This window comes from Patella vulgata, chromosome 5 (genome assembly GCF_932274485.2).
Source record: "Patella vulgata chromosome 5, xgPatVulg1.2, whole genome shotgun sequence".
Lineage (NCBI taxonomy): Eukaryota > Metazoa > Mollusca > Gastropoda > Patellidae > Patella > Patella vulgata.
In genome coordinates this window covers 72,397,469-72,673,962 of record NC_065883.2, presented here as the reverse complement: position 1 = coordinate 72,673,962, position 276,494 = coordinate 72,397,469, and the positions used below count along the sequence as shown (strand labels likewise).

General features: G+C 37.0%; 4 protein-coding genes and 1 long non-coding RNA gene across 15 annotated transcripts; 2 read left to right on the top strand and 3 right to left on the bottom strand.

Moving 5' to 3' along the window:
* Positions 1-83,990: 83,990 nt before the first annotated feature.
* On the bottom strand, positions 83,991-113,998 carry LOC126822359 (CLK4-associating serine/arginine rich protein). Of its 4 annotated transcripts, none has more exons than XM_050551221.1 (19): positions 113,897-113,998; positions 110,852-111,047; positions 109,381-109,478; positions 106,329-106,433; positions 105,553-105,632; positions 104,669-104,756; positions 102,289-102,437; positions 101,920-102,016; positions 101,062-101,140; positions 99,879-99,952; positions 98,781-98,822; positions 97,229-97,387; positions 96,213-96,506; positions 94,946-95,080; positions 93,562-93,619; positions 92,218-92,278; positions 91,449-91,507; positions 89,287-89,488; positions 83,991-88,160 (listed from the first exon to the last, which is right to left on the bottom strand). In XM_050551221.1, the coding sequence occupies exons 2-18, from the start codon at positions 110,948-110,950 to the stop codon at positions 89,300-89,302; spliced, it is 1,866 nt and encodes a 621-aa protein (XP_050407178.1). In that variant the 5' UTR covers positions 110,951-111,047; positions 113,897-113,998; the 3' UTR covers positions 83,991-88,160; positions 89,287-89,299. The 4 variants fall into 4 exon arrangements, with proteins under 4 accessions (XP_050407178.1, XP_050407177.1, XP_055957118.1 ...); XM_050551220.2 differs by having other exon boundaries at positions 113,855-113,964; XM_056101143.1 differs by lacking the exon at positions 83,991-88,160 and having other exon boundaries at positions 89,350-89,488; positions 93,558-93,619.
* Positions 113,999-125,561: 11,563 nt separating this feature from the next.
* LOC126822369 (REST corepressor 1) lies at positions 125,562-141,898 on the top strand. Its single transcript, XM_050551238.2, has 14 exons — positions 125,562-125,772; positions 125,888-125,944; positions 126,921-127,055; positions 127,433-127,485; positions 130,693-130,854; positions 131,280-131,401; positions 132,656-132,719; positions 133,278-133,378; positions 135,026-135,233; positions 137,236-137,313; positions 137,839-137,896; positions 138,223-138,419; positions 138,946-139,079; positions 139,759-141,898. The coding sequence occupies exons 1-14, from the start codon at positions 125,673-125,675 to the stop codon at positions 139,844-139,846; spliced, it is 1,557 nt and encodes a 518-aa protein (XP_050407195.1). The 5' UTR covers positions 125,562-125,672; the 3' UTR covers positions 139,847-141,898.
* Positions 141,899-143,823: 1,925 nt separating this feature from the next.
* On the top strand, positions 143,824-149,042 carry LOC126822382 (uncharacterized). The gene is made up of 3 exons (XM_050551271.2): positions 143,824-144,822; positions 147,117-147,297; positions 148,422-149,042. Exons 1-3 carry the CDS (start codon positions 143,984-143,986, stop codon positions 148,593-148,595), a joined length of 1,194 nt encoding a protein of 397 aa, XP_050407228.1. The 5' UTR covers positions 143,824-143,983; the 3' UTR covers positions 148,596-149,042.
* A 2,154-nt stretch (positions 149,043-151,196) lies between these two features.
* On the bottom strand, positions 151,197-257,560 carry LOC126822331 (spectrin beta chain). Of its 8 annotated transcripts, XM_050551148.2 has the most exons (48): positions 257,401-257,560; positions 233,755-233,912; positions 212,761-212,912; positions 212,201-212,374; positions 209,685-209,857; positions 198,527-198,642; positions 197,876-197,988; positions 196,964-197,151; positions 196,337-196,519; positions 195,212-195,469; positions 194,558-194,696; positions 193,745-193,910; positions 193,119-193,363; positions 192,432-192,632; positions 191,790-191,906; positions 191,102-191,179; positions 190,239-190,403; positions 188,860-189,062; positions 188,645-188,741; positions 187,877-188,005; positions 187,422-187,538; positions 186,495-186,770; positions 185,887-185,976; positions 185,118-185,195; positions 183,875-183,901; positions 180,324-180,496; positions 178,302-178,392; positions 176,742-176,888; positions 176,014-176,280; positions 175,370-175,500; positions 174,623-174,809; positions 173,581-173,781; positions 172,618-172,826; positions 171,891-172,095; positions 171,058-171,321; positions 170,325-170,435; positions 169,566-169,810; positions 168,974-169,112; positions 168,186-168,467; positions 167,131-167,261; positions 166,745-166,866; positions 165,314-165,343; positions 161,978-162,103; positions 158,646-158,726; positions 156,960-157,053; positions 155,897-155,972; positions 154,726-154,872; positions 151,197-154,025 (listed from the first exon to the last, which is right to left on the bottom strand). In XM_050551148.2, exons 2-48 carry the CDS (start codon positions 233,876-233,878, stop codon positions 153,870-153,872), a joined length of 7,224 nt encoding a protein of 2,407 aa, XP_050407105.1. In that variant the 5' UTR covers positions 233,879-233,912; positions 257,401-257,560; the 3' UTR covers positions 151,197-153,869. The 8 variants fall into 8 exon arrangements, with proteins under 8 accessions (XP_050407105.1, XP_050407108.1, XP_050407110.1 ...); XM_050551151.2 differs by lacking the exon at positions 158,646-158,726; XM_050551153.2 differs by lacking the exon at positions 161,978-162,103.
* Positions 257,561-263,273: 5,713 nt separating this feature from the next.
* On the bottom strand, positions 263,274-271,673 carry LOC126822417 (uncharacterized). The gene is made up of 3 exons (XR_007680816.1): positions 271,569-271,673; positions 264,295-264,386; positions 263,274-263,308 (listed from the first exon to the last, which is right to left on the bottom strand). It is a non-coding gene; the product is annotated as an uncharacterized LOC126822417 (long non-coding RNA).
* Between the last annotated feature and the right edge of the window lie 4,821 nt (positions 271,674-276,494).

Sequence of the window (276,494 nt, the reverse complement as noted above, 5' to 3'; positions counted from 1 at the left end):
ATTTTAAGTAGATTAGAACGGTTCGGCCATTTAATGATTTAATTTAAAAGTGGAGAAGCGAGGCTAAGATTCGTTTACTAACACGTATATATCTCAACACGTATCATTGTCAAGTAAGACAGAGAGAGAGAGAGAGAGAGAGAGAGAGAGAGAGAAATGGGGTTTAACGTCCACTCGACACAAACTAGGTCATTTCGGGACGAACATATGGTTTAATTTTATTTCAATAATTCGCTTGCGCATAGGGGTGTTTAGCAGTGGGAGGAAACCGGAGGACCCGGAGAAAACCTACGAGGTTGGACAGGCGACCGTACTCCTTGTCACGTACAACCATGGATTCGAAACCACGCCAGTCGACTCAATGACAGACTTTTTGATACAGCGCGCGCACGCTAACCATTCAGCCATCCAACCCCCCAAAGTGAGACAAACTGTCACCACAATGACAACACAAATCAACATATAAATTCCGATGAAATCAACAATTTTATTTTTGACCCAAATAAAAAGCGTCTAGACACATTAAGTACTTTGACATAAATGTTGGTGCAGGATGGAGGGGCTGGCTAGGGGCAACGTATAGTCGTTCGGATGGGACTAAAAACCAAGGTCCCGTGTACACATTATTCAATCCCTGCGCTGGCAAGAAACAGTTCGGATGGGAAGAAAAACTGAGGTCCCGTGTACACATTGGCGTGCACGTAAAAGATCCCTTGACAGTTGGAATTTGATATAAGAGTAGACCGTAGCGTCGCTGCACGGGCAAAATTCCCTTATAGTACACTGTATGGTGTATGCCCGTCTTCATTAGCCCAGCCTGAGTAGAACTGTAGGACGTTAAACCCCATTTCATTCAGGCACGTAAGTAGGGGTCTGAAAAAAGCCCCCCCCCCATCCCCCTCCCAACTGCCCCGTAAAAAAAATGTCGACCATATAAACAGTAGATGTACATTGTCCGTCAATTTTACAGCACCCTTTGAGAACAATCCCCGCCCCCCCCCCCCCTCGTTACTCTGGGCTAGTTACGGCCCTGGGCCCTGTTTCTCAAAATCTTAACTAAAGATAAAATCCAAATTTTAGTAGATACTTCAATTTTGATTGGCTAAGCACTAAAATCAATCTAATATTATCCAATCAAATTACTAAAATTTGGATTTTATCTTTGTTAAAATTTCGTGAAACAGGCCCCTGATTTCATTTCGTTATATAATCTAGTAGAAGAATGCCCGGCTTCGCTCGGGGGGTCATAACCCCGAAACCGGAATTGGTAGACTAACGCCACCTGGCCTATGTTACTCCCTGGTCCGAGCTACCCCTATACCCCAAATTTCAGACTCGGGGCAGACCTAGTGTAGCCGCCAACCCCGAACAGACAGACAAACAGATAGACAGACAAACGACAGTCACAAATATTAGTATAGATTGTATAGGGTATACATATTCAGGAACAATAAACAGGTATATTACGGTATATAAAGGTAACTTTATAACACGTCCAGTTAAAAAATAAAAAAAATAGAGACATATATGTATGATGAGGGCGTGGTTGTCTATCACGTGTTATAACCTGGCTGTATATATGTCATTCTGTACATAGAAAGCTATCTACCTTAAGAATAGATCTCTGCCTTGAATAGCCGCCATATTGAAAAGTTAGTATACCATTTTGGGAGATGCTAATTGTAGGCCGGTCAGGGTGGTTCGGGTTTTTCCGGAGTCCAAAATAGCCGCTTTATATAAATGAGTATTTTGGGGAATACTAACCCTAACCCTAACCCTTTTAAGAGGGGTAATCGGTAAATTGGATCAGTGTTCAGTCTTCTAAAAAAAGGTTTAGATTAATGCTTAGGATTAATATTCCCCAGAATTCTCATTTATATATAAAGCGACCATTTTGAACTCCGGAAATTCCCGAACTTCCCCAACCGGCCTACCATTAGCACCTCCCTACTATTTTGATTTTCGGTTCTAACCCGTTTATTAAACTGTCATTCACAATGAAAGACTAAATAAACATTTTCAGTTTCATTAAATGGTAGCGGAATAAATACTTCTCAATTTTCACGAAGTATATTTAATGTTTACGACTAAAATCGTCCATACAGGAATTAACATGTAGGTCAGTTAACTTCGTGTCTTTTTCTCAAGTGGAGCTAATTGTAGACCTACAGTGTAAGTTTCGTATGTATATAAGTCTGTCATTGTCAAGATCTATATGTTAATATGAATAATGGACAACATGCATTATAAACATTCATCATGTTTAATGGCGGGTCACAAGTTACAGTAAATCTGCCTATTGTAGGCCTTTCTTTAGGCCTTAGATGTTAGGCTCTTTGTATCATTAGGTCTGCCTATTGTAGGCCTTTCTTTAGGCCTTGGGGGGGGGGGGGGGCGATTGGGATCACAAGTTACAGTTAGTTAAACATACATTATGTAAGAACTAAATCTGCCCATTGTAGGTCTTTCTTTTGGCCTTGGGGGTGGGGTGGGGGTGGGGTGGGGGTGGATGGCCGAATGGTTAGCACGTGCGCGCTGTATCATAAAGTCTGTCATTGAGTCATTTGGCGTGGTTTCGATTCCCCGGTTGTACGTGACAAGGAGTAGGGTCGCCTGTCCAACCTCGTGGGTTTTCTCCGGGTCCTCCGGTTTCCTTCCCCCACTGCTAAAGACCCCTACGCGCAAGCGAATTATTGAAATAAAATTGAACCATGTGTTAGTCCCGAAATGATCTAGTTTTTGTCAAGTGGACGTTATACCTCATCTCTCTCTCTCTCTCTCTCTCTCTCCCTCTTGTGTCGAGTGAACGTTATACCTCATCTCTCTCTCATTCAACTCAACTCTCGATGCCATCGGATTCCCGAGATTTTAACTAGATTAGAACGGTTCGGCCATTTAAAGACTCGAATATGCACATATCTTGTCAAAACTACAAACAGTGATAGCTTGGCTCAGAATAAAGTAATTTGAATGAAATTTTCAATATATTCATTGTGCATTATTTTGAACTATTATAGCACGGACGACCAGCTCTTTACCTAAATCTTACTTTATGTATCTTTAAAGTTGCAAGGTCAAGATGGTCGTCGGATTTTATTTGATGAGAAGAAATACATTCCCCTCATAGCCCACTGTATGACATATGCCTGTCTTCATTAGCCCAGTCGGAGCACAACAGTACTACGTTAAACCCCATTTCATTTCATTTCATTCCAATCGCTTGCCTAATTAACGTCAATACAACTGAATTTTAACCCTATATTTCGAGTGCTGGTTCGTGACAAATCTGACTTACGTAAAACGCACATAGTCTGAGCGATCTTCTGCTCTTTGCCTCGAGCCTTAAAACCATCATACTTGACACATTAAAAGCTGCCCTCGAACGCAATTGTACTTGTTGTCAATTTTTACAAAGGACATATGTTTTTAAAGAGACTTGCCACTCTTACTTACGTTAGAAGTTGTGGTGGCTCAGTGCGAAAGAACCCCTTGACAGTTGGAATTCAAAATATATAAAATGTGGTTTAACGGCTAATGAAAGAATGGCATACGCCATACAGTGTTCCAGGAGGGAAATTTTTTCAGGACAGCGGCATTACGACCTACTCTTATATCGAATTTCAACTGTCAAGGGATCTTTTACGCACTCGCCAATGTGTACACGTGCCCCCGGGTTTTCGTCCTGCATTACTGACAAGGGGAAACCACGCCGGAAAATTCCGATCAACTTTCTCGGCCAACACCGGGCGCGACCCCCACCAGGCTCGGTGGGAAGGTTCCCCTTGACAGTTGAACCAAATCTGCCTCATACGGCGACGGGAAATGTTCTCGAGGCGGAAACACAAGATCTCGTAATGTGGTCTCCATGATCGTCAATGATCGCTGAGTCACTGCGTTTGTTTTGAGCACGTTCAAAACAAACGCCAAGGTTCTGCGATCTGATCTGGAAAGCTGTGAGAAAGCCGGGTTTTTTTTTTCAAGCTTATAATTTTTGGGGACAATTTCTGGCGTTGTGTTCACGTTTGCCGGCGACGTTGTGCATTTTCTAGTCGCCGTACGGTCGCAGCACCAAAGTAAGGACGCCACCTCGGTCTGACGAGGGCATTACCCAGTCGGTGCAAAACAGTAGGACGTTTAACCTCATTTCATTTCAAGGGACAACGTATAGTCGTTCGAATGGGACAAAAAACGAGGTACCTTGTATACATTGGCGTGCACGTAAAACAACCATTAACATTAGGAATTCGACATAAGAGTGGGCCGTTGTCCTGTTATCCGTCTAAATGTACCACCATAGCACACTGTATGGCGTATGCCTATCTTCGTCAGCCCAGCCAGAACAGAACAGTAGGACGTTAAAAGTCTAAATGTCCCCCATAGCACAGAGGCGGATCCAAGGGGGGGGGGGGCGAGGTACATCGGGGTATAAAATTCGATTACCAAAAAATAATCGACAGTTATGCCTCGAAATTTCCGAGACGAATGTTGTTCGTAAATCCTATGAGCGTTTCTTCAACTTGATTCATTAAATCTTAAGTACCAACTTTATATATTCCGTATTTAAGGAGTGAAATATACCATTTTAACAATAACTCGCTCGACTTGACAATTTTCGAGTCGCATGTTCAACTGGCTTTTTTGCTCGATTTTAAGGCTCTTTTTCAACGATTTCCGAACGTTTACTTAGACGAAAATATCAGCCAAATAGCTCTTGGAATGGCTACAGATGCAAGGAAATGCCCTCATTTTGCGGCGCGCACCCCCCCCCCCTTTCAAAATGTCTAGATCCACCCCTGTTAGCACACTGTATGGCGTATGTCCGACTTCATTAGCCTATAGATATATTTAATTTAATTTCTTGATTTATCTTGTCCGCTGTAGTAGATATTTTTCAATGATATCATATTTTCTATAATGGGATGTTGATGAAACTCTTCATTGTTTTTATAGAAGAATTTATAAGATTGCCGAAGGTTATAGGGCTTCTCAACACTGGGTATATATTATATTCTAAATTAATCGATTAAAGATATATTATGGGAGATTCGATAACGAGTTGACAGTTCTCACTATAACAGTTAAAAACTAGAGCACCTAAAGGCAATTTTCTGAAAATTTTATTCAAATTGATCCACTATGAACCGAAAACTAAGCGAATGAAATTTCTGCCTAGCCTCGGTCATCATTTCTTAAGTCAGTACGATAAACAGCATAGTCTCGATTATCCACTTAATCGTTTAGCAAGGCCATCTAGAGTTTTTTTGTGGCCTGGATAGGTTAATTAATGTCTAATTAATAATTTAGATAACATTTCAGGCCTAAAGAAAGACCTGAAATAGACAGATTTAGCTCTTGCATAATGTATGTTTAATGGATTAATTTTAATATTATATTGTATAACAGTGAATGAATGGGCTATTACTTATGATTTTTGCTTTAAAAAAAAGAAGTGTCTCATCAATAAAGCGGTCAAGATAAATCAAGAAATGAAATGAAATGTAATTGGGCTAATGAAGTCGGCCAGAGCGGAATCGAACCCTAGGACGTTCCGGTTACTCACTGAACCACCACGATTCCCGGTCACATGGAAACTTCGGATCATAACACATCGGAGTAATACCATTCAATTCATTTAGACCCAATTTACAACGGTCTCGTTTCTTTAATTCATGGATGAAATGAAATGGGAGTTTTACGTCATACTGTTCTGCTCCGGCTGGGCTAATGCGATAGAGAGAGAGAGAGAGAGAGCGAGAGAGAGCGAGAGAAATGGGGTTTAACGTCCACTCGACACAAACTAGGTCATTTCGGGACTAACTTATGGTTTTAATTTTACATAATTCGCTTGCGCGTAGGGGTCTTTAGCAGTGGGAGGAAACCGGAGGACCCGGAGTAAACCCACGATTTGGACGGGGATTCGAAACCACGCCAGTCGACTCAATGACAGACTTTATGACACAGCGCGCGCACGCTAACCATTCAGCACCCCCCCCCCCCCCCGGGCTAATGCAGATAGGTTTACGCCACAGAGTGCGCTATGTGGGACAGTTAGCACTACGGCGCACTCTTATTTTGAATCCCTACTGTCAATATCTGTTTTACGTGCACGCCAATGTATACAAGGGACCTCGGTTTTGCGTCCCATCCGAACGGCTATACGTTGTCCCTTGTCAAGCCCTCCATCCTGCACCGCTAGAAAAAATTCCTCGCCCAACACCGAGATCGAACACGGGACCTCCAAGTTAGCGAGCAACGTCTTGCTCACTGAGTCACCACGACTCACTGTTTTGAATGGGTAATGTTCAAAATGGGCCCACAGCGGATCTCACTGGATCGTTACGATCACTTGGGCAGCTCTATATTATTCGTTGCTGAATCAGTTCTTAGGGATGCGCTGTATCAATTACTACACTCATAATACCTCTATCCACACCCCCATCCCCCCACCACCGCCGTAAACAAAGGGGCCCCCGACAACCAAAAATCCTGGGGCCTGTTTCACGAAATCTTAACTAAAGATAAAATCCAAATTTTAGTAGGTACTTCAGTTTTGATTGGCTAAGCACTAAAATCAATCTAATATTATCCAATCAAATAACTAAAATTTTGATTTTATCTTAGTTAAAATTTCGTGAATAAGGCCCCTGGTCTTAAATCAAACTTAAACATGTTATTTCTAACTAATATTGGTAGTTGTTTTGGAGGGTTTTTTTTATCTTATTTAAGATAACCATTAGGTCTGTAGAAGTCTTAGCTGAAACGCAATTTTACAACAGTATCTGTATTTATTTTTGATTTAATTTATTAGTATATTAAAGATACATTATGGGAGATTCGATAACGAGTTGGCATTTCTCACTATAATAATTAAAAACCAGAAAACGTAAAGGCAATTTGGTGAAAATTTCATTCAAATTGATCCACTATGAACCGAGAACTAGGCGAATGAAATTTCTGCCTAGCCTCGGTCATCATGACTAAAGTCAGTACGTTAAACAGCATAGTCTCGATTATCCAATTAATCGTTTAATCGAGAAGGAAAGTTATGCAGTAAATCGGATCACAATCCACTTAAGATCTTAGGCTAGCGATGCCATCTAGAGTTGATTATGGTCTAGATAAGTTAATTAATGTCTAATTAATAATTAAGATAACATTTCAGTCCTAAAGAAAGACCTGCAATAGACAGATTTAGCTCTTGCATAATGTATGTTTAAGATAACCATTAGGACTGAAAGAGTCTTAAATTAAACTTAACTCGCCATTTTACACAAAGATCGTTTGTTGTTTTTGTTTCTTTTATTTTTCTGTTTTCTTCTATTTGTTTTTTTTTTTATTAAAATAACCACTAAGGGACTGACAAGGACAGCTGTCTAGTCGTTCGGATGGAAGGAAAAACCGAGGTCCCGTGTATATATTCGCGTGCACGTAAAAGATCCCTTTGCAATTGGAATTCGATATAAGAGTAAGCCATAGCGCCGCTGCCCGGGCAAAATTTCTCTCATAGCACACTGTATGGCGTATGCCTGTCTTCATTAACCCAGTCGGACCAGAACAGTAGGAGTTAAATTAAAACCCATTTCATTTCATTTTATTTTTGGGATATTCTTAAAGATGCATTATGTAAAAGCAAAATCTGTCTATATATAGTGTGCGTCTTTATTTTAAATTCAAATGTTATATCAAGTCTATAATCAACTCTATAGACCATCGAATGGCCGAGATTTAAATGGATTACAATACACGATAGATTTAAACAATTTAACGATAAAATGGATAATCGAGACTACGATACTAAACAATCTACGCTACATCAAACACTTCAAACGCTTATAACTACGCTCAGGATAAAGTAATTTGAATTAAAGTTCAATATTTTCATTTTGCATTGTTTACTTTTGGAACTATTATAGCAAGAATGATCAGTTTCTTATCTAAATCCTAAATAGTGTATCTTTAAAGGGACAATAACACTCTTGCTGGCTTGACAGCTCCAGAAAATAAAAATAGCCTTATTCTAAGTACTAGATGTGCTAGTGTCCTACCTGTTGTGTAAATTATCCATTAAATCCTATTTTACCTGTCCAGGGGGTTCAAAAATATTTTTAAATCCAAGTCACATTTGAAAAAGCTTTACGTCATTCTTTTCAAATCATTTAGTTGAATTTTTTAATTTTTTTAAATTAGGTGTGTTAAGATGAAATTTGTATCATCAATTAATTGGAATATTGTAAAAAAGTACAATTTGTTGACCAGAATAAAGATTGGGACATATTATTCAGTTACAACAAGAGTGGTATTGAGCCTTTAAATTTAAACGGCAATTTTCAAAAGTATTGGTAGTTTTTTGTTGTTGTTTTTCTTTTATTTTTTTGTTTGTTTGTAGCTTTTTGTTCATCTTGATATTAAATCTGAACAAGGAAACTCACCAACATTCCGCCCCCCTGGTATACAAAAAAAGGTCAATTTGTTTCCATGGTAACATCAAAAATATTAAATTCAGTAATTTTATAATTAGCAAAAGACTATAACTGGTCGGTGTATGTACATAATAAGTATGCTCCGGAAACAAATGCAGGATGGACGGAGTCCATTTCCATAATTTTATAATTAGCAGACGACATAACTGCTATAACTGGTCGAAGGATGTAGAAACTGAGATTTGCCCCGGAAACAATTCCGGGACACTCGGAGCCCATTTCTGAAAAAGGAAAAAAAAATTACTCAAATCACGTTTTCTAGTTAAGAGACGCTAATTACATCTGTAATTCAATTTTTCCTTTTCTGAGAGAGAAAAAATTAAAAATAGTTTTTAGTAAAGAAGAAAATCGATAAAGTGGACGTCGTCCAGTCCAATAAATACATCGACTATATTGGCCATTCTGTTTTCTGGCCAATGGATCCTTGACTCCATCTCTGACAAACCATTTGGCCATCTTGTGTGTCTGCTTTGTGTGTAATATTATTATAAATTGAATCACTATTGTCCGTACATACCCCTGTCGACTTCTAATCACTTTTCTAATAGACAATAGGAAAAGCGATTAGCCTCGCTACCATCGTGTCGTCGTTTTTCCCCCAGGGCTAAAAGAACAGCAGTCTATCTGTCAGTCGCATACATCATCGCACGTGCCCTAACATCCGCCAATATATTTTTTTTATAATGACCAGCCTTGGCCTCACGTGACCGCTGTTGACCCATCCGAGGTTGGTTATAATGAGGTCATATTACATGTCCAGTCGTCCAGTCTCTCCCCATTTCTTTTTTCTGGAACGAAATAATTGATTTTTGGTGTTTTTTGATGGGTCAAAAATGAACGGAAATGAGAAAATTAGAAGTGTTTCAATTAGTTGCAAAGATTGTGTAGTTGGCACTTGTATAGAACAGATGAACTTGGTCTTAAGGCAGGAAATTGTCAGGAAATAAAAAAAACTCGTGAGACATAAGAAGGGATGTTTTCGTATTGCTGCTTGCTGATTGAAAGGTTTCTATATAATAGGTTCCAATAAATATATCCAGTAGAGCGGACCTCGGAGAAAACACGTCGTTTCCTATTCTCGGTAACTGATATTATACGTGTCTTTTATTGCGAACTCTATTGGACATTGGTCAAATAAAATTGTCATAAACACCAGATGTTTCGTCTAAAACCAAAACAAACTATATTACTTTAATAGACGGCCATATTGGTATGTTTGATACTAAAAGTAATATATTTGTGTATTATGAGTTTTGGGATATGGTAGAATATTAATATTAGCCATATTAATTAAATTGTTGTTGTTGTTGTTGTTATTGTTCCATTTCCAATTAGTTTTATGATGGTACTATTTTCTTAAAGTCCCGATGCACCATTTGTATTTTTCGCCAAAATATCAGTGCCCTGTTTCTCGAAATCTTAACTAAAGATAAAATCCAAATTTTAGTAGATACTTCAATTTTGATTCGATAAGCACTAAAATCAATCTAATATTATCCAATCAAATTACTAAAATTTGGATTTTTATCTTAGTTTAAATTTCGTGAAACAGGCCCCAGATTTCTTGGGGCTTAATCCACGCTAATATGTTCTCCGATTATATATTTAACATTTAATTAAACATACATTATGCAAAAGCTAAATCTGCCTATCGCAGGTCTTTCTTTAGGCCTTAAATGTAATCTAAATTATTAAAGATACATTATGTAAGATTTAGATAAAGAACTAGCCATTCTTGCTATAATAGTTCGAAAATAGAGAATGTAAAATGAATAATTTGAAAATTTCATTCAAATTACTTTATTGCGAGCTAAGATATTAGCCTTTGAAGGTTTGACAAGACGTGTACAATAATTTCCACCTCCGTACTGGTTGTTCGAAGCTAAGTCTCGCTCCTCCATTTTAGCTTAAATCAAAATATGGCTGAACTGTTCTAATCTATTTAATATCAGAGAAACCCGAGGCCATCGAGAGTTGATTATGGCCTGTATACGTTAATTAATGTCTAATTAATAATTTAGATAACATTTCAGACCTAAAGAAAGACCTACAATAGGCAGATTTAGCTCTTGCATAATGTATTTTTAATTATACATAATTAACTTATCCAAACCATAATCAACTCGCGATGTCAACGCTAGCCTGCAATGTTTATTGGATTATGTTCCGATTTCTTATTCGACTTCCATTCATGATTTAATCACGAAATGGATAATCGAGACTATGTTTTATTTTATCCTACCAACATCAGTAATGATGATCGAGGCTAGGCTGAAAATTCAATCGCTAAATTCTCTGTTCAGAGTGGATCAATTTGACAGAAATTTTTAGCAAATTCCCTTTACATGATCTAATTATTAACTATTATAGCGAGAACTGCCAGCTCTTTATCTAATCTCCCATAATGTATCTTTTATTAAGACTAAAATATCATAATACCACAGCTAGATAATGTTCCGAGCTGGATTCAATCGGATTTTTTTTCCAGGAGATAACCCTTACGTTCTCATCTTATAAGATATCAACAGGGCCGTAACTACAATGTATATCTATTTTTTGTTTATGGTCAACATGATTTTCATAGGATGTGGGGGGGGGGGAGGAGGTGCGAAACTTTTTGTCCCCCCCACCCCTGTTACGGGCCTGGATATCAGAAAATGACTATCACAAGTTCCAGTGTATTGCACTTGGTGCAGAAAATAACGAATTAAACCTCTGTTCATTTCATTTCCTTGAAAACATATCTCTATAAAAGTTAAAACAATTCTTATAACCTTAAAGGGACAATAACACTCTTGTTGGCTTGAAAGTTCCAGAAAATAAATAATATCTGTATCTAAGTACTAGATGTTTAAGTGTCCTACCTGTTGTGTAAATTATCCATTACATCCTATTTTACTTGTCCAGAGGGTTAGAAAATATTTTTAAATCGAAGTTTCATTTGAAAAGGTTTACGTTAGACGTTTCAAACCATTATGTTGAATTTTTCAAAATTTTTAAATAAGGTTTGTTAAGATGAAATTTGTATCATCAGTTAATTTAAATATTCTAAAATAGTACAGTTTGTTGACCAGAATAAAGATTGGGATATATTATTCAGTTACAACAAGAGTGGTATTGAACCTTTAAAGCTATAGCTGTCATCTCCATTGTATAATGTGCTGTTAATAATATCACAAGTTTCTCATTTTTTGTAGGATTCGGTACAAAAGTTCTTATTTTATTACCCGAATAAAGGCGTCTGCTCGAACTTATATTCATCTACATTAGACTTATATTTCACATTTTTTCGTGATAAATGGCATATTTTTGTCGATCTGTACTACATAAATTTTACCTTGTAACATAGACGAATTTTATGACAATATAGGGTTAATTAACCCTTTAAAGGGACAATATGTCTATGTGAACCAGAATACAGTGTTAATTAACCCTTTAAAGTGACAATACGTCTATGTGAACCACAATACAGTGTTAATTAACCCTTTAAAGGGACAATACGTCTGTGTAAACCCCACACAGGACGAAAAACCGAGGTCAGTGTATACATTGGCGTGCACATAAAAGATCCCTTGGCAATTCGAATTCGATATAAGAGTAGGCCATAGTACCGCTGCCCGGGCAAAATTTCCCTCATAGCACACTGTACGGCGTATCCCCGTCCTTCATTAGCAGAGTCGGAGCAGAACAGTAGGACGTTAAACCTCATTTTATTTAAACTTCGGTACTTGCGATTTTCTTGAATAATACCAATATCTATATGCCGACACGTACTGTAAACGAAAGTTACAGTAGAATATAGAACATAAATACAAGCTTAGGATTAAAATAATTATATAATTAATAAGATGTTAAATTGCGCATAGCAAGAACGCGTGTGGACTATAATTACGTAATATATTTCGTATAAAGTCAATGGCTATTTTGACTAAGATTAAAAAGTAATAAAATATATACAAATATGAGAGAGAGAGAGAGAGAGAGAGAGAGAGAGAGAGGGGGGGTGGGGGTTAACGTCCACTCGACACAAACTAGGTCATTTCGGGACTAACATATGGTTCAATTTTATTTCAATAATTCGCTTGGGCGTAGGGTCTTTAGCAGTGAGAGGAAATCGGACGACCCGGGGAACACCCACGACGTTGGACAGGCGATCCTATTCCTTGTCACGTACAACCGGGGAATTGAAACCACGCCAGATGACATTAAACCTCTCTCTTTCTCTCTCTCTCTTTCTCTCTCTCTCTCGATTTCACCTTTCATTCTACGTACAATGTCTATTTGCATTTCTAAATTTGTATTTATTAGTCGACAATTCACTTACTAATTTTCTAAATTTTGATGGCCTTTTTTTTTCTCGGAAATATTGTATCACGATTTAAGCGATTTTAGTTATGATAATGCGACATTTCTCTTAATTAAAATTCCTTATGTCGAATCGTATACAGAAAAACATGCATATTCAAATAAAAATACATAAAAACATGCGTATTCAAATAAAAATACATAATAATGTCTGACGCTCTCTCTATATATATGTTATAGTTGTATGCAAATATCGTTATTTAACACATTTTATATAGATGCAGGATTCCTAGACTTGGTTGATTTATGAGAACTGTTCCTGTTTAATATCTAAAATTAATTTGTTATATAAATATATTTATTACCATCCCAATTCTCTCACCTTTTTTGTGATTTATAGACAGGTGTAAAAATTTAAACATACATTAAGTAAGAGCTAAATCTGCCTATTGCAGGTCTTTCTTTAGGCCTGATATACTTTCTAAATTATTAATTAGACATTAATTAACTTATCCAAACTATAATCAACTCTCGATGCCATCTTAACTGTTCAATTTTCAGTGGATTTGAATCCGATCTGCTGTTCAACGTCCGTTAATGATTAAACGCAAAGGTGGATAATCGAGACTTTGTTACTTATCGTGACAATGATAATCGAGGCTACAAAGATTTTAAAATAAGATTTTCTCGGATTAGAGTGAAGCAGTTTGCCTGAAATTTTCCACATATTCCCTTTTATTACATCATCAAGTTTTAACTATTATAGTGAGAACTGTCAGCTCTTTATCTAATCTCCAGGCGCGGATTTGGACTCCCCACCCCCTCCTCCTATTCGCTCGGTTACCTGGGTGGCGGGGTGGGTGGTGGGGGGAGGGGGTCATGTCAATTAATTAACACCCGACTGTTCAGAGGATTAAGATTGCTGATTAAGTAATTATGTTCAGATTGCAGTTGATCAAAGAAGCCGTCATAGCTTTAAGTGCGTTCTGTAATCTTCGCCACACGACGGAATTAAATGAAATGAAAAGGGGGTTTAACGTCCTACTGTTCTGCTCTTAACTGGGCTAATGAAGACGGGCATACGCCATACAGTGTGCTATGAGGGAAATTTTTCCAGGGCAGTGGCTAGGGTGATTCCAACTGCCAAGGGATCTTTTACGTGCACGCCAATGTATAGACGGGACCTCGGTTTTTCGTCTCATCCGAATGACTAGACAGCTGTCCTTGTCAGGCCCCACTTTCTCGGCCAATGCAGGGATCGAACACGCGACCTCCAGCGTCTTGCCCGCTCAGCCACCGTGGCCCCCGACGGAATTAAAATGAAGTTGATCTGACTGATGATTGAATATCGGACTGGCTAACATTATAGCGAAAATGAACTCCGAGGATTGAATTTTCGCGCCACATTTGAGTAATTTAGACATTTTATACGAGAATCTGAAAATAAGAAATGATTAGTCTACAAAGGTCGGTCAGCATGCTAACTGGGCATGGCGTGAATAAACATAGATATAGAAAGAGAAATGAGGTTTAACGTCCACTCAACACAGAGAGAGATGGAGATTAACGTCTACTCGACACAGACTAGGTCATTTCGAGAGAGAGAGAGGGGGTAACGTCCTCTGAGGGAGAGAGAGAGAGAGAGATAGAGAGGAGGGAGAGAGAGAGGGAGAGAGAGAGAGAGAGGTAACACAAACTAGGTCATTTCGGGACTAACATATGGTTCAATTTTATTTTAATAATTTGCTAGTGTGTTGGGGTCTTTAGCAGTGGGGGGAACCGGAAGACCCGGAGAAAACCCACGAGGTTGGACCGGCGACCCTACTCCTTGTCACGTACAACCGGGGACTCGAAACCACGCCAGTCGATTCAATGACGAATAAACATACAGGCCAAAGTAAACCACTATTTTCCCCATTGACTCTACTGTTAATTCCATTCTCTTTGACTGGCTCTAACCTTTCAATACATTTTCGTTGGAGAGAAAGAGAGAGAGAGAGATAGAGAGAGAGGGGGCTGGGTTTAATGTCCACTCGACACAAACTAGTTCATTTTGAGACTAACATATGGTTCAATTTTATTTCAATAATTCGCTTGAGCGTTAGGGGTCTTTAGCAGTGGGAGGAAACCGGGGGGGGGATCGAAACCACGTCACTTGACTCAATGACATACCTTGTGATTTCACGCGCAACCCGCATACACACACACCCACACATTTTCGCTGGGTTAAACGCCTTCTACCACAGATAGAGCAACATGTGACAACCTCTTGCTAAAAAGCATGCATGAGGTTTACCATGAAAAGCTTGAGATACACAAACTGGAAGAAGCCTACTTGTAAACATGTAACTGTCCGACCTACATTTCAACGTAACACTGTATTGCGCAAGTCCGTCTTCATTAGCCTGCTAGTGGATGCAGAAAACTGGGACGTTAAACCCCATTTCGTTTTAGTTCAGCACCACGCGGTAGAAATACCCGGCTGGCGAGGATGATAAAGAAACGCTTTACTGTATGGCGCAAAGCCCGTCTTCATTAGCCTGCTAGTGGATGCAGAAAACTCGGACGTTACACCCCATTTCGTTTTATTTCAGCACCACGCGGTAGAAATACCTGGCTGGCGAGGATGATATAGAAAAGCCTTACTTATCTTATATCGTATATATTAATAAGTATCTTCATGACCCCAGGATTAAATATTTAATAACGAGGTTATTTATAATTTCGCTTCATTAGGTCACTTCAAATAGATTTAGAGTATTTACTATGCCATCCGCCTTATCTTCAATTAATCATTTTCAAATAATGGGTTTTATTTTTTAAATCACCCTGCCTACAATGCGATTAAAATCACCATTGCACAGGATTTCGTTTTCATAAACTCTTCAAACGTCATTTAGTGAAATTAAATAAAATGGGATTGTCCTACTTTTCTGCACCCAACGGGGTAATGAAGAGAAAGAAAGAGAGAGAGAGAGAGAGATGGTGTTTAACGTCCACGCGACACAAACTAGGTCATTTCGCGACTAAAATATGGTTCAGTTTTATTTCAATAATTCGCTTGCGCGTAGGGGTCTTTAGCAGTGGGAGGAAACCGGAGGACCCGGAGAAAAACCCACGAGGTTGGACAGGCTACCCTAATCCTTGTCACGTACAACCGGGGAATCGAAACCACGCCACTTAACTCAATGACAGACCTTATGATAAAGGTAATGAAGACATGTGAATGCTATGCGGGAAATTTTGCCTTTGGCGAACTCTTATTTCAATTTAAAACTGCTACGGCATCTTTAATATGCTACCAACAATACAGGAAACAAAATGAAATCAAATGGGTTTTCACTGTTTAACGTTCTACTGGGCAATGAAGGCGGGCATACGCGCCATGCAGTGTGATATGAGGGAAATTTTACCCGGATAGCGGTACTACGGCCTACTTTTATATCGAATACAAACTGTAAAGGGATCTTTTAAGTGCACGCTAATGTGTACACCGGACCTCGGGTTTTCGTCCCATCCAAACGACTATACATTGTACCTTGCCAGGCCCTTATCTTGCACCACCGACAAGAGTGGAACCACACCGGTAAATCCCGTTGAACTTTCTCGGCCAGTGCAGGAATCGAACACCCGGCATCCAGACTAGCGAGCGTGACTCCCGCCAACAATATACACAGCGGTTCCGTGTATACTGTTGGCAGTACGTTAAAGATCCCTTAAAGGGTGGGTTCATATTGAAATATTGTTTATAACACAGAAAAACAGATCATCTAAAATCACTTGATTTTGTCACTATCCGTGCAGCTGTTGGGAATTTTGTGAAGTATATTAAAGCGAAATGGACGGCCAATTTAATTATCAGATTTTAAACGACATCGATTAGTTCACTGAAATTTTGTGTCCGGGATCAGATATTACAAGTCTGGAATGGTTCTTCAAATCTGTAATACTGGAAACTTATATATAATAATAATTACATAACCGCTGACAACCGACTAGTACCTAATGCCATGAGCCTATACTCTCTCTCTCTCTCTCTCTCACTCACTCTCTCTCGATTTTATAGATAGGAAACAGGTTGTTTGTTGGATAAATGAAATGAAATGGGGTTTAACGTCCTACTGTTCTGCTCCGGTTAATGTAGACGGGCATATGCCATACAGTGTGCTATGAAGGAAATTTTGCCCGGACAGCGGCGCTACGGCCTACTTTTATATCGAATTTAAACTGCCAAGGAAACATTTACGCGCACGGCAATGTGTACACGGGACCTCGGTTATTTAGTTTTGTAAAGAAGTAAACCGGTTTAGAACTGCATGGCAAAAAAGTACGCTAATTTTTCAATATGGTGGCCATCCAGGACAGAGATCTATCCTCAAGGTAGATAGTTCTCTGTGTTCGGTATTGGATTGAATCTACCTGTTACTTAAAATAACATTCTTAGTTTTTGGAGGAGTCACGGTGGCTCGCTGGCCCGGATGTCCTGAGTTGGCCGGGAAGAATTTTCCCACGTGATTTCCCCTTGTCAGTGATGCAGGATGGAGTCTAGTCATTCAGATGGGACGAAAAACCGAGGTCCCGTGTACACATTGGAGTGCACGTAAAAGATCCCTTGGCAGTCGGAATTCGATATAAGAGTAGGCCGTAGTGCCGCTGCCGGGTAAAACTTCCCTCATAGAACACTGAATGATGTATGTCCGTCTTCATTAGCCCAGGTTAGGAGCAGAACAGTAGGACGTTAAACCCCATTTCATTTTCGTCGCCATTATCCCGGTCGGTACAGAAAAGTAGGACGTTAACCCCATTTCATTTCAGACTTATTTTGATAAAACCACTTTTGTATTAATTTAACTCTCTGTTAATTAATGTCGGCAATCACACCAGATTTATCGAGATTTAATTAGAACGTCAGATAATATTAAGGACTTAAAGAAATAAACGTTTGTTTATGAAAATTAATCATTTACTTCTGCCATTATTCCGCCATTTCTTTCACTAGGTCACGTGTGAGTTTAGAAAGGGCCAATCAGAGTAAGTCTTATTGCCTTTGATGTGCGCGAGTTGGATGATATTAACGTGACGGTCTCGAGGCGACCTATGACATGATATTGCATTGTAATTACTAGTGGAGAAATACGATAGTCTTATTAACACGACTTCGGACATCGGGAACAAACGTCAAGTCCATTAACTGGACGCGTCCATCTGCTCGAAATGACAGTCAATCGATCAATTTGACCCTTTTGCTTAATCTGATTAAATCCTTCCTTTTGACTCGGGGACAGGAAATCTAGCTGACCGATCTAATGTTTCTGGACTTCGTTAAAAGTATAAATTGGATATTTTTTTTAGCCACTGGACTTCATTAGTACAAGTCTTCTTTTTTTTACTAGTAATCTTCATTAAGAGAGAAGCGTGCCACTTTTCCGTCTCTGCTCTGGACTTCATTAAGAGACCTTCAATAGATTTTTTTTCAGTCGAATTACCTCGTCTATTTCTGCAATGAAATAGGATTGCATGTGTTTCGACGTATGAATTTGGTAACATATAATTTACCGTCTATTGGAAAAGATTGGATTTTTTTAAAAATGTATTTTATTATATTTTTTTCGCCAATAATCAGACACTGATTTCGTAATACCGTGAAACTAGGGGACTGGGTGGATAAATGGTTAGCGCGTGCGCGTTGTATCATTAGGTCTGTCATTGAGTCATCTGGCGTTGTTTCGATTCCCCGGTTGTACGTGACAAAGAGAAGTATCGCCTGTCCAACCTCATGAGTTTTCTCTGGGTGCTCCGTTCCCCCCACTGCTAAAGACCCCTACACGCAAGCGAATTATTAAATTAAAATTAAACCATTATGTTAGTCCCGAAATGACCACGTTTGTGTCGAGTGGACGTTAAACCCCATTTCTATCTCTTTCACTAAATGTATGAAAACAGCCTTTTTGAGCTGCTGTTTATCTCGTGAAGTAAAATAACCGCCGTGTTATTCGAATCATGCCGCCGGTGACGCATTCTCCTACCCTTAAATGACCCATTGGCCGACATAGTGGTCAGTAGTCTGGTCAGCTCGTCTATTACAGCTGAAATGTTTGTTTTAAAACTACTTGTGTTGACCGTTGGTGTTGCTGGGCAGCTAACTGTGATGTTAGCAGAATAAGCTAATTGCTGTCTTAAATGACACTCTAATAATATCTTTAAAAAGGTAGCTCATTCAGGGAATTTAAAATCTTAGGCCCACATTTTAGAACAGTGTCTAAAATAATCTGTGATTAGGTCTAATCAGTAAAGCCCGTCCTACACGTGTACGAGAGGGAATTTGCCACATTTTCATTTGCCATATTGAGATTTGACAAAAGCTGGCATGCATAGCTTTTCGTCAAATAAATGTGTCAAAGATTTGGAACTTATGCTCGTTTACGATAAGCCATCAAATAAATTACTGGCTTCGTACAGGGTCAAAGAAAATTTGAAGAGACCGTCAAAAAAATTTGTCAAATTTTCTTTGCTCGTGTACGACGGGCTTAACTATCTAATTAGAGATTAATAGTTGACTAAGTTTGGTATTATCAAAAGTCAGATTAGCTAATTTTAGACAATAATTTCTCTTCGTCAACGATTAAAATTAAGTTTTAAAATTTGATTGTAAATCAAACATTTAAATCGCTTATTTCATATAATCATTGATTAAAAAGTTTTTGTTTATCATTGACGAAAGGGACCAGTTACAAGAAGTAGATTACAAAAACATATATTTGAGAATCGTACTTCCCAACCTGGGGTTCAAATTGATCAGAAGGGGTTAGCAGGGTGAAAAAGGGGGTCCGTGAAAAAACGATATCCAAGTAAATTAGAGTATAATAGTTTTGGTATTGTATTGGGACAGTGAATTTCAATAGTTGATATCCGTCACATTTCCGACAAGTGACCTAGCTGAGTTCACAATGGGAGGTGCGGAAGTGTAATTGTCTTCACTACAATAGAAAATTATCTCTGATTAACATCCGAATTTATTATTATTTGTCAATATTATATAAACTTGTAATATTTCTATTTAAAGGGATCATCCCGGATTTTAACAGTCTTAGAAACAAAAGTGTACGTATGAAATTTAAGCGCCAAAATATAGAGGAATGGTGTATTTACCGTATCTTAAGATTTAAGCTCAAAATATTAAGTCATTTGGACGTCAACGTTAAAACCGTTTATCAGGATACGTAACCCTTTTAAGAATTCGATTCATTTTTTTCGTTGGGTGACCTGATAATCTATTGCCGTTCCTTTAGAGGTCCATACAGTGCATGACACACGTGCTGTACTTGATAACGAAAAGTAAATTTCACCTAGACGTTATTTTTATAAAATAAAAGTCTTATTTTATCCAGACACTGTATAATACAGTTTGGGACACCGGTCTCCATTTCCAGATGAAGACTGATGGGTTTAAGTTGTTTGAAAACGTATCACGTATATTGAGTTAGTTGCTCGGCCCTAAGGTAGGGGATTTTAAGGGCTTTTAACACAAAATTAATGAGTTTTATTCTCCAAAATATAATCGAGTTTGGTCCTTTAAATAAGACTACAGGCTGAATGGTTAGCGTGCGCGCGCTGTATCATAAAGTCTGTCATTGAGTCGACTGGCGTGGTTTCGAATCCCCGGTTGTACGTGACAAGGAGTAGGGTCGCCTGTCCAACCTCGTGGGTTTTCTCCGGGTCCTCCGGTTTCCTCCCACTGCTAAAGACCCCTACGCGCAAGCGAATTATTGAAATAAAATTAAACCATATGTTAGTCCCGAAATGACCTAGTTTGTGTCGAGTGGGCGTTAAACCCATTTCTCTCTCTCTCTCTCTTTCTCTCTCTCTCTTTCAAACTGCGTTATCCCATGAGTAGATGCAGATAAGAAGGACGTTAATCCCAACTTCATTTCATCTCATTTCAAAATAAATGTCGTTTTATGCTTATTTGGTTCATAACTGCATAAATGAATGCATCATAATGGCATATCCATGCACTTAATCCTTCCTTTAACTACCCCCCTGAGATGACTAATATTTGGAGTGACTTAGTCAAAGATTAAGTACAAGTCAACGTTCCAGAATATCACATTTTATGGTATTCTCGACCAATGATTAACCCAACAATTAGGCTAATCAAAGTTTATAAAAATGTTAGTTTATAATTTAGTCAGCTTTCCAAATAATGATTGGTCGGAAAATCGGAGATTAAATGATTAGCTCTAATCTACTTTCGAAAATATGGGCCTTAAAGTATAATAAAATTGTAAGTAATTTATAAAAAAATTAACCAAAACAACAGCCTTTACACGGAGAATCGGAGAATCGAAACTACGCCAGTTGACTCAATGACAGACCTTACGATACAACGCGCACGCGCTAACCATAAAGTCTGTCAGTGAGTCAAGTGACGTGGTTTTGTTCCCAAGAAGTAGGTTCGACTGCCCCTACTCTCTACGGTGAACCTCTCTACGGTGAATAAAACTATGGTGGCTGATTGGTATCATGGTATCATAAGGCGACACCCCGACAACACGACATTTTAACCCGACACAACGACATTACGACATCACGACATTTTTAACCGGACAATACGACATTTTTACCGGACAGTACGACATTTTAAATGTCGGGTGAAATGTCGTATTGTCGGGTTAAAATGTCGTACTGTCGGGTTGTCGTATTGTCGGGTTAAAATGTTGTGATGTCGGGTTGTCGGGTTGTCGCCTTATGAAGGGCGACACCACGACATCACGACATGATACCAATCAGCCACCATATAAAACAGCCCCTGGACCTATGACATGGCCTTGAGCTTTACGTGTTCTTCTCTTTCTTCAGGTCATTGCGATTGGTCATTGGTTTATTTACATTAATGTACCATATGTTGACCTTAGGCGTTGTTGGTCAGTCACATATATATAAAGACTTCTATAACTGGATGCTATGTATAGAGAAAAGATTGAAACAGATCTCTATCGTAGGTGGTCATTCACCAGAGAGAGAGAGAAAGAGAGAGAGAGAGAGAGAGAGATGGGGTTGAACGTCCACTCGACACAAACTAGGTCATTTCGGGACTAACATATGGTTTAATTTTATTTCAATAATTCGCTTGCGTCTTCATTAGCCCAGTTCGGAGCAGAACAGTAGGACGTTAAACCCCATTTCATTTTTTATATATCTGATCAAATGAATGGGTTCGGTGGCTATAGCCGTAAGCGTGTTGTACATTTCCGGAATCAAAATAAATATTGTTCCATTCATTTTCAGATTAAGATGGCCCATGTTTGGTTTATCAAATATCTTGAAAGATTTGTAAAATGTCCAGAGGGACCTGCGAGTGGAAAGAGGTTGTGAACCATTTTTATATAGCGTATAAATCTGTCTAGACTACGAATTAGAAAAAAAACAGAAAAAAAATAGATCATCGGAATATAAAATATACTATCGTCAAAAGAAAGGGGTCAAGTGTGACCAAAGGGGGGGGGGAGAGATGTGGTTTAACGTCTACTCGACACAAACTAGATCATTTCGGGACTAACATTTGGTTCAATTTTATTTCAATAATTTGCTTCAGCGCAGGGATCTTTAGCAGTGGGATGACCCGGAGGAAACCCACGAGGAAGGTCAAGCGATTCTATTCTTTGTTACGTACAACCGGGGAATCGAAACCACGCCACTTTACTCGATGACAGACCTTCTGATCCAACGCGCACGAGTTAATCATTCGACTCCCCCCACCCCCAGCCCACCCATCTGACCAATGGACCGTATTTCTATCCTTGTGTCACATGTGGAAGGATGTGATATCAGTGTTCCAAACATGCGGGGAAAGGAGGGGGGTCTAACACGTGCGCTGGAGTGGTTTCGATCACACACTGTCGTTTTCTCCACTCTTTCCTCCAACTGCTAAAATTGAACCATATGTTAGTCGCGAAATAACCTAATTTGTGTTGAGAAGATGTTACCCCCCCCCCCTCTCTCTCTAATTTCTGACATCTGAGTCTAAAACATAGAAATGAAATTTAATATTTTACATGAGTTTAGAATCTCATTTAGATTTATACACAGATTAAAATTAAAATCGATTTGTGTTTGATATGATATGACGACGATTACATGACGAATAACCTACATAATTTACAGTATTTATAATTGTTTTTTAAATCTAAAAGTATTTATTTATGTCGGGAAACATCTGCTTAGACATTTTACATAGATTAATATTAATATTGATTTTCTGAAAAGTCATCGGTTTCACAAGATGTTGTGGGTTGGATGGCCGAATGGTTGGCACATGCGTGCTGTATCATGCGGCCTGTCATTGAGTCAACTGGCTTACGTGACAAGGAATAGGGTCACCTGTCCAACCTCGTGGGTTTTCTCCAGATCCCCCGGTTTCCTCCCACTGCTAAAGACCCCTACGCGCAAGCGATTTATTGAAATAAAATTAAACCTTATGTTAAACCCATCTCTGAGTCACCTGGCGTAGTTTCGATTCTCGGGTTGTTCGTGACAAGGAGTAGGGGCAGGGTGACCGAATGGTTAACGCTTTCGCGTTGCATCATAAGGTCTGTCATTGTGTCAAATGTCGTGATTTCGACAAGGAGTTGGGTCGCCTGTCCAACCTCGTGGGTTTTCTCCAGGTCCATCGGTTTCCTCCCACTGCTAAAGACCGCTACGCGCAACCAAATGATTGAAATAAAATTAAACCATATGTTAGTCCCGAAATGACCTAGATTGTGTCGAGTGGACGTTGACTATTTCTTGTAGCTGCTTGAAGGAATGTACATTTTGTTATTTTTTTTAAGTTGGTTTATTCGTTTAAAACTACTGTGCACCGATGGGGATACCGTAAATTATCAAATTACTCCACAACGTAAAGATAACAAACCTGGTTTGTTTCACACCATATACCTTCGTAATGAGTTTCTATTTTTTTTAGCAATTATTGTGGTCTGAATCCTGGCTTGTAAATCAAAGCCCACACTTGTCTTAAAACTACGAAGGTTGTTTGCTGGTTTCAAAATGAAATGAAATAGGGGTTTACCGTCCTTCTTATCAGCACCAACTGGACTGCAGGCCCGTAGCTAGCGGGGGCAAGAGGGACAGCTGCCTCCCTTGGAAAAATCGGCGCATTCAATGGTGCCTTTGCTAATTGGGAAAAGCATCACTGACAAGGGGAAACCACGCCGGAAAATCTAGATGAACTTTCTCGGCCAATGCAGAGATCGAACACCCGACTTCCAGGCTAGCGAGCCAGTGTCTTACCCCCTTCCCCACCCACCTCCATTTATATAGGTTTTTGTTATTTCTGATTTGCTTAATGTAAAATGAATAATTTGAAAATTCCATTCAAATTACTCTTTTGCGAGCGAAGATATTAGCCTTTGAAGGTTTGACAAGACGTGTGCAATAATTTCAACCACGGTACTGGTTGTTCGAAGCTAAGTCTCACTCCTCCATTTTTAGCTTAAATCAAAATATGGCTGCGATATCACTTCGGTGGAAGCGGACGTTAAATAAAGCTATTTCACATACAAATGGCTGAACTGTTCTAATCTATTTGATATCGGAGAAATCTGATACCATCAAGAGTTGATTATGGTCTGGATAGGTTAATTAATGTCTAATTAATATTTTAGAAAACATTTCAGTCCTAAAGAAAGACATGCAATAGGCAGGTTTAGCTCTTGCATAATGTATGTTTAAGGAAATGCTATCAGTGTATTTATTTGTTATTAGTTGTATTGTGTATGGATTGGTCGATTCAGTGGACTATTTATTGACAATGTGGCTAAGAATTATCAGATAATTTTATTGGGCAAACGAATGAGTCTCAGGCCGAAGTCCTTGCGATGGCCAAACTTTTAAGGTCACAGGCTAGACAAGACATGTAATATTGGACAAACTTCTGAAAAATGTCCTCCGAAAATATCAAAATCCGTGATTTCTTGACCAAGACTAAAGTTTGTCTGCCACATGAATATATTTAATCGATCTTTTAAGATCCCAGGCTGTACAAGACATGTAATGTTGGACAAGCCTTTGAAAAATGTCCTCCCAAAGAAAAAAAATCCGTGATTTCTTGACCAGGACTAAAGGTTGTCTGAGACAGGAATAGATTTAGTTGATCTTTTTAAAGACCAAAGAGACCAAAACACGGTGGGAACATTTTTCAAGGCGACTCCTCTAGACGTCATGGCGTCACAAGCGGAAGTTGGCGTTTGTTCGGATAGACTACGAGGCCGCGACAGCAGAACATTGGAAAAACCTGAGACACGATGTTTTGATGTGGTCAACATGACTGGTCAATTCGTCCACTACTACGTTTATCCGTTTGGCCAGCCTAATGTCAAATATTTACCTATGACTCGTAGGTCAGTCAATGACATTTTCACAGCCAAAATACGCAGATGGCCGGAGCTATTTAGGCCATTAGTGTGATTGTCGTAAGGCCAACACGTGTTCTGAACACAACACAAGAAGCTAGAAATCTAACTCGATTATTGAATCAACACTCACCTTCCGTTCGTTTATGGTCGTTTATCTCGACGGTTTTAAGTTTTTAACATCAAAACATTCTCTCTTACTGGTAATTTGTTTGGTCAAGTTGTATTCCTTAAATTTGAAAGCATTCATTTTTCTGTAATTTATTTGAAATCTGGAACTATACTCAGGATATGGTGAATAATGTAAATATAGTACCTTTATATTAATCCTAATTATTTCATCCTAATTATGTCATCCTTATAATATAATCCTAATTATGTCATCCTAATTATGTCATCCTAATTATGTTATCCTAATTATATCATCCTAATTATATCATCCTAATTATGTAATCCTAATTATATCATCCTAATTATGTAATTCCTAATTATGTAATCCTAATTATGTGATCCTAATTATGTAATCCTAATTATGTGATCCTAATTTCATAATCGTAATTATTTCATCCTAATTATGTGATCTTAATTATATCATCCTAATTGTGTTATCGTAATCATTGCATCCTAATTGTGTGATCCTAATTATAAAATCGTAATTATGTGATCCTAATAATATAATCCTAATTTTGTCATCCTAATTATATAATCCTAATTGTGTGAACCTAATAATGTGATCCTAATTATATAATCCTAATAACATAATCCTAATGATGTGATCCTAGTGCTCTGATCCTAATTACGTTATTATGTTATCCTAATTATGTAATCCTAATTATGTGATCCAAGTACCAACAACAACACAGGGAAGGGGAATCAGTTGTTCTGGACAAGATGGGCATTTCCTACCTTTCGGGTTCGCCCCATGTGAAAATTGAACCAGGCTTATGAATAGTGGCATGCGCAATACAGTGTAAAATGGGGACAGTTTTGCTCGGACAGCGCTGATAAGGTCTACTCTTACTTCCAATTCCAGTTATTTTACGTGCTCGCCAACGTCTGCACGGAACCGCAGTTTTTCGTATCTTCCGAACAACTGAACGCTGCTCCTTGGCACGCCCTCCGTCCTGCACTACAAGGGGAAAACACGCTGAAATATCTAGATAGCGGGACATCTAAGTTAGTGAGCCAGTACCTTACACAATGAGCAACCGCGTATCCCGAGCCAGAAATCAAATCCGCGTAGATGACATAATACGATGACACGGTAAGTAGCAAACACTAATATCAAATGAAGCGAATGGTTAAGAATGTGGGTGGCCGAATGGTTAACGCGTGCGCGTTGGATCATAAGGTCTGTCACTGGGACAAGTGGCATAGTTTCGACTCCTCGCTTTTACGTGACAAGGAGTAGGGTCGCCTGTCCAACCTCGTGGGTTTTCTCCGGATCCTCCGGTTCCTTCCCACTGCTAAAAGACCCCTAGGCGCAAGCGAATTATTGCAATAAAAACCATATGTTGGTCCCGAAATGGCCTAGTTTGTGTCGAGTGGACGTTAAACCCCATTTCTCCCTCTCCTTATCGTACTGTCAACAGTATACACAGGACCTCTCTCTCGCTCCCCATTCTCTCTCCCCCCAGAAATGACCATCACGGCACTCTCTCTCTCTCTCTCCCCCTCTCTCTATCTCTCTCCACCTAGAAATGACCAATACGACAGTCCATCTCTCTCTGTCTCTCTCTCTCTGTCTCTCTCTCTCTCTCCCCTCTCTCTATCTCTCTCCACCTAGAAATGACCAACACGACAGCCCATCTCTCACTCTCTCCCTCCCCCTCTCTCTCTCTCTCTCCACCTAGAAATGACCAATACGACAGTCCATCTCTCTCTGTCTCTCTCTCCCTCTCTCTCTCTCTCGCTCTCCACCTAGAAATGACCAACACGGCACTAAGATCCAGTAACCTCCAGGAATGGAAATATCCAATTAAGGAATCTAGTTATCTTTTTCTAATGGATTTTTTTTCCCTCTACGTTGATTAGGGATTAACAGAATCTGATACCTCGGGCGGTATTAGACATGATCTTTTATAATAATCTCGTTACAGAGACTGTGTCTAGTGGAAGATCGTGATTTGACGTAGGTGGGATTGTCGACCGAATAATCTGGTCCAGGCCAGGATTACTTCAGTACAATGCAAATTAAAAGTAGCCTATTGTAGGTCTCCATTCGGTTTGTCAATGAAATTTATTAATTATCCAACGTTCGTATAAAATACGAAAAATAAAAACTGAAAACAAAATAAGAGTGGGAGAGAAATTAGGGTTTAGCAAGTCCACATGACACAGACTAGGTCATTTCGGGACTAACACATGGTTCAATTTTATTTCTATAATTCGGGGGGGGGGGGGTGGATGGCCGAATGGTTAGCACGTGCTGTATCATACGGCCTGTCATTGAGTCAACTGGCGTGGTTTCGAATCCCCGGTTGTACGTGACAAGGGGTAGGTTTTCTCCGAATCCTCCGGTTCCCTCCCACTGCTAAAACCCCGAGGCACAAGCGAATTATTGAAATAAAAAATTAAACCATATGTTAGTCCCAAAATGACCTAGTTTGTGTCGAGTGGACGTTAAACACCATTTCTCTCTCTCTCTCTTTCTCTGTAACTTGGTCAAAGCCATATCCGCCTATTGCAGTTCTTTATTTTGGCTTCAGATGTTATATAAATTATTATCCAGACGTTTATTTACATGACAAGCCTATAATCAACTCTCTAAAGAACTGGGTGATCGAGATTCAAATGGATAAGTGCACCTGTAAGACTTTAAAATTTAGCGATAAACTGGATAATCGAGACTTAGTGCTCTAGCTGATCGGTCACCTATGGATTGTGGTCGTGGTTTCGTGTGTGGCTTTCCGATAGGGGCGCCTTCTCAACCTTATGGGTTTACTCCGGGTACTCCGGTTTCCTCCCACAGGCTGGTACAAAACAGTAGGCCATTAAACCAGTTCATCTTAAAGAGAGAGAGAGAGAGAGAGAGAGAGAGAGAGAGAGAGAGAAATGGGGTTTAACGTATACTCGACACAAACTAGGTCATTTCGGGATTAAAATATGGTTTAGTTTTATTTTAATAATTCGCTTGCTCGTAGGTGTCTTTAGCAGTGGGAGGAAACCGAAGGACCCAGAGAAAACCCACGACGTTGGACAGGCGACCCTATTCCTTGTCACGTACAACCGGGGATTCGAAACCACGCCAGTTGACTCAATGACAGGCCTTATGATACAGCGCACACGTGCTAACCATTCGCCCCCCACCCCATCTTAAAGGCTAGGTAAAATTGAAAACAATGTATTTCGAACTCTTGACATCTTTGGGTCCCATCTTTTAGTTTAAGTGTCTTGATATTTCTCCATAGATTTTTCTTATTTAATTTTCATCATCTCTGAAACAAATTGTTTTAAATGGTAATATCTCTGAAAAAGGTGTACCCGGATAAAATTATTAGATTGGGGGAAATACAAGAGAGATTGGACGGCATTCTTTATTGGATTTGGCCATTTTTTTTATCTAGAATTATATGTTTTATTAACTAATACAATATAGTGTAGCTCGTGCGCCGAATAATAAATTGACGATATTGGTTCTTGACCACCAACTCATTTAAAAATTACGCGGAGAAAAAACATCTCCGCGAAATAATTGTCAATCGGAGCACATCGTCCACTCCGCGAAAATAATTAAGTTATCAGACTATATCGTATCGTAATTGGGACAACTTCGTTTTTTTCTATCGGTATCTTAATTATCTTATGTTGCTGATTGAATGATAATCAGAAGAAACATTCTTAAAGGGCAAAAACAGAAAGAATGGTAGCTTAAATTCGACAAAAAATTACTAAGAAACCAACTTCCTCGTACACGATTAGGTTTACGGGTCATCGCAGATTCAATAGGCCCAATTACTCGCCCACTGATTTCCACTGGTTTTTTTCATTGTGACTTATCGGTTATGCGTTTCGACACTTTCGCATACTTAATTGTTTTTAGAGGCATTTAGTAACTGGATAGAGTAAAAAAAAACAACTATAACACATATATGGAAAACAGCTACGAAATATCCCCCAAATATATTAGTTAATGTTTCATTATCCGATCCAGTTACTAAATATATTAGTAGCTCGTAGCTGTTTTCCATAAGTTTGTGGTATAGTTTATTGTCCTGTCCATTTACTTAATTTATAAGTAGCTGTTTCCCATAAGTATGTATGTGTTATAGTTTATTATCCTATCCAGTTACTAAAAATATTAGTAGCTGTTTTCCATAAGTATGTGTTATAGTTTATTACTCTATCCAGTTACTAAATATATTAGTAGCTGTTTTCCATATATATGTGTTATAGTTTTTTGGGGTTTTTTTTTCAGGTAAGTAGTAGCTGTTTTCCAAATGTATGTGTTATAGTTTATTACTCTACCCAGTTAGTAAATGTATTGGTAGCTGTTTTCCATAAGTATGTGTTATTTTTTTTCTAGGTAAGTAGTAGCTGTTTTCCATGTGTTATAGGTTTTTACTCTATCCAAGTTAGTAAATATATTAGTAGCTGTTATCCATAAGTATATGTGTTAATAGTTGTGTTTCTTCGTATACTTTTTCGGGATTGGTCACGTTTAGAGATAAAGGCGGTCAGATCCGTCATTTAGAGCTATATAATCGCATGCAAATTATAATATTGTGAAAACTTTGCCCGGACAGAGGCGCTACGACCTACTCTCATATCGAATTCCAACTGTCAAGGGTTCTTTTCCAATTTATGAACAACTTAAACATACATTATGCAAGAGCTAAATCTGCCTATTGCGGGTCTTTCTTTAGGCCTGAAATTTTATCTAAATTATTAATTAGACTTTAATTAACTTATCCAGACCGTAATCAACTCTCGATGTCATCACTAGCCTGCGATATTTACTGGATCTGAATACATTTTGTGATGGATAATTTAAAGTAAAATATGGATAATCGAAATTTGGTTTATTATTGCACTAAAGTTAGTAATGACGTTCGAGGTTATCATACAATCACTAATATCTCGGTTCAGAGTGGAGCAATTTGACCGAAATTTTCAGCATAATATTCTATTTACGTTATGTTTTTTTAAACTATTATAGCGAGAACTGCCAGCTTTCTATCTAATCGTACCCAATAATACGAATATCAGTTCAAAAATGATTCAGTTCCGTTTAGTATTTATAAAAATATGTCATGTGGAATTAAAATTTCATCCATCTATGCTGCTCGATATTCAATAAGCCCTACGCCATTATGTTGTCCGCGAAAATGTATTGATAGGCCTTTTTTTTAATTCGATTGAATCCAGTATACAGGTGACAATTCTATGGAATACAGTTACTGCTTATTACTGAGCGACGTTTTGACTAGTCTTCTCTAGTCATTATCAAGCAATGGTCGCTTAGTCATGTTTTTGTTGTTGTTGTTTATTACAGATTTAACGTCCAATACAATAAATATGATATTATGGACAGGTTGATATAATTAAATCATTTACACTTGAACATTGTTAACAACACAAAATAAAAAGGTCCTCGGATATCAAAAGTTTCCTAAAACATACTTATAAATTCGCTGGTGTATGAAGAGAGGGCGGGTCATCTTATCCCTTTGTCATAATAAAGTGATAAAGTCGCTCCGTCATAAGCAGTAATTGTATTCCATAGAACTGTGACTTGTATATTCCAGTTCCATTACTAAATACCACTGAAACAATTGATTGAATCCAAGCCGGGCCATTATCTAGTCAGTGCCGGATTAAGGCTCTTCTGGCCCTAAGGCCTTATGGTTAATCCAGCACTGTATCTAGTGTTGGTATGTTGATTTTGTTTTCTTAATAATATGTTAAATAACCATACTGAGTGCATATTAGCGTGAGATTAAGCCGTGAGAAATTTGATATTTTAGCGAATCGGGACTTTAAAGGCTCAATACCACTCTTGTTGTAACTGAATAATATGTCCCAATCTTTATTCTGGTCAACAAATTGTACTATTTTACAATATTCCAATTAAATGATGATACAAATTTCATCTTAACACACCTAATTTAAAAAATTGGAAAAATTCAACTAAATGATTTGAAAAGCCTGACGTAAAGCTTTTCAAATGTGACTTGGATTTAAAAATATTTTCGAACCCTTTGGACTAGTAAAATAGGATGGATAATTTACACAACAGGTAGGACACTAACACATCTAGTACTTAGAATAAGGCTATTTTTTATTTTCTGGAGCTGTCAAGCCAGCAAGAGTGTTATTGTCCCTTTAAGTAATCGTACGTAGAGCCAAAGAAAAAGATAATCTTTCTGTCCGACTGGGTTTAGGCCAACAGTTGGGTTTTATTAATATATCAACGATAGGCGACATGAAATATGTAAAAAAAAGGACAAACCTATTATTGTATTAATACAAAAAAATATTAAATCTATCAGATGTGATAATGGACATGGGATAATAAAAGATCTACAGTCATTGAGATCAAAGGACAGTGATAAATAGGACGAATGTGATTGACGACAATGACCTCAAAGACAAAAGAATAAAAAATGGCTTCTGTCCGATAAAACTGACCTCGTGTTGCTTAATGTTATAAAAGACTTGCGGAGATGGCTATCGAGCTTCGTCCAGTCTGGCCTGGACAGCGACAAAACAACTTGTTTGTGTTGAAGAACATTTGACGGTCAAAGCCGTCCTATCACAGTATTGGTCACGTTTAGCTCCGCCTTCATGTTGACCAGGCTTTGGAGAGGTTTATTCAGAAGACATCTATTTGTCTGACCACCGCGTGCAACGGAAGATAACTCCGCCTCCTCTTTGACCACCACCATGCTACGATAGGCTACTAATCCCGCCTCCTTTCTGACCAGTCTGCAGATGAAGACGTTGACATGCGTGCTTCATCTGACCACTGGCGTGACAGAAACGGGAGTTGACTCGCTTCGCTTTTCTGACCACTTGCGTGTTAAACCCCGCCTCTTCTTCTGACCAACAGTGTGTAATTGCCGTTAACCCCCGCCTGGTTTTAGACCATAGACATTTATCCCACCGTGATATGTTCCCGCCTACTTCACGCCAGATGTTAACAATATTAGCTTGTTTTGGTCAGTTGAACTTCAAGTCAACAAAAGGTCTGGTTTATCGAACATCCTCTGTTGGTTTGGTCCATTTTCGGGTTGGTAACCTTGACCATGACTCGGGTCAAATGAGGTCAGGTCTTTGGCCACGCTTGGTATAGTTTACAAATAAGCTTAGGTCAATTCAGGACATGGTCTGAGCAGGCTATCAATTAGACGTGTTTGTATCATTAGCGCGCGGTGTGGAAAACGGATCTTATTAAATGTCGGTTGTAATGTATACGGTAATTATAGTGGTCAATGGGCAGTTGATAACCAGGCCTGTATATAGAGGCTAATAACAACTGTCATGTTGATATAACGTCAACGAAACGTTGCTTTATAATTAAAACAGTAATTGGGTTCCGTATTATTTTTTAACTTTTATGCGATTTTTTATGATAGGGGTTGGGGTTTATTCGGAAACAGGGGCTTGGTGACCCGTGATTTTGCATGAGGATATATGTGTGTGCGGGTGTGTGTGTGTGTGTGTGAGCGGGGGTGGGGCTTTTAATATTGCCCCATCTGGATCATGCTAGAGTCGATTTGTAGCATATCTGACCCACGGTATATATTTGACACATTATGATTATGATTATAATGTTGAAAACTGCATTGAAACCGCGTGATTTTTTACCATTTGCGAGGGGGAGCAAACCCACAAGGGGCGCAAAAACTCAAAACCATGCCATTTGCAAGGGGGCACAAAAAAGGCAAAGGAGCGCAAAAACTCAAAACCATGATGCAAAGCGTCCCTCTCACTTAGCCGCTGTTCGGAAAGGACACATATTTTTATTGTTATTATTATATAATTAGCGAAGAAGAGAAAAAAAACTTGAAATGTTAGTTGCCCAGTTAACAACCAGGCATGTAGAAGTAAAAATGAAATGAAATGGAGTTTAACGTCCTACTGTTCTGCTCCGAACAGGGCTAACGAAGACGACCATACGACATACAGTGTGCTATGAGTGAAATTTTTGCCCGGGCAGCGTCACTCCGGCCTACTCTTATATCGAATTCCAACTGTCAAGGGATCTTTTACATGCACGCCAATGTGTACACGGGACCTCGGTTTTCCTCCCATCCGAACGACTACACAGCTGTCCTTGTCAGGCCCTCCGTCCTGCATCACTGACAAGGGGAACCATGCCGGAAAACACCCGACCTCCAGGCTAGCTAGCCAGGGTCTTACCCACTTAGCCACCGTGATCCCCTTATGAAGTAACAAATATTTAACAACATTTATAATAACTGCTTTGTAAACTGCACGAATTTATTCAATAAGCCAATTATTTGTATATTACTTTTCATTCATAATACTGACATATTAATGTCCAAATAAAGTATATACACTAAAAATATGACCAAGTTTTGTTTAGATTAAAAACATTTGATAAAACTTTACTGAGTTTGTCTCTTGCGTCCAAACTCAACATTTGTAAGCAAATCAAATTGACATTGTACCCAAATACCGCATACAATCGAAAACGACTTTGGTTGATGCAGCACGAAATGCACGGCGTATACTTTCGTATGGGGGAGAGAGAGAGAGAGAGAGATGGGGTTTAACGTCCACTCGACACAAACTAGGTTATTTCGGGACTAACATATGGTTTAATTTTATTTAGCAGTGGGAGGAAACCGGAGGACCCGGAGAAAACCCACGTGGTTGGACAGGCGACCCTACTCCTTGTCACGTACAACCGGGGAATCGAAACCCCGCCAGTTGACTCAATGACAGACATTGTGATACAGCACGCACTTGCTAACTATTCGGTCATCCACCCCCCTCCCCTAGTCTTAAAGGAGCTAAACCTTTAACTCAATATCGTCCATAATATTCGAAACTAAAAACACGAATTAGAATTCTATACTGGTCCACATCAGTCAATATTGCAATACGATTAAAATACAGATCTATTTTTCGTTTCGTTTTTTTGATACTTTCGATGGCCTACACTACATGAAGATCTGACAAGTTATAGCGATAGGTCACGTCAGGGGTCAAAAGACCGACTTATGACCCTATGATTTCAGACATTTGATTAACCAATCAGCATTGATGTTACTAGTGGATTACCCACAGTTCCGTGCAGAACATGCCTAAAGCTCGACGTAACACACCGTTTCATTGGCTTATCCCTGACACCATTCAGAACACGAGTTAAATAACAACTCTTCCAGATCCAAGTGTAGTAAAGACAAGTAAAACGAAATTTTGAACTATAAAAAACGAAACCAGATTGTCAATATTGATGTTGTTATCTTGCCGTGAAACTACACGATCCCAATACCCCCCCCCCCCACTTTCTTTTGGACATTAGTATATATACTAATATACATTAAAATAAAAAAAGTTTTTGAAAAAAGAACTACATGACAAATAATGTAGTTCTTTTTTCAAAAACTTTTATATTTTGGTGTATCTAATACCTAAGAGTAGTTATCTTCAACTTTTCATATATACTAATATATGTATGAACAGTATTTATTATGTTTATACTATATGTAATGTATTACCTATATGCATTAGGAATAAAAATTACAATTGTGAATTTTTATGATTAATTTATTTGTTTTCATATTTATATTTCTGCTCTAATATAGACAGAAACAGGTTTTAACGTCCAATCGATACAAACTAAATCATTTCGGGACTAACATATGCTTCAATTTTATGTCATTTCAATAACTCACTTGCGCGCAGCCCCGCCCCTCCACCAACTGCTCCAATATAAGTGACAAAATTAAAAATATGCTTGGGTTATGATTATGACTTAGTTGGGTTTGGAGGGGGGGGGGGCGCCGCCATTATTCAGTACCTCATTAGTTTACCTTTTTAAATATATGAATCAGATATAAAATGAAATGAAATAGGGTTTAACGTCCTACTATTCTGGGGGATCACGTGGCTAAGTTGGTAAGACGCTGGCTCGCTAGCCTGGAGGTCGGGTGTTCGATCCCTGCATTGGCCGAGAAAGTTCATCCAGTTTTTCCGGCGTGGTTCCCCCTTGTCAGTGATGCAGGACCGAGGGCCTGACAAGGACAGCTGTCTAGTCCTTCGGATGAGACGAAAAACCGAGGTCCCGTGTATACATTGGAATGCACGTAAAAGATCCCTCGGCAATTGGCATTCGATATAAGAGTAGGCGATAGTGCCGCTACCCGTCTTCATTAGCCCAGCATAGGAGCTGAACAGTAGGACGTTAAACCCCATTTCATTTCATTTCCTACTATTCTGCTCCGAACTGGGCTAATGAAGACGACCATACGATATAAACTGTATTATGAGGGAAATTTTTTCCCGGGCAGCGGCACTATGGCCTACTCTTATAATCGAATTATTCCAACTGCCAATGGATCTTTTACGTGCACGCCAATGTATACACGGGACCTCGGTTTTTCGTCCCATCCGAATAACTAGACAACTGTCCGTGTCAGACCCAGCCCCCCCCCCCCCGCGTCCTGCGCCTCTGAAAAGGGGAAACCACGTCGGAAAATGCGGAATCAAATAATATAAGCTAATTAATAAAAGTAATGAGATAATCTATACCCATTGTTAATCTGGCTGTAAAATTTTACACACTAAATTTACCGTAAAATACTTTTATACTATAAATACATTAATATTTATTTGACATTTTGAATATTTTTCAAAATATCCTCCATAATATTTTCTATTACCAAATTATCACGAGAAAGATCGAAAACCAGATTGTTAGAGTTCAGTAATCGATTTTAAAATCCAGAACAGTTTTTAAGATTCTAGAACTTCATTCGTTTATCACCTGGACCTTGAGTATGACATTATGTTTCAAAAGAAGACCCGCCCCTAACAGAAATAATTTAATTTGAATGTGATTCGAGTTGCTAACATCGAACAATTAAGCTAATATTTAAGTTTTTGGGATGAATTCATCTTTTGTTGCAGACGTCAAGCCGAAATGACCGGGTGCGAGTTCGTCTGTCAGAAAGTCCGTCGTGTAATAGATAGTTCGCGACAATTTTACAATTCAAATTTACAAAGACGTAACGTAATAAGTCGTTTGAATGGACAAAGTAGTCTTAGGCCTACACAAATAATCTTTAGAAAATAACGCTTTCAAAAACATAGAAATTCGGGTCAAGTCGGCTTAAAACACGCCCCTTGATTTGCAGTTTGTTTTTGACAATTACGTTGGTCTCATTCAATGCTTATATTACCAATCCTATCAATAGGGTAGTGGCTGTATTACACCGGCGCGTGCAGATATTAATTGGTGACGCAAGCGCCCTGCGCCACCTGCTAACCCTTCACCCTGGCTACTATGACGTGATTGTGGGTTGTTGCGATTGCCCCTGGTAGACCAACCAATTGAAGTGTATCTCACCCCATCTTTTTGTACAGATGAAAGGCCGAGCTAATGTAACAATCATTTACACAACGTCCACGCGACACGACGTAAATACCATTTTAAAGACCGACTCATTAAAAGCTGCCGTGGCCGAGGCTTTTGAATATGTAATGATCTTTAATGATTGGTTGAACAATTGTGAAAGCTGTCTCGTTCGACACCATCTTTAATTTTGGATGTTGTCATTCACGCCATCTCGTATTATTCCGCTCTATTCAATTCATTCGGTTTACTTGTGTACTTATTACCCAACACCGCATGCATCCTTAAGAAGGGGACAGCTTTCAAGATGACAAGAGGGGTCACCAGTCCTCTTCCGCCGTCAACCGCCGATGAGTTTAAAATCAGACAATAAAGAGTTTTTAAACTTGATGTAATTTAGAGATTGGCCATAGAGATAACACTTTGAAGATTTATCAATTGATTTTCTTGTTAATTTTGTTGATACGAACCTCGTGAACCAAATCACACTAAAAGGAGGCATTGTCTCGTTTGTGGGGGCGATAATGTTTCGTTTTGTAGTTCGAACACCAATTTGGCGTGCTTTGCAAGTTAAATAAAAAATTATTTTTTATCAATATTTTGAGAATTGTCACATTTGTTTAATATTGGTAAACTATAACACATGTTTACAGAAGAGGGCTAATAATATATATAATAACTGGACAGAGCAATACACTATATAGAAACAGCTACTAATATATATATATATCTATAGGCGTGTTTACGGTTACCATAGGATCCGTTATTTAAAGGAGCTAAATCGCTAATATTTGGAACCTAGAAATTGACACATATATGGGTCGCAACGCATATAATAATGTAATATGAATGTATATAAACTGATTTACATTCAATCGTTTCAAAGCAGTTATGTTCGGCGAAATACGCCAGAAGTCTCAATCGAATGGTAATTTCTAGCGTCCAGTTATTCCAGTCTACAGCGGTAGTATTTATTGCGCATGCTAACCAGAGAAAAAATATGGGGTCACCATTTGACATGACTTGTGGAATATTTCTAATCTCGTTCTTCCGAGTCGCTTGTTACAAATTGCACTGAAACGCATTATGGTACACGCATTGTCTTAAATATTGGATATCAGAAGCACATCTTTTCCCGGTAAGATCACAATACAAATTTTGATTAAAATTGACAAATAATTCGTGTTTTCATTGTCGAAGGTTTTGGATGATATTGAGTTAGAGACTTTGCTACTTTAAATTAGCCCAAATCGCCGATTCTAAAATCGTTTGTTTTGTTGTCTTATTTCCCAGGTTCTGTAAATCGGTCTTGGCGCGGTTCTATTCAGACAAAACTCTGAAAGTTCGGCATTTATAACAGTCCGATTTTCCGATCGACCGACCTTATTGGGGTTTTTTTTTATATAGTGGGGGGGGGGGGGGCGGGTAACCGTAAATTGGAATTAATTGGGGCCCTGGCGACATTTTCCCCCATAACGCACTGTACGGCGTATTACTACAGCAGTGAGAATCTTCGATAATAACTAAAGACTGGAACTATCCTTGAAACTTTTTATTACCAGAAAATATTTAACATCATATACGGAGAACAGCACGTGCGACAAGCAGAGTAACTGTCCTGGAAACGGGATGAAAACTAGAAATGAAATGAAATGAAATGGGGTTTAACGTCCTACTGTTTTGCTCCGAACTGGGCTAATGAAGACGGGCATACGCCATACAGTGTGCTATGAGGGAAATTTTGCCCGGACAGCGGCACTACGGCCTACTCTTATATCGAATTCCAACTGTCAAGGGATCTTTTACGTGCACGCCAATGTGTACATGGGACCTAGGTTTTACGTCTCATCCGAACGACTAGACACCTGTCCATGCTAGGCCCTCCGTCCTGCATCACTGACAAGGGTAACCACGCCGGAAAATCTGGATGAACTGTCTCGGCCAATGCAGGGATCGAACACCCGACCTCCAGGCTAGCGAGCCAGCGTCTTAAGGATGAAAACTAGAATGCTTTGTCAATGTACAAATCGGTATTTATAATAAAAGGGTATCTAAGGAATTAACAATATACACCAACGTTACTAATAACAGATAGAGAGGAAATATTAAAATATAAAAGACATTACAATAAAATAAAACAATAAGATAGTAAACAAACTCTTTATATGTTAGCTGTCAACCGTCTGTCATTAGATTAGTAGCTAGCTTAACGTCTAATTGAAATGAGGGATTAACAGAAATATAAGAATAATAGAAATGTTTAAATGAATGGATGAATAATGAACGAACAGATTATTGGAAGAATGAAATAGAGAGAGAGAGACAAACTAGGTCATTTCGGGACTAACACATGGTTCGGTTTTATTTCAATAATTCGCTTGCGCGCAGGGGTCTTTAGCAGTTGGAGGAAACTCCTTGTCACGTACAACTGAGGAATCGAAACCACGCCAGTTGACTCAATGACAGGCCTTACGATAAGAATAATAGAAATGTGTAATTGAATGAATGAATACTGAAAGAATGAAATATGGAAACAATGAAATAGAAACGATTCATAAATTTATCACCATTATTGTATGCTCGTCGCGCGGGGGGGGGGGGGGGTGTTGGATGGCCGAATAATGGTTAGCATGTGCGCGCTGTATCATAAGGTCTGTCATTTAGTCAACTGACGTGGTTTCGAATCCCAGGTTGTACGTGACAAGGAGTAGGGTCGCCTGTCCAACCTCGTGGGTTTTCTCGGGGTCCTCCGGTTTCCTCCCATTGCTAAAGACCCCTATGCACAAGCGAATTATGTAAATAAAATTAAACCATATATTAGTCCCGAAATGACCTAGTTTGTGTCGAGTGGACGTTAAACCCCATTTCTCTCTCTCTCTCTCTTTCTCTCTCTCTCTCTCGTTTAAATTCATTTCACAAAATCTGGAGTGGTGGTTTTAACCTGAGACAAGAGTCCGCCTCCAGTTACTTCCGACCTCTCTACTTTCCAACAGACATGATTGGACGGGGATGGTTGAAGTGGAATGGAGTGTCTTCTTTGTAACAGAAAATGATAAAAAGCGTATCACACGAAAAAGCACGCTGGACCAGGTCAGATGTCAACGAATCTGAATCACTTGGGTATAGGGGGTCTCGGCGGTATTGAATTTTTGAAAACCTTAGTGGAGTTTTGGGTGTGATTTGTGTCATAAGTGTGAGATTCATAATGACACAACTTTATTATATAAACGACTTTTTGGTTTATTACATGCAACGTTTCACTACTGTTACGGGTGACCCTACTCCTTGCCACGTACAAGCGAGGAATCGAAACCACGCCACTTGACTCAATGACAGACCTTCTGACACATTCGGTTACCTACCCCCCCCCCCCCCTTTAAAGCAGCATGACAAATGTTTTCAGCGTTGGACTTGGTCTCTCAATCACATCACGACGTTTTTGCTTTTTTGCCAAGTTTCTTCGGAAGCACTTATCTGCGATACCACCCTAGGTGGATGTGGGGGTTAAACTTGTAACATAGAAAGCAGAGGTGGTTTGCCAAGTTTCTGTTAAGGAAATTTGACATTTTATAATGCATGATGCCAGCATCGTTTCCAAATTACGTAGGCATACACATTGAAAGAGAGAAATCCAACACCCCGTTTGACGTCAATTTTTATTATGAATTAATACGATGACATTGTGATTCAATTTCATTGATGTAAAGCATTAATTGTGATATCACATATATCTCGTACTTTGAATGCCCATCCCATCCCCCAAACTGAAGATAAAGGATAAAGCACACGACCGTGACACTTTTCTCATAAAAGTGTTGTTTTACATATTTTTTTATGTAGCTGAGCAGAGGGGGGTGGGGGCAAATCACCCCTCTGAATCCGCCATTGCTAAGTAGTGAGGTAAAGAAGCAACCGGGCTACCTTGAAATACTGCTGTATCGGGTTCTTATACCGCCCGTGTTTCTGTCACGTTCGTGTTGTTGTCGACAGGGCAGATTACTTTGAAGTTCTGTTCTGAGTGCCCTATGTACTCCTCCGCGGTTGCGACCCTAGAGAGATTGAAAATTCCTCGTGTCCGGGGGGAACCCTGAGGCTCGTATGCCTTAGTGCTTCAAATCCTTTAAAAAAATACCTTGGAAGAAACACGACTTAAATCGACGACTCGGTATGCGGAAATTCAAAATTTCTAGTAACACGAGGACTGTGTGAAGCGGAGGGGGGGGGGGGGTGCTGACCCACGTATACCCAGTGCTTCATATTTCAACATTACCATGGAAGAAACACATCTGAAATCGACGACTCGCATCAACTCGGTATCTCGCAGATCGCTAAATATAAGTATATTTGACGTTTCCGTCATACAATTACTTGATGCCAATCAAATTATAACATTGTATTGTTAACTGACAGGTGCCCCTTGAATTATGAAGTTTGGAATTAGTTTGAACTGTCAAACAATTTACTCTCACGCAATCACCAGGAAACGCAAAACAAAACAAGATTTTTTTTAAAAAGAAATTTAAATTGACATTAATGATGTTATTTGGTGCTGTCTTTAATTCCAGTCAAATGTCATCAGGATTAAGATCGGGATCTTTTATTGATCATGCTATTTTAACTACTGGTTCCATATCGTTGGTTCCGCACCATCGGTTCCATGTCATTGGTTCCATATCGTTTGTTTTATACTTTATTTCAAGATAAGAATTATCTAAAACAAATGCACTCTATTATTTTATTATTTTTTTTTTGGGGGGGGGGGAATGGTTAGCACGTGTGCGCTGTATCATAAGGCCTGTCCTTGAGTCAACTGGCGTGTTTCGAATCCCCGGTTGTACGTGACAAGGAGTAGCGTCGCCTGTCCAACCTTGTGGGTTTTTTCCGGGTCCTCCGGTTTCCTCCCACTGCTAACGACCCCTACGCGCAAGCGAATTATTGAAATAAAATTAAACCATATGTTAGTCACGAAATGACCTAGTTTGTGTCGAGTGGACGTTAAACCCCATCTCTCTCTCTCTCTCTCTCTCTCTCTCTCTCTCTCTTATTTTTTTGTTCTTTTATTTTTTAAAAAACAAATATTTGACTTTGTTACTTTATTTATTTAATAGTTGTATTTTTAGTGGCTGTTGCTTGATGTGGTTCATTTGTAAAACGGTAAAAGCAAACAATATTGAAGGGCGAACTCGGTAAACATATATATTGTTATATTATAAATAGTATCAAAGCCATTTTGTAAAATTATAAATTGAAAGTAAACTTGATGGTCAAAGAGAATAAATGTATGATTATTGTTGTGAAGAATGATCAAAGAAATAAAACACGTGTTGACCTTATCTCCGCCATCAGGGTTACTCCCCCATCTAAACTAATCAACAGAAACTATCGCTTGGCCGCATATATCACTGAGTGGTTATTACGCCCCCTCCATTATCAGGGAGGTTGGGATGGTCTAGTGAGCTAGAGTGTCACGCTTCGATCTCTAGCTGGTCGGTCACCTCTGACTCGTGTGAGCGTGTGTATGGCTTGGTAATGAAATGAATGGGGTTTAACGTCCTACTGTTCTGCTCTGACCGGGATAATGAAGACGGGCATACGCCATACAGTGTGCTATGAGGGAAATTGCGCCCGGACAGCGGCGCTACGGCCTACTCTTACATCGAATTCCAACTGCCAAGGCATCTATTACGTGCACGCCAATGTGTACAAGGGACCTCGGTTTTCCGTCCCATCCGAACGACTAGATAGCTGTCCTTGTCAGACACTGTCTTTCACCACTGACATTTCGAATTCCATTTGTGAAGAGTTCTTTTACATGCACGCCAACGTCTACACTGAACCTCGATTTTTTTTTATCCCACCCATCCTACATCACTGACAAGGGGAAACCACGCCGGAAAATCTGAAAGAACTTTCTCGGCCAATGCAGGGATCGAACACCCGACCTCCCGGCTAACGAGCCAGCGTCTTACCCACTTAGCCACGTGATTCCCCTGTTATTTACTAAGTATAATAATACCTACAAGTCACGTGTAGACAACAACAAACTAGGGGTAACCTGGACGACGCTTAGACTAGAGAACCAGCGTTTTACTCATTGAGCCACCGCGGCTCTCAGACTGGGATAAATCTGACCTCAAACGATGTCTAGTCGTTAGGACAATACTAAAAAACCGAGGTCTCTTGAGCACATTGTCGCGCAGACAAACGAACCCTTGATAAGGATCGGTTTCTTGTCGCTCGGATGGGACAAAATTCCACGGTCGCGTGTACACGTTGGCGTGCACGTAAAAGAACCCTTGACAGTTGGAATTCGAAATAAGAGTATTCATGCAGTTTGTCGTGGTAGGTTATTTGCGTAAGTAATTGTATTACAAAAGACAAACTGAATATGCAGTTTGTGGCGGGTTATTTGCCTAGGTAATTGGATTAGGAAAGACAAACCGAGGTCTCGGTCATAGACACGGGTTGGTTATTCATTGTTTGACTAAGAAACTTGGAATAAACGACATACCAATTGCAGTCCACCCAAGAAAAACAAAAAGTCCCAGTCATCAACATTCCGCGCTCTTAGACGTGATTTGAAAGGTACAGGGAGAGATAATCTATGTTACTATCAGTGAGAGAGAGAGATAAATGGGGTTTAACGTCCACTCAACCCAAACTAGGTCATTTCGGAACTAACACATGGTTCAATTTTATTTCAATAATTCGCATGCGCGTAGGGGTCTTTAGCAGTGGAGGACCCGGAGAAAACCCGCGAGGTTGGACAGGCGACCCTACGCCTTGTCACTTACAACAGGGGAATCAAAACCACGCCAGTTGACTCAATGACAGACCTTTTGATACAACGCGCGCTAATCATTCGCCCCCCCCCCTCCACCATGTTACTAGCAACAACTACAGTAAGTTATAAGATGTATGGCAAATAGTATAAATGAAATAAAATGGGGTTTAACGTCCTACTGTTCTGCTCCTACTGGGCTAATGTAGACGGGCATACGCCAGACACTGTGCTACGAGAGACATTTTGCCCGGACAGCGGCACTACGGCCTACTCTTATATCGAATTCCAACTGTCAATGGATCTTTTACGTGCATGCCAATGTGTACGCGGGACCTCGGTTTTCGTCCCATCCGAACGACTATACGTTGTCACTTGCCAGGCCCTCTGTAGTACACCGCTTTCTCGGCAAACGCAGGGGTCGAATACGGGACCTTCAGGCTAGCGCACGAACATCCTACTCACTGAGCCACCGCGGCTCCCTCAACTGAATTATGATACCGGATTATTCTGAACAAAATTCAAAAATGTCAAATTAGCAAACCATACCACTATAATAGGTTGATGTTTGTACAAAGTTTTATAAAGATGCCTCAAATGGTTTATGAGATATGCTTCGGAATATAAATCGTATACCAAAAACTAAATCAAAATTCTTTCCACGGAAACACAAAATTCTATTTTACTATAACAGGTTGATGTTTGTACAAAGTTTCATAAAGTTATCTTTAATGGTTTATAAGATATTCTTAGTATTGTATACCAAGTCAAATTTGTTTCCATGGAAACAAAAAATATTAAATTAGAGAAATTTTCAATAAAAAAAGGCACAACTTCTATGATACGTCGTTTCATAAATACATCTTGAACGGTTTTTATGCCACGGAATATACATTGTATACCAAAAACTAAGTCAGATTTGTTTCCATGGAAACACAAAAAATATAAATCAGAAAAATTTCTAATTAACAAAAGGAACAACTACAAAAATAGGTTTCATAGAGAACAGTTTATGAGATATGCCATATAAGTGAGAGAGAGAGAGAGGGTTTAACGTCCACACGACTCAAACTAAGTCATTTCGGGACTAACGTAAGGTTCAATTTTATTTCAATAATTCGCTTGTGCGTAGGGTTCTTTAGCAGTGGGAGCAACCCGGACTACCCGGGGAAAACCCACGTGGTTGGACAGGCGACCGGGGAATCGAAACCACGCCAGTTGACTCAATGACAGACCTTATGATACAGAGCGCACAGCTAACCATTCGGCCATCCAACCACTCAAACAAAAACGGGACGGAAGGACAAAATTACAACTTGATTTGGATTGGATAAAAAAAAATCGAGGTTCAGTGTAGACGTTGGCGTGCATGTAAAAGAACTCTTTACAAATGGAACTCGAAATGTCAGTGGTGCAGGACAGAGGGTCCGATAAGGACAGCTATCTAGTCGTTCGAACGGGACAAAAATCCGAGGTCCTGTGTACACATTGGCGGGTACGTAAAATATCCCTTGGCAGTTGGAATGCGATATAAGATTATGCCGTAGCGTTGCTGTCCGGGTAAAATTTCCCTCGTGGCACATCGTATGACGTAAGCATGTCTTTATTTGCCCTCCTTCATGGCACACTGTATGACATAAGCACATCTTTATTTGCCCAGTCGTACGTCTGCCCTACCTCGTCGGTTTTCTCCTGGTTCCCCGGTTTCCTCCCACTGCTAAAGACCCCTACCCGCAAGAACATTATTAAAATAAAATTGAACCATATGTTAGTCGCAAAATTACCTAGCTTGCGTTCGTGTCGTGTATACGTTTAAACACCTCTTTCCCTCTCCCTCTCTCTCTCTCGGTAGACAATATTAACATATCCCCTTCTCTCTCTCTCTCTCTTCTCTCTCTCTCTCTCTCTCTCTCTCTTCGATTGTCCCTCTATGTAAGGTCAAGGTTGTTATGTACAGTCATACTGTCCACCTGTTGTCATACTGTTGTCTGTAACAGGTCATTATAGAATTGTTGATTCAGTCTTCGATGTGGATTTACTTTAGATATGAATAATGTGATCTCCTAATACACGCATTGGTTAGGTGGACAAAAGAACCGAGCACGTAAACACTTACCCAAAACTCGCCCGGTCGATCATCCGACCAGCTGCTAACTAGAAAGCCGCGAACGCACCACTTACAAGGTTTAAAGTTAAATTTGATTGTAGAAATGATCTAAAAAGGGTTGTCTTTATCCGTGGGAGCCCCGGTGGCTAAGCGGGTAGGACGCTGGCCTCGCTAGCCTGGAGGTAGGTCGCGGGGTCTCTTCCGATGTTCAGCGAGATTTGGCGTGTTTTCCCCTTGCCAGTGGTGCAGCATGGAGGGCTGTCCGACGTTAAACTCCATTTCATTTCATTTGACAAGGACAGCTGTCTTGTCGTTCGGATGGGACGAAAAACCGAGATCCCGTCTACACATTGGGGTGCATGTAAAAGATCCCATGGCAGTTTAAATTCGATATAAAAGTAAGCCGTAGCGCCGATGTCTGGGCAAAATTTACCTCATAGCACACTGTATGGCATATGCCTATCTTAATCATCCTAGTAGGAGCAGAACAGTAGGACGTTAAACCACATTTCATTTCATTTCATTTTATCGGTGAATTAATGAAGCGAGGCCCTTGTGAATTGGGTCTAAATGAATTGAATCGTATTAATCCGATGTGTTATGATCCGAAGTTTCCACGTGACCGGGAATCGCGGTGGTTCAGTGAGTAACCGGAACTTCCTAGGGTTCGATCCCGGTGTTGGCCGAGAAAGTTGATCGTCTTCATTAGCCCAGTTCCATTTAATTACATTTCTTGATTTATCTTCACCGCTTTATTGATGATACAATTTTGAATTATCTATTTTTGAACTATTGCCGCATGAATGGCCAGCGCCCTGTTTCACGAAATCCAAATTTTAGTAGATACCTCAATTTTGATTGGCCAAGCACTAAAATCAATCTAATATCATCCAATCAAATTACTAAAATTTGGATTTTATCTTAGTTAAAATTTCGTGAAACAGGCCCCAGATCTTTATCTAAATCTTACATAATCCAATCTGATTAAAATACAGATCTATATTTCGTTTCGTTTTTTTATACTTTCGATGGCCTCTACTTCATGAAGATCTAACCAGTTGTAGTGGGAGGTCACGTTAGCGGTCACACGTCAGACATTTGATTAACCAATCAGCGTTGATGTTTCTAGTAGAATACCCACAGTTCCGTGCAACTCACGCCAAAGAACTCGCCGTAACAGATCGTTTCATTGGCTAATCCCTCACGTCATCTAGAACGCGGGTTATATAACAACTCTTCCAGATCCTAGTGTAGTAAAGACAAATAAAACGAAATTTTGAACTATAAAAAAACGAAACGAAATAGGGAGAGAGAGAAATGGGGTTTAACGTCCACTCGACACAAACTAGGTCATTTCGGGACTAACATATGGTTTAATTTTATTTCAATAATTCGCTTGCGCGTAGGGGTCTTTAGCAGTGGGAGGAAACCGGAGGACCCGGAGAAAACCCACGAGGTTGGACAGGCGACCCTACTCCTTGTCACGTACAACCGGGGATTCGAGAAACGAAATATAATCTGTGTTTGAATCCGATTGTACATAGTGCATCTTTAACACAAAAGATCCTTTAAAATGTGACTTTTCCTCTCTAATGATTATTACTGAAATCATGTCAGGCTTAACTAATTACTGACCAAATTAATAGTTTATAGCCACGGGGTGGTTAATATAGGGGTCGATCGTCTCATACGACAGACCAGTAGGGATCCCAGTCGACCAGTATTCCTTCCATAGACGCCCGCTGCTTTAATAAAGTAAATTGATTTTAATAGGGTTTCAGCTATAATTTATGTAATAATTGTCGAGTAAGTGGACAATGTAACTAAAAGTCGGTCAGTTGGAGTAAAAACATTCGAATGCTTTGTTTGAATTGAATAAGAGAATTGTATTAATGTTATAGTAAATAGTAAAAAATCCCATTATTGTAAAGCTCTTAAATATTTTGATAAACCAGTTGATAAACACGTCCTGGATTAAAACTAGAGAGGGAGGTATATCTTCATTTCAGGGTCATCTGGGATTTTCCGGCGTGGTTTTCCCTTGTCAGTGGTGCAGGACAGAGGGCCCGACAAGGGGAAACCACGCACGTAAAAGATCCCTGGGCAGGAATTCGATATAAGAATAGGCCGTAGTGCCGCTGTGCGGGAAAAATTGCGCTCAAAGCACACTGTATGGCGTGTGCCCGTCTTCATTAGCCCAGTCAGAACAGAACCTTAAGAGAGAGAGAGGGAGAGAGAGAGAGAGAGAAATGGGGTTTAACGTCCACTCGACACAAACTAGGTCATTTCGGGACTAACATATGGTTTTTTATTTATTATTTCAATAATTCGCTTGCGCGTAGGGGTCTTTAGCAGTGGGAGGAAACCGGAGGACCCGGAGAAAACCCACGAGGTTGGACAGAATATTAAGACGTTTTAAACCTCATTTCATTTCATTTTCTTCATTTCAGTTATACTCTTAGCAGGACCACACCCCACCCCTGGTGGCCAGGCATATGACCCTACTCAACGCCACGTATAATCGCTGCTTCAAAACTACGGCCACTAGAATCGATGACCGACCTACAACGCACTCGGTAGACCACCCGGTCACCAACAACGACAGTTTCTTACTATTAATCACAAGGTCTGTCATTGAGTCAACTAGCGTGGTTTCGATTGCCCGCTTGCACGTGACAAGGAGTAGGGTTGCCTGTCCATCCTCGTGGGTTTTTTTCTGGACCCTCTGGTTTCCTCCCACTGCTAAAGACCCCTGAACAATGTGTTAGTCCGGAAATGACCGAGTTTGTATCGAGTGGACGTTGAACCCCTTTCTCTCTCTCTCTTTCTTATTTTTTTTTTTCTCTGGATTTTAATATTGTTTGTTATGTGGCATTTCTGTCATGGAAGCATCACACAACTACAATTTGAGAAATATATTTTATTTCAGGCTATAATACACCAATTTATTTGAACAAAACTAGAAGACCTTGGAAATAAGATTTAATAAAATACAAAAATGCGAGAATTGACATGCGAATACGGAGCAAGCTGGTTTAAATCAAATCTAGTTGTCCTTTAGAGATACATTATGGGAGATAAGATAAACAGTTGACGGTTCTCGCTTTTATATTTAAAAATTAAATAATGTAAATAGAATATGCTGAAAATTTCAGTCAAATTGCTCCACTCTGAACCGAGTATTAGCTTTTGAATGTTAAGCCTAGCCTCGACCATCATTTTACTAAAGTCGGTACGATAAAAAAAAACATAGTCTCGATTATCCATTTTTTAAATGTAATCATCAATGAGCGTTGAGCAGCAGATCGGATTCAGATCCAGTGAAAATCCGATACATAAGATAACATCAAGAGTTGATTATGGTCTGGATAAGTTAATTAATGTCTAATTAATAATTTATACAATAGGCAGATTTAGCTCTTGAATAATGTATGTTTATAATAACATTTCTGTCAGATCATTCGCCTGCTGTTTCAATTCAACTAATTGCAACTAATCAACGACAAGGGCGTTTGTTGTCAATGCCGCCCATTCCCGTCTGATTTCACCTTGTCAGTGGTGCAGAGAGAGAGAGAGAGAGAGAGATGGGCTTAACGTCCTCTCAACACAAACTAGGTCATTTCGGGACTAACATATGGTTCAATTTTATTTCAATAATTCGCTTGTGCGTCGGTGTCTTTATCAGTGGGAGGAAATCGGAGGTCCCGGAGAAAACCTACGAGGTTGGACAGGCGACCCTATTCCTTGTCACGTACAACCGGGGAATCGATACCACGCCAGTTGACTCAATGCCAGACCTTATGATACAGCGCGCATGGCCTAACCATTCGGCCATACAACCCCCCGGTCATTTCGGAGAAAATCCATGAGGTTGTACAGGCGGTTCTACTGCTCCTTGTCAAATATACGCTGGGGATCGAAACCGCACCACTTGACTCAATGACAGACCTTATGATCTAAAGCGCATGTGTTAGACCATTCGCCCCTACCCCCCACCCCCCCAAAAAAGAATCCTGTCTGATCGTTTTAGCCCCGAGGGACCCACAATGTCTACTAGTTAATTCGTCAATATAACGTCATATTTATTTGACCATTAAGAAATTATATCCGGAAGACTTTCAATATCCGGGCAATCTGACGTCTCATTACGAGGTTAAAGATCACGTGTCACACACGCCATTGTTTTCGATGATAAAGTTAGACGTACACGAAACTTTCTGTCACATCAAAGATCAGATGTCATACTGTCAATAAAATAATGTCAGGACGGGGTTATTCATGGTATTTACGAATAGAGAGAGAGAGAGAGAGCATATGGTTTAATTTTTATCAAAATAAATGTCCTGCGCGTATGGATCTACTACACTTCACAGTGAGAGAGAGAGAGAGAGAGAGAGCATATGGTTTAATTTTTATCAAAATAAATGTCCTGCGCGTATGGATCTACTAAACTTCACAGTGAGAGAGAGAGAGAGAGAGAGAGAGAGAGGGTGAGTTAGTTTAATGTCAAATCAACATAAACTATTTAATGTCGGAACTCAAGTTTGGTACAATTTTATTTCAGTAATTCGCTTGCGGGTAGACGTCGTAATCAGTGTGGACGGGACGGAGTATCTGGAATAAACCCTCAAGGTTCGAAAACTATCTAACACATACTCCTTACCTAATCCCACTAAACACTGCTTTAACGAAAGCAAATTTCTGTTCCAAATTATGACTGGTCAATGGTCCGTTTAACAACCAATAGCTAACTGCGTTACAAAAGCATTACGGCATTACGCTTAAAACAGAGCTCCAAACTGGGCCATGTATGTTTACATAACGTTACGTCATGACTCACGATTTTATTATGCCCAATTAACCAATGCATAACAGAATATTGCAAAAAAAAACTAAGTGCGTGACAAACGAGGCTATCAAATCGAAAACAATTTAAACAAAACTGTTTGGAGACGAACATACTTTCACCGTTTTTAATACCTTAAATCACTGTCCAAAGTTTTAGGGAAGACCCAGATTAAACGAAGGGCTGTGATGTTGATGTACTTGGGACAGATTTGATTGAACGGGAAGAATAGACAAACTCACTCAAAAGCTCAAGTATCAGAAGCCAATCCAGCAATGGCCAGAGAGGGATTTCTCTAGATAACAAATCTTACCTCTCAACCCTCCGTGTTTCGAGATAAGAAATGATGCCATTAACTCCAATGTAGCACATGCGGGAGCGATTCGCACCCGGCATTTGTAAACAAAATTGACAATATTTTTAATCAAAACAACGATTGATTATTGTTATTTATAATATTTCTGCCACACCCAACTACAATTTAGCATATAATCCAACCTGAAACGGGTACAAATCGTCGTTTTTAAAATCGAGGCGTTAAGCCGTTACTAAGACAGCAATCTTTTTAAATGAAGGTGGGGCTAAATATAAGGCTTTTATAACAGCCAATCAAAAGGGCAATCTAAAGCATTTTAACTATGAATGGATTTCGATGGCGGTGAAAGTCAGACAAAAACAACGCTTCATTAATTAAAACGCGAATATTTGGAGTTAGGCGACAGTTGTGCCACTACATTGGCCTCTATAAGTTTAATTAATCATAATAGCATAAACTCATCTTATTTTAAAGATGTAATATGCATTAATAAAGAAATTGAGTTTGCCACTTGGAACTAAAGGCATCCAATCGTAGCTAAAAACAAACACATCAGTATATCTCAACGTTTTTAGCTACGTTCTCGTAGCTAGGATTTCTCGAGCCATTGCTTCAGGAATATGATCTAAAACTGACCGTACATGTGGTTGTTTTTTTACCTGCGCAGGTTATTTAAACTGGCAATGTGGTCTTTAAATGTGGTATTAAAATGTCATCAATAGCCATTATTATAATTCCACAGGTAAAAGTCGTCCACGTGTACGTACCTGTCAGTATTGGCTTTATTGATCCCCAGGTAGGTTTTAATCGATTCTTTTACTACTATACAACAAGATAAAACAACAATTATTTATTACAGCTAGGTACATTGTTCAGTCTATTAGTCCTATCGCTTGTCAAACCTCATGGGTTTTCTCCGGGTCCTCCGGTTTCCTCTCCCACAACAATAAAATAATTATTTATTACAGCTAGGTACATTGTTCAGTCTATTAGTCCTATCGCCTGTCAAACCTCGTGGGTTTTCTCCGGGTCCTCCTTGTTTCCTCCCACTACTAAAGATCCCTACGCGCAAGCGAATTATTGAAATAAAATTGAACCATATTATGTTAGTCCCAAAATGACATAGTTTGTGTCGAGTGGACGTTAAACTCTCTCTCTCTCTCTCTCTCACCAAAAACCCACAAAGAACAAATAATATTTATTTAAAAGGGGGTAGAAAATTACGTTAAGGGCCATTCTTACATGTTACCTCTTTGGACGAAAAAAAATTACATTAAAGGTGAAAGGCACACGAAATATAAAAGAGAATGAACGAAATACAGAAGAGAATGAACTGGACGAAATACAAAAGGGCGTAAGCGAAATACAAAAAGGGAATGAAATGGAGTTTAATGAAATACAGAAGGGATTAAACGAAATACAGAAGGAATTGAACAAAATACAGAAGGGGAATAAATGAATTACAGAATGGTATGAATGAAATGCAGAATGGAGTCAACAAAATACAAAAGGGAATAAAACAGAGATTAATGAAATACAGAAGGAATTGAACGAAATACAGAAGGGAATGGACGAAATACAGAAGGGAGCGAACGAAATAAAGAAGGGAATGAAATGGAGTTTAATGAAATACAGAAAGGAGCGAACGACATATAGAAGGGGGTGGGTGGAGTTTAATGAAATACAGAAGGGATTGAACGAAATACAGAATGGAGTCAACGAAATACAGAAGGGAGCGAACCAAATACAAAAGGAAATAAACGAAATACAGAAGGGAGTGAAATGGAGTTTAACAAAAACAGAAGGGGCTGAATGGATTTTAACGAAAAACAGAAGGGATTGAACGCAATACAGAAGAAGACAATATACAAAAGAAATTTACAGACACATGTACATAAATAATTGTATAATTTCAAACCGTGTCATATATTCTGTTAAGAATTGCATAATATTTCTGATACAGAGACCAGATACAATTGAAACAAAAATGCAGTGAAATGAAATGAATCAATGACTCGGGATGGGGATGGGGTGGAGGCTAGTTAGCGCGTGCGTGTTGTGTCATAAGGTTTGTCATTGAGTCAACTGGCATGGTTTCGATTCCCCGGTTGTACGTGACAAGGAGTAGGGTCGCCTGTCCAACCTCGTGGGTTTTCTCCGGGTCTTCCGGTTTCCTTCCACTGCTAAAAACCCCTACGCGGAATCGAATTATTGAAATAAACTTGAACCATATGTTAGTCCCGAAATGACCTAGTTTGTGTCGAGAGGACGTTGAACCCCATCTCTCTCTCTCTACCAATGACTCAAAGCAATCTATCTAGAACTGGTCTACGGACATGATCAATTGTAATTTTAGAAAAAAGAAAGGAGAAAGAGCGAATAGATTTAGACATGCTTATTACATTAAGTATTTATGGTAACAACCATTTTGTGGCCAGCGTGCAGTGATGAAAATACCTAGGGATATTCGCCGAACAATAAGGCATGGCTTAGTTATGTTTTCTTAGACGTTCTTAAGAAAAGATCATTTATTTTCATCTAGCGACTCAGCTCCCATCAACTAGTTCCCCAGGGTTTTTCTTTACCGATTGAATAGACTAGTGACCTTATGTAACCCTAGGACGAAGGCATTATCAGGCTGTCAGCTCAGGACAATAGGGTAGCGCAACACGAACCTCGTGGTCGAATGAAACGTAACACCGAGTGTAGCCAGTTTACAACATGGCAATTCAAACAAGCGGCCATTATCGACCATGTAGCTGCACAAAGGCAACTTGCTCAGCAATCTACAGTCGAGAAATGGTTACTCAAGCAAATGTGGAAGAAGTAATGACTTTCATTATGTCCAGCCGTCGACTACACAAAAACTCTATTACGTTAAGCCCCAGGGTTTGATGATGAAGCGCGCGCTACCTTGACGACACCTGCACAAGACAGGTGATTACGCCACAGACAAATAACACCCTTGACCGAGGTCACGTGGTACTCATCTCGTCTGCTTCTTAAGTAGATTTCTATCAATGTTTGTTTATCGTTTGTTGTGGTCTCTTTGTTCAATTTAATTTGATGTAATGTTATTTCTCCTCGTGTCTATGCTGACATTCTCTAGCGACTAGTGAATAAATTACCATGATCATTCGATAAGCATTTGACCTGTTATACAAATCCGCCATTATGGAAAATTTATTCGCCCGTCCTCACTAATTGACTGAATGACGAAAACAGTCCTTTGATTCCAGTGTAAACAGGAGCACTGGGGCCTAAACGTTAGTAACTTTTTTTATACAATAAATTAGACAGTGCGTGAAAATAATGAGGTTGGTCCAAACAAACGAAGTAAAATCACCGCCTCCATTTTGTTAGATCATCGTACTATGTATGGTTTAATGGTCGAGAGCGAGAAATTAAGTAATAATATATTGATACTTCACGAGGCGTTAACCGAGTGTTGTTTCAATATATTACGCAATGTCTTTAGCTCGAGACCATTAAACAACTTAAAATACAGACACTATCCCGCGCGTGCTTTTCAATGGTATGTCACGCGAGTTCCAATATTTCATCTAGTATAAATAATGTACGATTGGCAAGTTGCCCGTACCTTATTTGAAATAATGGTACGCCAACATCAAATGATGACGTCACATCTGTATTTTAAGATGATATAACAGTCGATGGAAATGTTTGGTTACTCCCGTTAATTGCAGAGTACTAAATGATTCGTCCCACCTATACAGATTCTAACTCGATCCGCCTGGTTGCGACGCAACGATTCGTCGTTCGCGGTTATTTGTAACCACTTTTCCCTTTTGTAGTTTCAGATGAGACAAATAAGTACACGAAGAAATGTTTATCGTTCCATCCGAATGGCTAGACACAACTTCTTTATTACCTCCTCGGCTGTGACCCAAACACGATAACTCGTTTTCCGGTCCATCCGAATGACTAGACAAGTATTCATTGTTAGTTACTCAAACAAATGGGACCAAATCTGCACGTCTACCTCTACCTCGATTTCATTTTTCCCGGTTGGTGCAGAAACGTAGGAAACCCCATTTCATTTCCTTTCGTGTCTTATTTAACATGGAGGGTTGGATGGTTGAATGGTTAGCGTGCGCGCGCTGTATCATAAAGTCTGTCATTGAGTCGACTGGCGTGGTTTCGAATCCCCGGTTGTACGTGACAAGGAGTAGGGTGGCCTGTCCAACCTCGTGGGTTTTCTCCGGGTCCTCCGGTTTCCTCCCACTGCTAAAGACCCCTACGCGCAAGCGAATTATTGAAATAAAATTAAACCATATGTTGTGTCGAGTGGACTTTAAACCCCATCTCTCTCTCTCTCTCTCTCTCTCTCTCTCTCTTATTCAACGTCATCTTAACTCTACTAGCCACTACTAAGTGGATAGGACGCTGGCTCGCTAGCCTGGAGGTCGTGGGTTCGCTCCCGCCCGGTGTTAGCCGAGGAAGTTGAAATTCGATATAAGAAAGGGCCATAGTGCCGCTGTCCGGGCAAAATTTCCCTCATAGCACACTGTATGGCGTATACCCGTCTTTATTAGCCCAGTCGGAACAGACCAGTAGGACGTTAAACCCCATTTCATTTCAACAAAAAATCCACTTCTTCATTATCCCAGTCGGTGCAGAATAGCAAAACGTTAAACTCCATTTCATTTCATCACAAAATCTTCGTCTTCATTGCCCCAGTCGGTGAAGAATAGTAGGTCGTTAAACCCCACCGCAAAATCTTTAAAGGCCCATAATGTAAGATTTAGATAAAGAACTGACAGTTCTTGCTTTAATAGTTTAAGAATAGATAATGTAAAATGAATATATTGAAAATTTCATTCAATTTACTTTATTTGAAGAGAAGTTATCACTGTTTGCAGTTTTGACAAGATGTGGCATAGACTGTTTATTATCGTAGCAACGTTCCTTGTTAATCGAAACTCCGTCTGACTTCTCCATTTTTAAATCAAATCAATAAATAGCCTTCGTATTTGGCGTGCACGTTAAAGATCCCTTGGCGGTTGGAATTCGATATAAGAGTAGGCCGTAGCGCCGCTGTCCGGGCAAAATTTCCCTCTTAGCACACTGAATGGCGTATGCCCGTCTTCATTAACCCAGGTTAGGAGCAGAACAGTAAGACGTTAAACCCCATTTCATTTCGTATTTCAATCCATTTAAATCTCTGCCATCTGATGATCTAGAGAGTTGATTATAGGCTTGGCATGTGCATAAATATATAAATAATAATTCATACAATATTTAAAATAATAATAATAATTTATTTTATTAAATCAGTTGAATATTTACAGAGATTATACAACATGATACAAATGATTCCTGGCCAACATAGACCTATGAGACACTACAGATAAAACATTTAAATAATATGATATAAAGCAATAAATACCGGTAAAACAATTAATTACGTAATCACATTTATTGAAAATATCTATTCAAAATCATAAAATTCCGTACTATATCCAAAACTATAAGGCAAATATAGAGATAAAACAAAGTATGTATATAAAATACCTATTCTAATAATAAAATTCCATCCAATATGTTAAAAAAAACAATTATAAAAACCAAAATAAAAACATACAATAGGCAGATTTAGCTCTTACGCCATAATGCATATTTAACTATAAATTAATCGCCATAAATTGACCGTATGGGGAGTTTACAAGGAGAACATTTTAAACATTAAACCTCACAGATCATCTATTTCACATTATTTAATCCGAGACATCTTGTGAAACCGATGACTTTTCAAAAAATCAATATTAATATTAATCTATGTAAAATGTCTAAGCAGATGTTTCACGACATAAATATGTACTTTTAGATTGAAAAAAAAATTATAAATACTGTAAATTATGTAGGTTATTCGTCATGTATTCGTGGTCATATCATATCAAACACAAATCGATTTTAATTTTAATCTGTGTAGAAATCTAAATGAGATTCTAATGTGAATAAAAACTCATGTAAAAATTTACATTAAATTTCATTTCTATGTTTTAACCTCAGATGTCAGAAAGTAGTGTGTGTGTGTGTGAGAGAGAGAGGGGGGGGGGGGTAACGTCCCCTCAACACAAACTAGGTCATTTCGAGACTAACATATGGTTCAATTTTATTTCATTAATTCGCTAGTGTGTAGGGGTCTTTAGCAGTGGGAGGAAACCGGAGGACATGGAGAAAACACATGAGGCTGGACAGGCGACCCTACTCCTTGTCACGTACAGCCGAGAATGGAAACCACGCCAGTTGACTCAATTACAGACCTTCTGAAGCAACGCGCACGCGTTAACCATTCGCATCCCGCCTCCCCGCCCCTGTTGATATCTAGATGACCATGTGCATTTTTACTACTTGTTGAATCAAATTTAAAAATTTAATGCACATTTGGAAAAAGACTTGCCAAAATAATAATTTTGTGATTAATTTGATGTAATGGATATTTCCATTAGTCTTCAAGTGGTTGATATGTAAAAGAAAAATGACAGGGCTTTTTTTTACAAAAAGACGTCATGTCCGGTAACAATGACAACTAATTTGATGTAATGGATAAAATTGATGTAATGAATATTTTCATTAGGCATCAAATGGTTAAAATGTATGAAAATCGAACAATTATCTGACAATGCTCGATCGATACCCTGGGGGATGGATGGCCGAATGGTTAGCACGTGCGTGCTGTATCATAAAGTCCGTCATTGAGCCAACTGGCGTGGTTTCGATTCCCCGGTTGAACGTGACAAGGAGTAGGGTCGCCTGTCCAACCCCGTGGGTTTTCTCCGGGTCCCCCAGTTTTTCCTCCCACTGCTAAAGACCCCAACGCGCAAGAGAATTATGGAAATAAAATTGAAACCATATGTTAGTCCCGAAATGACCTAGTTTGTGTCGAGTGGATGGTAAACCCCATCTCTCTCTCTCTCTCTCTCTCTCTCTCTCTCTCTCGCTCTCTCAAGCCTCTTGCAGAACAAAGGGGCGACTATTCAACAACTGACGAAATGAAACTAACCCGAGGTGACCCTGATGGACGTGTGTACCTTTAACCATTGTGTAATACCCAGTAATTCTAGCTGCTTAGACTGCCACCTGGCGGCCAGCAGCTGATCGACCTGTAAACAAGTCGGAGTATTAATTCACCGGACCACGAACAACCATTTCACAAAGAGGCATGTCTCAAATAAAAGTCATTTGAAATCATCGTCTTACGAACAATTAGCAGACGCAAGTCATTTCAAGCAACAGTCTTTGTTGACCTGTTGTATAAAACGTTGATAAGTTATTGACGCATTTCAAAGAAAATCGTCTGCTATTTCCCACAAAACCTCGACAAAAATTCGCGTCCGATAAATTAATGTCAAATAAAGCCTGAATTGAAGAACAAAAAAAAAACCTTGAGAAAGATAAATAAATTGTATATTCTACGAAGGACATGTAAGCTGTCTTTTTTTTTCAGTACATCAATATGAAATGAAATGAGATTTAACGTCCTACTGTTCTGCTCCGACTGGGGTCATGAAGACAGGCATAAGCCGTACAGTGTGCTATGACGGAAATTTTGCCCGGGCAGCAGCACTATGGCCTACTCTTATATTGAATTCCAACTGACAAGCGATATTATACGTGCATGACTTTTTTTATCAGCTCAAAAACTATACGCATTTTCGTACCGCTCGAAATTACAGAGAGAGAGAGAGAGAGAGAGAGAGAGAGAGAGAGAGAGAGATGGGGTTTTAACGTCCACAACTAGGTCATTTGGGGACTAATATATAGTTCAATTGTATTTCAATAATTCGTTAGCGCGTAGTGGTCTTTGGCAGTGGGAGGAAACCGGACGACCCGAAGAAAACCCATGAGGTTGGACAGGCGACCCTACTCCTGATCATAGGCGCACGCGTTAACCATTTGGCCACCGACCCCCCACCCCCATGTTTTAAACACCCTTGTTTAGATCATAAGATCTGTTGATATTGAGTCAAGTGGCGTGGTTCCGATCCCAAGCTTGCACGTAACAGTGTCTAACCCCACGACTCTTCCCCATGTCCTCCGATTTCCCACAACAGATAAAAAAAAACCTACGCGCAAGCTGATTATTGAAATACCACTATCTCAGTCCAGAAATGACCTAATTTGTTTAAAATGGACGTTAAAGCCAAACCCTCTCTCGGTCCACGCGGGGGTTGGATGGCCAAATGGTTAGCACGTGCGTGCTATATCATAAGGTCTGTCATTGAGTCAACTGACATGGTTTCGAATCCCCGGTTGTACGTGACAAGGAGTAGGGTCGCCTGGCCAACCACTGCTAAAGACCCCTACGCGCAGCCGAGTTATAGAGATGAAATTGAACCATGTGTTAGTCCCGAAATGACCTAGTTTGTGTCGAGTGGACGTTAAACCCCATCTCTCTCTCTCTCTCTCCCTCTCTCTCTCTCTCTCGGTCCACACTGGGATATCCGCTCGACTACCGCGACAACCTACAATATCTCCAAATTCACCAACAATCACAAAAATGGGTCCGCCGGAGAACGAGCAGACGACCTATAACCAAAACAAAGTGTAATGTCCATGTGTTTGTTGGTTACGACCGATAGGCCAGTTATGTGATAAACAAACATGACCCATATCTTACATCGTCTTGTTTGTTGATTTAACATGTCGCCCTGCCTGGTTCTCAATCAACACTCGACCTTCAATAACATTCCTTGACCAATAAACAAAACAAATAATGGCGTCTGGACCCGCTCAAACATGGCTGTCAGGAGATATCGTCACAACGTATCGATTTCTACCTGGAAGACAGGTAATCAAATCGTGTTAATATCGGTGTTAAAGAGTTTAATTCACCTGTTAATCGACAAATTGGATGTCAATCAACATTCATGAGTTAGAATATAATACATGTGTTTAAAGAGAGAGAGAGAGAGATAGATAGAGAGAGAGAAATGGGGTTTAACGTCCACTCGACACAGACTAGGTCATTTCGGGACTAACATACGGTTTAATTTTATTTCAATAATTCGCTTGCGCATAGGGATCTTTAGCAGTGGGAGGAAACCGGAGGACCCGGTGAAAACCCACGAGGTTGGACAGGCGACCCTTCTCCTTGTCACGTACAACCGGGGAGAGAGATAGGGTTTAACGTCCACTCGACACAAACTAGGTCATTTCGGAACTAACACATGGTTCAATTTTATTTCAATATTTCGCTTGCTCGTAGGGGGTCTTTAGTAGTGGCAGGAAAACGAAGGACCCGTAGAAAACCCACGAGGATGGACAGGCGACCCCACTCCTGGTCACGTAGAACCGGGGAATCGAAACCACGTCATTTGACTCAATGACAGACCTTATGATACAACGCGCACACGCTAACCATTGGGCGAGGGAGAGGGAGAGAGATAGGGAGAGGGATTAAGGTCGGAGAAAACCCACGAGGTTGGACAGGTTGTTCTACCACCCCTTGTCACATGGAAACCACACCACTTGACTGAATAACAGACTCTATGTTCCGAAGCGCGCGTGCTAGAGCATTCGCAATACCACCACCCGTAGACCCGCAACAAAATATAAAGAAATCCCGTCTGGTCGCTGGAGGACCAATTAAGAGGTGGTAACGCCCAGTCCACCACGCAACACAAACTAGGTCGTTTGGGGAATTACACGTTTATCTCAATAATTCGTTTGCGCTAAAGGGGGAAGGGGGGGCTTTCGAAGTGGGAGGAAACCGGGGGACCCGGAAGAAACGGTTGGATGGACGACCATACTCCTTGTCACGCACAAGTGAGGGATCGAAACTCAGTGATGTAAACTTCCCCTCCTCCCCGATTCACTATACGTCATATATAATTGATAAAGATCTATATTTGATAAAGGTCTATATCATAAAGGCCTATATTTGATAAAGGTCAATACTATATAAATAAAGTTCTATAATTGATATATAATTAATAAAGTTCTATAATAGATAAAGGCCTATAATTGGTAATGGTCTTTACCAGATTATAATTAATGACGGTTTAGAACGAATTATAATTGGTAACGGTTTATAATTGATAAAGATCTATAACATATAATAATTGATAATTGATTAAGGTCTATATCATATTATAATTAATTAAGGTCTTTAACATAATTGATAAATCATAAAGGTCAATAATAATGGTTAATAGTCATAATCATTTCGGAACTAACATATGGTTTATTTTTATTTCTATAAATCCCTTGCGCGTAGGGGTCTTTAGCAGTGGGAGGAAACCGGAGAACCCGGAGAAAACGTACGGGGTTGGACAGACGGTTACTCCTTGTCGCGTACAAGTGGGGAATCGAAACTACGCCACATGACTCAATGACACCCAATCCCCCGTATCAATAATAAAAATTTGGGACAGACAATTGATGATGGACAACGGTTTCCAATCGATAAAGGACACAATGCGTTAAAAGACGTTACAAAATATTTTACAAGATTGTATAGAAGTTTGCTACAAATTCCCAGAGACCCACACAGACACCTGGGAGACGAACTGTCTAGAAAACGGCTCATGTCTGATCTTTATAGAATAATATCTCTTGTTGATCGAGAATATACATGTCTAGGGCAGGTAGTGCCAGGAGTGACCAGATAATCTAAGACAACACATGTCCGGTTGATCACCATTTACCAGACGCCTAACAACAAACATTTGTCGCGTCATAGTACAACAAGCGATTATCCAGTACCATTGTACGTCACTTAACTTCCAGGACGTCAAATAATGAAACATAACATTAACGGACAAAGAAAAGATTAATTTATGTTTTGTGTACATTTGGAGGAAACGTTCAACAACGAATTCTTTTGGTGTTCTTTTTTTTAGCTACTTCGGGCGTCGTGTGTCGACTTGTCTTTATGTGAACTAGAAATAGAGATATTTGCCCGAAAACCTACATTGATTTTGGGAAATTGGGATATAGACTGGAAATGAAATGATATGGGGTTTAACGTCCTACTGTTCTGCCCCGACTTCGCTAATGAAAATGGGCATACGCCATACAGTGTGCTACGAGGGAAATTTTGCTCGGACAACGGCGCTGTGGCCTACTCTTATGTCGAATCCTAACTGTCAAGGGAATTATTGAGATAAAATTAAGCCATATGTTAGTTCCGAAATGGCCTGTGTCGGGTGGATGTTAAGCCCATTACCCCCCCCCCCCCAACATACATACACACACACACACACACCCTCTCTGTCTCTATCTCTCTCTCCTCTCTCTCTCACGTGCGCTTTAGATCATAAGGTCTGGGATTGAGTCACGTGGCCTGGTTTCGATTCCCAGCTTGTATGTGACAAGATGTAGGGTCGCCTGTTCAACCACGTGGTTTTCTCCGAAATGACCTAGTTTGTGGACCTTTAACGTTGGCGTGCATGTAAGACAACTCTTCACAAACAAAATTCGAAATAAGAGTTGGCCGTAGCACCGCTGTTTTTATTTGCCCAGTCGTACGGTCCCCTTGCCCTACCTCGTGGGTCCTCTCCTGGTTCTCCGGGTTCCTCCCACTGCTAAAGCTCCCCTACCCGCGAGACGATTATTGAAATGAAATTAAACCATCTCTCCCCCCCTCTCTCTCTCTCTCTCTCTCTCTCTCCTCTCTCTCTCTCTCTCAACCATTGCATGCACGAGGTTAAAGTTCTGGTGATTGCGATGATTTACGGACAACGCCTTAACGGTTAAATAATTCATACCTCGAACCATCCGACCGTGAAGACAAAACCAAATGTCGTAAATAATATATGACCACGTGAGCGTTTATGGCTTGAATCAGGAACAGACATTGATATCATGTGTAACAAATTCCCAGTTATTTAACACAAAATTAGGGAACACTAATGAACAAGACGGACGTCAAAAGACTTGAAAGATTTGATCTCTGGAGCCACCACAACAGCCAAATATTTTCACACGGGAAACAACATGAGAAATTCTCGTCTGAAAGAATTTCCTGGACTGATGACAGTAATGGAACGGGGTTTAACATCCTATTCGTCTCCTCTATCCGGACTAATGAAGACCAATGCAGTGTGCTCTGAGGAAGTTGTGCCCGGACAACGGTGCTACGGCCTTTAGCCTTACAATCTGATTCAAATACAGGGCCCTGTGTCTCGAAATTTTAACTAAAGATAAAATCCAATTTTAGTAGATACTTCAATTTTGATTGGCTAAGCACTGAAATCAGTCTAATATTATCCAATCAAATTACTAAAATTTGTATTTTATCTTATTTAAAATTTCGTGAAACAGGCCCCAGATCTGTATTTCGTTTCGTTTTTTTTATACTTTCGATGGCCTACACTACGTGAAAATCTGACCCGTTGTAGTGGAAGGTCGCGTCAGGTGTCATACGATTGGCTTTTGACCTTTGGACGTCAGACATTGATTAATCAATCAGTGTTGACGTTTCTACATGTAGTAGTTTACCCAAAGTTCCATGAACCGCACGCCAAGAACTCGCCGTAACAGACCATTTCATTGGCTAATCCCTCACATTATTCACAAAGTCTGTTATATAACAACTGAGGAGTCCAGGGGAAGAACGATCTTAAGTCACATTTTTGTCTTTTCGCATAAAAGGCAAAACAGACTTTTGGACGAGAATGCTTGACGCGAAAAGAACAACGAGTGGGTTTAATTACAACTTCAAAATGATGTTTAATACGAACAACTGACTTCCACTTTTCAGCCAAATTAAGGTCAAATAAATACGATGGACTTGTATTTGTCCGGGAAGCCATTTCAGAAGGGTCTTGGTTCGATGTGACTCCGATCGTTACACAGAAAGTTTTTACAATTTGCTAACTGGGGTTCATTGAAAAAGTGACTTAGATCGTTCTTCCCCGGGACTCTTCACTTCCAGTTCCATGTGTAGTAAAGACAAGTAATAGGATCTGTGTTTTAATCAGACTGATAGGTTTATTTTGAATTCCAACTGCTAAGGTAAATAACTTGTGCGACAATTTGTACACGGGACCTCGGTTTTTCATCCGAATTTTGAATTCCATCTGCCAAGGTATCTAACTTGTGCGACAATTTGTACACGGTGCCTCGGTTTTTCATCCGAATAACCGGACCCATACCGTCACCAATTTATTCTGTACATGTGTGTTTGGGAAAGGGGCATGGACTCGATTTTTGATTTATGTCTTTGCTGTACTCGACTTTTGGGTTTATTCGAATAACCGGACCCATACCACGTTCAGTTTACCCTGTACATGTGACATTTGGGAAGGGGCATGGACTCGACTTTTGGTTTGTGTCAGTCTATTCTCTATATGTTTGGACGGTGGAGGGGGACCTGTGCCACGCCCTGATGGCATCTAGGACCCGAACGAAACACCACCCTTCCTACACATCGTCTGAATCCGGGGGGGGGGGGGTACTCGATTGAACGTTCCAGAATTAAATTCTCTAAATTCCGAAAATAGTGTCAATCGATTGGAAAGGAGAATTTCGAAGTACAACGCATGTGCCGACTGCATAAAAAATATCTCAACCAATCATGACAGCTGAAACATATTTGTTACTTAAAATACGTCACAATTCTACTCACGCCACCTCAGCTGTCGGGACTTGCAGAACTGTGACAGGACTGAATTCCGAATCACTTGATTGCAATTCTGTCAATTCGGGACGTTCCGGACTCACAATCGAGCACCCCCTGGTTAAATCGCATGAACTATTCCGAAAGCCATTCTCGTCCTTTCCGGAGATCAAATGCCATTAAATTTTTTCTTTCTCTTATAGTTCCTGGCAAAGAAACAGGAAGAAATGGTCGATATATATTATGTAGAATGCAAGAGTTCACGACATGCACCGAGCTGGCATCCAGCCCCGATCTCATTGATTACGTGCTACAAGTTGGCTTTAATTTGTCAATGTTCTTTAACCCTCGTCCAGACCTGCACACCATCCACCATTATTATACTGACGTAAGAAGAACGCGGCTAATTACATTGGTAGAGTCCATTTTCGTTAAGGGTGGGAGAGGTCGGAAATTCCCACGCGCTGAGTTAAGACTCCGCAGGGATTAGGAGGAAAGGGGTTGAATAAGGGGCAGGTAATCTTAACTCAACCCACTAGTTTGTTTTGTTATGGAAATGACATCCCCAATGGGTCTGATCTACTCCCATAATGGACCCGACCCCCCTCAGTCTGTCTGATGGTAGTTAGAATATTTCAAACTTATTGCAAAAAAAAAAAAGAAGTTGATTTCTATGGTGCCCCGTTGCGTACATTAGCGGACTAAACGAGATGAATCGTTAATAGGAGAGAGAGAGAGAGAGAGAGAGAGAGAGGGGGGGGGGGTACCTCGACACAAACTAGCTCATTTCGGGACTAACATATGGTTTAATTTTATTTCAATAATTCACTTTCGCATAGGGGTCTTTAGCAGTGGGAGGAAACAGAGAAAACCCGCGAGGTTGGACAGGCGACCCTACTCCTTGTCACGTACAACCGGAGAATGGAAACTACACCACGTGACTCGATGACAGACCTTATGATCCAACGCGTACGTGTTTACCATTCGACCCACCCCTCTCGTTTTTTAAGAGACTTACGCAGATTTATTGAAATGACGAAAAGACAATGCCAACTAAATGCAAATCGGTAATCTATGGAAGCTGAGTGATGTAAAATATCCGCATGTTGCACCCATAATCAATGTCCAGATGATTAGATGGACCCGCGGACTAACACGCAGTCTTAAACCTGATCATAATGTCACCTTAAACTTAAACATACATTATGCAATTGAACATGTTACTTGATAATCGAGAAAATGTGGGTGGAGTTATCGTCTGTCAATCAAACTATCGCCAATTCTCATAGACGGTGCAGACACAATTGATGCCTATTTCTAGTCTAAACTTCCAACAGTGACAATTCTGTTCAGAACAAAGTAATTTGACTGCAATTTTCAACATTTTCTTTTTTATCATCTATTTTTGAATTATTATAGCAAGAATGGCCAACTCTTTATAAAACTCTTACCTAATGTATCTTTAACTAAAAAATTTATGATTGGAACACATCGATACTCCGAATGATATTTCAACATTTACGAGGCTATTTAAAATAGTCCCACCGGCTAATTGAGAAAACATAACTGAATCACGATTTTACATTAGCTGCACTTGGCTTCCATAATTATACCCCATATTATTAAAATAACCCACGGACAAAAGGCCTTAAACTTGACAAAAATGCTAATCGGGCGAATTGTGACCGGAACACGTCGTTACTCGGTATGCCATTTCAAATTTACGACGTTAGTTATTTAAAATGGCCGCATATGGCCACCATAGTTTTTAGAGTGATGAATCGGTTGATTGGTGTTATAGATCTGCTGCAGTTTCTACACCAGAAGTCGTTTTTGTTCACGAGAGATGATCAGCACAGAATATCAATAATTAAACAATAGTAATTACTGACGTGTGGCCAGCTATATAGCTATTATGTCACAAACTGCTCAGCAGTAAATATTCGCTTGGCCCCAACTGTCACTGATGAAAGGCATTACGTCGGGGCGAGTTAATTAGCTCCCAAATTTTAAAAGAATTATTCACAGAGAGAGAGAGAGAGGGGGAGAGAGAGAGGGATGGGGTTTAACGTTCACTCGACACAGACCAGGTCATTTTCGGGTCTAACATATGGTTTAATTTTTTAATTCAATAATTCGCTTGCGCGTAGGGGTCTTTAACAGTGGGAGGAAACCGGAGGACCCGGAGAAAACCCACGAGATTGGATAGGCGATCCTACTCCATGTCACGTACAACCGGGGATTCGAAACCACGCCAGTTGACTCAATGACAGGCCTTATGATACAGCGCGCACGTGACGTCACATTGACCGAATGAATATTCGGAATGTTTATTCCTAGATTTAGATTTAGATTTTTAATATTCATTAACGCCTGACCGATTCCTTAATCCCCTAATTAAATAAAACAATTAAATGACCATGGAATAATTTGTTTTGTAATTTATTTTAATTTAAGGTCCAATTTAAAATGTGCACATAAAATATTACGCGAAGGTGTAAAATGAGTAAACGGCACCAATTCTGCCTGGATCAGTTTGTGTTACTACATCCAATGTAAACAAAGCACGTGTTATCTGTGCCGTATGGTGTGACGTCACACTTTGACCAAAACTACAAGTCTCCTTAAAGGACAGTCATCTTCTACGGAGTTAAAATACAGATGTGACGTCATCCTTTGATGTTGGCGTACCGTTATTTCAAATAATCGTACGGGTAACTTGCCACTCGTACATTATTTATACTAGTGAAATATTGGACTCGTGTGACGTATTTCACTGTAAAAGCACGTGCTGAGTGTCTGTATTTTAAGTCGTTTAATGGTCTCGAGCTTAAGACATTGCCTAATATATTGTAAAAACACTCAGGCCTCACGGCCCTCTTGTTGTTACAATATATTACTTAAGGTCTCGCTCTCGACCATTTCGCGTTACCACTGTGAAACAGATTGAGATATTATGGCGAGGCGGAGAGAGGGGGGGGGGCATTAGACCACTGGTCCAAAAAGCCCGCGTATAGGCCTCGCGTAAAAAAATATTCAGTTAATATCATTTCAAAATGGAGGTGTTGTACTCGAGCGATGAGTCACTGAGTCCTCGGCCATAACGGCCCGGTTCGAATCCTGCCATGGACCGAGACGAACTTCGGTATTGTCTAGTCGTTCTGTGTGTACGTTAAAGAACCCCTGAAATACCACTGTCCGAATTAACAAAGAAAAACAAGGGATCTTTTACGTGCACGCCAATGTGTACACAGGACCTCGCTTTTTCGTCCAATCAGAACGACTAGACAGCTGTCCTTGTAACCGTTGGAAACCGTTGTCCATTATTAATTGTATCTGTTCCAAATCTTTATTTATGATACGGGGGGTTGGGTGTCATTGGGGCAAGTGGCGTAGTGTCGATTTCCGGCTTGAACGTGACAAGGAGTAGCGTCGCCTGTCCAACCTCGTGGGTTTTCTCCGGGTACCTCGTTTTCCTTCCACTGCTAAAGACCCCTACGCGCAAGCGAATTATTTAAAATCAAATTAAACCGTATGTTAGTCCCGAAATTACGTAGTTTGTGTCAAGTGGGCGTTAACCCATCTCTCTCTCTCTCCCTCTCCCTCTCTCTCTTCTGTTTACGAGGACTTCTGGGAAATGAGACATCTATTATGCTCTATATACGGGATTCGATCCCTGCATTAGCCGAGAAGTTCATCCAGATTTTCCGGCGAGGTTTCCCCTTATCAGTGATGCAGGAGAGTCATCTAGTCGTTCGGATGGGGCGATTAACCGAAGTCCCGTGTACACATTGGCGTGTGCACGTAAAAGATCCCTTGTCAGTTGGAATTCGATATAAGAGTAGGCCATAATGCCGCTGTCCAGGCCAAATTTTCCTCATAGCACACTGTATGGCGTATACCCGTCTTCGTTAGCCCAGTTTAGGAGCAGAACACTAGGACGTTAAACCCCATTACATTTCATTTTCTAAATACGGGAAACAAATACCTGTATTTGACATAAATAATGGCTTGTGTCCACTCGGCAAACCTCAGCAGATTCCAGTAGGCCTACCCTACATCTAGCCTCGGCTGTATGTATAGGTACATATCACTTATCGTTATACAGCCGAGGCTAGATGTAGAGTAACGAAATCTGCCGAGGTTTGCCGAGTGGGCTTGTGACCTAACATAAACATCGACAACATATCACATATATTTTTTATTTATATATATATATTTATTGACGTCAACAAACGAGCAGATTGGCGCCAAATTATGACAGCCAAATATTTGATTGTGTCCAGGCAGGTCTGCTGGCCGCTGTCCAGTGTTAATATTGGTTCAAGCTGTAACCCCGGCTTTGTTGTCGAACAATCTATTATCATCCGGCATGAAGTAACGTGAGATAACAGTGACCCAACTGGGCAAAGGTCATATAAGGTCAACGCCAAGGTCACCAAGTATTGACCGAATGTTTTGCACAAGAAAATAAACGAAAAGTTTGTTCGAGTGAAAAAAATGGTTGAACTTTATGAAGTTTCGGTCTTGGAAAACGAGAAAAGGAAAAGGGTAATTAAAGATACATTATGTAAGATTTAGATAAAAAGCTGACCATTCTTGCTATAATAGCTCATAAATAGATAATGTAAAATAGGTAATTTAAAAATTTCTTTCAAATTAATATATTGCGAGCGAAGATAATAGCCTTTGAAAGTTTGACAAGACGTGTGCAATAATTTCAACCACTATACTCCATTTTCAGCTCCTCCATTTTTAGCTTAAATTAAAATGACTTAATCTATCTAATATCGGAGAAATCCGATGCCATCGAGAGTTGATTATGGCCTGGATAAGTTAATTAATGTCTAATTAATAATTCAGAAAACATTTAAGGCCTAAAGAAAGACCTACAATAGACAGATTTAGCTCTTGCATAATGTATGTTTAAGTTGTTCATAAATTGGAAAAGAACCCTTGACAGTTGGAATTCGATATACGAGTAGGTCGTAGCGCCTCTGTCCGGGCAAAATTTCCCTCATAACACACTGTATGGCGTATACCTGTCTTCCTTAGCCCAGTAGGAGCAGAACAGTAGGAAGTTAAACCCCATTTCCTTTAAAGATACATTATGCAAGAGCTAAATCGGCCTATTGCAGATCATTCTTTGGGCCTTAAATGTTATATGAATTATTAATTGGATATGTATTAACATGACAAGACCATAATCAACTCCCGATGCCATCGGATGCTCGAGATTTCAACTAGATTGGAAGGGTTCGGCCATTTAATGATCTAATTTAAAAATGGAGAAGCGGGGCTAAGATTCGAATATACCAGTACCGTGATTACGATATTAAACAATCAATGCACACATCTTGTCAAAACTACAAACAGTGGCTGTGAATGTGAATGTGAATGAAATTTTCAGTGTATTCATTTTGCATTATCTATTTTTAAACTATTATAGCAAAAAAGGTCAACCTTTTATCTAAATCTTACATAATGTATCTTTAATAAGCAACTTTTTCTACCCCCTCTATTGATATTCCCAATATCAGTTCCAAAAACTATTATTTCAAAATCGATGACAAATTATATGATGTTGACGTGATCAAGCAATCAACTTACCGAAATGGATTCCCTCGATTTCACCCAATCGTATTAAAGATAAATAGGACGTCTGAAAGCCTGTATCTGTGGGAATTCGACAAAATTATGGACAAAATATCGTCCTTGTGGAGTTGTTCGTCGATCAAGACAAGAATTAAAACGACATCAGACACAGAATGTCATACACCAGTGGAAGCCACGGTGGCCCAGTGAGTAGGACGTTGGTTCGCTAACCTGGCGGTACCGTGTTCGATCTCTTCGTTGGCCGGGAAAGTTCATCGGGATTTTCCGGCGTGGTTTCCCCTTATCGGTGGTGCAGGACAGAGGGCTTGACATGGGATAATGTATAGTCGTTCGGATGGAACGAGAAATCATTGGAAGTTAGTATATGAAATAAGAGTAGGCGATAGCGCCGCTGTCCGGGCAAAATCCCCCCCCCCTCATGCACATAGCATGCTGTATGACGTGTTACTGACGTAGTTTCGATTCCCCGGTTGTACGTGACAAGGAGTAGGGTCGCATGTCCAACCTCGTGGGTTGTCTCCGGGTCCATCCAGTTTCCTCCCACTGCTAAAGACCTCTGTGCGTAAGCGATTACTGAAATAAAATTAATCATATTCTAGTCCCTAAATGACCTAGTTTGTGTCGAGTTGACGTTAAACCCATCTCTCTCTCTCTCTCTCTGCCTCTCTCTCTCACATTGGAAATGAAATGAAATAAAATGACCATTAAAGTCCTACTGTTCTGCTCCGACTAGGGTAATGAAGGCGGGCTTACACCATACCGTGTGCTCTTAGGGAAATTTTATCCGGACTGCGGTGCTAAGGTTTACTCTAATCTCGAATTCCAACTGCCAAGAGATCTTTTATGCCAATGTGTACACGAGCCATTGTTTTTTCGTACGATCCGAGCGACTAGACACCTGTCCTGTACCAATGACAAGGGGGAAACCACGACGCAAAATCCAGATAAACATTCTCAGCCAACACCGGGAGCGAACCCGCCAGCTGCCTCCAGGATATAACGAGCCAGCGTCTAACTCCTTTCGCCACTACGAATAACAATTTAATAGACTCGTCCAGTAGGCCTAAATACTTATATAATTATTGATTTAAAATAAAAAAATAAACAATTTATATTAGAACAATGAAGAAATAGTTTTGATTTTAATGTATTCATATACATTTGTATAAAATATATATACGTTTCATTGACATAGATTGGTATCCACGTCCGTTTTAAATAATATTGATATGGTCGACTGCATTAATTGAGCGTAAATATAAATATATTATATATATTATAACACTTTTAAAGTAGGGTGTTCTCGCCTCACCGATAATGTGCAATTTATTTTTATGAGTTATTAGGGATATTAATGTCTCTAGTTTATGGGTATATACCGATAGGCAATCGTGTGGGAGATTATTTTAAAAGATTACCCAAATGATTCACAAAAATGAAATATACATCTGCACCGTTTTGACCTAAATAACTCACAATGATTTCCAGACGTCCAGAAAAATCAATCATTATTGAGAATATGATCGATATCCCCGTCATCATAATACTCTGACTTCTGTCAATGTCGTTATCCGAACCGGTAATAATAGCAGACCGGCAGACGTCAACGATGGGCAAACTATTGAGCAAGACAATGGCGGGAGACATTACACAAATGTTACGTGACTGTTGTTGTGTGACGGATCGAAAATGTCCATTATATCGCACCTAGCAACAAGCAAGATAAAACGTTAATGCATGTTTTTTTTTTTAAATATTTTCTTGTGGGTGTTTATCGTCAACAACTGGTTTGATTTTTAGTTGATCAGCTCTGATACATGCACAATAGATAAATGAAATTAAATGGGGTTTAACATCCTACTTTTCTGCACGAATGATTAAGACGTCATACGTCATGCAATGTGTTGTAAGGGACATTTTGCCCAGAAAGCAGCGATACGACCCACTCTATTTTAGAATTCCAACTACCAAAAGTTCTTTTACGAGCCCGACAACGTGTACATGGGGTCCCTGTTATTTGAGGGGGGGGGCGAATGGTTAGCGCTTGCGCGCTGTATAATAAGGTCTATCATTGAGTCATTTGGTGTGGTTTCGATTCTCCCGTTGTACGTGACAAGGAGTAGGGTCGCCTATCCAACCTCGTGGGTTTTCCCCGGTTCCTCCGGTTTCCTCCCACTGCTAAAGACACCCTACGCGCTAGCGAATTATTGAAATAAAATTGAACCATATGTTAGTCCCGAAATGACCTTGATTGTGTCGAGTGGACGTTAAACCCTATTTCTCTCTCTCTCTCTCTCCTCTCTCTCTCTCCATCCGAACGAGTAAACGCTGTTCCTTGTCAGGCCCTCTGTCCTACACCACTGAGAAGTAGGTCGAACCCGCGACCCCGGGTTATGGAGCTAATTTGAAGGAAAATATACATTCCGCTTGACATCAAATATGAATATCATTAATAATTACATCTTTTATTTTTGTGTTTCAATATCGATTAATTAAACTGTTGATTTGTAATTCTCTAATGTGCCTTTCATATCATTTCCGTTAGGCCTAGTCATCTGACTGTCAGAGATCGACCTGATTATTTCATTGAGCGGAATTCCTTCATAGTGAACAGGCAGTTACCCAAGATACAGTTGAGGTCAAGGACATTATCGTAGAATACCTAGTGGGATAAGACTTTCGTAAGAAACGTCAAATGAAATGGGCTTTAACGTTCTACTGTTCTGCTCCGACTTGGATAATGGCGATGGACATACGCCAGTGTGCTATTCGAGATAATCTTATACCGAATTCCAACTACCAAGGGATCTTTTACTTGCACGCCGAGGAGTACACGGGATCTCCTTTTCCGCCCCGCATCACTAACGACTTTACCAAGATCCATGGCCTTTGATTAGATGCTGATTGAATAATTGAAATCTGTTTAAAATACAGATCTGTATTTCGTTTCGTTTTTTATACTTTCGATGGCCTCTATTACATGAAGATCTGATAAGTTGTACTCGAAAGTCGTGTCAGGGGTCAGGCTTTTGACCCTATGACAGCAAACATTGATTAATCAATCAGCGTTGACGTTTCTACCCACAGTTCCGTGCATGGCACGCCAAGAAGTCGCCGTAACAGACCGTTTCATTGGCTTATCCCTCACTTCAACCAAAAAGCCGATAATATAACAACTCTTCCAGATCCTAGTGTAGTAAAGACAAGTAAAACGAAATTTTGAACTATAAAAAAACGAAACGAAATAGGATCTGTGTTTTAATCTGATTGGAATAATTAAAATGAAATAATAAAATATATTCACTATTTAGATATATAAAAAAAATCCCGGCTCATCCCGGATTTTAAATAAAAATGGTGACTAAGTGACTTAGACGCTGGGTCGCCCGCCTGGGGGTCGCCCGTCTGGGGGTTGCGGGATCATTTCCGGTGTTAGCCGAGAAAGTTCATCGGAATTTTCCTGCCTGTTTTCCCCTTGTCAGTGGTGCAGGGTGGAAGTTGGCTTATTGCATAGCGATTAGCATAGATCGATGAAATTTCAATTCCACATATCTTTGTATATACTGAACCATGTTTTGGCTAATATTCCTGGGTTGTATAGCCGAATGATTAGCACGTGCACGCTGTATCATAAGGTCTGTCATTGAGTCAGCTGGCGTTGTTTCGATTCCCCGGTTGTGCGTGACAAATGAGTGTGGTCGTCTGTCCAACCTCGTGGGTTTTCTCCGAGTCCTCCGGTTTCCTTCCACTGTTAAAAGACATCTACGTGCAAGCGAATTATTGAAATAAAATTCAACCATGTGTTAGTCCCGAAATGACCTAGTTTGTGTAGAGTGGACGTTAAACCCCATTTCTCTCTCTCTCTCTGATTCATCTGTTACAATATTGTAGTTTACAAGGTATTCCTGTAATGCTGAAATGTCGCATCGGAGTTTTACAGTGTGATTGACGATCGTGGATCGCCCACGACTATAAGGGTTTGACCTACATGTACTAATATTCCTTAAGTTTATTTTACAAAAAAAAAAACGGAGACAAAATGTCTCTTACGTCCTAGTCAAACTTATTGTCAGAGAGAAAAAAAACATTACTAGAAGGTAAAGGATTAACTTCTTTAAAAAAAATAAATAAATAAACTCAAAGTCTGTTAAGAAATACAAGTCTTAGTTTTTCCCCCGGCATGATCTGTTGTGCGAATCTCCATGGATTTTATAATGCCTATTATAAGGTTCATGGAATCACAGAACCTAAGACATAGAACAAAGTAGATTGTACAGCACACATTGTATAGCCCAGAAGAGAGTACTGGCTGGCATTTCATTATTCAGTTGGCCAAAGTCGATTGTTCTCGCTGATTCTGTCGTCAACCTCTTCATCCGACACGAAACTCAGAAAAACACAAGAAAAAAAAATGAAGTCAAGAAAAAAATGAAGATGTAGGTCAACACTAGCCTAAAGAGAGCAGGAGATGAATTTCTCCGACCGAGCAATAGATGTTTTAGTCGATCAATAAAATGAATGAGTATTTTTAGCCAATCCCCCGGACAATATATCTAGCTGCTGACCGATTACACATGACACGTGATCTAATAGCCCAACAACCGTTGCTTAGTAACCAAAAAAGAAATCGGAGGAATGAGAAAAGGAATAGATTTAGTAATAATGACCAAAATGCAAGTCGAGCAATATTGGCGTCCATTGTGGATTAGAAGCCATTACGTACACCGAGTAGCCAAGTTGATTGTCGAGGAAATTATTGGTCACGCAGATAATTCAATTTGGTGAATAAACCCGATGACATCGAGTCAAGAATTGGTTGGGGTTTTTTCGCTTTTTTTGTACATTGATTTAATTATTCTAAGTACGTTTCTTCTGTGGAATCGGTTCACCCACGCATGTACATTGGTGCAGAAGGAAGTAAGAACTATAAAGAACGATTAATAATTTTAAGGCCCAACCTCTCCTTATTTCAGAATCCACGGTGGCTCAGTGGGTGAAACATTCGCTCGCTAAACTAGTGTTCCCGTGTTCGATCCCTGCGTTGGCAGAGAAAGTTCATCAAGATTTTCCGGCGTGGTTCCTCATTGTCAGTGATACAGGACAGGGGACCTGGCTAGGGACTAGGTCTAGTCGGTGTGACGAAATACCAAGCTCCCGTGGACACATTGACGTTCACGTAAAAGATCCCTTGACAGTTGGAATTCGATATAAGAGTAGGCCGTAGTGCCGCTATCCGGCAAAATTACTCTCATAACACACTGTATGGCGTATGCCCGTCTTCATTAGCCCAGTTAGAGTAGAAAAGTAGGACGCTAAATCCCATTTCACACTGTATGGCGTATGCCCGTCTTCATTAGCCCAGTTAGAGTAGAAAAGTAGGACGCTAAATCCCATTTCATTTCGTCCACATTTCTTGTAAAGATAAAACTAGAATTGTTAACAAACAGAAAGTTCCCCGTTTTTGTGAAATTAGAATAGGCCTAATATGTTTTCGCTTTTTGCACTGTATTTTGTCGGTGTCTAGTCAACATTTAGACTGTAACAAACTCAGCTGCATTTTTTTTTTAGAGAGAGAGAGAGAGAGAAATGGGGTTTAACGTCCACGCGACACAAACTAGGTCATTTCGGGACTAGCATATGGTTTAATTTTATTTCAATAGGGGTCTTTAGCAGTGGGAGGAAACCGGAGGACCCGGAGAAAACCCACGAGGTTGGACAGGCGACCCTACTCCTTGTCACGTTCAACCGAGGATTCGAAACCACGCCAGTTGACTCAATGACAGGCCTTATGATACAGCGCGCACGTGCTAACCATTCGGCCATCCACCCCCCCCCCCCCCCATTTTTTTTTTTTAGAAGCGATCCCTAAACCTAGTGCAGAAACACAATTTGAAATGTCAACAAATTAATTCATGCGAAAACTAATTAAACCACGAAAACGAATGGTTTTAATGGCAGTCGTGAAATGAAATGGGGTTTAACGTCCTACTTTTCTGCACCAACCAGGATAATAAAGACGGACATATGTTCCGGCGTGGTTCCCCCTTGTCAGTGATGCAGGACGGAGGGTCTGACAAGGACAGCTGTCTAGTCCTTCGGATGAGGAGAAAAACCGAGGTCCCTTGTATACATTGGCATGCACGTAAAAGAACCGTTGAAAGTTGGAATTCGATATAAGAGTAGGCAAAATTTCCCAACACAGGGATCGAACCCGTGTCCTTGATTAAGTGCTACTCACTGGGCCTCCGCTGCTCCCTATGCCGTTTGGGAAGGGAAGTAAACCAAGGTCCCGTATACAAATTGGCGCGTAAAAGGTTGAGTAGGCGGAAACGTCACAGTCCCGGAAAGAAACCAAACAAAAAGTAAGCGCGTGTTAGTCACAACATGGCGGAAATATACTGTTGATAACCACGAGTCAGACTCAAAATGGCCGAAATATACTGTTGACAACCACGTGTAAGACTCAAAATGGCCGGAGTAGCCTAGTGTTCACAACCACGTGTAATACTAAAAATGGCCGAAATATACTGTTAATAACCACGTGTTAGTCTCAAAATGATCGAAGTATACTGTTAATAACCACGTGTTAGTCTCAAAATGGCCAGAGTATACTGTTGATAACCACGTGTTAGTCTCAAAATGATCGAAGTATATTGTTAATAACCACGTGTTAGTGTTAAAATGACCCAAATATACTGTTGTCAACCGAGTGTTAGTCTCAAAATGGTCGGAATATACTGTTAATAACCACGTGTAAGTCTCAAAATGGTCGAAAAATACTGTTAATAACCACGTGTTAGTCTCAAAATGTCCGAAGTGTACTGATGACAACCACCATTTAGTCTCAAAATGTCCGAAGTGTACTGATGACAACCACCATTTAGTCTCAAAATGGCCGAAGTGTACTGATGACAACTACGTGTTAGTCTCAAAATGGCCGAAGTGTACTGATGACAACCACGTGTTAGTCTCAACATGGCCGAAATATACTGTTGACAACCACGTTTTAGTCTCAACATGACGGAATTATACTGTTGATATAACGGAATTCAACTATCAAAATATTTAATTCTCTTCGAATTAAAGACGAAACGAAACATCAAATAATCACCGCCTGGATTAATCATTAGGAGTAAGTAAGTAGACTTTACATATATATTGGCAATTATCAAACAACTAATCATTAATCCAAGATAACTGATTAGCCAGTTGATTAATTTATAGAATCTGCCGTCACGTGTTTGACATTCAGTGTAATTGTAATGTGAATCCAGGATAAATCCGATTAGAATTTTAAGATTTTTTTTTCCGCTAGTTCTCAAAAAGAATCGCCAAGTACCCCAAAACGTTATCGCCCAAATCAAATTTTTATCGCCACTTTCATATTTTTATGACAAATTGCGACTCTGGCGACCGACAATGTGCGACCTGTTTATTCTCTATTGAATTGTATGTAGACAGTTTCATTTACATTTAATTTGGAAAAAAAAGAAGAAAAAATTACATTTAAACCAAGGCTGTAAATTTCTAAAACAAATTACCTCTTGTTGTTACAGCATAGGTTCATTCTAACCCAACACTTAGACAACTTTTTTTCTCCTTCTTGCAATAAGGGGGGGTCACAGTGGCCAAGCGGGTGCGACGCTGGCTCGCAAGCCTGGAGGTGGGGTGTGCGATCCCTGCATTGGCCGAGAAAGTTCATCCAGATCTTCCGGCGTGGTTCCCCCTTGTCAGTGATGCAGGACGGAGGGCCCGATAAGGACAGATATCTAGTTCGGATGGGAAGAAAAACTGAGTTCCGTGTACACATTGACGTGCACGTAAAAGATCTCTTGACAGTTGAATTCGATATAAGAGTAGGCCGTAGTGCCGGTGTCCTTGCAAAATTTCCCCTCATAGCACAATGTATGGCGTATGCCCGTCTTCATTATCCCAGTTCGGGGCAGAACAGTAGGACGTTAATCTGATTTTGATAGAAAAAATGTCGGGGGAGTACAATGGCTAACATGATCTTTAGTACGAGAATGATTGTTATTTGATTTGCAGAAACTCAGACGAATTATATTGAATTCAAAAGCACAAGAAAATGGACATGTATTTGTATAAGAATTGAATCATCGTATCTCTTAATGTAAAAAAATACAGGAGCTTTGGTTTGGTGATGAGGGGATTTCCCCTGACGTCTCAGCCACGTCAAGCTTAGTAATCAGAAAAAAAACATTTAACAAAACTGGCCCTTGTCATCACCTCTCGAAGAACGCCATTTTAAATTTCTCTGTAACTAATTCCCCTATATACTTGAAGCAGCTTTCCAAATGTTTCCAAAATAAACATTAGCCGAGTATTCAAACAAAATCTCAGAAATACTTCTGCCAAAAAGATTTTCTGGTATACAACACAACAAAGAGTGTCGACGTTTTGGTCAAGTCACCACTGAGCCGCAACTTAAACCCCGATTGCCTAATTATTAGACAATGAATTTACGGTATTTTGAAGTGACGGCCAAATCGGACGAAGGTTAATCCATAGGGATCGGACTGTGTTAGGCCTTTAGACGCCTTCAATGACATAACAAAAAATATTCGTTTTCCTTTAATCTTGTTAATAGTCGAACTTTGAAAACAGGAGGGTTCTCATTCGTGACAGTTTGTTCTTAAACCGGCCAGGCTTGTTAAGGCGACTGACAAATATTGGAAAATGAAAAACAGTTTTTTTCTTCGTCCCAATGTCGACGTTCTAGGACATCTTTTTTTTCTTACAAAAAAAGAAAACCTGGTCATTTGGTTAGAAACACTACCGCGATTGTTTTCACTTATGTCGGGTATGGAAGCCGTAATATTTGAAGAAAAAAACTATAACAATGGAAGTGTAGCTGTTTTGGTCGCCAGATATTTTAAGTATGGTGTAGGGAAAAGTTTTGTAATTTTAACACGTGAATGAATCAACAGGAGTAGTGACGTAATCAACAGGACTAAAGAGGGTGGGGCTGGCTTGACTATAAATACACGGCGATATAGTTATAGCTGAAACGGACGAGAAATAAGACAAAACAATAGAATAATCTTCGGGTATACGGTTACGGAGGGCCTGGCAAGGAACAACGTATAGTCGTTCGGATGGGACGGAAAATAGAGGTCGCATGTACACATTAGCGTGCACGTAATAGAACCCTTGACAGTTGGAATTCGATATAAGAGTAGGCCATAGCGGCGTTGTCCGAGCAAAATGTCCCTCATAACACACTGTATGGCGTATGCCCGTCTTCATTAGCCCAGTCGGACCAGAACAGTAGGACGTTAAACCCCATTTCATTTCATTTCTTGGTAAGAGTGATTATTCATCTTTTTATTGTGACCCACATATAGAAATCAGCTTCTAACTACCTTTATATTCACACCTCCCACGGCCTACATTTTTAATGTAGGTGTCAAAATACATAACGAAGCGAAACGACAATAATTGGCCTAAATATTTAAACGTGTAATCGACCTATATTAGTCTTGTCTATATCAATCACTCACCACATCCAGGACAATCAGTTTCTACATGTAGTTTTATCGACATTTTGCATGCAATTCAAATCCCCAGTTAGTAAAAAATTATTATGCAGGCGCGAGTCCAGATGAGGGGTCCAGTTCAGGAGCCCCTTCCCCATTTGCTCGCGCAGACCATACCCCCCCCACCCCCCAACGTCGAAAAAGTATAGGGCGAAGATTTGCCTGCGTTTTGGCCTCACTCCAATCTAAACGTCCAAAAATGAGAGAGGGAAATGGGTTTTATCGTCACTCGACACAAACTATGTCATTTCGGGACTAGTCCTAAAATGAATTTACGCCATAAATTGAATTATTTGTTGAAATTATAGGGGACTTGGCGGTTTTTAAATGATGACCGGGCCTTTTTTTTTAAAAACATCTTCGTCAATGATCCATAAAGTTTATACATCTATGTAATATATATCGTGGGTTATCTATACTAAAATGCAGTTTGTGTGATTTTATGTTTTTCAAACGTTGAACCCCGACCATTAAGTCACACTTATTTTTTCTATTTTCAGAAGATCAAAGACACCGAATTCAAAACATTGATGGAGAAAAAAAACAGATTTTATTTATGAATGGTAGAGACACGATTTCATTCACCTGTTAAACATTAAAACATTTCCATTTCGAATCTTTGAAGGCGCTAGAAAAACAATTGGATATGCTTTTAATGTTAAGTGGGGGTGGATGGCCGAATGGTTAGTACGTGCGCGCTGCATTATAAAGTCTGTCATTGAGTCAACTGGCGTGGTTTCGATTCCCCGGTTGTACGTGACCAGGAGTAGGGTCGCCTGTCCAATCTCGTGGGTTTTCTCCGGACTCTCCCGTTTCCTCCCACTGCTAAAGACCCCTACACGCAAGCGAATTATTGAAATAAAATTGAACCATGTAAGTCCCGAAATGACCTAGTTTGTGTCGAGTGGACGATAAACCCCCTCTCTCTCTCTCTTTAAATGTCAAAACATTTCGACGAAATTGTTTCCCATGTCAAAAGTTTAACGTGCAGTTCGTTTTTCTATAATCACATTCGCGCTTGCCAGATATCAGACATTTTTGTCCCATAAGATTATTATTATTCCAAATACAAAAAATCTTGTCACTTCAAGAGGATGTATAATACAGTGTTAGGGCGATGATATTAACATAGAACTGTAAATTGATGACATCTAGGTAAAAAAAAAATTGAATAAAAATGTAGATTGTCTGGTTCTAGGCTCTCAACATTGATAAATAGTGCAACCCACTTTTTTTTCAAACATATTTCTCAAGAAGCTATGTGAAGGGAGTGCAATGACGCACTTTACGTCATGCGGGGTTGGAGTTTTTGTGCCCCCTCCAATCTGATCAAAATACAGATCTATAATTCGTTTTCTGTTTATTTTTTTTTTATTTTTTTTTACTTTCGATAGCCTCTACTACATGAAAATCTGACCGGTTGTAGTGGAAGGTCGCACCAGAGGTCATACAAGCGGCTTTTGACCCTATGAATTAATACAATGACATTGTGATTCAATTTGATTGATGCAAAGCATTAATTGTGATATCACATACATCTCGCGCTTTGAATGCCTATCCCACCCCACTAACTGATGATAAAGGATAAAAGGATAAAGCACATGACCGTGACAGTGTTCTATGAGGGACATTTTGCTCGGACAGCGGCGCTACGGCCTACTCTTATATCGAATTCCAACAGTCAAGGGTTCTTTTACGTGCACGCCAATGTGTACACGGGACCTCTGTTTTTCGTCACATCCGAACGACTATACGCTGTTGTTTTACATTTTTTTTATGTAGCTGAGCAGGAGAGGATATGCACCCCCCACCCCAATCCGCCCCTGCCCCATGCTCGCACACTAACGACACAAATTTGTGGCATAAATAGGGCCAGATTTAAAAATTAAGGCTACCTGTAGATTTCTTCAAGACCACAAGGTGTAAACAGGGTTAGGTCACGTGATTGTTGCCGAGAATTGTGGGTAGGTGTTAGGGCTAGGTCTTGTGCTAGGGTTAGCGCTTGCTCTGTTTAAAATCTCGTGACCTTGACGAAATTTGTAAACCCCCTCCTGCAAGAATTCCTGGATCCGCCCCTGTAGTCGGAGCAGAAATGAAAAGCGGTAAACACCATTTCATTTTTAACACTAAGAATGACAATAAAAGTTTGTGAAGGACCTGAGCTTGGGGGTGGCAGACTGAAGCGGCGTTGCAGGCTGGCATTTTCTTTACAGGGTAAAATTATCTTTTGGTTCATATGATGTTTTCAAAATAAAATGGAAAAATATGAACGGGTCGTTTAAACATGGTCAGATGGATGTCGTGGAAGTCAAGGTGTTCCGTTCACAAATCTGAATGTTTCACAGAAAGAAAAAAAAAATGAAAATAGAAGATAGGAACAAGTGCAGGTTTTCTCCCCTACTTTCGAAGCTTCGTTCGGGGAGCTGTCTCGTGCGAATCTCAACTAGAATAAATCTTACAACTTAGTGATCGCAATGCAGGGGAGGTAACTTATATTTTTCTTTGTGTGCCTGTATCAAGGAAGGTATTTTAAAACGGAGATTAATTAACTGTCGCCTCTTGGGTGTTTCGTTAACAGGGCCCTTGATAGGAAAAAAAAATGTGCTGGGGCGAGACCTTTTTTGCCTCCCACCCCGCCTCCTTTCCAACATTACTCATATCTAGATGAGTCAGTTGCACTATATATGTTCTGGGGAATCAAAAATCTTTTTAAAAGATCTGTGGACCATTTTGTCAAGTTCTGTAATAAGCGTAAGTGACATAGTATTAGAAAGCATGGACCTCATAGACTCTTATGGGCACTGGGACTGGGGCGGCTCACCGGCTGCATCCACCACCCCCCCCCTCTCGTGAGATCTGTCCGTTAATGATGGAATTATAAATAATTAATATCTCAAATTCTATTAGCATTAAGAAAAACAAATATGTAAGAAGTTTGAAAGGGGTCTGATAAATGAAGGTCTAACTGTCGACTGAATGTATCGATGATCATACATTATACAAGGGAGACAACTACATTTAACTTATTAGGGATCAGACTAGTTATTCTCTACCAATTAACATCACCACATGACATTTCTTGAACAACACTTCCGATGATTTTATAAAATGAAATGAAATGGGGTTTAACGTTCTACTGTTCTTCTCCTATGCTGGGCTAATGCAGATGGGCATATGCCATAGTGTGCTATGAGGGAATTTTTGCCCGTGCAACGGCACTATGGCCTACTCTTATATCGACTTTTAACTACCAAGGCATCTTTTACGTGCACACCAATGTATACACGGAACATCAGTTTTTCGTCACTTCCGAACAACTAGACAGCTGTCATTGTTAGGCCCTCCGTCTTGCACGATGGACAAGCGGAAACCCCGTTAGAAAATGCTGAACTTTCTGGGCCAATGCAGGAATTGAACACACAATCTTCAGGCTAGCGAGCCAGCGTCCTACCCACTTAGCCACCGTGGCTTCGTTTTTAGTCTTTATAACCACTAAGTGACAAAGATGTCACAACCACCTGATAAAAATATCTAAAGGGGTGGACCGTTTATTTATTTGGCTAGGCCTGGTCATGGGAATCTATAGGCAGTGACAGTATTTTAGTCACTGCAATTCATTTCTGCATACTTCCACCACGAAATCATGAAATGTTCACTAAAACCTGGCAGAAAAATTAAATATAAAAAACTTTTCTGGATTCTAGACCAAAAAGTCTAGAAAAGTAGCCATGCCAATAAAGGGGGGTGGGGGGAAAGAAAAAATGACTACGATTAAGCACACTGCATTTATCATCAGGGGAAGTAATTACTAGTCTTGGTCATTTCACATTTTGTGAAAAAATCTGCAAACCCCATTTCTATCTCAATATGATAAAGGTGAAATGAAATTAAGTGGGGTTTAACATCCTACAAATCTAATATCAAATTCCAACAGGCAAGGGTTCTTTTATGTGCACTTCAATTTGTACACGGGACCTTGGTTATTGGTCCCATCTGGACGACACTATATGTTGTCACTTGCCAAGCCGTCCGTCCTGCACCACTGACATGGGGGAACAATGCCGGAAAATCCTAATAACTTTCTGGGTCAACACCGGGACCTTCAGGTTAGCGAGCCAATGTCTTACCAGCTGGGGGGTTGGATGGCTGAATGGTTAGCGTGCGCGCACTGTATCAAAGTCTGTCATTGAGTCGACTGGCGTGGTTTCAAATCCTCGGTTGTACGTGACAAGGAGTAGGGTCAACTGTCCAACCTAGTGGGTTTTCTCCGGGTCCTCCCACTCCTAAAGACCCCTACGCGCAAGCGAATTATTGAAATAAAATTAAACCATAAGTTTGTGTCGAGTGGACGTTAAACCCCATTTCTCTCTCTCTTACCAGCTGAGCCACAGCGGCTCCCCACTATAAAAAAAAAAAGCTACCAATAAAACAACATATTTCACTGTATAGCCATTTATTTCAATTTAATTTCTATTTATATACAATCAAATCTCAAAAAAAGAAACAATTTATTTTATTTCAATTCAGGGCCCTGTTTCTTGAAATCTTAACTATAGATAAAATCAAAACTTTAGTAGATACTTCAATATTGATTGGTTAAGTACTAAAATCAATCTAATATTATCCAATCAAATTACTAAAATTTGGATTTTATCTTAGTAAAAATTTCGTAAAACAGGCCCCAGACCATTAAAAAAAAAACCCAAAAACATTAGGCTATGACTAAGTATAATGTCTAAAGTTTGTTAAATCCCTGTTCGTAAGTGAGATTATGAAATAACTGGTCTGACTCCGATTTCTAACTCCGGGGCAAATAACTCGCCTGAAACCAATTCTCTTTCAATAATGTCGACAAAATCCTTACTTCAAAAAGAATCATTTTGGATTAAAAAATGTGATAATGAATCTTTAAACTATGAATATTTGGATTATCGTGAAAAGATATTGCAATTATTCGTTTTACAATTATTTTTGTTGCATCCTTACTACATAAACTCTCTGAGGGGCATCTGATACTTTATAATGGTCCCGTTTCAAGACCTAATTATATTATTACAATAGGCGAGCATGGAAATAGGTACAAGAAACCTGTGACCATAGTAACCACAAACAGAAGGATGATATGATATAAAACAGGGTTTAACATCCTACTTTTCTGCACCAACCGGGTTATTAAAGACGGGAATGAAAGGCTTTAAAATTAACACAATATATGCGAATTCTGACTTTCCTAAATATCGTGACCAGAGGTCGCAGTCACCCAAAAATCTGTGTTTTTCATGCATTTTTTTCAAAATAAACGCAAATATTGACGGACTCTGCGAAATATACACGCAGAAAATTTCCCTGAATTGAGAATAATTAGATTATTCTATTTCGTAGTTTGTACACTACGCCATAAATTTCCGTGCTTCACATGGCATTTACACACCTCTACTGTACGTAGTCTCCGTAGGTTTTTATATTTCCTCTTATTTCGGTCATAATCTTTAAGTTCATGGCAGTAAGCCTTCTATACGTAGCTATTCTGAGACCCCCTATTTTGCCGCACTGGAAGCAATAAAACGCATTTCATACAAGACTTTAGATTGGCTAGAACACGATAAACTGTTTACATTCAGCCAATCAAATATTGGCTTCACTTTCATAGCGATAGTTTGCTCTTTACTTCCTGTCGAAGTGAAAGATTGAAATGACTGTGCCGTCAACCATAGACAGGGCTGGCCACGAATAAATTGATGGCGAGCAGATGACTGCTCACGCAAATTTAGGTTTGGGCGAGCAAGGCGAGCAATAAAAATTGCTCACGCAAAATGTTGTTTGCGTGAGCACACATTTTGTAACATTGTTTCAATTTAAAATCATAAGAAAATTGCTATTCCTGGCACAAAGTTTGCAGTAAACATGTGTGACCATCGCTTTCTGTTTTTGACAGTCATACGTACTCTTCTTTATTAAAACCAATTTCCGTATGGATTTCTTCACCCCACGAAATAAATGTGGATAGGGCAATCAGGTTGCCTTTGGCCATTATTACGCTTAGATTGAAAATTATACGACTGCACAATGGAATAAAAACCGAAGTTCTGATAAAATAGAAAATACCGATAAATATTAGTTTGAAACGTGTTCATTTAGCGTGAATGCCTAATGCCGGGATGTAAACATTCTTTACTTTAGACTCGATTATCACGCGTTCGTTACTGGTGTTCGTAGGAAAACCAGTCATAACGTTCAGGTCTAAAGTGTATTTTTAGTAACAAGAGTGCTGAGTAAATTTTTAGCCAATCAAATTTAAGGAGGAAATGCCGCCTGCAGCTGGGTGAATCTCAGTTTGACAGACGAATTTATGAAGTTATTGACATTGTTGGTTTAGTTTCGGCAATAAACTTGTCAATATTTTGATTATTTTTACAGGGTTTTCTTAAAATTTTGCGCGAGCAACGAACCGCTCGCGTAAATGTAGATTTACGTGAGCACAGCGCGAGCGCGAGAAACTGCTCGCGTCTCGTGGCAAGCCCTGATAGACATGCCGTCAACCATAGACATGCCGTCAACTTTATGTCGTCATTAGACTAAATACAATATCTATGAAATAAGAACGCTTAAAATAGGGTTGTTCACGTAACGATTTTACGTGCTTCTATTGAGAGACTCTAAATCACACAGATGTAGAGAGCAAAAACGCAAAATTTTTGAACTCGAAATTGATCCACTGCGACCTCTGATCAGGACTATAGTATCTCAAATGGTCTTTCATCATACTCAACACCTAGCACTCTCAACATCATGTAAACTTTATATTATATCTCATATATACAAAAAAATGGCGTCTTAATTTGTGCATTTTAAACAAATATAAAATATTAATCACACATGCCATTGTAAAACACATTTGATCAGTCAATAAAGTTTGAATTCAAAACCGGATACAACAATATTAGTTTTAGGTGCTTTTGATATTTGATACAAAACTTCGTGTAAAAATACATTTAATTATTTCAGGGACTGGGGTAATTATTATTTACAATAAGGGTTAAAGAGGCATTAGGTAAGATTAGATAAAGAACTGACAGTTCTTGCTATAATAGTTAAAAAATGGATAATGAAAACAAAATATGCTGAAAATTTCGGTCAAATTGCTTTACTCTGAACCAAGATATTAGCGATTGAATTTTAGGCTAGTCTCTGTCGTCAGACATTTGTATAACAAATCAAATCTCGATTAACCATATTAATGTTAAATTATCCATCACAAAATGTATTCAAATCCAGTAAACATTGCAGGCTAACGATGGCAGTGAGGGTTGATTATGGTCCTGTCAAGTTAATTAATATCTAATTAATAGTTTATATAAAATTTAAGGCCTAAAGAAAGACCTGCAATAGGCAGATTTACCTCTTGCCTAATGTATGTTTAATTATTACAGATGGGTTTTTTTCATCCAGGGTTTGTTGCTTTTCACTTCCAAAAACATCCTAATGATATGCACAAAATTACAATGAATTAACAATCACTTCGGAGCTTTAATATTTTCAACACAAACTGTTTTGAACGCCACCATGAATCACTTCTATAAGGCCAAACAAAAAAAATATTCTGTTTCTCAAGACAATCCTTACCAAAAATCCGATGAGGGAGGGACATTTTTATTTTTGTGTTTTATTTTGTCAAGGGACCACTACTTGGCTAAATGACTTTTATACACATCAAATTGTTGTTTGTAGGAATGTACGATTGTCCAGTATCATTTATGATTGTTGGTAACATTTATCAGGGTTGTGTACTTGATAAATGAGTCTATGGATACATTAAAACTTTTTTACAGATTTACTTCCTGTAACCAGGATAAAATATTTACATGGGGAAATTAATGAGTCCGTTTTTATTTTTCATTTTTTATAACAAAAACAGGTTATGCAGCTTTTTCTAAGTGACGTTGGATAATCTGAGAATCAAAATAATTTTTTTTTTATGGCCTAAGGTACTGAGAGATATAACAATTCACATTTTGTTTGTCTCACAAGATTCGTTTCACAATAACTTGGCTTCTCAAAATTCGTTTCACAATAAATTGGTCGAGCACAAGATTTGTTTCACAATAACTTGGTCTCACAAGTTTAATTTCACAATAACTTGGTGCTACAAGATTCGTTTTACAATAACTTGGTCTCACAAGATTCATTTCACAATAACTAGCAATAATCTCACAGGTGTATTTCACAATGAAATGGGGTATTAGTTCCAACTTTCCTGCATCAACTCAGCTAATGAAGACGGAGCCTTGTTCTGAAAATTTCCAACTAATCTGCATCAACTCAGCTAATGAAGACAGAGGCGGTATTTTGAAAAGTTCCAATTTATCTGGCCAAACACAGCCAAATAAGTTCCAATTATCTGGAACAACTCGAATAATGAAGCCGATGGCGTATTTGAAAAGTTCCTATTTATTTGCACCAACTCGAATAATGAAGTTGGGAAGTGTAGTTTTATTTCACACAGATAATCTCTTCTCTGTAATATTATATTTTGACACAGATAATCTCTCCTCTGTAATATTATATTTTGATGTTATGTTGAAGATGGAATATTAGCAGTCTGGTACCTAAAATAAATCAATATTAGAATCTATTAATTAGGTTTTATTATATTGTTACATTTATCACAAACAAATAAAGGAGAAATGAAATGAAATGAAACAGGGTTTAACATCCGACTAGGCTAATGAAGACGGACATACACCATACAGTGAGCTATGAGACAGCTACTTTTACATACCATCCGAACAACTAGACAGCTGAATAAAAGAGAAAACCTGCAAGGTAGGGCCGACTCCATCACAGACCTGATGAAAATTTTGCCCGTACACTACGGTCTACCCTTAGTTTGAAATCAGACATTCAAGGATTCTTTTACGTGAAGGGGGGTTAGATGGCCGAATGGTTAGCATGTGTGCGCTGTATCATAAGGCCTGTCATTGAGCCAACTGGCGTGGATTGGATTCCCTGGTTGTACGTGACAAGGAGTAGGGTCGCCTGTCCAACTTCGTGGGTTTTCTCATAGGCCTCTGGTTTCCTCCCATTGCTAAAGACTCTTATGCACAAGCGAATTATTGAAATAAAATTAAACCATATGTTAGTTCCGAAATGACCTAGTTTGTGTCAAGTGGACGTTAAACCCATTTCTCTCTCTCCCTCGGTTTCTCGTCCATCCAATCGACTGGATGCCGTTCCTCGTCATGCCCTCCGTCCTGAACAACCGACATGAGGAAACGGGGGGGAAATCCTGAGGAACTTTCTTGGACAACACTGGGAGCGAACCCAAGACCTTCTTGTTAGTGAGCCACGCCTTACTCTATGATTCACTGCAGCTCTCTATGTTTCAATAAGAAATGGAAATATATCAGGAGAGAGAGAAATGGGGTTTAACATCCACTCCACATAAACCAGGTCATTTCGGGATTAACATATGGCTCAATTTTATTTCAATAATTCGCTTGTGCATAGAGTCTTTAGCAATGGGAGGAAACCGGAGGCCTATGAGAAAACCCACAAGGTTGGAAGGCAACCCTACTCCTACAAGCAGAGGATCGAAACAACGCCACTTGACTTAATGACAAACCTCGTTATGGCTTGCACACATTCTAACCATTCGACCATCCACCCCCTACAAATATATCAGGAAAACATTCGAAATTTATTTCTACATCAGAAACAAGAATGTTGTATTACCTCTGAACAAGGCCTACGACCTTGACCTTCTTGAATGTCTGGATCTAGGTGATCGACTACGACTTCGTTTTTTAGATCGTACAGGGCTTCTACTTCGACTACGACTTCTATCACGGTCGTATTCCTCCATTTCTTTATGTCGTTTCTCTCGTTCTCTACGTCTCATCTCTAAAGACCGTAATCTTAAATCTTCTTCACGATCCTGTTATAAAAAAAACACAAAAAATAATCTTACTATTAAACATACATTATGCAGGTCTTTCTTTAGGCCTGAAATATTTTCTAAATTATTAATTAGACTTTAATTAACTTATCCAGGCCATAATCAACTCGCGATGGCATCAGATTTTTCCGATATTAAATAGATTAGAACAGTTCAGCCATATTTTGATTTAAGGTAAAAATGGAGGAACGAGACTGAGCTTCGAACAACCAGTATGGTGGTTGAATTATTGCACACGTCTTGTCAAACCTTCAAAGGCTAATATCTTCGCTCGCAATAGAGTAATTTGAATGAAATTTTGAAATTATTCATTTTACATTATCTAATTTCAAACTATTATAGCAAGAATGGCTAGCTCTTTATCTAAATCTTACAGAATGTATCTTTAAATAAAATTGATGAGAAGAGAATTTTGCTCGGACAGCAGTCACTGTAACCCAGGTATTATTTAATCTTGTGTATCTAGCACTAATTTCTTTCACATTCGTTTAATATCCAATCTTTGTTTTTAAATTTGTAAAAACTGTTTAAAATCACCATGAATCGTTTAATTTGTACTTGTGTTCAGTTTAAAGCTGACCATTCAATTTTGATAACGAGTGTCCAATTTACAAGTGTTTTATTTCTCAATCACTGTTAAAAAATAAACAACCCAATTGATTAATGATGTATAATGATTAATTTTTGAACAGTGGTCAGGAAATTAAACACTTGTAAATTGCACACTCATCAAAATTAATCAGTCAGCTTTAAACTGGACACAAGTACAAATTAAACGATTCATGGAGATTTTAAACAGTTTTTACGAATTTTAAACAAAGATTTGATATTAAAAGAATGTAAAATAGATTAGTGCTAGATACACAAGATTAAACGATACCTGGGTTACAGTGAGTGTTTCCATGCATACTTTCATACAAACTACCAATCTGTATATCATATCGTAACTAGACTTATCACAGCCCTCATTAAAGATACATTGTCACCAAAGTATTTATCAGGTGGTTATTTCCAATAAAAGTGTGGCAAATTTGGTATATATGGAAGGTATAAACACCCTGTCTTACTGGATTACCTGAAAAACACCCATGGGGCAAGCACTGGGCCAAAATGTCAGGGTATCACTAACTGGCAATCTGGCTGTTGTCTGCCAGCTTATTGTGTGCCAGCTTAAGTGAGGGAGCGGTTGTTATTTCTTGATGAAATGGTTAGGAGGTTTTGGGAACATTAAGGGGTGTAAACGTACAAAAGACTTAAATTAAATGGCAGAAAAAGAAGTTGACAGAAAATAATAAAGAATGCACTAAGGCCTCAATATGTATGGTAAATAAAGAGTAAGTAATGAAAAATACATTCTGAAAAATGGACCCTCAGTCAAAGAAGCCAGATGACAGACATGGCCTCTAACAACAGTTTATTTATTGATTGAGGAATCTTCCCACGCATACAAAGGTTTGAGAGGGAAATGAAATGAAATGGGGTTTAACGTCCTGTTCTGCTCCGAACTGGACTAATGAAGACGGGCATACGCCATACAGTGTGCTAAGAGGGAAATTTTGCCCGGACAGCGGAACTACGGCCTACTCTTATATCGAAATCCAACTGTCAAGGGATCTTTTACGTGTATGCCAATGTCCCATCCGAACGACTACACAGCTGCCCTTGTCAGGCCCTCCGTCCTGCATCACTGACAAGGGGGAACCATGCAGAAAAATCTGAATGAACTTTCTCGGCCAATGCAGGGATCGAACACCCGACCTCCAGGCTAGCGAGCCAACATCATACCCACTTAGCCACCGTGATCCCCGGTTTGAGAGGGTTTTGAAGCAAATTTTTGATAGACTAATCAGTATGAATATGTTTTTAGTCCAAATATATCATTAAATCACACAGTTTGTACCAGGAAAGTATTTTTAAACGAAAGAATAAAACCACTTACCATTCTTTCTTGCATACTTTTTTCTGTTTTTTCCAGTTCAACCTTTTTGTCTACTTTGACTGAAAGTAAAAGTGAAATAATTCTAAAAGTGAAATATTTCCTTGAGAATCATCTGGTTGGGTTAGACAAGTTAATTTAAAATATTTCCTCTAGAACCATACACATATGATTGAGTGTGACACATCACAGCTGTACAAGACAATGTAAAATTCAAGAGAGGGAGAGAGAGAAAGAGAGAGAGAGAGAGAGAGAGAGAGAGAGAGAGAGAGAGAGGTTTACATCCACTGGACACAAACCAGGTCATTTTGGGACTAACATGGTTCAATTTTATTTCAATAATTTGCTTGTGTGTAGGGGTTTTTAGCAGTGGGAGGAAACCAAGTTTGGACAGGCGACCCAACTCCTTATCATGACCCAACTCCTTGTCACCCAACTCCATGTGACGTACAACCCGGGAATCAAAAACAAATCATGGAGTAAACCACAATGCACTAATAAATGAAATGAAATGGAGTTTGATGTCCTACTATTCTGCTCCGACTTGGCTAACGAAGACAGGTATACGGCATACGCCATACAGAGCGCTATGGGGAAAATTGAATACCAACTGCCATTGAATCATTTACGTGCACGCCAGTTTTTTGTCCAATCTGATCAACTAGACTGCTGTTCTTGTCATGCCCTCCATCCTGCACCACTGACATGGGTAAAACCACACTGGAAAATACAAATGCCACACACAGACTTTAGAACACTGATCAATTCTTACATTGTTTTGATAAAGCAGCCTGCATTTTCCTCTTCATTTTTTCTTGTGGAGTTAATTTGCTCTGTGGAAGAAACAAAATACTAACTTACAAACATATGTTCCTTATTCCTGTTCTTCTTACAAATAAATAAATGTCTCTTATTTCCCCTCTCTTACAAATAAATGTCTTTTATTCCCCTCTTTTACAAATAAACGTCCCTTATTCCCCTTTTATAAATAAACATCCCTTATTTCCCTTCTTATAAACACACATCCCTTACTCCTCATTCTTTCGACATCTTACAAATAGACATATCTTATACCCCTTCTTCCAAATAAACATCCCTTATTCCCCTTTCTATAAATAAACATCCCTTATTTCCCTTTCTACAAATAAACATCCCTTATTCCCCTTCTTTCAAATAAATATCCTGTATTCCTCATCTTACAAATAAATGTCTCTTATTCTCCTTCTTACAAATAAATGTCCCATTCTTATTCCCCTTTTTATAAATAACCACCTTCCTCTTACAAATAAACATCTCTTATTCCCCTTTCTATAAATAAACATCCCTTATTCCCCTTCTTACAAACAAACATCCCTTATTCCTCATTCTTTCCTTATCTTACAAACAAACATATCTTATTCCCCACCCTACAAATAAATGAATCCCTTATTCCCCTTCTTACAAATTAATATCCTGTATTCCTCATCCGGTATTCCCCATTTTATAAATAAACGTCCCGTATTCCCCTACGTACAAATAAATATCCCGTATTCCTTATTTTACAAATAAATGTCTCTTATTCCCCTTTTTGTCCGCATCTTACAAATAAACAAGCAGTTGCCAGGCAAGATACGCCCACATTTTGCAAGAGATGGACAGAGAACTGAAAAGCCCATCCTCTCATTGTCCCAATGCGTCAGATGGAATTTGAGAAAAATCTTAACAAATTAACAGCTTTAGGTATCCAAACACTTTTTAAATTTAAACAAAATACACTTAAAACTGGACAACATGTAACATACGTCATTCAGTGTGCTATGAGGGAAATTTTGCCCGGACAATGGCGCTATGGCCTACTCTCACATCGAATTCTAACTGCCAAGGGTTCTTTTACGTGCACTCCAATGTGTACACAGGAGCTCGGTTTTTAGTACTATCTTAACAACTATACGTTGTCCCTTGCCTCGAATTTGAGAAAAAATCTGAACAGATTAACAGCTTTCAGTATCCAAACACTTTTAAATTTAAACAAAAAACACTTGTAACTGGACAACACGTAACACAAACAAAATCCCCTCCAGGACAAAAGCATTTTTTTTTAAAAAATAAAACCCATAAAAAATTGTTTCTTACTGACTTGGTTAGAACTGTACGAAGATGTTTTGTGTTTACCAACTGATAATATAGACGGTGTTCTAAAAATAAACAAAGATAATCACATAGTTATAATGAAAATGAAATGGGGTTTAACGTCCTACTGTTCTGCTCCGACCGGGCTAATGAAGAGAGAGAGAGAGAGAAATGGGGGCCTAACGTCTACTCGACACAAACTAGGTCATTTCGGGACTAACACATGGTTCAATTTTATAATTCACTTGCGCGTAGGGGTCTTTAGCACTGGGAGGAAACCGGAGGAAACCCACGAGGTTGGACAGGCGACCCATCTCCTTGTCATGTCCAACCGGGGAATCGAAAGCACGCCAGTTGACTCAATGACAGACCTTATGATACAGCGCGCATATGCTAACCATTCGGCCAAAATGTCAGGTACAAATAATATCATGTTATACTTTATTTACTCTCAGGGCTTTTCCAGATACAACCAGCAACTGCCAGGGGGGATACGCCCACATTTTGCAAGAGATGGATAGAGAACAAGATAAACAAAAGCGATGTTTCGTACAATCAGGGGGCATAATTCAGGAAGTTACGATACGATATGCGCAAATATCGAAAGGAACCAAGATCTTTGGGTTATAAACATGCATTTCAAGTTTCATCAAAATCAGATGAAAATTGTGACCTCTCGTTTCCACCAGCTAAAAATGTGATTTTTCGTATAATCTGGGGCCATAATCCATGAAGTTATGGTCCGATATATGCCTATATTGAAAGACACAGAGATCTTTGGGATAAAGAACTATATTTTAAGTTTCGTCAAAATCGAATAAAAATTGTGACCTGTGGAGTGTCTACAAAAAACGAACATCCAGACGGACAGGGGCGACAAAATTATACGTCCACATGAAAATGTGGGCGCATAAAAACAGAATTTTAATTCCACACAGCAACTTCTATGCTTTTTCTTTGTATACCATCTGCCAAGGATGGTATTTGGGGCCACTACCAATTTGCAAAGTATTCCATCCCATATGGACAGCTTGCCTCGTCAAACCTGCCAATCCAACGCCCCCTACAAGCACAACCACATTTCAGAGAGAGAGAGAAATGGGGTTTCACGTCCACTCGACACAAACTAGGTCATTTCGGGAGTAACATATGGTTTAATTTTATTTCTATAATTCGTTTGCCCGTAGGAGGAAACCGGAGGACCCAGAGAAAACCCACAAGGTTGGACAGGCGACCCTGCTCCTTGCCATGTACAACCAGGGAATCGAAACCCTGCCAGTTGACTCAATGATACAGCACGCACATGCTAACCATTCAGCCATCCAACCCCACAACAACCACATTTCAATGTGGGCGTACAAAAAGGATTGTTATTATAGGAGATGACTTACTTCTTAGAGGAATAATTTCTGTTGTTTCTGGAACGATCATCCTCAGAAGAGCTGTCTGATTTAGATGACAGACTTTCTCTTCTGTAACTCTTTATGACCGGTTTAGGACTCATTGATTGACTTCTAGATCGGGACCTGAAATAGAAAGGTTGACTGAATTAGATTTTCATTTTTATAACTATTTTGTAACTGACATAACCTCATTTGGGTCATCAAATACATTTTTTGATATATCGTTTGATACCAGAAACTTAAAACATTTAAAGATTTCATTGGCAGAGCACAAATTTTAGCTCTTGTACAATGAAACTTGCACAATATTTTTCTCTACTTTCATTTTATTTTCAGACAAAGGATTCAATCTAGTGCTGGCATGATATATCCTTGAATCGATGTATCACGATTCGCGCATTGAATCACTAGAAGTTGAATCGATGTATCGCGATACTTTTTTATGTTTTTTTTTGTCGCTTCAATGAGTAACCGGTCACTCATAAATTGATTTAGTCCTTATTTTGATCCACATTAATATTGTTGAATCGATTTATCACGATTTGCACACTGAATCGTGAGACGCTGAATCGCGATATTATTTTTGTCGCTTCAGTAAGTAACCTGTCACTATTAATAATCCACATCACACATTATCCGTAGGTACAAACACTCTTAAATTGTTTAGGTCCTTATTTTGATCCACATCAATATCGCGATATAAAACAGTTTTATTTCTACGACATCGGCAGGACTAAAAATATCAGTCATTCATTTTATCCTGTTGTTTTCTGGGTAAATATTGACTAGGTTATGAATCGTGATACGAATCGTATCGTAGTACCTGAATCGCAATACATATCGTATCGTGACTGCTGTGGCAATACCCAGCACTAATTCAATTGGATTATAATAAGGCTTGTTTATATCATCTGATGAGATTTCAGTGCTAATTTGCTACAATTGGGGGGGGGGGGGGGGTTTGTATGGCTGAATGGTCAACACATGCGAACTGTATCATAAGGCCCGTCATTGAGTCAACTGGTGTGGTTTCGATTCCCCGGTTGTACGTGACAAGTGACTAGGGTCGCCTGTCCAACCTCGTGGGTTTTGTCTGGGTCTTCCGGTTTCCTCCCACTGTACGCGCAAGCAAATTTTTTAAATAAAAAAATCAAACCATACTTTAGTCCCGAAATGACCTAGTTTGTGTCGAGTGGACGTTAAACCCCCTTTCTCTGTCTTTTGCTACAATGATCATATTTTCAGCTTGACTAACCTCGACCTTGACCTGGAACTATATGAACTTGAACTAGAATATGATGATGACCTTGACCTGCTGCTGGATGATCGTGACCTTTTTCTAGACCTTGACCTAGACCGGTCTCTATTGTGATATTTATCTGATGTTTGTTTAGATTTACGACTAGAGTACTGTGACCTTTTTGGGGAACTACCACTCCTTCGATTCCTACTACGCGACCTTCTATCACGTGACCTTGACCTAGACGATGATGAAGATGATCTGCGACGTCTAAATGAAGTTTTATGATCTTCACGATTCGAAGATAATCTGAAAAATACAAAATAAATCCATGATATTTATGACATACACTATTCTACTCTCAATACTTCTTTTTCAGAATTTTATATTTTGAAATTTACCATGTAATATATTTTGAAAAGAGATAAATGGGGGGGGGGGGGAAGAGAGAGAGAGAGAGAGAGAGAGAGTTTAACCTCCACGGGACACAAACTATGTCATTTCAGGACTAACATATGGTACAATTTCATTTCATTAATTCGCTTGCCAGTAAGGGGTCTTCAGTGGGAGAAAACAGGAGGACCCGGAGAAAACCCACAACGTTGGAAGGGAGACCCTATTCCTGGTCACGTACAACTGGGGAATCGAAACCACGCCAGTTGACTCAATGACAGACCTTATAATGCAAGGTGCAGCGTTAACCATTTGGCCACCCAACCTCCTAGAGAAAAATGGGGTTTAATGGTTCCCCACACCACAAAAGCCATTTTAGGACTAACATGATATTTTTTTTATTTCAATAATTCACAGTAGAAGGAAATCGTCATTTTTAGAAATCTAATGAAAGGTTGTAACTGGTCTATTTGTTGATGTATCGCAAAGTTGACAGACCACTGTGTGTCACTTCCTAGCAAATTAGTCTATAATAAAGGGTTTAACTTATTTATCGTTTTATCCCTCCCTACAAAATAATGAAGGATCTATTTATCCCTATTCCCTCCCTACAAAATGATATTAACATGACTACCGACCGGGATTTTCCCTTTGACTCAGTTTTGTTAACATTATCAGCAGCTGGAAGACAGGGTCCTTGAACAGGATGGTCTTCTTCATCCCCAAAACTTGTGATGAACATCACCTTGGTTGGTCCATCTGGACTACGTGATCTAGATCGTGAAGATGAGGAGTCCCTGAAAAATGGAAACAACTGTATTAGAATAATGTCATAATCACACAATGAAATGGGGTTTAACGTCCTACTGTTCTTCTCCGACTGGGCTAATGAAGACGGGCATACGCCATACAGCATGCAATAAGGGAAATTTTACCCGGGAAGCAGCACAATGGCCTACTCTTATATCGAATTCCAACTGCCAAGTGATCTTTTACGTGCACGCCAATGTGTACATGGGACCTTGGTTTTTCGTATCATACGAACAACTAGACAGGTGTCCTTGTCAGGTCCTGCATCACTTACAAGGGGGGACCACGTTGAAAATCTGGGTGAACTTTCTCAGGCAATGCAGGGATCGAACACCTGACCTCCAGGCTAGCGAGCCAGCGTCTTACCCACTTAGCCACCGTGAACCCCTTACTGACTAGGATTCAATCTAGTGCTGGCATGATATATCGTTGAATCAGAAAATCCTGATGACCTTTCTCGGCCAATGCAGGGATCGAACATGTGACCTCCAGACTAGCGAGTCGGCGTCTTACCCACTTAGCCACCATGGCTCCACACAATTAAAAACTACAGTATTGTGAAAGATGAATTTCTAATAGGAATATCTGTCCAAAAATGGTTCTGTTACAAAGATATGACGAATTGATAAGTGATGGGCCGGTTTTAAAACTGATAGAATCAAAGTCGGGAGATTATCTAGCGTTTAGATTATCTAAAATGTTTTCACAGGCCTCTTTAATTCGAGTGAATCCTAGAAATCACAAGATCTAATAAAGATAAGCAGTACCATGCTGCAGATGACACCTAAACAGATCATTGTGAAAACTAACTGGGTTATTTGTAGGAATGAAATGAACTGGGATTTAATATTTCGTCAACACAAAAATTCGGTCATATAAAACCTTTTCATTCAATTTTTTTCATTTCAATGGTCACATGTGGAGGAGAATTTTTCCCAGGCAGCTGAATTTCAGACTATTCTTCGACTTTCAACTGAAATGAAATGGGGTTTAACGTCCTACTGTTCTGCTCCTATACTGGGCTAATGAAGACGGGCATACGCCATACAGTGTGCTATGAGGAAAATTTTGCCCGGCCAACGGCACTATTGCCTACTCTTATATCGAATTCCAACTGCCAGGGGATCTTTTACATGCATTCCAATATATACATGGGACCTGTTTTTCATCTCATCCGAAGGACTAGACAGTTGTCTTTGTCAGGCCCTCCGTTCTGCATCACTGACAAGGAGGAACCACGCCGGAAAATCTGGATGAACTTTCTCGGCCAATGCAGGGATCGAACACCCGACCTCTAGGCTAGCGAGCCAGCGTCTTACACACTTAGCCACCGTGATCCCCTCGACTTTCGACAGTTTATTATATTGTAAGGATACTTACTTCTTATAAGGTTCATACTTGGGACTATCTCTTGCTGCATAACTAAATATATCAAAATATAAAAATATATTAGGATAAACAAACAGGTTGTCAACAATAATTTACAATTTTAAAAAAATAAGTCATTTATTTTTTCCATCAGCTAAAATACCCTGATTCAAACCATAAATATCACCGACTTCTCATTTGCATCAAATGAAATGGGAGGGAGGGAGAGAGAGGGAGAGAAATGGGGTTTAACGTCCACTCGACACAAACAGGATCATTTCGGGACTAACATAGTTTAACTCTATTTCAATAATTTGCTTGCGTGTATGGGTCTTTAGCAATGGGAGGAAACCAGAGGACCCAGAGAAAACGCACGAGGTTGGACAGGCGACCCTACTCCTTGTCACGTACAACCAGCGAATCGAAACCACACCAGTTGACTCAATGACAGACCTTATGATACCACACGCACGCGCTAACCATTCGGCCATCCAATCCCTCAAATGAAATGGGACTTAACATCCTACTATTCGGTACCAATTGGAGAGAGAGAAAATGGGATTTAATGTCCACTGGACACAAACTAGGTTATTTCGAGACTAACATATGTTTCAATTATATTTCAATAATTCACTTGCGCATAAGTGTCTAGGAGTGGGAGGAAACCGTAGGGCGGGCAGAAAACACATGAGGTTGGACAGGCAAACCCTACTCCTTGTCACGTACAAGTGGGGAATCGAAATCACTCCACATTCTGATCCAGCCCCCACGTTAACCATTCAGCAGCCCAACCCCCCAGCCCCAATTGGGTTAATGAAGATGGGCACACACCATGTAATGTAATAAGGGACATTACGCCCGGCCATCATTTCTTTTGCCTACCCCACGTCAAATTTTAATTGTCATGTGTGCATGACAGATGCACAGAACCTTGGTTTTCTGTATCATCTGAACGCTGCTGCCAGGCCATTCATCCTGCAGCTAAAAAATCTCAATGAACTTTTTCAGCCATCACTGGGATGAGCCCACAACCTCTTGGTCAGTCAGTTGACACCATTCTAACTGAACCACCCATACTGTGGATAAATGATAAAATATTTTAAAACAAACCTTGGTGGGCTAACTTTCCGACCCATTAATCTTTTATCTTTATAGGCTCGTCTCTCTCGTCGTGATTTACGCCCCTGTAATATTTCAAATTAAATATTCTAATAATAAAACACACCATCCCTAGATTTACGCCCCTGTAATATTTCAAATTAAATATTCTAATAATAAAACACACCATCCCTAGATTTACGCCCCTGTAATATTTCAAATTAAATATTCTAATACTAAAACACACCATCCCTAGATTTATGCCCCTGTAATATTTCAAATTAAATATTCTAATAGTAGAACACAGCATCCCTAGATTTACGACCCAGTAATAGTTCAAGTTATATAATCTAATAGTTAAACACAGCATTCCTAGATTTACGACCCAGTAATTGATCAAGTTAAACATTCTAATAGTTAAACACAGCATCCCTTAAAAATGTATTTCTCCGTCGTTGTTTTTTGTATTTCAGAGGAGAGACAAAAAAAGATCCCCTCAATCAACAAATTGAAAAAAAAAAGCTCCCCTAAAAACCCTCTCCCAGTTTCGATAAGAAGAGTGATTTAGAAATTAAGAAGAGTGATCTGATATTAAGGAGAGTGATTAGTTGTGTGTTTGGGAAATGGTTCTGAAGATTAATAACTGCACGTTAGCGGAGTCATTCCTGGTTTCACAAATGATAATAAACCCCCAATGACTTTGTAAAGGAGAGCGATTTTCAATTTTAAGGGGAGGGAAAAAAAAACTCCCCTTGGTCGACATTCAGGTGAGCGGCAGGCAATCACTCACTTTAAAAAACAATGACTGATTTCTGTATTCACAGATGATGAGATAAATATAGAGCCTAAAATTGTGACAAAACCATGATATACCTGTATCAATGAGAGAGAGAGAGAGAGAGAGAGAGAGATGGGTTTAATGTCCACTGACACAAACTAGGTCATTTTGAGACTAACGCATGGTTCAATATTATTTAATTAATTCGCTTGCGCGTAGGGGTTTTTAGCCGTGCGAGGAAACCGGGAGGCCTGGAGAAAACCCATGAGGTTGGACAGGGGACCCTACTCCTTGACACATACAACCGGAGAATCGAAACCACACCACTTGACTCAATGACAAGACCTTATGATACAACGCGCATGCGCTAACCATTAGGCCATCCAATCCCCCCTAACACATTATAAAACCACTTACTGAGAATTGAGCCTTTTCTTCCTCCATTAATTTTGCCTGTCGTAAAGCTTCTACTTCATCTTTATCTTTACGTAACAACCTACATTAAATTATAAAGTTAATCATAATGTTAAGTTCATTTTCGCATGCGTTTTCGCCGGTGAAAAAGTTGGTCTAATGCAATTGTTGCAATGGGACCGTTTTCATGTAACCAGGGAAAACATCCTCAGAAATACCACAAAAACATTTACATCAAGTCTTACATGCATGTCTAAGTTAAAGAGAGAGAGAACTAGGTCATTTCGAGACTAACATATGGTTCAATTTTATTTCAATAATTCGCTAGCGCAAAGGTCCTTAGCAGTGGGAGGAAACCGAAGTACCCACAGAAAACACTACTCCTTGTCATTTACAAGCGGGGAATCGAAACCATGCCACTTGACTCAATGACAGACCTTGCGATACAACACGCACATGTTAACCATTCGGCCAACCAACCCCTCCCCAGGTTAATGAAAATGAAATGAAATGGGGTTCAACGTCCTACTGTTCTGGCTCTGACTTGGATAATGAAGACAGACAATTATATTGAATTCCAACTGCCAAGGGATCTTTTACGTGCACGCTAAATGTGTACACGGCACATTGGTTTTCATCCCATCCCAACGAATAGACAGCTGTACTTGTTAGACTTTGTTTCCTGCACCAACACCGGGAGCGAACCCGCAAATAATCGTTAACTAACGATCTACAGACATATCGAACAATGGAAAGCTCCTGGTTAATGAGAGCGCAATAATCATATACATATGTTTCATCATAAATTATTACGAAGATTTCAACAATATGTCCCCTAGATTTTGAAAAGATATAACTAACCTAATAAAATCATCATCTTTCATTCCGTAGCGTTCAGCACATTTATTGATAGCTACAGTTTGGTCTGGTGTTAATACATCCACATCTAATGTTACATCTAAAATATAAAACATTTATTGATAGCTATTGTTTGGTCAATTTTATTTCAATAATTCGCTTGCGCATAGGGGTCTTTAGCAGTGGGAGGAAACTGGAGAACCTGGAAAAAAAACACAAGGTTGGACAGATGACCCTACTCCTTGTCACGTACAAGGGAATCGAAACCACACTAGTTGACTCAATGACAGACCTTATGATACAGCGTGAACGTGCTAACCATTCCGCCATCCACCTCCCCTGGATTATAAATATATGATTTATATGATTTACCTAAATCAGCAGCTTCTATATCTGTATCACTACTTTCATCACTTTCTACATCACTAACAACTTCTTCTACAACTCCTCGCTTTCCTTTCTTCCCTCCTCCTCCACTTGAATCATCGTACGTAAAACCTATAGCAGCTTTATTATCAGATCTACAATCAAATAAATAAACAATCATCCTTTCATAACATACAGGTATCTTTGAGAGAGAGAGAGAGATGGGGTTTAACATCCACGCCACACAAACTAGGTCATTTCGGGACTAACACATGGTTCAATTTTATTTCAATAATTCGTAGAGTCTTTAGCAGTGGGAGGAAAATGGATGACCAAGACAGAAAAAACCCACAAGGTGTATCTTTTATCAGATATAAAATTCAAAATAACCATTGCAATGAAATGAAGTTTAGCGTCTTACTTTCTTTTCTGCACCGACTGGCCATGACATGTGCTATGAGGGATATATAACACTATAACCTTCTCTTATTTCAAATTCCAACTGTCAAGCATGCCAATGTGAACACGAGGACCTCAGTTTTTGTCCCATCCAAATGACTATACATTGTCTCTTGCCAGGCTCTTGGTCAAGCACCACTGATAAGGGGGAACCATGCCAGAAATATCCTGATGTACATTCTCAGTCAACAGAAGGATCGACCACCTGACCGACAGGTTAGCAAGTCAACATCCAAGTTGGAACCATGCTCAAAATCCCAGTGTCCTCAAGGTTAGCGAGCCAAAGTCTTACTCAATGAACCACCATGGCTCCCCCAAAAACAATTTTGGAACTGGTATTGGCCTTCTCATTTAAGTTTGTAAAATCTATTACAGGTTTATTATGAAATCTATAATTAAAAATCTTCAAACTTGGAATCTATAACAGGTTTATTATCGAATCTACAGTTAAAATGAACAATCTTCAAACTTGGAATCATCCATTCATAAAATACACACATTGCCTTTCTCATTAAATTTTTGACTAGGTCAGTTTTTGGGGTTATCTGGTTCACAAATGAAAGTGTGAATTTGTATGAACAAAAGAATGTAAGCACTGTCCGAGCAAAATTTCCCTCATAGCACACTGTATGGCATATGCCCGTCTTCATTAGCCCAGTTCGGAGCAGAACAGCAGGACGTTAAACCCCATTTCATTTCAGAATGTAAGCGATATATCAGAATTTCTTAAAATTATTATTAGAAGTTTATTATATAATCTTTGAAAAGCAAGACTTATATATAATCAAGTTTACTTGACATTAGATACACTATATTAACAGTCTTGGATATTCCTTATTTTGTTTAGACAGTGAATTTGATTCAACTGTATTGTTTTTATACACATGAAATAAATTACTTTAAATATACTAATTGAAATTCACTGAATAATTCTAGAGAGAGATAAATGGGGTTTAACGTCCACTCGACACAAACTAGGTCATTTCGGGACTAACGTATGGTTTAATTTTATTTCAATAATTCGCTTGCGCGTAGGTTCTTTAGCAGTGGGAGGAAACCAGAGGACCCGGAGAAAACCCACGAGGTTGGACAGGCGACCCTACTCCTTGTCACGTACAACCGGGGATTCGAAACCACGCCAGTTGACTTAATGACAGGCCTTTGCACGTGCTAACCATTCGGCCATCCAATCCCCCTGAATAATTCTAAATTCAATAAATAAGTCTAATTCTTCTAGTTCCTCTGCATAAACAAACATCCTTATATTTACAAATTCTTTGTTTTAAAGATACATTAGTTAAGAGTTCAATAAAGAGTTAGCCATTCTTGCTATAAGAATTTAAAAATAGATGATAAAAAAGAAAATACTGAAAATTTCGGTCAAATTACTTTATTCTGAACATAGTTGTCAGAATTGGAAGTTTGGACTAGAAATAAGCATCAACTGTCTCTGCAGCGTCTTTGAGAATTGCCAATCATTTGATTGACAGACAGTAACTCCACCCAAATATTCTCGATTATCAAGTAACATTTTCTATGGCTACGGTACCCTCAATTGGCAGGCCTTTCATCGGCAGTCACCGGTAGTGACGTCAGTGACTAACGGTACTGACAGTAAACGTCAGTTAGGTCAGCCATTTATTGATTTACATCATTTTAAATGGACGACAGTTTAAATACAAGCTGTATCCAAGCCATTCGAGAGTCTATAGAGTTTATTTTGAGCTTGTCATATAAATAAAGGTCTAATTAATAATTTCTATAACATCTGAAGCGTAAAGAAAGACTAGCAATAGGCAGATTTAGCTCTTAACTAATGTATCTTTAAAGAAATAGTTCAAAATTACTAAAGGGAAGTAACTCTGCCAAAGTGCCCTAATGTCATATTATCTCCCCTTAGACCACAAATCATGTTAAATTTGCTTACTTTTTCTTTTCCTCTTCATTACTCGGATGATTGATTGGACCAAATTGTTCATCTAAATATATCTGATGTAAACTTTGTTCCTCAGTTACTGAAAATAAACAAAACATCTCTAAATAGTTTGTGTTTTTATGAAAATATAAATCTAATAATTATTAGGAATTTTATTCTCTCTAAATTATGCTAGTCAAAACAGAAAAGTTGGATCTTTTCCTGGAAGATAATAATAAGAATAAAATACTACGTGATGGAAATAACGGTATCTGATTTAACTGTAAAAGGCATAAAAGGGGCATTAGGTAAGATTAGATAAAGAGCTGACAATTCTCGCTATAATAGTTACAAAATAGATAATGAAAACAAAATATGCTGAAAATTTCAGTCAACTTGCTTTACTCTGAACCAAGACATTAGTGATTCAATTTTAGACTAGCCTCTATCGTCATTAATACTGTTGTAATGATAATAAACAACGTTTTAATTCGCTATTTTTACGGTAACCGCATCAAGCACAAAACGTATTTTAATCCACTAAATATCACAGGCATTAGGAGTTGGTTACGGTCTTGGTAAGTTAATTAATGTCTAATTAATAATTTAGATAACATTTCAGGCCTAAAGAAAGACCTACAATAGGCAAATTTAGCTCTTGAATGATATATCTTTAACTGTACAAGGCATTAATGTTTCAAAACTCGGAAAACCGAAGAATATTAAATTGATTTAATAAAGAGATCGAGCATGTGAAACTCTCCTTAAAAATGTACAGAAATTTATTTTATAAAGAGATCAAGCACGTGAAACTTTCCTTCAAAATGTAAAGAAATTTCATCCCATTTGCAAGGTGTGTATAAGCAACAATATCTAATATCTAACCCAATACATACATCCAGCAGCTTCATTTTCTACCAGTGAACGATATCTTTCATAATTACAATGTCTTTCTTCTTCCTCATCTATACTCGATCTAAAATTATAAATTAACAAAATTAAAATATCTATTTATATTCTTTCAATAATGCCAAAGACTAGATCAACGAATTTAAAAGAAAAAAAAAAGAATATTAAAGTGACGAATGTACATATCGATGAACGTCTGTTTTAAAAGCCTTCCTAAAACGTAAAATACTTATTACAAAAAGAATGTAATCAATAGAAGTCTAGATAGACTTAATATAAAGATTTTTTTATATCCAGGGCAACTAGAGATTTCATATTTAGTATGATAGAACGTTTGAGAAATAATTCCACTTTTCTTGAGTTGCTTTCCTTAGTTTGTTTTTTTATTTTGAGTGAAATTCGTGACTGTAGGCACAGTGGACGCTTACAACTAGTCCCCCCCCCCCCCCCTCCGCCAATTCCCTTCACTTGATCTGATGTTTGTGGTGTCTATATTGTTCATAGGTTTGTCTTGTGAATTTGTTTGTGTTTGGTGCAGTCTTCCTGCACTTACTATTCTTTAACAGCTCTCATTTCAGACCCACATTAATTGAAAACACTATTCGGAAAATACACTTAATCCAGTTATAAATTTAAAATATATAACCGGATCACAAACAACCACAATACTTTAACATATACAAACTAGCCTTTTGACGAAGGTTAAATTTTGTAATTCTGTCTACCAAGTGGAGCTATGACCTAGAATAATAATGAGACCTACTTAAGAGGGTTTGTTAACTTGCCATCAGTTTCTGGTATAAAATCTAAATGCGCTCGAACATCAAATCTGTCAATCATATTGTTGGTATGTCCTTGCCATGGCATCCTACAAAAAAATAAATTTCACATCACTATTTTCTTAATTTCTCTGAAAAATCCTGGCCCAGTTAAGAATTTACTCATAATTGTTCACCTTATTTTAACTAAAATATAGCCCTTTATAAAACTTTTGTTGTTTTAATGTATCAAATACATCAATAAGAAACTATGTGCAAAGTTTTGTGTTTCTGGATCAAAGATATTTTTCATAAACAGTGATTGAAAGTTGAGTAAATTCTTAACATAAGTCAAAATGCTTTGTGAAAATTGGGTCAGATCTCCACAAAAATGAATAGGAATGGATATCAGTCAAAATGAATCGATTCTGTTCACAATTTACAAAAATATAATAAACAGAAAATTTTGTAAGATTCAGCATCTTCTGCAGATCATATACTGAGCGCCATGGAAAACGCATCACTTAGTTTTTCGTATAACAAAATGATCCTGTAAACATATCTTATTTATTTTGCTTCTTATTGTGAACAATATTCAAATGGGAACACATCAATAACAACACATTTGTACACTTATGGATGTTTAATCTGTAATCAACGGTACAAGGTCAGAGGGGTCAAAACCAAAAGTACGACACAGATGTCAGTAGCGCGTGTGTCCTCCACGGGCTCTTACGCACGCTGCGTAGCGATGTCACATGGAATTTACCAATGTTTGAAAGAAGGCCTGGGGCAAATTGTTCCATTCTTGGACAGCAACGGTGTGCATCTGTGGTCTCCGATACAGACCGTGTCCAATCTCATCCCAGACTTGTTCTATCGGTGCCATGTCCAGAGACATGGCTGGCCAGTCCAAGACATTGATGTTGTTAGCAGCCAGGTAGTCCATACTAAAACGGTCGGTATGCGGAGGTGCATTATCCTGTTGGAAGTGCTGAAGTTGTGGGTGCGCTCGAAACATCGGAACAACAATTGGTTGCAAGACCTCATCACGGTAGGCTACAGCATTAACGCGACCCCTGCAAATGTGTAGGGTGGTTCGGTGATCAAATTTGAAGCCTCCCCACACTATTACACTTCACCCACCCCATCGATTCGTTTTGAAGACACAGCAGTCTGCAAGACGTTCCCCAAGACGTCTCCACACACGTTGACGGCCATCAGCGTGATAAAGATGAAAGCGGCTCTCATCACACTGAAGAGCACACTTTGCCAGTCTACTCTTCTCCATGTCTGGTGTCCTTGAGCCCATATCAAACGCCGCTGACGGTGATGATCCCTGAGGATAGCTCCAACATAAGGTCGTCGTACACGGAGTCCTACTTCTCTTAGACGACGTCTTACGGTGTTGGCACTTACTGATCCTTGTCTTCCGACGACTGCTGCACCTGTTCGAGTCGCTGGGCGGAATCTGTCACGCAGATGAGTGACCCCGATGTAGTGTTCTTGAGTCTGGGTTGTAACGCGTTGTGGACCAGGACGTTGGCGGTCACGTGTTGATCCAGTAACTCAATCACGTTCCACCAACCTTACAATATTGGACTGATGACAATTAAAGTGTCTGGCAATAGCACGTGTAGACATGCCAGCCCTGGACATTTCCATGGCTTCATTCCGTTGATTTTCAGTAAGTCTCGGCATCACTAGCTCGATTCCTTCACAGGTCCAAAAACAAATTATGACAGATTGGCGTTTCACAGTTCATGTACTGCACATTAAGTTGAAAACATGCTTTTAAAAGGCTCACACACAATGCTGCACGTGAATATTGGGTTTTTCATGTGCATCTTGTGCAATTTTTTTTTTGCACACGGGCCAATATTTTTTGCGTTTGGGAGCATTGTGTGAAACAATAGTTCATAGTATTGCATAATATTATACATACAAAACCACCTAGTAATAAAATATTTGGGAAAAAAAAGTGATGCATTTTCCATGGCGCTCAGTATATAAACAAGATAAGCGTTGAGTAAATTCTGGACAGGAGACCACACTCCCTGTCACGTATGTAAGTGCAGAATTAAAACCAAGCCACTTGAGACAATGACAGGCCTTATGATCAAACATGTGATAAGTGTTGGGTAAATTCTTTTGGTGGGACTCATTTTAACTGATGAGACGAACATATGATACAATTTTATTTCAATAATTCAAAGGCGTCTTTTGGTGTGGGAGGAAACCGGAGAACTCACCAAGTTGTAGAGGTGATCTAATTCTTTATCATGTACATGCTTGGGATAACAGGGAGAGAGAGAGAAATGGGGTTTAACGTCCACTTGCAACAAAGTAGGTCATTTCGGAACTAACACATGGATCACTTTTTTATTTCAATAATTCACTTGCGCGTAGGGGTCTTTAGCAGTGGGAAGAAAACCGGAGACCCCAGAGAAAACCCACGAGGTTGGACAGACGACCCTACTCCTTGTCACATACAACCACGCCAGCTGATTTGGGATAATAACAATGCCATATGGTTCAATTTTATTTCAATAATTCGCTTGTGCATAGAAGTCTTTAGAGTGGAAGAACACTTGCGCATAGAAGTCTTTAGAGTGGAAGAACACTTGCGCATAGAAGTCTTTAGAGTGGAAGAACACTTGCGCATAGAAGTCTTTAGAGTGGAAGAACACTTGCGCATAGAAGTCTTTAGAGTGGAAGAACACTTGCGCATAGAAGTCTTTAGAGTGGAAGAACACTTGCGCATAGAAGTCTTTAGAGTGGAAGAACACTTGCGCATAGAAGTCTTTAGAGTGGAAGAACCGCAGTTCCTGGAGAAAAGCCTAAAGGTTGGACAGGCGACCCTACTCCTTGTCACGTACAAGCGGGGAATCAAATCCATGCCACTTAAACTCAATGACAGACAGTATAACCTTTGATCAGTTCATGTAAATTATCAGTATTGATAGTCGCTTTTAAATTAGTAGTTAGTCCCGATTTTCAGTTTCCTTAGAAATTTATATTTTAATCAGGAATAAATAATCTAATTCTCTTGCTTACATGCTTTGTGGTCCTTCAGCAGCCATGGCTGTAGCTGGATCTAGATGTATCTTGTACGGCCTTCCATACACATGCACAAATTGGGCAGGATCTAATTTCTGGAATTATACGTTTACAATTATATTTATATGCCTAAACATTTCTAAAAGTAAAACATGGAAGTTCGGGACTATAGAAATGAAATGGGGTTTAACATCCTACTGGGCTAATGAAGACGAGCATACTGTGAGGAAAATTCTCCCCGGACAGCGGCACTGCAGCCAACTTCATTTTGAATTCCAACTGTCGGGGGTTTCTTTTTTTACATGTACACAGGACCTTAGTTTTTCGTCATATCTAAAGGACTATACATTGTTCATTGCAAGGACTTCTGTCCTACATCATTGACAAGGGGAACCACACCAGAAAATCCCAATGAACTTTCACTGCCAATGCAGGAATCGAAAATGGGACCTCAAGATTATTGAGTCAACGTCCTACCCACTGAGCCATAGGATACAGGTTAGAATATGATAAACCTGGAAGGAATAGATTCTATGTATTTCTTAATGAATTTTAGGGTACAATGGCAGCTCAAGCCTGGGAGTGACATACATATATTCATTCATTATTATGAAGCAGAAAAGCTTAAGGCTGGATCCATTCACTGGATTTGATATTTTTTGTTTATTTCTTGCAATGTCTGTGGTTTGTTTTGAACGCAGGTTATTCTAATAGAAGTGGCAGTCCATTGCTACCAGGCCTACATGTATGTTATTCTCCGTTCCGAGCTCCCCCTATACACCAGAATTCAGCCTCGGGACAGCCCTTGTGTAGCCACCAACCCTGAACAGATAAACGACAGTCACAAATATTAGTATAGATGTATATATATCATAGTCATCCAGCATTAATCCTCCACACCTGGCACCAACCAATTGTGTGGGAGCTAATTCTGCCTATTGCAGGTTTTTAGGGTGGGGGGGGGCTTAAAATGTTATATGAATTATTAATTAAGCATTTATTCACAAGACAAGCCAATGTACATATATTATAGCAAGAACGGACAGCTCTTTCAATGTGTGCATAACTCAGTACACTTAAAATTCCAGGAGTATTCCAGGAGTTATTTACCAGATTCCAGGAGTACCTGTATAGAATTCTACATCATAATGTATTTTTTTTTTCGCTTGCTGAACATTTACGACGACGAAATCATGAACTTTTGAAGAAACATTTGATGACTTCGTTCAGTTTTATATCTTAAAATATATTGCGAAACCATAAGTGTTAATTTTCCAGGAGTTTCAAGGAGTAATCATGTTTTTCCAGGATTTCTCAGTACTTGAAATCACATTTTCATTCTTGCAAAAGTTTCAAGGAGTGTGCGAACCTTGATCTCAAACGTTTGATCTGGTGACACCTTTAAATTCTTTGTCGGAGAGTTCAAGCTTTAAAAATAAAAAAAAATTAAATTAGGAAACCAGATTACAATTTTCTCGTAAAACTCCCTGCGTCTTTCTGCTCTCTTTTTATAGTCAACCATCAATCCACGGATTTTCCGCTCCTGTTTTCTAGCCTCGTGCCACATTTTTGTGGATAATGTGGAACAGGCTCTTCAGATTCCTTTAGGTATTGTTAACCAAAATTATGAGGTGCCATGGAGAAAACAAATTATCCTCATGAAACTGAAAGTAGAGGAAATAAAAGTTAACAAAAGTTATCACAAAAACCACAAATATTATATAGTCAAATTATCCTCATGAAACTGAAAGTAGAGGAAATAAAAGTTAACAAAAGTTATCACAAAAACCACAAATAATATATAGTCAAGTTTTGAGTTATGAAACATCCCTAACAACACCAATGCTTATTCCATGCAATGTCTACACAGGAAGGAGAGACAGAGGAATGAATGAATGAAATGGGGTTATGTCCTACCCTTCTGCTCCCACTGGGCTAATGAAGACAGGCATACATTTTTTTGTCCGATGCGAACAACTATACATTGTCCCTTGAATGCCAGGCCCTTTGTCCTGGACCACTGACGCCGGAAAATCCAGATGAACGTTCTCGGCTAACTTGGGGCCGAACATGGGACCTTCTGCTTATCGAGCCAACGTCTTACTCACTGAGCCACCACATCACAAAGACAGGACAGAGAAAACAGGTCGTGTATCCACTCATCACTAACTAGGTCAAGACCAACATAGTATATATTCAGGGCTGTCGGTAATTTTTCACAGATGATTAGCAGCACTGCTAATCAAAAAGTCTAATTTTGCCAAATTTGATTAGCAAATTTAAAAATTGATTAGCAATTTTTCAGTTTCAACATAAAACACCTAAATAACAAGATTATTTTAATTTTAATTTATAACAAATGATTAGATTTCATTCTTAAGATTTTTTAGAATTTTAGCACTGCTCCAAGTAGCTGTGAACATTTCTGAATGTAGACTTTTGGTTAGGCCTTATGTCTAAAGCCAATTCTTGTCAGTGGCTTCCGAAGTCCCACTCATTTTAATTCTTATTTCTTTGTTAGAAAACAATTTCGTCTGCTTTATATCGTGTGTTACTATTTTTGTTCAATCAGACGCACACAGTATTTTACGAATAATCTTGATTAACTAGACGCATGCGATATAAACAATATTTTACGGGAATTCTTACTTTGATTTCTCATTTTGTAATACGTTTACATGTATTTATTTTTTATATCTTATTTACAATACGTGGGGGATACACTGAAATTATTTTTTTCAAATTGAATACTGATATAATTACTCGAAATTGACATGTCTCACAACCCGAGTGGTAGCCTACTACTTGATTCCCTATTTCCGGTTTAATAGTCCCAATTCATAGAGTTATGTCCCTGTATTATATAGTATAATAAATTGAGCCTGGGTAGTTTGAGAAGAAAATGTCACTATGGTAGGGTGACCCGTGCACTCTACAGAAAGTTGGTCTCGACACGGCTAAATGTGCACGCTTCAGTTGCGTGTCTCGAACTGATTTCTGACTACCCCGCACTCTCTTTGAGTTGATAAATAGCCATGGCACGTGCAATTCTCTACAAATATATCAACTATTACAGCCGTAAAAAATCTAATGTTGACGATTTTGAATAGCAGTAAAATTTAGCTTCTTGGTTATTACAGCAGCTTGAGAAATTTTGTTTGTTTTATTTTTTAAATTGCTCTATCATTAACTGAACCGTTAAGAGCCGCATCTTTTGGTTTAGTACAAATAATATCTCTGAAACACTCAGGTTAGACAAGAACATGATACTAGCAGTAGTTTCATTTTACTTTTACAAGTTTCTTAAAACAATTGTTGAGTTGTCTAAAGTGCTTATTTCTAAATTCAATTTCTTGTTCTAGCTGTCTGTTATGTTTCGTAAAAAAGTAGTTTTGATTATCCCGACCTGTCAATCAGACGTAGAATGGTCGATAGACTGGTTAAGCGAGACTAATTTCAAAACAAGGGCGCGTAACCTATCTTTTACTCAAAAGTGTCTGGATGTTATGGACGACACTTGGAACCAGTTGTGTGAAACTGATTTGAAGCTTGGCATATATATTAATATTGTGGCGTAATTGTCGAGATATTTGGAGATATTTATTTATGGTGGGTCACCCTAACTATGGGGGTACTCCATTGAATGTTCCGGAATTGAAATTCTCTCAATCCCAAAAATAGTGACAATCGAGTGAAAAGGTGGATTTCCAACTTCTTCCTTTGCATACGCTTTAGCTTATTTTCCAAATCCACACTAATTCTCGACACCAATTTCACTAAAATTACATCGCTTACAATAGAGCGATGCTCATAGCAAAACCTTCATCTTGTAATATAGTCATTTTCATGCATGTTGGTTTCACCGTAACAGGATTGCCCGTGATAGAACAGATCAAAGAATAAAATTGCACATAGCCACTATACGAATATACAGCCAACTATATGAACTAATCTTGGTCGTGATCGGTAATCAACAAAAATCGAGGAGTAAAACCTATTTAGTATTTATTCTATACATTATTGTTTATTTAGCAATAAGTAAGGGTTTAACAGTTTATTTAACAATAAGTACAACTTAGTTAATTGACTGCTATTATAATAACAAGGGGGTGAAACAGCCCGATAAAAAGATAAGTTGGGATGAAACAGCCCGAGATTGAACGGTTGTGGGATGAACTGACCCGCATCCTGTCCAGTGGCTGGTATATTAATTTTTCATTATCTATTTTTGAACTACATCTAATGGACCTAGGGATGAATATCAATCAATGTACAGCCTGTGATCAGTCGTTGGCGTTGTGCACGTGTGGATACATACACTGTCACTGATCGGTAGAGATCAAGCCGGTTCGATCGGACTCAGAAATTAAAGAATGGAAACATCTCCAATGTTTTTAGGCACACGAACTCAATCTTCAGAAAGTGACATGGAAATGATTTGCACATGGCATGGGCAGAAAATATAAATTACCCCTGCTTAAACAAAACATTGAGATAGTTTTGAAATGACAACCTTCCATAGAATGAACAACACTAGCAAGCAAACTGACTGCAATTTTCACAAGTTCTGCTGGCAGAAAATGGTGGATTTATGTTTTGTCACCCAGACTGAAATGGCAATACTAAATTTAATAGATAATAATTTAGCCTGGATAATCGAACCTAAGCTTTAGCTATTCACACATTCGCGAGATTTCCAAAAATGGCCAAGTTTTACCGCAATGAAAGTTCTGCCCCTAAATAGCCGTTACACATGTTAATAATTTAAACATTTAAAGATAGGATCCTTCACTAATTAAAAAAAATCAATAATAGTTGACAGTTCTCCCATCATGCCCACAAATTTCCCGCGAAATTAAATCAAAATAAACTTAGCGTCGACTGCTAGACGATAATATTACTAGTGATTTTCGTGTGATTTTGAGCAAAATACCGAATTTACTCGGTGAAAGCATATCAAGAATTTCCAGAAGCCACATCGAAGAGGAAATTTGTTATCCTGAAAGTGAGAACAAAGCCTAATATTATAAACTAAAATGTCAACAACGTCAACGACACGTAAACACAACAACGCAAGTCACGTGCAAATGACGCAACCGTTTCCTCATCAACACCAGTCGTCACCAGAGCCTTTATTTATACACACTGTTTAAGTTTGTCAATAGACATAGATTCAGTCGATAACCATTAGCGATTGATTTGGTATATCATGATTTCCAATTTTGTGTTAGTCAAATTTAGCACGAATCTAGGCAGCCATGGCCCATGTTCATGAACCTTACAGTTACAAGCGCGCCGTAAAAACTAAAATTAGTAAAATACTAAATAGGCTTAAAAGCCTTTAGAACTTTTTTATTATGTGTAGGTAAACTAAAGTACTTGTGGACATACATAGCCCGCGAAAGATAGGCATATTCTAGTACCGGATAGTTTATTGTCTTCAGACTAGACCCTGTCTTCTACTTCTAGTTACCTACTCTCTAGACCTAGTTACTTTGATCTAACGGACAGTCCTCTTGGCTTAGTCTTACCGTTCCTGTCCGTTATTATTGGCGTTAATAAAATTAAAATACCAATCGGCCTCACCGGCACCTTTTTTCTAAGGCTATTTTGGAGTCCTTACCTTCTATTTTTCACAGTAATACTTCACTGTCCGTCATAATATTCATTTTTATCGACATTTTACAAATTTATGATAATATTATTATAATCCATTACTATTTTCAAGTAAAATTTTGCGATTAAATAACAATATGAGACCAAACCATCGCTCCTGTTAGCTATAATGTATAATCACGATTAAGCACTGCTAGTAGGTGTCATGCGCAAGTCAATGTTTGCTTGTGATTTCTGGAACACCTGATTCTACTAACTACTTTTTGATGAGTTTCGTGGCAGACGGATCTTTGTTTTACTTTTAAAATTGCATTAAAGAAAAAAAAAAGATAATTTTAACATGAGCAAAGGAACTATAACATTGCATTTATATTGCAAATCCTTTTCGATCCAGGATTCACAATTGTAGATCTACTCTTATTTAACATAATATCGAATACTATCAAATCAATATATTTTTTCAGGCAAACCAGTAACAATGGAGTTGCAGCATAATCATAGCCCAAACCACATACACATGGAAGACGTGCCACTCAAAATGGCTGATGGCACTGTCACATCCGATAGCTATATATCGGAACCCGAAGAAGAAATAGATTTATTCTGTTCGGAAACAATCGACGATTTGGACGAAGTTTGGGAAGAAGGCGTGGCAGAAGGGCGGACTGATGTTTTTAAAATTAGCCCGTACCAAATAAGACCAATGGCGAGGCGAAAATTGGGAACTGTGCCACCGAATTCACCGATGAATCCTAACACATATAGAGTTGGGGAATCACCTGAAGGGAATCCCTACATTTCATATTTATTAAAGGAGTTTAATACCGGTATGGAAGACAACAGTAATTCCAATGTGGAAGACGTAGAATTTAGTGAATCCGAGCTGGACATATCCAACAGCCAAGAAATCGTGGATCCCGACACGCTCAATAGACCTATGGAAATGGCCGAACCCTTGAGCCGTCTCTCCCCCTTGCAAGAACGATTGACAATGGTTGATTCTTTTAACGAGACATCCATCAGTGATGTCATTATATTTAGAGACGATTCCTTAACGCCGTATCTTGAACGAAGCCCCAGAAGTAGCAACAGTCCAAGTTTGGACGGTAGTCAGTCGGACATAGATAGCCCGAGAAGTCTCTCACCCTTCAGCGATCACGTCGTTCCGTCGTTTGGCGAAGAGGCAAGAATTAGAATAATGAGATCTTGCGACACATCCGATGATCACATCGTCCCCGAATTTCTTTCTTTCATTGAGGAATGAAATCCTGTTAAGAGTGTAAGATAAAATTTGAACACTTCTAGCCCTTCATTTGGACAGCTATATTTATGTACATTTTGTATTTTTGTATTATTTTCTGGTTTTGCATTTTGCCCATTGTTCCAGTGCCTATTATATTCAATTTTATTAATTACATTGTACTGAATGGGATTACCCTGATCAAATGTAATGGATTTAATGCAGGGCGTGGGAAACCGGGGGGGGGGGGCGTCATTATGGGTTCGCTGCGCGCCCCTCCCCCTTTCGACGTATTTGAATCGGTATTGTAACTTACCATGCTAAAAGTCTGAATCCAGTGCAAACTATTATTTTGTAAAAGTTAAATCTCCAAAAAGAATATCAGTCCAAAAATGGCCCAGCTCCGTTCAGTATTTACAAGAACATGATTAATTTCGCAAAGTTCGTCACCCTCTGCATTCGATTTAAACAAATCAGTGCCATCTATAAGTCTTTGACTAAATCATTAATTTGAATCCAAGCCCTGAAAAAAATGAGATATTGTCCAAAAATGCACGATCGGCGAGTTAAAGTTAAAATAAAACATAACCTTCTGTAATTCGTAATGTCACTATAATTATGATGAATTTATTAACTTATTGGATAATTTACGGGTGTGTCCAGAAAATGCAGTTAAGAAAAGTATAGGGTCTTGTAATAGGTTTGGAAATAACAAGACCGGTTTTTATAAAATCATATTTCAAACCAATATTCCCGAAATAGTTACTTCTAAATAAATGTTGATTCAAATAATTACCAATGTCAACAGGTTTTGAAAAATTATGTTTTCTCGGAAGGGTCGCTTTGATTTACAATTTTCTTGGTAGTTAAGTCCCATTTCTCCCTATCTCATTATATACAGTACAATATTATTAGGATATGAAATTATATTATATCATAAGGTTCGCTTTGATTTACAATTTAAGGTGGTTATACCCCATTTCTCTCTCTCTCCCCCATTTAATATAGTAGGCTACAGAATTATTAGGCTATGTAAATATGAATGTAATATAGATGTTAATATTTTAACGTAATTTATGGAACCTTGTATTTGAGAGATAAGTTAAGGTTGATCGAAAGAGGGACTAAGTTATATCAAAATATTATATTTTCAAACTCCGCCTTGTTTTAATTAGAAAATGTATGTAGTGCAGAATCCGTTGTTTTTATTTTAAAACGTGATTTTATTTTTTATCTGAGAACACAATTCATGTCATGACTTACATTAAAGATATAGATAAAGACTTAAGTTAAGAATTTACTCAAAATTGTTCGCTTTATTTTATCTAAAATAAAGCCCCTTATAAAACTTTTGTTGTTTTAATGTATCAAATACACCAAAAAGAAACTATGTGCAAAGTTTTGTATTTATAGATCAAAGTTATTGAAAGTTGAGTAAAATCTTAACGTAAGTCTGAGAATGCATTGTGAACTCGTGGCCAGTTCGTTCTTGCTAGATTAGTTCAAAAATAGAAAATGTAAAATGAGTATTATATTGAATATTTTAGTCAAATTATTTTATTGTGAGCTAAGTTATGAGCGTTTGAAGTTTTGACAAGTGAAGATAGCCTCAGTTTTCCATTTTAACGTTAAATTAGTAAAAACAGCGGGTGTTCTAATCATTCAATATCTAAGCCATCCGATGATCTAGAGAGTTGATTATGGACTTGTCATAGGAAAAAATGCCTAACTAGTAATTTATATAACACTTGAATCCCAAAGAGATTTAGCTCTTAGATAATGCATCATTAAACATGCATTATGCAAGAGCAAAATCTGCTTATTACAAGTCTTTCTTAGGCCTGAAATGTTATCTAAATTATCAATTAGACATTAATTAACTTATCCAGACCAAAATAAACTCTCGATGTCAAGGCTAGCCTTCGATGTTGGCTGGATTAGATTCCTATATGCCGCAAACGGCCATTGATAATTAAATTTAAAAAAGTGGATAATCGAGACTATGCTGTTTATATTAATGATTTTAGTAATGATGACCGAGACTATGCAAAAATTTCACTGGCTTCTTTCTCGGCTCATAGTGGATCAATTTGACTGAAATTTTCAGCAAATTGTCTTTACACTATCTAGTTTTTAACTATTATAGCCAGAACTGCCATTTCTTTATCTTATCTCCAATAATGTATCTTTAATATTATGATGGAACGTATTGTCAGAGTGTATTGCATGATTAGCGACATTTCGTTGAAAATTCATACAAGGTTCACACACTCCGTAAAACTCCTTGAAACTACTGGAAAAATGAAAATGTGATTTCCAGTACTGGAAAAACAAGATTACTCCTTGTAACTCTTGGAAAATTAACATAAATAGTAGATTTGCTATATATTTTAAGATATAAAACTGAACGTAGTCATCGATTGTCTCTTCATAAGTTCACTAGTTCATGGCCGTAAATTTTCTTCAAGCGTAAAAAAAAAAAATACATTATGATGTAGAATTCTAAACAGGGACTCCTGGAATCTGGTAAATAACTCCTGGAAAACTCCTGGAATTTTACGTATTCTGAGTTGTGCACACCCTGTCATATATATATATAACGATGAATTTTTAAATAATTTTATAATAAAACCATTTATTTTGAATAACTTAGTCCCTGAAGAATGTACAGTTTGATGAATGTATTGGCCAGTAGCTGGAAGTAATATGAGACGACGAGTGCCCAGGCGCACTTTGAGGAACGTGACAACGTGGATATGATGATTGACAACTCGACAGCTCTGTCGAAGCATTCTTAAAAAAAGGTGTCTATTCACAGTGTGCATCGAGCTCAGTTTAGAGAAAGACGTTAAGCGTGAATTGAAAGATTATCTTGTCAAATTAATATTGTTTTTAGTATTTAAAATGTTATATTTAAGTATGTCTTTGTTAAAAAGTTAATATGGGATTGAATAATTAATTGCATTGTTAAAAATTAATTTTAAAGAGACCTTGCTGAATTCTTAAACTTTTAGAACTTTTTGTTTAAAAATAAAACACACGCCCTGCATAGGGTAACCCATATTTCAATCTAATACTAGATTGTGGTTTTCACGAGATTTTAATATGAACATGCTTATGTAAGGTGTTACCTAAAATGATTTTACTATCGACAATACCCCAAGGGATACTCCTGATCATGCAAGGAACAGCGTCTATTCGTTCGGACATGTAACGTAAGACCAAACCCGGGGTACAAGTTGGTCGGCACATGAATGAACCTTTGATTGTGGAATTCGAAGTAAGAGTAGACCGTAGCGCCGCTGTCGGGGTAAAATTTCCCTCACAGAACACTGCGCGGCATATGCCCGTCTTCATTAGCTCAGTCGGAGCAGAAAAGTAGAACGTTTAACCCCATTTCATTTCATTTGGTTAGAAATATCTGATCGGATAATTCAGACCAACCCAATTTAACAAGTTATTTAGGCCAGAATCAAATTAATTCCTGCCTAGCTACATATATATTTTATTGTTTAAGATTCAGCATTGTCCTTTTGACTTAATAATTGTTGATCAATTGGCTCTAATCATGTTTATTTTGAAATAATTATAAATTGTTTTTCATGTGTTACAAATTTATTATCTAGTTTTATGAAAAATAAACTATTTGACGTTATTGCATTTATTAGTTTTAATAATATCATATGGGTGGGTGTGAAAAGAAATGCATTTAGGCGTATGCTGAAAACTTATGGAAAATAATACCTTTCATGCATAGGATGTGTTTTGAAAAAAAATAAATGGTAAATCTGATAGTATATATTTCACCCAACGAAAATACGGGCTATGGCAGACAGAAATAGGCAATTAATTCGCATTCACAGGCACTTGAAAGGATTAAAATAAAACTTCTTACTACTGCTTGACTATATATTACAGTATATACTATAATATATAGTCAAGCAGTAGTAAGAATCAAGTGCCTGTGTTCGTATTCAAAACAGGGCTAAGAAAACCCCCAGAAGAGACTTTTACGCACAGCTACGGCAAAGACACCCCTCCAGGACTAACAATGGTACAATTTTATTTCAATAATTTACTTGCGCGTAAGGGTCTTTAGCAGTAGGAGGACCCGGGGAAAACTCACGATGTTGGGCAGGCGACCCTATATACTCTTTGTCACTTACCAGCGTGGATTCAAAACCCATTTGACACAGTTACGGTGTTGAATATTTATAAACCTATAACAGCAAATCTATTTGATCTTTGGGGTATATCCTATACCCGGAATAACTTGCGGTATGAAAGTAGGGGGCGGCTTCAAATATATACAAGGGAATTTGAGGTTATTCTTCTGAAAGTTTTTCTTTAAACCTGTTACGGGTTATTCTTCCAGGGTTGTTTTTTCCCATACATAAGAAAACATGATATAAGGTTTTTCTTATGGAATTCTGGGATATTCTCATTTTACGTACATGTAAACATAGACGGTTTATAAGCAAGATAAAGTCCTCGACTTCGGTGATACTGGGGAAGAAAGTTTTCAGAAAAAAAACCCTTCGGTCTGCCAGCCTCGGTTTCTCTTTTTCTCAGTTTATTTTCTTCAGTCTTTATTTCCCCAGCATAACCTCAGTCTCGTGCTTTATCCTACACGTACCCCCCCCCCCCCGTATTATGTTGCACTGCTGAACATCGGATTATTGAAATCTGTGTCCAAAATAAAAAGTTTTGCATCATCACATCGATGAGGAGTCATCGACAATGACTAGCCATAATACAAATCCAAATCATGTGCCAGATGAAATAATTCCATTTGATTCGCATTTTCAGAGACAAAACGATGACCGAATGATTGAAAACAATTTGATGCACATACAACTAATTGTAAATTTGTTTTTGAACTGATCAAGCCCAAGTGAATATTCACAAAAAATATTAAAGTAACGATACGTCATTTGCATTTGTAACATAGTATCAAAGGATCTAATAATAACGATGACTGTAGATTTGACTTCTTTAATTCAACAACGCAGGAACAAACATTAACAGTTATTACATCTATAATGCCAACAACCAATACAGGACACAGGAACATAAATATACTTCTACCTGAGATCATTTATAAACAGTCAAGGTGTTATCAACAACCTTATTGTTATTTAACAGCCATTTGCAAGTATTAGCCTTCATTTAACGTACGGTACTATCATATATATTTATTATCTGATAATACGAAGAGATAGTGACTAATTATCTAATTAACTGAATTAATTAAAACATGTTGTAACACAGATAAATAATCCTTATTGTATCTCCGACTCTTGGGGATCACGTGGCTAAGTGGGTAAGACGCTAGCTCGCTAGCCTGGAGGTCGGGTGTTCGATCCCTGCATTGGCCGAGAAAGTTCATCCAGATTTTCCGGCGTGGTTGCCTCGTGTCAGTGATGCAGGACGGAGGGGCTGACAAGGAAAGCTGTCTAGTCGTTCGGATGGAATGAAAAACCGAGGTCCCGTGTACACATTGGCGTGCACGTAAAAGATCCCTTGGCAGTTCATTAGCCGAGGTTAGGAGCAGAACAGTAGGACGTTAAACCCCATTTCATTTCATTTCATTTCATTTCATCTCCGACTCACAGCTATAATTATAAAAACCATAGCTGCTTAATACTGTGTAACACATTTTTCGCTGTAATATAGGGGTCGGGGCCGAATGGTTAGCGCGTGCGCGTTGTATCATAAGGTCTGTCATTGAGTCAACCGGCGTGGTTTCGATTCCCAGGTTGTACGTGACAAGGAGTAGGGTCGCCTCGTGGGTTTTCTCCCACTGCTAAAGATCCTACCCGCAAGCGAATAATTGAAAAAAGAAATGAACCTATGTTAGTCACGAAAAGACCTAGTTTGTGTTGCGTGGACGTTACCCCCCCCCCCTCTCCCCCTCTCTCTCTCTCGCTAAAATATCAAATTGCTCACGGCTTAATCCACGCTAATATATGCAGACTAAGATTAATTATTTAATTTTTAGTTAAAAAAAACAAAATCAAAATACTAACGCTAAATAATGTTCCAGTTTGGATTCAATCCGATTTAAAAAAAAAAAAAAAGGTCTACCAATAAATTGTCGAGGACAACAAAATGAATGTATATATATATATATTGCGCCAAACATATAAAAACAAATATCAAGGCTTGGAGCCACGGTGGCTAGGTGGTTAAGACGCTGGCTCGCTAGCCTGGAGGTCGGGTGTTCGATCCCTGCATTGGCCGAGAACGGTGCAGAACGGAGGGCCTGACAAGGACAGTTGTCTAGTCCTTCGGATGAGACAAAAAACCAAGGTCCCGTGTATACATTGGAATGCACGTAAAAGATCCCTTGGCAGTTAGAATTCGATATAAGAGTAGGCGATAGTGCCGCTGCCCGGGAAAAATTTCCCCCATAGCACACTGTATGGCGTATGCCCGTCTTCATTAGCCCAGTATAGGAGCAGAACAGTAGGACGTTAAACCCCATTTCATTTCATTTGAAATTAAAAATAAAAAGAACTATGAATACAAATATTTAAAATAAAAATAAAAAAATGAAATGATATATGTATTATAATTATATATAGGTCTACAATTAAAATGGATTATGCCTCTTTTAAAACGTCTAACGTTTTACAATATCCGACTGGGCAAATAAATTCTGTAAAAAAAGACTAGCAACGGTAATATTTTGATATTATTGATGTACTTGCACTCATATCAAAATGTGTTTCACTTCTAAAGGAACATTACCCCGACGTGGTTTCCCCCTTGTCACAGGGTGCAGGACAGGGGGCCTGGCAAGGACAGAAACCGAGGTCCCTGTATACATTGGCGTGCACGTTAAAGATCCCTTGCCCTTGGCAGTTGGAATTCGAGATAAGAGTCGGTCATAGTGCCGCTGCCTCGGCAAAATTTCCATCATAGCACACTGTATATGCTCGTTTTCATTAGCCCATAGTAGGAGCAGAACAATAGGGTCTTAAACCCCATTGCATTTCATCAGGAACATGACAGTGTTCACATTCCGGTTGAGGCCCTCGCTTCAAGACGAAAATGTGAGTTTAAAAAGAAGCCTTACATAACATGCGAAAGTAACACAAAACAACTTCAACATTCCTGTTAGACCTTTTTTGGTCAATCTCCCAAGAGAGGCTTAATGTGATGAAATTGCCTGCAAGACTTCCAGATCCCGTAATAGATGTCAGCGGCCATAAATGAAATGATTTATGAAAGACTTAAAATCGGTAAATGGTATTAAAAATTGTGATAGGGGGAGATCTAAAGCACGGCTTTGGCAGTTAAATTTGCTTGATCATTCCACTTTGGTATAGATCGATGAAATTTCAATTCCACATAGCTTTGCAAATATTGATCGGAACCGAACTATTTTTGGACCGATATTCCTAGAGATAGGTGGATTCCATATATAGCGCTAAAAAAGGCGCATCGGGGCTTTAAACATTCTGTCATCCATCTTTTTTTATAAATGTTTGTTAAAGATACATTATGGGAGATTAGATAAAGAGATGGCAGTTATCACTATAATAGTTAAAAATGTGTTTTTTGGACCAATTTTATCTATTTTAAGATTCAAAAGATTAGAGCTATACGGCCTTTAATTCCAACTGTTAAGGGCCCTTTTATGTACACGCTAACGTGTCCGATCCGGACAACTGACTATACGCCCTTCCTTTTCAAGTCATCTGTCCTTCACCACTGGCAAGGGAAAAACATGCTGCAAAATCACGGAGATCTTTATCACCGGAATGGATGGAACACCGGGCCTCATGATTAATTCGAAACAACACCTTGCTTTGTCAGCACGGCTCGCTAGATTAGCGTCAGTATGACATTATTATATTTAGGGCCTACGCTCTATGGACATCAGTGTTTTTTTGTTGTTTTTTTTTTTGTAGTATAGCCATAGGCTAAACTATAGCCTAATATAGATTGTTCGGTTATTCATGAGTGAGCATTGGGATGGGGCGGGTGACGTTCAGAAGTGTGCGTCTCACTGTTTTCCTTGACTTGTTTGGTTGATTATTGTAACGGTTAGTGGTGAGTGAAGAGTCAGATAGGCCTGCAACACCTTGTTTTCTAATTTTTCCGTTCTTTTTTTTTTGGTGGGGGGGGGGGGGGTAGGCCTATATAATTTTGGCATCTATTCCGCCCCTTGGTCGAGGTTGTTTTTTTGTTGCTACGGCCGCCAGGAGAAAAGCCTTGAGTTAACCATGTGCTCAGCCTAAATTCTATCTCCTGGCATAGTTAAATTTCCATCACCTCAATCATTTCCTAGAATTTCCCGGCATGTTACCATAAAAATAATATTTCATGCCTCTCTCCGTTCCACTACAAGATATTTCAGGTCCAGATAGTTAATCGTTCTAACCTAATTCTAGGTATCCTTACCACATGTGGCCCATAATTAGGGCAGTCGTTACAAATACAGTGAAACAAAAACACTTTCTACGACAATTGACAAGCAAAATAGAGCGATAGCCTCCTAGTCCCAAAATACTTCATGAATAGGGCCTTTTTCAGACAACCATGTTTAACCATTCGTTTATTTCATCTCATCATCTGCTGCTCAAAATAAATGCCAACCTTTCTGTAACGGCGGCGACGGATAAACATAAGCATTGTTAACATTGGACATAAAAAAAAAAAATCGGTTAATACAAAACCGTCGATTCCCGAGAAGAACGAAAGTATGGAAGCCCAAAATGAACATGAGGCGGCCATGCTGTAAACAAAGGCAATGAAAATAAAACCAACGTATTTTCAGGGAGTTCACCACATTATGCTGTATTGTGGTGTGAATTTCATATATATTTGAAGGTTTTCGACAGAAAACGAACTGAGAGGATGAAAATGTACAAAGAATAGCCATAGATTTTCAAAATAGACCCATATTTGATAAATTATGTATTATCAAAAATTATCTTTTTATGCTTTTAAAGCAGGTATGCGGTACCTAAAGGACTCCTAGATTGTGAATTACAATAAATATAATGCAAAATTTACAGCAAAATCGTCGTTGCCTTCAGTTAGAATTGGGAAAGGGACAAAATAAAAACCAATTGCTATTGCATGATTTGTATTACAAGTGCACTAATAAGCGGTAACTATATCCTTCCGCGATCACGAAGCATAACTAAATTCAAACAGGTGGTTTTGTATGGGAAGTTAAGGCAGAACATGGTGATAATTAATATCAGTAATGAATCAACAAGCTTAATATGTCAAAATTAGATAACTGGCAAAAAGTGCGATGTGTAAATCAACGAACTACTTTCTGTGCACACATTATTCTGTCGGCATCCGTCAGCCATTCGTAGCGGGCACCACTGCAAGTCGAGTGGCGAATTCAAAGCGAAATTAATTGAATGTAACTAAAAAAATCCGAGGAAAGGTTTGGAGGAGCAAAATAATGGTCATGGCTGATAAAAACAATGAAGAATCTCGCAATGGGAGAAGATCGAGGGGAGCTAGCCCGCATTCAGATGATAGCAGTGACGAATCGGATCAGGGTGCGTTTCCTTAACTGTAACTACGACCGCGATTTATTTTTGTCTTAAAGCTCAACTGCTTCATTTTTTGTTCGTGCTAATTGTTCTTTTAAAATGATGTATTTTCACCTTTCAGACAATGGGATGCGAGTAGGACAGGAATATCAAGCAGAAATACCTGAATATTGTCCAGGTGAGGACTGTTAATTATTGAAATATAATCTATCATTAGAGTTATCTCCCTTGGATTGTTCAACATTTATAATTTGTGGAATAGATGTTGAACATAATCTTTTATCTTATAATTGAAACCAATGCTAAAATTTTTAACACTTAAAGTTACAGTATGTGCCGTACATAATTTATTTTTTTTTTCAATTTTTTTTTTATCATTAGATCTATATATTATTTAAATCATCACCAAATGGTTAGTATCTCTTTTATTATTATAGTCCGACAAAATACATCTAGGTCAAATACAATTAACTACAGGCCTACAGCCGAATTCAATCTTGTACAAGTCAGGCCATTGGGGAATCACATGTGTGTCCTGATGTAATGATTGAGTAGAATCACCTAGCCGATAATCAATTAATTTCTCTGAGAAGAGTAGGAGTCTCGGTGGCTTAATGAGTAAGACATTATGACTTGCTAACCTGTAGGTCACATGTTCGATCCCTGAGTTGGCCGAGAAAGTTCATCAGGATTTTTTGGTTTGACCTCCAGGTTAGCGAACCAAAATCTTAACACAGCTCCCCTTTTGATTTGAACCTGATTGCTTATTGATTTTCAACAATTTCTTTAATATTTGTGACCCTTGATCACTTTGAGAAATCTTGTAGATGAAGCCTATTGATCATTACTGTCATAGTTGTGTTCCTTTATCACTTTGAAAAATCTTATGAATGAAGCCTGTTGATTTTCAACTATTTCCAATAATTACTGTCATGGTTTTGGCCCTTGATCACTTTAAATATCTTGTAAATGAAGCATATTTATTTCTGATTACTATCATTGTTGTATGTTTTGTTGCCTTGCAACCTAACTTTGTTTTAATTTTTGGCCTACTGTGTCAAAAAAATAATTTGTAAAATATTCAACAAATAGGTAAATCCATGAAATCAACAATTATTTTCGACCCAAATGAAAGATCTTGTATATTTTTCTAGATTCAAAATATTACTCGAGTGATGATGATGATTCGAAAATGAAAGGTGATGATGATGGAAGAAGGAAAGATCCTTCTCTTCCCCGAAAGCCGTGGTTAGTGTGGACTCCTAGTACAACTATCTCAGAAGCAAAAGGTATGTTTTTTTTTTCCTTTTACTTCAATGAAGTGAATATCCCTCTGGTCAGTAACTCTGCGTGTACAATTCTACGTACCATACACAAGAGCCTTAGTTTATTATCAAATATTTTATAAAATTTGTATTCTTTACAAAGATACCTATATTTTCATGTTAGACATTTCCTGTTTATTTTTTAGAGTTATGCCCCTTCATCACTTTGTAAAATCTTGTGAACTCTATATATCAGGATTCAACCTGATGCATCCATATAGTGTGCTCTGATAACTTGCAGGATTTATGTTACTTTAAAAAGAGAATGAGCAATGTTATTGATATTTTGTAGTCAAGATAATTATCATTAATATTAAATTTTGTTTTGAATTTTTTTCTAGTTGATGAATATACTATTATTGCTAAAGAGAAGCATGGGTATAATACAGAACAGGTTTGTACATTATATCAAAATGTAGACTATTGTGTAGAGTAATTTTTTTTTATCAGTGTTCTTGACATTTTAATGGTTTTTATACACCAACATTGTTGTCACCCATGCCATGTGGGACGGTTCATCTGCCACAATTACGCATGGAATCTCTAGAGATTAAAGATGTCTTCTTATTGACTTCAAAGTTGAAATTTGTACAGTGTATATGTTCATGAGATAAATAATCCTATTTCTTATCGAATTTCAATAATTACTTTTGGAGTTATAGCCCTTGATTAATGAGAAAAATCTTGTGAATGCTCTAGAGCTAAAAGCTATTGTTCAGTGGAAAAAGAAGCCTATTAATTTTTAAAAAGATTTTTGATGAATCTAACAACTACAGTTATCTGATTACCAGTACATAGTTTTTTTATACGCCCACATTTTCATGTGGACATATTATGCCGTCGCCCCTGTCCGTGCGGACGTCCGTCCGTCCACAATTGTTTGTGGACTCTCTACAGGTCACAATTCTTATCCGATTTCAACGAAACTTGAAATATAGGTTTATCCCCAAAAGATCTCGGCTGCTTTCAATATTGGCATGTATCGGATCGAAACTTCATGGATTATGGCCCCTGTTTGTACGAAAATTCTCGTTTTTAGCTTGTGGACCCTATAGAGGTCACAATTTTTATCCGATTTTGTTGAAACTTGAAATGTAAGTTTATAACCCAAAGATCTCAGTTCCTTTTGATATTTGCGCATATTGGACAGTAACTTCCAAAATTATGGCCCCTGATTGTACGAAAAATCACGTTTTTAGCTTGTGGGCCCTATAGAAGTCATAATTTTTATCCGATTTAAAAAAACGTTCTATTATATCACCATTACACCCTAAGGATGACTGAGTTCGAATTTCGTGAAAATCGGCCCAAAGTTAACAGACAAAATGGCCGCCGTTCGTTCCCAAATAGCGTAAGAATATGGTATATCAAGGTTGTGGACCCTATAGGGGTCACAATTTTTATCCGATTTTGTTGAAACTTGAAATGTAAATTTATAACCCAAAGATCTTGGTTCCTTTCGATATTCGCGCATATCGGACCGTAACTTCCTGAATTATGGCCCCTGATTGTACAAAAAATCACGTTTTTAGCTTGTGGATCCTATAGAAGTCATAATTTTTATCCGATTTAAAAAACCGTTCTATTATATCACCGTTACACCCTAAGGATAACTGAGTTTGAATTTCGTAAAAATCGGCCCAAAATTGACAGACAAAATGGCCGCCATTGGTTCCCAAATAGCGTAAGAATATGGTATATCAAGGTTGTGGACCCTATAGGGGTCACAATTTTTATCCGATTTTGTTGAAACTTGAAATGTAAGTTTATAACCCAAAGATCTCGGTTCCTTTCGATATTCGTGCATATCGGACCGTACCTTCCTGAATTATGACCCCTGATTGTACGAAAAATCACGTTTTTAGCTTGTGGATCCTATAGAAGTCATAATTTTTATCCGATTTAAAAAAACGTTCTATTATATCACCGTTACACCCTAAGGATAACTGAGTTTGAATTTCGTGAAAATCGGCCCAAAATTGACAGACAAAATGGCCGCCATTGGTTCCCAAATAGCGTAAGAATGTGGTATATCAAGGTTGTGGACCCTATAGGGGTCACAATTTTTATCCGATTTTGTTGAAACTTGAAATGTAAGTTTATAACCCAAAGATCTCGGTTCCTTTCGATATTCGTGCATATCGGACCGTACCTTCCTGAATTATGACCCCTGATTGTACGAAAAATCACGTTTTTAGCTTGTGGATCCTATAGAAGTCATAATTTTTATCCGATTTAAAAAAACGTTCTATTATATCACCGTTACACCCTAAGGATAACTGAGTTTGAATTTCGTAAAAATCGGCCCAAAATTGACAGACAAGATGGCCGTCGTTCGTTCTCAAATAGCGTAAGAAAATGGTATATCAAGGTTGTGGACCCTATAGAGGTCACAATTTTTATCCGATTTTGTTGAAACTTGAAATATAAGTCTATGACCCAAAGATCTTGGTTCCTTTCGATATTCGCGCAGATCGGACCGTAATTTCCTGAATTATGGCCCCTGATTGTACGAAAAATCACGTTTTTAGCTTGTGGACCCTATAGAGGTCATAATTTTTATCTGATTTAAAAAAACGTATAATTATATCACCGTTACACCCTAAGGACGACTGAGTTGGAATTTCGTGAAAATCGGCCCAAAATTGACAGACAAAATAGCCGCCGTTCGTTCTGGAATAGCATAAGAATATGTTATATCAAGGTTGTGGACCCTATAGAGGTCACAATTTTTATCCGATTTTGTTGAAACTTGAAATGTAAGTTTATAACCCAAAGATCTTGGTTCCTTTCGATATTCGCACATATCGGACCGTATCTTCCTGAATTATGATCCCTGATTGTATGAAAAATTGCGTTTTTAGCTTTTGGATCTTATAGAGGTCATAATTTTTATCCGATTTTAAAAAACGTATTATTATATCACCGTTACACCCTGAGGACGACTTGAGTTCGAATTTCGTGAAAATCGGCTCAAAATTGACAGACAAAATGGCTGCCGTTCGTTCAGTTCCTTTCGATATATGCGCATATCGAATTGTAATTTCCTGAATTATGTCCCTTGATTGTAGGAGAAATCACTTTCTTGTTAGCTTGTTTTCTATCCATCTCTCGAAAATGTGGGCGTATCCTGCCTGGCAGCCGCTGGTTGTTTTACAACTGGAAAAAACTGCAAGTCTTTCTGATAATTACTTCATGGATTGTTAGCAGTTGTTGCCCTTGATCACTTTATAAATACTCCCATTACCCAAGGGAGGTTGGATGGCCGAATGGTTAGTGCATGCACGTTGCATCATAAGGTCTGTCATGGAGTCAACTGGTATGGTTTCGATTTCCGGTTGTACATGACAAGGAGTAGGGTCGCCTGTCCAACCTCATGGGTTTTCTCCGGGTCCTCCGGTTTGCTCCCACTGCTAAAGACCCCTATGTGCATGTGAATTATTGAAATAAAATTGAACCCCCATGTTAGTCCCGAAATGACCTCTCCTCCTCCTCCCTCCTACGCCATTACCCATTACCCAAAAAGGAATAAAAATATCACAGCTTTTATGTGGGCGTATGTTTCATTGCCTGGCAACCAATCTTTTTATTATTATTCCAGGCATTAGGACTGTTATATTTTCATAAACATAATGTAGAGAAGGCTTTAAAAGATTTGGGTAATTTTCTGCCATTACCTGATGACTGGACTGTAGAGGATAAAGTTTTATTTGAACAAGCTTTTAGTTTTCATGGTAAAAGTTTTCACAGAATAAGACAAATGGTATGTACACGTTTTAATTATTTTAGATCAATATTAAGTACAGCGGGGTGTGACCCGGCGATCTTAAAATAAATGGTCGAAATTTAACAATACGTTACTCGGTAAGCATTCCATAGTAAATTAAAATGTTTTTACTGAATGACCACTAGCGTGTTCTGCATAGATTAAACAAATTTCAGCTTCATAACTTAAAGGGCCAGTCTACCAGAGCAATAATAGTATCTAATGTCAAAAATTAAAATTCATAATAGAAAGATTTAATGGTCTTACCTTACCAGTGAAAGTGGTGGTAGACAGGCTCTTTCAGTTCTGAAGCTGAAATTTGTTCGATTTATGCAGAACATGCTAATGTTCATTTGGTTAAACATCTTAATATTGTTGACCATGAAGACTTTTAATTAAAAAGATATTTATTTTAATTTTAGTTGCCAGATAAATCGATTGCTAGTCTAGTTAAATATTATTATTCCTGGAAGAAAACCCGATCTCGTACTAGTGTAATGGATAAACATGCTAGAAAACATGCGCATCCCAGAGATGATGATAGGTATGTATTAATTAACCCTTACCTTCCCATTAAAAGCAAAGGGATTGGGTGGCCAAATGGTTAAACATACATTATGCAAGAGCTAAATCTGCCTTTTGCAGGTCTTTCTTTAGGCCTGAAATGTTTTCTATAGTATTAATTAGACATTAATTAACTGATCCAGGCCTTAATCAACTCTCGATGGCATCAGATCTCTCCGATATTAAATAGATTAGAATGGTTCAGCGATACTTTGATTTAATCAAATATGGAGGAACGAGACTTAGCTTCGATCCACCAGTACAGTGGTTGAAATTATTGCACACGACTGTCAAACCTTCAAAGGCTAATATCTTCGCTTGCAATAGAGTAATTTGAATGAAATTTTCAAATTATTCATATTACATCATCTTCTTTTGAACTATTATAGCAAGAATGGCTAGTTCTTTTTCTAAATCTTACATAATGTATCTTTAAGGATTGCGCTTATATAATAAGGTCAGTCATTGAGTCAAGTGATGTGGTTTAGATTCCCCGCCTGTCCAACCTTGTGGGTTTTCTCTGTGTTCTCCTATTTCCTCCTACTGCTAAAGACGAATTATTGAAATGAAATTGAACCATGTGTTAGTCCCAAAATCACATAGTTTCTATCGAGTGGGCCTTGAACCCCATTTGTCTCTCTCTCTCTTTGAATTTTCAATATAGTAAAACTTGAATCTTTAGCATGGTTTATTTATCTTCAGACGATATTTAAACATTACAGCGACACTTGTAAGTTTTGAAAAAATATTTTAATCGATCTCTTTGACTTTATAATTTGATTGAATTCAGGTTGAGAGATGATCTACCGTTGATAGTGCCGATTAATACGGGAAAAATCAAAAGAGAGAAATGGGGTTTAATGTCCACTCAACACAAACTAAGTCATTCCGTGACTAACATAAGGTTCAATTTTAGTTCAATAATTCACTTGCTCATAGGGGTCTTTAGCTGTGGAAGGTAACCAGAAGACCGGGACTGAAATATTAGATGCAAAGGACCTATCGCAGTGGCTTTATATTGTAACCCTCAACGAAACGTCGCTTTAATTAAAATAGTAATTGCGTTCCATATTGTGTTTTTGTATTACGTATGTCAATTGCTAAATGCCGCTCAAAGTAAATATTTTTGACATGAAGATGTTGTACTTTTTGAATTTTGCTAAGTTTATCTTATTGAACCAAAGCGGAGTGAGTTTTTGTTATTAAAATAAAATGTTAAACTATATTTTTTCAGTGATGGTGGATCTGAAGATGGAAGTGAAAATTCTGACAGTGAACATGAGGCAAAAGAAAATGGGGTAAGTAAAATTGTATTAATCTAACATTGAATAAGGCATAAATCAATCACAGGTGGTTGTTAGCCAAATTATTTTAGTTAACTGAATTGCGTATAACATTCTGCAGCGAATTAAATACTAGGCCAGTATTGTTTTATGTTTCTTGTTAATAAGACAAAGAAATAAAACAAATTAAGCCATGCGTTCGAAGACAAAACTACCAGAATCAATTTCAAGATGGAAGGGATATAACTGGTTGAAATGTGCATGCGTTGTTAAAGCTAGAATAAGGTTTGATAAAAACAGGGGCTTCATGAAGTATTCAAGGTTACAGTTTAATCAGGGTAGTCACTCTGTACTAGTAGTTGAATGGAGCAAGAGTTCTTTCCCTTTAAAATATGAAACATATATACCATACTATTTTTGCAAGGTTGCTAATAAATTATAATTGTCTGATTTATTATTATTATAGAAAGATGATAGGAAAATTTAATTGTTTTATTATAGAAAGATGATAAGAAAATATAATTGTTTATTATTATAGAAAGATGATAGGAAATTATAATTGTTTTATTATAGAAAGATGACAAGAAGTCGTGTTGTAACTGTGGTTTAACAACAGCACATATACATGTTACACCTAAAGGTTCTATGTGTAATGGCTGTAATCTGTACTGGAGGTACGTTAACTATTAATATATAATCATCCAGTATGGTATTGGTAACTAAATCAATTTAACCCTTTAGTTCCTGGTGGACAGCCTGTTACTACCGCCCAAGTCATGTGAATAACTGTAAACTATTTATAGAACTTGCAGCATGCTCCTGAAGCAATGACTACAAGTTTTACAACATCTGGACGTTGCTTGATTGGTTTACGATTCCCGAACTTAGGTACATTATCTCCCGTTACTGCAGACACATGAACAGTAGCGTCCAATCAGAGGTTGTTTCACAAACACACTCAAATTAGACATGGTGACGTCCATGGAGAGCATGTTATTTGGTATTCACGATAGTCAAAGAATCTGATATGCTCCCAAGCTGTGTGAATATAACTTTCCTGTAGTTTTTTCAGGGAACTGGGGGTAGTCAATATTTACAAGTACCACAATCTGATTAAAATACAGATCTATATTTCGTTTCGTTTTTTATACTTTCAATAGCCTACACTACATGAAGATATGACAAGTTATAGTGGGAGTTCACGTCAGGGGTCAAAAGACCCAGTTATGATCCTATGATGTCAGACATTTGATTAACCAATTAGCATTGATGTTACTAGTGGATTACCCACAGTTCCGTGCAGAACACGCCTAAAGCTCGCCGTAACAGACCGCTTCATTGGTTTATCCCTGACACCATTCTGAACACGAGTTAAATAACAACTCTTCCAGATCCAAGTGTAGTAAAGACAAGTAAAACGAAATTTTGAACTATAAAAACGAAACGAAATAGGATCTGTGTTTAAATCAGATTGCAAGTACCAAGTACTGAAGGGTTAATCCAGAGATTCTGTTAGTACAGGTGCCAATGGGTTAAGCCTCAGGACTTTTAACAGAGTTTAATTATTTTTTGTTGATCAAGAAGCCAATCAAAAGAACCTATTCGATCACTGCAATAGCAAAATAGGGTTTAATGTCTTACTGTTTTGGTGGATCACGTGGCTAAGTGGGTAAGACGCTGGCTCGCTAGCCTGGAGGTCGGATGTTCGATCCCTGCATTGGCCGAGAAAGTTCATTCACATTTTCTGGCGTGGTTTCCCCTTGTCAGTGATGCAGGATGGAGGGCCTGACAAGGACAGCTGTCTAGTCGTTCGGATGGGACGAAAAACCGAGGTCCCGTGTACACATTGGCATGCACATAAAAGATCCCTTGGTAGTTGGAATTTGATATAAGAGTAGGCCGTAGTGCCGCTGCCCGGGCAAAATTTCCCTCATAGCACACTGTATGGCGTATGCCCGTCTTCATTAGCCCAGGTTAGGAGCAGAACAGTGGGACGTTAAACCCCATTTCATTTCATTTTTTTTTTGACTTACTGTTTTGCACGAACTGGGTTAATGAAGACAGGCATATGCCATACCATGTGCTATGACTATGAGGGAAATTTTGCCCGAACAACGACACTAATGCCTACTCTTAATTTAAATTCCAACGGCGAAGGGTTCTTGTATGTGCACGTCAATCTGGACATGGGATCCTGGTTTTTCATCCAATCCGAACAACTACATAGCAGCAGATGTATTGAGCAGTGCTATATTAGCCATGTGATAGATAATAGGTCTGTGTAAGTTAGAAAACCCATATATTTCATTGCTTTTCTTCAGGCGACATGGGGCGATGAAACCAGCTAATTTACGGCGTCACGAATCTCAGTCACACAATCGTCACACCCCTATAAAACATAAACGCCGTCCACCTCGAGGGATGTATTTAAACCAAGAAGATATTATGGCGATGGTGTCGGGTCCTCCCGGTCAACCTGAAAGTCTGTTGAAGTCTCTAGATGCTGAACTGGTCTCACTAAAACAACAGGTAGGCCTCAATAAAGTAAATACACATTTAAATTACTTCTTTCGGTGTTGTTGGGTGGTTGGGTGCTCTCTCTATCTCTCTCTCTCCCCTCATATTAAAGCCCTCTGATTGTCATTTGAGAGCAGGGTTGGGTGACCAAACGTTAAAGACCCCTATGTGCAAGCGAATTATTGAAATAAAATTGAACTATGTGACCTAGTTTGTAAGTGGATGTTAAACCCTCTCTCTCTCTCTCATATTTTATACTCATATTAAAGCCTGTGAGGTCATTTGAGAAAGTTGAATATCTATTGGGAAAGTTGAATATCTGTCCAATAATGGTTCCATTCCATTCAATATTTATAAAGATATTATAAAGATATAACAAGTGTGGCGAGCTTTTTACTTCTTTTTCTTCTGTCTATCGCCACAAAATGGTGTAGCGGTTTGGTAGTGTGGGGAATCTGCCGCATTGGTTGCTCAGGACCCACACCCCTGTAATTACTGTGCTCAGGACCCACACCCCGGTAATTTCTCTGCCACCAGTGATCTATTGGCCGATCACAAGCCGTTTAAAGTAGAGCCTCTTCAGAGGAGACGGTGTACTAGCTAAAAAGTAGTTGTGCTATGTTCGTCTCTCTCTCTCTCTCTCTTCGAACAAACTGGAACAAAACTGTATAAATCTATAAAGTTTTATTATGTATTATAACATATATACAGGTTAGTTTTAATGGACTGGGAAAACTCTTTTATACTATTTATAAAGAGGCGAACTGTCCCAGTTCAAGCCGTTCTGTGATCTGTTCTGTGTAATAGCTAAAAGCTATACTGTTCATTAACTGCAAGCAGTTAAAGGCTGTATCTTTGCATTAAACGCAAGCGTTTAAAGTCTGTGTCTGTTCATTAGATGCAATTGCAAGCATCTAAAGGCTGTATCTGTTTTTAAACTGCAAGCAGTTTAAAGTCTGTTCATTAGATGCAAGCATCTAAAGGCTGTGTGCTCAAAGAACATTCCTCAAGAACTATAGGTGTAATTACTAGAGCTTCGCTTCGACTATGGAGATGGATATCCCAGTGGGAACAACTGACCCAGGGTACTAGTGCAGGGTAACATGTTCGCCTGGCCGTCTGGACAGGATGGCATTGATTACCAGAATTATTCTCAGTTCATGCAAAATTATAAACTATACGCTCCTTATGTAAACAAAGTATACATTGTCAACAATATAAAAACAACATTATTTAACAGATGGACATAATGTGATTTATGATTAAGTTAATATACAAAAGTATTATTTAGTTACGTTTAATAAGTTATAGGATATGCACATAAATTATAATTGCATGCTATATATTCAAATTCAGCTATTTAAGTAAAGGGGAGATAATAATACTCAATAATATTAGACAATGTATTATGTTACATTTCCACCAAAATAGCTTATACAATAGGGATATAAACTCACTAATAGTATGCTAAATAACAAGACATGGGTTTCTATTAAATTATAAAATTAAACATAATATATGGCAGATAGCAATATTATTACTTAGAAAGAGTCTGTCAACATACTATTCACAGAGTTATCAAATATCCTTTCCCTCACTATATATAACTACAGTGACCTATATCTAAATATAGCTGTTATTAGTCTTGACTATTTAGGCGTCTACAGACTATAAATAAAACAATACTAACAAAATGAATTAGAGATAGACAATATAATGTAGTCCTGTGTTCAGCAGAATGTTTGTTTTTATAATAGGATACTTGACTTGTTAATTGACAACAGTAGCTGACTCTTCGGCTTTCTTGTCTCCCTTTTCTTAAACCAATAAATAAACCTGATAATGATATAAAATAAAGTTTATATTTTGACTATATTTTGGCAGTTTATAAATTTTACAGTTTATATTTTGACTTTATATTTGGCAATTTATATTTTGACTGTTTATGTTTTGTTTATGTTTTGACTGTTTATATTTTGACTGTTTATATTTTGACTGCTTAAATTTTGTATAGGTACAGAAGAATAAACAGATGATAAGTTTACAGAAACAGAAGACAGCTTGTGGTATAGATAATGTCAGACCGCCAGAGGTAATATAATATTTATAACAAGGACTAGGGTCGCCTCTTGAAATGATGATACACCATCTTTGTCCCGAAGTAGCTTAGTTTATGTTAAGTGGATACTAAACCCCATTTCTCCGTCTTATCACTTCTTGCTGACCTTACTTCTGTGAATTCTATGGAGCTGACAAAAGGCCATCAAGCTGGAGATGCATACTAAACTTAGGCTGTCTGTCGATAGTTAGCTCTTCTTGAGAAAAGACACTAAGCTAGTTGACCATCATTTTAGATCTAAATCGACGATTTTAGGTGAAAACACTAAGTATACTTCTGCTGCCTTTCAATAAAATAGAAAAGGTTTAATAGTCTTTGTGTGTATGACTGCATTTCAAAATATACTAATTATTAGATATGGTGGCCATTCAGGGCAGAGGTCTATTCTCGAAGTATTTAGTTCTCTGTGTACAGAATGCTGGAGATGTTGTCTTGTGTGAAAATAAAAGTGTTTTGTATCATTATTGAAAATAGTAAGAAAAAATTTTCTGTTAACAGGGAAATACAAGAATAAATGCAAGATGGACGACAGAAGAATTATTACTGGCTGTACAAGGTAATATATGATATAGAATAATTACTTGAAGAACCTTTGTTTTTTTTTCACGACAAATATACAATTGTCAGAGGTAGTGTATAAGTTGAGCTGTGTCTAGATGTTTGGATGGGCAGAAAAACTGAAGTCTGAGTGTACATAGTTTCTTATTGATGTATTTGATACATTAAAACAACAAAAGTTAGAATATGGCGAACAATTTTGAATAAATTCTTAAAAGTCTGAGAATTCTTTGTGAACTTGGGGCCAGACTTCATTAGCCCGGATGCAGCAATAAAAGTAGAACTTTAAACAACATTTAATTTATGAACTAATTTTGTTTTTAGGAGTACGAAGATATGGAAAAGATTTTAAAGCTATTGCTGAAGTTATTGGCAATAAAACTGAGGCTCATTTACGAAGTTTCTTTGTCAACTTTCGACGGCGCTATAATTTGGATGAAGTCTTGGCCGAGTATGAAGCAGAACATGGAACAGATGATGTGAAAGAAGAAGAAGAAGAAGAAGAAAAAGAAACTATTAAGGTAAAAAAATGTCAGCAGCAGATCAATCATCAAGGTTTTCCCTTGTCCCGGGGGGATGGATAGACCAGTGGTTTGACTCGTGCACATGAAATCATAAGGGCTGTCATTGAGTCAAATGGCATGGTTTCGATTCCCCAACCTTGTGGGTTTTCTCCCAGTACTAAAGGCCCCTATGCGCAAGCAAATTATTGAAATAAAATTGAACCATGTTAGTCCCAAAATGACCTAGTGTGGTTTGAGTGGATGTTAAACCCCATGGTCTCTCTCTCTCTTCCCCTTGTCAGTGGAGCAAGACTGGCAAGGGAGTGTCTAATAGTTTGGATTGGACGAGAAACTGCGGTATCATGTAGATGTAGGTGTGCACGTTAAAGAACCCTTGACAGTTGGAGTAGGCTGTAGCACTGCTGTTTGAGTAAAACTGTGTATGTGTGTCTTTATTAGCCAGGTTAGTACAGAATAGTTAAAATCCATTTTATTTTGATTTTGATTGATTTTATTTTGATTTGATTGTTATTTTATTTTATAGATGGAAGTAGATAAATCACCTGAGAATAATAATACAGCATCCCATCCGCCTCCTCTAGCACAGAATAACGGAATTACAGCTGTTCCCCCACCTTTACTAAAACAACCACCAGCACGAACCAACACAAATACCTCGTAAGTATTGTATAAAGTAACTAAACCTTCAACTAAGTTATCCATAATTATAAGGTGGTTCCCCCTTGTCAGTGATGCAAGAAGGTGGGCCTGACAAGGACAGTAGGACGTTAAACCCCATTTCATTTCATAATTTTAAGCGCGAATTATAGTTCAGTATGGGTTTTGAGTTTGGGTTTGAACACAGCTAATGTTTGAGAACTCTGTATCTCCAATAGTAAGTTATTCCACAGACACTGAAGGCTTGCGGCAAAACCGATGAGGGCTTATTTCGTGAGCGAAGTGGTCGATATGACTGAATAATATCCAGTGTTTAATAGACGATTTGTAACAAGAATGCATGGACAAATTAAAAAAGCAAAACATATCCCACAAGCCAAAGTGGAAGTGGCGTGGTTTTGATTCCTCGCTTGTGCGTGACAAGGAGTGGGGTCACCTGTACAGCCTCGTTGGTTTTCTCTGTGTTCTCTGTTTTCCTCTCACTGCTAAAGACCCAATGTTAGTCCCAAAATAAGCTAGTTTGTTTCAAAGTGGATATTAAACTCCATTTCTCACTCTTTCTAACATGAAACTGTGGATATAATATAGTGATTGTAATCCATAGAACTGTGTTGTGTTATGCTGTTCAATCGCTAAATGCCATTCAAAGATTATATGAAACTGTTTGTTTATTTTACAGACGATTGATGCCACAGAAACCCACTCTACAGCAACCACCCCCTTTAATCCGACCAAATCCTTCTGTTCCTGTTACTGTTAAAGATTGAAAAAAAAAACAACCTTTGTCTTATAAAATATCCAATAACAAGGTTCAAGGACAATAGTCCTCAACCCTTCCATCACATTTAAAGATTGAAAAAAAACAAATCTAAACATCTTAAAAATTATCTTAATACAGGGTTGAAGGATATTACTCCTCCTCAAGGCTGGTGTTCCACAATTTGTGATTTTGTCCTGTGACTGGATGTGCTAATACATGTATGTGTATTTTAAGGTTTTTGTCTGTATTCCAGTAAAAATGACCAGTTATTTTTTGAAGAAAAAAATATGTGTATGTATCTTTGTGAGGAATTTTTACTTAAATGTATGCATATTCTTCATTTAATTATTCTTGTGGAGTATTCATATCATATTCTGCATTTATATATTTTTGTAGAGTTTGCCTACCATATTCTTCATTTAATTATTCTTGTGGAGTTTGCATACCACATTCTGCATTTATATATTTTTGTGGAGTTTGCGTACCATATTCTTCATTTGATTATTTTTGTGAAGTTTGCATACCATATTCTGCATTTATATATTTTTGTGGAGTTTGCATACCATAATCTTCACAATTAAGGTCATTATTACATTGCTTGTAAAATATCATTTCATTTTGTAAATATTGAGAGTCATTTAATTTATTGTGTTGTAAATTGAAAGTAGTCACAAAAGTCATGTGATGTGAATGGAAGTTTGTGGTAAAAATTGTCTGTTCTTTTGTAAATAATTCTAGTGCTGGCCACATGACAATAGTCTAATGGTTTAAAAGTTGTTTCTAATTCCTATCATTAAAATAAGAAATTAATATTGGAAAATTAGTGTTTTCTTGTTACCATGTAGCAAATGTAAGCCTTATAAATGGAAAAATGGTATAAAAGTGTTATGGTTGCTCTGATCTCATTTGTTTATTGTCGTCTAGAAAATATTAATGGTGAACCTTTTGGGTTCAAACATTTAAAGATACATTATGGGAGATTAGATAACGAGTTGGCAGTTCTCACTATAATAGTTAAAAACTACATAATGTAAAGGCAACTTGCTGAAAATTTTAGTCAAATTGATCCACTATGAACCGAGAACTAAGTGGATGAAAGTTCCGCTTAGCCTCGATCATCATTACTGAAGTCGATGAGACAAAACTAATAGTTTTGAAGGAAAGTTTTGCAGCAAATCGGACTGTAATCTAACAAATATCGCAGGCAAGCCTTGACATCGAGAGCTGATTATGGTCTGGATAAGTTAATTAATGTCTAATTAATAGTTTTTATAACATTTCAGGCCTAAAGAAAGACCTGCAATAGGCCGATTTTGCTTTTGCATAATGTATGTTTAATTAAAGATGCATTATGTAAGAGATAAATCTGCCTATTGCTGGTCTTTATTTTGGCCTCAGATGTTATATAAACTATTAATTAGACATTAATTCACATGTACTCCATTGGATGGTTGTGATTTTAAACGGATTGAAATATAATTTAATTTAATAATGCATAATTGAGACTTATCATAACAGTAGCAATGAAAATAGACTACTATTCTTCAAACGGCCATAACTCCACTCAGAATGATGTAATTTGACTGAAATGTTCAATATATTCGTTTTTAATTATCTATTTTTAAGCTATTAAAGCAAGAACTGTCAGCTCTTTATCTAAATCTTACATAATGCATCTTTAAAAAAAAATCTCTACTTTATTTTGGACTGTTTATAATCTGAAAGTTAGGAATGTGCTGAGTAAATGTTTTACTGGGATGAAGACTTGTAAATTCATCTATTTGGGTTTATCGGTAATAAATACACAAAATGACATGAGAGAGAAATGGGGTTTAACGTCCACTCGACACAAACTAGGTCATTTCGGGACTAACATATGGTTCAATTTTTATTTCAATAATTCTCTTGCGTGTAGGGGTCTTTAGCAGTGGAAGGAAACCGGAGGACCCAGAGAAAACCCACGAGGTTTGACAGGCGACCCTACTCCTTGTCACGTACAACCAGGGATTAGAAACCACGCCAGTTGACACAATGACAGGCCTTAAGATACACCCCCCCCATAATATGGCATGAACCGTGACCCAAACAAGTTGGTGTTAAGGATAAACAATGATATTTTTTTGTTTTGAGAATGTGTTTTATTAAGGTTTTTGACAACTGGTCATGTATTTTATGTTAGTTATATTTGTATTATTTATAAATAAAAACATTTACAATAACTTGATACAGTAATAAGATCACAATTAAAGTTTTTATTTTAACCATTTATATTAAAAAAAATAAAACAAACAGCTATTCTCAACATTTGTTTGTCCTGTTCATGGTGTTTATTCTGTGAAATTAATAAACAAAGTTTTTCTTAAAAGTTTTTATTTTAACCATTTATATTAAAAAATAAAACAAACAGCTATTCTCAACATTTGTTTGTCCTGTTCATGGTGTTTATTCTGTGAAATTAATAAACAAAGTTTTTCTTAAAATATAATTTCATTGTATGTTGTTCTTGAAACAAATGGGAAGCTGTGGTGGCTCAGTGAGTAGGATGTTTGCTCGCTAACCTGAAGGTCCTTGTGTTTGATCCCTGCATTGGCTGAGAAAGTTCATCCTGATTTCCCAGCGTGGTTCCCCCTTGTCAGTGGTGTAGGATGGAGGGCCTGGCAATTAACAACTTACTGCCCTTCGGATGGGATGGAGAACCAAGGTCCTTACACACTGGTGTGCATGTAAAAATGGCAATAATAGATATCGAAGGACTAGTGAACCAGCGAACTAATGAGAATTCCCTGAAAAGCCACCATGTATAGTTTACACCTTCAAGAATAATCCCTCCAAATTTGAGATCTTTATCTTGAATTGAATAGATTTAGAGGACCATTTTTATTAATGTCATCGACCGTAAAAAAACCCCGGAAAATGAGTAGGCCTACCGGTAATTCAGAGTTGAAGTTTCACCATCGTTTATTTTTGGTTAAAAATTGCTGGAAGAATATGTTTTACAATCACATGCATAAATACCTTCAGGATGAATCCCTATAAATTTCAGGTCTTTATTATAATGTACAGTTTTAAGTTATCAATTATGGCCCTTGATAACTTTGAAAAATCTTGTGGACGCTCTAGAGACCAAATTTATCATCCGATTGACCTTAGATCGATAAACAAAGTTTAAGGTCTTGAACTCTTGAGACAAACAAGTATATTGATTTTCAATGACTTTTGATAACTTTAACAGCTAAATTCATGATATTAAATGTTTCTTATACTAAATATCACCATGGGGCAGAACTAAAAGCCCCCAAAATTCTAATGATTTTCTGATAATTACTTAATAAGGTGTTACTCTAAATCAGATTTTAGTGTATTATAAATGTTTCATTACGGACAATAGAAAAAATATGCGACAACTCTTGTTGACTGCTCGGACGACTTAGCTGCTGTGGGTGTAGGCCTATGTTTCGTTCCCTGGCAACCTATCCTTTGGAATATCACAGAGCGTAAGAGCAGAAGAATATGTTTGATAATTGCATGTTCCCTGCAATTTTCAGGTCCTTATCTTGAATAGTTGTAGAGAACCATTTTTTCTAATATGATGTGTATAAAAATCGGCGAAAACCATTATTTGTTAAACAAAAAAACAAAAAACAAAAAAAAAAAATCAAATCGAATCAAATATTATTCTCTAGTGAAAACCGAAAAATTTACAGCTGAAGATTTTTTGTGATCAAAATTGCCTGGAAGTAGTGGAAAAGTAGGCCTACGTAGCCGATGTGTCCAATCTGAATCTCGGTCTAGCTTTAACTATACGTAGGCCTACATCTTATCAACCTGTGGTCGTGATCAGGCATATCATACTATAGAGCACGATCGGGATAGTTAAGACCAAGGAGTATTATTATTAATACTATTTATACTCCTAGTTCTGACTGTAGTCGGAACCATAGTCTACATCCGAAGGTCGCCCAGTATTTCGGCAACTCGGCTAAATCCGGTCACACCGGAAGTAAACAAAGGCAAATCATGTCATTTCAACTTCAGCTGATTCTGCAACGATTTTCGTTCAAAATCTCACTACATGGACCCATTTTTAAGAACTCTTCTTAATGTGAAGAATAATATGTGGCCATAGAATGATACAGACGCGATAATGGCCTCTGCTTGCGTTGCAGGATCGAAGTCTGCGTCATGCTTCATTTGCAAAAAGGAGAAACACCAGTCAAATTTGTACAAAGTCCATGGATCTCGTGCCAGAGATGGGAATTTATTTGTCAAATTAGGTTACTTTTTTGATGAAGAATTGCTAAGAAGTGTTAGAAAATGTTGTGATGTACTCCAATATTGCAAAACCTGCGAAACGCAGATCAACAACTGTCACAAATTTATCAAAGTTTGCCATGAAGTGTTCACCGAAGTCTGTTGTAGAAAACGCACTGCGCCTACTCCATTAGACTTAGAGTTGAGAGTTACTCCTCAAAATGCTGCTTCTCTGAAGCTTAGAAAACTATTGAAATTTGGAGAGGAAGAATGTCGTAGTAGTGATGAGCCTCATATTGAAGGGGTGAGTGCCTTACCGTCCATGCCACCGATGACCATCACGCTACCAAATCGATATAAAAAGCTCGATCCACAATCGCATGAAGCTGTTACTATAGAAGAAACAGCCAAAGTTATCAGCACATTCACAAATGCAGGACTTTATTACCGAGATCTATATGTAGGAAAGCCGAATGTTACCACACAAGAGATGAAAGAACTAAAAGATGTTCTAAGCAAGCATCAAGGATCATATGATGAACTCGTAAAAGAACTTATGGAGCATGACAAAGTAAAAAATGCTATTCAAAAGACACTCCTAATGTCTCTCGATAAGGAATGTACAATCTTGTGTGGAAAACGTGCTCCGTCTAATTTAAGAACTTTTGCAGATATTGACAAGTTAAAGGATGGAACGATTGGATACAAGTGTCTTGATGAAATGGAAAACAGGTACGTAAAAATTAAGATGTCTTCTTCTGAGTGTTGTGCATGTCATTTGTGATTAGACTGATGATTTTTCAAATTTTACAAATGGCGGCAACCATATACTGAAAGGGGGGTGGTAAAAAGCGGCATGGAAGAGACTGATTATGTAGCACCATAGGTTGTCTGTCAGACGTGAAAAGTGGTCATACTGTAAAATCGGTCGCCTCATCCGGCTTATGATTACATGTCATTTCGGACTTACGACATATCAGACTAAAAAAATATGGCCTCGACGTTTCAGACTCTGGCAGGTGACATTTCGGACTCGGGTAGGTGACGTTTCGGACTCGCAAATAAGTTGAAAGGAAAGGTTGAACACAACTGTCAAATCAATCTATAATAATCCAACAGTGATTTTATAAAAAAATAATGACATGCAAGTAAAATTTACCGTTCGCAATCAAGTACAGCACGTGGAATCGTGGATCAAGCACCGTATAGATTTCTCAGGGAACTGCAAAATTTTCAATGTTGAATGTTTATGAAAAGAATATTTTATTTCTTTATATCTGTAATACATGTACATATATAAAAAGTAGCCGATGAATTTATTAGAAATAGGCCAATTCAAAATACGAATATACCACACAAATTTTAAACAGTCTTTTAATTATTCATCCGAGTCCGAAACATCACCAGACCAAGTCCGAAAAGTCGTCAAGTAAGTCTGAATCGTCGCCAAACTGAGCCAGAAAGGTCGTCTGTGTTGAGTCTGAAATGACTCAAGACCGAAATGACGTGCTACCCGGCTTATGACCCATGCACTCTTCTCTTACTACATATCGTGGAACAGCTCTTGATCTTCTAGTATTGTCTCTGGATGTATTTGTAATTCTTTAACTGGTTAAGACCCTTTAAATGTTTCTTTAACATCTTACATTGTGTATATCTTTTTATCTGTCCCAAAACTATCATCTGATTAACAAACAAGATGACAGGAACAAAAGTACAGTTTCTACAGTTTTATATCAAGTTGGATACATAGTTACAAGCATAGATTAAAATAAAGTCATTCTCTCTATCCTGCTCCCATCAAACTTGCTAGTGCGAGTTGGCTGATAGAACTTGCTACATGGTGTCTGTTCTCTCAAAACTACCTGGTGTCTAAAAATCGTGCACATTTCGAGTGTTTTTCTACGCTTGGATTTTCGCTACCCATTTTCTAATGGGGTCAAATTTGACGTAATTTTAATCATGTGGTTGGTCATGCCTCATACCTTGCATACCAGCAGGGACTCATTACCAAATTTTGTCAACAGACACACTCCATTCCTAACCAATAAGATAACATATATGACTAATGTGTTTATTAACCTATAGTTCAATTCATCTATCATTATCAGCGCAGCCCCCCCCCCCCCTTCTGCTTTTCTCACAATTTCCGTGGCTAAGTGGGTAAGACGCTGGCTTGCTAGCCTGGAGGTCGGGTGTTCGATCCCTGCATTGGTCGAGAAAGTTCATCCAAATTTTCCCGCGTGGTTCCCCCTTGTCAGTGATGCAGGACGGAGGGCCTGATAAGGACAGCTGTCTAGTTGTCCGGATGGGACGAAAAACCGAGGTCCCGTGTATATATTGGCGTGCACGTAAAAGATCCCCTGGCAGTTGGAATTCGATATAAGAGTAGCACACTGTATGGCGTATGCCAATCTTCATTAGCCCAGTATAGGAGCAGAACAGTAGGATGTTAAACCCCATTTCATTTCATTTCATTTCTTTCAAATAAACGCATACCATAGCTAATATACTGACAATGGAGAATAATTAATCAAGGCCATAATATTATTATACATATATGTGTGCTTTTGCACAAATCTCGCCCTCATAGTATTACAATTATTAGTGTATTCGAAAATTTGGATATTATTGTACCATTCCATAGTACAGGCTGTAGTGAGAAGAATCTACCAATGGTGAAGCTTCATTTGCTTTTTATGAGAGAGAGAGAAATGGGGTTTAACGTCCACTCGACACAAACTAGACCATTTCGGGACTAACATATGGTTCAACTCTATATCAATAATTCACTTGCGCATAGGGGTCTTTAGCAGTGGGAGGACCCGGAGAATACCCACTAGGTTGGACAGGCGACCCTACTCCTTGTCAAGTACAACTGGGGAATGGAAACCATGCCAGTTGACTCAATGACAGTCCTTATGATACAGCGCGCTTGCGCTAACCATTCGGCAATCCAACCCCCCTGCTTTTTATGTGCTGTACAGTGTTTGTGCTCAGTTTTGTTCCTTTTCTCCATTCCATAGGTTACCATTCCTGCTTGATGTGTTAGTTACAATAGCCTGTGGAGTGAATATACCTGTACCCAGTATGCTTGGCCCCGTGACCATGGTATATGGCATCCTATTGAAAGCAAGATGTCCGCATCTAAGTGCATATCAGCGTATGATAACTCTTGTATTGGCCAAATATGGCATTACGGATCGGGTGAGTAAGGTTTTCATCTTTATAACTTAAACGTACATTATCCAAGAGCTAAATTTGCTTACATGTATTGTAGGTCTTTCTTTAGGCCTGAAATATTATCTAAATTATTAATTAGACATTGATTAACTTATCCAGACCATAATCAACTTTCGATACCATCGCTACATGGATAATCAAGACTTAATAGTAATGATGATCGAGGCTAGCCTAAAATTTAAAAGCTAATATCTCAGTTCAGAGTGGAGAAATTTAACTGAAATATTTAGCATATTCTATTTATGTTACCTATTTTTTTTAACTATTGTAGCAGAACTGTCAACTCTTTATCTAATCTCCCATTATGCCCCTTTAAAATATCATAGTCTTTGTACTGGCACATACATAGGCCTATTTTTGGAGGGTTGGATGGCTGAATGGTTAGCATGTGCGCGCTGTACCATTAAGTCTGTCATTGCGTCAACTGGCGTGGTTTCGATTCCCCGGTTGTACGTGATAAGGAGTAGGGTTGCCTGTCCAACCTCATGGGTTTTCTCTGGGTCCTCTGGTTTCCTACAACTGCTAAAGACCCCTATGCGCGAGCAAATTATGGAAATAAAATTGAACCGTGTTAGTCCCGTAATGACTATAAGCCTATGGATAAAGATTTATTTGTATGATAGCTTGAATGACAGTTGACACGTTTTATGTCTGACAGTCTTGAATAATTTTAATTTCATTTTTTTGTCTCTCTGGGAGCCGAGTTTAAGCAGAGCAGTAGTATGACATCAGGTACAGTACAAGGATACAAAATTATACAAAGAAATTTTTTTGGGGGGGGGGGGGTTGGATGGCTGAATGGTTAGCGTGCGCGCGCTGTATCATAAAGTCTGTCATTGAGTCGACTGGCGTGGTTTTGAATCCCCGGTTGTACGTGGCAAGGAGTAGGGTCGCCTGTCCAACCTTGTGGGTTTTCTCCGGGTCCTCCGGTTTCCTCCCACTGCTAAAGACCCCTACGCGCAAGCGAATTATGTAAATAAAATTAAACCATACGTTAGTCCAGAAATGACCTAGTTTGTGTCGAGTGGACGTTAAACCCCATTTCTCTCTCTCTCACAAAGAAATTTTGGGTTTTCTTTTCATTGCAGGGCCTTGCAGTATTTGCAGCACTTGGGATATCTCTAACTAGCCAAACTAATCTGGATGAGTGTGCCAGAAAGACTTCACTGAGAGTCCAAACACACATGGCTACAAGTGAACTGGGTAAAGTTATCTCTGGGAGCCGAGATTGTGATGTACCTTCAATAATAAATATTGAATAATCCCTACAAATCTCAATGTTTTATCAGGAATCGTTTTAGAGAAGCATTATTTTCAATATCATTGACCTAATCTCATTCACCCTCTTTTCTTTTTCCGAACGATTCCATAATTGCTGTGAAGAATACCTGAACATTATGAAAATAACAGTTTTAAATTTATTGTTGCGGCGTGTGATGAGTATTATCACAACATCATTTATAATAGTCGATTTTTGAACCTGACAACTGACTCTACTTAGTTACATGTACATTCGGGCTGCTAGACAGCAGGCTTCGTTGAGTAGGTTGTATCGCTGCTATGAGGGCAACTACCAAGGGATCTTTTACGGCTCCCCCGGCCAAGTGAACACTCCTCTGTAGTGAGGTCTTTTGTTATTTTGGGTTATTCTTATTTTTAATTTCAATCAAGCAGGCAATTTTATTGAAATAAATATACATTAAATATTAGTCCCGATTTTCTCTGCCAACACCTGAATCTAACACAGAATCCATGATTTAGCGAGCCAACATTTTACTCATTTAGCCCCTGTGATTCCTTTTATAAAGCAAGTCAAAAGGAATTCCTGGCCATTGACATAATGGATTCAGAAATTTTGTTCTTTATACATTGTTTTCTAATCATAAATCACAAATCAGCCTTAGCACAGAGAAATAGGGTTTCACATCCACTTGACACAAACAAGATCATTTCGGGACTAACACATGGTTAAATTTTATTTCAAGAATTCGCTTGCCCGTAGGGGGTCTTTAAGCAGTGGGAGGAAAGCGGAGGACCCAGAGAAAACCCACAAGGTTGAACAAGCGACTCTACTCCTTGCCGCGTACAACCGGGGATACGAACACAAACAAGATCATTTCAGGACTAACGCATGGTTCAATTTTATTTCAATAATTCGTTTGTGCGTAAGGGAGGGAGCTAAAACTACCAACCGGATCGACCAACTGGCTTATGAAAATGAGAGACTGAAAACAGGTTTAACTTCCACTGGACACTAGCATGGTTCAATTTTATTTCAATAATTTGCTTGGGTGTGGGGGGTCTTTAGCAGTGGGAAGAAACCGGAGGACCTGGAGATTACCTATGATATTGGCGTGGTTCCCTCTTGTAAGGGATGGAGGACGTGACAAAGACAGTTGTCTAGTCGTTCGGATGGTTTGAAAAACCAAGGTCCCGTGTACACATTGGCATGCACGTAAAAGATCCCTTGACAGTTGGAATTCGATATAAGTGTAGGCCGTAGTGCTGTTGTCCGGGCAAAATTTCCCTCATAGCACACTGTATGGCGTATGCCTGTCTTCATTAGCCCAGTTTGGAGCAGAACAGTAGGACGTTAAACCCCATTTCATTTCATTTCCCATGATGTTGGACAGATGAGCCTACTCCTTGCCAGGTACAAGCTGGAAACCAAAGCCATGTCACTTGATTCAATGACATCTAAAGCGAACTTGGAAAAGGAAGCATAACTCTGTTGTGGAACACTGGGCCTCTCATGACCATGTCCATAATGCTTCACACCAAACTGTGGCCTTGAACACATTCACAAGCCAATTGTTGACAGACAGACCTATCCCAAAAAGTGACGAAATAATACGCCCACATTGAAATAAACATACTCCTCGCAGTGTTTCGTTTGATTAGACCTAATCCCACTAACACTGCCATACTCGGCACAAATTTCTGTCCCAATTTATGATGACTGGTTAACAGTCCGTTTAACAACCAGTATATAACAAAATCAATTGGGATTAACCAGAGCTCTAAATATGTTACCATAAAGTGTCTGGTGTCACGTCAGAATGCGTGAAATGTATTGCGCTCAATTAACTAGTACATAACAGAATATTGCAGAGAAACTGATTGTGTGATAAAAGAGGCTATCCAAAATAGCTACAATGTAAACATTTGGTCGCTTTTCTGGTAAACCGGTGAATCTGAAATATTAAAGTACTGAGAATTATGCATTTGAAATTTGCACTCTGTTGTTAATATTTGATGGACATAGAGATAACAACAGAATGCAAATTTAAAACGCATAATTCTCAATACTGAAATATTTCAGATTCACCGGTTTGCCAGAAAAGCGACGATTTGGTAATTGCTGTGCAGATCAAAGAGAAGGGCTGCCATGTTGCATATTGTTTTTCAACAAACTGGATAGAAATACATTTGTTTTTTTGATAAACTAAATAATTCATAGATTTTCTTCACAAAAATGGATAAATATTATCGAATATTTAAAGGTTGGCAGTAACAATTGGTACACATTTAAGTCCTGAAAATTTCCTATATTTTACTCTGGAGAGATTTGATTGGACGATGAGAATGGACACGCTCCGTCAAAGACTCAAGTTTTCAGTCTCAATACAGCAATGGTTAGAGAGGGGTTTATCGGGCCATTGCTTCAGGAATATGTGAAATAAATGACTAAGATGCATAACTCTGTTACGAAATGTTGCAAAACACTGGGCCTGTCATGACCATAACGCTTCACACCAAACTGTGGCCTTTATCGCGTTCACAAGCCAATTGTCGACAGATTGACCTGACCCACAAAATGACAAAATAATACGCCCACATTGAAATAAACAACTAAATAAAGATGACATGTATCTCATATTTTATGTTTTTAAGCAAATACAAAACATGGTGAAAGCAGCGAACCAGATATGAATGGGAAAAAGCACATATCAGGAGATTAGAGAATTAGGTTTACATACGGTAAATAACAATACAATCATTATGCAACATAAAAACAGTCAAGTGCAATTTACCATGAATTGTATCTAGTCTCAATTAACTAGGCTCTTTCAAATCCTAAGATTTAACAATTAAGGTGGATTCTATTAAGAAATCTGGACTCTCCAATTAGTTTCTACCGGATGGAAGCATATGATTTTTGGAGATCATTTTCTCCATTCATGCGATTTTGCAGAATGAATTGGTCCCGACCAATCCCACTCCGGTTTTTATCCCATTCCAATTTTCAAATGATAGAGAGTCCAAATTACGTAAGAGAATATACCCACTGGTTAAGTGAGACTGGACTCGAATCATGTCTAACCACTGATTGGTAAATCATACGGTCTACCATTGGTTCAACATGAAGAATGAAAGAGTGGCTTACATTTAGACTACATTTACTGATTATAATTGATGGAATATGTTATATATATATAGATATCAGATGATGGCACACTAAAATTGGATACTACATTTTGCTTAATGATGGATTAAAGGATTAAAACAGCGACCATTATTAAAAATGATGAAATTTTAACGACAAATGAAATCACTTTTTTTTTTGTTTCAATATCTCAAATATTTTGTACACTGATTTTTACAGGCACTGGGTACGATTATGTCATTTAAAGACGGTATCCTCATACCCTCGCTTATAAAAAGATGCAAAATCTACGAGTAATTAAAACCAAAAAAAGTTTTAAAAAAAACCGTTGGAGCAAATTCTACTATGATATATCAATTGATTGATTAATTAATGAAAGGCTAAAATAACATGATTTCAAGTAATAATAATAATATTAAAAGAAAGTCTACAACAAGAGTCCTTAGAGCAAAAAGGCTCTAAATTTACTTTAAAAAAAAAAAAATAATCCATGCACCACGATATTCCCACCCATCTCGGTACATTGTAACTCTTTAACAATTCAACACAACCCAACAATAAATTTATAATAAAGACTACATTTCATACACGAAAGCTACCATTTAATACTAAACAGAGTCTTCTCTTGAAAATTACAACACTCTTTTTTTTCAAAGTCATTACACTATCTACAATTAAAGTTGTAATAATAAGCCGAGAGACATTTTAACGAAACTTCGTAATTTATAAACGGAAATGTGATTGGCCTTTTCTAACCATAGGTTTCTGTAGTATAATGTCTACCAACAAAATCATGTTGTCTTTCCAGTAAAGAGATTTAGTTATAAAGTTTCTTTTGCCATTATTATAACAAAACTTGACAAACAAGACTATTTTCGTCATATATACGAAAACATGATTTTCTTAAGCCATTTTTCTTTAATCAAATGTCTATCAATGAAATCATGTGACGTGTCTAGTTAAGAGATTTTGTTAAAGTGTTTCTCGGCTTTCGCTCACGTGAAAAGCATGAAATTGGATAAAAACCAAAGTAGAGCTCATTACATAAGTGAACTGAAGTTCATTAAACGTAACAGATTAAATATATATATATATGTTTATATACGAGTCACAAATACATGATTGGTTATAACTTGTACAGGTCACTGGAGGCGTTACCATGACAACAGCTTAGTAACCATAACAACGGTATCCAAGCAATGTAGATGAGTCTAAAAAGGACGTCTTGTTGTAAACACCTGAACGTCTGCGAGGCCACAAGTTAACGACACGAGCTGAAACTAGATTTACATCTGCCTTGCATAGATGGAATGCGACGACGACGTCCAACAGATGAAGACCGTAGAAGATGAAAACGCGAAAAATCTAACAAACGAATAATGATTATTTTCTACTTTCTTTATTTCCTAATATTCCAAACTAGTTTCCTCGACGATGATATTCCATTCGTATCTCTATCTATAAATAGCTCCATCAGATTCAGCACAGCATGAAAGTCATTATAACACTTCTTTTAAAAAAAAAAGCAATTCCTTGTTTCTACAACAAGCAGGCAGCTTCGATCCTGCTTTGAATAGAATCTGATCCCAACATTTAAACAGTTTCAGCGATAATAAAATTATCCAAAACGATTGTCCACACTAAAAAAAAATAATCTAAAATTATTTTTCTTCTTCTTCCCTTGATCGATGACATCCATTGTTCACGTCTGCATCCTGTCTTGTGTCTGATGGTGGTAGGCGGCAAGAAGCATGCAGGTGAAGTGTAGTGTACATATAGCGAAATCACAGAACATGGAATGTTAATTTTAATTCACATCCCAATGTTAATAGCTGGAGTCATAAAGAACGATTAAAAATGCGTGAATTATACAAATTAAAAATACTATAAAGAAAATAAAAAGTTAAAAAAAAAAAAAAAAAATTTAAAATGTATTTTACTCCGAGTGTCGGTTATGATAATTTCTCCAGTTTTGTTTCAGTCTAATAAATTACAATAGATGTCGATATATATATTCTATCTAAAAATGCTGATCACTACTTCTCACAGGGAATTAAGATGGCGTTTCTTCTTCCTTAGTATTCTATTGTGTGGTTCGAGATTCCATCCAAAGCATTATGCCCATATTTAGTCATTAAATGTCCTTAATTTACTTTTTCTTCAGCGTAAAAAAGCTGCGTTTTTTGTGTTCCTCTTTCTTTGACTCGTCTGTACGTGCTGGAAGCGTCTGTGAACGTGATGGCATACTGGCACCCTCTCCTCCTGTACAACCATTTATACGTAAAATCCATGTATCTCTCTCAGTCTAAAAAAAAAAAAAAAAATCGTAACATTATAATTAAGAAATTATCAAAATTATCGTAATGATACAGTAGAATCTGTATGAGCATCCATTCCTACTCAGCGACATCTCCAGATAAGCAATCACAATAAATTCCCCATGAAATGAAATTTAACGTGCACTCTTCTGCTCCGACGAAACAAATGAAGACGGCATACCCCATACAGTGTGCTATGAGGGGAATTTTGCCCAGGCAGCGGTACTATCGCCTTCTCTTATATCGAATTCAAACTGCCAAGGGATCTTTTACGTGCATGCCAATGTATACACAGGACCTCGGTTTTTCGTACCGGACAAGGGGGGAACCATGTCAGAAAATCACAATGTACTTTCTCGGCCAATGCAGGGATCGAACACCCGACCTCCAGGCTAGCGGTCACAATAAATTCCCTCCATACAAATACTTTAGTATCATCTCTTTACTAAATGGTCACTTGAACATGGCCAGCGGTCACTACTTCAGTAATACATTTAACAAAACATCGCCTATTCAATGGCGACTGTTGACACCATTCCGTCAAAGTGCATCCGCAAATCCTGCGATTAACAGTTAATTATCTGTAGCTCCTTTATGACTGGCTGATACAATTGTAGCTCATTTGTGCCTCAATAAAATCTTCACTTCCAGACCTTTTATTCATAAACAACTTTTACAATTACTTACATCATCCTTTGCCTGGAATAAATATTCACCACCATTGGCAAGTTTTAAACGGAATACAGATGGTCGTTTGGTGTAGTCAGACGCCACATTACTTTGTCCACCGAGTAATTCAATAGCTGGCTCATGATGTATACGATTCTTAGGATCCTAAAACATAAATATATCAACCTTCAAGAAACATTTCAAAAACAATATTTTCGAATTATGACAATTAAATTTATGTTATATTTTGTGTATGGAACTCGTCAAATTTGTGATCTAGAGAGAGAGAGAGAAATGGGGTTTAACGTCCACTCGACACAAACTAGGCCATTTCGGGACCAACACATGGTTCAACTTTATTTCAACAATTCGCCTGCGCACAGGGGTCTTTAGCAGTTGGAGAAAAATGGAGGACCCGCAGAAAACCCACGAGGTTGGACAGGCGACCCTACTCGTTTCACTTACAACCGGGGATTCGAAACTGCACCAGTCGAAAATTTGTGATCTGTTAATTTTGTTTTACATGTACTTGTTACATGTATATATCCTTTCTAAGGCACCACAAACAGCAAAAGTGACTGAATGTTCAGCACTCTAGAAAATAACTCTGATTATTATTATGCTTTGGAAGATACTGGAACAGATAATTTCTGGATCATTGTCCAGTATACATTCCTTCAAGAAACGCTTAAAAACAGAATATTTTCGAATTAATTATGAAAATTAAATTTATATCATATTTTGTGTATGAAATGCGTCAAGTTTGTGTATTTCTGATAAATGTTTTTTTTTTACTTGTGCTCGTTGTCTACATGATATCTTTTGTAAACTGACGCAGAGCAGTCAAAATAACTGAAAAACAGTATGACGGTCTTACTTGCTTTGTACTTTATAACATAATTTGGGTTAACAGAAATAAGAGATTATCTAGCTTCAACATTTTATTATAACATATACAACAGTATCAAAATACTAAATATACGAGAAACCCTTCCCTGGTGAGCAACCAAAGCTTGTCTCATCTATATCCAAAAACCTAACGCAATTTATATGACGGTCTTACTGGGTTTGTAACATAGTTAGGGCCTTACGTGGAAATCACAGAATCAGTCTTCAGAAATGGAAATCACATTTTAAACCACATATTTTTGCTTTCATCTTGTATATTATTGTATCTGTTCAGACTTACCGATTTTGCGTGTTTCTGGTCCTTGTAGCACGATAATTGTGACCCAGATAAAACTGTATAGACTTTATCCCACGATCTGAAACACATAACACAAGGCAATAAGTTAGCGTAACTTTTTCGCTGAAATATCATATTTCTTGGAGCTTATTCCATGCCAATATGTACTCAGCTTGATTATTTAACATTTAACTAAGAATACAAAATCAAAATATCAACCCTAGATAACCTCCCAGCTTGCATTCTATCGGATTTAATATAAGCCTACCAATAAATTTTCGCGGACAACAAAAAGGATGGCGGGCTTATAACATAGCAAACATCATAGATTGACTGTTTTCTTTAAGAGATTTGAGTTTCACAATATTGTAGTTGGCATGTGATTCCTATAGCGCTAAAATGAAGTATCGAGGATTAATTTAAAGAGGATAACATAACAAAAGTGCATTGACTGTGGGATAATGAAGACGGTCATACGCCATAGTGTGCTACGAGGGAAATTTCATCAGTATAGCAGGGCTACGGCCTACTTTTATTCTGAATTCCAAATGTCAAGGGTTCTTTTACATGCACAGGATTCAACGACGGACCTTATGATCTAAAGAACCATTCACTCAGCCACCCACCTTCCATCTAGAAACAAACCCCGGACGGAAGAACGAAGCCAGTTACAATATCCATCCCCATTGAAGGGACAATAACACTCTTGCTGGCTTGACAGCTCCAGAAAATAAATAATAGCCTTATTCTAAGTATTAGATGTTTATGTGTCCTACCTGTTGTGTAAATTATCCATTAAATTCTATTCGAAAATATTTTTAAATCCAAGTCACATTTGAAAAGCTTTACGTCAGGCTTTTCAAATCATTTAGTTGAATTTTTCCAATTTTTTAATTAGGTGTGTTAAGATGAAATTTGTATCATCAATTAATTGGAATATTGTAAAATAGTACAATTTGTTGATCAGAATAAAGATTGGGACATATTATTCAGTTACAACAAGAGTGGTATTGAGCCTTTAACTTTGTTGGGCGTGCGATAAAAGTTAATCAAAACTTCCACTAACCTGTTTCCAGCCTTCTTGTCACTTGATTCCCATTCATGTTTACGTGTCAGCATACCTTCTTCTCGTGGGACATCTCCTCCACCTGATGCTTGTTCTACAAAAAAACAATCCACAATTCATCAATTTCATTCTCTACTTTCACTTTTTTATTTTTATTTTGCAGGAGTTTCATTCTCTCAATCTGTGTATAAAATCAGTTTAATTTGATCAGAACTCGTTCAATATCAGGCAACAAATTTACTAGAGTTGAATTTAAAAAAAAAAAAAATATTAGGCAATCCTCTCTCAAAGATTCATTAAAAACCTCCTATATTAATAAAATAATTTGTTTAAGAATTTTTCAAACGTTGGTATGCTGAATACGAGAGATTTTATTCAAGAATATTCCTAAAAATTTGGATAATTTCAGAATGGAAGATGAAAACAGCTTGACAAATGGGTGTCTTGGTGCACACTGACGTTTAATTTAGACTGAAGTTTGTGATCGCTAAAAGGGTGATTTGACAGGAAACAATACTAATATAAGCAAATATTTCAACTTGATATCATGTTTCTTTGTGTTTTTCAGATTCTTACCTTATTACTAAATAACGTAAAAAAAAATTGTGTAAGAACAATGATAAGAAATTTTCATTTGTATATCTTGTAGTCTGGAGGCTCAGTGCGCGGGGGGGGTCATCAAATGAGCACAAAACCAAACTTTTCTATAGTAAAACTTTGTGTAGAATACGTTGCCGAGTGTTAATCAGTCCGCCGTTGGGGCATTTTCGAGATATTCGGGTCAAAGGTATTGTACGCAAAATTTTACTAAAGAACAATTGGGTCTAGTTTTGTGCCCATTTTATGGACACCCCCACCGAGCCTCCGGTCAATGGTAGAAGTCAAAGTGCCAACAATGTTTTACATAGGGAGTGAGTCATAATCTACAATCGGAAGGTAGTTTCAAGACTGGAGTTTAAACAGAGGAAACGCAAAATTAGATACTGTCATCAATATTCAGAATATTAATATGACAACATATCTAGAGTTGAATTAAATCCAATCAAACAGTTACAAATCAAGTTTGCAAGGAAGAAACACAAAATAAGATTTTGTATAAATATTCAGAACACTGTGGTCTTCTTATTCACAGCAGCATAAACTAACAATTTTTAAGAATGCTGCCTTTTCATTGGTCAGGAGCGAAAATTTATGTGATGATTTTAGTGCTCAGCCAATGAACAATCAGTATCCTCAAAATATTTTAGTTTACACTTTCATGAATGGGGACTCTGATGTGTTTAAAACAAAATCTAGACTGATAATTAATATTGATCAGACAGAAAATATTAACATCATTCAACATTACAAAGATTCTGAGAACTTAAACATCAATGCTGACGGAATATCTAATTATTAGCATCCGTAAAAAAGAAACCCTTCACACAGCTAGCTGAGGACTGTCATATGATTCCAAGTGGTGACTATATGATCAGTTGAAGGAATGAACCACACGCCAACTACATACTCTCTAACACCAAAAGACTATCTACTAAAAACACCCAGTGAGGGGTCGTGGGTCCACAAAAATAGTCATCGCGTCAATGGAAACTTCTAGAATTTCAAGATAGGAAAACAAGAGAGAGACAGAGAAAGACAAACTATGCTGTAACTACTAGAACACAGGTTACCATGGCAACCATTTACCTTCTTCGTTATCTTGGTCTCTCTTTCGAGAGAAAAATTTTCCAAACGGTGATTTCGATCGTGATCTTTTCTTCTCTTTAGCTACACAGAAATCAATGGGAGCATTTATTAACTTGATTTCACAGCATTCATCGACAAAAACTGCCACAAATTGTCCCGACCCAAATGAAAAATGCATTTCTAGAGAAAGCTAAACAGTTACGCTACACCAGAAGACACCATTTTTCCTCTATGCAAACGAAAATTCCATTTAAAAAGAAAAAGTGAAAGTAAAATAAAATGTGCTAAAAACGAAAAAACAAACCATAAAAAAAGAAAAATTTAAAAAACAAAAATTGAAATCCTCAAAATATACCAACACCCGAACGACGATAAAAAGTTTTTAAAATACAAATATAAAAACAACAATCACCAATCTGTTCTAACCAAACACCTCAACGTTAACGCACACCAAAATAATGTACAGAAACTCTCTCAACACCATTCAATTTTCAATGCATGTCATCTTGTTTCTCCCCTGTATTGGCAAGTTTCAGAGAAATGAAATGAAATGGGGTTTAACGTCCTACTGTTCTGCTCCTAACCTGGGCTAATGAAGACGGGCATACGCCATACAGTGTGCTATGAGGGAAATTTTGCCCGGACAGCGGCACTACGGCCTACTCTTATATCGAATTCCAACTGCCAAGGGATCTTTTACGTGCACGCCAATGTGTACACGGGACCTCGGTTTTTCGTCCCATCCGAACGACTAGACAGCTTTCCTTGTCAGCCCCTCCGTCTTGCATCACTGACAAGGGAGAAAGTTTCAGAGAGATATTAAAATTTAAAATAAGATCAAAGAGAGAGAGAGAAATGGGGTTTAACGTCCACTTGACACAAACTAGGTCATTTTGGGACTAACACATGGTTCAATTTTATTTCAATAAATCACATGCGCGTAGGGGTCTTTAGCAGTGGGAGGACCCGGAGAAAACCCACGTACAAGTGGGGAATCAAAATCAGGCCACTTTACTCAATGACAGAGAGAGAGAGAAATGGGGTTTAACGTCCACTCGACACAAACTAGGTCATTTCGGGACTAACACATGGTTCAATATTTTTCAATAAATCGTTTGCGTGTAGGGGTCTCTAGCTGTGGGAGGAAACTGGAGGACCCAGAGAAAACTCACGTACAAGTGGGGAATCGAAATCACGCCACTTTACTCAATGACAGACCTAACTATTCGGCCATCCAACTTTACTTGATGTATAAACAAAGATTATGACCCAGAAAAGTTTTTTGGGAATTTTGAATTTGATTCACCATTATCTTGATGTTTGTTTGGGTATACTAAGGGTCAGACCTTTGTCAATTCACGTAGGGCATGTCCTGCATATACCAGACGACACAATAACCCTGGGGTAAACTATTTCTGAATATACCCACCATTCACAAGTGTTTGGGCAAGAAAGCAGTCGATTTATATAAATTGAGTGACCCAGGTAGGAAGAAAAATGGTGTTTTACGTCCATTCAACAACAGCTCATTTTGGGGGTCACAGAAGGTTAATATTTTGGGGGGTCATCAAATCCCCCACTCCCGCACACTATTCTTTAAAACATGCATAAAAAAAAAAATGAGAACGCAAAGAAAAGAATCTAATGATACGTCAGGTCACCGATTTTCTTTGCAAAACTTTGATGTCATCATCTGTACCGTAAGTAAATCAAAATTTATTTAATCAAGAATTTGAACATTAATTTCTGATCAAATTTAAGTGGAAATTTTACAAAACTTAATTTCAGAAGCATCAAATCTTTTTAATGTATTGCAAAAAAATCATCTTTTCTTTTTAATTAAAAAGTCTATTAAATATATTCATTTTTTAAAATATTTATTTTTTTGGACTAGCTGGATTAATTCTGTACTATGACTAGTTCATTGTTTTAATAAAAATTAAAATAAGAAGCAAAAATAATAATACCACATGCTAAACTAAAATAAAGTGCCCTTCTAAAAAGAAACTAAAAAAATAAAAGATTTTAAAATCTTTTGGACTAAAATAAACAAAGACACTTAAATCAAAAAAAATATTGATGAGACTCTAAATGTGGCACTAGATCAGTGATTCTCAATTAATGTGCCGCGACACACCTGTGTGCCACAGAGCTTCCTAAGTGTGCCGTGAAACAGCCCACGACGAAAATTTCTCACTAAATAAGTCAGCTATTTGACTGATGAACTTCGAAACACTGCAATTGAGTAAATACATAGCTGTGTTTTTTTCTTTATTTAGTTTGAGTCATCCCATGTGTCTATGACTAGTCTTGTCTACGGTTGAATGTCATCTATGACTTGCCAGGTTTGCAAAATTCAGATATTTTTCATATATATTTAGCCAGGTGTGCCGCTATTTTTTTCATGTGTTCCCAGGTGTGCCGTTGACAAAAAAAGGTTTAGAACCACTGCACTAGATATATAGAAGTATAATGGTGATAAAAATATCTATATTCCACAAAAAAACAGGGGTTTTGGTCAGTGCTAGATTTATTTATTTGCCTGGCAGGCTGGGCAGTTTAAGGCCTCCAGTTCAAGGATCCTCCGAACAATTGTTTGGACACTATTACACGTCTTCATCCTCGACTCAAATGACACTTTCACCTCCCTCTAGTCGTGAGGGTGGGGATTGGGAGGGAACTCATAGAGGAATAGACAAAAGCCTCTCTTCATCTAAATCCAACACAGGGATTAATGTAATATTAATCCACTTTAGACCTGAGACAGAAATTTACTTCCACAGTCAGTTACCAGTTCTTGGCAATATGAATGGGTTCAAAGTTTTGTTATGGCAATACTTCGGTCAACAATGGGGAAGAGTTTAATGCAAGGGAGAGAATTTTGCCCAGGCGGTAGAGCTTCCACCTACTCTTCTTCGAATTCCAACAGCCAAGGCTTTGTTTACATGCACCGCAGGCACCACTCTTTTGACAAATGAAAACTAGACTTGGAAACATTGTGAATCTTATTTTCAGTCCAAGCCGAGAATATTTCTGGAACAGAACTAAGGAGGATCTAAATCCATGCAATAGATTATATTAAATCAGCACAATGAAATAATAATGTCCGACTGAGAGTTACTCCCCTTTGCCTTTGAATTGTTGGCACTATATACTGTTAAAACTACTATTTCTTTCAGGACTTGTCGTATTTCCTTAGTTATATTTGATCTATATTTACCCAACGAATGAAAGCTTGAATTGTATTTAAATAATCTGAAATTCAAACCGACTGGATTATATTCGTGGAGATGCTCGAAGTCATATTAAATAAACCTAGAATTAAAACCTACTGGATTGTGATCGTGGAGATGCTTTAGGTGACGGCGAGAATGCAGCCGGCGATTCAGGTGACGACAACGGTGATAATTGTTCTCGTTTTGGTGCTGACTTGGGTGTCGACACATCTCTGTCCATTTCTGTTATAAGAGCACAAACAACATGCAAAACAATAACATGCTTAACATCAAGTAAAACAACAACAAACAACATTTTAAAGACAAATTCTTACTCCATCCTGGGCCAGAGAGAGAGAGAGAGATGTGGTTTAACATCTACTCGACACAAACTTGGTCATTTCGGACCTAACATATGGTTCAATTTTATTTCAATAATTGCGCGTAGGGGTCTTTATCAGTGGGAGGAAACCAGAGGACCCTATCCGGGAAATTGAAACCACGCCAGTTGACTCAATGACAGACCTAATGCGCGTAGGGGTCTAAGCAGTGGGAGGAAACCAGAGGGCCCAGAGAAAACCCATGAGGTTGGACAGGCGACTCTACACCTTGTCACGTACAACCGGGCAATCCAAAACCCGCCAGCTGACTCAATGACAGACCTTATGATACAGCACGCACATGCTAACAATTCGGCCATCCAACCCCCCCTACTCCATCGCAAAAATTAGTCATAATATTTTGAAAAGTTATAGGCAGTGTTTCATGATTCCCAATGTGATCAGGTTTACTTTTAACGATTCTTGAATTTCTTCAGAAATAATAAATCTGATTTCGAGCGAACCCGAGACCTCCAGGTTAGTGAGCCAGCGTCTTTCCCACTTAGCCACTGTGGCTCTCAATAAATCTATAAATCAGAATAATTTTATTGTCATTTTCGCCAACGGTGGAGAAATGTTATTTTGCTTGTCAACCAATTAAGAATCAGCGTTTTCAAACATTATTTTTGACAAAAGTGGGGATTTGTTAGAAGCAATAAGTTGGTAGATTGTAATACATGTATCTCCAAGATACTAGACGCGTTTATTTTTTTATAAATTAATATTGCTACTTTGCTTTGTATTCAATTAATCTAGAAATAGGACATATTGGACATTGGTTAAAAGTTTTTACCGTTCAGCCCTTTTATTATAGAGTAAGAATTTCCCTTTAATAAACAACATTACAAATTCTAATATAACACTTTTAATAACCCATCAAATTATGTTAAAACCACTTTAATAAATATGTTATTATCTGTTTAAATTAAAATCAATGATTTTATTACACATGCAAAAATCCCTGTTTTTTTTTAAAAATTTATTTATCCATCCCAAAACATTAATTAAAAGTGTTATATAAGAAAAGAGATTTTCAACTTGAAAAAGATTCTGTAAATAACCAGATTTATTTAAAGTTGAAAATGCCTTGAAGAAGAATAAACTAAATCTAATTAGGGTTATTTCATTAAAATTCACAAATATGTATAAATTAAAGGACTAATTCTATCTAACATTTATCATTTACTACAAACATACATACACTATTCTTAAACAATTCACTATCAAAAAATAGCTCAAATTCAATTTAAAAAAAAAATAAAAAAATAAAAAAAATGGATGAATGAGATGAACCGATGCTAAATATTAGTTTGAACCGATGCTAAATATATAAATATAGATAGTTTGAACAGATGCTAAATATAAATTTTTAGTCTAAACCAATGATTAGTCTGAAGTTCTGAACAGATGCTAAATATAGAATTTAGTCTGAACAGATGCTAAATATAGATTTAGGTCTGAACAGATGCTAAATATAGATTTTAGCCTGAACAGATATAATTGAAGTGATGGAAAACATGATAACAAATACAGTGACATTTGTAAAAATATAAAAGCTACCATTTTCATCTTTTCTTGATGGTTATAAAATTTAATTTGCACCGTCTTTTTTAGCCAGGTTGGCGCAGAACAGTCTGACATTAAGCACAGTTTCATTTCATATAAATTTTGCAACATTCATCCACTGGATGGTCCAGGAACAATTCATGTCAACTTTTATATGGACTCCAAATTATTTTCTTTTAAAGAACAATGAAGACAACACTGTAATCCGGGTATCATTTAATCTTGTGTATCTAGCCCTAATTTCATTCAATATCAAATCCTTAATTCGTAAAAATCATTTAAAATCACTGAAATTCATTTAATTTGTACTTGTGTCCTGCTTAAAGCTGACCATTCAGTTTTGATAAAGAGTGTCAAATTTACATGTATTTAATTTCTTGATCACTGTTAAAAAATAAACAACCCAATTGAGTATAATGATTAATTTTTGAACAGTGGTCAGGAAATTAAATACTTGTAATTGGACACTCTTTATCAAAATTAATCAGTCAGCTTTAAACTGGACACATGTACAAATTAGATGATTTTAAATGATTTTTACGAATGTTTAAACAAATATTAGTGCTAAATACACAAGATTAAATGATACCTTGATTACAGTGCAAGTTTTTTTATTTTCAACAAAAGCCAGTGTATTTGTATAAAATGAAGATGATATTTAAAATATGGTTAGTAAATGACATGATTACGAACAAACAAAACAAAACAAATGAACATGAATTTGTGTTAGTTAGCAGCCGCAGGCAGACATGTTATATATATTTAGCTCAACAGTTTCTTGATCTGTCATTTAACCATCAAAGTTCAAACAGAGCCTGAACACTATTTGGAGGATGCAAAAATTATAATCTGATTTCTTGTGTCAAAATCTAGCGTGACCCCAATACTTGCTCAAAGGTTTTAAACTATAATAATGCTACAGCAACACAAATCAATGGTTTATTCAAGCTAACCGTTCTCGACCACTATTCTAAGTTTCAGGCTACCGGTATTAAAACAATGCAAATAGGCCTTTAGGGTAAAAATCTGAGCCCAAATACCACACCATTATCAAACCTCCAAAAGCTAAATTTAACACAAACCAGTCAATCCATTCAACAAATATAACCACCGAAAACTCAAAACATATCGGTTGCGTAATCGTAGGGCTGTATGAGGTTAATAACAATCCATCAATAAAGCCAATACAAAACAAGCCCCGATTATCTTGAAAAACAGATGATACCGATTATAGTATATAGGCGCAAATCCTTGGGATGATCAAATCAGCATGGACATGGATAAAATATATCAAATAAAATGCAAGCGTTATTAAGACATGCCCTCACTATAAACATGTATATATCAACTAGCGCACCTGTACAACGCAAATTTCCAATGATTTATAAGAAAAGCTAGAGCAGTTATCTGCCCTTGGTTTAACAATATATATATATAAAAACAGAAAATATAATGTACTGGTCTAGATCTAATGGCACAACATTTATTACGTCCATATATAGCTTACGTTTTGTTTGAGGTTTTTCCTTGCTGGTTCCTATAGTAACATCACAGAAAGCACAGGAAGGAAATAAAACACAAGCAATGAAAGCGAAATTAAAATTGTTAGCATGATGAATATGATGAACCTGATACATCATTTTAAACACACCATTGTTTTGTTACTTAGAAAGATGAAGTGTATAATTATAATTACTATATGACTTTGTAATTGTTACTCTTGTAGCTATACATAACACATTTGTTACTTTCCCTGATGCACATTTTGTAATTGTTACTCTTATAGCTATACATAACACATTTGTTACTTCCCACAAAACACATTTTGTAATTATAACTCTGATAAGCATATAGATATATGGTGTGTAATTGTTACCCTCACAAAAAAAACTTAGTGTGCATTTGTTACTCTTACAAAAGACACATGGTGTATTTATTACTCCAAAAAAAGATACCAAGTGTTTATTTGTTACTCTTACACAAGATAAGTAATGTGTATTTGTTACTCAAACAAAAGATGCTGTGCGTACTTGTTACTCTCACAAAGATACAGTGTGTATTTGTTACCCATATAGATGCATGGTGTATTTGTTACTAAAAGAGATACCGAGTGTGTATTTGCTACTCTGACACAAGATAAATAGCATGTATTTGTTACTCAAACAAAAGATACAGTGTGTATTTGTTACTCATATAGATGCATGGTGTATTTATCAAATGCTTAGTAGTTACTCTTAAAGATACATAGTGTAATTGTAATTTTCTTTTCTCGCCTGAAATTATGTTCTTATTTTTTCTGTCCTCACAGACATTTACTCTTTTCTTTCACATTACACTGTCCTATTTTTTTTTTAATTGATATTTTAATCAAGTATGAATAAAGGTATGGTAACTTATTTATACGATAAATGACATTAATTCATTCTTTAAGTATAAAGTGATAAAAAATTACAATGAAAATATATTTGGATAAGTAGCAGTTGACCATGTTATTTCATGATGGAAGCATATTTAGTTAAATAAAGCCATGATCATTAGTTGTGAATGACCGTAATGAAATAAAAAAATATGTTTGGTTAATCCGTTGATTTTAATATTTAATATATTTACATGAAGAAAGCAAATTTTGTTAATTCAACCAAAGCCATGATCAATTAGTTATGAATGACTATGAAATTATGATAAATGAAAAAAAAAATAAATAAATAAATATATAACAATAAATTAATTATTAGATTCAAAAAGACTGTTTTACTCGACTTTAGACAAAGATGGACTCCATGCTGAAACTACATGCCACTTTATTATCAGATTCCGTCTATATCTAAAGACGAGATAAAGACTCCATTTTCAAAATATTCCCATCTTTTGAATATAGAATGGATCTGAAGATTTTTACAACATTTAACGAGATGGAAAAAATGGATGTGGACATTACCTGGCGTTAATTCTGCTTCCTTTTCTCCGCTGCTGGTCATAGCGCCATCATCTCCAGTTCCTCGTTCAGTAGAAACAGATAAACCTTCTGCTGATAATTCACGTACAGGTTCTGGTTCTGGCCTGTAACAAGTCAAAATATTTATTTAAAGGGGAGAGAAAAATGGGGTTTAACGTCCACTCAATAATATTTCAATAATTTGCTTGCGTGTAGGGGTCTTTAGCAGTCGGAGGAAACGGGAACACCCGGAGAAAACCCACGAGGTTGGACAGACGACCCTACACCTTGTCACGTACAACCGGGAAATCGAAACTAGGTCAGTTGACTCAATGACAGACCATTCAGCCATCCACCCCCCCTCAATGTGTTATAATTGTGAAACTTACGTAGGTTCTGGCGGTGGTAAGAATTCCTGGATATATTGTCGTCTTTCGGCTTCCTTATTTCTAGCCACTTCTTCAGGATGTGCTTTATTATATTCTTCTTGCTTTCTCTTTTCTCTATCTTTTAATTCAAACTGAAAATACAACAAATTAATTCAACGTGACGAAGTAAATGAATATTTATTAATGTTTTATGGTAATATTTTCATGCATGTTTCTTCAGTGAGATCTTGCAAGCTTAAAACTACAAAGAGAGATGGGTTTAACGGCCACTCGACACAAACCAAGTCATTTTGAGACTAATAGTAATAATCGGAAATACGGTACAAGGTTATTTCTAAATTCGCTCATATATAGGGAGGGGTCTCTAGCAGCATTAGGAAAATAATGAGTTTGGGAAACGACCCTACTCCTCGTCACGTACAAGTTTTGGATTGAAACCACATCACTTGACTCAGAAATGAAATAAGGTTTAACATCCTACTCATTTGATTCAGTGACAGACCTTATGATCTAAGTGTTAGATTACTTGACCATCCAACCAACCTTTATGATTTACAAGATTTCCACTACTTCCCTTTTATAAAATGAGAGGGACCATGTCCGATTTGATTAACAAGATTTTCATGACTTCCATTTTATAAAATGAGAGGGACCATGTCCGATTTGATTAACAAGATTTCCACTACTTCCCTTTTACAAGATGAGAGGGACCATGTACGATTTTATCAACAAGATTTCCATGACTTCCCTTTTACAAGATGAGAGGGACCATGTACGATTTGATTAACAAGATTTCCACTACTTCCCTTTTACAAGATGAGAGAGACCATGTCCGATTTGATTAACAAGATTTCCACTACTTCCCTTTTACAAGATAAGAGGGACCACATTCAATTTGATCAACAAGATCTGCACTATTTCCTCTTAATAAGATGAAAGGGACCACATTCTATTTGATCGACAAGATTTCCATGACTTCCCTTTTATAAGATGACAGGGACCATGTTCGATTTGAATGATCTGTTACATCGATACAAATAAGAGAAAATACTTACGGTTGTTAATTTTTCTAAAGCTGCGAATCTTTCTTCTTGTGTAGCAGCTGATTTTTCAAAAGCCTCGTGTTTTTTGATGAGTGTTTCAACAGCATCTAATGTTTCTCCCAGATCTTGGTTGTTTAAGTAAGGATCTTGAGCCATCAACCATGTTTCTGCTACAGAAGCATCCCGAGCGAACTGATAGACTTCGAGGATCAGTTGTAAATGTTCCCATCTGTCACTCCATTGTTCGGTCATGTCCAATCTCTGGAGTGTTAGTTGAATCAATTTCTCTCGTACCTAGAAGACGAAAATAAAATATTTCAAATCCATGAAGATCAAATAAAGTTCTAGCTTGAGTCATTGTTCTAACAGATATAAGCATCAGGCCTCTTAAAGACGCTGATCCCGTTCGAACATAATTCAGTCAATCTATACTAATATTTGTGACTGTCGTTTGTCTGTCAGTCTGTTTGTTTAGGGTTGGCGGCTACACTAGGGCTGTCCCCCAGATTGAAACACAGGCCTGGTGGTATTGGTCTGACCCCCGGGCTTTGGGCCCCCTGTAAAGCTGGGTATCCTTCTAGTATCTAATATTTCATGGTTTAATACATGCTAAAATATATTCATTCCACTACGAAAACAAAACGGTAGAAAATCTCCTTGCTTGGATTCAATTTGATTCTTAAAAGCCCCATTAAGTTATATTTATAGCACGGCTTTCATGAGTTAACAAGTTTAACCAGTGATTGTTTTCCATACAAACTGTGTTTCTACTTATGAATATTTATGAGTTGTATTCCTACCTCCTCTGATCTGTAGTGTTTTCTAGATAACAAATCACGACCCAGATTAATACAGATAGCAAAATTCTCTTCTCTAGCGTCGATCTCAGCTTTCAAACTCTGATGATTGTTCATTAATAATTCTACACCAGATACATCTCTGTTAAATAAACAACATATATATAAATGAAATGGGGTTTAACATCCTACTGTGCTGCTCAGACTTTGCTAATGAAGTTGGGCATTTGCCATACAGTGTGCTGAGGGAAATTTTGCCTGAACAGAGGCAACTAAAATTCCAACTGTAATAGTTTCTTTTATGTACACGCCAAAGTGTACAGATAACATCGTGTTTTGTCCCATCCGAACAACAAATATATAAATGAATAAAACAAATTATTCTATTTCGGCCAGACATTGATTCCCTTAGAATTGGAACCTATGATTCTTGACCGCAATGATCCCCTACATTCTAAGTGTTGCTATAAAAAACACACATTATCTTTATAAATCCAGTCTGTATTCACTCCAACTGTTAAAGATCTGGTGACAGAAAATTCTGAAATAATATGAATGTTTACAAATAAAACAGAATTGTGAAACGACAACATACCTTGGTTTTTCTTGTGTATTCATCTGTCTCTGGATATCATCCATCCACAATCTCAGGTCGTGAGCCATCAGGAAGAATTTATAAAGATCACTAGAGTCTGCGAGTTGCATGCGTCTTCGTTCAACTGTTATATGTAGATTTCTCCACGCTTCAATCACCTCAGCTTCACGTTGTTGTATATCCTGAGCTCGTTCTCCAGCATACGCGGATTGTAATCTGTAGGATTCTGTTTGAATAGCTTCAACCTAGTGACGACAAGGATTGGATTTTAATGAATCACTAACTAATTTAAATCAAATCTAAACAGAGAGAGAGAGAGAGAGAGAGAGAAATGGGGTTTAACGTCCACTTGACACAAACTAGGTCATTTGGGAACTAACCTATGGTTTAGTTTTATTTCAATAATTCGCTTGAGTGTAGGGGTCTTTAGCAGTGGGAGGAAACCCGGAGAAAAAAAACAAGGCGACCCTACTCCTTGTCACGTACAACCGGGGATTAGAAACCAATTGACAGGCCTTAAGATATAGCACGCACTTGCTAACCATTCGGCCATCCAACCCCCCGAAATCTAAACAAGGCATGAAAAGATAAATATACTATAAAATCCATAGTTATCAATAGTGACCCTGCTGGAATGACAAGCTATTTGGTAAAACTGTTCTAAAATACAGACTTAAACTACGAAATACATCCGTCATGGCTGACAGATTATCGATCTTATTTAATAAGTAAATAAACCATAAAAGATTGAGTACCCACCTGGTGACCTAACGTGACTAAATCATTTTCAAAGTTGGCATGTTTCCTCTGTAGAGCGGCAACACTCTGAGCATCTCTACCAAGTTCTTCTGGTATTTGGTGTTGTTTTTCCTGAAGAAAGTTAAAACAGTTAATAAACAAAACAGCAAACAATTTAAAGATATATTATGTAAGATTCAGATACAGGGAGAGAGAGAGAGAGAAATGGGGTTTAATGTCCACTTGACACAAACTATGTCATTTCTGGAATAACACATGGTTCAATTTTATTTCAATAATTCGCTTGCGAGTAGGGGGCTTTAGCATTGGGAGGAAACCGGAGAATGCGAAGAAAACATTGCAATTTCTTGTAGCACATAGCCAATCATGACGTGCACTAGAATGATACAATATTTGGGTAATATTCCCCCTTCTTTCAAGATATCTCTCTTTTTGTGAGTTTTTTTTTTTTTTCATTTTGAGTGAAACCTGTATTATTACAGCCCTGGGACTGTACATGGTAGTGTACATTTACGGCTGACCTTTCTTGCTATACTAGTTCCAAAATAGACAATGGAAACTAAATGTATTGAATAGTTCAACTAAATATTTTGTGTAAAGGTGCTAAATGATTTCTGTCAAATTAATAATTTTGAACTCAACTGATCGGATATGTTATTTCTATAAATGATCAGAATAAAATCTAAAGCAATAAATCTCCATTTCATAGAAATAACAACGATTTTATACTTACATAAATATTTTCTAACGTATCTTTACAATCTGAGCAGTATTTATGTAATTCCCATGATGCCTGTAACATCTGCGTTCTTGTGTCGATTAATTCCAATAAATCGGTCCATGCTTCGTTCACCTGATCTTTGTATTCTGCTATCGTAGCCGAATCCGAATGATCGGCCAGCATTAATTGGTCACATTCCTCATTATTAGCGGACACTTTGTCTTTACCTTGTGCTTCTGTCTCACGAGCCCATTCTCGGAATCGTTCTTTTAATAACTGAAATTAAAAAAAATGAAATTAACATCATAATGCTGGCATCAATAGGTTTATTGAAAACAGTGAAATTTTGCCAAGGCAGCAGCGATTCGCCTACTCTTCGTCAAATTCTTATAATCAAGGGATCTTTAACATGCATGCAAATGGGTACAAGGATGGACTTTGTTTTTTTCGTCCATTTGATACAAACTAGGTCATTTCAGGACTAACATGGTTCAATTTTATTTCAATAATTCGTTTGCGTGTAGGGATCTTTAGCAGTGGGAGGAAACCAGAAGACCCAGGGAAAACTCACGAGGTTGGACAGGCGATTCTACTTCTTGTCATGTACAAGTGGGCAGTCGAACCCACGCCAGTTGACTCAATGACAGACTATGTTTTTACATGTATACATTAAACCACTATTGAGTAGACTCATGCCTGGTTGGCCGAAATCATTGTGTTCACTTGATTGCCACATCTCCATGGATTGCGAGAATTAAATTCCATAAAATTCAATTGAGTATCCCTATATATGTTCTGTAAATCTATGTAGTAAGATCCAACATCTATTACAATATAATACTTACTGTGACATGTTCAAAATCTTGACCTGGATCATTAGAACCAGCATGTACAGATTTTTCTGCAATCCACTGTAATAAATCTTCAATCTCCCGATGTAAGGAATATAATTTTAAAACTTCTCCTAATTTACCTCTACGCTCGTTGGCTAAATCTCGTAAACCAGCGTATAATTTATCGATCTGAGATTGTCGAAGGGCAACTTGGTCACTGAAAAATGAAATTGTTTAGGATTAAATTAAATAGCTCCATAATAAATCCTGTTTGAATTTGATTTCTTTGCTGTTATTATAATGAAATCATTTCTATAAAAGATTCTTATGTCATGATGAACATGGTCACCTCAATAGGGACCCATTCTAGTCCAATCTATTCTAATATCAGGTTAAACTGACTTTGTTTTAGTAATGATGATCGAGGCTAGGCCCAAAATGCAAGTGCTAAATTCTCAGTTCAGAGTGGATCAATTTGACTGAAATTTTCAGCAAATTCCATTTACATTATCTAGTTTTTAACTATTATAGTGAGAACTGCCAGCTCTTTATCTCCTTTCCCATAATGTATCTTTAATCTATCAGTCACAAGAAAAGAAAAACAGTAAATATAAAAATATGAGGGTCATATATTTCAACGCCAACAAGAGTCGATTTATGTCGAAATCTTGTTTTAACCCAGTCATAAATCTCCAGGTCAAGGTCAGGTAATATGGAAGATAATATGTAAACAGCATACCAATCAGGATGTTCCGTTTCTATTAAGTTTCTACTTCGTTCACCCAACTGTCGAACAACATCAGCGTAATCATCGACAGCGTTTTCTAATACTTGATGTTTCTTCATCATATTCTCTGATCCCGTCTCATCCTTGGCTCGATCTTCTCCCATCATATACAACTCTTGTTCACTCATCCACGACTCGGCCTCATTGGCATCGAAGTAGTACTAGAAATAAAAAATAAGTTGCAATGAAATAAATTTGTTTTTGAATTCTTTTATTCATGCATGAATTTTCTGTAAAAGAATACACATTAATTTGTCTAGCAAATTCATGCATGAATTTTCTGTAAAAAAATAAACATTAATTTGTCTAGCAAATTTCATAGGCTAGTTCCAACATTCTGAGGTAAAGACTGATATAAATGAAATGGAGGTTAACGTCCTACTGTTCTGCTCCGACCGGGCTAATGAAGACAGGCATACGTCATACAGTGTGCTATGAGGGAAATTTTGCCCGGACAGCATCACTACGGCCTACTCTTATATCAAATTCAAACTGCCAAGGGATCTTTTATGTGCACGCCAATGTATACACAGGACCTATTTTTTGGTCCCATCCGAACGACTAGACAGCTGTTCTTGTCAGGTCCTCCCTTCTGCACCACTGACAAGGCGAAACCATGGCGGAAAATTCCAATGAACTTTCTTGGTCAATACAGGGATCGAACACCTGACCTCCAGACCTCAACATAAATGGCATCAGGTGGTGTATGCTGAACATTCATGATAAATGATTTCAGAACTTTTCTGGACTAATCGGCTAATCGGACTAATCAGCTAATCGGGCTAATGAAGAGGGACTGTAACAGAAAGTTTGGCTGGGCAGTGCCCTCTTTGATTTCCAATGGTCTTGATATACACAGGAGCTCATTTTTTACCCCTGAACATGGCCGTTTGACAAACTGATAAAACATCTTACTTGTTGTGCTGTTTCTGAAAGTTGTAATCGGTCACGTCTAGCATCAACAGAATCCTTCAATTCCTGCCATCTTTGTACTAAGTCGTTCATTAAACCAGAAAATTCTTCAGATTGTGGATGTTCTTCATCGATTAATTCCTGGCCGATATCACACACCGATCGTATACGAGGTTCGTGATTCTCGATTTCTCTCTGTAGCGTCTAAAATAAATAAATACACTGATGAGTTACAAGTTTCAAATCCCAATTAAAAACTCACTTGTTCAAAAAATCTTATGTAAACTAAATTTTTGAACAGACATGTATATAAGTTTATTGTTTTTAAAAGCGCTTTGAGCATGCCTTTGGATGGATTTGGCGCTCAAGAAATGGACATTTATATATAATGGTTCAGTTGCCTTTAAATTCTAAGAATTTTTTGTTTATTTGATCTATATTAGCTCAGATAAAAGCATTTTTAGAAAATAAGCTAATTTGAGCTACACTTGGTTGTAACCCAAGTAAAATGGTGCGCGCAGTTTATATAGGGTAATTAAAAAAAAAAACATGTCTGAAAGCAGAAGGTCTTGCAACTTCTATGCAGTTAACTAGAGTCATTTTGGAATTTGGATGCAGTGGGTAGCTTACAGTGTTTCTAATTAGAATTCCCATCTTCAATGGATTATTTCTCTGATGTATCAATTTATAGATTTATAGATGGCATATTATCATTCTTTCAACAGATCTATTAATTTACACGTAATAAATTATTTTGGGAAAAACATGTGGTTCAATTTTGTTTCAATAATTCACTTGCTGGTAGGGGTATTCAGCTGTAGCAGGAAACCAGAGGGCAGGTGACATTACACCTTGTCACATATAAGATTGGGACTGAAACAACAGCAGTGGCAGGAACCGCAAGACCAAGAGAAAACTCACAAGGTTGGGTAGGTAACCCTACTCCTTGTAACATACAAAATTGGGATTGGAACCATGCCACTTGACTCAATGACAGACCTTATGATCTAACATATTTCAAATTATATATAAATTTATAGCGTACTTGATTTTTCTTGATCAGCAGTTGCACGCTCAGTAGACTGTTTCCATAGTTAGTAGAATCAGCCAATGGTTTCTTTTCTTCTATCCATAATTTCTCATCCTCGATATCACGCATAAACTGATGAATTCTCTTCACCTTCTCCAGTTGATTTCGTCTCTGGACTAAAGGTCTCTGGATTTTGGCGAATCTGTAAAAAAATAAAATCAAAACATTACTTATATATTTTCTACCATACCATATATAGTATCCATGGCAACGTGGAATTTTAAATTGTTAAGCAAGACTTGTTGTCAAAACTTCAAACACCCATAACTTCACTCAGAACGATGTAATTTGATTGAAATTTTTAATATATCAATTTCTAAATATCTGTTTTTGAATTATGGGGTTTAACGTCCTACTGTTCTGCTCCTATACTGGGCTAATGAAGACGGGCATACACCATACAGTGTGCTATGAGGGAAATTTTGCCCGGGCAGCGGCACTATCGCCTACTCTTATATCGAATTCCAACTGCCAAGGGATCTTTTACGTGCATTCCAATGTATACACGGGACCTCGGTTTTTCGTCTCATCCGAAGGACTAGACAGCTGTCCTTGTCAGGCCCTCTGTTCTACACCACTGACAAGGGGATGAATTATAACAAGAACGATCAGCTCTTTATCTAAATCTTACAAAATCTATCTCTAAAGATATGTTTTCATTTTGAGGATTCAGTTATTTATTAACAGTCAAGACTTTCTTACCTTTCTGCAACAAGAGCTTTACGAGCCTCTATCTCGGCTTCTCTGTCGGGTTCTAATCGTTTTAAATGAACGGCCTGAGATTCTAATTCCTGTACTTGTTGTTCTTTTATTTTCATCTCATTCTCCATCATCTAAAATAATACACAGTTTTAATGAACTTTTTATCAAATATTTTATCAGAAACCCAGGTCAATTAATAAAGTTTTAATAATACACAAATTGAATGAACTTTACAGGATAATACAGTGTGCTATGAGGGAGATTTTACAGGGACAGCGACGCTACAGCCCACTCTTATATTGTATTCCAGTTGCCAAAGGTTCTTTCAAAAGCACACAGAGAACCTCGTATTGATGTACCATATAAAGGATTACTATCAAATGAAATGGGGTTTAACGTCCTACTATTCTGCTCCGAACTGGGCTAATGAAGACGGGCATACGCCATACAGTGGGCTATAAGGAAAATTTTGCCTGTGTACACGGGACCTTGGTTTTTCGTGCCATCTGAACGACTAGACACCTGTCCTAGTCAGCCCCTCTGTCCTGCATCAGATTACTAAAAAACATTATTTACAATTACAAATGTAGTTTGACCAACTATCACAATAAAATGTTTATCATGAACGATAACTTTTTACTTACATTTTGTTTCTGAACCAAAAGGTTAACTGTGGTAAGATCTTTACCAAAGTCTTCTGATGTGATAACTTGCGACTCAATGGTGTTAATCCATCCATCGACATCATCGCAACTCTGGGTGTAGAGCACCGATCTATTGGCATCGAATAGTTTCTCTCCCTTGGCTTTGGTGGTACCTTCCAGATTCTCCCATTGGCTGTCTATTTCTTGTAACATTGGTCCGATCTGTTCTCTCATCTCAGGTTTGTTCTTCATCAATTCTTCTCCCTCCTAATATGGTTACGAAATAATAATATTGAGAAAGAAATGGGGTTTAACGTCCATCGACACAAACTAGATAATTTCAGGACTAACATATGGTTCAATTTTATTTCAATAATTCGCATGCGCGTAGAGGTCTTTATCAGTGGGGAATCGAAACCACGCTACTTGACTCAATGACAGACCTTATGATGCAGCACAAACGTGCTAACCATTCGGCCATCCAACCCACTCAGTTATGATGAACACTTGACATCCTCTACAGTCGATATAAACAAGCGGCGACACCATCTATAAGTTTGGGGAATTTTTTTTTTTTGGTGGATCTCCTCTTAATCTGCGATTTCATGAAAATTTCTAAAATTATTTTATTTTACAGGTCCAAGAATCTGTGGACATTCTTATTTTGATGTGGTTATTGAGATTTTTGGATTAAGGTTCTATCGTGATGTGTAATTTGAAATACTGACCTGTTTAATGGCTTCTAGTCGTTCTTTGTTGGCAGCAATTTCTGATTCAAAAGCTTGATGTCTCATGTATTTACTGTGGAGATTCTTAGCATCTCGGTAAGATTCGTCATGGGCGGCGGCCATCTTGTCATTCAACCAATCATTAAGCTGGAAAGAAATTATAACCAATGATTATTTATCAATGGAATAATATTTGTTCATTTAAATACCTGGTGTCTCAATAGAATGATTGGGCCATTTTTTACATAATCACCTCTAGTTAAGATAAAATACACAATTCTGTATTTTATTAATCAGCAAATTCAATATAAAAAACATCAAGACAATGGAACACAATTACTGAGCCACGTTTTGACAAAGGTTATACGAAAGGAAATGAAATGGTACTTAATGGCCTACTGCCCTGCTCCGACCGAGCTAATGAAGATGGGCATACACCATACAGTATGCTATGAGTGAAATTTTGCCCAGGCAGCAGCACTATGTACTACTCTTATATATTGAATTCCAACTGCCCAGGAATCAATTATGTGCACGCCAATGTATGCACAGGACCTTGGTTTTTCCAACCTGCATGACTGACAATGGGAGAAACCAAGTCGGAAAATCCCAATGAACTTTCTCAGCCAATGCAGGGATCGAACAAGCGACCTCCAACCTAGCGAGCCAACACCTCACCCACTTAGCCACCTTTCCACTAAATGCCATTGAAACAAAATATGGAGGCTAATGAGAACAAACACCAGTGGTTGGTTCAACTCAAGTGTTGACAGATAATTCAATTAATTTATAACATGTTAAGTGACTAAGATTTAAAATCAAGCAGGGTTTATTTGTGAAGCAAGGAAAGATAAAGATATAATTTGCATCAAACTTATTAATCAAATAAACATTATGGTCTAATTAGCGGCCATTATTCATGATTTATTTGAAATGGTTGAACGATGAAATACATCTGTGTATGCATAATGTCAATTCCTTTTTTATTTGGCTTTATTTCAAAGCGTTATAATATTACAAACATATTCTGGCTAATGTTTCAAAATTTGGATTAGAATTATAGCTATACTGTCTGTATCTAAAGACTAAAATTAAAATTTTGAGAAGTTGTATATCAAATTTGTTTCCATGGAAACACAGAAATTACAAAGGCATAACTGCTATGATAGGTTGATGTGCGTACAAAGTTTCATAAAGATATCTTAAACAGCTTATGAGATATCCTCTGGAATCAACAATAGAGAGAGAAATGTGGTTCAACGTCCACTCGACACAAACTAGGTTATTTCGGGACTAACATGGTTTAATTTTATTTCAATAAATTGCTTGCGCGTAAGGGTCTTTAGCAGTGGGTGGAAACCGGAGGACCCAGAGAAAATCCATGAGGTTAGACAGGCGACCTTACTCCTTGTCACATACAACCAGGAATTCAAAACCACGCCAGTTGACTCAATGACAGGCCTTATGATACAGCGTGCCTGTGCTAACCATTCGGCCATCCAACAGATGCTATCCATCCCTAACTTCATTCAGCATGAGATAATAAATTATTTTCCTCACCTCGTCCCATTCTTGTATAAATTGTTGCATCTGTAATTGTTCTTTAAGTCTATCAAGTTGTTCATTGGATTTCTGGTGATTTGCATCTCTCCTGCGATAAAAAAACCACAACCATAAATCCATCAAAATATAATTAATCAGCGGCCATTTAAATCTCGAACAGATATATGAAACTAAAATAGGCTTGTCTCTTCCCACAACAAAATTCATCATAATACTCCATTATAAGTTATACAAATTCATTTTAACCATATCTTTCAAGACATCTTCTCTGATTATACAAATAAACTTTATAAAGAAGTGAAGTGAAATTTATCACTGAATTTCCCATAGGTCCCTTATATTCCAAAGGTTCTAATAATTCTTCAAGTTCATTTAACGGTACCTCTTCTCCCACAGTCCCTTTAAAGTTACTGATAATTCTCCAAATTCATTTACAGTACATCTCCCCGACAGTCCCCTTAAAATCTAAAAGTCTCCAAGAGTAGTATCATTTTAGTATTTACAAAAAATTAAATCGGACAAAGTTTTCTAATACGAAAATCACAACGAAGATTTACAGAATCCATATTCTCGAAAAGATTAAGAATGGTTTATCTCATAATGCACGCTTACCCTGGTGTATATATAATCTATTTATAGTAACCTGGTTTAACAAGCATATTAAATGATTTGAATATTTGTCTTGCATGGTTTACAAGAGAATATTATAAACACATTTCAGATTCAAGTGGTTTATCAAGGAGAATCAGTTTTTAAACTGTAACATTAGCCATACGTAAGAATAGATGAAAGATAATTCGTACGAGGAATTAAAGATAAAAATATGTTTTTAACAGGGATATATATAGATTTCTGGTTCCTTCCTCACTACTTTCACACGATAATTCATCTTAGAAAAGTTGAGGAAATAAACAAGATTTAATCATTTTGTTGGCTTTCTCGAGAAAAAACCGCAGCAGAATTATATAGATTTATTACATAGATGTTGATCTACATGTATAAAACAACACTGCTATCCACCTATACATTCACTGAATTTAGTAGGCATTAGAGAGGGGGGTGGGGAGAGAGAGAGAGAGAGAGAGAGAGAGAGAGAGAGAGAGATTTAACCCACAAGACATGGTTTCTTGTCAGGCACTCTGTATAAATTGTTTTATGCATGGTTTTATAATTTAAGTAATTTTTTAATATCATGATGTACTCCCTTACAATTACAATCTCGAAAATAGATTGGTATAAAAAAAACCATCTTAAATTATAAAAATGTAAAGAATTAATCACTTAACAAGCATTAGCTGTTGTCAACTCATTAGCCTGCTAATTAATGTTGGGTTTATTAAGTACATGCATGGCACATGTGAACAGCAAATTTACCATGAATATTAACGATGTTTAGCAAATTATAATTACATGTATTGGCATACTTTGTCTTTTAATAGCTGACACCTTTTCATACTTTCCTATCAGACTTGTCAGCCGGGGTTGTTTTTTTTTTTCACACAGTACTCTTTTATAAGTGTGTTTAAGTATATAAATGCGAAGAAATTGCCAAATAATTTGTCGGAAAGATGATGCAAACTCATTTAAGGAATTCCACTGTTGAATTGTTGGATTGACTTTGTAAGAGAGAGAGAGAGAGAGAGAGAGAGAGAGAGACTTAACATCCGTTTGACACAAACTAGGTCATTTCGGAACTAACATGGTTCAATTTTATTTCAATAATTTGCTTGCACGTAGGGGTCTTTACCAGTGGGAGGAAGCCGGAGAACCCGAAGAAAATCTATGAGGTTGGACAGGCGACCCTACGGAAACTGGAAATTTGTATTTCCATGAATAACGTCTGATAGAACTTAACTTCTGACGATTGTATGGGACTAAGTTAAAGATTTCTAAGAATATTCCATCCAGAAATATCCCACTATATGTACGTACTAGACATAACACCAGTGAAGGACACACATGCTATAATATCATTCCCACCACACCAACCATAATTTTTTTTTCTTTATCAAAACTAACCTTTCACTGATGTTTTCTGCTTTTTTAGCGATTTTGTCAGCAGCGAAATGATTGTCTTCAATAAGGCGGTCAGCAAAATTACAAACGGCATTAACCTTCTCATCGTTTGCTTCCATCGTAGTAATAAAGGCATCATGGCGTTTGATCAAATTCTCCGCAGATTGTACAGAATTCTGAAAATAGAAAAATATCGTGGAATTAAAAAAATTCAAACATAGAACACTGGACATATTCATGAAAAATAAAATACTGTCGGGATGCAGCCTTTTCATTGGTTGACGGTTGAAATCCTAGTACAAATTTGAACTCGAAGCTAATTAAAGATGCATTATGTAACATTAAGATAAAGAGATGACAGTTCTGGCTATAATAGTTCACAACATGGGAATATCTTGAAAATATCAGTCAAATTACTTCATTCTGAGCCAAGCTATCTTAGTTTGCTGAACAGTGTAGTTTTGATTGCCATCATTACGATAGTAAACAAAGTTTTGATTATCCATTTTTTAATTAAATCATTAACTGCCAATCATATTTAAATCTGTTGAAAATCAAAATCATCCTAAGTTCTAGAGAGTTGATTATAGGTCTGGCATGTAAATAAATGTCTAATGAATGAGGCCTAAAGAAAGATCTGCATTAGGCAGATTTAGCTCTTACATAATGCACCTTTAACATATTTTCATGAATATTGACCTTCATTGAACAGAATTGTGAAAACATAACATATTGTGAAACATAGAAAAGTTTAAAATTCCTAAAAATAAAACAGAAATGAATTTATACAAATTCTTCCTAACAATAATTTTACAGTATCGAAAACTTGACTTATAGTTTTATATATACTAAAAATAACCAATCAGAGTACATATTAGGGTGTATTAAGCCGTGAGAAATTTGATATTTTAGCGACAAATGCCACTGATGCATCGTGACTTTAAATTAAAGGACAGCTGTGGATAATATATATTTCTAATTTCTACCAGTCACTAATGGGGTATATTTCATATTGAAAACTTCAGTCAAGAAATGAAATGGGATGGGGTTTAACGTCCTACTGTTCTGCTTCGACTGGGCTAATGAAGACGGGCATACGCCATACAGTGTAGTGACACTATGGTCTACTCTTATATCAAATTCCAACTGTCAGGGGATCATTTACGTGCACGCCAATGTATACACGGGACATCAATTTTTTGTCCCATCCAAATGAATAAACAGCTGTCCCTGTCAAGCCCTCTGTCCTACACCACTGACAAGGGAAAACCACATCTGAAAATCCAGTTGAACTTTCTCGATCAATGCAGGTATCAAGCACGCGACCTCCAGACTAGTGAGTCAGCGTCTTACCCACCTAGCCATCGTGGCTTCCCTTTTGTCAAAAAACAATATGAAAAATCAACTAAAGATTTAATAATGCACGAGTGTCAAGTTTTGTAATCAGGACAATATTTCATCACATGTAAAGATGCTAATGTGGAGTTTTTAGTGGAAGAGAAAAAGGATCAAACTCTGAATATAAAGAAGGAATTTCTTATAAAATTTATAAGAGGGGTTAATATCATATGCATCACAATTCTATTTTACAAAAATCTGAAAATGGAATAAAACAGGGTTTAATACCCTATTTTTCTGCTCCATTTAGGCAACTGAAGATGGGTATATGCCATGCAGTGTACTATGAGGCAAATTTATGCCCAAAAAGCTGTGCTATGGCTTATTCTTATTTTGAATCTCCAACTGCCAAGGGTTCTTTTTTTTTTTTGTGCATGCCAACAAGACTTTTTTTTTGGTCCCATCTGAACGACGAGACACTGTTCCTTGTCAGGTCATCCAACCTGCACCATGCCAGAAAATCCCGAGAAACTTTCTCGTCCAACAGCGAGATAGAAACCCGGACCTCCAAGTTAGCGAACCAGTACTTTACTTACTGAGCAAACCAGTGTTATACTCACAGAGGGAACCAGTATTTTACTCACTGAGTGAACCAGTACTTTACTTACTGAGCAAACCAGTGTTATACTCACAGAAGGAACCAGTATTTTACTCACTGAGCGAACCAGTGTTATACTCACAGAGGGAACCAGTATTTTACTCACTGAGTGAACCAGTGCCTTACTCACTGATCGAACCAGTGCCTGAGCAAACCAGTGTTTTACTCACTGAGTGAACCAGTATTTTACTCACTGAGTGAACCAGTGCCTTTTTCGCTGAGCAAACCAGTATTTTACTCACTGAGCGAACCAGTGTTTTACTGACAGAGCAAACCAGTGTTTTACTCACTAAGTGAACCAGTATTTTACTCACTGAGTGAATCAGTGCCTTATTCACTGAGCAAACCAGTGCCTTACTGAACAAACCAGTGCCTTATTCACTGAGCAAACCAGTGCTTTATTCACTGAGCAAACCAGTGTTTTATTCACTGAGCAAACCAGTGCTTTATTCACTGAGCGAACCAGTGTTTTACTCACTGAGCGAACCAGTATTTCATTCACTGAGCAAACCAGTGTTTTATTCACTGAGCAAATCAGTGTTTTACTCACTGAGTGTCCCAGTGCCTTATTCACTGAGTAAACCAGTGCCTTATTCACGGAGTAAACCAGTATTTCACTGAGCAAACCAGTATCTTATTCACTGAGCCACCGTGGCTCTCCGATATGTTAATAAATAAATAATATATAAATATACATGTTATATAATAAATATATATATCCCCCATCCATATAGTCAACATTTAAATAGGAATATAAAACTAAAACAACAGTAGAAAAAGAAAGGCAGAATTCTGAAATATTAAAATATTATTTGCATACAATAGAATAAAAAACACTAATATACACCGCTATTAAGCAAATTTATATCAGAAATCATTTTTTTTCCATATTATGAACTGGCCTCGTCAAATATTTGTAGACTCATAGAATTCACACAAATCTGACATTTTTCCGTGAAGCACAATTGACCCATTGTGTAATTTTCTATCAATTTCTTGATGCCATGCAATGGATTTTTGAACAGATTTCATGAAAATATACCCCCAAAAATCCTAATATTCCATATCTTGTACGTAAGAAATGGGGTTACCACTGTGTTAATGAAGATGGGCTTAAGTCACAATGTGTTATGAGGGCAATTTTCCCATGACATATGGCTTACTCCAATTTTGATTTCCAACTGATACTAAAATGTTGCCAATGATATAATTTTATAAACAGGGCCTGTTTTCTGTTCCTTCCACAGGACTAGATAGATTTATTTCCTTGTCAGACCCTCCATTTATTGACAAGGAAAATCTGAGTGAATTCCAAACTCGTGTCTTTAAAAATATTTGAGTTTCAAGGTCAGTTCATCAATTATGATAACAAAAAGAATATTTAATAAAAAAGAAAGCACACTAGAAAATTTAGTAGAAAGAATACACTTCAGTGGCAATTCAGAAGGGATGACGCATTAATAAATAAACGGAAATAAAAAGGCAAGTTGCTGGATATTGTTGCACTAGCAAACCATGCAACACTACAGGGCTAAAGGGATACAGCTAGGACAATTACCTGCTTGTCGGCAAACCCGACTGAACTCTGCACAACAAAACAATAGAGATACTATACAATTCACACACAAGGAAGTGGAAAAATACTTAACAATATCAAAAGCAGATTTTTTCTAAAATGGTATCTAATAGATTTTTTAAACGCAAAACACAGATAAAGTATTCTCTTTAACAATATCAAAGCAGATATTTCTAATATATCTAACAAATTTTTTTAACGCAAAAACAAACGGCTAGATAAAGTATTATTTGCGTGTTTACTGTGAAAGCGAAACATAAATCACAAGAAAGCAGTTTACATAAACTGTAAAAATAGATAGTTCAGCCATTGAGAAAATTTCCCAAAAGCTGTCTGATCAATAAGTTCAGATTTTAAAACAACAACAAAAGCTTAAGTGAGAAAAGCTAGGCTTTAAGATAAGCTGTACAGTGTAAAACACAACAAAACCACGAAAATGTCAACAAGAAAACCCTTTAAATAAACCCTTCAATATTCACGTAAAAATGAGTTACCAATGTGTTTATAGTTTATACTAAAACATGAGTTACTAGTGTCTGTTTCTAATTTATATTTAACCATTTTCTAATTTATACTAAAACATCAGTTACTAGAGTTTCTAATTTTTACTAAATATGTTTTTAATTTATACTTAAACGTGAGTTACTAGTTTCTAATTTGCACTAAACATGTTTTTAATTCATACTTAAACATGAGTTACTAGTGACTGTTTCTAATTTGTTCTAAACATGTTTTTAATTCATACTTAACAATGAGTTACTAGTGTTTATTTCTAATTCATACTTAAACATGAGTTACTAGTGACTGTTTCTAATTTGTTCTAAACATGTTTTTAATTCATACTTAACAATGAGTTACTAGTGTTTATTTCTAATTCATACTTAAATATGAGTTACTAGTGACTGTTTCTAATTTGTACTAAACATGTTTTTAATTCATACTTAACAATGAGTTTCTAGTGTCCGTCTATTTATAATTTATACTCAATTATGCAACAAAATGATCATCAAGAATTCCAATACTGATAAAACACATGGTAAACTATTACCGAATACAGATTTCTTTAAGCATATCAATATTCTATCATTAAACACAAAAGTACCTGCATTGTTTTTAGATATAAGAATAAAATTCCAAACCTCTTCCTAATAAAAAGTGTTTATTAAAAGGGTTATAAAATGTGCTGTGATACGTATAGAATATTAATGTAGATATGACAACTTACCGGAACATCTTCTTTAGAAAGAAAATTCTCTTGTTGATTCAATAATACTTCGGCTTGTTTAGCATCACGTAAGAACATCTGGGGAAGAAAAAATATATGTAAACATTAACAATACGAAAAAATGAAAAATCATTCAGTTATGTCTGTCTAGAAAATGTAAAATTCAGCAGCTTATGGAATGGAATTGGAAATAAAGTCACGTCAACAGAATACTCTGGTCATTTTTAAACTGACATATGGTATTGTTATTTCTATGGTTACATGTGCAATGCAAGAATTTACCCGGACAGCTGGATCTGTTTAGTCTTCTTTTGTGAATGTGAACGAAAATAAGTGGACGTCAGGTTTTTTTTTATAACCTTCCTGAGGAAACTTTCATTGTCTGACCCACAGCCGTAACCCCTAACACATGAGGACGAGGCTTGAAAAATCCTTAAGACGAAATGAAATGAAATGGGATCTAACATTCTACTGTCCTGGGCTAATGAAGACAGGCATACACCATCTATGAGGGAAATTTTGCCCACACTCTTATATCGAATTCCAACTGTGTAAACAGGAGCTCAGATTTTTGGTCCCATCTGAACGACTATACAATGTCCCTTGAAAGGCCCTCAATCCTGTACCACTGACAAGGAAATTCACAAGGAACTTTCTCGGCCAAAGCCGGGTTGGAACACGGGACCTCCAGGTAAGAGAGCCAACGTCTTACTCATCAAGCCACTGTGGCTCCCAATCCCTAAAGACTTTTATGATATAAATATTTTACCTGATAGTTAAGACTCTGTGACAGATGTTGTTGTCTGTTCTCCCACATCTGTAATAATTCATGCCAACCATCGTCTAGAGCTTGTAGACGCTGAAAAATATAATCAAAAATATTGTTTAACAGATGTGTCTCCCTTGTTGTAGTAATTCTGCCTTTTTGAGTGATAGAAAAGAGAAATTGGAATTCTAACATGGAGAATGGTTGTTTTTCCCCTTTTATCCACATGTAACTGTTTAAATCCCCAGGATCCGAGGATCCGAATATAACACATGATTTAGGAAGACAACTTTCTAACCTTTTCTCCTATAACCAAACTGACAGTGAAGATGAAATGAAATGGGGTTTAACGTCCTACTGTTCTGCTCCTATACTGGGCTAATGAAGATGGGCATATGCCATACAGTGTGCAATGAGGGAAATTATTCCCGGGCAGGGGCACTATGGCCTACTCTTATATCAAATTCCAACTGCCAAGGGATCTTTTATGCGCATGCCAATGTATACTTGGGGCCTCGGTTTTACGTCCCATCTGAACGACTAGACATCTGTCCTTGTTAGGCCTTCTGTCCTGGACAGCAAATATATTTCAGAATTCAGTCGGAACCTACCTGTGCCAAGAACATATGTTGAGGATCAGTCTGTCCCTCTGTTTCTTTATCGCCATAATCTTTAATTTTCTGATATTCTGGTGCGTAGGCGTCAATCTCGTCTTTGATCTGTTGATGTTGATTGAGAAGTTTCTCAGCCTCGGCCAGACTTGTTGGGGTATCTTCGGAAGCAATGGTTGTTTGTGTTCTGGCCAACCATTGTTGGAAGTGATCCAAACTGGCAAGGAAACGTTGTAATTCTCCAGCTTCACCTAATTTCTCATCTCGGTCCTTCAACTGGAAAAATAAATTTTGATTGATTGATAAACATGTGAAACAATTGATATGCAACGTCATAGATCACGATCCCGTATTTTTCAGACAACTATATTTTACAACTGAATCCACCCAAAAATGTACTTAAATTGAATATTTAGCATTTTAAAGAGGCATTATGGGAGATAAGATAAAGAGCTGGCAGTTCTCACTATAATAGTTAAAAATTAGATAATGTAAAGGGAATATGCTGAAAATTTCAGTCAAATTGCTCCACTCTGAACCAAGATATTAGCGAATGAATTTTAGGCCTAGCCTCGAACATCATTACTAAAGTCGGTACGATAAAAAACATAGTCTCGATTATCCATCAATGAGTGTTGAGCAGCAGATCAGGTTAAAATCCAGTGAAAATCTAACACATAAGATGGCATCGACAGCTGATTAAGGTCTTTTCATCTTAACAAATGTCTAATTAATAGTTATATAACATTTCAGGCCTAAAGAAGGACCTTCAATAGACAAATTTAGCTCTTGCATAATGCATGTTTAATACAACAAAATCAAACCATGATGGCTGACTATCTCCCCTCTGGAATTCACTTTGATAAAAAGAGTCCCATCGAATGAGATTAGACCCTAAAAATTTAAAACTTAAGACAAGCTTCTTACCATGTCTTTAAGATCCAGCCAGACACTGTTAATTTCCGCGATCTTATCACGAATAGCCTGAGCTTCTTCTGGTTTCTCTTCTTGTAATCTATCGGCTTCCGACTGGAGATTCTCCAACTAAAACATACAAATATTCATACTCAAATATAATCCATTACAAAAAGCAGATTGTCCTTAAAATGGTGCAAGCAATTACATGAAAAGGTGACTGTATCGATCCACACTGCTGCCGAGTTTTGGAAACTTGTGTCCTTTAGTAAGATACATTATCCCATATTTTTGAGTTCCCAGGTGGGTAAAATGAAATGGGGTTTAACATATTTTTCTGCACCAACGCCATGCATTGAGCTATGTGGGAAATTCTGTTTCGACAGCAGTGCTATTCGAGCAATAATATAATCGAACCCAACACCCGAAAAGTGAGCAACAGAGTGGATCTCAATAAAAATACTAACCTTAGCTTCAATAGCAGCTAAATCTCTCTCCATACCACTGAGTCGTCTCTGTAGAGTCATGACACCAGCTAAATCATTACCTAAATCTTCAGTTGATTCTATAATCTTAGCTTTCTCATTAATCCAACTCTGTCAAAATATAATGAAACAATGAAATTAGATGGGCTTTCACGTTCTACTTTACTCCTCATCCGTGCAAATAAAAACAGAGTGTAAAATATAACGTTTAAACATGATAACTACCACAAATATAATATCCTTGAATGACATTTAGAAGTAGAGGTATTCTATTCATAATAACACAACATTATGGATTTACTACTACTTGGTATATTGTTAAATTGTTTTTACTCATGGATGTACTATAAATGTAATGTTGTTATTCATTATTGATCATTGCTTGATAAAGATACCTGTATATTGAAACGTTGTATGTAATAAACTAAGAATTAGTATATTCATAAAGTTGTGTTATTATGAATACCACATATATTCTTTAAAAATGTTTCCGCTTTCTCATATATTCCGACAATTCTTTTCAAGGATCTCTGGTGCTACAGAAATAAATCTATCAAATCAAAATATTTATCTTTTTCAAAATTCGCTTCATTTATCTTTTTTAAAATTTGATTATCTTTTTCAAAATTTGATTATCTTTTTCAAAATTCGCTTTGTTTATCTTTTTCAAAATTCAATTTATTTATCTTTCTTAAATTCTATCTGAAATTCACAAATAAATGTTATGAAATTTGGTTGATAAACACTTACAATTGTTTCATTACATTCAATATGGAAATTTTGAAGTCCGTGAGAAAGATCGATTTCGCCTCGTTTTTGGTCCACATGTTCCCGAAGGCTGTTCCACCTGAAAGAGAAATAGAAAACTTGACATGAAATGGTTTAACGTCCTACTTTTATGCACTGATAGGCTCATCCTAACATCGAATGTGAATTAATAATAAAAAAAAAAACAATACCATTACCTTTGGTTGAGCTGATTTTGTTTTGTAATAACTTCCTCGGCGTTAGGATGTTCTACTGTCAATAGTTGACGGGCCAGCTGATTAACAACAGCTACCTTAGAAGCTGTCGAATTCATCTCGTGCTCGTAGCTGTCAAAGCGATGTTTCATTATGCCTAATTCTTCAATATCATCGGTCATAGTTATGGTTGTAAGGAATTTCTCCTGCAATTCAAATAAAAATAAATTTTTAAGATTTTTTAATTAAGTCTGTCACATTGTAACATGGTCCCGTAGATGAACGAATGTTAGACGTATATATATATCTATTAACATACACCATTGGCCCTGCTTGATTTGTCAATACCAGCACATACCGGCTGACCACAATTTGGCAGTTTTTGCGCGAGGTCACTTGATTTCACCGGAAGTCGACATTAGTTCGGCAGCGCTTTGGAAAACACCGGCGCAAGATGGTGAACATGTCAACGAGATAAAATTCAGGTTATTTAGGAATGCCATAAAACACTAATTTTAAAGCGTTAAAATTAAACCAAATGTTTTGAAGTTGAATTTGAGCTTCGTAAAACCAAAAGTTCATATGACATTTATTTTTTCTCAGTAATATTACTAATAATAATTTTCTGCTTATTTTGCGGGCACTTTCAAGTTATACTGTTTTTGATTAAAACATGTCATGTAACCGGTTTAATATTATAACATTATCCAACGCCATATTGTTTATCAGCCAGGTCCCTTGATTTGCTTCGATACGGTAACCTGACTGGCGTACTGTGGTATTGGGGTGTATAGGCCACAAGATGGACTGGATTGTTTATGACAATCAGAAGAGCTAATTAAAAACAGCCATCTTCCATTTCACTCCATCCCAGAATTCCATCTAGGATCAAAGCCTTTTATTAATCAAGGGAAGTAACTCTATTAACACAAAGAAGGCTTCAGACCACTATTCCTTAATAATATGAATAATTTGGTTTAGTAAAGGGAGTATATGACAGTACGCCGTAGTAGAAACCGGCTCACCTATCGATGGACAAATCAAGCAGGCCCATTGCTACCGCCACATAAAATCATGTGATTTCAAAATGGCATACATATTACATGTTTGGCTTCAATGCAAATATCTAACGTGTTCGACTCCAGGCAGATTTTTTTCGAAAATTTTGTGTTTTTTGAACAAATTGATAGAAACAATGTTTTCATGAATGTTCGGCTAAAATGTTCCATTGTGTGCGTTCAGCTTTAGTTACAGGTATTTCAATTTTGTGACCTTATCAAATAAAGTCTTAGGCATGAAAACAGAATTCTCAATCACAAGGAACAGTCAAGTACAGCATACACTACCATCCGCAGTAAATAAAGAAAAATATTGAAACCTACCTTTTCGTCAATCCATGTTTCAACACCATCGGCTTCGTTGGCTAATTTATATAACGAAAGGGCATCGAGAAGTCTCTGTTTTCGCAGTTTAGCAAGTTCCAATAATTCTTGATATCTTCTGTCTACGCTACCTAATCTACTCTGTACATCAGGTGATTCTCGGTCCTAAATAGAGAGAGAATAAAAAAATAATTATATTTCTGATTGCAATTCACTGACTGGAAATATTTCATATGTTTTCCTATATTAAAGTTCATCAATTTGAGACTACCTCATGGTAGTTTAAGAGAGAGAGAGAGAGAGAGAGAGAGAGGGTTTAACCCTTAACCAGTCATTGTCCACTATAGTCACCACGTTATACAGCTAAGTGGACCACAGCAAGAACCTTTTTTATAAGTCGCATTTGCGTATTTAGTTTCGTATTTAATAGATATGGCCACGAATGCGTGTCAGAAAGGAACTTGTTGAAATACAGGTCTCGAATTATATCGATGACACCGATTCTGAAGACGATATTTCTCATGAAAAGAATTTAGAATGATTTGCAAATTATAGATCAACTTATCCCCCCTTCAACTTTTTAATTATTCGGCAGTAGTCGATTGAAATAGGCATACAAAATATTTCACGTCGGCCTTTATTTAGCCTGACCACTTGACGTCATGACGTCAAAATGACGTCGACCGGTTAAGGGTTAATGTCTTCTCAACACAAGCTAGGGGTCTTTAGCAGTGACAGGAAACCGGAGAGAACCCACAAGGTCAGGATTCGAACCAGGGAACATCCTAGTTGGGAGTCGAATGTTCATGCCAGGCTAAAACATGATAGACCGTGAATCTACTTTGGGTACAAATTCTACTTACTTGTTCCCCGAGACCGGCAGCTTGTTCATGTAATGCTTCGATAGATGTTTGGTAATTCTTCAGTTCTTCTGTTACCTCCTGAAATAAATAAAACAACAATATCAAATATCCCATTCAAGAAAACATACGATGCATATTTCTCCATGCCTGACTTTCAAAAATGATGTAAAATGTAGATATCTTAATTAGTTACAGAGATACAGTGTACCTACGTTTTTCATAATTTTTTCCCAAAACATGTGTTACCCCGACAACAAATTTTTTAAATGCTAGTTTTCCCCCCTTAACTTACATTTCCTAACTACATTTCCCCTTAAAATTCCAGTCATTTTCCAGGAGATATTTACTAGATTCCAGGAGTTTAACCCTGGATGTAATGAATTTGTCCTCTATGTGAATTAAATACAGTCGACACACTCTGAATTAAAACACAGATCCTATTTTGTGTTGTTTTTTCATAAATCCAAATTTCGTTTTACTTGTCTGTACTACACTAGGATCTGGAAGAATTGTTATATAACAGGCGTTCTTATTGAAGTGAGGAATAAGCCAATGAAACGGTTTGTTACGGCGAGCTTTAGGCCATCGAAATTATAAAAAAACGAAACGAAATATAGATCTGTACTTTAATCAGATTGATAGTCAACTATGAATATTACTACTTATTAATAAATATAACTAAACTGACCTTATGTTTTTTAAGGAGAGATTGAACACTGGCTTCATCTTTACCAACATCTTCACTAGATACCATACGTAATGTATCCAACATCCATGTATCTACATCATCCGCATCTGCGAAAAACTACAACACAACAAAATACATTTCAGTTAGACACTCTATCTACGTTATCTGCTGAATTTTACAAGGGTAGAAAATGAAATGATATTTTAATGGAGTTTGACATCCTACTGTTCTGCTCTGACTGGTACGCCACCAGGTACGCTATGAGAGAACTGAAATGGGGTTTAACATCCTACTGCTCCGACTGGGCTAATGAAGACAGGCGTATGCCATAGTGTGCTATGAGGGAAATTTTGCCCAGGCAGTGACACTATAGCCTACTCTTATATTGAATTCCAACTACCAATGTCTATACAGGAGGCCTCGGTTTTTCGTCCCATCCAAACAACTAGACAGCTGTCCTTTTTATCAGGGCCTTCGTCCTGCACCACTGACAATGGGAAACCAATGCCAGTTGACTCAATGACAGACCTTATTATACTGGACACACAGGCTAACCATTCGACCATCCACCCCCCCCCCCCCCCCCCCCGAGTCCCGATGAGCATTTCATCATGTTCAAAACGTAAATAAAAAATAACTTACTTGATAGAAATCGACAGCCTCTAAGAGGCGTTTTTTGCGATAAGCAGCTAGATCTATTAAACTTTCCCATTGTTGATTAATCTCATCTATATTCTGCTGAATCTTGTCTGCTCCGAAATTACCAGCTTCAATGAGATCGTCACCAACCTGGGTCACGGACTTCAGATGGGAATGGCGGGCAGTCATCTCATCCTCAATAGCCTGAATAAAGAAAAATGAATTAATATCAAGTCAAGTCTATAAAACAATGTATATTAATATTTGAGCATTATTTTGTTTTTTTTTCATTCAGGTTTATTGACCAAGCTCTTGATCAACAGGCTGTGCAAACTCTGAATTGCTCCGTTAGTGATGTCGTGCCATTCTCACTCTGCCACCGTGGCTCTCCTGTCTAAATTACAGAGAGAGAGAGAAATGGGGTTTAATGGCAACTCGACACAAACTAGGCCATTTCGGGACTAACATATGGTTCAATTTTATCTAAATAATTTGCTTGCACGTTGGAGGAAACTGGAGAACACAGAGAAAACTCACAAAGTTGGACAGGCATCCCTACTCATGTACAACAGGGGAATTGAAGCCAGGGCAGTTGACACAATGACAGGCCTTATGATAAAGAGCGCATGTGCTAACCATTTGGCCATCCAACCCCCTCTAAATTAGAGAATTTTGCCACACAGTACATACCTTATGTTTGGATAAAAGTAAGGTGACACTAGTGAGATCATGTCCCAACTCTGGTGATGACATAAGTTGTTCCTTTTCTTTAATCCAACCTTCTTCATCTGCAATTTCCCATGAGAATCTCCAATATTTACACGACTCTTCCAGACGAGCGCGTCTGTCTGCCGCTAACTGTTCTAGTTCTGCGTACGCTGATTCCAGTGTGGTCGTACGTTCTTTTACCATTTCTGGATCACAGGGATGGTAACCTGAACGACATAAAATAAATTTCATTTTCCTTTTCCTTAGTTTATTCATGAGTTACTCCCCTTGATATGTTTACATAAAGTTTTCTGCAGAAAAGGTATTCTGGAAAGTTTTGAAAATGAATAAAGAAAAATCTCAAGTTTAAGACAAATATTTCTAGTTAAGCGCTATTCCCATTTAAAAATACCCCAGTATACCAATAATTATATGGTTCAATTCTATTTTAATAATTCATTTACGCATACAGGTCTTTTGAAAACCTTGAGAAAACTCATTAGGTTAGGCAGACAACCCTACACCTTGTCACATACAAGTGTGGGGTCAATGGCAGACCTTATGACCTAAAGTACACACGTTGGAAACCTTTCAAATAATATAATTACCTGAGAGTTCTGGTATGTCGCCGTCTACATAGCGACTGGCCATACCATTAACGGTTTTAACACGTTCACCTACGACGTGGACGTCTGCCTCCAATAGACTGTGTATCTGTAGTAAATCTTCGACACCCATCAGATGTTTACCATAATCGTCTGACGATAGTCGAGCCTAAAATATACCATAAAAAAAAATCATACTCTGAAAGTGTCAATAAGCTTATACCAGTCGGAGTAATTTACCTTTAGCGCTAATACTAGTAACAGATTAACTTGCGGTAATTTGCAACTGCCAATGTGTACACAGGACCTCGGTTTTTCATCCCATTCGAACAACTATACATTGTTCCTTGCCAGACCCTGGGTCCTGAACTTTCTCGGCCAACGTAGGGATCAAACATGGGACCTCGATGTTGACGAGCGAAGATCTTGACCACTGAACTACCATGGCTCCCCTTGACACTATGTAAAGATTGGACATAATCTGAGTCATATAGCCTCAAAACAATATCACTTTTTAAGTATCTTGGTCCGTAGAGCCAAAACAAAAAACACATGTGAATGGGAGAGAGAAAGAGAGAGGAATGCGGTTTAACTCTACTCAACACAGACTAGGTCATTTCAGGACTAACATAGGATTCAATTTTATTTCAATAATGGTGGTCTTTAGCTGTGATAGGAAACCGGAGGTCCCAGCAGTGCACATTCTAACCATTTGGCCATCCACACTACATCATGTGCACGGACTGACATGGGTGATTACAAAATATGGCAAACTTCTTTGTAGACGAACAAACTTTTAAACAAATGTGTACTTACTTTGATCTCACCCATCCAGTCGAGAATGTATAACATTTCTTGGAATACTTTCTGTAAACTAAGAGTTGATTCAAGTCGCATTCTACGAGCTCGTAACAATTCTAATAAATAATCCCATAAACGATTAACATTGTCTTTTCTGAAAGGAAAAAAATAAATAAATAAATACTTTATGGTTAAAAACATAAATATATTATCTTTCAAAATTAATATTTAGGCCTTTATTACAAAGACCCGTCTTTGAATGAGGTAGGCGATGACGCAAATTGTGCCAAGAGAGTGAAACTAGTAAATCTATTCTTTTTGCGAAATCCATCGTACATTTTGCTCAAACTGGGCCAATGAAGACAGGCATATGCAATACAGTGTACTACAAGGGAAATTTTGCTTGGAAATCGGCAATAAGGTCTACTCTTATTTCAAATTCCAGCTGTCATGGGTTCTCATCGTGCACATCAATTGTGCAGGGGACCTCAGTCTTACGACCGATTCAAATTACTAGGCCTTTCATCCTGCACCAGAATTAAACGTGGGACCTTGAAATTAGCAAGCCAGCGCCTTACACACCGAGCCGCTTTACAAAGAAGTAAGTACACGGTAATATTGTGTCAGAACAAACCATCGCGATGTCCGTACTGTATTCTATAAACCTACCTGGCATTTATTCTCACGATATCGTGATAGTTTTCTTGTTCTAGTTCTCTGGCTACAGCTTTAACAGCCTTCACTCGTTCTTCGTAGGCGTTAATGTCTGTCTCTATAGCTTCATGTTTCTTTGTAGCAGCTTCCACGGAAGCCAAGTCCGATCCGAAATTATCTGTTGACACAAGGCGTTGATTTTCACTCAACCAAGTTTCACGCATACCGGCTTTTCTATCAAATCGGGCAGCAAGTTGCTCCAATTTCTCTTGTCTGAAAGCAAATGGGTATAAAGTTAATAAATCATTTCTTCACATAATTTTTTTCTGTTTATATGATATTTCAAACACAGTTGTATGACTTACTCCAAGTAAAAATTGAAATTTTGTTTGGTGAATTAAAGTACTAAAGCCGATGATCTTCATTCATCATGAAAGATGAATCCATCTGGTTCAATTCAGTTCAGTATTTACAAAAATATGTTGAATCGAAAATTTGTAAACATTCAGGATGAATTTATTTTGATGGCCCTCATTTTAATCTGATTGAATTTGAGCCTAAATATTTTTTACCAGGCAAAATTGATCAAAAAATGAAAGTAGAAGGATCAACAGCATTAACAATATTGAAATGGAATGTGGTTTTATTTAATGTCTAACTGTTAAGATGAGCATATGCCATATAGTGGGCTATGAGGGAAATTTTGCCCGGACAGAGGCCCTGCACCACTGACGAGAGGGAACCCTGACGAAAAAATCCTGATGAACTATCTCGGTCAACACAAGGATCAAACACGGAACCTCCTGGTTAGCAAGCCAACGTCTTACTCACTGAGTCATCGTGGCTCCCAATTATAATTACTGAGTCACCATATCTCCCCACTATAATTACTGAGTCACCATGGCTCCCCACTATAATTACTGAGTCACCATATCTCCCCACTATAATTACTGAGTCACCATATCTCCCCACTATAATTACTGAGTCACCATGGCTCCCCACTATAATTACTCACTGAATCATCGTGGCTCCCCACTATTATCACGCACTGAGTCATCGTGGCTCCCCACTATAATTACTCACTGAGTCACCGTGGCTCCCTGCTATAATTAGAATAACATTAAGATAATAATAACCAACCTGATCAGTTCTTCACGTAAGGACAGTTCCCTTGCATGTTCTGCGTGTTCTAGCCGTTCCCATGCCTTGTTTATGTCCGAAACCATTTTACCCTCTTTGGGTAAATAAGGGCGTTGATTGTTGGCCCTCATTTGACTTTGGATGGTAAAGAGAAGGACTTCTAAGTTGCCCTTCTCATCAAACCTAAAAAAAAATACAACAAAACACATTTTATAAAATATGGAAACTCATGCTTGCTTGAAAAAGTGTAGAAAATACTCTTCGAAACGTCACCACAATAAATTGTTCTTACATGTGTTATGGTTATAGCGGGTCATTGAGTCAACTGACATGACAAGGAGTATGGTCGCCTGTCCAACCATTGATAAAGACCCCTATGCACATGCGAATTTCTGAATAACCATATGTTAGTCTCGAAATGACAAGTTTGTGTCGCATGGACGTTAAACTCCATCTCTCTTTATCTCTCTGAGAGGCTGCCTTGTCCATAAAGAGAAATATATTTAACAGTAAAGTTTGTGTCAAGTAGACGGTAAACCCCATCTCTCTCTCTCTCTCTGAGAGGCTGCCCTGTCCCTAAAGAGAAATTTATTTAACTGGAAAAGGGCCGACCAGAATACTACTTACTTTGGGGGTTTCTCTACTATTCTGTATGTATTAAATGCAGCAAGTTGTTGTTGAACACCAGTTAGAGAGTTGGCGTACTGTCGGTCGTTTAATATAACGATGGTCTGTTCTATCCATTCTAACAGGTCAGAGGTCAAACTCTCGTATTCGTGGACATTAGTCTCACTATCAATACAACCATCAATGACCTGAAATATAAAACATTCGTTAAAGTCTACATTTTTTGACATTTCATACTAATGAACAAATGAAATGGGGTATAACACCCTACTTTTTGGCACCGACCAAGCTTTAAAGATGGCCTAAATCCAGGCAGTGTGCTATGACGGAAATTTTGCCCTGACAGCAATTGAATTATAACTGTGAAGGGTACCCCTGCATGCAAAAGTGTATATCGGAACTCCTTTATTTGTCCCATCCAAACAACTAGACTACTGACAAAGGGAAACCACGATTAAAAATTCTAGGCACTATGGCCTACTCTTATGTCGAATTCCAACTGCCAAGGGATCTTTTATGTGCACAGATTCTCGGTTTTTCACCCCATCCAAATGTCTAGACAGCTTTCCTTGTCAGCCCCTCCGCCCTGCACCACTGACAAGGGGAAATCACGCCGGAAAATCCTGATGAACTTTCTCAGCCAATTCTGGGATGAAACACGCGACCCCCAGGCTAGCGAGCAAGAGTCTTACCCACTTAGCCACCGTGGCTCCCTCCCGAAATGCAAAGTTCACCAACTTTTCTGTTGATAATTCTGAGAGATACCTCTTACCTTTCTAGCCAATGCAGGTATCAAACACGCGACTTCCAGACCAGCGAGCGAGAGTCTTACCCAATTAGCAACTGTGGCTCCCTCCCAAAATGCAAAGTTCATCAACTTTTCTGTTTATAATTCTGAGAAATGTCTCTTACCTTTCCAATACGTTTTCCCTGGACTGAATCAGCCTTCATCTTAGAGAAGTAATGATAATATGTAACAACGTATGTGATGATAGACTTTTCATCGGGGAAGTCCACATTGACGTCTAGAAAATAAATAAAATAAACAATTAAACATCCGAGATAATAGATATAGATAATACCTACAATTGTTTATAATAACATCATTAAATAATAATCTTAATTCAATAATGTCTGTATGTTTATAAGACAGAGGAATTTACATAGGCGTTGCCTGTTCGGAAATCTCATACAAATATTATTGTAATCAGCATAGTTTGAATTAAAAAAAAATAAAAGAATAGGCCATCTTTAATTGTATGAAAGATGAAAGCATAGGATCTAATTTCTTTTCAAGCCTTATTCACACAAAAATGTATGATTTATAACAATGCTAGCTCAAAATAGTCACCAATGCAGCTATTTCAATTTATATTTTCTGTATCCCTGACGAATTGTTTGTTTTGTCTGCGTTTTGCTGTACAATTAATTACCGGTAGGGCTATGCCAACTATGTGTTAAACATTTAACCAATAAGCATTTAATGGACATTTCACAAACAAATTTCCCAAGAATTAAAAACAAAAAAAACATTGAAAAAAAAACAAAAACAAAGAGACAAACCTTCAGCCTCCAACAATGGTGTAAGACTGAGTTTTTCCTCAGCCACGGTAAAAGCATTGTTAAGATTGTGTACAGCGTTAGATTTCTGTAGTTTTTCATATTGTATAAGGTCAGGTCTGAAAATATACAAAAAATATTGTATAATTAGATATCAATTCATGACTAGATATCAAAATGGACACAAAATATCAGACATAGAAAAAACAGTTTGATGAATAAAAACATGGAGCATCATATTCTAGAGCAATACAGATCTATATTATGTTTGGTTTTTTTTTATACTTTCGATGGCCTCCACAACATGAAGATCTGGCTGGTTGTAGTGGAAAGTCGTGTCAGGGGTCATAGTGGCTTTTAACCATATGCCATCAGACAGTTGATTAACAAATCAGCGTTGATGTTTCTAGTGGGATAACCAAAGTTCCGTGCACACAGCACGTCATTACAGACCATTTCATTGGCTAATCCCTCACATCAACCAGAACGTGGGTTTATATAACGTGGGTTATATAACAAGTAAAACGAAATTCTGAACGATAAAAAAATCAAACGAAATAGGACCTGTGTTTTAACCAGATAGTGTCCGGATATTCTACTTCAAAAGTAGAAGAGAATGATTTAGAAATTAATTTATTATTTGTCATAGATATTAACATGATTGAGAAATAATAGTGTTTATGTCTGGTCTCGATGACCCACTGCTGTCGCTATCGGTATTGTTGTTGCCACGCGTACTGTTGTTTGTATTTCTCCTACACGAAACATTAACATACAATAGAGATGTACATGGGTGACACAGAGGATATGGAGTGAGAGATTTAATGCTCACTCCACACAAACTAGGTTGCACGTAGGGGCCTTTAGCAGTGGGAGCAAACCAGAGGACCTGGAGAAAACCCATAAGATTGGACAGACGACCCTATTCCTTATTCCTTACCACGTATAACCAGGGAATCGAAACCACACCAGCTGACTCAGTGACAGACCTTATGATACAACATGCAAGCACTTATCATTTGGCTATCCAACCCCACAAATCATGATAAAATAATATATTTTATAATATATTTAATTTCAATGATCAGTTAATATTGGTCAACATCAAGCAAACAAACAACTCCAGGCATGATCTTGTGGTTTTTATTTAATAATATCCTAAACGCACAAATCAGAAATTAATCTCCTGCAATGCTTTAAAAAAAATATTGGAAACAATTAGGGAAAGTAATACTTTTTGAGCAAATCAATATTTTGGTGCGTAATCGTCCCAAACTCCATACATAGAAAATGATCTCACGCAAATACCATCATACACTGCTAATGGAACAACAAAATGTCAAATTGAACTAGAGTATGAAATCATTTATGGTAGTATCGCCATGTTTCAGTCAGACCATCGGTATAGAGATACGAAAATCGACAGAACGGATTGCCGGAGTATAATTTGAGAACAATCAATAATTTTGTTGCTCTGAAATCCAGCAAATGACTTTCAAACTTGTGAATCAATCATTTTGGGGGGTTTTCCAGACATTTAATAAAGTTGAAAGATTTCAGAAACAACTTGTGAACATCCGTCAACAAGAACCAAAAGAAATCAAAATGAATAACATGACGTTATGAATGCTTCATTTAAACATACATTATGCAAGAGCTAAATCTACCTATTGCAGGTCTTCCTTTAGGACTGAAATGTTATCTAAATTATCAATTAGACATTAATTAACTTATCCAGACCATAATCAACTCTCGATGGCATCGCTAGCCTGCAATGTTTATTGGATTAGGTTCCGATTTGCTGTTCGACTTCCATTCATAATTTAATCATGAAATGGATGACCGAGACTATGTTTTTTTTTTTATCATACTGACTTTAGTAATGATGATCGGTTCAGACTGGATCAATTTGACTGAAATTTTCAGCAAATTGCCTTTACATTATCTAGTTTTTAACTATTATAGTGAGAACTGTCAGCTCTTTATCAAATCTCCCATAATGTATCTTTAATAAATGAATTTCACACGAATCATCTTGTGTTTGTTTATTTATTCTGGGGGCTGTCTTCTCCAGGGCAGAGAGCACAAATAGTGAATAGGCTATAGCATGTTTGCTGCTCCACTTTTTTTTTTCTACAAGTACAATGCCGAATCTTATAGTAAATAAATAATTTGAAACCTGCCTTTAGCGATAAGAAACGATTGAATGTTTATCTATTTATAAACCTCTGCTACACCTCCCTACTCTATAAATGTACAGTTCAATCTCACGTCTGCTCTTCAAGCCTGTATTCCATAGTAAACACACACTTAACACCTGTTCGCTCCTAATATCCTTCCACCCCACCCTTTCACATATCAATATCACAAAACAATTTTAACAAACATTGGGAGCTACAGTGGCTAAGTGAGTAAGACGGCGGCTCGCTAAACATGGAAGTCTCGACTTCGCATCCGATGTTGGCCGAGAAAGCTCCTCAGAATATTCCGCCATTGTTTCCCCGTCGCCAGTGTTATAGGCCGGAAGGACTAACAAGAAACAGTAGTGTCTAGCTGATCGGATGGGACAAAAAAAACCCCCTAAAAATGAGGTAGATATACAGGATTGTACATTTTGTGAATGGCCATCTTTTTGACCTTTCATATTACAATTATATCAAGTAATTTTGACAAGCTCTTCATCAATTTAAGTGGTATGCATCAATAAAGATACCATACTTCAAATTAATACTAAGTACATGTATAGCTGATGGCCTTTTCTGATATTTCATAGTGTATTATAATGCCCTTGGCGTGCAGTCTGATTGTAGATGCATTTCCTAATGTGATGGTTCACACCATTGCATATCCATTTTCATACAACTGTGCTAAAAGCACAACAAAGCTTTAAGTAAAGAACGAATTACAACCAAATAAATTCCATATATCGACATAACTATTTAATAATGCAACAATGTTATATACCAATATTTAATGCATTTACAATAAATCATATACTGTACCAAAATTTATTTTCAGTAAATTATAGACAATTGTGTGTTTGAATATAATTGTTCAAGAACAGAATTAAGAAACTGAGTTCACCATCGTGGCCAATTAGGATTTAAAGTAGCACTTCAGATAAATACATAATCTTAATCATCCAATTTTCTTTAAAACAACATTATATCTTGTTTTAGAAAACTTTTGTCATATTGAAAGATCCTAAACATAAAATAACATGTCGATAGTGAGTTATGAGGGGCTGCCCTGTCAGTGGCGCTATGACCTACTATTCATTTAGGGATCTTTTACATGCTGCCACATTGTGGGGCACTAAGTCCTGCACCTGGTAATTTTAAAGCCGATGCAAACTGCATCACTTTAAGATAGCTAAAACAATATACCAGTTGTGAATTCTCTACATTCATCAGTATCAATTGCATCATATGTAGGTGCACTTTTCTGCAGACGCAGGAATTCCGACGTATGGTACTAATTCATACAAAGCTGCCATAAACTATATTTCTACTAATCATTAATTCTAGTATTCCAGGGTTTGTTAAAAAAAACAAACAAAAAAACCCCTTGTTTACATTATATTCTGATTGAAGAGTGTCCTCCATTTTTTTTTTTGCAGCCATGAACTATTTTCTACTATTCAGTATTTCTAGTATTCTCGAGTTTGTTATATTCTGATTTAAGAATGTCATCCATTTTTTTTTTCTGTGTAAACCTTCACACAATAACAGTGGTATCTGAGCTATCTGCTGTAACTATGGTAACGAAATCTAATCAAACTAGAGTATATATGTTTTGGAGGGTTTGGGGGGATTTTGTGTTCAACATTTGGATAGAAGTGCGAGTATAAAATTCCTGCGGGATATCATATGGAATACCATTGGATGATATTACAATATTAGATTGGTTAACAACAATATCAAATTTATACGGCCATTAAGAAAACAATTTCTACTGTAGACTTGTTCGATCAAGGAAATACACATACATGTATGTTCTAGTCTCATGTGAATGTGAGAGAGAGAGAGAGAGAGAGAGAGAGAGAGAGAGAGGTTTAAAGTCCACTCGACACAAACTAGGTCATTTTGCATTTTAGGACTAACACATTGTTCAATTTTATTTCAATAATTCACTTGCGCGCAGAGGTCTTTAATTAGCAGTGGGAGGAAACCGGAAGACCCGGAGAAAACCCACGAGGTTGGACCAGCGACCCTACTCCTTGTCACGTACAACCGGAGAATCGATACCACACCAGTTGACTCAATGACAGACCTTATGATACAGCGCACACATGCTAACCATTCGACCATCCAACCCCTTTCTAGTGTAATGTCTAATATTGGTTGATGTTTTAATGGTGTTTGTTGGCAATTTATTCTCTGCTTCGTGGTTTTTCCTTTGGGGGGAGGGTGCTTTTTTCTTCTTTTCATTTGTTGGTTTTTTGCTTTTTGTTTGCTTGCATCATATAACGTAAAAATCTAATTTACGTACCACAGTATAAAGTAAAATTCAATTTTCGTGTTTATTTAGATTACACTTAGAACCCCTCACAACGCGACCAGAAAAATTAAATTTATTACTGAATTTCCTTTGCTTGTTTGGTTGCAACAAATACAGGCAAAATTTAATTCAACTGATCTATTTCAATTTCGGACCTATTTGTTACTATATTCATAATAACACAACTTTATAGATTTACTACTTCTTAGTTTATTACATGCAACGTTTCAATACTCTTACAGGTATCGTTATCAAGCAATTGCTTGTTTGTACTGATTCATTTCGATTTTCCACAAATTTGTTGCTTATTTTTCTATTTTCTTGTTTGTTTTAAATAAGAAAGTAATATTTTTAGCGGATTTCTCCGATATTAAATAGATTAGAACAGTTCAGCCATATTTTGATTTAAGCTAAAACTGGAGGAGCGTGACTTAGCTTCGAACAACCAGTACGGTGGTTGAAATTATTGCACATGACTTGTCAAACCTTCAAAGGCTAATATCTTCGCTCGCAATAGAGTAATTTGAATGAAATTTTCAAATTATTAATTTTACATTATCTTTTTTCGAACTATTATAGCAAGAATGGCTAGCGCTTTTATATATATCTCCTACATAATGTATCTTTAATTAATGTCTAATTTTTTGTTTATATAACATTTCAGACCAAAAGAAAGACCTGTAATAGGCAGATTTAGCTCTTATATAATGCATGTTTAATTATCATTGAAAATAACTTTTTTTCATCATATCATATAGATGTATAACTGACCATTATTCTTTGTGAGAAAAAACCCTGATAGATTGTATAAATTCTGTATATTGAATCATTATAAATGACAGATTAACTGCGTTTCTTCCAGGAAGCAATGGTTATATCTTATTAGGCAATGAATTTATCTTCCAGGAAGCAATGGTTATATCTTATTAGGCAATGAATTTATCTTCCAGTATATTAATTCCCTCTGGGTTACATTATATTATATTAAATATGACATTCTACTGAGCAGGTATAATAGTTTATTAATTCCCTTTGGGTAATATTTATATTATATTAAATATGACATTCTGCTGAACAGATATGACAGTCTGGTGGATAATGGACAGTTTCACATCCTTCAAATTACAGAATGAAGTGAATTCTGGTCAATGCTGTTAAACATACATTATGCAAGAGCTAAATCTGCCTATTGCAGGTTTTTCTTTAGGCCTTAAATGTTATCTAAATTATTAATTAGACATTAATTAACTTATCAAGACCATAATAAACCTATTCAATTCAATTAAATGGAAGCAGAATAAATACTTCTCAAATTCTCAAAGCATGCTTAGTGTTTTCGACTAAAATCATCAATTTTGGACATAAAATGTCGGTCAACTAGCTTCGTGTCTGTTCCTAAGCAGAGCCAACTGTAGACAGACAGTGTAGGTTTAGTATGTTATAAACCCTTGTAGACATTCCGGTTGCCATATTTCATCTTTCTAATTAGGTAATGGTGTTTTATTATATCACAGGATATCGTAAATTCTATAATGAACATAACGCAATCAGTCACTCTATGCCGCGATAATAACTATTCCGCAGCGTTTAATAACCATTCCCGCGTGGTATTTCAAAGATATAATGAGTACGTCTGACAACACTCCACACACAGTCCTGATCGGCCATTAGGATGAATAAATCATTTTTCTCCCCAACAACAAACTGACCTAAATATGGGACTTCATAGTCTCTATTCACAGGGTAGAAATAATTAGTTATTAATTGGTAACTGGAAGATATTTATCAAGTGAAACCTAATATAGTTATTAAATTAATATCAGATTGTAATATTGTTATAGTAATTAAAGACATATTATTACAAGAATGCCAAAGTATAATTACATTTTCTCATAAAATACTACTGCCAAATTTCTAAATACGCAATAATTATTTACTTTAAATATTGGGTTTTTCTTTCCGTTACAGCTGTATATTGTCTCTCAGAGTATGAAGCCTACATTTATTCATAAAATACTAATGCAAAATTTCTAAATACGCAATAAATATTTACTTTCAATATTGGGTTTTTCTTTCGGTTACACTTGTATATCGTCTCCGAGAGTATGAAGCCTACATTTATCTACTGTTATTGTAGCGGTAACTAAACATTTATTACATTTTCTGAAAAAATACTACCGCCAATTTCGAAATTCACAATAAATGTTTACTCCAAATGTTGTACATCTGTTTTTTCTTTCAATTGAATATCTTCTTCAGAATATCTTCTTCGGAACATGTAGCCTACACATATTTGATTGTATCTGATATTATCTTCAAAGCCTGGGATGCGAGTCGCAACCTCATTGTTATATATACTGTAGACTGACTATCTGGTCCAACAGCACCCAAAATGAAATTATTTATTCTTGGACTTAAATATAAACATTTGAAAACTGGAATGATAAGCTGAAGTTCACAGTAAGAAATGGAACCTTATTGTTACGTGCCAAGATGCTTGTTGAATGACCTGAACTATGACCCCATGTACAGTAACTCTAACAGACTACTGGATCCATCGGCACCCTTTGCAGGAAATTATATTATCTTAGATACAGTACAAATAATCGCCTATTTATAATGAAATGTCAAATTTCGCTACAAGTATAAAGTTGTATCTTTGAATCGGTGAAATATCTGACTGCGTTCCTTCATGTAAGAATATACACATAGTCTATCAATCCAATCCAAGGCATTAACAGAAAGTCAGTTAGATTATTCTGATGTTTGGCGCCATGCCATTTCTACATGATGTAGCCTCCATTTTCTTTTCTAACTATCCCAGACACAAGAACAGAACCTCAAAATCTATATTCTCAAAGAATTTGGTGTGAAAGTTTGGCATAAATTGCATATTTTCTTTCTTAAGTCTACGTCTAGTTATAAATAACGATATATACAGAATCATGACAAAAATGACGTATAAATGGGCGACATAAGCTGCTTTTAAAGAAAATGAAATCAAATTTGAGGTTTAACATCCTACTGTCAGGCACCGACAAGCCGGTAATTTTTCTTATAAACGTATAATAATCAATTTATATGTACCGAAACCTGACCGTCTGCTATTTCAGGTTTCCCTTAATCTATATCATTACGCAATCTGGCACAATAATTGGACATAATTTCATATTTTTCTCTTGGAACTAGACACCATTTGATAGACAGAAATAAAAGAGATTGGGTTTAAAAGCCATTAAGAAAATAAAGAAGAAAAAGATCAAAACATATTAATGAAACTGAGTGGGCTTCAGTGTCTAGCATACACTTCATCAGTATTGTGAGAGAGAGACGGGGAGAGAGAGAGAGCGAGAGAGAGATTAATGTACTCAAGTGCCATCCTATAGGAAAGAAACTTAATTCAGGGTGTGCATAACTCAGAACACTTATAATTCCAGGAGTTTTCCAGGAGTTATTTTACGAGATTCCAGGAATCCCCGTATAGAATTCGACATCATAATGTATTTTTTTTTTTACCCTTGAAGAACATTTACTCATGAATTTTTGAAGAAACATTCGATGATTACGTTCAGTTTTATATCTTAAAATATAGGGAAACCACAAGTGTTAATTTTCCAGGAGTTTCAAGGAGTAACCTTGTTTTTCCAGAATTTTCCAGTACTGGAAATCAAATTTTTATTTTTCAAGGAGTGTGCGAAACTTGTAATTGCCTAATATCTAATAACTTTGGTTTAACATCAATTCTGACTATAAATTATGTGGTGAAAAGCAATCTTACAATGATATGTGTGGAATTCATGTTTTTACTTTCATTACATGGCAAATTGACAATATTTGTTTTACCTGTATCTATAATTGTTGAAATGTTACCGCCATAAAACAAGTTAAGAATTTAAGAGATTATGTAACTTCATTCTGATACTTTACAACAATAATTTTATTTCTAATTATACTTTTTGTTCTAGTAATTATTTCTGTATGTATATAATAATTTTTTTTTTTTCATCTTTCTTGCTAGGGGGGTTGTATGGCCAAATAGTTAGTGTGTCATTGAGTCAATTGGCGCAGTTTCGATTCCCCGGTTGTACGTGACAAGGAGTAGGATCGCCTGTCCAACCTCGTGGGTTTTCTCCGGGTCCTTCAGTTTCCTACCACAGTAGGGGTTTAATGCCCTACTGTTCTGCTGCAAACTGGGCTACAGTGTGCTATGAGGGAAATTTTGCCCTGACAGCGGCACTACGGCCTACTCTTATATCGAATTCCAACTGTCAAGGGATCTTTTACGTGCACGCCAATATGTACACGGGACCTCGTTTTTCCGTACCATCCGAATGACTAGACAGCTGTCCTTGTCAGGCCCTCCGTCCTGCATCCCTGACAAGGGGGAACCACACTGGAAAATGCAACAAGATGAAGTAATTAAAGGGCAAATAAGGGTCAAGTTTTCAGGGTTAAATGTGTGTCTGCTGGTTAGTAATAATAACATGTCTATATCCTGTTGGTAAGGTATGTTAGTTATTTACTGATGTTCAAACTATCACTACACTATCTGCTACTCAATCAAATTAACAACATATGTGACACTACTGGACAACCAAAACACCTACAGGTCAAGTTTATCCAGTACATTTATAAATTCTTTACATATTTTGATTGAGTAGCTTTCATCAGAGGGGGTTAAGTCTAGTGGCTGGGTTGGAATGATATACTGTGCAGCCTACATGTAAGCAGAGTCAATCAGAAATGAAATAGGGGTTTAATGTGATACTGTTCTGCACTGACTGGGCTTATGTACACAGGCATACGCCATACAATTTGCCCAGAAAGCGACACTACGGCCTACTCTTACAAAAAAAAAACAACTGTCAAGGGTACTTTTAAGAGCGTACATACACACCAATGTGTACACAGGACCTTGATATTGTTGACACTTTTCTACTTTTACTATAAAGGTTCGCCTACGCAGAGTCAATTAAAAACAGTAACTTCAATTAGTGTTAAGTCATATAAGGGCAATTATATAACTATAAATCTTTCAATACTGGTAAGCTCTAACATAATATTTTAACATAGAGGTTTTGGGTGATTTGCAAAAGCCATATAAGGGCAATCATACGACTTTCAATTTTTCAATATTGTAAGCACTAATATAATGTTTAACATGATTTGTAAAGGCCATATAAGAGCAATCATATAAGCACTAATAATATCTTTCAGGGGCTTAAATTGATTCTCAGTACAGTTTCCTTTTAAGTAATGAAATAAAAATCTAATCAACCATTCTACTTTGGTCAACATGACCGTCTGCTTTTTTACTGATTAGATGAACTTCCATCAAGTGTCTGTAGAGAATGGTCAACAGCCATAATTATGCAAGATCAAAGGAATTTTCAATAGGAGTCACTCAACAGAAGTCACATCAAGAGGAAATGAGAGAGAAAGAGAGAGAGAGAGAGGGAGGTCCACTCAAGAGAGAGAGAGAGAGGGAGGTCCACTCATGAGAGAGAGAGAGAGAGAGAGAGAGAGAGGGGGAGGGGGGGAATTATGCAAGATCAAAAGAATTTTCAATAGGAGTCACTCAACAGAAGTCACATCAAGAGAATATGAGAAAGAGAGAGAGAGAGAGAGAGAGGTCCACTCATGAGAGAGAGAGAGAGGGGGGAGGTCCACTCATGAGAGAGAGAGAGAGAGAGAGAGAGAGAGGGAGGTCCACTCATGAGAGAGAGAGAGAGAGAGAGGGGGAGAGGTCCACTCATGAGAGAGAGAGAGAGAGAGAGAGAGAGGGGGAGGTCCAGTCATGAGAGAGAGAAAGAGGGAGAGATAGAGAGAGAGAGAGAGGGATCCACTCATGAGAGAGAGAGAGAGAGAGAGAGAGAGGGAGGTCCACTCATGAGAGAGAGAGAGAGAGAGAGATCCACTCATGAGAGAGAGAGAGAGAGAGAGAGCAAGATCAAAGGAATTTTCAATAGGAGTCACATCAAGAGAAAATGACTGAAGTTCAGGAACTATTTTATTGTTAATTGTGTGTGTGTGTGTGTGTGTGTGTGTGTGTAGAATATGATGCTGATGTGTGCATGGAACACTGCCAAATCAAAACCAATGTTTCAGGGTCTAATTTTAAAATAGAAGACAAAATGCATGGAACATTGCCGAATAAAAACTTATGTTTCACAGTCTAATTTTTAAAAATGAAATGAAATGAAATGGGGTTTAACGTCCTACTGTTCTGCTCCGAACTGGGTTAATGAAGACGGGCATACGCCATACAGTGTGCTATGAGGGAAATTTTGCCCGGACAGTGGCACTATGGCCTACTCTTATATCGAATTCCAACTGTCAAGGGATTTTTTACGTGCACGTCAATGTGTACACAGGACCTTGGTCTTTCGTCCCATCGGAACGACTAGACAGCTGTCCTTGTCAGGCCCTCCGTCCTGCATCAATGACAAGGGAGAACCACGCCGGAAAATCTGGATGAACTTTCTCGGCCAATGCAGGGATCGAACACCCCGACCTAGTTTCATTGTGTTAGTGCTGCAGGATGACTGGCCTGTTTTCTGGCGTGGTTTCCCCTAGGATCGATCCTACTGGTCAGCAAGCCATTATCATATTCATCGAGCCACTGTGGCACCCCCGCCCCCAATTTTAAAATAAAACTTACCTGTGTTTATGAATGAGAGCATTAAATGCGAGGCCATCTCTCCAACTTGAAGTGAAGTTACGAACATTAACATTTGGGTATCCGGCAGTTTTCATCTGACACCACAGTAGTAGGGCGTCTTTAGCCGATTTTGTTTCACTATTATCTGATTCTTCAAATGTAATGTCTTGGATCTGAAAGGTCGAACAATATGATAGAAACATCGTATTCATAAAACCAGATCGTCACATGGGCTGCTCATCACATGTTGAACGTATTTATAAAACCAGATCATCTCATGAGCTGCTCATCACATTTAAAAATTTAGAATTTTTTTCAATGAACCAATGATGAAACTATTTATGCCATCTTGATAGCAACACTCAGGACACAATTTGATGGAATAAGGCTGGCTGGTCAACACATTTAACCTTTTTGAAAATTTTCATCGAAATAGTAATTAAACTATAATAAATTAAGCCATCTGAAGAGCAATAAACAGGACACAATTTAAGGGAATACAATTAATTAACGACATTTTGATTACACGCCTTCGAAACAATCCCGCTGGACAGTCATAATGTTTCATTGTTTTAATAGTTCAAGATCCTTTAGGTATGCACATCATAATATGACATCGAAAACAATAGGTATATTAATTTATGAAAATACGTGCCTAAGATAGTCAATTAATCTGGTGACTAATTAACATGGATGTTTTAATTTGAAATTAATTCAATTAGACCTTGATTTTATTATAAGTAGGGTGTATTGCACTAAACGGCAACACATTAAGTATGTGAATAAACATATCTCTTATCTAAATGATATAGAAAATTAAAATACTATTGGTAATGGGTTTGAAACGAAGTCAATGTCATATCAGCATGATTCTTCTTCAGTTGTATTTTTAATGTAAGGGTTGTAATTTTAATTCAAGGGTTGTATTTTTAATTTAAGGGTTGTAATTTTAATTCAATGGTCGTAGTTATTAATTCAAGGGTTGTAGTTTTTAATTTAAGGGTCGTAGTTTTTAATTCAGGGGTTGTAGTTTTTAATTCAAGGGTTACAGTTTTAATTTAAGGGCTGTAGTTTATAATTCAAGGGTTGTAGTTTTTAATTCAAGGGTTGTAGTTTTAATTTAAGGGTTGCAGTTTTTAATTTAAGGGTTGTAGTAATTCAAGGGTTGTAGTTTTTAATTCAAGGGTTACAGTTTTAATTTAAAGGCCGTAGTTTATAATTCAAGGGTTGTAGTTTTTAATTCAAGGGTTGTAGTTTTAATTTAAGGGTCGTAGTTTTTAATTCAGGGGTTGTAGTTTTTAATTCAAGGGTTGTAGTATTCAAGGGTCGTAGTTTTAATTCAAGGGTTGTAGTTTTAATTTAAGGGTTGTAGTTTTAATTCAAGTACTGTATTTCTAATTCAAGGGTTGTTCTTTTAATTCAAGGGTTGTAGTTTTAATTTAAGAGTCGTAGTTTTAATTCAAGGGTTGTGGTTTTAATTTAAGGGCTGTAGTTTTTAATTCAAGTGTTGTGGTTTTTAATACAAGTGTTGTGGTTTTTATTCAAGTATTGTATTTCTAATTCAAGTATTGTATTTCTAATTCAAACTGTATTTCTAATTCTACATTTTAAGCTGCTTATCATTATTCAGGGGATTTTGAATCCCTTGCAAACTACAATATTGTGAAAGTTGAATTTTTAATACGAATATCAGTCTAAAATTGATTCATTCTGTTAAGTATTTATAAAAAGAGAGAGAGAGAGGGAGAGAAATGGGGTTTAACGTCCACTCGACACAAACTAGGTCATTTCGGGACTAACACATGGTTCAATTTTATTTCAATTATTCGCTTGCTTGTAGGGGTCTTTAGCAGTGGGAGGAATCTGGAGGACCCGGAGAAACCCACAAGGTTGGACAGGCGACCCAACTCCTTGTCATGTTCAACTGGGTAATTGAAACCCTGCCAGTTGACTCAATGACAGACCGTATGATTTGGCCATCCCACCCCCACCCATTATTTATAAAGATAGGATACAATTTTGCAACATTCAGCATTAAGTGCAGACGAGGAAATCAAACCAGCATAACCTAGGAACTTATGCGTTGGTTAAAATCTATTGATGGGTGTCTTATTAATCTGATTAAATCCGAACCAGAAGATTATCTACCTTTGATATTTTAGCGTAGGTTAACCCATGAAAACTCAGATATTGTCTGAATAAGGCATAAGGGTTTGACAAAATCTAAGGTCAACTACATCAGCCCAAAATTTGTATAACTTTACAATTAAGTTCGTATGATCATTTTAGTCTTCTCCAATTAGACTTGAACTACAGAGAAGAAATCGGGAATTTGCTTAAATTGTTGTTAAAATTGCTTAAATTGTTGTTAAAATTATACAAATTTTCCTTTATTTTACACAAATTGTCGTTAAGTTTACATAAATTGTCTTTAATTTTACACAAATTGTTAAATTTTGCACAAAGCGTAATTTTACTTTTGCAATGTGTGATATGAAAGTGAATGAAAATCGTACCTGGAATCTAAGGATTATGGTCCATATAAGACCAAGAGTGAGTCGTGAGCTACCATCCACGATATCGTGGGCGCCCATATTTTCTAAATGTACTCTCTGTTCATGGAGGAAACCGAGGGCTTTGTCTACATTTTCAAGGCAGTGAATTCTCATTTTTCCTTTGGTTGGTTTAGGCTGAAAAACAAGTGCATATAATTAAAGTTCTGAACGGGTACTAGAAAAACATTCAATTCAATATGTACAGCCATTTGACTTCTATACCAACTAGGCTAACGAAGACTGAAATACGAAGCAAATTTTGCGTTCCCATCCACTCTTAATCAATTTTCAAACCATTAATATGTGTTTTACACAAGATATCAGTTTTTTGTGCCATGCGAAGGACAAGACGTTATTCCTTTCTTCTCTCGAAACAAATGCTTTTGGCTTTTGGAGTCCACGTGAGGAAAAAGGTTAGGAACAACTGAACTAAATCATCTATAAATTGATGGCTTTTTATTTAATTAACATACATGTATTGCCTTTAAATGAATCAAATGAACATTATTACATGTACTTACAAGTCGTTCTCCTGATAAAACCTCAAGTAATTTCATTAGCATCTTTCCATCTCGTAAATCCACGTACAGGTCTGCTATCTTGCATCCTACGCGGACTAAATGTGAATTGACCCATTTTTGAAAGGTCTTTTTCTGTACGTTTTCTCTTTCGTCTGAAAGATAAAAAAAAGTTCTAATTTTAAAATGACATTCAAAATTTCTACAATTATTTTGATCAGGATTTGCAAGTTGAGCTATAAATGGCAGGACAATTCTTATTTCATTCAGGGACCACAAAACAATATATGTTTGAGATTGTCGTTGCATTTTTTAAATTGTTTTATTAGATGCTAGAAACAGCACTAAAGATGATCATTTATATACTCAGAGTCTTATTAAAAAAAACCCTTAAAATATTTCTATATGGAGACCTTACATTGGCCAAGAGAAAAGATTCATGCCAATGAACCATCAGTGTTCTTTAAATATTTTGGCTTGATTTTTATGAATATATGGCCAACTGAATATTAGCCCTATAATTTTAAGTGAAGCAGTGAGATATTTGGCTAAGTTGAGGTATTTAGATCAGATGAGGTATATGCCCCAAGCATTGGGGTATTTGGTTGATTTGAGGTATATGCTTATAGCAATGGCATATTTTGTTGAGTTGAGGTGTATGCCCATGTGTACCTTATCTTTAATATCTTTCTTTTAAGCGGATATATATTTATAATTCTATATACATGTACTTTGCTATCTATTATTTGCATAGTAGTGTCAAATCATGTCAAATTTAATAAAAGTTGACCTGGCAGGTTTGAATGTTGGGAGTGCTTTTATTGTATTCAACTTAAATTCAAAAATATAAGGTAAACTTTTCTTATCAGGTTACAAAAGTTGCACTTAATGTCATATTAATAAGAAATAACTTGTGTAGAATATTGAATAAGAAATATCTTGTAGGGAATATTGCATGAGTAATAACTTGTAGGGAAAATTCAAAGAGGAATAACATTGTAAAGATTATTGAATGAGTAATCACTTGTAGAGAATATTGAAATAACATGTAGAGAAAATTGAAATAACTTGTAGGGAATTTTGTATGAGTAATTAGAGAATATTGAATAACTTGCAGGGAATACTGAATAACTTATAGAGAATATTGAAAAACTTGTAGAGAATATTGAATAACTTATAGAGAATATTGAAAAACTTGTAGAGAATATTGAATAACTTGTAGAGAATATTGAATAACTTGTAGAGAATATTGAATAACTTATAGAGAATATTGAAAAACTTGTAGAGAATATTGAATAACTTATAGAGAATATTGAATAACTTATAGATAATATTGAATAACTTGTAGGAAATATTGAATAACTTGTAGAGAAAATAGAAATAACTTGTAGGGAATTTTGTATGAGTAATTAGAGAATATTGAATAACTTGTAGAGAATATTGAATAACTTGTAGAGAATATTGAATAACTTGTAGAGAATAGTGAATAAGAAATAATTTGGTTGAGAATATAAAATGGATCTATTTGTGGGTATTCGTAAATAAAGGTGTATCATAAACCAGGTAATCACATAAAATGACATGTCTCTTTAATTCAAACTGTCAAAAAAAATCAGGGAACACGTCTTTACACTTGATTTGAAAAATGACCTATCTATCATATGGCATATTATGGGTAAATGAAGAAATGAAATTAAATCTGGTTTAACATTCTGCTTTTCTGCACTGACTTGCATAGTGCAACTCAATCTTTCAAAAAGATCAAGGAAAGGAGAGAGAGAGAGAGAGAGAGATGGGTTTAAGGTCAACTCGACACAAACAAGGTCATTTTGGGATTAACACATGGAAAATTTTTATGTGGTCTTTAGCAGTGGGAGGAAACCGGAGGACCCGGAGAAACCCATGAGGTTGGACAGGCGACCCAACTCCTCGTCACATACAACCGAGGAATCAAAACCACGCCAGTCGACTCAATGACAGACCTTATGATACAGCACGCACACGCTATATAACCACTCAGTTCAATAATTCACTTGCACACAGGGGTCTTTAGCGGGAGAAAGGGTTTAATGTCCACTCGACACAAACTAAGTCATTTCGGGACTAACATAAGGTTTAATTTTATTTCAATAATGGGCTTGTGCATAGGGGTGTTTAGCAGTGGGAGGAAACCAGAGGACAAGATAAAAGATCAAGGTGTATATTAATTATGTAAACAGACACCCACATCAACTATGTTTTTAACAAGGCAGGTAGTCTACAATATAATGGTGATTCAGGTCAAGTTGTTTTCAAGGATAAAACACTATAAATATGTAAATGACAGTTTTGAATATTAACCATCATGCTGTTTTTCACACCACCTCCACGGTTGTTTAACTACCGGATTTATTTAAATAAACGTATAGGTGAAATGGTGTATTATTTTTATGCTGCATCTGGGCAAATGAATACAGGCATATGCCATGATGTGTGCTGCAAGGGAAATTTTGCCTGCACAGTCATGCTATAACCTACTCCTATTTCAAGTACCAACTGCCATGGGTCGATTCACAGGTTTGCTTTGGTGTTGGCCGAGAAAGTTCATCAGGATTTACCAGCGTGGTTTCCCCTTGTCAGTGGTGCAGGACGGAGGGCCTGACAAGGACAGATATCTAGTCGTTCGGATGGGACAAAAAAAACGAGGTCCTGTGTACACATTGGCGTGCATGTGAAAGATCAATTGGCAGCTGGTAAACAATATAAGAGTTGGCCATAGCGCCGCTGTCCGAGCAAAATTTCCCTCATAGCACAGTGTATGGTGTATGCCCGTCTTAATTAGCCCAGTCAGAGTAGAACAGTAAGACATTAAACCCCATTTCATTTCATTTAATGGTAATATTAGAGTTTATTAAGATGACTACGGTAGTGATACCCTTGCTAGAGGTTAGTTAGTGTTGTTATCTTGTATCAGTCAGTGTTTGATGTATGATAATCCACTGGTATGAGTAATATCAAAATATGGTGACACGTAATAAATAACTATTTCATCTTAAGGAAATAAAACAAGATTATTTGTAATATACATACATATATTGATCACATTGTCGCTATTTGCATAATTCTCTTGTGGGTTGGGGTCTGTAGTGGTGGGAGGAAACTATAGGTCAGAGAAAACCCATGAAATGAAATGGGGTTTATCGTCCTACTGTTCTGGTCTGACTGGGCTAATGCCTGAGCGATGCATTGTGCTATGAGGGAATTATGCCAGGACAACAGCGCTATGACCTACTCTTATATCAAATTCCAACTGCCATAGGTTCTTTTTACATACACGTCAATATATACATCCGACCTCAGTTGTCCCATCCGAAAGACTATACATTGTCCTGCACCACTGACAATTGGGAACCACGTCGGAAAATAATGTGGAATTTTTCTCGGCCAATGTCTTACTCAGACAGTATCATTCATAATACGGCAGATTTATATCACATTTCCACGATTAGCAAAATCTTGTGTATAATTTTATGATGGGCTTGATCATTGACTATATTAACTAGGTATAAGTCAGGTATTTCTGTGAAGATATGTAGAGTAAGATGATTATCTGATAATGTAGAACACCTGATGATGAATATATTAACAGGTAAACTAGGATTACCGGCCAATTGTTATACTATTTATAACTTTTATTGTCTTCCATTAAAAATATACCGGGCAAATAGTTCTCACAAAAATAGTTCTTAACTATTAATGTATTTTTGTTCGACAAAGACCTCATCTTTAAATCTCTGGTCCATATAGTAAAATTGTCACTTTTCTTAAATTTGTCATCGCATTTGTACTTAGCAGAATGTTCACAAGCAGTTCGAATTCGATATAAGAGTAGGGCGTAGCGCTGCTGTCTGGGCAATATTTACCTCATAGGACACTGTAAAGCGCATGCCTGTCTTCATTAACCCAGTCAGGGCAGAATAGTAGCATGTTAAATCCCATTTCATTTCTAATTGAAGAAATATGGTTTCAGATTGACAGTACATAGAGTTACTCTAGTAACAAGAATCAGTGACCTACCTTGTACGATAATTAACAATCCTGATAATTCTAGTTCTATAGTTTATTATAAATCAATAAAACCAGGAATTCTTGTTTAATCAATATCTACACAAGGTAAACACACTATTCTATATATAGTCATAAATAATGCAGACAATTTTCAGACTCAATCTACAGTGAAAATATAAACTTAAATATTTTGAAAACATCTTAAAGGAGCTAAGTCTCTAACTCAATATCTTCCATAATATTTGAAATCAAAAACACAAATAAAATAAAAAAAATATCTGACAACAAACGACTGCCTTTCAATTTGAAGTGTTCACGTATTTCAATGAACATAATTGATTAGAAATTACCATATTGTTTTCAAAAATTGAAGATAAATCACTTTACATACATTCATATTTTAGAACCATTTTATTAACTCAACAAGAATAAATTGATAATTGATTAGAAATTTGATTCAACAAGAACAAATTCAAAACACAACAGGGTCTAGTGAGCTACAAGTGCACTTGAACAATCAGTATAAAAATATGACCTGTTTAACGGAACCATAAATATATGTATCAGTTCATATTACCAACCTATAAAATAATATCACATAGACCACCTACAGAGTAATCAACTCATGGTGAATATATTTCACATTAATTAATCAATAATATAACCATATACTATGTGTATATAATATAATATGCTTGGTCAGCTTCATTTAATACAGAGGGCGCTGTATCATACGGTCTGTCATTGAGTCAACTGGCGGGGGTTTCGATTCCCCGGTTGTACGTGACAAGGAGTAGGGTCGCCTGTCCAACCTTGTGGGTTTTCTCCGGGTCCTCCGGTTTCCTCCCACTGCTAAAGACCCCTACGCGCAAGCGAATTATTGAAATAAAATTGAACCATATGTTAGTCCCGAAATGACCTTGTTTGTGTCGAGTGGACGTTAAACCCCATTTCTCCCTCTCTCATTTAATACAGTCTACAATATATCTGCCTAATACAGTCGTCTCGTAAAAATCAACTGGGCAATTCAAATTGATCAATGGCCGCCTGCAGACAACGATTGGTCAGTTTCAATCAACTATGATACAAGACGTCTGCTTCTGTTTTGCTTTATTATAATAATAATATAAAGATATACATGTAAATGAAATGAAATGTGGTTTAACGTCCTACTGTTCTGCTCCAACTGGGCTAATGAAGACTCATATATACCATATAGTGGTGTCATGTGAGGAAAATTTTACCCGGACAGAGGCGCTATGGCCTACTTTTATGCCCAATTTCAACTGTCAAGGGTTCTTTTACGTGGACTGCAATTTGTACAAGACACCCTGTTTTACGGTCCCAAGCAAAAGACTGCATTTTCCTTGCACTGGAAAGTCCCAACAAACTATTAAAGATATAACAGCAAAAGCAACTGGGCGATATAAATTAACAATGGCTACCTAATATAAAGATACAGATAACTCTTACACCTGATCTTCAAAATCAATTGTGCGATACGAATTAATCAATGGCTGCTTAAAAAAAACAGCCTGGTCAGACCACTATTCGATATGTCTACCTGTGTTTGATTTACAATCATAATAATATAAATAATAAAAATTAATCAAAAAATGAGCCTGGTCAGCCTCATTTAAACCACTATTCCATATGTTTACCAATTTATTAATTATATGAAGATAACTAAAAATAACTCAATGTTCAAAATCAATTGTGCGATTCAAATTAATCAATGGCTGCAATCATAAAGATCCTGGTCAGCTTCAATCAACAACGATACAATAGCTGACCCGTGATGCTTAATAATAACAATATAGAGATATAACTACAGTATCTGTATATATTTTAATGGTCAGAATAGAATATCAAAACAACAATGGCTGAAGGTCAATGACACCCTGGTTTTATTGATTCAATACAATAAAAGAGTAAAATAGGAAGTTTTTAACTCACTTATATACTTAACTTTCTTTCTCTAGTTGAAATTGGATGGACTACAGAATACTTAAAAACTCTTAAAGTTGAAACTTGAATAAGAAATCGAGAATTTGATCCTCTCAACTCGACTCCTCGAAAGTTGTCAATTAATTAAACACTAAAATTTTAAGTGTCAAGTCATACACCTAATGACACTGAAACATTTGATTTTGTCATGATCCTGTTCATACCCACATCAGTTTTGGGGACTGACAGAATTCATAACGTTTTGGACAGACAGTTGAGCAGCCTCTAATAATAGGCAAACACTTCTGCTCAACCATCTATTCCGAAAAGTGAAAATACAATCTCCGTGCAACTGACAATTAAAGATACATTATGGGAGATAAGATAAAGAGATGGCAGTTCTCGCTATAATAGTTAAAAACTAGATAGTGTAAAGGTAATTTGCTGAAAATTTCAGTCAAATTGATCCACTATGAGCCGAGAAAGAAGCGTGTGAAATTTTTGCATAGGACGGTCATCATTACTAAAATCATTAATATAACAGCATAGTCTCGATTATCCGTTAGCGGCATATAGGAATCTAATCCAGCCAACATCGAAGGCTAGCCTTGACATCGAGGGTTTATTATCGTCTGGATAAGTTAATTAATGTTTAATTGATAATTTAGATAACATTTCAGGCCTAAAGAAAGACTTGTAATAAGCAGATTTTGCTCTTGCATAATGTATGTTTAACCAATAGATCCTATACCTGCAATTCCAATTTGTATTTTTTTTCGTCCCACTAGAACCTCTTTATATGTGTTTTTTGTGAAACTCTGACCAATGTTAACCTCACTAACAAGGGCCACAACTCTAGACGTAATAATAATAATAATAATCGATTGCATTAAGAGCAGCAAGAGAGAAATATACTGTTGTCAGCGGAAATAATCAAACTCCAGTTTTTAGCCCATTCAACTTTTTACTTGCTAACTATATACTCTTGATTACGTACTTTAATAGTTTATTAAACGTCTTCATAATCAAGTCTACATTTGGTTCGGCAACAAGATTTTTCAGACGAAAAGCAAGTCGTTTGGCAATGAAAACCGGATTTCAGTGGAAATGTCATTATAATGTTTTCTTGGGGTGTCTGAAAGGTTGTTGGTCTCAGAAGCAACCAACACACCTAATAAATGATATCACTTAAATAAACACCTTGTTATCATTTATTTTCAATCTGAACTTTGGACTAGTTTTTGCATTGACACTCGTGTCTGTACAAAATGAAATAGGGTTTAACATCCTACTGTTTTGCTCCGATTGTGCTAATGAAGACGGGCATATGCCATACAGTATGCTATGAGGAAAATATTGCCCGGACAGCAGCACTATGGCCTACTCTTATATCAAATTCCAACTGTCAAGGGATCTTTTACGTGCATCCCATTGTTTACACGGGACCTCAGTTTTCATCCCATCTGAACGACTAGACAGCTGTCCTTGTCAGGCCCTCCGTCCTGCATCACTGACAAGGGGGAACAACACCAGAGATTTACAAATCTGTAATTAATCCACTAGTTGTTATCTGGTTGTCATATCAACTCAACCCAAATAAGGGCCAATCAAATTAACATTCTATTTTAACGATGTACAGGTACGTGGAATAATTCAAATCCTACCTGCTAATTGGTGTATTTTAAAAATGATAGGTCGTTCCTCTATTTGTGGCACAGGTAAATCCACGTTCTCATCCTCCTTCATTTTGTCCTTGTGATGACAACTGTCAGAATACGACCGGTACAAGTCAAATATAATTTACTATCACCTTAGTAATATGATCTACGTTTTTAAATATCTGTCTTTATTCACAACTATTTCTACCTGCTGTATTCACGGACATGTTTTTATTGTCTTATTTGAAACAGATTATACAATTTCCATTGAAGTATCCACGATATTACCACCTGAGTAATATACCTTATTCACAGGTATTTCTATTCTTCTACCTGCTATATTCACTGACATGTTTTAATTGTCTTATTTGAAACAGAATATATATTTTTCAAGGAAATTTCCACAATTCTATGAAGATTAAAACTTATTATCGCTTTCGTAATGAAATGTACGTTTTAAAATATGTCCTTATTCACAACTATTCCTCTCTACTTGCTATATACAGGGACATGTTTGAATTGTCTTATTTTTTAAACAATATATAATTCCAATGAAATATCCACAATGCTATGAAAATTTAAACCAAAAGCATTCCAATGTAAAAGCCAAATTTGATTCATGCACACACAATGTCGAAGGATTACACTTGAGATTGTTTTTGAAAAATGTAAACACAACAAAGTCGATCAAATTAAAATTTAACAGACTTGATGAAGTAAACTGCTACCATGACAGAAGAGGAAGATTACATCAATCTGTTCCATTTAAATTACGCACAAAAAATCCAAAAGTGTCAAGATCCAACTGCTATAAACTTTTTATGTAATTTTTAAATTTTAAACTGCTACAAGACAAAATGATAAATGTGTTCCCTTTACACTAAAAAAAAACTAAAGTGCCAAGATCCATCTGCTATAAACTTTTTATGCAATTTTTAAAATTAAAACTACTTCATTTAATATACACTACAAAAAACTGTGAAACTTTTTCAGCAATCATTAGAATTTAAACCGGTCATCACGTCAATACAACAAGACATACCGATGAACGTGAATAATTTATGTATGGGAGATGATCGTTATCAAATCACATGTTCTACTAAGATATTGTATTTGTTCAAGGTTTGTTACATGTGTGCATTATTCATGTATTTATCTTTACTAAAGTTATATCTATCGTAACTTATCAACTGGTATATACGTAAGTCGCATAGCTATACATTTATCTCTTATGAGATATAGCCAAATTTAGAGGTACATTTATAATATAAAAGTATATCTGAATTTGCTAGAATTGTGATACTCCAAACAAGAAGTGTCACCAAGTCTTTTAGATATCCAAGAACAACCTGCAGAATCACTATCACTACTATAAAGGTATCCAATTGGAGCCACATGTAGCTAACTTCAGTTTTCACAAATTCGTATAGGATGACATCAAAGTCTTAGGGTCAGCAGAGAGGTCTATTACTATTAACTTAATAATATTAAGATGACCGCAGAGTAGTCCATTACTGTAAGGTTTCAATGCAATTTTTACATCTGTGACTTGTTCATAGGTTCGTAAATTTCTGAGGAATTATCCAAATTATAACTTCTTTACCACAATACTACTTTAAATGAGTTGCTATTGGAAAAACATCCAAAACCATAGCTTTGGTTTCCAAAAACTTCTTATGTTTCATTTACACCTTCGGAAAAATCAGTAGCACTAAAATTCAAATATGCACAACTGGAAATCTTTCAAAATTAATGTAGGACTGGACTTTCAAGTATCAGAATTAATTTCCATTGACTGTCTGTTTGTCTATTCTAAAATACTTGTGAATGACTCCAGTTCCAGGGTTAACATCCACCGACTGACTGTTCACTCAGTAACTGTTCATTTTTAATATCAGTACTCGTGAATTACTCCAGTTTAATGTTCACGGACTAACTGTTCCTTTTTAATATACAGGCAGGTTTTATGTCCACTGAGTAACTGTTCATTCTAAATACTGATGAATGACTCTATAGGAGGATAAAGATGACAAAGAGGAAGTCATGTGTATTATTATCAATGGAGCGTGAAGATTGTCATTGATTATATATATTATGATAAGTATGTGTTATTTATCAACCTATTGTGATATATGATATAACACACTCTAATAAATCTATCAAATCTATGTGTCATATCTCACAAATTACTTATATAATTCTTAAAGTTTATTCCCCTCTAGGCCTTTTTTAACGGTCAATCAAGTAATTTGTAATAAGGATTATCAAGAAAAACAATTCACCAATTTGGAGTTTTTATAACAAATGTCAAAGAAATGACGTCCTAATTGTCTACACCAATAATGAAGATGGGAAAAATTGTCAATCTCTTAACAGGAATGCTTGATAAATGTTTTCATATTTTCTTTGAACATCAGTTTTTCTTTACCAAAAATAACCAGGCCCCTAGTTCACAAAGCATTCTCAGACTTTAAGAATTTACTCAAAATTGTTCGCCTTATTTTAACTAAGATATAGCCCTTTATAAAACTACCTTTGTTTTGTGTTCTGGATCAAAGATATTTCTCATAAACAGTGATTGGAGAGAGAGAGAGAGAGAAATGGGGTTTAACGTCCACTCAACACAAACTAGGTCATTTCGGGACTAACATATGGTTTAATTTTATTTACATAATTCGCTTGCGCATAGGGGTCTTTAGCAGTGGGAGGAAAATGGAGGACGCGGAGAAAACCCACGAGGTTGGACAGGCGACCCTACTCCTTGCCACGTACAACCGGGGATTCGAAACCACGCCAGTTGACTCAATGACAGACTTTATGATACAGCGCGCGCACGCTAACCATTCAGCCATCCAACCCCCCACAGTGATTGAAAGTTGAGTAAATTCTTAACTTAAATCTGAGAATGCTTTGTGAACTTGGGGCCAGTTTCTTTGGATTGAGAATGTCTGTATAGGATTGCATTAAATTAAAATCATTTTAATGCTTGCAATGTCAACATACTTAAGGGAAAACTTTATAAATTTGTTCATATTTTCTATAACATCAGTTTGTCTTTGCCATTACAAAAATAACCAGTTTCTTTGAATTTGGGTTCAGCAATTAAAAGTCTTTATATAGGCATGCATTACATTAGCATCTTTTTCGATGTGCGCATTGCAGAGCGATCTAATATAGACAAGTATTGCATTAGAATCTCTTCAATGTGTGCATTGCTGAGCGATCTAATTTTTTAAAACGTAACATTTCAAGACAATATTTGTCGTACAATGACAAACTTTGTTTTGCCAACAAACAGGACAATGTCAACTGTCCTCGTTCTATATTTTCATAAAATTTCTTGTGCTTTGAAATTTATATGAATTACCGGTACAATGAAATATTTTTTCTAATCTCAAGTCATTTTTACAACACATTATTTTCTCTCTGAACAGTAGAATGTTAAAACCCCATTTCATTTCATTTATTTTCTCACAACTGTTCACTAAATTTAAAAACAGACAAAAGTTGTTTTTTTTAAGTTGATCTTTTGAAGCTGGAGATCAATAGACTATTGATGTTTAGTTATAGATTTTATATTTTAGAGAATCTACAAGCAAGTCATGTTTTAATCAATTCGTACTATTTTTACCCTAAATAGAAAATCTAATCTTACCACTGTCTAGATCATAAAATTTGAAGGAGAAAGTGTTTATCAAAGCGCCTCATTACAAGAAATGCTGTAGAGCATACAGTAAACAACATTGACGATTGATTTTAAAATTATTAATTGTGTCTTAAATATTGGATATTCCGAGCCCATATTTTCATGGTAAGATAACATCATTATTGATCGGAATGGAATAATAATTTTTAACTTGGAACGCTGAAGATAATATTTTGTTAAGAGCTTTACACACTTTAGAGGAGTTTAAAATACAACTAAATGGGTTTAATGTCCTACTGGGGACTGGGCTAATGAAGACGGGCATACGCCATACAGTGTGCTATGAAAGGAAATTTTGCACGAACAGTGGCCCTACGGCCTACTTTTATATTGAATTCCAACTGTCAAGGAATCTTTTATGTGCACGCCAATGTGTACATGGGACCTCAGTTTTTCATCCCATCCGAACGACTAGACAGCTGTCCTTGTCAGACCCTCCGTCCTGCTAAAATACAAGTAAACAGATTGTAGTAAAAGTGTTTATATAATTAGATGGAGGTATTATAGGTTTAAACGATGACCTGTAGTTTAAATAAACAAAACTCTCCTCCTTCATACCCCGTCTTCTTGTTTGTCTTTTATATTATAAGACTAACTTTAACCAAACAAATATCTCTAGTATTTGACCTCCTACCATCAATTATCCCATTCATTGTTCAACTCAGCTTCTTCTTCTCACATTAAAATACCACGAGTAAAGCACAGGATTAACTTACTACTTTTTTGCACGGATAGAGAGAAATGGGGTTTAACGTCCACTAGACACAAACTAGGTCATTTCGGGACTAACATATGGTTCAATTTTATTTCATTAATTGGCTTGCCTGTAGGGGTCTTTAACAGTGGGAGGAAGCCAGAGAAACAGGGGAAAACCCATGAGGTTGGACAGGCAACCCTACTCTTTGCCATGTCACGTGCAACTGAGGAATCAAAACCACACCACTTGACTCAATGACAGACCTTATGATGCAATGTTCACACATTAACCATTTGGCCACCCAGCCCCCACCATCTGCCAATGCAACTCATCCCATCTGAACAACTCGGGTCTGGAACAACTTGCTGCTTTTCCGGGCCAAATCCTCCAGGTTCTGGACCACTGAGAAAGGAAAACAACGTCGGAAACTTGGCCATCAACAGGATCAGATGAGACAAGACTACAGGCACCCCCTGAATGGAGGGTTTTCCCCCCTTCTCCCCCCCCCCCCCTCTTCACCCTCTATCTGCTTGTATTTACTAAATTGAGGAGGCAATTTTTTTGTCTTTATTGCATGTGCGCAAATTGCTTGTTGAGGATGTTGATGTTTACAAGATTTTCACTCTGTCCACTAACCACTTGCATTTTCTCTTGATGAACAAAAACAAGATTTTTTTTTTCGTTTTGCCTGCATGAAGAGGCTGTTGATGTTTATTCTATGTTGTAAATCATCCTATCATTAATGGCGGTATATAAACATGTTTTATTACAAGAATGATTCATGTTTGTTTATAAACTGCTATAAATATACACCAGTATAAATATCTACCGTTAAAAATAACAAGCTGGTGTTGTTATTTATATTTCAAATCTGAAGGGAGTGAATGAAGGGAAAATTAAGGCCGAATTGCGGAAGGATTAACCCTTTGAAATTAGTGTCATGTTGCAGTGTTCACAATACCAATTTTATGTCCAGACGGAACTTCAGGCATAATTACTGAAGCCTCATGGCTCGAAATGTTCGCCTTACATTTAATTATTCGTTTCTAAATTTCAAGAATTAAGCACGGAAATACTGCGAAAAGCTGCCATTTGCACTGTTTACATTTTGCTCTGGCGTAGGCTACAGTTACTCACACAGTTTGGAAGTTCAAGTAGGCAGTTTTATAACAATAAATTTTACACCATCTACGCTTGTTTTCATCTGCTTGACACCAGCTTTTAGCATTATGAAGTATTATATCTAAATAAATTAAAATGATGCAAATTTTCCCATCACAGGCTGACATACAATGTAGATAATAGTGAAATTTTGTCTCAATGACTCTGTTAATATAATAATTTACACAATGAACAAATGTTTAATCCTTTGAATATCTAATCTACATTTCATTATTCGTGTCACAACCATGACAAATCTTTAGTGAGTCTTTCAAGTATAAAATATAAAATCATAATATAACAATAAAACTTAAAACTTGATACATTCAGAGTATAATACTAGATAAATGAAATGAAATGGGGTTTAACGTCCTACTGTTCTGCTCCTATACTGGGCTAATGAAGACGGGCATACGCCATACAGTGTGCTATGAGGGAAATTTTGCCCGGGCAGCGGCACTATCGTCTACTCTTATATCGAATTCCAACTGCCGGGGGATCTTTTACGTGCATTCCAATATATACACGGGACCTCGGTTTTTCGTCACATCTGAAGGACTAGACAGCTGTCCTTGTCAGGCCCTCCGTCCTGCATTAATACTATCTAATACTAGATAGATTAATTCTATTCTCCTCCAGTTACAAGACAGTCAATCTGATTTAAACACAGATCCTACTTCGTTTCGGTTTTTATAGTTCAAAATTTCGTTTCACTTGTCTTTACTACACTAGGATCTGGAAGAGTTGTTATCATTGATGTGTTCTGGATGGTGTGAGGTTTTAGCCAATGAAACGGTCTGTTACGACAAGCTTTAGGCTTGTTTTGCACGGAACTGTGGGTAAAACACTAGTAACATCAATACTGATTGGTTAATCAAATGTCTGACATCATAAGTCAAAAGCCGCTCGTATGATCTCTGATACAACTGGTCAGATCTTCATGTAGTGTAGGCCATCGAAAGTATAAAAAAACGAAATGAAATATAGATCTTTACTTTAATCAGATTGCAAGTCAGCCATTTAGAAATAAATGTCTGACATCAATAAAAGATGGCACCCTATAGGTTAAGAACATTATTAAGATTCTGGAAAAAAGCCAAACTGACTGTTAAATTACTTTAGTTGTTTAGAGAAGTTTACAGCATCACAGCCAATATTTATCCCAATTTCCTCAATTCAGATATTTTTATAGAGTAATACCAGCTTTAAGTAAATAAAATTGTCCTGTATGATTCTAGCTGTTTGCGTCATCCCCTATCTAAATGTATCATAAATTGAAGAACTATTTAACAAAGTTATGGCTCATTAATCATAAAATTCTCATTTAATCTAAATTTCATTAAAATGATACTGTATATCTAAAGGCAATCGAAATTTGAATAAATTTGTATAATATATAATTCATTGCGCTATGAATGTGAGTTAAGCGGGAGAGAGGAGAGAGAGAGAGATGGGGTTTAAAGTCCACTCGACACAAACTAGGTCATTTTGGGACTAACACATGGTTCAATTTTATTTGAATAATTAGCTTGAGCATAGGGGTCTTTAGCAGTGGGAGGAAACCGGAGGACCCTGAGAAAACCCCAACATTAGACAGGCGACCCTACTCACTTACAACCGTGGAATCGAAACCCCACCAGTTGACTCAATGACAGACTGTATGATACAGCACGCACATGCTAACCATTCGGCCATCCAACACCCCTGTGAGTTAAGTTGAGTTTCTATATTGCCCTATGGATGTGAGTTAAGGTGAGTATCTATATTGCCCTATGGATGTGAGTTAAGCTGAGTTCTATATTGTGCTATGGATGTGAGTTAAGCTGAGTTTATATATTGTGCTATGGATGTGAGTTAAGGTGAGTTTCTATATTGTGCTATGGATGTGAGTTAAGGTGAGTTTATATATTGTGCTATGGATACGATATTTTATTAACGTTCTCTCTTTTTACATCAAGCTAATCATAAACATACAACACAGTAAATCAAAGCAGGAAACTTTAAAAATATTGAGATGATTTTTTGTAAGATATCGCACGCAATCAGAGGTTAGTAATAACTTAGGTGTTAAGTACTGTTAAGCAATAAAATTGACGTCTGCGTTTTATTATTGAAGAAATGACGTGTGTGGGCTATTCAAGTTGTTTACACCTAATTATAACTGCCGAGTGAAGTCACTGTGACCGACCATTCAATTGATAAAACAACCATACAAGCACAAACTTGCAAATACTGATTTAGTGAATACTGACTCGTGAATATTGACTTGTGGATACTGACTTGCGAATACTGATTTAGTGAATACTGACTTGCAAAAATACGTATTTGTGAGTACTGACTTTGAAATATTGACTTGTGAATACAGAGTTGCAAAAACTGACTTGCGAATACTGACTTGTGAATATTGACTTGTGAATGCCAATTTTCAAATATTGATTTTCAAATACTGACTTGTGAATGCCGATATTTTCAAATATTTATGTGAATACTGACTTGCAAATAATAAAACATAAGAGAAATACTTATCAGAAACGAACGCTAAGCAACAAATATATACGCACACCAGTAGTATTTTGCAGACAGGAGTTTAGATTTTCAGGGTCAGGAGCAAAACCTACATATCTGTCCCAATTCCTCCTTAGGATTCGTTGAACAATACAACAAAGTTTGACAGGGGCAGTAACTCTGCTAACAATTGTTACATTAATCTGAATTTTCTATCTGATTCCTTCATAAGATTAACAAAGCAATCCCAACCAATAACTCTTGACCATAAGGCATTTCTAGGGTTTCAATTTTTGATTGACTTTGAACTTCGATACATATTTCAAAGCACCCACCCCCACCCCCAACCAGAAAAAAAACCCTGGAGAGTGATTTCAGGAATTATGGATGGACAAGAGTGACGAAAATATGTTCCAAACGAAATGTGGGCTAAGAAAAAATAAATTTTTCATGAGTTATTTTTGTTAACAAGAGGACACAACAGAACGGGTGACGACAAAATACTCCCAAACAAAATGTGGGCTAATAAAAATAAATAAATTTACTATTAGCTAGGCGTTTTTTTTTAATAAGAGGTGAAAGGTGTAAGTAAGATTACCAGGGAGAAAGCCTTTATCTAGCTTGTATTGTAGCCAGGTACATGTATTATATATTACCTGTGTATTATCTAGTTCAGGTAACAACAAGCTATTTGAGTTATAGGCTAGGTAAGCTGTTAGTGAGGTGAGGTTTGTCGATATTAAACAGCTCTATTGCTGACTCATCAACTAATAATCTTACTATAAAACAGCCGGTCAACTCTAGTCTGTTTCAAATATCTATTATCTCTCTATTATACAGTAACAAGCTAGTTATATGGACAATGTCAAAATGGCTACCTGTGTGTAATGAAATGACAGGGCGCTTAACGTCTACTCTTCTGGATGTTAAACCCCATTTCATTTCTATTTTTTTGCACCTATGATGCTAATGAAGACAGGCAAAGACCATATTGTGCTACATCTATGAGGTGAATTTTGCCTGGACTGTTGCGCTACGGCTTACTCTTATTTCGAATTCCAACTTTTATGGGTTTTTTAAGTGTATGTCTATTACTGGGTCTCTGAACCTTGGTTTTCCGTGAAATCTGAAGGAATTCACCCTAGCTACACTGATAGGAGGAAATAAACAGCAACCCCTCTATCCTCGGGTATGGATAAACAAAGAAATCAAAGCAGATTAAAATCACATCAAATTTTATTGTAACATTTTTTAAATATATATATTCACATTGAGGTAGTACTTCACCAAATAAACACTGCTGCTCAATACCCATACTAAACTATGGTTGCATGTCAACAGTTAGCTCCGCTTGAGAACAGACAGGAAGTTAGTTGACCGACATTTTAAGTCCTAAATCGACAATTATAGTCGAAAAATCTATAATTATACAAATGAGTGAAGTGAAGTGAAAGGGGGTCTGTTCTGCTCCGACTGGGCTAATAAAGACGGAAATATACAAATGTACTTCGAGAATTTTGAAGAGTATTTATTCTGCTTCCATTTAATGGAATTGAATAGGTTTATTTAGTCTTTGTGTGTATGCCAGATGTGAAACTGAGCAGAACCGCGTTCAAAAAACCAATGAAGTAGATGGAAATCAATGTGAAGAATGCTGAATATCAAGTCATTATCAATACATGTATACGCAGAAAGTACGATTTTTTTCTTCTGTTTTCTACATCCTCGGAATTCCAGTCAAAATCGATCAAATAAATGGTAAAATATTCAACAGATGACGTCTACCATAAATTTTTCTTTACAAAAATTTGACTATTCACCAGACAATCTCCCAGACAAAACTGAAAGAATTTACCCCGATAAAATTCTTAGCTAATGATTCGGGCTACTTCAATCCTCATCAGCCATGAACTTGATAATTAGCAATCACTATTATTTCGATAAGCCGAGCTCCATGGACAAGACACGCCCTATTATTGACTGTGTGTTATAATTACTTAATGAATAATTCAGCTCACAATAGACCAGATTTATCTAGTCAGGTAGACACAGTCAACCAGAAAGATAATTTAGAGAATGGTTTTATGCGTTTGTTATTGTTTCAAATTGCTTGTTTTTTTTCATGACTGTAGATTAATATGATAGAGAGAAATGGGGTTTAACGCCCACTCGACACACACTAGGTCATTTCGGGACTAACATACGGTTTAATTTTATTTCAATAATTTGCTTGCGCGGTGTGGTCTTTAGCAGTGGGAGGAAATCGGAGGACCTGGAGAAAACCCACGAGGATTCGAAACCACGCCAGTTGACTCAATGACAGGCCTTATGATACAGCGCGCACATGCTAACTATTCGGCCATCCCCCCCCCCCCCAATTAATATTATAAGAGAAATTATAGATTCCGGAGGCCTAAAGAAAGACCTGCAATAAGCAGATTTAGCTCTTGCATCATATATGTTTAACATAATGTATAGGAAGTAGTATTGATTTTAAACCTACTACAGAGTCACCGAGTTGTTAAAATTCCTGACATATTTTCATTTGCAACAAGTCATTATATTGATCAGAAAATGAAATGAAATGAAATGGTGTTTAACATCCTACTGTTCTGCTCCTAAACTGGGCTAATGAAGACGGGTATAAGCCATACAGTGTGCTATGAGGGAAATTTTGCCCGGGCAGCGGCACTACATGCTACTCTTATATGCCAAGGGATCTTTTATGTGCACGCCAATATGTACACGGGACCTCGGTTTTTCGTCCCATCCGAACGATTAGACAGCTGTCCTTGTCAGGCCCACCGTCCTGCATCACTGACAAGGGGAAACCACGCTGGAAAATCTGGATGAACTTTCTTGGCCAATGCAGGGATCGAACACCCGACCTCCAAGCTAACGAGTCAGCGTCTTACCAACTTAGCCACGTGATCCCCTATATTGATCAGTGTATTGATTTGTTTAAAATGTATTATGTCTCATATTCCAACAAAAATTACTTTGTCAGTTTCATATTCCAACAAAAATTACCTTGTTAGTCTCATATTCCAACAAAAATTTCCTTGTTAGTCTCATATTCCAACAAAAATTACCTTGTTAGTCTCATATTCCAACCAAAATTACCTTGTTAGTCTCGTATTCCAACAAAAAGTACCTTGTTAGTCTCATATTTCAACAAAATTACCTTGTTAGTCTCGTATTCCAACAAAAATTACCTTGTTAGTCTCATATTCCAACAAAAATGTCCTTTTTAGTCTCATAAAAATAGTATATAAAGTTTGTTAGTTAGTGCCGAAAAATAGGATGTTAAACTCGATTTCAAATCAACTTTTTAAAACTAATATCTATATTTTATTGAACAAAGATCAATCAGCATCAAGAGAGAGAGGGGGAGAGAGAGAGAGAGAAATGGGATTTAACATCCACTTGACACAAACTAGGTCATTTTGGAACAAATGTATGGTTCAATTTCATTTCAATAGTTTGCTTGTGCATAGGGGTCTTTAGCAGTGGGAGGAAACCGGAAGACAATGAGAAAACCCACGAGGTTGGACAGGCGGGCGCCACGAGGTTGGACAGGCGGGCGACCCTACTACTTTGTCCCGTACAACCGAGGAATCAAAACCAAGTTAGCATCAATATAAAATATTTATTTCCATTTTAATTCTCACCATTTCCTGTTTTGACTGCTATAAACAGGGTGTTACTCTTTTAGCTCAAATTACCATTTAATAACAGGGCTAGAGAAATATCTAGTACATCACTGGGTCAAAAATAATACAAAAGCTTTTGTTTTAAAAAAAACAAACATGATATATCTATCTGTCATGTCACTCAATGACCTGTGCATAAATTGTTTTGTTTTGTTCATTTCAAAATGTTTGAAGTTCAAGCAAAACACATTGATCATATTGGGTTTTTTTTTTCACTTTTCTCTCTATTCCTTTTATTGAATTTTTTGGACGTTGACATGGCTTCTGGAAGCAAAATTAAAGCTGTATCTAAAGAAACTGTTATGAAATGGAGTAAGGAACTAAATGAAATCTACGACTTTACGTTTGATTCTGAAAATAAACGCGTAATTCAGGCTTTGTGCAAGTTGTGCTGAAAGCACTACCAAGGTAAATTGGTACAAGATGTGAAGAGTTACAGTGAAAACAGTATTTTGGTATTTTAGATTAACACAATAAACACAATTTTGTTTTTTAGACAGTATTATTAATTAAGATTCTGAGGATTTGCGTGGATTGCATATATGAGAATCCTCTAAGATTCTCCCAAAAAATGACGAATTTCTAGCCCTGTCAGCTGAAATTTGATGTTTGAGACGTGTTGGGTGTATAAAATGAAATGAAGTTGATCAGATTTAAAATAGAAAACTAGAAGTAGCGAAAAACTTCAGAAGAAATAGATATCCAGTCATTTTAACAGTTTCAATTCCATTAAATGGAAGCTGAATAAACACTCCTCAATATTCTCAACGTTTACTTAGTGTTTTCGACTAAAATCAAATTAGGAATTAAAATGTCGGTTAACTAGCTTCGTGTCCTATCTCAAGTGGAGCGTTTTGTAGGTCGTGTATGTTTCGTATGAAGAAAGAGAGAATGAGAAATGGGGTTTAACATCCAATTGACACAAACTAGGTCAGTTCAGGACTAACATATGGTTCAATTTTATTTCAATAATTCAATTGTGCGTACGGGTCTTTAGCAGTAGGAGGAAACTGGAGGACCAGGAGACCCTACTCCTTGTCACGTACAACTGGGGAATCTAAACCATGCCAATTGACTCAAAATGACAGACCTTATGATACAGCACGCACATGCTAACCATTCGGCCATCCAACACCCCCCTTTTGTATGAAGAAAAAGACATTCAGTTATTTTAACGAAAGAAATAGATATCATGTTATTTTCTACAGCCATCTATGGAAGGTAATAACTTGTATGTGAAAGGAATGTGACCTTATGGTTGACTAGTGTCCTTCAAATGATACAGATTCACGCCCACTTACTGTGTGTTTGGCTTAACTGGATAGATTAGAGGTTTTAGATGTGGTGTACAAAAATATTTTTTGAAATGATCAAAAAAGATTGTATTCAAAATTTGTGATGTTCGGTGACTTTAAACATAAAGAATTTTAAGTTGCTTAACGAAATGTCGCTTTAATTGAAATAGTAATCGTGTTCCATGTTATGTTTTTGCGTTTATTGCGTGATTTAATTGCTAAAAGCCGCCCAAATAAGGAACGCTGCTTAAAGGATGACAAATCTTACCTGCTAATGCCTTTATTCTGGAACGTTCAAATAATTTTGAGGAATTATTTCCAGCATCAAAATCCTCTTCCATCGGCTGCGAATCCCATCGCAGATTGTTGCTGTACGACTCTATCTCCGTCATGGCCACTCACGGCTCACTCAGAACCAATACGATCCTACAAGATACAAAAATAAAATACATTACAATTATTGTCAAGCACAACGGAAGTAAAGCACATATTTTTAGTTACAGGATCTAACTCTTTAACATAAAAATATTGAAATAGACTGAACAAAAATGTTACACCCATCACTGATTGTACAGGCTACATGTAAGTTATTGTTTCGGGATATTTTAATAGCAGAAGTTGGTTTGTTTTCTATGTACAGTTTCGTATGATGGGTTAAACAGTCAAAACACCAAACAAATCTACGAATCAGATTGGACACAAATTAAGGGGATCTGGTTATTATAAAATCCATTACTCGAAGACTAAATAATATCTGTATTTTCATGTAGAATGTTGTTGTTCAGATTGGTTGGCATTCTCAGATTAATTAAGTGTTAAAAACACTTATACTACTTCTGAATTTATAAACATGCTACGTTTTGATAGACATACAGGAATCATTTTAATTGATAACGATACATTGTATCTGTATGTGTATGAAAACGTAGCATGTTAATAAATTCAGAAGCAGTATATCCATATAAATGTTTTTAATTTGTAAAATCAACTTCTATACTTATTAGGATTATAATTAAGCGTTTGTTATATATTATGATCGTTAACATATATATCAAATCCACATCCCCACAAAAGGCCATAATATCTATATTTTCTGGTGTTGTTGTTTTTTAGATCTGTTGATATCCCACAAAATAATTTATTGTTTATTATGTACATTGTATCAAGTCTAGTGATTGTTCACATATACCGTCATATCAATCAAGTCTACATACCGGCATATCAATCAAGTCTACATATATATTATCACAAAAGGCCATTAAGAATGGCTGTGTTTCAATTTGTATAATGAAAACCATCCTGATAATCAAGTGATTGTGATTATAACATTCTATAGCAATTAATGTGTTTTCATCACAGTGGTTCATATTGGAATGTAAAGAATTTAGACATCATGCTGTTGCTTTGTTTTTCATTCTGGTTCAGTCAGAAACAATTCAATGGTTTCAGCATTGAATATTGCAGAATTAGGATAGAAGAGAGAGAGAGAGAGAGAGTTTAAGGTCCACTCGACACAAACTAGGTCATTTTGGGATTAACATATGATTCAATTCTCTTTCAATACATCGCTTGAGCGTAGGGATCTTTAGCAGTGGAAGAAACGAAAAACCCCACAAGGTTGGACAGGCGATCCTACTCCTTGTCAAGTACAACCAGGGAACCAAAACCACACCAGTTGAGTGCTAACCATTCGGCCATCCACCAACCCCCCAAATTAGGATAGGATTCAAGATAACATTTATTGTTAACATTCACTTGGTTTATTAACTGCAACGTTTCAATGAGGATACTACTATCAACCAAAATTGCACCCTACCCACATTTATTTCTTAATTTAAGGCTTATTTTTCATAATACGGATACATTTTCCTCAAGCAACTCAATTTCTATTAAATATACAACATGGCTGTATACAGGTATACAGGCTTTATTAACCTGACAATCTATATTCAGAAAAACACAGAGCTGAAACATGGACAAAAACTTGTTTTTTTTTAAAAAAAAAAATCACTAAAAAAACGCAATTGTTCAAATGTTTACATTCACAGTTGTGTTGATCTGTTACATTGTGTACATCTTAATCCCACGGAGAATATTTCACACAGTTGTAAACGTCGTCGTTATACCAACTATAGCAGTAAGCCTTTGACAACACTGGATAAATTTGATAGATTATTTATGTCACCAGTTAATCCATGCTGAGAGATTAGCTTCTATAGTTAAATATTTCTTTATACATATTGCTAAAATCATATTTCATCTCACCCACCAGTCATAAATAAATGGCATTATACACCATCCGTTCATTTGTTTGTGCTGGGGAAATGGCATTAGTATAGAAAGGATAAGACCAATTTTATTTGTGTCCTGGGTAAGTCCATGCTGAGACATTGGCTATTTTAACTAATGGTAGTGTAAGCCATATACTACACTGGATAATAAAAATGATACTTTATTTGTGTCACCCGTAAATCCACACTGATAGATTGGCTTTTTAGGTCAACTTTGAGCTCACTACAGGGGAATATCATAAACCACTTGTTAAGTCCACTTCAGGTATTTTTACACTTTGTACAATACTTATAGATCTTGTCTTATCACAGTTGGAGATCCAATCTCCATATAAATATCATTCTTTATTAATATTCATGCAGCAAGTTGACCACTACCTTCCCCAAAATGTTGAGATAAATCTAATGTATTTGTCTTGCTACTGATGAAAACATGCTAATTTCATAAGCAGAATGTAATATTTATGAAAAATTATTCATTATTTACTGTTCCTCTGTCCTTCAGGAACCATTAAGTTAAGGTCTAGATTTAATACTAGATGTAAAACTAGCACCAGAACTGAGATTCAGGATTAAAAGTCAAGATTAATTCAGTTTTTGATAATGGAACTAACATTATTGTTGTCTGGGGACGAATTAGGGGACGAATTGTCCTTGCGGACGAGTTGTCCAGGGACAAGTATCCCTGGGGGATGAATAGACCTAGGGGACTAGTAGTAGTCCTGGGATGAATTGTCCTCCAGGACAAGTTGTCCGGGGATGAATTGTCCTAGAGCCTGATTATATATGTAATTCAGTTAGTTGTCTCTGTATTGAAATGATAGCCAATTTCCTAATGTAACAGACTGTAGGTTCCATATAAATTATCTCTGTATGTATATTGAAAACTTACAAATATATTCTACTGTGACTGCACATAAAACTTAATTTTCCATTTCTAAAGTTGCAGACGAGCACTGAACACGTACACACCAAAACGGTAAAATCAATAGTGTATATTCAAATACTTACAAATATATATTCTACTGTATTTGGATGTAAAAATTCATTTTCCATTTCTAAAGTTGCATAATCCATTTGCAGCCGAGCAAAGTTAACAACTTAAAACTTATACACCACCATGGCAAGTTCAATAGTGCACATGTATATATTCAAAAACTTACAAATACATTTTACTGTAATTGGATATAAATTTCATTTTTCATTTCTAAAGCTGCATAATCCATTTGCAGCCAAGCAACAACTGAACACTTATACTGTATACATATACACCACAACGGCAAGTTCAATCAAAAACTTACAAATATTGGAGTTAAATTTCATTTTTCATTTCTAAAGTTGCATAATCCATTTGCAGAAGAGTCTAGTACATGTACAAGTAACAAATTGACTCGTCATGTATACCCCAACAACGGCACATCCAGTACTGTAGGTCAGACTAACAAATCGCAGACACATCGAGTAGAAGGTCGGAGTAACAAGTGTTTTAATGTTGGCCTGATATTCAGATCAATAGGATGTTGTGCCGTGCTCTACAAGTAACCTAATACTCACGAATCGCCATGGAGCCAGGAGACAAAATGATTCATTCTACTAATAATGATGAGTTTGTCAACCCTTGGCATGGCTGGACACATTGGACAGGGATTTATTATAAATAAAATAGGGTTTAATGTCCCAACCTTTCTGCCCCGACTGGGTTAATAAGACATTAGGGGATTTTTGTCCGATCAGTGGCACTATTGCCTACTCTTTTTTCAAATTTCAAATTCCAATTTTTCTTTTTTATGGGGATTTAATATATACAATTCAATTTTTATGATCAGAGAGAGAAATGGGGTCATTTCGGGACTAACATATGGTTTAATTTTATTTTAATAATTCGCTTGTGAGTAGGGGTGTTACTGTTAAGCAGTGGGAGGAAACCGGAGGACCCGAAGAAAACTCCTTGTCACGTACAACCGGGGATTTGAAACCATGCCAGTTGACTCAATGACAGGCCTTATGATTGGCTAAGCACTAAAATCAATCCAATTAAATTACTAAAATTTGGATTTTATCTTAGTTAAAATTTGGTGAAACAGGCCCCTGGTCTTCAGTCATTGAGGTCTATAGGTAAATCTGGCAATGGCCGAGATTTATGTTTGTCTCCGACTTCCAACAAGATTAAGAAATTAATTACCCGGAGCCTGTTTACCCAGGGCCTAGCTGTTTGATATGATCGTACTGGTTGCTTTTACCGCTAGCAACAAAACACGGCCAGATCAATGTTCATTATTGGCTGGCTTTTATTATTGGCTGTCTTCACTTTATTGACCATTGACCAACATAATAGCAGATTCATTATTATTAGCAGTCTGCTGTGTTCCAAGACTCCATTTTGAAGTTCTGCTATAAAATCCTTTTTCCTTACAATTCCTTCGTATTTTACGGCACAGTTATAGACAAGTCATGGACCTACCACCTGATACATGTAGCTGTTTGGCTACTGTTTATCGGAATTCAATTGGCTGACTTAATTTTACTGATTCTTTTATTGACCAATAAGATGACTAATAATAGCCGTAGAGAAGATCAGATTCTAGCAGGTCAATTTATTATTAGCAATCATTTGTTCGAGACAGAATATGGCAGGGAGATTTGATGGTCCACTACATAAATATCCCAATTTTATTGCCAGTTTTATTTGGTATTTAGAGGTTTATCATTGCTATTATATATTTTATATAAATGTCTGGTTTGAAATGAAATGGGGTTTAACATCCTACTTTTCTGCACTGACTGGGCCAATAAAGGGAAATTTTGCCCAGACAGTGGTGCTACAGCTGACTAATTTCAACTGACAAGGGGTCTTTTACGTGCATGCCAATGTGTACATGGAAAATTGTTTTTTTTTTGTCCCATTCAAATCACTAGACACCGTTTCTTGCCATGTCCTGCACCACTGATAATGGAAAAGAACTCTAGAAAATCCTGAAGAACTTTATCGGTCAACACAGAGAGAGAGAGAGAGAGAGAGAAATAGGGTTTAACGTCCACTTGACACAAACTAGGTCATTTCGGGACTAACATTTGGTTTAATTTTATTTCAATAATTCGCATGCGCGTAGGGGTCTTTAGCAGTGGGAGAAAACCTGAGGACCCGGAGAAAACCGACGAGGTTGTCGGTCAACACAAGGAGCGAACCAGTGACCATCTGGTTAGTAAACCAGCATCTTACCTCACTTAGCTCTCTCTCTCTCTCTCTCTCTCTCTCTCTCTCTCTCTCACAATGGGGCTTAAAGTCTACTTCCACCTAGGGTGATATCGCAGACAAACTCACACAGCCGTTTCTGGTTTCAGAAATTGATCCCCCTATTTGTTACATCATATCAGAATTAATGTCTGCATCGGATATTTCGTGATAATATCTATGGAGTGTTTATTGATTACCGACTTGAAACATTATACCCGGTCTAATATTACATTATAAATAGATCGACAACAAATATTACATGCTCTTCAGTCAACATGATCTCCTCTATCATTTCAGTAGTAGTTAGTTGCATTTTACCTCCGCTTCCACCGAGGTGATATCGCAGACTATGGTACACTGTATACAACTAAATCAAGAGAGTGGGCTAAATCTATTTGTTAAGGCCAGCTCAATTTTTGTCATGGTCGCTGAGATGTAATTAAGGTTAGGGCTTGTGATTGTTGGCAAGATTGTACATGTAGGTTAGGATTACGTTAAACATAGGGGCTAGGTCCAGGGTTTGGGTTAGGGTTGGGATTAGCGCTAGCCTTGTTTACAACTCATGACCTATTACTAAAAATTGAGCTGATCTTATCATTTAGCTCTAACTCAAGTGGGTGTCCAGGGAAGCCCAGCTCATCTTTCTGCACACACCAATATACGTGTTGAGAAAATTTGTTGGACGATCCAACAATGTCATTTTTTAACAATTCCTATGACAATGATACATGTAGCCTACATGCAGTTGCCATATATAGTTGTCTTAGATAATAATATTGTATATTACTATGGCAACATACAATGACATCATTTCTGATGTCATCAGTAGTTTCAAAATGGGAGTTCAAAAAGTATCATAAAATCTCTTAACAAAACTTTCTAAGATTTATACTGATATGAAAGAAGACACTTTATAGTTAATAGATACGAAGACTTGTCACTACATGTATGTTTGAAAAAATATAGTCTGAATTCCCAATTATTTACCTGTAAACATGAGACATTTTTAATAAAGAGAGAGAAAGAAATTGGGTTTAACATCCACTCGACACAAACTAGGCCATTTCGGGACTATGATATGGTTCAATTTTATTTCAATAATTCACTTGCACGACCGTTTTTTTAGCAATTGGAAGAAACTGGAAACCCGTAGAAAACCCATGAGGTTGGACAGGAGACCCTACTCCTTATCACTTACAACTGGGGAATCGAAACCACACCAGTTGACTCAATGTCAGACCTTATGATACGACACATGCTAACCATTCGGCCATCCAATCCCCCCTTTAGGATTACAAAAACAGTACACAATGTCAAAGTAAGTTTTATCATGGACCTTATAATACATGGTATATAAGGTCCATGGTTTTATAAAGACAAATCTACATGTAGGCCCTACACATGTATTCCTTGTAGAATGTTATTATTTTGTTTTCTTGCTAGTTTATTCTAGTTGGACAGTAGGCTACACAATGATCAAACGACAAATTTTCTTGTGTACTCCTTGTAAATGTTATCTTTTTTTTTTCTCTACTACTAGCATCTTTGGTTATCATTACTGGAGAGTAGGCCCTACACAATGTTTTAAAAGACATATTTACGCAGGCCCTACACAATGTTTTAAAAGACATATTTACATGTGTAAACTCGCTGTAAAATGGAAGTGGGTATCTTTTGTTTTCTTCTTTACTACACTGTATACAATGAACATCTACATCTAATTCTAGTAGCCAAACATAATCAACTCTTCTCTAATGACAGGTTAAACAACCTCCAACATCTAACACAACAACAGACGCCATTGTTAACAAATAATTAGAGACAAAAGATGAAAGATTGGAGTCCATCTGTTGACAACATTCCTTGTAATTAGTGTAATTTTACCCTACACCTTTTATTACAGCAGACATCAGTCGAGAAATTCCTCTTTAATTGGTGTAGGTACATGAAGTACATTTAATCTGTTGTAGCTTTACACCTTTTATTACAGCGGACATCAGTCCACAAATTCCTCTTCAATTGGTGTAAGTACATGAAGTACACTTAATCTGTTGTTCGTTCGTTCGTTTTTAGAGTTTTACGTCCACTTCCACCTACGGTGATATCGTAAACTAGAATCTATTGTAGTTTTACACCTTTTATTACAGCAGACATCAGTCGACAAATTCCTCTTTAATTGGTGTAAGTACATGGAGTACACATAATCTATTGTGGTCAAAGGTTTCTCCTTTATACAAAGGGGCTTTTTTTAAAACCGAAGGGTCTGGTCTGGTCATTAATAACAGATTAACAAGCCTATGGAGATAATTGGTGTCAATAGGGTTGTCAGTGAACAGTTCTATCAATTATGATTGTTTACACACAAAGGAATTAAACCCCTATGTCTTTATTTAGAGAAGAATTATCCCAGTGTACATGTAAAGGATAGGATAATTTGGTCAATTTGAGACTGATCAAATACATGTGCTATGCTGGGCTGGGGTACACATACATGTATTTGAAGGATCGTTTGGCAAACCTCGGCAGACTCTTGTACCCTACATCTAACCTTGCCTGAGTCTGCTGAGGGTTGACAAATGTGTAAAGGATAAGCCAAAATAATCTTTAAGCAGTTTAGGAACACTTTAAACGGAACACAATTTTCTATGGGATTCACAATCAATGAATGGTATTATTCTAATAGCACCACGTTTCGAAAAGTATCCTTGAATAAAACAAATGATTGATATTGTGTTCCGTTTAAGTAATAAATAATCAGGTCATTTTCAGACTAATATTATGTTTATTTTGGTCCTATCCACCTCAAAAAATGTCCATGCTTATCGGCATTCAAAACCTTATTGAAGACATATTTATTTAAATGTTATGTCTAGTGGTGACTTGGTATTGAACTTTTATTGTACAGAACTGAATCACAAGCGCTATGAGCATACTCTGTGTGGACTAGCGTTATATAAGTGACATTATTATTATTATTATTATGTGAAATGCCAGGGAGGGACAATTTGCCTGGACAGCTGCATCTCTGTCTACTCTGTCAAAGTATTTTTTTATGTGCATGTCAACAAATACTCGAGTGGGCATCATATTTTTCGTCCATTCTTCTCAGCTTATTCTAAGATCGAAAGCCGGATGCCCTGGATTAATCTATCTCAATTTATCAAGTTTAATTGATAAAATCTCATGTATTATAAATGGAACTTTATCAGATATGGACAGATATCGCATGTTTACACTAAGCAAGATAAATTACACTTTAAATTATTTATGCAAGGTTGGCTAAAATACATCACATATACAGCTCTATACAATGACATGTAGCCTTGTAGCTGGGGTCAATCAATATGTCTATAATATACTTACAGAAAAAAAAAAGAAATGAAATTGGGTTTAATGTCCTACTGTTCTGCTCCGACTGGACTAATGACAACAGGCATACGCCGTACAGTGTGCTATGAGGCACTGTGGCCTGATCTTATATCGAATTCCAACTGCCAAGGGATCTTTTACATGTACCTGCACATCAACTTTTACATGGAACCTCAGTTTTCCATCCCATCCAAACAACTAGACAGCTGTTCTTGTCAGGCCCTCAGTCCTGCACCACTGACAAGGTAAACCACGCTGGAAAATTTGGATGAACTTTCTCGACTGATGCAGGGATCGGATACGTGACTGCCAGGCTAGTGAGATAGATTCTTACCCACTTAGCCACTTAGAGAAAAAAAAAAAGTCAGCCACAGTGGCTAAGTGAGTAAGATGCTGGCTTGCTAACCTGGAGGTCTTGTGTTTGATCCTGGTGTTGGCCAAGAAAGTTCATCAGGATTTTCTGGTGTGGTTCCCCTGGTCACTTGTGAAGAACCAAGGGCTTGGCATAAGTCAGCATGTAGTCATTCGGGAAGGACAAAATACTGAGGTCCCGTGTACACATTGGCATGCACGTAAAAGAAACCTTGACAGTTTGAATTTCAATTTATATTAAGATAAGGCTGTAGGGCCGCTGTCCAGACAGAAATTCCTTTATAGCACACTGCATGGCGAATATCAGTCTTCATTACTACTGATGAGGCAAGAAAGTAATGATGTTCGAGGCTAGGTCAAAAATTCTATCGTTAAATCTCGGTTAATAGTGGATCATATTGACTGAAATTTTCAGCAAATTCCCTTTACAGCATCTAGTTTTTAACTATTATAGTGAGAACTGCCAGCTCTTTATCTAATCTCACATAATGTATCTTTAAACAATGACTTGACGACTTCTAACTGGGATGAAATGTAATGAACAGAGAGGATCAACGTCCTATTTTTCTGCACAAACTGGGCGGAGTTCAATCAATGTTTGTACATGTATTATACATGTATATTTAATAATAAAAAAAACACTAAAAATTATAATGTTGACTGTCAGTGTAAAATATAAGCTTGCACTCGAACTGGGCTAATGAAGACTGCTCCTAGTTGAGTTCATAAAAATTATAATGTCGACTGTCAATGTAAAATATAAGCTTGCACTCGAACTGGGCTAATGAAGACTGCACCTAGTTGAGTTCATAAAAATTATAATGTTGACTGTCAATGTAAAATATAAGCTTGCACTCGAACTGGGCTAATGAAGACTGCACCTAGTTGAGTTCATAAAAATTATAATGTCGACTGTCAATGTAAAATATAAGCTTGCACTCGAACTGGGCTAATGAAGACTGCACCTTTTTGAGTTCATAAAAATTATAATGTCGACTGTCAATGTAAAATATAAGCTTGCACTCGAACTGGGCTAATGAAGACTGCACCTAGTTGAGTTCATAAAAATTATAATGTCGACTGTCAATGTAAAATATAAGCTTGCACTCGAACTGGGCTAATGAAGACTGCTCCTTTTTGAGTTCGTAAAAATTATAATGTCGACTGTCAATGTAAAATATAAGCTTGCACTCGAACTGCTCCTAGTTGAGTTCATAAAAATTATGTCGACTGCCAATGTAAAATATAAGCTTGCACTCAAACTGGGCTAATGAAGACTGCTCCTAGTTGAGTTCAATCAAGGTTTGAAAATTTGTAATATATATACATTTACAAAAAAAAAAACGAAAAGTTAAAAACTATAAATAATGCTGACTGTCAATGTAACTTATCAACTTGTATTTGTATATAAAATCAATATGCCCCAGCCATTGTTGCATGTGTCAGTAACTTAAAGTCCGCTTATAAATAGAGAAATAAAACCTTCCAGAGACCTCAAGTAAAAATCAATGTTTGTCTCTCAATCTGTCACCATAGTCGTCTCTCCGATCAAATATTTCAAATACTTCATACATTCGTCAGCAATTTACAAACCAATGTTCGCAATATGAGATCAGCAAATTACTAAGCAATGCTGCTACGACGTGGCTTCATAAGATCACTTCGACTCGTGAAGTAAGCGTAATAGCAAGGATGAAATAAAAAATTGATTAAAATGACTTAATGAGGTTTCTTTAACTTGTGTAGTTAAAAATTAATCAGCAAAATAGTAATCAAAGCTGCTAGCGGCTTCACAAGATCACTTTGATTCCGTGAAGTAAGATTAATTGTAAGGTTTCAATCAAAAATTAAACTAACTTAAATGAGGTTTTTAGTCCTGCAGTTTCAATTTTAGTTTCTTGGCTATATTTCCAAACATGATACCCTGCAGAATTTTTTTCCCTAAACAAACACATATCAATCACTCTGAAAGGGGCCATAAGACGTATTTTTATTTGTCAATACAGTTTTATTAGGCATGATAGATTGGCTGTGTACAATTATATCGCAACAGGAATAAAATTTGCATTCCAGATGATTTTTGAGCACATTGTCTACTAAAAATCAAAGAGTATGTTGGTACATGTAAGAATTGTCCAATTTTGGTTCAATCAATAAATATTAAGCTTAGACAATTGACAATAGCTTTCTTTTACCGATTTAAAATGTCACTTCTTGCAAATGCTTTTCACTTCCTTCCTGTACCTACATTCTACATCAAATTAATGTAAGGGGTGGTGTCTCTACATGAGTCTAGATGTACATGTACCATCTGTGTAGAGAAGGGAGAATGAACAATCTCCTGATTGTTAGACAAGGATGACTCATGATGTATTTATATCTTATGTTAAACTAGACTAAGTAGAGCTGTTGTTGGTATTCTCATCGTTTTTCATCTCAAGAATCTCTGGTTGTAAAGTACCAGTACAAATATTGTTATTATTAATCTGTAAAAACATACCATCTCCAGTCTTTAGGTAGAGAGAGAGAGAGAGAGAGAGATGGGGATTAAGGTCACTTTAGGTGGAGTTAAAAATACTATATTATGGTCATCTACAAACTTGTGGAATCTCAGACCCCACCCATTTACCAAATTTCTACATTTGCAAACTCTAATACATGTACATACTATTGGTTAGCTCCAGTAAAATAACCGATGTGCATTATTCGACAAGTACGTGGGGGGGGGGGGGGGTTGGGGGTAACTCCATGTACATATTTACATGTAAAAAAAAATTGGTTAGCTACATGTGTGAACAGTAAAATAACCGATGTGTAATATTCGACAAGTACCAGGGCAGGGGTTAAACTATTAGAATTTATAAATTAATTAATATAGGCTTACATATTCAGCAATTTGTATGATAAAAAGCTGACATGGACAAAGTAGATTTTTTGCCGCTTTAATTTCCATGTCATTACATATAAAAGGAGGTCTACTGGTACATATATATCTTTATTATCTCTAATATTCTAAAAACAAGATTCCCATGACAGCATCCTAAGGAGTGTCCCAGGACTCATCATATAAGTTTGTAGGTTACTGGTCCTTGCAAAATGAATGAATATCAAAGCATTGTAATTCACAGAAAAGAATACAAACACCAGAAGGACAAAAAGTAGTGCACATCCGCAGGGTGCATTTATTTCTATAAATAAATTCCAATCCATCAACTTACCTTAGCTCAAGAATTAAAACTGTACTCAAAAACAAACAAAATAATCCACAAACTCAAATGTATCCTGTAACATCCAATATCAGAAAATATGTACCGGTTTTCTTTTTATCAAGGTCATTGATAAAACTCATACAATGACAAATTTATAAGGTACATCTACTTCTAGTTTCTACACATCTTTCATTACATTTAATATTATGACTGGTACAATTGGTGAGTAACATTTGTTAAATAATCGTTCATCATAACATCCACAACAATTCTCAATTCGAACAATCACTCAGATTACTCCTTTTGTGAATCACTCTTCCGTTGCAAGATAAAAACATTACAGAAAATAGAGTTTGAAAATCCTAGCTTAGTTAGCTATATAAGAAGAAACACCTACCGGTACGTGTACATGTATATCTAAATTCACACTGACTCATAAAACTTTACACTGTAAAATTAATTCAGAAATAAACACAAATGCACAAAATCAGCTACAATGGCTGTTCACTTTGCCACATATTTTAGACACATTAAAAGCTTAAGAGCTGAGAAACTAACTACTTATTATAAATGCTAGCCTTTCATCTTAAAACAGCCCACATGTTTACATCCACCAGTAGGTACAGGTCTAGTCAATCAACCATGATAAGACACATAAACACCCCTGGAAATCACTGGAGCATGACCAACGAGCAAAAGAAAAAAAATACTGTCTGATAACTAAAAAGTATAGAGTCTATAAAGACTAGAGGTGGATGAATATGGATATCAGCCAACTATGATCTAAGCAGATATATGCGAATTGTATTAATACTGCCAAGTAGACTAGACATTATGAGGGTAAATTACATTTTATTCTAAGTTGGAATCGAGAGACAGAGAGAGATATTAATGTACTCAAGTGCCATACAATAGGAGAGAAACTTGATTGCCTTATATCTAATAACTTTGGTTCAACATCAATTCGTACTATAAATTATCTGGTGAGAGAGAGAGAGAGCAACGGGGTTTTAACATCCACTCGACACAAACTAGGTCATTTAGGGACTAACATATGGTTCAATATAATTTCAATAATTCTCCAACGCTTAGGGTCTTTAGCAGTGGGAGAAAACCAGAGGACCCAGAGAAAACCTACAAGGTTGGACAGATGACCCTACTCTTTGACAAGAGTGAAATCACGCCACTTGACCCAATGACAGACCTTATGATCCAACATGCTCGCATTAAAGATACATTATGTAAGATTTAGATAAAGAACTAGACATTCTTGCTATAATAGTTCGAAAGCAGATGATGTAAAATGAATAATTTGAAAATTTCATTCAAATTACTCTATTGCAAGCGAAGATATTAGCCTTTAAAGGTTTCACAGAAGCTAAGTCTCGGTCCTCCATACAGTGTATTTGATTAAATCAAAGTATCGCTGAACCATTCTAATCTATTTAATATCAGAGAAAACAAATGCCATCGAGAGTTGATTAAGGCCTAGATCAGTTAATTAATGTCTAATATTTTAGAAAACATTTCAGACCTAAAGAAAGACCTGCAATAGGCAGATTTAGCTCTTGCATAATGCATGTTTTATCAAATATTTAAGATAAACCCCAAAAATTACTGGTACAACAAATCTAGACTATTAAACTATATTTTTAATAACTTTTTTATTGCCTTTTAGTAATTAATCCCAAAGCACAAGAGGAACTCTCAGTTATTGAACTATTTTTAAATATCGAATATCAAACCAACAATTCTACAGATACAATAACTCTAAGCTATTAAACTTTTTTTTTAAATAACTCTTTTATCACCTATTAGAATTACATGTAATTAAAATTTATAACAAAAGGTTTAGCTATTAAACATCCCATAATACTAGAGAAGTTATCAGATGATGTTAAAAAGCGTACACACATCCAGTACTCCTTACAGCTAAATGAATAAATTGTGCGTTCTGTTTTAAACGTTTGCAATATTTATATCAATGACCTTAGATAACCTCATCCCAGCATGTCACCATTATGATCAAATTCAAAATTCAAATAATATCTATGACAGTTATAGCCTATTGGTTATAAATAAAATATTTATAGCTTATAGCGTCAGATCAATAATCATAAAATATTTATTACAATTTCATTTGTGTACAAGCGAAGACGAATATATTGACAATGATGTTAGTTCCAGCCAATTATTGTTCACTTCATCCTGAACAAACAAAGTAGCATCTTAACTTAAAGATACTTTATGGGAGATTCGATGCAGTTCTCACTATAATAGTTAAAAACCAGATAATGTAAAGGCAATTTGCTGAAAATTTCATTCAAATTGATCCATAATGAACCGAGAACTAAGCGATTTAAATTTCCGCCTAGCCTCATTCATCATTACTAAAGTCAGTACGATAAACAGCATAGTCTTGATTATCCATTTAATCGTTAAATCGTGAAGGAAAGTTGGGCAGTAAATCGGCTCATAATCTACTCAAGATCGCAGGCTAGCGATGCCATCTAGAGTTGATTATGGTCTGGATAGGTTAATTAATGTCTAATTAATAATTTAGATAACATTTCAGTCCTAAAGAAGACCTGCAATAGGCAGATTTAGCTCTTGCATAATGTATGTTTAATTGGTACATGTAACTTCTACAATAGAATCAATTTGAGTGCACTTTTAATAGCATGAACTAAGCCGTGAACAATTAGATATTGTCTGCATATGCTTGATCAGGATCAAGAAATTTCAAAATTAAATAGACAGCAGATTGATTGATTGTGCAGAAAACTGATCTGAAGACGCTGAAATGTGTGTCAATTTAGTTAAATCTGCATATTGCAGGTCTTTCTTTAGGCCTGAAATGTTATCTAAATTATTAATTAGACATTAATTAACTTATCCAGACAATAATCAACTCCTGATGTCACCGCTAGCCTGCAATGTTTACTGGATTAGACGTTGGTGATAATACCATTTGCTGCTCCACTTTCATTCTTGATTTAATCATGAAATGGATAATCAAGACTATGTTTTTTATCGTACCGACTTTAGTGATAATGATAGAGGCTAGACCCAAAATTCAATCACCACCGTGGCTCCCTTTATGTGTGGTGTGGTCCTTCTGCACATGTATGTACATGTATACCGATATTTTGTTCGTTTCTGAGGTTTTACCTCCACTTTAACCACTTTCGTAGACGAGTGTTTCCTAAGAAACTTGCAAGAGGAAGCCACAAAATAGGCTTGATCCAGCTTATTTGGATAAGACACAATGTCTTTGTAGGGATCTAAATGTAATGAAGTTAAACAGCCCTGGTTTTTTTTTTCAGTCTACTTTTGCTGTATCAACACGATGCAGCGTAAATAAATCAATGAAAAGGTTCTTCTGTGTTACTGGTACTACTTCTCTATAGAACTACTTTATTACCAGTACACTAGACCAAACTGTTATAAAAATAGTCACAACTCACAGAGATAACTTATCTCAAGAAACAAGATTCTTTACCTAAATATTCTACTTCTTTTAACTCTTCAGCACAGATTAATCCTGTAACCATAGCAACCAGAGTAACAACAGACAGGATGATAAGGAATCTCTGTAATGCTTAGAGTCTGCTAGAAGACTGTAGGCCATATGGTCAGAGAACCAAATCGCCAGGTCACTACAGCTTGTTAATTGACATTAATCACAATCTGGACTAACATTTGGCTGGAATTGACCATTCAATACACTGACCATCTTGTCTTTAATTAGATGTTACTATAAATAGTTCCTAGATGCCTGCTGTGAGATATAAAGGGGGTTTATTGTTCCGTTTCATTGTTGGTGTTTAGATATTTATTACAGTGACACAATTCCTACTGGTTCACATTCCAGGGGTTTGCAGTTCAAATCAGTTAATATTAAACCCTCTTTGATAAGTATTTAGTAATTGAAAATATTAACACAAAGTACAATTTTATGGATAAACAATTACGTGTGTTAAGTTTTTATTGTCTTAATTCGTAATGCTGTTGCATATCCTGACTCATTCTGCACTGCAGGCAACTATCATTTACAAGAACAGATATCTGCCCTAAATGGCTGCCATATCCAAAAAATAGTATACTATTTTGTAACGTGGTTTAATTCTGTTTCATATCTGTCATACACAAAAAAGGTTAAATAAACCTTTTCAATGATATTAAATTGAAGCGGAAAAAATATTTCTCAAAATTATCTAAGAATACTTAGTGTTTTCGACTAAAATCATTGATTTAGGAATTAAAATGTCGGTCAACCTTGTAATATTGAACCTTTGATCATTACTTAAAGAAGATAGAAATCTTGTTTTATTAATAACTCAATACTTGTAAATTGAGCTAATATCAACTTCCATGTATTTATACTAACAGTTTTTGCCAAATTTACAAGAATTTCAATGTATACTACATGGATAATTTTAGATTAATATTCTGAGTTCAAACCAATTAATATTGAACATGTATAGAACTTTTCATCTAGTAATGAGTGTAAATGGAGCTATATCAACTTACATACATTCATAAAAGAACTTTTTGCAAATGTTACAAGTATTTATATGGTTAATGGAACACTTGAGACATATTGTGATATTTAAAATTGAATGAAGGAAGTACTTACGAAAAGTATTTTAAGTAGGGAGGGATCCTACTTTAATAAGCGTGTATCCAGATCCACAACTATTATTTCAGGTATAACACACAAAGTTCTCGTGTCAAATAAACTTAATCCTATCACTTACACCAATAGATTATAAAGCGTATATTCTTCGTTTAATCCTGTCCTTAGTGTATTTTCAGTACAAAAATAACAATATGGTTCATAAATTATAATAAAACTACACGTACATGTATATAATTATTCCGAAAAGCGTGTAGATTATAAAACTTCTTTTTATCCGGAGTGTACTTTCAGTACAGTTCATAAATCTACGAGTACTACATGTAATTATTCCGAAAAGCGTGTAGATTATAAAACTTCTTCATATAATCCTGAGTGCAGTTTCAGTACAAAAATAACAATATGGTCCATAAGTTATAATAAAACTACACGTATATAATTATTCCGAAAAGCGTGTAGATTATGAAACCTCTTGGTGTGTTTATTAATACTGAAAATATTTTCAGTACAGTTCATAAATCTATGTGTACACGTATGTAATTATTCCGAAAAGCATGATAGATAATTACTTAATCCTGAGTGTACAAAAATACTGTATTGGTTTCAACAGAGAGCACAAAATGATATCTGAACTAGAACAACGTTAACACAGAACTGAATTATTAAAGGAATTAGTATTAATTTATGAGTAATTATACATGAATCAACCAGTTTGTGTATCACACAGTATATATTACTCAGTGGATATGTAGATCATTACAAATGTCTGCATACCAATACCATTACTAGTAACAGTGTACGGTAACACCTGTAGTCATAATATAATCAATTATATAATTTATTCGACTAATGACTGGTGTCAAATCATCTATCATTTATTAAATTTTAAAAATAAAATTCACACCAAATTCACAGCTCAAAAACTCAAATAAAACTATTTGTACCCCTCTAGCCTACAGCTGATTTTTTTTCGTAGCAGGAAGGGACATTTTGTAGAGGGAAGGGACATTTTATGTATGTAGGAACTGTACTATTTTTTGCTTCAATATATACATGTACATGTATGTTAAAGCATGTACAACTGAAATTGCAAAATTCCAAACAATACAATTTACATCAAAATTTCAGGCTGAATGTTATTGAACTGTATTAAACTATGTTTGGACTGATATCAACTTTCACAATTCTGTAGTTTGCAAGGATTCAAAAGTCAGATTCCGCAGGCAGTATGAACTCTGAACTACTAAGTGTTTTTGTGCTGACGTCATCACTCCGTGTGTTGTCATTGACATAAGCAACGCTCGGTTCGTCCATTTTCTATGAAGAAATTGGGAAAAGTTCTTGATTAAAAGACAAGGTATGAAATCGTGATTTTCTTGCTGTTTTGTGGATGAAATTCGTATTTTTTCGCTTTTATAGAAAGCTTGAACATTTACATTTCAGTAGTACATGTACGTTGATCAGCAATTGTTATGATTTTGAGCAAATTTTCGGGCTGTGAAATGTGTCTTTTTTTCGACAGCCGGCGATATTCCGTGGAACACAACATCATACTTTGCATTTTGGCGGAAACGAAAATCTGTCAAAAACGAAGTATGAAACTGTGTTCGTAATTTGTACTGGTTGCAGAACCTCTCTATTGTCTCTCAAATCAGACTCACCAACTTTAAAACATTTGTACGTAGAAGAATTATAATTTATTAAATCTACCAAGTTACCATGACCTGGATGTAATCATTAGTTTATATTTTTTTGTGTGTAAAGGGCAAATGTTTCAACTGCATCCGGTTATTATCATCAATTGAACTTTTAACTAGATTCTCTAGAAATATCATTTCTTCACATGTTGATCACACATGCGACATGCTATAAATGTAACCAGAACCAGTAAAGGGTACTTCTATCGGAAAAAATAATGAAAATACTGCGATTGCTCAGCAAACCAATTTTCTTTTTTACAACTTCTTCCACCATAACATCATTTTTACAAGTTCCTTAGATTGGTTACAGTCAGTTACAGACTTATTAATGGCCATACTGTAACTCAAAACATCCCATAAATATACTAATAATTAGTTGTCGCTTTGGCAAGAAACTATGGTTGTTTTGGTTTAGGGCTGTTACGACTACATGTACATGTACAATATATCCCTATATAATCATTTTATAGCAACTTTTTAGTTTTCAAACATTGCCTGAATTTGCATGTAATCAGCTGAATTCATTTTAATCTATAAATAAGCTGATCAACAAATTTTATACCTGCAGGTGGGGATGTTATAGAAGATTAAAGAGATACATGTAATATGGATGAGATAACGAGGTATTTACAGCATCTACCTGTATGTCCCTAAACTGTGGAGACTATGAGACTAGAGAGAGAGAGAGAGGGAAATGGGGTTTAACACCCACTCGACACAAACTAGGTCACTTTGGAACTAACATATGGTTCATATTTTATTTTTATAATTCGCAAGTGCGTAGGGTCTCTAGCAGTGGGAGGAAACCGGAGGACTCAGAGAAAACCCACGAGGTTGGACAGGCGACCCTGCTCCTTGTCACGTACAACTGGAGAATCGAAACCACGCCAGTTGAATCAATAACAGACTTAATGATACAACGCGCACGTGCTAACTATTTGGCCATCCAACCCCCCGCCGAGACTATGATATAAATAATATAAATAATGTATAATCTATTAAAGATACATTATGGGAGATTCGGTAACGAGTTGGCAGTTCTCACTATAATAGTTAAAAACTAGATAATGTAAAGGCAATTTGGAGAAAATTTCATTCAAATTGATCCATTATGAACCGAGAACTAAGCGACTGAAATTCCCATAAGCCTCGGTCATCATTACTAAAGTCAGTACGATAAACAGCATAGTCTCGATTATCCATTTAATCGCCAAGGAAAGTTATGCAGTAAATCAGCTCACAATCCACTTAAGATCGCAGCCTAGCGATGCCATCTAGAGTTGATTATGGTCTGGATAAGTTAATTAATGTCTAATTAATAATTTAGATAACATTTCAGGCCTAAAGAAAAACCTGCAATAGACAGATTTACTTCTTGCATAATGTATGTTTAATAGTCTGTGTATTTCCTGATACTCTTCAGTTTATTTATATCATCCCACTTTAAACCGGTTTAATAATTTCCTCAATTATTATATTAACATAACCTCTAATATATACTTCCTCTCAAATTTTATACCATTCAGAGTAGGCTAATGTTTTTGTGTACATAATGGTAATTTTTGCACTACTTTAATACTAAAGGACATTAAAGGCACAACATTTCGAACAAAGAGGCAAATCTAAACATAAACTTTTAGAGAGAGAAACGGGGGTACATGTACATAATACCTTTAACATCTACTCAACACAAAGCAGGTCATTTCGGGACTAACATGGTACAATTTTATTTCGATAGGGGTCTTTAGCAGTGAGAGAGAGATAGAGAGAAAGAAGTGGGGTTTAACGTCCACGACACAAACTAGGCCATTTCAGGACTAACATACATGTGTATTGTTCAATTTTATTTCAATAATTCACTTGCGCGTAGGGGTCTTTAGTAGTGGGAGCAAAACGGAAGACCTGGAGAAAACCCTAAGGTTGGACAGATGACCTTACTCCTTGTAACGTACAACCTGGGAATAGAAACCACGCCAGTTGACTCAATGACAGACCTAATGATACAACGCGCACCTGCTAACCATTCGGCCATCCATCCCCCATTTAGCAGTAGAGTAGGAGGATGGAGGAGACAGAAGAACACTCACATACAAATGTTGGATCAAAATCCCAAACGCTAGACTCAATACTTCAGGAGAAATAAAGATAGCAATGTGAAAGCAATTAGAAACCAATGTAAACTTTCAATGACTATAACTTAAATTACAATCAATTGATTTTAATAAGATTTGGAGGAAAATAATTTTTCATGAAATTAATTTGATTGTGTTTGGTCTTAAAACTCTATAGGATTACCGTTATTTTAAATCTATTAAATTACATGTACATACAAATGGTCATAAAACTCTATACTTCTATATTAAATATTATTCAGATATTTAGGGGTTTAAATACTGTGTTTACATCATGTGACTATACATGTCTGTTTATACCCCAAGTGTTGTTTACAATGGTTTAATTACTGTCATACCATGTGTATAGTGTGGTAGTGAGTACACTACATGTATGACCTTTGACCTGTGTTACCTATCTCAGGTAGGATATGTAAGTACTAAAGATGTATAAATAGCTGAAAGTAATCCATCTTATTAGAACCATATGTTCTAAATACTAACATATTTTTATACTAATACCTTTTCTAAATTCTATCTAAAATATGTGTACCTGGCATGGTTCATGGACTGATATGATGTAGCCTTATTGTACATGAGTCCATAGATCTTACATTATTTTGAATACAAGAAATTAATTTCAATTTTTCGCAACCGATTTATTCACAATATTTTTAGGGAAAAAAATATGGGTGAGCAGAAAGATCTCCTTCAAAAAAAAAAGAACAGACTCAAGATTTAAGTAAATATATATCTCCCCCCCCCCCCTCCTCCACACACCTGGGTGTTACATGTATATGTAGCTGCAATGCATGTTTTGGTTTTTCTATTGTACCATAATTCCATCTCATGTTACTGTGGCAACAGTTGATTTTGTATCAATTCCTGAAGTGTCACATCCATACACCTTAGCCATGTCGACAGCCAGCTGTGGCACTGACACACACACACAACTATCTAATTCGATTGTCTCAGTAAACGACACTGAGTTTCATCAGAAGCTAGTCATCGAGTTTGATAATGTCAGTAGTTAGAGTTACATGTTGAGCTAGAGAATCATGTGTTTTATGAACTCATTGTATTGGTATGAATCACTGGAAGCTGTCCTCACAACTCTTTATTGATTTCCACCAAGTTTGGATAATAAAATTATCTAGTCCAACTCATTATACTCTGGACAGCTGTTGATCTATATTGAAGGACCTGTTACTCACCGTTAGTAACAAATTACTTGTGTTTGAAGTTTTCATTTTAGAAATTTCAGACTCTTTAATTGTATGGTAAATTTTCACAAAGTTTTATCTGATTGCTTGTAGCCTATACATGTAGATGAAACATTGTAGAGAGAGAGAGAGAGAAATGGGGTTTAACATCCACTCGACACAAACTAGGTCATTTCGGGACTAAAGTATGGTTTAATTTTATTTCAATAATTCGCTTGCGCGTAGAGGTCTTTAGCAGTGGGAGCAAACCGGAGGGCCCAGAGAAAACCCATGAGGTTGGGCAGGCGACCCTACTCCTTGTCACGTACAACCTGGGATTCGAAACCACGCTAGTTGACTCAATGACATCCCTTGATACAGCACGCACGTGCTAAGCATTCGGCCATCCAACCCCCTTGAAACATTGTAGAACTACCGCATGATTGCATTTTAGTTTCTGATACAAGTGATAGCTCGATTTAAGGCTACCGCCTACCTAATAGCACCAGATAAAGGAACTTCATATCAAAAAGATATTTATAAGATTAAGTAAGCTTGCAACTCAAAGTGTCTACATACTGGTCCATTTCAGGAGCTGATAACCTCACAACCTGGTCCAAGACTCCAAATGTACCAAAATTCATAATTCTAATTTATAATTAGCTAAAGCACAAACAACAGATAGAATTTTAGCTTGCCTTGCACTTTTGACACGGATTATGCTATGGATTATGAGTAAAATATTCCCATGACTTAGTCTTAACTCAGTTATTGTGTAGCATTTAAAGACTTAGGTTAAGCTATAATTTACAGGGTCCATATATTTAATCCCAACTAATTTCATTTATTGTGTAAGGCATAGAATGGAGCCAATCATCAGGGTTGGCCATTATTTAGTCCATAAAACTCATCACTGCAAATAATGACAAGTTTTAAGAGATGCTACAACAATTGTACACTGTAGTAATCCAGATGTTTTGGGGGCTTCTTTATCCACATTCTTGTTTTTACATTTTTTGTTTACACTCTCTTTTTTTTCCCCCCAACACAAATAAACCTAAGCTTACTTAATATTCCAGAAGTGGGTGTGGCACATTTGTTTATAATGTAGCCCACTGGTTTGTGCAGGGTTGGATGGAACTAAAGTTTATCTACAACACATCAAGCAATGTGAGATAACCTTTTGACATGGCTATAATATTTCATTCATAAAAATGTAGGCGTTAGTCACTGATATCAAATTATGAGGCCTACTGGCGTACGTACTGCAATGGCCAACAATAATGCTTTACTGGGAAAAAAATACACACCCTAGAAGTAGAATATGAAGAAGGCTTTGTTCAATGTGTTTAAATATAAAAAAAAGATAGAGCCCAAACGAATATTCCATTTGCCAAACTTACAACACCAAAGAGGTAATATATTACGAGCTTTGAACAGAAAGATTACCACGGTTCATTGCTCTTGATTAGCGAGTAGTAACAACCGACACAGCCTTGCCATTTACAGCTAGACAAACGAGTCTGTTTTGGTTGGGTTTTAACATAATTTATAAGCGGCTTTGTCAGATCAAATTGCAAGATTTAAAGCACATTTTTATGATTCTAGAAGGATATGTCTGCGATAAATATATTCAAAACAGTTTGTCGTAATGATGACGCTGCCAATATAGATGCACCGTTTATTGATTATGAATAATACCGCCATGTTGGCTAGCCAATGCAAAGGCATCAGGTTGCTTTTCGAATTCTTCTACATATCCTGCGAAATCTACAAACATTCTTACCTGGAAAAATAATGGACCGTTTGGTCGATAATCCAAAGTTTAAGTACCTTCTTTGCAATCTCTAATCCAATCGAACTGATACAGTAAAACTAAATATTTAGCCGGCTTCTACAGAAGATTGCGGGAACCCAGAGCTAGCCTCATTACACCATCGCATCTTCTTCCGCCAATTGGATGGAGTACTTTCGCTCAATGTTTTTACATAAAATAGTTCCCTTGTAACATGCGTAATTTATAAAAGAATTCCCTTTTATCCCCGTATTAAATACATTATCGTGATGGCCACTCCTTGTACTTCATTTGTTTTCCGTTTTATTTTAATCATCAACATAATGAGAATATTATTCACGAATTAACCTAGTGATGTCATACTATTATGGGATAGCGTTATAAAATGTCGCGCAGAGTTGGTTACATTCCTCGTCACTTTCGATCTGATCCGCCACAATAATGTTTTCAAATTGTCTTGCTAATAAATAAGAGATGTTCAGTTGTTTGCTATTTGCACGATGTATTTATAGGCCACAAACAGGGAGACAGACTACTAGTAATAGGGAATGTTTGTTTTCTCTTCCAGTCTTGAAAGAGTTCCTTCCCCATGATCACCTGTCATAAAGTAGTTCGGAACGGGCACCTGTTGGACAATGTTTATATACACCTTTTGAGTATTAGATCGGCATCCTCATCATTGGGATAGGCTAGAATATTAAAACCCAAATGATACTTTCTGTTTTTTTTCCGGTTTGAATGTGCAATGCAGTGCTGCTATTATAAACTGACAAATGGACACCGATTATATCTTTAATTAGGCTTATAATACCGTGATCGACCCATCACCTTGATACTCCGACCATGACTCACTGTTTTGATTAAATAATGGGCCTTTATCTATTAGGCCCCCATGATTAGATTAGCTGATTAACATTATCCAACATTGAAAAAATAACCAAAAAAAAAACTGGATGCAAACTCATTATCGATAGTACACTACTGACAAGGGGAAACCGGTTGGAAAGTCCTAAGCAGTAGCGGATTATCAGTGAGCCTGATGAGGCTGCAGCCTCAGGCCCAATTGTTTGGAGATCTGATCTTATTTTTTAAACGTAGGCCTACAATGTACATTAAATCCTTGTAAGTTTTCGGTTATGTCTTGCTTAATATATTGTAGCCACGTGACATCATTTATGGGCATATAAAGTTACATTACAAATATCAAAAACCATAGGCCCTCCAGCAACTGCCGCTTCAGGCCTTGGTGGAGCTTAATCCGCCAATGGTCGTAAGACACAGTGGGATCGAATCCCAAACTCACACTTACAGGGCCAACAGTTGCTCAGCCAAAGGAGCAAGAACTCCAAATTAAAAACTATAATGTTCAATTATGGGTATTGGACTACAATTACTGATAAGAACCTAAATATTAGCCCTAATGACAGTAAAAATTGTTAACCCTTTTTTTTTTTTTTTTTGGTGGCTAGGTGGGTAAGGCGCTGGCTCGCTAGCCTGGAGGTCGGGTGTTCGATCCTGCATTGGCCAAGAAAGTGCATCCCGATTTTCCGACATGGTTTCCCCTTGTCAGTGATGCTGGACGGAGGGCCTGACAAGGACAGCTGTCTAGTCCTTCGGATGAGACAAAAAACCGAGGTCCCGTGTAAACATTGGAATGCACGTAAAAGATACCTTGGCAGCTGGAATTCGATATAAGAGTAGGCGATAATGCCGCTGCCCGGGCAAAATTTTCCTCATAGCACACTGTATGGCGTATGCCCGTCTTCATTAGCCCAGTATAGGAGCAGAACAGTAGGACGTTAAACCCTATTTAATTTCATTTCATTTCTGTTAACCTTTTTAATATCATACATTAACCCTTTCCAAATTCTTTTGATTGGGTTCATTGGCCTTATGGACATGTTTTAAGACTTTAATATTTCAAGGTTTAAGTATTTATAACATATACCTTCCAATAATAACAAATGGTTGATACATTCCCAGTTTATCATATTATTAAAGAGGAAATACTGAAAAAAAATATTTATAGTTTTGTAAGAACAAGGGTAAAGACAGAAATGTAAAGGTTAAAAGATTATTAAAATTTTCATATGGGAAGAAACAAAAGTTTTATTAACTTGAAAATACTACCCCTAGGCCTGTTTCTTAAAATCTAAATTTTAGTAGATACTTCAATTTTGATTGGCTAAGCACTAAAATCAATCTAATATTATCCAATCAAATTACTAAAATTTGGATTTTATCTCAGTTAAAATTTCGTTAAACAGGCCCCTGTTCCCCCTCCTCACATCAACTTAGTATATGTAGACATTTCATATTTTCTAAGCAGCATGTCTCTTTAAATCCAACATCTGAGAGATTAATTGACACATTTTAAAATGTTTTGCATATCTTTTATTTTACAGTGATATAATGTAATACACTGACATCCAGCATAAATTAAAGTGAAAATATATCTATTAATATGTATATACAATGAAATATTAATTTATACCACAGCATTGTTATAGCATCACAATTGAAGGTTTATTAAGGTAGAAAATAACTCTGTACCTGTGCAGGGAAGATTAAAGTTAAAGAAATATCTGTTTGTGTATTAAACATACATTATTCAAGAGCTAAATCTGCCTATTAAATGTTATTTAAATTATTATATCCATTAAACATACATTATGTAAGAGCTAAATCTGCCTATTGCAGGTCTTTCTTTTAGCTTCAATTGTTATATAAATTATTATTCAGACATTTGTTAACATAACAAGCCCAAAAACAACTAGACCAATGGATGGCAGAGATTTAAATGAATTAGAATGCCCGCAAGATTTTAAAATTTAACGATTAAATCAGTGGTTCTCAACCTTTTTTTGCCAACGGCACACCTTGGAACACATGAAAAAATAGCGGCACACCTGGCTAAAAATATATGAAAAATATTTTAATTTTGCAAAATAAAAACATGACACAGACTAATCATAGTCACATAGAATGACTCAAACTAATAAAAAAAAAAACACCGCTATGAACTTACTTTATTGCAGTGTTTCGAATTGAATTAGTCAACAAAATAGCTGGCTTCTCTAGTGGGATTTTGCGGCACACTTAGGAAGATCTCTCAGCACACCTGTGTGTCACTGCACACTGGTTGAGAATCACTATGAACTTGTTTTATTGCAGTGTTAGGAATTTCATCAGTCAGCAAAATAGCTGGCTTCTCCAGTGAGAAATTTCGCGACACACTGGTTGAGAATCACTGGATTAAATGGATAATCAAGACAAAGTTTCTATTGCCATGTACCATTGCTACAATAATAATCGATTTACACATCTTGAAACACCCATAACTTTGCTCACAATAAAGTAATCTGAATGACATTTTCAATATATTCATTTTTCATTATCTATTATTAGCAAAAACAGCCAGCTCTTTACCTAAATCTTACATAATGCATCTTTAACTGTGAAGCGGTGGGACAGTTTATTTGTCAAGTTACTGTCATACATCCATTCTAATTAAAATTACACCACCCTTTCATTTTTAATTTAATATTTACATATAGTACAGTCTAACAACATCTTTAACAAATTCCGCCCATCCATATTCAACTTAACACATTCAATTTGTGGGATAGAGAGAGAGAAAGAAATGGGGTTTAATGTTCACTCGACACAAACTAGGTCATTTCGGGATTAACACATGGTTCAATTTTATTTCAATAATTTGCTTGCACGTAGGGGTCTTTAGTAGTGGGAGGAAACCAGGGGACCTAGAGAAAACCCAAAGGTTGGACAGGTGACCCTACTCTTTGTCAAGTACAACCGTGGAATCAAAACCCCGCTAGGTGACTCAATGACAGACCTTATGATACAGCGCACATGTGCTAACCATTCGGCCATCCCACCACCCCTTAAAAACAGTGGTGAGGTCGTACTATTTTATAATGTAAATACTGTTTTTATTATATAATGAAGTACATCTGAGTAGATATTGTAAATGGGTGATAATAGCCTTTTGGGTTTTAAATAAGTCTTTTTCCGGAAGAAATAAACAAATTGGAGTGGCTTACAAAATTTTGTTTACTTTTTGTGTCTTTTAAGTAAGTAAATAATACCGGAGATGCTAATTGTAGGCCAGTTGGGAGAGGTTTGTGAATTTCTGAAGTCCACAATGGCCGCTTTATATAAACGAGTATTTAGGGGAATACTAACCCTAACCCTTTTTAGATGACTGAACTTGGATCCAATTTACCTTTTACCCCTCTTAAAAGTGTTAGGGTTAGTGTTCCCCAAAATACTCATTTATATAAAGCGGTCATTTTGGACTCCGGAGATTCCCGAACCTCCCCAACCGGCCTACGATTAGCATCTCATCTCCCAAATAATACATCAATAATAATTGCACAAAATTTGCAACCTTCAACCGCAACTGTGTTTTGAAAAAAAAAAAAAAAATCTATTATTGAAGAAGGTTTTACAAATTTAAACGGCAACAAGTATATTTCGTAAAGATTACACATATTTCATATTTGAAATATAATAAAAAAATGTAAAAATCTAATTATTTAACCCTTAACCGGTCATTGTCGACTATAGTCACCACAACGTTATACAGCTAAGTGGTCACGGTTGACTAAAGTCGACCACAACAAGAACCTTTTTTTATAAGCCGCATTTGAGTATTTAGTTTCGTATTTAATTGATATGGCCACGCATGCGTGTCAGACAGGAACTTGTCTAGTCAAGGGCATTGAGAAAAACATGTCTTTGTTCAACATTTTTTGAAGAAAAACGTAATTTAACGATTTCGGGAACGTTAAAGACGCTCGAAGTGGTTGAAATTCTTATGAAATATTCTGACTTGGATTATATCGATGACACCGATTCTGAAGACGATATTTCTGATGAAAAGAAGTTAGAATGATTTGCAAATTATAGATCAACTTATCCCCTTCAACTTTTTTTATTGGTGTCAAGAGTCTATCACTTATAATTATTCGGCAATAGTCGATTGAAATAGGCATACAAAATATTTCGCGTCAGCCTTTATTTAGCCGGACCACTTGACGTCATGACGTCAAAATGACGTCGACCGGTTTAGGGTTAAGCCATCCCACATATGGACACACTAGGCGAAGCCTTTGCCCAATTCACCAGTCGATTGCATTACCTTTCACGTCACATGATTAAACATTTCGGGCGACCATGTATTCAAACAATCATGTGACTTCTCAATATGAGTGCATGATGTGTGGTGATTGGCTAATCATTTAATGCATTGTTATATTCTCTTATTCAATAATATTATCCAAAACAACAGCAATATCTCGGGCCACATTACACTGTGAGCCTATAACATCTTAACAAAAAACATCCATATTTCTTGATTGTTTATTGAGCGTATAAGCAACTGTGCGGAGACCAATCTATATAAAACGATAAACGAGCATACTATGGACTGGGAAGCGAGCATGATGTCATTGCAGCCATCTTGGAATTGTGGTGTCATATCAAAAAATCGCAATTGTTCAAGGAACAAGCGCCCCCATGAACAACAACAAGTAGATGAGTAGCGACTGCTCCAGTAATGACAATCGCACTCTTGGATAATGACCTTCACTCCATTAAACCTTCAACCAAATTACAGGGCATCCTTTTTTTGTGTCAGCGTAATTGTCCCACTTCAAATTTTTTTGGACCTTTTAAAATGCCTTGATGTCACAGGTTATGTCTCGAAAGACAAGAAACACAAATAAATGAAACATTCGCTTTGGTCATTCTAATCTTATTATAAACACTGGATCCTGATGACGATGTCATGGTTTAAACATCAACAGGACATACTTTATTGTCTTTACAACAGTAATAATGTACAATTACTCCATTCGGATATCTGGCAAAGGCACTGAAATATAGAATTAAACCAATTAATGACAGAGCATCAATTAAAATTTCATATGGACATATAGAAATGAAATGGAGTTTAACTGCCGACTGTTCTGCTCCAACTGGGCTAATGAAGACGGGCATACGCCATACAGTGTGCTACGAGGGAAATTTTGCCCGGACAGCGGCACTAAGGCCTACTCTTATATCAAATTCCAACTGTCAACGGATCTTTTACGAGCACGCCAATGTGTACACGGGACCTCGGTTTTTTGTCCCATCCGAATGACTAGACAGCATCACTGACAATGGGGAATCACGCTGGAAAATCAGGATGAACTTTCCCAGCCAATGCAGGGATCGAACACCCGACCTCCAGACTAGCGAGCCAGCATCTTACCCACTTAGCCACCGTGATCCCCATATATGGACATATGTGAATATGACATTAAATTATGTATTTTGCAATTTACTCATTTGCATTCTGTATAAAAGTGTATCTAGTCTTTTGACGAGGACAGGTGAGATTTCAATTAAAATTAATAACTCTAGTCTTTTAACGGCTACTGGGAGCCACGATGGCTAGGTGGTTAAGACGCTGGCTCGCTAGCCTGGAGGTCGGGTGTTCGATCCCTGCATTGGCCGAGAAAGTTCATCTGGATTTTCCGACGTGGTTTCCCCTTGTCAGTGGTGCAGGGTGCAGGATGGAGGGCCTGACAAGGACAGCTGTTTAGTCCTTTGGATGAGATGAAAAACCGAGGTCCCGTGTATACATTGGAATGCACGTAAAAGATCCCTTGGCAGTTGGAATTTGATATAAGAGTAGGCGATAGTGTCGCTGACCGGGCAAAATTTCCCTCATAGCATACTGTATGGCGTATGCCCCTCTTCATTAGCCCAGTATAGGAGCAGAACAGTAGGACGTTAAACCCCATTTCATTTCATTTCATTTCATTTTAACGGCTACAGGTGATACTCTAATTAAAATTAATAACCCTTCCTTACCTATCTCCAATTCTCTTTTTACAAACACGACACATTTTTTCATCTGTTATGTTCACCTTGACACTCTGGTGAAATATTCTCTGTTCTTGTATCTAAAAAATATAATAATCAATATCATTAAACATTTTGACTGAAATAATATAACGACAATGAAAGAACCACACATATATTGTATATTTGAAATGTATATTTTGCTCTGTGTATATATGATATGTATATTCTACTCTGTGTATATTTGATATGTATATTCCTTGTATATTTGATATGTATATTCTACTCTATGCATATTTGATATGTACTGTACTGTGTGTATTTCTAGTCTATGTATATTTGATATGTATATTCTAGTCTGTGTGTATATTTGATATGTATATTCTAGTCTGTGTGTATATTTGATATGTATATTCTAGTATGTGTGTATTCTAGTGTGTCACTGTGTGTGTATATTTGATATGTATATTCTACTCTGTGTGTATTTAATATGTATATTCTACTCTGTGTGTATTTAATATGTATATTCTACTCTGTGTGTATTTAATATGTATATTCTACTCTGTGTGTATATGTTATGTATATTCTACTCTGGGTATATATGCTATGTATATTATACTCTGTGTATATTTAATATGTATATTCTACACTGTGTATATTTGATATGTACAGTTTACTCTGTGTGTATTTGATATGTATAATCTAGCCTGTGTATATTTGGTATGTATATTCTACACTGTGTATATTTGATATGTATACTGTATTCTGTGTATATTTGATATGTATATTCTAGTCTATGTGTATTCTGTTCTGTGTATATTTGATATGTATATTCTACACTGTGTATATGATATGTACATTCTAATCTGTATATATTTGCTGTATGTATTGATATGTACACTATGTATTTGATATGTATATTCTACATTGTGTATATGATATTTATATTCTAATCTGTGTATATTTGATATGTACATGTATATTCTAGTCTGTGTGTATATGATATTGATATGTATGTAATACTCTATGTATATCTGGGGGTTGGTTGGCCGAATGGTTAGCACATGCGCGCTGTATCATAAAGTCTGTCATTTAGTCAACTGACATGGTTTCGATTCCCCGGTTGTATGTGACAAGGAGAAGGGTCGCCTGTCCAACCTCATGGGTTATCTCTGGGTCCTCCAGTTTCCTCCCACTGCTAAAGACCCCTACACGCAATTGAATTATTGAAATAAAATTAAACCATATGTTAGTCCCGAAATGACCTAGTTTGTGTCCAGTGGACGTTAAACCCCATTTCTCTCCCTCTCACAATAAAAGGGAAATTTTCGACATGGGCAAGTTTTAAAAACCACTCAAGGAAAAGGTAATCATATTAAAAGATAAAATGTGCTAAATCTATATAGAGAAAAATCTATACATTATCATTATATGTCTGGGAAGATAATAAACCTTCTAAAGGTTAACAGACAAACACATCCGCTTTAATACTTAATACCTTTTTCACATGAATAATCTTGGAGTCAACTTCAAGTGATGGTCTCATTTCATGCAAAAACAGAAAAATAATTGTGTAATTTTCTTATGGCTGAAAGTTCAAAGTTTTGGATAGAAAAAAAGATCGTGTTTGTAATATCTAAAAATTTCATCCTCTTCTAGGCATTTAAATTATTTTATTTCGTGCAAAAACCTGAAAATATTCGCGTAATTTTCTTACTGGGTGTTATTGCCATCTGGTTAAAACACAGATCCTATTCGTTTTACTTGTCTTTATCTTGGATCTGGAAGAGTTGTTATTTAACTCGTGTTCTGAATGGTGTCAGGGATAAGCCAATGAAATGGTCTGTTACGGCGAGCTTTAGGCGTGTTCTGCACGGAACTGTGGGTTATCCACTAGTAACATCAATGCTGATTGGTTTTAATTAAAATCAAATGTCTGACATCATAGGGTCATAAGTCGGTCTTTTGACCCCTGACGTGACCTATCGCTATAACTTGTCAGATCTTCATGTAGTGTAGGCCATCGAAAGTATAAAAATACGAAACTAAATATAGATCTGTATTTTGATCAGATTGGGTGTTATTGTTGATTTTTTAAAATGAAACCGAATGTATCAGGTACATTTAACATGACACTGTGAAGGTGCCATAAACAATTCATGTGAAAATTTGTTCTGTAGGGAATAAAATTGCTCAAAGAGACATTATACAAGAGCTAATTCTGTCTATTGATGAGCTTTTTGCTGGCTTCAAAGGTTATATAAATTATTTAGACATTCATACACATGACAAGCATATAATCAACCCAATAAACCACCAAATAACTTAGATATTGAGTTGAGTGGATTAGATAGGGCCTGCCATATCTACGCAGGGTTGGTTGTAGAAAATACAAGGCCCAATTTGGGAGGCCCGAAGTTACAGGATATGAATACATTGCAGGATATGAATAAATTTAACTAGGCCTATATTCATTCATATTTAAGGCTAACTTTTCTTTGCTTCACAATTAGTAATTGATTAATACCTGAAAATAGCCACGACTGGTAGCCCTGCTGTCAGATTGCCTGGAAAAGTTAGTGATTAATACCTGAAAATAGCCGCACCTGGCAGCCCTGCTGTCAGATTGCCTGGAAAAGTTAGTGAGATGAGGGACCCCTTACTAGTGCGGGGCCCAATTTGGGGAAATTGGTCAAATATGCCGAAAATATGGTGGCAACTCACAGTGACGGCTGATTGATGCACTGAAAATTGAGACTTCGTTTATTATCATGCCAATTGTACTTAAAGTGCACATAAGATGGGCTTGGAAACTTTTGGATATGTGTAGCCAATGGTTACAATATCAACTTTACGGCAAGTTCACACCAATCTGATTGAAATTAATTCAGTTATCTTCACTCAAAGTTGTAAAAATGGACCTCCCGTAAAAACGACTTTGCCAATTATCGAAAACACTCTTAATAATAGTTGTGTCATTAACATCAGTCATTAATTAATCAATCCGACTAAACTTATACAGACTTGGGGTCATTAATTAATTTACATCTCGGTGTTAGCAGTGATTGTTAGTGGGATTAAGAATGCTGATTATGTAATTATCTTTTTTACGCCGGCCAGGTCAAAGGCATCACTCTAGGTGGAACGTGTGCGTAGTACCTACAAATGAACTAATGGTAGAATCGTACACACACATATTTATTGTATAAAATAATTAAGTTTTACTCATCAGTTGTTTATAATTATTATTTAATTTTTGTTTTTTTGTAATCAAGTAGCATCGCATTATTTGTTGATTGGCATTTAAACAACATTTAATTGACTTGATATGAAATATTCTTTATAATAAAAGTATTTTACAATTGCATTGACAGTTTAATCACTCACCAAACGGCATCAGGAACTCCGCGTATTTGATATTCATGTCCATGAATCCCATGGAATTTTCGCGCCAAAGTTTAACCTCAGTAACTACACCTGTAGTGCATGGAACTATACATGGCAATAAGATTATGCATGCTCATCGGAAAATTCCATATTCGCTGTGAATTTCAAATTGAGTTACGATACAAATTGTTCTTTGTGTATAGAAATGGTTATTATTATTATGTATAGCTAATAATGAATATATCGACAATTGACTGGCATCATTTGTATTTCTGTACTTAAGTTTGGGATATCAAGTATTACGGGATTATCCAAATTACCGGTAAATGCGCTAATTGCTTGAGTCAATCTTCATTTGACACGTGGCCTATTTAAACAAAGGCAGCTTAAATTGATCTACGGCATGATACAGCATTTTAAATTCACTCTAAAATATTCCAATCACAAATGTCTAATCTATACCAATGAAAGACGATAATTCGGTGATTATGATTAGGCCAGTCACGTGGTAATTTGACCGTCAATAGACGCTTGTCCAGTTGCCGTGTGTATTGATAGTGCTATATTGTACAGACAGTGAGATATTGTATAGATAATGTATATCCTATGTGTAGTGCCTGTGACGTCACCAGCCAATCAACCGGATTAAGGTCGTAATTGAAAAATCGAAAAGCGTTTTGGCGTGTCGGATACTTAAACGTTAACAGCGGACTTAATTTTAATCAGATTGGCGTGAACTTGCCTTAAAGTTCATATAGTAAGCATGGGCTATACGTACATTAAATTTAGATTTTTGATCTTACGTGGTCTTTAACAATCCAGAAAATGAAATGTCATTCGGTGGACACAATTTAGGATATTTCTTGTCAATTCGCTCAGAATAAAGTAATTTGACTGAAATTTTCAATATATTCATTTTTCATAATCTATCTTTGAACTTTTGAAACAAGAACAGAGAGCTCTTGATGTAAATCTTACATGTAATGCCTCTTTAATATAAATCCATGTACAAATTATTAACGCAGGCCATATTCCAAACGACCTTTTTAATTGCTCGTCTGGGACATGAAAAAAAGTTTGTAATTTCCCAAAATATATTTCAGTGATTTTCATTTGATCATTTATTATTCATTCAGATGGTACCAGAATATCTAGACAGCATCAACTATAATACCATTACTAAACAACCATTTAATTGGTGTTATTTGATTAAAGGTACATTATGTAAGATTTAGGTAAAGAACTAGCCATTCTTGCTATAATAGTTCGAAAATAGATGACGTAAAATAAATAATTTGAAAATTTCATTCAAATTACTCTATTGCAAGCAAAGATATTAGCCTTTGAAGGTTTGACAGATGTGTGCAATAATTTCAACCACCGTACTGGTTGATCGAAGCTAAGTCTCGGTCCTCCATATTTGATTAAATCAAAGTATCGCTGAACCATTCTAATCTATTTAATATCGGAGAAATCTGATGCCATCCAGAGTTGATTAAGGCCTGGATCAGTTAATTAATGTCTAATTAATACTTTAGAAAACATTTCAGGCCTAAAGAAAGACCTGCAATAGGCAGATTTAGCTCTTGTATAATGCATGTTTAATTAAGTGAGTTGTTTTTTTTACCAGGAGCGATTTTGACTCCAAACTGAAGTGAGATTTTCTTAGATCTCACTGAATTTCCAACATGAAGACGAGTTAAAAACATAAGATTAAAGAATAAACATTGTCTAATCACAATTTTAAAGATACTAAATTGAAATTTCAGTGAAAGATAAGCTTCCACACATTATCCTTATTTAAACTTAGGTAAATCTGAATATCTTTTCCTGCTCTTGTATTTGCCTCCCTTTTATCTTTTTATTCTACCAAATAAAATAAAAGAATGGAACCCTATAATCAGGTACTAAATGACTGGGCTCTATGTTTCTTGTTCTTTGGGTGACGCTCTTCAAAAAGCCTAAGGCCCTGTCAATTCAAGTGCAATCGACATGAAAATTGGCGTGCTTGTTCTTTGCACAATTCTGCATCGATTTGGTGAATTAGATTTTTGAATTTCATCCAACAACATGGTCAGTTCCTGGTCCATAGTACGATCGTACTTGTTCTAATAATTGAATGGGACTAGGTAACAAAAAGGTTCAGAAACATTTGCCTTTTTCGAACATTGGATAAAATCTTTTGGTTTTCTACCCTCAAAGACAGAGAGAGAGTGTTGCTTTAATCGCTATTATATATATATATATATATGGTCAGTCGTGCTATCATCAAATGTCCAAGAAGTCTAACTCACAAACTGTCATTAGTAAAATCAATTGATACTGGTAGAAAGTAAGTTATAAGTATCCTGAGATAATGTTTGTTTTGTAACAAATCTACATCCATCTTTAATGACTAAATGTGATATCTATATTGATTCTGGTATATGTCCAGTGGGAGGATCGCATGCCTGGTCCTATTTAATAACAATCAAGCGAGAGAGAGAGTTTAACTCCACTCAACACAAACTAGGTCATTTCAAGACTAACATCGTAAAACTTTTTATTTTTAATAATTCATTTGCGTGTATAGGTCTTTAGCAGTAGGAGGAACCAGATGACCCAGAGAAAAACTCCAAGGTTAGGCAGTGGACCCTACTCCTGGTCCCAATTACAGACCTTATGATATAAAGTAGATGCGTGGGTGGGGTGGGTGGCTGAATGGTTAACGCATGCGTATTGGATCATAAGGTATGCGATTGAGTCAAGTGTCGTGGTTTCGATTCCCCACTTGGCCAACCTAGTCGGTTTTCCAGGGGTCCTCTGGTTTCCTCCAACTGCTAAATACAAATAGCCCTATGTGCAAGCAAATTATTGAAATAAAATTATACCATATGTTAGTCTCGAAATGACATAGTTTGTGTCGAGTGGATGTTAAACACCATTTCCCTTTTTCTTAATTGAATTTTAAAAAAGTTTCCCCTTGTCAGTGGTGTAGGATGGAGGACGAAAAAACATACAACCGAGGCCAGATGTAGAGAACCGGAATCTGACGAGGTTTGCTGAGTGCACGAAGATTTGACAAGTTGTACTGGAAGGTTTTGTCAGGGGTCGTACAAGTGGCTTTTGACCTTATGACGTCAGACATTGATTAATCAACCAGCGTTGACGTTTCTAGTGGTTTACCCAAAATTCAGTGCATCGCACGCCAAGAAGTCACTGTAACAGATGGTTTCATTGGCTAATCCCTCACGCCATCCAGATCGCAGGTTATATAACAACTCTTCCAGATCCTAGTGTAGTACAGACAAATAAAACGAAATTTTGAACTATAAAAAACAAAATCAATCTGATTAAAGTACAGATCTATATTTCGTTTCATTTTTTTATACTTTCGATGGCCTACACTACATGAAGATCTGACAAGTTATAGCGATAGGTCACGTCAGGGGTCAAAAGACCGACTTATGACCTTATGACGTCAGACATTTGATTAACCAATCAGCATTGATGTTACTAGTGGATTACCCACAGTTCCGGGCAAAAAAGGTCAAACACTCGATTAACCAATCAGCATTGATGTTATTAGTGGATTACCCACAGTTCCGAGCAAAAAAGGTCAAACACTCGATTTGACAGACCATTTGATTGGCTGACCCCTCATTTCAAGCAAAACACGAGTTAAATAACAAGTCTTCCAGATCCAAGTGTAGTAAAGACGAGTAAAATGAAATTTTGAACTATAAAAACGAAACAAAATAGGATCTGTGTTTTAACCAGATCTTAGTGTTGTACAGACAAATAAAACGAAATTTTGAACTACAAAAATCAAAACGAAATAGTATCTATGTTTTAATCAGATTGTGCACATTTTATATGGGTGGACTAAACTAAATAACCCAAAATCAAAATACAACCTCCTCGATGTGCATAATTCATGACAATCCTAATATCATGATTTATGATCTTACAATACTGTGTGCCTATTTTTGGCAAAATTGTGATGACATGCTCAGAGTTTAACTGCAATATGTCATGTCAATTTAATTCAATGTGTAGCCCATAATTTGTTGAATAGATAGAGAGAATGCTTTAAAGATACATTCCCACGAAAATATTTATTGTGTAGTTATATTTAAAGGAGCTAAATCGCTAACATTTGGGACCTAGAAATTCACAAAAGTGGGTCGCAACGCATATAATACTGTAATATGAATGTATATAAACTGATTTACATTTAATGGTTTCAATTTTTACTCCAATTTCAAATCAGTTATGTTCGGCGAAATAAGTCAGCAATCTCAATTGAGTGCAAATTTCTAGCGTCTAGTTATTCTAGTCTACATAACTCCATTTGATCTGGTGCAATGTGTCTAGCCTCGTCCCTCAAGTCTCTCAATACAACTTGGGCTGAAGCGCATTATGGTTCACGATTCGTTGATTTAAATTGACCAATAATTCGTGTTTTCGATGTCGAAGATTTTGGAGGATTTTGAGTTACGGACTTAGGTCCTTTAAAAGAAGTATGAGAAAGAGAGAGAGAGAGAGTGAGAGAGAGAGAGGTTTAAGGTCCAGTCACACAAACTAGGTCATTTCGGGACTAACATGTGTTTCAATTTCATTTCAATAATTCGCTAAGGTAGGGGTCTTTAGCAGTGGGAGGAAAATGGAGGACCTGGAGCAAACGCATGAGGTTGGACAGGCGACCCTACTCGTCTCGTACAAGCAGTGACAGACCTTCTGATTCAACATGCATACGTTAACCATTCAACCACTCATCCCTCCTAATTGAAGTATGGCAATTTTTGTATATATGGAAAGTAGAGACACCCAATCTTACTAGATAACCCCCCACAGGACAAATTTATGAGGGTATTCTTAAAAGACAATCGGTCTCTTTGAGTGATCAGGATGATCCAGGAATTTACTTAAAGATACATTAGTTAAGAGTTTAATAAAGAGTTGGCTATTCTTGCTATAATAATTCAAAAATAGATGATAAAAAAAAAAGAAACTATTGAAAATTTCAGACAAATTACTTTATTCTGAACGGAATTGTCATTGTTGGAAGTTTGGACTAGAAATAGGCACCGTCTTTGATAATTGCCGATCATTCGACTGACATTCCCAATGCATTCCCAATGGCTATGGTACCCTTACTTGGCAGGCCTGGTCTCCGGTAGTGATGTCAGTGACTAATGGTAAACTTAGCTTGGTCGACCACTTATTGATTTAATCTGAGGGTCTACAGAGTTGATTTTGAGCTTGTCATGTAAATAAAGGTCTAATTAATAATTTCTATAACATCTGAAGCCTAAATAAAGACTAGCAATAGGCAGATTTAGCTCTTGCATATTGTATCTTTAGGCTTCAATATTTATGGTAAATGGACAGTGACTAATGACAAATACAAGCCAACATGACACAAGGTTTCTTAAAATAGATTCTTGCAGCATGGAGTTCTTCAGATTTGACACGGAGCAGAACAGTAGGACGTTAAACCCCATTCCGTTTTATTTCAGGTTTGACAGATAAATAAGTTTAAATATGTTTTTAGTTCAAATATATCATCAAATCAAACAGGATGCATGTGGGATGCCATCTTTACGGCTATTAGAATGAAAGATCAGAAGTGTACAAGCTATGAGAACGACCCATAAAGTTCAAACAATTATCAGACAAAATATCAGACACAATTATGTAAGTTGAATAGCTAAGCTTGGGTTTTATTATAGGAAATGGTTTAATGACTATAGCAAGTGATTCAACAGTTTATTGTTAAAATAAACACAGTGAGTTATAAGTATAATAACATATGTGTGGTCTATTGATATAAAATATTTATCTAAAATTATGAATGTTTCAATTACAACATACCATTTTGAAAATCTGGCTTAAACAAGGTACAATTTTATGGATACACAATTACCAAGTTTAATACTATGCAACATTTTGACAAGGATACTCTCTAGCAATTGTGTATCCATAAAAATGTACCTTGTGTTAATATGTTCAAGGACCTTATAATGTATTATAAGGTCCATGATATGTTCAATTACTAAATGCCTATCAAAGAATTAATAAAATACCCTTTCCTTTGCACAAGGTAAGGTCATCAATTGAAACCAATGACGGTCACTTGAAAAGAATACAAAATACAATCTCATACAAACTACAATATTGTGAAAGTTGAATCTTTAAAAGGAATATCAGTCCAAAAATAGCTCAATTCTATTTAGTATTTTAAACATACATTATGCAAGAGCTAAATCTGTCTATTGCAGGTCTTTCTTTAGGCCTGAAATGTTATCTAAATTATTAATTAGACATTAATTAACCTATCCAGACCATAATCAACTCGCGATGGCATCGCTAGCCTGAGATCTTTAGTGGATTATGAGCCAATTTACTGCATAACTTTTCTTCACGATTTAACGATTAAATGGATAATCAAGACTATGCTGTTTATCATACTGACTTTAGTAATGATGATCGAGGCTAGGCGGAAATTTCAATCGCTTAGTTCTCGGTTCATAGTGGATCAATTTGAATGAAATTTTCAGCAAATTGCCTACATTATCTAGTTTTTAACTATTATAGTGAGAACTGTCAACTCGTTATCTAATCTCCCATAATGTATCTTTAATCACATGCAAACTACAATAATATGAAAATAGCTCAATTCTATTCAGTATTTACAAAAATATGATGAAATGAAAATTTTCTCACAATCTGGATACCTCTGCCGATGACATAATCAAGCCTGTGCCACCTTTTGGTATTGATTCTTTGTGTTTATTTGCTTAATTTAATTTAATATACCTGTAAACAATAAAACTTGGAGATTGTCCGAAAAATGCAAATGAAATGAAATGAAATTGGGTTTAACATCCTACTGTTCTTCTTTGAACTGGGCTAATGAAAACGGGCATCTTTAACGTGCATGCCAATGTCCCATTTGAACGACTAGACAGCTGTCCTTGTCAGGCCCGAAACATGCAAATGATGATAAGCTGCTAGTTTAAATCCACGAAAGTCTCAAACAGCATAATAAGCACATAATATTATTGTGTAACTTATCAAAAAAGGATTGCCAAAGTGATTGTCATATGTCAGCATTCATCTTAATACTGCTATACTTGTCAAATTGTCTTTACAGTCTTATATTCATAATGCGAGACCAAAATCCGCACATTTCAGGATGTTTTTCTGCCTTCAAATGTTATATAAATTATATAATATAATTATATAATCAACTCTCTAGACCATTGGATGGTGAAGATATTGAGGGGATTAGACTAGTCAGCCATATTTACCAAATATCTGCCTTAAACGCTATTATGGCCGGCACTCACAGAGATTCCTGATAGAAGTACTGATATATTTGTTTGGATATATTTTCCAATCAATTATAATGTATCTAGAATGGAACAAAAGGAGCAGAAATTTGGCAGAACTTTCGATACTGATTGACATCTCAAATTTGGGATCTTGTGACGTGAGTTTCAACTCAAGCCATTGATTTTGACCACAACAGCATGAAAGGTATAGTCGTAATGTTAGAATGATAAAAGTGAAAACTTAAAAATGTCATGAAAACAAAACGAATTTGATCAAATAAGGATGACAAACCACCCCACTTCATAACAGGTCCTTACCACAGAATGATAATGCAAGAACTTAAAAACATAACTAAAATAAAATCATGGTATAATTAAAGATACATTATGGGAAGATACATTATGGGAGATTAGATAAAGAGCTGGTTGTTCTCACTATAATAGTTAAAAACTAGATAATGTAAAGGGAATTTGCTGAAAATTTCAGTCAAATTCATCCACCCTGAACCGAAATTTCAGCGATTGAATTTTTGGCCTAGCTTCGATCATCATTACTAAAGTCGGTAAGATAAAAAACATAAATGAAAGTTGACCTAATACAGTAAATATCGCAGGCTAGCGATGACATCAAGAGTTGATTATGGTCTGGATAAGTTAATTAATGTCTAATTAATAATTTAGCTAACATTTCAGGCCTAAAGAAGACCTGCAATAGGCAGATTTAGCTCTTGCATAATGCATGTTTAATCAAATCCGAAATGAGGTATTAATATATAGTAAAGAATGTTTATTTATATAAGTATGAGGTTTGTCTGATAACCCAAAGGGAATACTGGCTCTGTCTACTATAACTTATATAACATAGATCATAGAGTATTATCATAATAAATAAACAATTCTTACATATAATAATTTACACTCTATACTGTTTATATACTTAACTATATAAATATACAAAACTCTAGAATTCATTCTATAGATTATTTTTTCTATACTGACTTCAAAATCATCACATTCTTTTATTTATGTAATTCTAAAATAAAAATTTGGAATGAAAGAGAGAGAGAGAGAGAGAGGGTAGGCCATATTACATGTATGGGTCTTTAATATAGAGAGAGAGAGAGAGAGAGAGAGAGAGAGAGAGAGAGGTCATTTCTGGAGAGGGGGCCTTTGGCAGTGGGAGGAAACTAGAGGACCTGGAAAAAACCCATGTCAAGCTTTGAACTGAAAGTGCATGTGTGAGATCCCCCCGCCGCCCCACCCCCAAACCCTCCATTGGTATAATACAGAAACAGCATTCCAAAATTTTACATGAGCACCTAATAGATGCATGGTGTTGTTATTGCCTTAGAATACAAATCATATTGTGCAATATTTTATTTACATATCATTAATAGTTATAGTATTTTTCTCATATTTTCTACTGTTTAATTGTAAAGCAAACAATCCAAATTTCAACAGGAAATTGCACATTGTCGATTTTATTCTCTGCCTATAATATTA

Coding starts and splice junctions, on each gene's coding strand:
- LOC126822359 (XM_050551221.1), bottom strand. CDS start 110,950: ATGTGGCACGAGGCTAGAAAACAGGAGCGGAAAATCCGTGGATTGATG. Junction 106,434..109,380: donor GCTGAAGGACCACAAAGCAT/GTAAGCAAGAGA, acceptor ATTTTTTTGTAG/GATGCCATGGCAAGGACATA. Junction 95,081..96,212: donor AGTTCCAGGTCAAGGTCGAG/GTTAGTCAAGCT, acceptor TTTCTATTTCAG/GTCCCGATCTAGAAGTCAAT.
- LOC126822369 (XM_050551238.2), top strand. CDS start 125,673: ATGGTCATGGCTGATAAAAACAATGAAGAATCTCGCAATGGGAGAAGA. Junction 127,486..130,692: donor ATGGGTATAATACAGAACAG/GTTTGTACATTA, acceptor TTATTATTCCAG/GCATTAGGACTGTTATATTT. Junction 138,420..138,945: donor AAGAAAAAGAAACTATTAAG/GTAAAAAAATGT, acceptor TTTATTTTATAG/ATGGAAGTAGATAAATCACC.
- LOC126822382 (XM_050551271.2), top strand. CDS start 143,984: ATGGCCTCTGCTTGCGTTGCAGGATCGAAGTCTGCGTCATGCTTCATT. Junction 144,823..147,116: donor CTTGATGAAATGGAAAACAG/GTACGTAAAAAT, acceptor TCCATTCCATAG/GTTACCATTCCTGCTTGATG. Junction 147,298..148,421: donor AATATGGCATTACGGATCGG/GTGAGTAAGGTT, acceptor TTTTCATTGCAG/GGCCTTGCAGTATTTGCAGC.
- LOC126822331 (XM_050551148.2), bottom strand. CDS start 233,878: ATGACGGAGATAGAGTCGTACAGCAACAATCTGCGATGGGATTCGCAG. Junction 154,873..155,896: donor ACCAGAAACACGCAAAATCG/GTAAGTCTGAAC, acceptor TTTATGTTTTAG/GATCCTAAGAATCGTATACA. Junction 154,026..154,725: donor TATTCCAGGCAAAGGATGAT/GTAAGTAATTGT, acceptor TTTTTTTTTTAG/ACTGAGAGAGATACATGGAT.